Source organism: Lynx canadensis, chromosome X, assembly GCF_007474595.2.
Source record: "Lynx canadensis isolate LIC74 chromosome X, mLynCan4.pri.v2, whole genome shotgun sequence".
NCBI lineage: Eukaryota > Metazoa > Chordata > Mammalia > Carnivora > Felidae > Lynx > Lynx canadensis.
The window spans coordinates 58,724,022-59,012,379 of record NC_044321.2 but is presented as its reverse complement, the minus strand read 5'-3'; the positions used below and the strand labels follow the sequence as shown (position 1 = coordinate 59,012,379).

Sequence of the window (288,358 nt, the reverse complement as noted above, 5' to 3'; positions counted from 1 at the left end):
CATGCAGTATTTACTGTTTTGTGTCTGGATTTTTAAACTAAGCATGATTGTTTCAGATTCATCCATGTGGTGTTGTTTTTTTTCCATCCAAGTTGTTATATGTATTAATATTTGTGCTTTGTAAGAAAAGGTTTGTTAGGAGAGACAGGAAGATGGCGGCGTAGGAGGACGCTGGGCTCACCGCGCGTCCTGCTGATCACTTAGATTCCACCTACACCTGCCTAAATAACCCAGAAAACCGCCAGAGGATTAGCAGAACGGAGTCACCGGACCCAAGTGCAGACCAGAGGCCCACGGAAGAGGGTAGGAAGGGCGGCGAGGCGGTGCGCGCTCCACGGACTGGCGGGAGGGAGCCGGGGCGGAGGGGCGGCTCGCCGGCCAAGCAGAGCCCCCGAGTCCGGCTTGCAAAAGCAGAGGGGCCTGACGGACTGTGTTCCGACAGCAAGCGCGACTTAGCGTCTGGGAGGTCATAAGTTAACAGCTCTGCTCGGAAAGCTGGAAGGCTGGAGGACAAAGGGAGGGTGAGCTGCGGAGCCCCCAGACGACAGAGCTCAGTTTGGCGGGGAACAAAGGAGCTCGCCAGCGCCATCTCCCCCGCCCATCCCCCAGCCAAAATCCCAAAGGGAACCGGTTCCAGCCAGGGAAATTGCTCACTCCGCGCAAACACCCAACTCTGTGCTTCTGCGGAGCCAAACCTCCGGCAGCGGATCTGACTCCCTGCGGCTGCCACAGGGCCCCTCCTGAAGTGGATCACCTAAGGAGAAGCGAGCTAAGCCTGCCCCCCCGCCGCCGTGCACTTTGCCTTCCCACCCCAGCTAATACGCCAGACCCCAGCATCACAAGCCTGGCAGTGTGCAAGTAGCCCAGACGGGCCACGCCACCCCACAGTGAATCCCGCCCCTAGGAGAGGGGAAGAGAAGGCACACACCAGTCTGACTGTGGCCCCAGTAGTGGGCTGGGGGCAGACATCAGGGCTGACTGCGGCAGTGCCCAACAACTCCAGTTATACACCACAGCACAGGGGAAGTGCCCTGCAGGTCCTCACCACTCCAGGGACTATCCAAAATGACCAAACGGAAGAATTCCCCTCAGAAGAATCTCCAGGAAATAACAACAGCTATGAACTGATCAAAAAGGATTTAAATAATATAACAGAGTGAATTTGGAATAATAGTCATAAAATTAATCGCTGGGCTTGAAAACAGCATACAGGACAGCAGAGAATCTCTTGCTACAGAGATCAAGGGACTAAGGAACAGTCACGAGGAGCTGAAAAACGCTTTAAAGGAAATGCAAAACAAAATGCAAACCACCACGGCTCGGATGGAAGAGGCAGAGGAGAGAATAGGTGAACTAGAAGATAAAGTTATGGAAAAAGAGGAAGCTGAGAAAAAGAGAGATAAAAAAATCCAGGAGTATGAGGGGAAAATTAGAGAACTAAGTGATACACTAAAAAGAAATAATATACGCATAATTGGTATCCCAGAGGAGGAAGAGAGAGGGAAAGGTGCTGAAGGGGTACTTGAAGAAATTATAGCTGAGAACTTCCCTGAACTGGGGAAGGAAAAAGGCATTGAAATCCAAGAGGCACAGAGAACTCCCTTCAGACGTAACTTGAATCGATCTTCTGCACGACATATCATAGTGAAACTGGCAAAATACAAGGATAAAGAGAAAATTCTGAAAGCAGCAAGGGGTAAACGTGCCCTCACATATAAAGGGAGACCTATAAGACTCGTGACTGATCTCTCTTTTGAAACTTGGCAGGCCAGAAAGAATTGGCACGAGATTTTCAGGGTGCTAGACAGCAAAAATATGCAGCCGAGAATCCTTTATCCAGCAAGTCTGTCATTTAGAATAGAAGGAAAGATAAAGGTCTTCCCAAACAAACAAAAACTGAAGGAATTTGTCACCACTAAACCAGCCCTACAAGAGATCCTAAGGGGGACCCTGTGAGACAAAGTACCAGAGACATCACTACAAGCATAAAACATACAGACATCACAATGACTCTAAACCCGTATCTTTCTATAATAACACTGAATGTAAATGGATTAACTGCGCCAACCAAAAGACATAGGGTATCAGAATGGATAAAAAAACAAGACCCATCTATTTGCTGTCTACAAGAGACTCATTTTAGACCTGAGGACACCTTTAGATTCAGAGTGAGGGGATGGAGAACTATTTATCATGCTACTGGAAGCCAAAAGAAAGCTGGAGTAGCCATACTTATATCAGACAAACTAGACTTTAAATTAAAGGCTGTAACAAGAGATGAAGAAGGACATTATATAATAGTTACAGGGTCTATCCATCAGGAAGAGCTAACAATTATAAATGTCTATGCGCCGAATACCGGAGCCCCCAAATATATAAAACAATTACTCATAAACATAAGCAACCTTATTGATAAGAATGTGGTAATTGCTGGGAACTTTAACACCCCACTTACAGAAATGGATAGATCATCTAGACACATGGTCAATAAAGAAACAAGGGCCCTGAATGAGACATTGGATCAGATGGACTTAACAGATATATTTAGAACTCTGCATCCCAAAGCAACAGAATATACTTTCTTCTCGAGTGCACATGGAACATTCTCCAAGATAGATCATATACTGGGTCACAAAACAGCCCTTCATAAGTTTACAAGAATTGAAATTATACCATGCATACTTTCAGACCACAATGCTATGAAGCTTGAAATCAACCACAGGAAAAAGTCTGGAAAACCTCCAAAAGCATGGAGGTTAAAGAACACCCTACTAACGAATGAGTGGGTCAACCAGGCAATTAGAGAAGAAATCAAAAAATATATGGAAACAAACGAAAATGAAAATACAACAATCCAAACGCTTTGGGACGCAGTGAAGGCAGTCCTGAGAGGAAAATACATTGCAATCCAGGCCTATCTCAAGAAACAAGAAAAATCCCAAATACAAAATCTAACAGCACACCTAACGGAAATAGAAGCAGAACAGCAAAGGCAGCCTAAACCCAGCAGAAGAAGAGAAATAATAAAGATCAGAGCAGAAATAAACAATATAGAATCTAAAAAAACTGTAGAGCAGATCAACGAAAGCAAGAGTTGGTTTTTTGAAAAAATAAACAAAATTGACAAACCTCTAGCCAGGCTTCTCAAAAAGAAAAGGGAGATGACCCAAATAGATAAAATCATGAATGAAAATGGAATTATTACAACCAATCCCTCAGAGATACAAACAATTATCAGGGAATACTATGAAAAATTATATGCCAACAAATTGGACAACCTGGAAGAAATGGACAAATTCCTAAACACCCACACTCTTCCAAAACTCAATCAGGAGGAAATAGAAAGCTTGAACAGACCCATAACCAGCGAAGAAATGGAATCGGTTATCAAAAATCTCCCAACAAATAAGAGTCCAGGACCAGATGGCTTCCCAGGGGAGTTCTACCAGACATTTAAAGCAGAGATAATACCTATCCTTCTCAAGCTATTCCAAGAAATAGAAAGGGAAGGAAAACTTCCAGACTCATTCTATGAAGCCAGTATTACTTTGATTCCTAAACCAGACAGAGACCCAGTAAAAAAAGAGAACTACAGGCCAATATCCCTGATGAATATGGATGCAAAAATTCTCAATAAGATACTAGCAAATCGAATTCAACAGCATATAAAAAGAATGATTCACCATGATCAAGTGGGATTCATTCCTGGGATGCAGGGCTGGTTCAACATTCGCAAATCAAACAATGTGATACATCACATTAACAAAAAAAAAGAGAAGAACCATATGATCCTGTCAATCGATGCAGAAAAGGCCTTTGACAAAATCCAGCACCCTTTCTTAATAAAAACCCTTGAGAAAGTCGGGATAGAAGGAACATACTTAAAGATCATAAAAGCCATTTATGAAAAGCCCACAGCTAACATCATCCTCAACGGGGAAAAACTGAGAGCTTTTTCCCTGAGATCAGGAACACGACAGGGATGCCCACTCTCACCGCTGTTGTTTAACATAGTGCTGGAAGTTCTAGCATCAGCAATCAGACAACAAAAGGAAATCAAAGGCATCCAAATTGGCAAAGATGAAGTCAAGCTTTCGCTTTTTGCAGATGACATGATATTATACATGGAAAATCCGATAGACTCCACCAAAAGTCTGCTAGAACTGATACATGAATTCAGCAAAGTTGCAGGATACAAAATCAGTGTACAGAAATCAGTTGCATTCTTATACACTAACAATGAAGCAACAGAAAGACAAATAAAGAAACTGATCCCATTCACAATTGCACCAAGAAGCATAAAATACCTAGGAATAAATCTAACCAAAGATGTAAAGGAGCTGTATGCTGAAAACTATAGAAAGCTTATGAAGGTAATTGAAGAAGATTTAAAGAAATGGAAAGACATTCCCTGCTCATGGATTGGAAAAATAAATATTGTCAAAATGTCAATACTACCCAAAGCTATCTACACATTCAATGCAATCCCAATCAAAATTGCACCAGCATTCTTCTCGAAACTAGAACAAGCAATCCTAAAATTCATATGGAACCACAAAAGGCCCCGAATAGCCAAAGGAATTTTGAAGAAGAAGACCAAAGCAGGAGGCATCACAATCCCAGACTTTAGCCTCTACTACAAAGCTGTCATCATCAAGACAGCATGGTATTGGCACAAAAACAGACACACAGACCAATGGAATAGAATAGAAACCCCAGAACTAGACCCACAAACGTATGGCCAACTCATCTTTGACAAAGCAGGAAAGAACATCCAATGGAAAAAAGACAGCCTCTTTAACAAATGGTGCTGGGAGAACTGGACAGCAACATGCAGAAGGTTGAAACTAGACCACTTTCTCACACCATTTACAAAAATAAACTCAAAATGGATAAAGGACCTGAATGTGAGACAGGAAACCATCAGAACCTTAGAGGAGAAAGCAGGAAAAGACCTCTCTGACCTCAGCCGTAGCAATCTCTTACTCAACACATCCCCAAAGGCAAGGGAATTAAAAGCAAAAGTGAATTACTGGGACCTTATGAAGATAAAAAGCTTCTGCACAGCAAAGGAAACAACCAACAAAACTAAAAGGCAACCAACGGAATGGGAAAAGATATTTGCAAATGACATATCGGACAAAGGGCTAGTATCTAAAATCTATAAAGAGCTCACCAAACTCCACACCCGAAAAACAAATGACCCAGTGAAGAAATGGGCAGAAAACATGAATAGACACTTCTCTAAAGAAGACATCCAGATCGCCAATAGGCACATGAAAAGATGTTCAGCGTCGCTCCTTATCAGGGAAATACAAATCAAAATCACACTCAGGTATCACCTCACGCCAGTCAGAGTGGCCAAAATAAACAAATCAGGAGACTATAGATGCTGGAGAGGATGTGGAGAAACGGGAACCCTCTTGCACTGTTGGTGGGAATGCAAATTGGTGCAGCCGCTCTGGAAAGCAGTGTGGAGGTTCCTCAGAAAATTAAAAATAGACCTACCCTATGACCCAGCAATAGCACTGCTAGGAATTTATCCAAGGGATACAGGAGTACTGATGCATAGGGGCACTTGTACCCCAATGTTCATAGCAGCACTCTCAACAATAGCCAAATTATGGAAAGAGCCTAAATGTCCATCAACTGATGAATGGATAAAGAAATTGTGGTATATATACACAATGGAATACTATGTGGCAATGAGAAAAAATGAAATATGGCCTTTTGTAGCAACGTGGATGGAACTGGAGAGTGTAATGCTAAGTGAAATAAGCCATACAGAGAAAGACAGATACCATATGGTTTCACTCTTATGTGGATCCTGAGAAACTTAACAGGAACCCATGGGGGAGGGGAAGGGAAAAAAAAAAAAGAGGTTAGAGTGGGAGAGAGCCAAAGCATAAGAGACTGTTAAAAACTGAGAACAAACTGAGGGTTGATGGGGGGTGGGAGGGAGGGGAGGGTGGGTGATGGGTATTGAGGAGGGCACCTTTTGGGATGAGCACTGGGTGTTGTATGGAAACCAATTTGTCAATAAATTTCATATATATAAAAAAAATAAATAAATAAAAAGCTAAAAGAAAAAAAAGAAAAGGTTTGTTAGAGTATTATTTATATACGATGAAATAGATTAACTGTGATACATTCATTTGTTGGAATACTGTACAACAATAAAAAGGAACGAACTAGAAAGAGAGAGGATTTGCCAAGTTCCTCACTCCACCATTCTGAAATTCTACCTCCTTCCATTTCATTATTTTATATTGCTGTATATTTCATTTTTGTATGTGTATGGTGTGAGGTAGAGGTCATGGTTTGCTTTTTCCCCATACAGATATCCAGTTGTCCAGCACTATTTATTGAAAACACTATCAGCTCTCCATTAAATTTCCTTTGTATTTTTGTGAAAAATCAAATGAAAAAAAAAACATTTGCAAATCACATATTTAATAAAGAATATGTAGATAACTTTCTAAACTCAACAGTGAGAAAACAAAGAACCCTATATTCTAATGGACAAGAGACTTAAATAGATGCTTCACCAAAAAAGATATACAGTTGGTAAACACAAGTGTAATGCCCCCGATTTCGAATCAGAGAGACACCAAGGAGCTGATACCAATGCAAATGCACGAGGGTTTATTTGTAAGCTCGAGCTTGGGCCCAAGTATACCCAACACAGCGGAGCAGGGACTTGGACCCCTAGGTTAAGAGGCGTAGCAGTTTTATAGGGGCCAGTGGCCAATGAGACTGTAACACACACAGAAAGTTGCATAGTCATGTCAGTCCACACGCAGGTGGCCAATTGAATTACAATTTACCCTATAGTAACTGTTTGAACTAGCCTATCACTCTGGTCAGAATTGGCGCACAAGTTTGGCGGCCAAAAGGCGGGGTTTAAGAATTGGCGAGCAAGTTTGGCGGGCAAAAGGCGGGGTTTACATTCTTTGGCGGTTAGGGGTTCTGCATTCCTATATGAGCCGGTTTCCAGTAAGGGTGTGCTCAGCGGCTTGACTAGGGTGGGGGAGTGTCTTAAGCAATAAGTAGGTCATGTGGGGGTTATACATGAGATGGTGGGTGTAGCACAAAATGGAGTTAGTCTTGCTCTGCTTGTCCAGGGATAGGGGATTTTTGTTAAATTCCTTGGGTCCCACACCAGAAAAGATGTTCAACATTACAAGCCATTAGTAAAATCTAAATTAAGACCACAGAGGGGCACCTAGGTGGCTTAGATGGCTAAGTGTCCAACTCTTGATTTTGGCTCCAGTCATGATGTCACAGTTTGTGAGTTTGAGCCCCACATCGGGCTCTGGGCTGACAGTGCATGGAGCCTGCTTGGTATTCTGTCTCCCTCTCTCTCTCTGCCCCTCCCCGGCTTATTCTGTCTATCTCTGTCAAAATAAATAAAAGTAAACTTAAAAAAAGATTACATAAAATGTACAAATGACTATAAGGCACATGTAAACATTAATCAGTTATCAGAGAAATACAAATAAAATTCACTACATATCTACCAGGTGGCTAAAATAAAAAAAAAATTATAATGTTGAATGCTGGTAAGAATGCAGAGAATATTGATAAATGTTAAATGCTGGTGAGGATGCATCAACTTAAGATCTCTCCTATATTGGTGATGGGAATGTAAAATGGTACAGCCACTTTGGAAAATATTCTGAAAGTTTTGTAAAGTATTAAACAGAGATTACTTCCAGAATGGAAGCATGAAATTTTACATGATCCCTCTTCTCAGCAAAACAACCATAACTGGTGAAAATTACTTAAAAAAAACCAACCCTTTAAAGTCTGGAAATTTTTCTAAGGGTATAGCAAATGAAGAGAGATTTATTCGAGAAAACCTACTAAATCTTGGTAAAAGCAGTGAGAATCTAAGCTCAGTGACATAAGCTCCATTGTGGGCAAGTAAATCCAAGAATATGGGTTTTCTTCCCAAAAGGGGAAGGTAACTAGCATTTCTCATTTCCCCCAGATTCATATTGCAGCTCTATTGCAACCAAACATGGTTGAGAGGATGGGGCTTCTTTCCCCGCAACAAGACTTAACTAATAGTAGAAGCTCTAACCTAGGCATGGCAGGCCAAAAACACTTGTCCCCTATCACCCTCACCCCAGCTGACTTATAGGATATTTTCCAAAGCAAGAGAGGCAAGGCACGCTCTACTTATAAAGCAAGTGTGCCACTCTGATACAGGCCACTGTTCCCAACCTTAGCTCTGGGGCAGTGACACAGAGAATTTGTTCAAGGAAAGCCATAAGAATAGTGAACTCTGAAACTCTCCCAAAGGGAACTGCCTTTATTTGGAACACAGTGTGGTTAAGTTCAAGCCAAAGGGTGCTCTTGAAACACTGGAGATTTTTGTAGTAAGCAACTAAGAAGCTAGCAGCTTCATGAGAACATACTAAGCTAACTATAGGCCAATTTATTAGAGAGACTGAGGGAAAGAGACAGCTAAGAAAAGCCCTCTTGGAGTCAGAGCAAAACTCAAAAGCTGGCCTCAAAAACTACCTCTGCAAAGGGGTCCAAGTTTAATTGGATCAGACTGAAGAGCAATTTATGCCACAGGGCATTGTTGAAAAGAGTAGAGCAATTAGCTAGCAATTACGGTGCCTAACTGCTCTCAGTGCTACCAACAAAGACAGACAGCTTAACAGAGAAATCAGGGAAAGAGACAAAAGGAGCTCTTCAAAAACCACTGTCATTTCAGAGTGACTGCTTACATGCCTAAAACTGTGTCTTCTGAGGAATGACATTAGGTCTGCACATTACAGGGGAAATAGACTTTACTAAAATATAGTACATTTATACCACTAAACAAACAAAAAAAAGACAAAAAATACTAACAATAAACCCTGGGAGATGGAGGATCAGTAGAGTTGCTATATTATCTAAAATATCCAGCTTAAAATATAATTATATATTATAAATTTAAAAAAACAGGCAAGTTTAACTTATACACAAGAAAAGAAGCAGAAACCAAAACTGCCAGTGAGAGGGGCTTGGTGTTAGATTTGGGACACAAAGATTGCAGATTTACTATTATTTTATTTTATTGCTCTCTTTATGAGCTAAAATTTTTTTATTTTTTATTTTTTAATATGAAATTTATTGCCAAATTTGTTTCCATACAACACCCAGTGCTCATCCCAAAAGGTGCCCTCCTCAATACCCAACACCCACCCTCCCCTCCTTCCCACCCCCCCATCAACCCTCAGATTGTTCTCAGTTTTTAAGAGTCTCTTATGTTTTGGCTCCCTCCCTAACCTTTTTTTTTTCCTTCCCCTCCCCCATGGGTTTCTCTTAAGTTTCTCAGGATCCACATAAGAATGAAAACATATGGTATCTGTCTTTCTCTGTATGACTTATTTCACTTAGCATAACACTCTCCAGTTCCATCCACGTTGCTACAAAAGGCCATATTTCACTCTTTCTCATTGCCACATAGTATTCCATTGTGTATTTAAACCACAATTTCTTTATCCATTCATCAGTTGATGGACATTTGGGCTCTTTCTATTTAGGCTATTGTTGAAAGTGCTGCCATAAACATTGGGGTACAAGTGCCCCTATGCATCAGCACTCCTATATCCCTTGGGTAAATTCCTAGCAGTGCTATTGCTGGGTCATAGGGTAGGTCTATTTTTAATTTTTTGAGGAATCTCCACACTGTTTTCCAGAGTGGCAGCACCAGTTTGCATTCCCATCAACAGTGCAAGAGGGTCCTGTTTCTCCACATCCTCTCCAGCATCTATAGTCTCCTGATTTGTTCATTTTAGCTACTCTGACTGGTGTGAGGTGGTATTTGAGTGTGGTTGCAGATTTACTATTACAATAAATATGTTCCAAGAACTAGAGGAATTAGTATCCAAAATATATAAAGAACTTATAAAACTCGACACCCAAAAACTGAATAATCCAATTTAAAAATGGGCAGAGGACATGAATAAATATTTTTTTCCAAAGAAGACATCCAGATGGCCAACAGACACAGGAAAAGATGCGCAATATCACTCATTATCAGGCAAATACAAATCAAAACTATAATGAGATATCACCTCACACCTGTCAGAATGGCTAAAATGCACAACACAAGAAACAACAGGTGTTTGTGAGGATGCAGAGAAAGGGGAACCCTTCTGCACTGTTGGTAGGAATGTAAACTTGTGTGTAGCCACTGTGGAAAACAGTATGGAGAATAGTATGGAGGTTCTTCAAAAAGTTAAAAATAGAACTACCCTATGATCCAGTAATTGCACTAATAGGTATGTGCCCAAAGAATACAAAAATACTAATTTGAAGGAATACATGTGCCCTGATGTTTATGCAGCATTATCAACAATAGCCAAATTATGGAAAGATCCCAAATATCCATGGATTGCTAAGTAGATAAAGAAGATGTGTGTGTGTATATATGTACACATATATACACACACACACATATATATATACACATACATATATATACGTACATATATATATATGTATATGTGTGTATGTGTATATATATATATATATATATATATGTTACATACAGTGAAATATTACACAGCCATCAATAGAATGAAACCTTGCCATTTGCAATGACATGGCTGGAGTTAGAAGAGTGTTATGGTAAGTGAAATAAGTCAGTCAAAGAAAGACAAATATCATATGATTTCACTCATATGTGGAGTTTAAGAAACAAAACAAATGAGCAAAGAGACAAAAAAAGAGATAGATGCAAATCAAGAAACAGACTCTTAAATATAGAGAGCAAACAGAGGGTTACTGGAAGGGAGGTGTGTGGGAGGATGAGCAAAAATAGGTGATGGGGATTAAGGAGTGCACTTGTGATGAGCACCAGGTGCTGTATAGAAGTGTTGAATCACTAAATTGTACACCTAAAATTGATATTACCCTGTATGTGAACTAACTGGACTTTAAATAAAATTTTTTTTAAAAAGCTAGACAAAACCTTTCTTAATGAATTAAAGGAAAGGATGATGACAATGTCTCAACAAAAAGAAAAATCAATACAAAGAGAAATCATTTTTAAAAATCAAAATTCTGGATTTTAAAAGTACAATAATAAAAATGAAAAATTCACTAAAGAGGCTCTAGTAGATTTGAAAGAGTATATAGTTAACTGGCAGAAGAAAGAATTTGTGAACTTGAAGATAGATTAATAGAGATTATGCAATCTTAAGAATAAAGAGAGAAAAGAATACAGAAATGTAAATACAGCTTCAGGGACGTGTACAACGACATTAAGTGTGCCAACATATGAATGAGAGAGAAAAGCAGCATAAAAAATATTCAAAAATAATGGAGAGCAGAAGGATGATATATTCAAAATGCTGAAAGAAAAAAAATCCTGTCAATCAAAAATTGTATATCCAGCAAATCTATCTTGTAAGAATGAGGCAAAATGAAGACATTTCCAAATCAGCAGAAACAAAGAATAAGTAGTTAGCACATCTGCTGTACAAGAAATATTAAAGGAAGATCTTCAGGTTGGCAGCAAATGACCTCAGACAAAATTAACTGGTCTAAAATCTCCTGTGAATATATATACAGATATCCTCAACCAAAAACTAGCAATCTGAATCCAGCAATATATAGAAAGGGTTATATACCACAACCAAACAGGATTTAGCCCAAGAATGCAAGTTTGTTTTATTTATTTTTAAATAATTTACATTTATTTTTGAGAGACAGAGAGAGACAGAGCACAAGTGGGGGAGGGGTAGAGAGAGAATGAGATACAGAATTCGAAGCAGGCTCCAGGCTCTGAGCTGTCAGCACAGAACCTGATGCGGGGCTTGAACTCACAAACCATGAGACCTTGACCTGAGCTGAAGTTGGGTGCTTAACTGACTGAGCCACCCAGGTGCCCCAAGTTTGTTTTAAATACAAAAATTAGTCAGGGCACCTGGGTGTTTTGGTCAGTTGAGTATCTGACTCTTGATTTCAGCTCAGGTTATGATCCCAGGGTTGTTGAATTGAACCCCACATTGGGCTCTGTGATGAGCGTGGACCCTACTTGAGATTCATTCTCTCTCTCTCTCTCTCTCTCTCTCTCTCTCTCTCTCTCCCTCTGCCCCTCTCCACCACTCATGCTCTCTCTAAAAAAAATTGAAAATGAAATATAAAAATTAGTCAATGTAATACACCATATTAATATATTAATTTATTAATAGAAAAAGGACAAAAACTACATGATCCATTCAAGGGATGTTGAGGGGTGCCTGGGTGGCTCAGTCAGTTGGGCATCTGACTTCGGCTCAGATCATGGCAGCTCAGAGCCTGGAGCTCAGGTCTATGCTGACAGCTTAGAGCCTGGAGCCTGCTTTGGATTCTGTGCCTCCCTCTCTCTCTGCCCCTCCCCCGCTCGTTCTCTCTCTCTCTCTTTCTCTCTCTCTCTCTCTCTCAGAAATAAATTAACATTAAAAATTTTAAAAAGAGAGATGTTGAAAAGCATTTGATAAAATCTAATACCCTTTCATGATAAAAACACTCAACTCATTAGAAATGGAAGGGAGATTCCTCAGTATGATAGAGAATATCTACAAAAAAACCCATAAGTATCATCATATGTAATAGTGAAAAAATGAAAGCTGTCCTCCTAAGGTCAAGAACAAGACAAGGATGTCCCTCTCATCACCTCTATACAGCACTACAAAGTTCTATCCAGGGCTATTTGGCAAGAAAATGAAATAAAAGACACGTAGATTTAAAAGGAAGAAGTAAAACTAATCCTGTTTGCAAATGACACAATTTGTACATAGTAAATACTAAAGAATTTTCAAAAAACTACTAGAGCTAATAAATGTGTTTAGCAGCACTATAGGATTCAAGATTAATATACAAAAACCATTGTACTTGTCTACATATAAAACAAACAATCTGAAAATGAAATTAAGAAAATTCCTGTTACAATAGTATTAAAATGAATAAAATACTTAGGAAGAAATTTAACAAAAATGCAAGATTTATATAATGAAAACTACAAAATGTTGTGGAAAGAAATTAAAGAAGATCTAAATGTAGAAAGATGCCCAATGTTCCTGGATGAAACCACTTAAATATTAAGATGGCAATGCTTCCCAAGTTGAACTACATATTCAACACAATCCCCATCAAAATCCCAGACTGTTTCTTTGCAGAAATTTACAGCTTGATCCTAAAATGCATGTAGATAGTCCAGAGATTCAGAACACCCAAATTAATCTTGAAAAAAGAACAAAACAGAAAGATTCACACTTCCTAATTTCAAAACTTGCTACAAAGCTACAGTAGTGTAATCAAGATAGTGTGGTCCTAGCATACAGGTAAACATATAGATCAATGGCATAGAATTGAATATCCACATAAAAACCTTCAAACTTATGGTCAGTTGATTTTTGACAAGAGGAGCAGTAGAATTCAATGGGGGAAAATATGTCTTTTCAACAAATAAACTGGGACCATTAGATGTCCACATGCAAAGGAATAAAGTTACATCCTTTCCTCAGATCATACACAGAATAAACGCAAAATGTATGAAATACCTAGATTTAAGAACTAAAATCATAAAGCCCTTAGAAGAAAATATAGAAGTAAATTTTTATGGCCTTGAGTTTGACAAAAGTTTCTTAGATATGATGCCAAAAACACAGACAACAAAAGACAGAATAGATAAGTTGTACTTCAAAATGAAAAAGTTTTGTGTTTCAGGGATGCCTGGGTGGCTCAGTCAGTTGAGCAGCTGACTTTGGCTCAGGTCATGATCTCACGGTTCCCGAATTCAAGCCCCATATCAGTCTTTGCTGTCAGCACAGAGCCTGCTTCAGAACCTCTGCCCTCCTCCTCTACCCCACCCCTGCTTGGGCTGTCTTCTCCCTCTGAAAAATAAATAAACATTTTTAAAAAACTTGTGCTTCCAAGGACACTTTTTAGAACATGAAAAAACAACCCAGGTAATGGGATAAAATATTTGCAAATCATATATCTGATGAGGAGCTGTACCCAGAATGTATAAAGGAACTCATAAATCAACAATAAAATGATAAATAACTCAGTTAAAAAACAGGAAAATAATCTGAATAGATATTTCCCCAAAGAATATAAATACCTAATAAGCATGTTAAAAGATGTTCAACATCTTAGTTTTCAGGGAACTGCTAATGAAAACCACAAAGATACCACTTCCTACTGGAATGACTGTAATAAAAAAGATGAACAATTACATGTATTGGTGAGGTTGTATAGAAATGTGAAACCTCAGGGGTGCCTGGGTGGCTCAGTTGGTTAAGCATCTGACTTCAGCTCAGGTCATGATCTCACCGTCTGTGGGTTCGAGGCCCACGTCGGACTCTGTGCTGACAGCTCAGAGCCTGCTTCAGATTGTGTGTGTGTCTCTCTCTGCCCTTCCCCTGCTCACGCTCTATCTCTGTCTCTGTCTCTCTCTCTCTCAAAAATAAATAAACATTTAAGAAATTTTTAATAAAAAAAAGAAATGTGAAACTTCACAACATTGCTGGTGGGAATGTAAAATGATGTGGCCACTTGGAAAAACAAGTTGTTAGTTCCTCAAAAAGTAAAGCATAGAAGTACCATATGACCCATCAATTCCAAGAGAAACTAAAACATATGCCTACACAAAAATCTGTAGACAATGTATCTGGCAGCATTATTGACAATTGCGAAAAAAGTGAAATCAAATAAATTGTCTATCAATTGATGCATGGATATAAAATATGTAGTATCACTATACCATAGACTATTGTTCAGCCATAAAAATGAATAAAGTGCTGATATACACTACAAAATGGATGGGCCTCCAAAAAAGTATGCTAAGTGAGAGAATTCAGTCACAAAAGACCACATTTGATTCCACTTATATTAAATGAAAGAGCAAATCCATGAAGACAGAAAGCAGATTAATGATTGCCTTGGGCTGGTGAAAGAGAATGGTGAACAAGTAGGATGGAACACGCTAATTAGTATGGTGTTTCTTATTAGGGTGAAGGAAAATGTTCTAAAATTAGTGTTGATGGCTCTACAACTTTGTGAATATACTAAAAACTAGTGAATATTTTAAAAGGGATTATTTTAGGGTATGTGAATTGTATTTTAAGCTGTTATAAACACCCATACACAATGAGATATCAATTATGGTAGGCTAAATAATGTACCCTGCCCCCAAGATGCCTACTTTCTAAACCTTGAAACTTGAGAATATATTACCTTACCTTGTAAAAGGGGCTTTTCAAATGTGATCAACTTAAGGACCTTGAGTTCAGGAGATTATCCTGGATTATTTGTAAGGGTTCAACATAATCACCATGCTCTTTTAAAGAGAGATGCTTAAGTATTGGAGTTGAAAAAAAATATGTGACAACAGAAGCAAAAGATGTGCTTTGAAGATGGAGGAAGAAGAGGCTATGTATGACTCAAGGAATGTAAGTGGCCTCCAGAAGATGGAAAAAGCAAGGGAATGGAGTTCCCTTGCAGCCTCCAGAAGGAATACAATCTTGCTGACACCTTGATTTTAGTCCCATAAGACTCATTTCAACCTTCTGACTTCCAAAACTATAAGATAATAAATTTGTGTTGTTTCAATCTATTAAATTCATGGTAATTTGTACAGCAGCAATAAGAAACTAATATACCATCTCACATCCAATAGATAAGTAAATGGCCAAACAAAATTGTTAACCATACTAAATGTTGGTGAGAATGTGGAACAACTAGAAATTTCATATGTTTCTGATGGGGATGTAAACTGGTATAATCACTTTGGAAACAGTGGTAATTTCTTATAAAACATAAAACACATCTACCATATGATCCAGCCATTTCACTCCTAGGTGTTTTACCTAACAGAACTGAAAACATAATTCCATACAAAGAATATACATGAATATTCATAGCAGTGTTATTAACAACAGCTAAAAATTAAAGACAACCCAAATGTCCGTTAACAGATATGTGGGTAAACAAAATGTGCTATATCTATACAATGGAATACTATTTAGGAATAAAAAGGAACAAACTATTTATAAACACTACCACATGGATAAATCTCAGAATAATTCTGCTAAGTAAACAAGCCAGGAAAAAGTGGCACTTGGTGTTTGATTACATAAAACTCTCAAAGAAAGAGAAATGCCATATGATTTCACTCATATGTTGAATTTAAGAAACAAAACAAATGAACAAACAAGGAAAAAAAGACAAAAAAACACCCCAGACTCTTAAATGCAGAGAACAATCTGGTGGTTTCCAGAGGGGAGGTAGGTGGGTAGAGGGGCAAAATAAAGGGGATCAAGAGTATACTTATCTTGATGAGCACTGGATGATGTATGGAATTGTTAGATCATTATACTGTATACCTGAAACTAATAGACCACTGTATGTTAATTATACTTCAATATTAAAAAGTACTATAAAGAAACTCTTACAAATATAAAATAAGTAAAATTGTGACAGTGGTTACCTATAGACAGGGGATGGGAGTGAGGTTTCAGAAGTGGTGAGGATTGGGAGGGAGGAATTAAAATGTGCAAATGTGGAAATTTTGAGGGGATGGATATATTCATCATCTTGATTTTGGGACTTCACGGTGATATACATATGTCAAAACTTATAAAAATTTACATATGTGTACTAATCACTGGGTTCATCATTTCTCAACAAAGTACTTTTTCAAAAACTACATAAAGTAAAATGATAAATATAACATAGCTTTGTCTCTTAACCATTTCGGGTATTGCGAGAATAATCTGTTTTTTATCTTGTGCCCAAGCAGCAATTAGATATATCACAGTAACTGCTTCTGTGTGTGTTACCTCTTTCTCTTCCTCTTAATATTTAGTTCTGTCTTAAGTTCAGCCTTATGTTTCTCATGTTGGACTCCAGTTTCCCTAGGAAGAATTCTTTGTTTTTCTGAATTCAGTGTGGAAATGAGTGTTGTGAAAAGTTTCTCAGTAATACTCTATTGACTTAATAATTCATTACTTTAATGCCCCCCATTTTTATTTCTTTGTTTTAAACTTTTAATTGTGGTAAAATACACATAACATAAAATTTACCATATTAACCATTTTAGAACATAGAGGTCGGTGACATTAACTACATTTACATTGTCATGCAACCATCACCACCATCCACCTCCAGAACTTTTTCATCTTGCAAAACTGAAACACTATACCCATTTTTTAACCATTATTTGAAAGGTTATATTTTTAAATTGTAAATAAGACATTTTTTAAATATAATTTATTGTCAAATTGAACACTATACCCATTGAACAGCAACTCCATTTCTCTTCCCCACAGCTCATTCTACTCTAGATATCTCAAATAAGTGGAATCATACAGGATTTGTCTTTTTGTGACTTAGCACAATGTTTCACTTAGCACAACATTTTCAAAGCTCTTCTATGTTGTGATGTATGTCAGAATTTCCTTCCTTTTTAAGGTTGAATAACATTCCATTGTACATATATACCACGTTTTGTAGTGGCACTTTAAAAATTCCAATCATTGCAAATAATGGAGCTATGAATTTTTAGATGTTTTGGCCCTGGACCCCAACACAGTGTCAAAAAATAAAGTAGTTCTATCTCACTTAGAGATGGTTGAAATCGAGCCCCAGTTTAGAGATGACTAAAACATTAGTTAGACAAGGAGAAGGTGGGTTTCCAAATTGGTCTAGGAATCTTCCATTTTTTCCTAAAAATTAGTGGAAAATACTATTTGATGAGACTAACTTGCCACTTGAACAGAAAGTACACAGTTAATCAGGCTTCTTCTTGGCTAGGAATGATACCAACAGCTGACCAGAAAGTATGTTCTCCTTGGCAATGCACACAGCTCAAGAGGGATGCCCAAGGATGAAACACCTGCTAAGTCAGCTAGCTCAGCCAACTCAATCCTGGGGACAAATGGAGTGACTGATCATACAGCAAGATCATCCTCACAGCTATTTGGGTTCCAGTCATTGTGGAGTTATTTCTAGAGAGTGTATTGTAATCCCTGGGAAAGTGAATGGGTTAACTGCTGAAATGTCAGCGATGTTTTGGTCTCAAGGCAGTCGAACACGATAGACTATGAGATCCAGAGCCCCATGATCTCCCAGGAGCCAGTTAAGGAACAGATAGACCCACTGTAATTGCCTAGCAGTCCTTGAAACTACACATCCTCCTGCATGCTTTCATGTAAACACTAGATGTGTCTTTGGTCTGTCTGGAGGCTCTTTGTGTTTTCCTCCTATGCTTTAACAATCTTTGATGTTTATACTTGGCGAACATGAAATAAAGACTATGTGCAGTTTGCTGCTGCTACTGTTTCACTGGCAGAGGCAGCCCTGCATGTCCACTCAGTCTAAGTGTCTGAGAACTTTTTCTTCAGTGCGTGGCTACAAGTCATAGTACACCTGTAGCATGGATAATACCATTCCAAAGCTCATGTCCCTTGCCACTGGGATCTTTAACTCCAGGTCCACTTGGAAGTTGCAGCCAGGAAACCATGGTAGGAGCCATAATAGCAGACATTAGAGGATATAGGGAACATGGGTGCTAGAATTGAATGCAAGAGAAGCTTTAGTCTTTCTAGTTCATGCAGAGTCCTATCTCTTTTGCTTCTGCTTGGAAAAATTGTACTTTTAGGAGAAGCCTAGAATTCTGAATGTCATTAGTAGCTGGGTTGATAGAGCCTAGTCCTGTCATGATTCACCAAACAAATGCTTTTCCTTTTTCATTTCCCCATAATTGCCATTGTCCCCAGGACATGCCTTTAATGCATATACAGCAGCCTAATGAATGCTTCTAAAATTGTTTTGTATCATATGAATAAAAATAAAACTAAGTCCCTAAATAATGTTATATTAAAAAGTGGACAATAGATGGATTAGGGAACTAAAAGTGAAAGGTAACACTACAGCTTTAATAGAGGAAAATATTTTCAAAATACATTTGTGACCTGGAGATAGAGGATGGAATGGGGAAAGAACTCCTTAAACAAAATTCTAGATGTCAAACCATAAAGCAAATCTTTGATTAATTCAAATATTTTAATATTACAGACTTCTATTTGACATAAAACACCATGGGCAAAACTAATAGGAAGATGATAAAATTAGAGAAAATATTTTCAATGTCTGAAACCAACAAAGAATGCCTAAATATATGAGAACTCTGGCAAATAAACAACAAAAAAAATCAGCAACTCCAGTCAAAAAATAGGCAAATGCTATTTATAAGCAATGTGCATACAAGCAAACCCAAAAGATTAATAAGCATATGTAGAGATACTCAAACTGATCCATAATCAGAGAAATGTAAATTTAGAAAATCAATGAAATATCACTTTGTACTTATTAAACTAATAAAAATTAGGGAGCAGGGTCATGCCAAGTGCTGGTAGAATGTAGATTTATATATGCAGGTGAATGTAGATTTGTGGGGCACCTGGATGGCTCAGTTGGTTGAGCATTCAGCTTCAGCTTGGGTCATGATCTTGCAATTCGTGAGTTTGAGCCCCATGTCGTGCTCTGCGCTGACAGCTCAGAGCCTGCTTGGGGTTCTCTCTCTCTCTCTCTCTCTCTCTCTCTCTCTCTCCCTCTCTCTCTCTCTCTCTCTGCCCCTCCCTCACTCGTGCTCTCTCTCTCAAAAATAAAGAAACATTAAAAAAAGGAATGTAGATTTGTGCCATCATTCTGAAGTAACTAGAAGCAATTAATTGCTCATACCCCAGCAATTTTTTCTTGAACCAATATCCCTTCAGAATTCCTACATGGGTTCAGGCAGGGCTATTTATAGCAGCACGATTTGTGGTGGGGGGAGTTGGAGATGCTAGGAGAGTAATGCAGCAGGAACAAAAATCAATGGGGTAGATATGCACATAACAACATGGATGGAGCTTTTAAATACAGTGCTGGGGGGGGAATGAGATATATGACATAATTTCATTTACATAGAGGTAAAAATATGTATATAAGATTATAGATATTTTACAAGAATACCTGTAAGTTAAAAGATACACACAAATCATGTTAGCACAGTTACATATGGAGAATGGAGAAGTGAAATGGGAGTCCTATACAGGAATGAAAAACAATAAAACAAGAAGTGGGCATTACCCAGGCCAATGACATAAAAATGAAACACCAGAATATAAAATTATTCAGTTAGGGGGCAATAAAAGCAGCCAGTGTGCAGATTTCAAGAACTACAAAAGCCATATTTCTGACTCTTCAAAAACTTGTAGGATAAGGAACAAAAAGAGGTGAAGTGAGTGGCTCAGCCTAGAAGCTGAGCTTCTAAGGAAAAATATCTAGAACTGATGCTTAGTGGTCACTTTTAGACAACCTCTCTTTTTTCAAGGGTCCACTCTCTATAGTTCACCACACATTTTATGATGGACTGTATTTTGAAAGCTTACTTATACTCAATTTAACACTAGTAGACACTGAAAAATACCATCTCCTAGATTCATTTATCCATTTATCTACCAAATATGTATTTAAGGCCTAGTATGCAAGGGTGAGACTGAGTGTAGTCACTAGATTAGAGGCTGTTAGTATATTCTATAAGGTACAGATTTTGCCAGTGGTATAGAAGGTTCACAGTACAAGGATGTAAGTGGAGCCATAGTCTTTTATACAAGGGAAATTATTTTTTAGTAAATGTATTGCTTAGAAACCCTGTAATTCTCATTGACTCTTGTGTCAGTTCTGATGTGTTCTCTTTATCATGAGGATACCCGCTGTGTCTCCCACAAAAATGCATAGTATAGGTTTTTTAGCAGATATCACTTCCAATGTAAAATCTGATGTGGTTGAGGGGCCCCGAATGGGTTATGGTTTTACTTATTTACAAATAACACTTCCTGGTTAATTTGAAAAAAGAGTAAAACTGGATCACATGAGACCTCACTAGCACTTTCTTCTGTTAAAGCTCTGCTGAGAGTAGGGATCCTGCTGTCAGGACTTTGGTATGGGAAACTTACAGGGTTTGCTGATGAGCAGAGGAAATAGTAAGCCAAGGTCTGCTACATAATACTTTGGATTTTAGTAGTGACACCTTATAACTTGACAGTCCAATAAATATGTAAGAAGACAGTGGCATTAGTGTGTCCCCCAAATACATACACCAACAGGTTAACATAATGAGGCAGTATAAATTCACAATTGGTCAATCTGCCTAGATTTCCAAAATCCCACTTCTCCAATTCCTACCTCATTGTGTAAAAACATCCTATGGGAGATTTTAGAATTAGTAATTTTCTATCAGGGGCTTTGACAAAGCAGAAGCCCAGCCTAATTATCTAAGGTGTCTCTGAGGGTAAACCTGAGTCATGATTAGGCCCCAACCTTTGTCATCAGCTCAACTAAAGTTATAATTAAATATAAACCATTATCTGCCTTTAAAATGTCCCACACTTTCTATGCCTTCTTTGAACAGTCATAACTATTATTAAAAAAATCAAATCATCAAGGGCTCAAATTGGGTCTTTATCCTGTCCTCCCATTTCTGATATCAAATGTATAAATTCTTGAGCTCTGCTGTCTGATTCTGAAGAGCGTGTTAGAAGTTTTTAAAATAATTTAATGGCTTGAGAGATTTTGATACTCATTCCCTCTTGGGCACCTGCTGATAACCAGAAGTACAAGTTTTTTACTCATACAAGTTTTGATGTGGAGAATGGAGATTTGGAGATGAGAAATGAAATATGACTAAAGACCTGCAAACCTGTCCTTCTGGCCAGCTTCCCAATAGAAAAAGGCCCTTGCCACTTCAGCTGATTTAACACTGGCTTGTAAGAAGGAACCCAGACTGGGTACAGGTAGCCCATTTACCAGTTGCAGTGGTATGTGGCTTTTTAGTTAAAAATTTCCAGTAAATGTGGGGCACCTGGGTGGCCCAGTCGGTTAAGTGTCCAACTCTTGATTTCAGCTCAGGTCACAATCTCATGGTTTGTGAGTTTGAGCCCTGCATCAGGCTTCACACTGACAGCTCAGAGGCTGCTTGGGATTCTTTCTGCCCCTTCCCCATTCTCTCTTTCTCTTTCTCTCTCTCTCTTTCTCAAAATAAATAAATAAACGTAAAAAAATTTCCAGTAAAGTGCCCAGACAAGACAAGCTAATTAGTAGAACCACAAAAGATTTGGATGAGACTCAAGATTATCCAAACAGAGATAGTATAAGAAAATAATTGCTTGGACCGAAATTGACAAACTTGACTGGTATGATTCACAAATCTTTAATGGTCACTTTGTACTCTCAGCCTTGACAAGTGCTTTCCTTTCCCAATATATGGCAAAAGGCCTGTAGGCCTATAGCGCTTTTCAAAAAACTCTTTCACTTTTTTTCTCACTACTAGTGAGAAAGAGATTTGCATATTTAAATATGCATGCCCACATAGGTACATATGCACAAATTCAGTTAGTCAACATTTATTGAATGCAAAACACTATGTCCCAGGGAGTACCAGGAGAAATTTTTTTTAAACCTAATCTCTGCGCACATGATAGTTACAGTCTAATGGACAATTTGCAATGCATAAGAAGATGAGAAAACCTGATTACTCTAGAGATAAAAATCTCTTTTTCTTTCTTCAACATTTATTTTTCTTCTGAGTACAAAAGTAATGCGTGCATCTTTCAGACACTTTGGGAAATAATGACCTGTAAGGCCAGTACCCAGAAATATATATTAACATTTCAATATATATCCTTCCAGATTTATTTTCCCTATGTTTGTAAAATATATCTTTAAACTTTTCCAAAGAAGACATCCATATGGCTAACAGACACATGAAAAGATGCTCAACACCACTTTTCATCAGGGAAATACAAATCAAAACCATGATGAGATACCACCTCATTCTGGTCAGAATAGCCAAAATTAACAACACAAGAAACAACAGGTGTTGGTGAGGATGCAGAGAAAGGGTAACCCTCTTGCAATGTTGGTGGGAATGCAAACTGGTGCAGCCACTGTGGAAAATAGTATGGAGTTTCCTCAAAAAGTTAAAAATAGAACTACCCTATGATCCAGCAATTGCACTTCTAGGTATGTACCCAAAGCATACAAAAACACAGAGTTGAAGGGGTACATGCACCCTGATGTTTATAGCAGCATTATCAACAATAGCCAAACTATGGAGAGAGCCCAAATGTCCATTGACTGATGAATGGATAAAGAAGATGTGGTATATACATACAGTGGAATATTACTCAGCTGTCAAAAAGAATGAAATCTTGCCATTTGTAACGACATGGATGGAGCTAGAGAGTATTATGCTAAACAAAATAAGACAGTCAGAGAAAGACAAATACCATATGATTTCACTCATACATGAAATTTAAGAAACAAAGCAGATGAATATATGGGAAAGGGGAAAAGGGGAGAGGGAAACAAACTATGAAAGACTCTTAAAGATAGAGAACAAACTGAGGGTTGATGGAAGAAGGTGGTTGGGAGACGGGCTATACGGGTGCTGGGTATTAAGGAGGACACTTTTTGGAATGAGCATTGGGTGTTGTATGTAAGTGATGAGTCACTGAATTCTACTCCTGAAACCAATATTGCACTGTATTATAACTAACCGGAATTTAAAGAAAATTTTGAAAAAGAAAAAAGTTAACAGAGAACCATGAGGGAGGGGAAGGGGGAAAAAAAGTTACAGAGAGGGAGCGAGGCAAACCATAAGAGACTTAAATACTGAGAACAAACTAAGGGTTGATGGGTGTGGGGGAGAGGGGAAAGTGGGTGATGGGCATTGAAGAGGGCACCTGTTGGGATGAGCACTGGGTGTTGTATGGAAACCAATCCAACAATAAATTATATTTAATATAAAAAATAAAATAAAAAATAAAAGTACCAGCTAGAAAAAAAGAAAAAAGTTAACATATTTAAAAATATGTCTTTAACTTCTCTAAAGAAGACATCCGGATGGCCAACAGGCACATGAAAAGATGCTCAACGTCGCTCCTCATCAGGGAAATACAAATCAAAACCACACTCAGATATCATCTCACGCCAGTCAGAGTGGCCAAAATGAACAAATCAGGAGACTATAGATGCTGGAGAGGATGTGGAGAAACAGGACCCCTCTTGCACTGTTGGTGGGAATGAAAATTGGTGCAGCCACTCTGGAAAACAGTGTGGAGGTTCCTCAAAAAATTAAAAATAGACCTACCCTATGACCCAGCAGTAGCACTGCTAGGAATTTGCCCAAGGGATACAGGAGTACTGATGCATAGGGGCACTTGTACCCCAGTGTTTATAGCAGCACTCTCAACAATAGCCAAATTATGGAAAGAGCCTAAATGTCCATCAACTGATGAATGGATAAGGAAATTGTGGTTTATATACACAATGGAGTACTACGTGGCAATGAGAAAGAATGAAATATGGCCCTTTGTAGCAACGTGGACGGAACTGGAGAGTGTTATGCTAGGTGAAATAAGCCATACAGAGAAAGACAGATACCATATGTTTTCACTCTTATGTGGATCCTGAGAAACTTAACAGAAACCCATGGGGGAGGGGAAGGAAAAAAAAAAGAGGTTAGAGTGGGAGAGAGCCAAAGCATAAGAGAATCTTAAAAACTGAGAACAAACTGAGGGTTGATGGGGGGTGGGAGGGAGGGGAGGGTGGGTAATGAGTATTGAGGAGGGCACCTTTTGGGATGAGCACTGGGTGTTGTATGGAAACCAATTTGACAATATATTTCATATATTGAAAAAAAATTTAAAAAATAAATAAAAATATGTCTTTAAAACAAAATTAGAATCATACCATGCATATGTGATAAACTGATTTTTCTTACTTGACAATATGTCATAAACATTTCCCATGTCATTAAACTAAAATAAACCATTTAATGGTGCTATAATATCCCTTCATAAAGTGTGCCATAATTTATTAACAAATACTCTAGTTCACTACAAAGCTATACACTTAAAAATGTCTACCCATTTCTTCACTGGGTTATTTGTTTTTCGGGTGTGGAGTTTGGTGAGCTCTTTATAGATTTTAGATACTAGACCTTTGTCCGATATGTCATTTGCAAATATCTTTTCCCATTCCGTTGGTTGCCTTTTAGTTTTGTTGGTTGTTTCCTTTGCTGTGCAGAAGCTTTTGATCTTCATAAGGTCCCAGTAATTCACTTTTGCTTTTAATTCCCTTGCCTTTGGGGATGTGTCGAGTAAGAGATTGCTACGGCTGAGGTCAGAGAGGTCTTTTCCTGCTTTCTCCTCTAAGGTTCTGATGGTTTCCTGTCTCACATTTAGGTCCTTTATCCATTTTGAGTTTATTTTTGTAAATGGTGTGAGAAAGTGGTCTAGTTTCAACCTTCTGCATGTTGCTGTCCAGTTCTCCCAGCACCATTTGTTAAAGAGGCTGTCTTTTTTCCATTGGATGTTCTTTCCTGCTTTGTCAAAGATGAGTTGGCCATATGTTTGTGGGTCTAGTTCTGGGGTTTCTATTCTATTCCATTGGTCTGTGTGTCTGTTTTTGTGCCAATACCATGCTGTCTTGATGATGACAGCTTTGTAGTAGAGGCTGAAGTCTGGGATTGTGATGCCTCCTGCTTTGGTCTTCTTCTTCAAAATTCCTTTGGCTATTCGGGGCCTTTTGTGGTTCCATATGAATTTTAGGATTGCTTGTTCTAGTTTCGAGAAGAATGCTGGTGCAATTTTGATTGGGATTGCATTGAATGTGTAGATAGCTTTGGGTAGTATTGACATTTTGACAATATTTATTTTTCCAATCCATGAGCAGGGAATGTCTTTCCATTTCTTTAAATCTTCTTCAATTACCTTCATAAGCTTTCTATAGTTTTCAGCATACAGATCCTTTACATCTTTGGTTAGATTTATTCCTAGGTATTTTATGCTTCTTGGTGCAATTGTGAATGGGATCAGTTTCTTTATTTGTCTTTCTGTTGCTTCATTGTTAGTGTATAAGAATGCAGAAAACATGAATAGACACTTCTCTAAAGAAGACATCCAGATGGCCAACAGGCACATGAAAAGATGTTCAGCGTCGCTCCTTATCAGGGAAATACAAATCAAAACCACACTCAGGTATCACCTCACGCCAGTCAGAGTGGCCAAAATGAACAAATCAGGAGACTATAGATGCTGGAGAGGATGTGGAGAAACGGGAACCCTCTTGCACTGTTGGTGGGAATGCAAATTGGTGCAGCCGCTCTGGAAAGCAGTGTGGAGGTTCCTCAGAAAATTAAAAATAGACCTACCCTATGACCCAGCAATAGCACTGCTAGGAATCTACCCAAGGGATACAGGAGTACTGATGCATAGGGGCACTTGTACCCCAATGTTCATAGCAGCACTCTCAACAATAGCCAAATTATGGAAAGAGCCTAAATGTCCATCAACTGATGAATGGATAAAGAAATTGTGGTTTATATACACAATGGAATACTACGTGGCAATAAGAAAAAATGAAATATGGCCTTTTGTAGCAACGTGGATGGAACTGGAGAGTGTGATGGTAAGTGAAATAAGCCATACAGAGAAAGACAGATACCATATGGTTTCACTCTTATGTGGATCCTGAGAAACTTAACAGGAACCCATGGGGGAGGGGAAGGTAAAAAAAAAATAAAAAAAGGACGTTAGAGTGGGAGAGAGCCAAAGCATAAGAGACTGTTAAAAACTGAGAACAAACTGAGGGTTGATGGGGGGTGGGAGGGAGGGGCGGGTGGGTGATGGGTATTGAGGAGGGCACCTTTTGGGATGAGCACTGGGTGTTGTATGGAAACCAATTTGTCAATAAACTTCATATAAAAAAAATGTCTAAGATGATTTTAAACATTTTTAAAAACATCCTAATTATTGAAGAGAGGGCATTTTAACATTTTGCATTGTAAATAATTTAATAATGAACAATCTTTGGGTGTTATTTTTGTGCATGTGTATATATCTCTGATTCTTTAGGAAAAAATCCTAGAATTAGATATGCTAAGCTAAAAGGTATCAGCAAAAATAGAAATATCTTTATTGCTTTTCCTTATTTTAAAAATAATTCGTGCTTATACATTTTTTAAAGAAAATGTCAAAAGATACAAACAAGAAAATAAAAGCTACCTGGAAACCTACCATCTACTAGATAAACACCATTAATATTTTGGTGACTTATCCAGACTTTTTTTTCTTTGTATATATTATTATACATATTTGAAAAGGAGGATACTATATTTGGTAACCTGCATTTTCATATTATAACATAAGTACCTTTCCATACCAATAAATATGGAAAGACATAATTATATTTCATTCCTGAAATACATTTCACTGCACAAGTGTGCCATGTTATGTAACGAATACTGTATTTCTGAATATTTTGACTGTATCTAGCTTTACATTATTATTAACAACGTTCAATGAACAGTCTTATATATACAGCTTTGTGCACTTATGTGATTATTTCCTCAAGATAAATTCCTAAATGCAGAATTGCTAAGTAAAAAGCCATGCAGATTTTTAAGGCTTTTGGGATATAATGCCAAATCTTACTTCAAAAAGAGTGGACCAATATACACTTTTTTTTCATTTTTTATATATATAAAATGGTTTTATCCAGATGGATGTTATTTTTTGTAACTTTTTGTTCAGTTAATAAATTGTCTCAACATCATTGGTTAAAAAGTAATCTATCATACAGTTGATTTGAAATGCCATCTTTATCACAGATATTTACATGGAATATTTGTGTATGATTTGAGCTTTTTATTCCCCCAAATCAATCAATACTGGCACTACTTCTTTGAAATTCTCTTAAAATAATAATAATTATAGGGGCGCCTGGGTGGCACAGGTGGTTAAGCATCCCAACTTCAGGTCAGGTCATGATCTCAAGGCTCCTGAGTTCACCCCATGTTGGGTGCTGTGCTGACAGCTTGGAGCCTGGACCCTGCTTTGGATTCTGTGTCTCCCTTTCTCTCTGCCCCTCCCCTGCTCTCTCTCTCTCTCTCAAATAAATAGTAAACATTAAAAGAAAATTAAAAAATAAAAATATACCTCATTTGCTCCCAATTAAATTCTTCTTTAGGTAATCAAGTCTACAGAATTAACCTTGCCTGTAGTAACTGCCTAAGTGTGATTTGACAAGTGTCAACAAGCACTGTCACCTGAAAATATGTTCCCCAACAATCTGCTATGGCTCCCTCAAAAGACCTCTCCACATTCAAATTAGTTGGGGAGGTTTGTTTGTTTGTTTGTTTTAGTTTTTAAATTTCAATTCCAGTATATTTAATATATTCGTTTCAGGTGTACAATATAGTGATTCAACAATTCCATACATCACCCAGTGCTCATCACGACAAGTGCACTCCTTGAATACAGATATGTGGACCCCACCTCAGTCTTACCAAATCGGAGTTACCAGGGTGAGCTCTGGCACCTGTGATTTGGAGGTTTGGAGATCACTGGTTTCATGAAAAAAGGCAGCAATTACCTCAAGAACGCAAAAGTTGAAACCCATATTTATTATGTGGAAAGAATCTCTTCCAATACCTTTTCCTAAGCTGGGAATTGGCTTATTCAATTTGAGCTAATTATCACTTTGAAATAGGCCACCAAGGAGGTTTGAGTCCTAAGAGGAAAAACTATAGAACTGGCTTAATTGGGAAGAGAGGGAAGCAATATAATGAGATATTCTGGACAGTATTGGGTTTCGTGCCAAGAAGACCAATCCATAAATAAGGTTTCCTTTGTTTATGTTAGTCAACATATTAAATGTAATCAGCCTGATCACAAGTGACATTCAAACAAACATCCTGTATTTTATTATGTATTGATTTTTCTGGTTATCTTCCATCTATGGCAAATGATATGGTTTTCCATTTATAATACTGATAAAATATCCTTTTAAATAAAAATATTTACATTTTAAAAGGTGAGTCAATTTAGAGGAAAAAAATCACTAACAGTAAGGAATATAACAAAACTTTTGAATATAGTTAGAAATAACTAAAGTTGGCTAAGCACTGACAAATTGATGCTTGGAAGTCTAGTTGGGGGAGCAATGCTGAAGGGACAACCACAATAGCTTTGCTATTTGATAGCTCTGCTATCTGGCAGCTTTGCTCAGGATCAGAGATAACACCAATTACATTAGTGTCTTTTAGCTTCCTCACCTAATCTTGTTTTGGCTTTTACTGCATTTATTCAACTGGCATCATGAGTCAAACTGTAAAATTTCAACTTTACCCTAATGGAAAGTGACCAGTCCAGCTACACTGCTATCAAAGACTGATGCTCTATTTATGACTGAAGGCTTCTTGTTGAATCAAGTTCTGGACCAGAGAAGAGAGTAGGAAATCTAGTTTTGTGTCTTAGTATGATGATATCTGCATTACTCTATATCTTTTTGTAAAATATTTTCTTCAAAAATGGATGGTAATTAAAGACTCCGGCATTCAGGATCAGAGAAATGAAGATTCCTTACTCTGCTCTTAAAGAAACAGGCTTGCCTCTGTCAAGAAGAGTTTATAGGCATTCATAATCAGGCAGATTTAAGCAATAATCCTTCCTTTGAAAGTGAATGTGTGCCTTCCAGTATGGGAATAACTGAGAGACCACGATGGAGAAGATAGTACACTGAGTGAAAAGAAACACGGGGTATTTTCTCTTCTCTGCTCAGTACTCAAACCAGTGCAAGTCAGCTACCACTCAACACGAAGGGGCTCTAAGGGGGATAGGCACTTCACATGTGAGAAATGGATGCATCTGTTGCTCCAGTGCTCCATGGAGAAAATAAAAGCATCCAAAATAAAAATGCGCCCTTTCACTCTTTATTCTGAATTATGTGACCGCATCTTTAGTACCTGACATGTACTCTACAGTCTCACAGGCTTGGTTCGCATCCCTGGCTTCTCCACTTACTAGCTGTATTGCTTGATAGTTACTTCAAACTTTAATTTCCCCAGCTATAATATAGGTATAATAAAACATACATCACAGGTTTCTGGTGAACCTTAAATAAAAGGACTGCTTAGTGTTAGTATAGAGCCTGACACTTTTTAAGTACACAATAAATATTTTATTATTTATATGTGTAAGTAGTATGGCATATTTTTAAACACCATTTTATTTCTCCTTGAAATATAGAGTTATGGAAGATTGATAGCAATTTTCTCACAGCTGGATTACCTTGAGTGTTTAAGAAGCAGATGAGCACTGACCAGGTTTTCCTGAAGTCAGAGATTTCAACCTTTTTCTAGGTATTTCCAAGTGCTTTTGTCCTGTCAAAAAGAAAAAAAAAGAAATTAACCTAGCCAAAAAAATAAGTGACTTTAGCATATTTCTGCAATATATACATAGAGAAAGGTGGGTAAAACGGGAGGAGAGAGAACTTTTATTTGACACACACAAAAAAATACCCATTCAAGATCTTTAGTATTATAAGATATATAGAACTTTTTAAGAATAACATTTCTAGCAAAGCTGGGCAATACCTTTTAAACCACCTTTAATGAAAATACTTTTTAAGGGGTGCCTGGGTGGCTCAGTCAGTTAGGCAACAGACTCTTGATTTTGGCTCAGGTCATGATCTCACAGTGGTGAGATTGAGTCCCGTGTCAGGTCCCTGTGGAGCCTGCTTGGGATTCTTTCTCTTCCACTCTCTGCCCCTCTTCCACTTATTCTCTCTCTCTCTCTCTCTCTCTCTCTCTCTCCCTCTCCCTCTCTCTCTCTCTCTCAAAAACAGAAAAACAAACATTTTTTTAAAAAAGAAAATACTTTTTAAAATTTATTATTCACTTTAACCCTGGTTTAGGAGCTAGGAGATATGGGTTGTTAGAAGCAGCATGCACTTAGAGATGCAAACCTATCTCCATTATTTACAGTTGTATGATCTTATGCAAATTTCAGTTTTGCTTCTTTGAGCTTCATTTTCCTTAACTATTAAATGCTCATAACATCTTTCAAGGTTTTTTTGTGTGTATGAGAGAGTTAAATGAGGTAATATGCATAATGTTCTTGGCACATAGTAGGGACACAGTGAAGGATAACTATTATTGTTTTAAATAAGTCCATCTTCTAAGCACTTGTCTGCAGATAACCTGCATCTGAATCTTCTGGAAAGTCTATTTGAAATGAAGAAGATTCCTGAGTTGCACCCTAAAACGTCTGAGTCAGAATCCTAGGGTGAGGCCTGGGAATCTACATTTTAATTAGGTGCCCCTCCCATCTCTCCTTCTGGATTTGAGCTTTGAAGACTTTTCTAGGAAAAACAGTCTGCACTTGGGTTTTTTCTCAATGAATCTTGGGGGAGGGGAGGTCTTTTGGAAACTGGTACTTCTCAAAGTGCTAAGGATAGACCTTTCTACAAAGAGACTAGGAAAACAGACGTATCTGCTAGTGTTGAATGCATCGTTTCAGAGGGTTCAGTGGAAAATGTTGAGGGGGTGCAAAATGGTGGAGATGGATATGGAAGTGGATTTACAGCTGACCTCTATGGAGATGAAAGTTTGGGTGGGTGAGGGACCAGAGGGGCTTGAGGCTTTTATGGTGACTGAGGAGGATGGAGATAAGAAGCAGGGACAGAATCATCCTGTCTCCGCAGAGAAGTTGTTTGATGCTAAAGACAGTGCATAGTCAACCTAGTCTACTTTAAACAATTTATTCTTCACAGTTTAAATAATTAAACGACGATGCATTCATTAAAATAGATTACTAATTGGGAGACAAGATGGGTATTTCTTCTCTAATCCAAGCCTTCTGTCTTTTACCTGCTATATTGCACTTAATTTGTTAAAGAAAAATTGCATTCTGGTTGTTTTGGTATGATTTAGAAAACTGCTCTGGGGGCGCCTGGGTGGCTCAGTCGGTTAAGCGTCCGACTTCGGCTCAGGTCATGATCTCACAGTTCGTGGGTTCGAGCCCTGCGTCGGGCTCTGTGCTGACAACTCAGAGCCTGGGGCCTGCTTTGGATTCCGTGTCTTCCTCTCTCTCTGCCCCTCCCCCACTCGCTCTCTCTCTCTCTCTCTCTCTCTCTCTCGAAAAATAAGTAAACATTAAAAAAATTAAAAAAAAAAAGAAAACTGCTCTGTGCTTTCTATATCAGAGCATCTGAAACCTTCATGCTTGATACATACGGTGCTTGATATTGCTTCCTTAGGCAGGTTGTTTTTATATTCCCAGAAAGCATAAAATGTAGAAAGATCTTTTCACTGCTGCTGTATTAGATGGGGAAAAAAAGGCACTACAGTAAATTTACTGAGTTCCCCTACTAGTAACGTAATTAGCCAGGCATCAGTACATATTTTATTTCTACTGTGTTTGAATATTTGCAATAATACTTCCTATTTCTAGAGTATATTTTGGAGAACAACTCCAGTTCATTACAAAGCATTTGTAGGAGAAACAATATCCATCGCCTTTTTCAAAGAGAGAAAGTGAGAGAGCAACTAGGTTTTCAATAGCAATACTAGTATAAACATGGCATTGTGCTGGCTAGGAATGAAAACAATTGTAATCTTTCCTACTAGCCTAAGGTGAATATACAAGATGCCATTCTTAAGTCTTTTAGGTTAATAATAACTTCTACAGATGGCAAGGAATAAAAGGGCTTTACTCTTACACTTTCTGTGCTTCACTCCCTAATCTTTCATTTATTTTTAAGTCCTCTAACATTCTGTGAATACAAATTTGTGGGTGACTTTCTAGAAAGTGTTGCCTGGGCCCCTACAGTGAAACCAACACATCAGCTTTAGCTTCTACATATTTTTACAAATTGACTGTAGATGAAACTAGATCCTGCCTCTTTTCTTCTGGACTGTAAATTTTCTCAGGACAGTGACTATATCTTTTCTTTAATTTTTAATTTTATTTATTTATTTTTTAAATTTGCATACAAATTAGTTAGCATATAGTGCCACAATGGTTTCAGGAGTAGATTCCTTAGTGCCCCTTACCCATTTGGCCCATCCCCCATCCCACAACCCCTCCAGTAACCCTCAGTTTGTTCTCCATATTTACGAGTCTCTTCTGTTTTGTCCCCCTCCCTGTTTTTATATTATTTTTGGTTCCCTTCCCTTATGTTCATCTGCTTTGTCTCTTTAAGTCCTCATATAAGTGAAGTCATATAATATTTGTCTTTCTCTGACTGACTAATTTCACTTAGGATAATACCCTCCAGTTCCATCCACGTAGGTGCAAACGGCAAGATTTCATTCTTTTTGACTGCTGAGTGATACTCCATTGTATATATATACCACATCTTCTTTATCCATTCATCCACCAATGGACATTTGGACTCTTTCCATACTTTGCTATTGTTGATAGGGCTGCTATAAACATTGGGGTGCATGTGCCCTTCGAAACAGTACACCTGTATCCTTGGATAAATACCTAGTAGTACAATTGCTGGGTCGTAGTGTAGCTCTATTTTCAGTTTTTTGAGGAACCTCCATACTACTTTCCAGAGTGGCTGCACCAGCTTGCATTACCACCAACAGTGCAAAAGAGATCCTCTTTCTCCGCATCCTCGCCAACATCTGTTGTTGCATGACTTGTTAATGTTAGCCATTCTGACAGGTGTAAGGTGGTATCTCATTGTGGTTTTGATTTGTATTTCCCTGATGATGAGTGATGTTGAGCATTTTATCATGTGTCGGTTGGCCATCTGGATGTCTTCTTTGGAGAAGTGTCTATTCATGTCTTTTGCCCATTTCTTCACTGGATTATTTGTTTTTTGGGTGTGAGTTTGATATGTTCTTTATAGATTTTGGGTACTAACCCTTTATCTGATATGTCGTTTGCAAGTATCTTCTCCCATTCTGTCGGTTGCCTTTTAGTTTTGCTGATTGTTTCCTTTGCTGTACAGAAGCTTTTTATTTTGATGAGGTCCCAGTAATTCATTTTTGCTTTTGTTTCTCTTGCCTCTGGAGATGTGTTGAGGAAGAAGTTGCTGCGGCCAAGGTCAAAGAGGTTTTTGCTTGCTTTCTCCTCGAGGATTTTGATGGCTTCCTGTCTTACATTGAGGTGTTTTATCCATTTTGAGTTTATTTTTGTGTACGGTGTAAGAAAGTGGTCCAGGTTCATTCTTTGGCACGTCGCTGTCCAGTTTTCCTAGCACCACTTGCTGAAGAGACTGTCTTTATTCCATTGGATATTCTTTCCTGCTTTGTCGAAGCCATATGTTTGTGGGTCCATTTCTGGGTTCTCTATTCTGTCCCATTGATCTGAGTGTCTGTTCTTGTGCCAGTATCATACTGTCTTGATGATTACAGATTTGTAGTATAGCTTGAAGGCTGGGATTGTGATGCCTCCTACTTTGGTTTTCTTTTTCAAGATCGCTTTGGCAATTCGGGGTCTTTCCTGGTTCCATACAAATTTTAGGATTATTTGTTCTAGCTCTGTGAAGAATGCTGGTGTTACTTTGATAGGGATTGCATTGAATATGTAGATGGCTTTTGGTGGTATCAACATTTTAACAATATTTGTTCTTCCTATCCAGGAGCATGGAATCTTTTTCCATTTTTTTTGTGTCTTCTTCAATTTCTTTCATAAGCTTTCTATAGTTTATATCTTTTATATCTATAGCCCCAAGGCGTAGGACAGTGCTACAGCACACAATAAATATTGTTGAATGAATGACTTAACTGAATGAATGGATAAATTACTAATTACCTTTCACTTATCCCTTCCCATCCTGTTATTCTCTTCATCAGGGCAAATTGAAGAAAACATTTCGAATTCATTTATATCTTGAATATTATTGTGAACCCCTGGAATCACTAAGAAGCAGACATTGGTTTTCTGATTAAATTAATTTTGGCCAGTAGTTCTTATTCAAAAGATTTTTTTTACATTTTATTTACTTTTGAGGTAGAAAGAGAGACAGAGCACAAGTGGGGGAGAGGCAGAGAGAGAGGGAGACACAGAATCCGAAGTAGGCTCCAGGCTTCGAGCTGTCAGCACAGAGCCAGACGCAGGGTTCAAACCCATGAACTGTGAGACCATGACCTGAGCCAAAGTCAGTTGCTTAACTGAGTGAGCCACCCAGGCGCCCCTTATTCAAAAGATGTTTTAAAAAATCTCCTTAGACACTACAGGTAGTATCTAAACTAAATAGATATTTTGTGGGTGTCATTTGTTTTTTAAAACAAAACCTGTCAAGTTTCTTAAAGGAGATTGGAATCTTAACATAGTAAGTATACCCACTACAAAGAAAATTCAATCTTGAACATATGGCAGTCATAAAGCTCTTTAAAATTTTTTTAGATAATTTTTAAATGATCTCTTTTTAAAACTCTTCAACAACTTCCCCTTGCTCTTAAGAATCCAAAATCTCTAATATGAGCTACCAGCTAATTCTTTGATTCTTTCAAGAAATACTGATTGTCTATTACATATTTTAGGCTCAGAAAATACAGCAGTGTAGTAGTGGACAAAGCTTCAGTCCCCATGGAATTTAACACTGGGGGCAGGCTAGTAGGAAGATTGACAGGCTATAAACATAGACATACAAACAGTAAACAACATAAACAAATAGACAAGATAAATTCTGGCATGATGAATGGTAAGAAAAAAATCGCATAGAGCTATTTTCTAAAGAAAATGAGCTATTCTTTCAGTTCTCCATTTACTCATCCCAGGAAATTTGTACAGATCATTCCCTCTTCCAGGGCTCCTCCTTAATCTTTTTCCCTCCTTAATTGTCATTCTTACTTCAGCTCAGGTCTTGGCTAAAAGTGGCAACTTCTCTAAATTAAATGTTCCTTTGTACCTACATGTCTCCTTTGTAACGTTCATTACATTTATAAGTATTTGTTCAGTGTGTCTTGCCATAAGGTTAGGGTCTTCCTGTCTGTCCGTGGTCTACTGATCTATTCCCAGCGACCAGCATATAGTGGATGATCAATACATTTTGTTAAATAAATGAGCACAAGAAAGTTTGGGAAATTATTTTTTTGCCAGTTAAAGGACATCTTACAAGGAAGGGGTAAAAATCATTTGCACATCACCCATTATGTAAGAAGTGCATGGGAGAGAAATGCAATTAGACTGAGTGGGAACTGAATGAAAATTATTCAGTGGTTGTTTCCTTGGGTTCTTGGGTGGCTCTGAATGCCATCATAGGATAAACTGTTTTGAGAAGTCACTTCCAAGATTTTGGAAGTAAGCAGCTCCTTGCTTATAAAGCAGCATGGAAGAATACATGGAAGAGAGGAAGAGAAAAAGAAAAGGACAGAAGAAAGAAAGAGAGAAAGGGAATATTAAATGATACATATGGAAAAATAGGTGGATGGGAAGATACTCTTTTTTATTTTTTTTTTCAGATTCAGACTTGTCTTTCAAAATGAAAATGGCCCCTTCTCCTAATACCAAGTAATGCATGCACATTGCAAGATATTTAAGACAATGCAAAAAGAGGTAAAGAAGAAAGGTGACTAATAATCCCTTTACATTTTATTTGCATGTATACACATCTAGACTTTTTAATGCATATTTACACCTATTTTAATATAAAAATCAGGTTAATCATGCATGCTATTTTGTAAATTGCTTTTTTCATTAAAAATGTAACCTGAACATATTTCCAGATCTAGCTACTAATTTTTAATGGCTATGTAAGAGTACATTATGTACATGAACTGTAAAGTATTTCACTATTATTGGATTGTTGTTTCCCTGATTTTCCAGTATTTAAATATTATAAGCCTCACTATGATTAAAATCTTTGTACATTCATTACATACACCTTTGCAAATGTGTCCACTTGTTTTACTTATAATAAATTTCTGTATGTGGACTTGTTTGTCAAACAGTATCTTGAGGCTTTTGATATGTATTGTCAAGTTGCCTAAAACATGTTATATCAATTTGTACCAGTAGCATACAGGTGTGCCTATTTCATAGGATCTTCATCAACACTTAATATTATCAAATTTTTTATCTTTGACATTCTAAGAGGAAAAAAGAAACTACTGTTTTTGTTTTCATTTTTGGTTACTAGTGAGGTTGGACCTATTATCATATGCTTATCAGGCAAATATTTTCTCCTTGTTTGAATTGCTTATTTATTGTCCTTACCACATTTTTAAATTGGGGTGTTTATATTTAAAAAAAAATCAATTTATGATAGCTTTGTACAGACTAATGGTGTTTGTCATATGTTTATTATATATGTAGCATTTTTACCAATTTGTCATTTGTCTTTTAGTTTTATTAAAGACTAGTCTTACCCCTTAGCTGTCATATGTCATGTTGAAATTATTTTTTTGTTTGTCATTTCTCTTTTAACTTGACTAACCTTGTGTTTTGACATTCAGAAGCTTTTATTTATGAAGTCTTACTTAACAGTAATTCCTTAAAAATTTTTTGTCATGTCTAGAAAGTCCTTCCACATTCCCAAAGCTATAAACACATTTTTCACTTACATTTTCTCTTATGATTGTAAATTTCACCTTAAGTCATGTTTGCCTCAAGAATATGTCAAGGAGTGGCTAATGTTATCACCAGAAGCTCAATACTGGGCTTATTAGGAATCGTAAACCACTGAAGAATTCATTTCACACATTCTAGGTAAAATTTCTGGTACATGATTATGTCATATAAGAAAAAAATAAGTACAGCCACAGCACCTAAATTATGTACATATACCGTAAAAAATGACAATATCAAGCCCGCTGGGAAGGTGAGCAGGAAATATGAGAATATTATTGTAACTGCTTGGAGTGAAATACTTATATTCCAGGCTGATAAAATGGTCATCATGCTGAGGGGGGCATTCTCTCAAAAAATATTTGATGGCCTACTATGAGCTCACTCAGGTTATAACAATAAACACAGAAACAAGGTTTACTGCTCTTCAGGGGTGGGGTAAACAAATAAATAATATACTTTCAGATTAAGTACTTTAAATAAAATTAAGCAGGTAAGAGGATGGGGAAATTATTTTAGATAGCGTGGTTAGGGAAGTCTCTTCTGGGGAGATGACGACTGAGAAGAGTGTTGGTCGTTAAGAGCTAAGATACAAAGGGAAAATATTCTAGCCTATGTAAAGTTGTAGAAGTGGGGACTTTTGGTTTGTTAGAAGAGCCAGTGTAGCTGGAGTGTTACCTGGAAGCAGAGAAAACAGAAAAGTGGAAAAAGGAACACAGAAACACCCTAAAAACTTGGGTAACGTTGTTTTTCTAAATTAACTGCGAAAACGGGAGTAGGATGTCGTGAGGCTGGTTCCCTAACTTCCTTCAGGCATCAGCATCTAAGAAAGGCCTTAACTGTTCTTTTACAAATACCAAGGTTATCAGATTTTTCCCACCGTTTACAATCATCGCCTCTTTTCAAGTATTTCAGAAAATTACCATCTCAGAGAGGCCAACTGTGACCACTGTTGAAAACCACAATTGCCCCCACCGGGCACGGTCCCATTCCACCCCACCCCACCCCCTTTCCTCTGCTTTTTCTCACTAGCATTCATCACCAAATATATAGATATATAGTAATTATTGTCCCTCCTCCGAGTATAAAGAATCCTGAGAATGTAGAATATAAAGAACCATGAGAACTGGGATCTAGGTTTTAATTTCCGCTGTATCCCCAGCATCTACAACAATGCTTGATAGTTCGCACTCAATAGATGCTGAATAAAAGGTAAGATATTAAACTAGTCTGGACTAGTTGTATGAACTGACGTCAGGTTGGACTAATACCGCATTTCTCGCTCTCTGAAAATGGCTTCAAGAGGTCATAAGGTGACGTTCTTCAGTTTTCAGAACTGGAAAGGAAAGGTTCCCACAGTTCTCAGAACGCGAATTTCTCGCCACAATTCAAAATGGCGGAGGAGGGTGGGGCCTGTCACATGGTGGGCGTCACAGCAGCTCTCCTTTTCCAGACCACGGCCCGCCTTGCCGCGTCGTCTGTTGCCCCCTTCTTCCTCCCGCCGAGCCTTTTCGAGGAATCGCCTGGGATTGGCTAATAGACTAGGAGTGGGGCTGCGGGGCCGGAACGCGGCATCATCACTTCCTGTTGTGGGCAGTCGTTTCCTGTCGCTGCTTGGTAACAATGGGGAAGATAATGGCTGCCTGAGCAACGTCTCCGAGCAGGCGCTGGGCTAGAGGCGGGTCTCAACCAGCGACTCATCGGAGGCGGGCTTGAGAGCAGGGGCAGGGGAGGTGCACAGGAGCCTCGGCGGCGGCGGCCGAACCGACAGAGTCGGACCCGACACTAAAACCGAGTAAGTGAAGCCTTGGGAAACCTCTTGAGAAATGGATGGAGCGCGAGAGGAAGACAGCGGAGCTGCGGCCGCCGCGTTCTCTCAAAATGGCCTGAGTGTCGCGTCGTGGCGGACGCTCAGCGCCGCCTCCGGACCCCAAGGCGCTGATTGCTGCGGGGGGCTCCGTGGCGTAGTCGCCGCTGCCATTTTAGTTGGGCGTATAGTCACAGTCTCTTGAAGAAGGGGAAGGAGGTGGGTAGTACTTCCTCCCCGTGGCGGTGCAAGCTAAAGCCAAGGCCCTCTACAATCTTAAGAATTTGGGGGAGGCGATTTATGAGTGTTGGCCTCCGGCATGAGAATCTTTGATCGTCTTAGGGTTTTTTCTCTTTGGTTCTCTGGAGGCTTCCCTCGCTTCCTTACCCCTCTTTTACATGGCGGGCTTGGGCTTGGGAAAAGGGAAAAAAATCAGGCTGCTCTAAGTCAGTTGCAGGGAACTCTTGGGCCTTTAGATTTCTCAGGATTTGCAGAACCCCACTTCGAGCCCTTCTGCTGGGCACTATCAATTAGGCGCCCCCTGGGGCCACGATGACATCTTCCCTGAGGATCTGGGGCAACTGGTTTACTACCTTACTCGATAACCCTGGCATAGTCTTTGCCAGATACCACTGCAAGAATCCCCCGAAAAGGCAGGGAAAAGCTGTTGCGTGTTTGTTGTTTTCCCTGGGTAAGGGTGGGAATTGGGCCAAAACATTTTCAACTTAATTTCCTTCAATCCGGCAACAACCCAACCCCTCCCCCCTCAAAAAGAAAAGCCTAAGGGTCTCGGCTTCTGCGGGCGGTACCTGCCACGTACGCCATAGCTTTAGTAACTAGTATTAACCGGTTGGGCTTCTGCTTCCTGAATACTCAGTCCCTTTTTCCCTTATGCTGATTAATTTCAAGATGGAGGAGACAGCCACGTTCCTTCCCTAGACAGTCTCCCTGTACTTATTCCACAGGTTAGTCCGGGAATTTGAGGTCTAGCAATCTTGTTATTTAGGTCATTCTTTTCGTTTAGGGGCAAGAGGAAGCATTTATATGAGGTTGTCATCCACCATTTGCAAGGTCCAACAGTAATTTTTTGCTGCAAATAAGGAGCCCCCATTTCCTGAATCAGAATTAACCGCTGTCGCTTTGGATCATTGAAGGGAGGAAGAAATAAATGTACTACTAGTCGTTTCTAATACTAGAATCATTTACTTGATTCTTCGTGATTAAAGACAAAATTACCCCTAGCACCCCCATCAGGTACATTATGTCCGTCCTGGATGACTTGAGACCAGGCAGCCCAATTATAGCCCCCCCCCCCAAAATCAGCTTTCTAAATTATAAAAATAAAGTACCCAGGAAGACCAATCCAAATACTTTTTAAACTATGATTTCAAGAGACTGTTACACTGAACAATTTTCATTCTTTAGCCTAAATGTCCTGCTGATCTTTCATACTTTAGTTTCTGCCATAGGCTCCTGTAATGTGCCAAATAAGTACTTGAAAGTAACCAGCAGAATCTGAAAATATTACTGGTCTAAAGAAAGGCCTATTTTAAGCAAGCTTATATTAAAAGGTAGATTGTCTTTCACCCTTTAAAGGAAATCTTCTGTCTAACACAAGATTGCTGGTTTTCTCTGACCTTCTCAATCTCCCCAAATATCCTAATAGTAATACTAAATTAGGTTGGGTTATGGGGTAACTTAAAATATATAGGATGTGTTTTTTTTTAGGATGTGTCTATTTCAAAGAAAATGTCTATCTTATGAAAGAGGAAGAATAATGGATTCTTTTTTTTTCTAGAGCAGAGAGTGAAGAAAACTAAAATCCAGTTTATTGTATTACAATACTATGTCATAACAGTCAGGTAATTTATTTTTTGTTGCGTCTCCTGATGATTTATGTGTAGAATGCATGTTTAAAAATATTTATTCTGTTTTGCAGGCCCTGTAATTGGATGGGCTCATTTGATATATGTTTATTGGTGCTGGGCATTCTTCATGATGAAAATGGGTTTTTCATTGGGAATTCAAAGGGTAGTGTGTCTGAGTAGCTAGAACTCACTAGTGTTTTGTCTGTGAATTTTCTTCTTTTAAAATAATATCTGAAGTTTACCAATACCTATATAGAACAGAAAGAACAAAGTAGAAATTTGCTGTCTTAAATCATTGTTGGAATGGGATGGGTCTAAATAGTGTTTCAATGTTCATTGAATAACTAAATGAAACATCAGTTGAGTGTCTTACAGGAATATAATCTTACATTGGTTTGGGTGGTGGTCAACTTTTTTCCTTCAAGGTCCAAAAAATCCTAATTGATATATGATACTGTGATATTAACTCCTTTCATTACCATCATTGTTAGGGTAACCACATAATTTATTGCCCTAGCCAGGTTGTTTTTAGGAACAAAAGGGACATTATTAATAATTATGCCTGGACAACAGGTGCAAACCTGGATTGCCCTAGGCAAACTGGGATGGAATTAGCTTAAATTCATAACTAATTTGCATTGAATGTGTATGTTCTGTGTCCTGTGTTTTTACATGCATGACTTTGTAATCCTCATAGCAAAGCCTCATGAGGATATTAACTATTTTACAGAGGTAATCGAAACTGAAAAGAGGTTAAGCAATTTGTCCTCAATTAAATATCTAATAAATGGTAGAGCCCCCATTTTAACCCAGGTCTCTTTGAACCTGGAGTCACTAAACTTTTATACCTCTAGACTTAATTGCTCTCTAATTAGTTTGGAGATGGAAAGAAAATGAAAGCTTGTTATAAAAGAAATCTATAGGTTAGATCATTTCAAAAACTTTTGTTCCCACTTAAAGGGAATCTGCTTTATGAAGTAGGTGAGACTTTTAGCAATTATCCTCTCCCCTTTTTTTTTTATGTCCTGGTTCCTGTTTCAGCTATTACTGCTTGTGATATAATTTGATAACAATTTACAATCAGAAATGGTTTTAAGAAATAGCTTAATGAAATGATCTGGAAATGTTAGGCTGGTTGTATATGTTCTTTCAGGTTAGTGAAGATGTTGTGAGGCCTTAAATAATATAGAAGGTCAGATGGGACATCTGCATCTGTGGAATTATAATGTGTGTATTACTTTTTCCATAGACCTAGTAGATTGTGAAATAGAGCAAATCACTCACCAGCCTCTTGTCCCTTGATTTACCATAGGGTGGATAACAAATTAGAAAGTGAAAAGTCCTCTCTCAAATCCAGATTGATGAGGTGCTAGAATTTTGGGCCACTGCGTAGGACATGTTTTTCTTTGTAAGTTTACTTCCTTAACACCTCTGTATAACACAAAGATTTCCAAAACCTTATGGTCCATCGACTTCAGAAAGTATTCGTTTATATAATCCCTTGACATTTTGATAACCAGTGTAAGAAGGCAATAATGCTTGTGTCTGTTTTTTCCTTCATTATTTTCTCCCAACCTTGAAAATGGAAATTTCCTAGATAATCAGTTTATTTTTCCTGTCATCAATTGAGATGTTTTTTAAATATGAAAATATTGGGAATTTTGAACAATTCAGGAATATATGAACTTATGGTTTTATTTCTGAAATATATAGTTGATCTTTTTGTTGTAGATTTTCTGACCCAAGATTTTTGTTCATTAGTACCTACATATGTGTGAGACAAATATCTATAGACAGTTTGTGGTGTGTACATCAATTTGTGCACCTTTTGCAATGATTTCATGACTCCAGCTTGGGCTGCCATTATAACATTTGCATGGTGATGAACATGATACTTTGTTGGGAGGGGGGTATTTGTGTTGGGTGTTTTTAACTTTATAATGAAAAATGGTCTCTTTCCTCTCACTCTCCACTTAATTAAAAGCTGTAGGGAGAAGGAAGTTAACTCTTAATTATAATTTTAATTTTCTTACTGGCCAAATTTCCCATTAGTGTCAATTATATCCAAGGTGACTGACTATATTAATTTATCCAAGCTGGAACAGTTTTGAGAGTGAAAGAGGGCCATATTAATAATCACTGTGGGACAACAGGTGTAGATTGCTACTCTTCTGGATAAACTGGAGATATATGGTCACTATGGTCATCATTTCTATGTCAGAACACTGGTTCAGGAAGCACAGTTGTCAGCATGTTTCATTCAGTAACACAAAATTGTTTCCCTCAAATGATATATATAACCGTCATTTGTGTACATAATATTTTCTTTTTTGGTCAAGGGATTTTTAATTTTAAAAACTTTCTTCACTTTTTAAAAAGTTATATGTAAAACTTAAGTTTTTAAAGATAGTATCTTAAAGATAGTTCTTAAAGATAGTTATCGATTACACCAAAACTGTCAATAGTCAATGATTTTACATTACTTTTTTATGAACACATGAACATTTTGGTGTTTTGAGTCATTTTTTGACTTGTTGGGGATAATGAGGCAGAATTGAGTTTGTGTGGGTAAGACCAAATTCCAATTTAGTGATGTAGCTCAATAATAACATGGAATGAATAATCGAAGATTAAATTTACTGTCTAAAGTACTTGAGTGAATAGAAATGTCATCATGATGGTTTATTAACTAACTTGTTCCTGTGAACTGGCAGCATTTGGTTTGATCTCTGTCCTCTGATTTGTTGGCATTCTTATTAATACTCTTTCAATTTAACTGTTGTAGAGGGTTGTAATAGAACTGTTTGTGAGCTGCACGTCAGTAGACTTCCTGCCAAGAGATTTAGACCCATGAGGGACACTTCTGAATCCTTTTTTTTTCCTGCTGTCCTTTTCAAGTGGTAAAGATAAAAGAATATAAATGAGGCTAAAGTAACATTGCCATGCAGATAATATTTTGTAATCTTGTATTGCTATAATAGTATCAATAGTGGTAGAGTCCTTGGTAGCATCCTCTGATAGGCCAGTATTGGAAATAATCAACAAATTGTGTGGGTGATGACAGGTATCATGCATTAGGTAAAGGCAGTGAAACATCAATCCTGTCCTGTTTTTCAAAGAGGGGTGCTTTATATTTTTGTTGAAAAAAGTAAGATAGTCACAAAAAGGAGATAGAAGTGCCTGAGTGAAGTGGTAGGGAGAAAAGCACAGCGTAACTAGCTGATAGCCTAGTTACTCATGTTGTTTCTTAAGCCTTATTTTTCTGACTCACTACTGTAATGTGACCTGGGTTATATTTTATTCATAGTCACAGATTCATAGAACTGGCAGGTACCTTATGGATGGTTTTAATCCAGCTCTTAATATTGATGAAGATCCTGAGGCACAAGAGGTTAAGTGAATTGGCCAAATTAACATAGCTGGTTAATATTACAGCTGAGACTAGAACCCACTATCTCCTACTTTCTCCTTTTCACAGAACTGAATTCCACCCTTCCACTGATAGAATAAAAAAGCTGTTTGATTGTTAATCATCTTTTGTCTATTACAAATGCTATAAAATTTTAATTAAGCATTCTGTGTATGTAAATTCTCAATACTTTTGGTGACTACATATACAATAGTACTTTATATCCTGACCTCAAATTCAGTGGTTCTTTGTGATTTAACTTTAAAAAAAAAACTGCGTTAAATATTTTTCATTTTGGTGATGGTATTATTGAGCTATTTTCTTTATTGACAAGGATTGCATGTCATTACTTTTCATTTATTTCTGAGGTTCTTAATTAAGCTCTGTTGCAAACAGAATGATGCTTGTTCTTTTTCAGTATGACACATTTTTATGTTGATACTATGATTTTTTTTAATTGGCATGTTCTGCTTTAGAACACTATTGAGTCTGGAGCTTGTATGAACACAAAAGATGAAATGCTCAAGGTGCTCTGGTAGTTAGTTGATATTAGGTTACCTTGATTACTCCCTCCCACTGTACCTTTTTGTTTTTAAGAAGAGATTATATCTCACAGACTTAATAGATGTGTCTTCTTTTTAAATTGATATTCACACAAGCATTTGGATTTCAGGATTCAGTTTTGTAAAGTCTTTTGTTTAACAGTATTTTTGGTGCCTTAAGTCTCCTTCATTGGGTACTGTGATGCAGTATATCTATTGAATATAATATGTATGTATTTAGCACCAGGAGTGACCCATTAGTATGAACAATATGTTTTAAGTGACTTTTCACCCTGACATAAGAAAATTACATTCTTTAAAGATTGGAGAACATAGGAAAATTAAATGAAAAACTTTTAACAGTGGTCAGAAACATAGTGATCTGCATACTTGTATTAATATATAAGAAATGGAAATCACTAAGACAGTGCTTTAAAATACTCAAGGTGAATAAAATCTGCTTTAAATTCTCTAATTACAGAATAAACCTCAGGTTTAGTTTTCTTGCTGGCTTTTCTTTCCTGGAATTGAATTTACCTGACAGTCAAACATTCATTGACCAAACGAATAGTTTTTGAAATGACTGGGCAAAATTTATAATTTGGCTGCTCATTTCCAGGAATGGATTTGGATATATTGGCACACAGTACTCTGGAAGAAATAAGGTTAATAAAATATGCTATTTTTTGTTTTTAAAACAAAAGTACTAAAAGTTGACTTACTTAAAAATAAGTCCTACTTCCTTCATACTGCTTATAAAAGGTGTTTTGTTGCTTTGGAAGTTTTCATACCAAGAGTGAACATGGTATAAAAAGCTCATAGTGAGGTAAAAAAAAAAAAAAAAAAAAAACCTCATAGTGAGGTTGAATACTTTAGACATGCCTGTTGGGATTGAAGGAATGTGTTTTAAAGTATATAGTTTTGGGGCGCCTGGGTGGCGCAGTCGGTTAAGCGTCCGACTTCAGCCAGGTCATGATCTCGCGGTCCGTGAGTTCGAGCCCCGCGTCAGGCTCTGGGCTGATGGCTCGGAGCCTGGAGCCTGTTTCCGATTCTGTGTCTCCCTCTCTCTCTGCCCCTCCCCCGTTCATGCTCTGTCTCTCTCTGTCCCAAAAATAAAAAAAATTAAAAAAAAAAAAGTATATAGTTTTGCAAAATTATTGGGAGTCAGTTGTTCATGTAGTGAAAACTTGACTGGATTTGGAATTAGGAGACTTGTATTTAATTACTGACTCTTTCCACTTACCAGCTACATGGCATTTGGTAAATCACTTTCTCACTGTATACCTGTTATCTGTAAAATAGAGGTGATTATTCCTACTTCATAGGATTGTTGTGAGGATTAAGTGAAATATAAGTGAAAGGGTTGTGTCAATACATGGTAGTGGGTATTGCTTATAATAAGGGAGAGACCTAAGTGACTTAACAATTACATATTCTCTTAAATTATTTTATTGGTAAGCTTTTCAAAAAAAATATTTAAGTTTAAAAGTGGGTGATGCTAATCATATATTTACTCCAAAATTTCTGACTTATGCACATGAATATTGTAACTGAGAGTAAGATAACTAAATAGATTTAAGATGTTCTCTTTTATGTTGATAGAAGGAGCCCAAGAGTGTGGGAGGATTCTTCTTTCCTCTTACTAGTTAAACTGGAAGTGTACCACAGTGTTCATCATAGAGTAGAATCTAGAGACCCATTTTGGCAACATAATTCTTTATTAAAATTTGACACCAAAATGGAGAGAGATCTGTATTTGATCATTTGAATTGTGGTGTCTGGCATCTTTAGTGTGCTTTAACCTTTAAAATGTTCATTTTCACTTACGAGTGGTAATGTTACATCTACCAGGGTCTGAACCTGTGGTTTAGATTTACTATATTTTTTCACTTTATTCCGCTTGGATAATAAAGGGACTGCTTAAAATAAGACCAGGTTCATGGGTGTGTGTGTGTGTGTGTGTGTGTGTGTGTGTGTGTAAGATCATTTTACAAGGCATTTGAGAGCATTGCTTATATTCAGGATTTCCTTTTTTCTCCAGAATGTAATTATTTCTTGTCCAGGGGAACTCTGCAGGTGTAATGGTCATAACTCACCCATTAAATGTCCCTAAAGTGTAGAAGTGTCTTGTCAGTGCTGAAATCTCTTGAACCCCATGCCCAGCCTAGGGGAAATGCAGAGTAAGTCAGAAAGAAGGCAAAAGTAGGGAAAGAAGTCAGAGTTTTCTTTCCCTGTCCCCTAATCAACTACAAGAAATAAACTTCTCCTTCAGTGGACACCTATACCTTAGTAAAAACATTGTGTGTTCTGTTTAATGAAGCCTTGCTGGTTTGGTCGCAGTTTTGAAATAAAAATAAGTGTATTACAAGGGATGTCATGTGGGGAAATTATTTTCCTTGATTTTCTCTGGTGTATATTGGGAGGAGGGAAAAGGAGAGCAGGATATGATTATGGAAGTAAGAGTAATTTGGATGATCATGTGTTGCTTTGTGTGTCCCATTGTTAAAGTGTTAAATTTAAAGATAAAATTAAACCAAGATAAAGATTCTTGCATGGAATAAACTAACCTCTAAGCTCACCAGGAAAGAGCTGTTTATGATTCAACAGTCCCTAAAATCACAGTGTCAGTAGGGTTTTCAATAGAGGTGTAATGTTTTGTCTCTGGTTTCCATGTAGGAAATGATAGAAATTCTAAAAAGGTCAAGAATGAAATCTTGATGATTGGTGAACATAGGAAAGAATTCTCTATTCCATGTATATTGGTAGAATATTGACATTACTATTTTATTTTAGAAAAACATAAAGAGGATGTATAAATAGTGGGTGTGTAGAGCACGAACAATATATTGGGAACACTTTGAAATTCGTCGCATATGTGGGATTTCTCTACCTTACAAGCAAATTCTTTCAAATTGCACTGTCCAGTGTGGTAGCCACTAAGCACATGTGGCTACCTGACACTCGAAATGTCACTGGTGTAACTGTATTACTGAATTTTTAATTTTCTTTAATTTTAACTAAGTTAAATTAAAACTGAAGCAGCGTAAAATATTTTCTCATTAAACACAACTTCATTGTTTTGGTAGGACTGCATTTTACTTTAACCATTGAAAATCTAGTATCCAGCTTGAGATGTGCTGTGAATGCAAAATACCAGATTTCAAACACTTGGTATTAACAAAAAGAATGTGAAACATCTCACTAATTTTTTATAGTGATAACATGTTGAAATGGTATTTTGGTTATGTTGGGTAAGTAAGATTATGAAGAATATTTCAAAACTATAAAAGACCACGTAAGGCATGAAGTGCCACTCTAGTGGCACAAACGCTGTGTGCAGCAATGGATGAAAAAATTGCTAGCTGAGATAGTAATAGTTTCTCAGGAGGTAAGATTTCATTTCATTTCATCTTAAAGGGTGAGTGAAATGGGGAGAGACTAAGAAGCGGCTGAGGGAACAGTGTTAGTGGAAGTGTGAAGGTAGTAAAGTACAAGGTATGTTGCAGGGCAGGGATGCAGCAACTTAAGTGGATTTGTCTTATCAAAGTGTTATAACAAAATTGTGGCAGTGGAATATGTAGCTTAATAGGACCCTAAGCCCAGAATAGAAAACTAAGAGACTTCCCCATCCTTAATGACATGTTAATCCAAAGGGTCTTTTGAAGTCCGTCTGTTCAAACTCCTACCTAGTAAGCAATCTCCTCTTAATATCCACCAGAATTCTGCTTGAATATTTTGAGAGAATGGGTAGTTTGCTTGCTTCAAGAGGCTGGTTACATCTCCACTTTAGAATAGTTTCATTGTTAGACCATTGTATCAAAAGAAAGAAATATCTGCTCCCATAGTTCTTCAACTGTTAGCCCTAGTTTGATTCTGTGGTTCTCCCTTTCATGTTATAACTCTAAATATTTGAAAATGTAAATCATGCCCGTTTTTAGTTTTGTCTTCATGCAAGTCTTCTCTGGGTAATTCAGCCATTTTCTTTATGGTGTTCCCTGACTTGTCATTTTGGTCATTCTAGATCTGAACAACAGGTTGCCTTGGGTCTGTTACCACTTTCATTTGAACACTGTGGTCTATGAACGCAGTATGAGACTATCTTAGGTTTCTTAGCTAGGTCAAACAGGTTTTTTATTGAGCTTTTTGTTAACTGAAAACTTGAGGTCTTCATGTGAACTGCTCTTTTCACATGAGTAGGTTTCCTCCCTACTCTGTACTCTTCGTATAGGTTATTTTAATTTGATAATCCTTCATAAAGTGTTCAGGGTAGCACATATACCATCACTTTTGTTGATTTCAGCTCATCCTCACAAGCCACTGAAAATTCAAAATATTACTTATCATATATATACATCTTCATTACTAACTCCCAACTCTGAATTGGTTAGATTTGGTTGGCATGTCTTTGACATGGTTCTTATTTAAATACTGAAGACAGGATTCTTTGCAGGTTAACATTGCTCTGTAACCTTTGAGGGTGAATCTGTTAAGCTGTATTCTGTGAATCTGTTAAGCTGTATTGTCATCAGCTACTTCTGAGTAGCATCTTTGCTACTCAGACTGTGATTCTAGGATCAGCAGCAGCAGCACTTGGAGGCTTATTTAAAATGCAGGTTCTCCGGCCCCACCCCAAATCCACTGAATCAGAATCTGTATTTTAACAGGATTTCCAGGTGATCTGTTTGTATGTTGAAGTTTGAGAAGCGCTAATCTAGGCTACATTTCTCCATGATGATAAATAAGGATGTAAAACCTTCTCAGACTCTGTACAGAAATCAACCCAGACTAGTCAGCAGTGTAATTCTGACGTTCCATTAAAGAGGTTCTCAAACCTAACTGTTCAGTAGAATTACCTGTGGAATTTTTAAAATATTGCTATCTGGCCAACCCCAGAGAAAGCTTCCCAGGTGATTCTAATGTACAAGCCAAGGTTGAGAACCATCCCTATGGAAAGCAAATAAGGTTAATTTGACAGTGAACCCCACTGCTGGTAAACATATTTTTCTTCTCCGTGTTTGCAATATATCTGATAGTCTATTCCAGAATTTCCCTCTAGGTTTCTGGTCAGATTTTGCTGTGCTACAGTTTATAGACTTCACTTTTTATTTGAAGGTTAGATTATTTCTAAATCTAGTGTTTTTATCATCTCTCCTGTTCTCTGTGATTTCTCAGAGATCATCATTAGAAGTTTTGCAGTTCAGTCTCTTGATTCTCTGAGAAGTTTGTTTTTTCCACTGCTTCCAGTTGGAAGGTGGTTCTCCTTGTTGAATAAAATAGGAACAAAACAGAAGTTGAGTTCCTCTACCTTCCGTCCTCTGTTAATATACCAACTCCCCCACCACTCAGTATAAGACCCCTTTCTTGTTTCAGATTCCGTTTTTCAAAGCCATTTTAAAAATCTTCCATATTTTTGTAAGTTTCTGTTCCATATGGGCTTTAACCTCCCCGATGCTGTTCTTAAGACTTTGTGACATTCTTAGAACAGTCCTTGGTATGTGAGTTTTCTATTATCTTTGGTTCATATCCTTCAAATGTCAGAACTTACCAGACATTTTTGTCTTTGAAGATTTATGTTTTAAAAGCCTTTCAACCATACTGAGTTATACTTTTTTTTTATAAATTATTTTTAGAACTATTTACTGATCCTCCACAAGTGGACTTTGTCCTAACTTTCATGTTAACTTTCAGAATATTAGGTGCTTAAGTACATTAACAAATATCGCTGGTGGTTTTCTTTGGTTTGAAGAGTTATGGCTGAAGCGTCTTTTTCCTTTGTGCTTTCCTGTATTTTTTTAAGTTAGCTGCTTAACTATTACCAACACCAAATTGTGTTCCTTAGCTACATATGGAAAATTTTGACTTCCTTTTGTTTTTTGTTTGTTTGTTTGTTTTCCATTTCCTGGCCTATATGACTTTAAGCTGTTGATTTCCAGTCTTAAAGTTATAAAAACCAGACAGGTAGAGAAGCTTCTTCTTTTATTATTATTATCTGAAAGAGAGTTTGGTTTTATTTTTCTCTTTAGTACTGAATTGTGAGTATCCAGATATTTCATGTATTGTATTTGGGATTGAATCTTAGTACTGATATAGATTACCTCTTCCACAAGTCAGGTTTTCATATTTTTGTGGAATTAACTTTTATATTTTCAGTGTGAACTTAAGGTCAATCTGGTGTTAGAAGGAAAAAAGCTAGAGGATGACTTTTTTTTGTTTGGAGTCTTATTTTAGATTGCTTACTTACTACTGTTGTTTTTCATTAGAGTGGTTAGTTGAAAGTGGTAGAAAAGCCAGGTAGTAATGTGTTTTTTGGTTTTGCTGATCAAAAAGCAAAATTGAGCATATTTTGTAGTTATTTATATAGAAAGAGAGAAGCCCAAATTTCCACAAAGTTTTTCTTGGTAAAACTCAAAATATAATAATAATGGAGTAGTATTCTGTAATATGGGTCTGATAACGGGAAGAGTGGCATTCTTTTTTGGAGGGACATTTTGCTTAATCAGGGCTAAACATATTACTTATCAAAATTATTTGCAGATGTTCATCTCGTGTTACTGACTTTAAATGAGATTTTCCTTATTTAATTTTTGAAAATGTCTTTTCACACATACAGGTACAAGAAAACCTAGGAGATACTGCAGGTTCAATTCCAGACTCACATAACAAAGCAAATATCACAAATATAACAAAGCAAATAAACCAAGTCAAATGAATTTTTTGGTTTCCCAGTGCATATAAAGGTTATATTTACAGTGTAGTCAGTTAAGTTTGCAATAAATAGCATTATGTCTGAAAAATGATGTGCATACCTTAATTTCAAATGCTTTGTTGCTTAAAAATGCTATCCATCATCTGAGCGTTTCAGTGAGTCGTAATCTTTTTGCTGGCGGAGAGAGGGTCTTGCCTTCTTGATGTTGCTGCAGCTTCTACATCAGCATTTGCTGCTTCACCTTGCAGTTTTATATTAGGAAACCTCATGAACTACCTTTCAAACTTTTCTCATGCAGCTTCCTTACCTCTCTCAGCCTTCATAGAATGAAAAGTTTTAGGGCCTTATTCTTGATTAGGCTTTGGCTTGAGGGAATATTGGGGCTGGTTTGATCTTCTATCCAGACCACTGAAACTTTCCATACCAGCAATAAGGCTGTTACCCTTTCTTATCATTCGTGCATTCACTGGAATAGCACTTTTAGTTTCCTTCAAGAACTCTTCCTTTGCATCCACAATTTGGCTATTTGGCACAAGAGGGCTAGCTTTTGGTTTATTGTGGCTTTTGACGTGCCTTCCTCACTAAGCTTAATCATTTTGCTAGCTTTTGATTTAAAGTGAGAGATGTGTGATTCTTCCTTTCATTTGTATACATAGAGGTCATTGTAGGGTTTAATTAATTGGCCTAATTTCAGTATTGTGTCTCAGGGAATAGGGAAGCCCAGGAAAAGGGGGAGAGATGGGGAACAGGTGGTTGGAGCAGTTAGAACACACACATTTATCCGTTTAGTTTGCTATCTTACATGGGCATGGTGCATGGCACCCTAAAACAATTAGAACATCAAAGATTACAGATCACCACAGCAAATGTAATAATAATGAAAAGTTTGAAATATTGCAAGAATCACCAAAATGTGAGACAGAGACACAAACTGAGCTAATGCTGCTAGAAAAATTAGCACCAATAGACTTGCTCCACTCAGGATTGCCAGAAACCTTTCAATTTATTTAAAAAAAAAAACCAGTATCTGTGAAGTTCAATAAAACACAATATGCCTATGTTGCTATCTAATCAGTACACAAGCATAGAATTTTAATGAAGCATATTTATCCCTTACAGAAGGCATTTATAGAATTCATTTGATATTTACCTTTCAGCATATCATTACACGGCAGAATTATCACTTTCAGTTGAAGGTTAGGTGGAAGCTCCTCAGATGCAGTTAAAGGGATTTTGAAATAAGGAAATTTTCTTTGTACTTGCAATGAGGTCCAAAAAATGCTTCTGGAACTGTAATTTGTGCTCAGAAAATAAATCTGTTACAAATTTGTAGGGGAATGGAACTGTTGTTTCTTTGATAGCATGTGTAAAGCAGCTTAACATTGTGATTCCAGTGTTGTTGAAATGATCTTACTGCATTATAAGTTTTGCATATAAGTGCTGTTCTGCCTTGTAATTTTAGGTTGAATTCATTAAAACACATTAGGAAGTCTACAGCAATAGCTAATTTCTCAAGCCATTCATCATTTGGTAATAGTGATTGAAGGTGGTTCTTCTCATTCAGAAAAAAAATTCAGTCTTGGACTTGCGTACAATGAATTACGCTATAACTTTACCAAGGCTAAGCCATCAAATTAACAAGGAGTAGGGCAAGTTAGGAAATTGAGCTTCTATTTCTGACAAAAATTCAAGAGAACTGGTGATGTTTAAGTCCACAGTAATGAAGTTCACTGGTAATAATACTGGTTCAGTAATACGTTAGATTCACATAGTTTCTGCAAACTACCTGCTGATGAATAACATAATGAATAACCATAGACTTTAAATACCTTACATTTTCACAAGCTTTATAGACTTGTCCAACTTGTCTTTAGCTGCTGTACATATATATTTACCACCATTTCAGTTGTAACACTTCTTAGCAGATTTCACTTTAAGCTGTGCTCAATTAATGTTTTCTCAACTTTTTTGAAATAGTTGGGGCACCTCGGTGGCACAGTCAGTTAAGCCTCTGACTCTTGATCACAGCTCAGGTCATGATCTCATGGGTTAGTGAGTTTGAGCCCTGCATCGGGCTCTGCGTTGATGCTGTGGAGCCTACTTGGGATTCTGTCTCTCCTCCCTGCACCTCCCCCACTTGTGCACATGCTCTTTCTCTCTCAAAATAAAATAAACTTAAAAAAAAAAATACGATCACCTGTAGTTGCTCCATGCAGACTATTCATAGAGGCTACTTCTGTAGTTACTTCAAACTTCTTAAGTAATCAATACTTGACTCCTTGAATAAACAACTGAATAGTATCAATTACATTTGTCGACTCATCAAGAGCCAAGAAAACTCACTCAGAATCATTTGCTGTCTCATTTTTCAATCGATTATGACATATCCCAATATCCTTGAATTTTTGAGCAGCTACTCTCACAAAAAGCCAATCATCTTGGGGCGCCCGGGTGGCTCAGTCAGTTAAGCGTCCAACTTTGGCTCAGATCATGATCTCACAGTCGGTGAGTTTGAGCCCCACATCAGGCTCTGTGCTGACCACTCAGAGCCTGGAGCCTGCTTTGGATTCTGTGTCCCCTCTTTCTCTGCCCCTCCCCCACTCACGTGCATGCTCTCAAAAATAAATAAACATTAAAAAATAAAAAACAAAGCTAGTCATCTTAAACAGGTTTATTTTCTCTGACACATTTCTTTAGCTTCTGCAATGAAGCACAGTTTAATTAACTCCCCATTATAAACAGCTTTTCTTGATTTAGCCAACAAACCACTTGGAAACTTACTTTGGTTGAAGCTTCATTTTTTATTGTGAGAAAATATTTTGTGATGAGAGTGTTGTTTTTAAATTTTCCAATTTTTTGGACTGTAGCTCTTCTGTGAATTGGGAATATCGTGATGGTTGCTTAGTCTGATAGTATGAATGTGTATTTTATTTTAGCACAGTTAAAGAGTGCCATTGCATAATAAACTCAGTCTTTTCCATCTCACAACAAAATCCATATTCCACTATGCCTTTGAGGTTGACAAAGTGCACTTTTACTTCATTTGACATGATAAGTATGAACTGGTAATTTTTTAAAATGTCATAGTTCTGGTGATATGTATGACACTTGAAATTCTGTCAGGTTACATCACTACAGTTTATAAGGTACAGATCATCACCAATGCAAAGTGATGAGAGTGCCACATCCGGTTGCTCATCTCTACTCAGCTCTGCCATTACAGCACAAAAGCAGCCACAAACAATATGTAAATGAAAGTATATGACTGTATTCCAATGAAACTTGATGAACACTGAAATTTGAATTGCATATACTTTTTGTGTATCACAAAACATTATCTCCCTTTTGTAAAAACAGTCTTTAAAAGTGTAAAAAAAGTCATTCTTTGATCTCAAGGAAAAAAATAGGCGCCAGGGCTGGTTTTCATAGTTTGCTTATTCCTGACCTACTTTTTTCCTAGTATAACAGTCCTTTTTGGGAGTTTTTCTTTGATGAAATTTCATTCATATGATGTCTGAATATTCACATCTTGACCTGCATTCTGGATTTTCACATAATTTAAAGTGTTCTGCAGAACACATGGTAACTTTTGTTTTCAAGATTGATCTCCTTTCTCCTTGTAGATAATTTTCCACTTGTTCATCAAGATGGAAAGCTCAGATTCTAACGATAAAGGAAGTGGTGATCAGTCTGCAGCACAGCGCAGAAGTCAGATGGACCGATTGGATCGGGAAGAAGCTTTCTATCAATTTGTAAATAACCTGAGTGAAGAAGATTATAGACTTATGAGAGATAACAATTTGCTAGGCACCCCAGGTATGCGATGTGTGAAGATTTCTGGTCTTTAAAAAAAAAAATCTTATTATAAAAATCTGTTTCTGCAGCCATTATGAAGTATGATTTTTAAAAATTTTTTAATGTTTATTTTTGAGAGAGACAAAGTGCAAGTGGGAGAGAATTGAAAGCAGGCTTCATGCTCTGAGCTGTCAGCACAGAGCCTAATGTGGGGCTCGAACTCACGAGCTGTGACATCATGACCTGAGCCAAAGTCAGACCCTTAACCGACTGAGCCACCCAGGTGCCCCATGAAGTGTGATTTTAATACAAGGGATACAGAATGACATTTATTGCTGTACTTATTGCCTAATTCTGTTCACTTATATTTGGAATTATCCTCTATCACATCTTTTAATTATGAATTATATTATGAATTTATAGCAAGCTGAATTGAAAAGACTGGAACTGAACAATATTTTTGTTTTTAGTTAGCTTTATTTAACCTACAAGACATAAATCTGAGTGTGGAAGAGCTAATGGGAATGTTAGTTCCTAGGACAGACTTCCTTTTTTGTCATCTCTGATTCCCAGATTATATTCTAATCATAATTCTCCAAAGCTGGCCTTGGGTAAAATTGTTAATTCAGAACTTTGTGCTTGGTTATTCTCTTTTGCCCAATTAGGTCCCATTTGATCCTAATTAAAACTCATTATCTCTAGTCCTCCTCATATCTATTTAATTCTTTTTAAAATTTTTTTAAATGTTTTTATTTTTGAGAGAAAGAGTGCAAGCAGGGGAGGGGCAGAGAGAAAGGGAGACACAGAATTAGAAGCAGGCTCCAGGCTCCGAGCTGTCAGCACAGAGCCCATTGTGGGGCTCGTACTCAAGAACTACGAGATCGTGACCTGAGCCAAAGTCGGACGCTTAACTGACTGAGCCACCCAGGCGCCCCTCTATTTAATTCTACTAACTTTTGAGTTATTTAAATTTTAAAAGGTAAGCTGTTAGTTAGCATGCCTCTTATGAGAAGGAGTGTGTTTTGAGCCAACAGAACCAGACTTGAATCAGAATGCCTAAGTTGGTATTCTGGCCCTGCCATTTATTGATACATCAGTCTCTCACTTAGTCTCAGTTTCCTTGTTTTAAAATGCAGATAATAATGTCTGCTTCCCAGAGTTACAGTTTTAAAGAATGAGCTGTTATATGCCAAAGCATTTAGTAAACTGGAAAGAAACTTATATAAGTTTTAATGTCATGCTCCCATACCCAGGTTCCTACTCCTTGGTTTTCATCTCAGTTTTCGTAATTTCGCAAACATTTTTAAACTATTTTCAGGTGAAAGTACTGAGGAAGAGTTGCTGAGAAGACTACAACAAATTAAAGAGGGTCCACCACCACAAAACTCAGATGAAAATAGAGGTATATTTTGCTTTGGAGGGTGGGTAGAGGATGAAATAGATAAGGAACTTCAGTAAATGTCAGCCAGAGATTACCGAGAAATGGAACAAATTAATTTAGTGCTAAGTAATTGTTACTAAAAAGAGAACTGGCATTTTCTTGATATTTGGTGAGAATGTCAACGTGTTTTTTTTCTGCTTCACCTTTGGGTTGTTTGTATTAATTGAGACATAGTGAGAAATGGCTTTAAATAAGCCACATCTAAATAATGTGATATTTTTTTTTTATTTTTTTACTTCCATCGAAATTTTTTCCTTCCTACTGAATTATTTTTTCCTTATAAACATGTGAGTTTTCCACCAGCAGAAAGAAATGGCTATATTCTCTAACCTAGTAGCTATCAACAGGTTATAATTCCCACCCCCACCCCCCGCTGCCCCCCAGGGGACATTGGCAATATCTGGAGACGTTTTTTGGTTGTTGTCACAACAAGCTGGGGCTTTCTACTAGTAGCTAGTGGGTAGAGGCCAGGGATGCTTCTAAACATCTTTACATCCTAAAATTCACAACAACACAGCCCCCAGAACAAAGAATTATCTGGCTCAAAATGGAAATAGTGCCAGTGTTGAGAAATCCTGCTTTTATGTTTTAAATAGGATTGTGGGGAATTTGGCTATCTAACATAAGAGGCTATGATAACAGTTTGGTTCTTGAGCATGCCATTACATGTACTATGCCAGATTCAGACTATTCATTTGTTCTGATCTCCAGTTTCATGTTAATTTAAGCTCTTGGTAATATGAAGAAGTACTCAATACTTTTAAACTAGTAAACCCCATTTATATTTTTGCAACGACTACAGCAGTCTTGTGTTTTAAAAGACCTATTTATCAAAAGCATTTAAGTCAGGATCCTAGAAGAAATATTGTAAAGTAATGAAAATTTGAGAGAAATGTACTTTGCACTAAAGTAGTAGCCCTGTACCTTAACTGGGATTTGTCTTATTTGATTACATTAGTGTTTTGACAGTGGACTGAAAAAATGTCTTCTGTATATGAAGTATTGAAAATAGACTTCCTACAGATTCCCTTTAAAAAACATTCTCTAAATTTCTCTAGGATTAGCTTGTTCTTTTGAAACGAAATTAAAACATTCCTGTCTTTACTTTGCAAATCTATACAGTATAGCTTACAAATATCTGTAAATGTGACATCCATTGGGAATCTTTCTTTTTTCTCTAACGCAGAGTTTCAGAGCATTATTATATGATTGTCCTAATTTTAGTAGTTCCTTTTTCTCCCTCACCCCTCCCTTTTTTAAAAACAGGTGGAGACTCTTCAGATGATGTGTCTAATGGTGACTCTATAATAGACTGGCTTAACTCTGTCAGACAAACTGGAAATACAACAAGAAGTGGGCAAAGAGGAAACCAATCTTGGAGAGCAGTGAGCCGGACTAATCCAAACAGTGGTGATTTCAGATTCAGTTTAGAGATCAATGTTAACCGTAATAATGGGAGCCAAAATCCAGAGAATGAAAATGAGCCATCTGCAAGACGTTCTGGTGGAGAAAATACAGACAACAACAGCCAAAGGCAAGTGGAAAATCCACGATCTGAATCAACATCTACAAGGCCTTCCAGATCAGAACGAAATTCAACTGAAGCATTAACGGGAGAAGTTGCACCTACCAGAGGTCAGAGAAGGGCAAGAAGCAGGAGCCCAGACCATCGGAGAACCCGAGCAAGAGCTGAACGAAGTAGGTCGCCTCTGCATCCAATGAGTGAAATTCCACGAAGATCTCATCATAGTATCTCATCTCAGACTTTTGAGCATCCTTTGGTAAATGAGACTGAGGGAAGTTCTAGAACCCGGCACCATGTGACATTGAGACAACAAATAAGTGGACCTGACTTGCTAAGTAGAGGTCTTTTTGCAGCTTCAGGAACCAGAAATGCTTCACAAGGAGCAGGTTCTTCAGACACAACCAGCAGTGGTGAATCTACAGGATCAGGACAGAGACCTCCAACCATAGTCCTTGATCTTCAAGTAAGAAGAGTTCGTCCTGGAGAGTATCGGCAGAGAGATAGCATAGCTAGCAGAACTCGGTCAAGGTCTCAGACGCCAAACAACACTGTCACTTATGAAAGTGAACGAGGAGGTTTTAGGCGTACGTTTTCACGTTCCGAACGGGCAGGTGTGAGAACCTATGTCAGTACCATCAGAATTCCGATTCGTAGAATCTTAAATACTGGTTTAAGTGAGACTACATCTGTTGCAATTCAGACCATGTTAAGGCAGATAATGACAGGTTTTGGTGAGTTAAGCTACTTTATGTATAGTGATAGTGATTCAGAGCCTAGTGGCTCAGTCTCGAGTCGAAATGTGGAAAGGGCAGAGTCACGGAATGGAAGAGGGGGTTCTGGTGGTAGTAGCAGTTCTGGTTCCAGTTCCAGTTCTAGTTCCAGTTCTAGTTCCAGTTCTAGTTCCAGTCCTAGTTCCAGTTCCAGTGGTGAAAGTTCAGAGACTAGCTCAGAGGTGTTTGAAGGCAGTAATGAAGGAAGCTCATCATCAGGCTCATCAGGTGCCAGGCGAGAGGGTCGACACAGGGCCCCAGTAACATTTGATGAAAGTGGCTCTTTGCCCTTCCTTAGTCTGGCTCAGTTTTTCCTCTTAAATGAGGATGATGATGACCAACCTAGAGGACTCACCAAAGAACAGATTGACAACTTGGCAATGAGAAGTTTTGGTGAAAACGATGCATTAAAAACCTGTAGTGTTTGCATTACAGAATATACAGAAGGCAACAAACTTCGTAAACTACCTTGTTCCCATGAGTACCATGTCCACTGCATCGATCGCTGGTTATCTGAGAATTCTACTTGTCCTATTTGTCGCAGAGCAGTCTTAGCTTCTGGTAACAGAGAAAGTGTTGTGTAATTAAGGTCTGAACTCTCAGCTATGTAGCTGGTATAGTGATGGGCAAACAGGAATCACTTACTTTATGCCCACTTTTTGGGTGGTGCTTAAATGTAAAGTAGCAACCTGAATTGAGTCATTGCTTTCTGAATGCATCATTGTCCTTTTTCCAATTTCTGTTCCAGAATAAAAGGAAATAATTTAAAAAGCAATGTTTTAGGACATAAAAATCTGATTTCAGTACCAGTAATTGCTATTACTGGTGATTCATCATCTACATTTATCAGTTTTTCCTTTGTTATCTTAAAAGATCAGCCTTAGCAATGACTCTTTATTTGTTTCTCATTGATCTTTGATCTTTAACGTTTCCCATGCCATAGGAGAGAGGGACAAAGGAAATTCCCAGTTTAGACTAAGTTACAGTACATGTATAATAAGTGATTGCTTAAAGCTTTGCCATTCCCAGTTATTAGTTGGCACAAATTCAGCTACATGCTGAATGTCATTTGTTCACCTTTCAGATGAGGTGATATTGGACGTCAGTGTAAATAACACTAAGGTTAGGATCTTCTAAATGTATAACTGTCTCCTAAGCCCATCACTGTGGCACACTGTAGAGTGAGCTTATAGTTTAATTGAGATATTTATCTTGTGGAAATATTAAAAAAAGCCTATGCTTGTGTAAGTGAAAAAATCACATTCATTTGTTTAAAAATGTAAAGCTATTTTGTAGAGGCTCAGTACTTTTCCAATGCACTGTTGTATTAATGCATTAAAAATTGTAAAGTACCATGCTTAGAAATGAAAAAAACTGCTTTTTGTGAGCCAACATAGTAAAAAACACACCAAACAAAGTACAAAGCTGCTTTTGTAAGTGTGTAGATGTCAAGAGCAGAACATATCTATAGTATTTATAATGTATGTGAACAGCTACTGTGACATGCAGAGGAAAGGACGGAGTGCAGAATTGAACTGCGTTGAAGATAACCAATGGAAATTTTGTACTTTAACTTGGATTTAGGCAGGAAATGAAAGATAGGAGGTGTAAAGAAAACTGCTCTGAAGAATTTAAAATTTTTATGAAGACAGTAACCATACAGATGTGAACTGGTTTCACATGGTGAGATCCTTGACACAGTATTCTAATTGAGCTGATGAAATAGATTTAACAACTTTGGTAGAGTTTTGGTTTAAAGAAAACAAACCACTACCACCTAGCACAAGTTTACATTGATGTTTCTACAAGTCTGCTCCTCAAAAAAAGAAAAAGGTGGAGGAAAGAGACTATAAACCACTTTTAGCATAAGAATTAAAGTTGGTACAGAGGTGTGTACTCTGTAAGAAAGTCTCCAATTTGCATTATTTTCGAGATTTGTCATTTAAGGTACCAGGCCACACTTGTTAATATTTCATTACTATCTAACACACACTTAACATCTCATATTTAAAGACCAATTGAAGAATTAAGGGATATTTGTCCTTTGTTGAAAGTTGGGTTATTTGAAATTCAAATTTTTCATTGTACTGCTCATATTTGAAGATGAGGCTGCCAACTCAAATCAATGGCACATGTGTTTTTGTGTTGTTTCCTTAGTAATAAGATTAGGTTTATGAAAAACCCCAGTACTCTTGCCAAATTTCTCTTTTGAGGCCAGTTTTGGTTAGGATTAATCTGACTGTGGAGGACTTGTTTGTTTATCTGGGAAAAGATAGTGGACCCAAAGAGGAATTGAATGCATCCTTGGTCTTTAAAGTGACAACTATCCACGCATAGTCAGATACTCTACAAAATAAACAAGTCTGCTTCAGGAATTATCTGGCTACCTTATCTGTTATCAACCTGTCTGTAAAGGTTATTTCAAAGCTCATTCTTTTATATTTTCCTCCAGCTTTCAATCCTACCTAAGTATCAAGGTAATTAACTTGTAAATATGGTAGTTGTTTACTAAGGATATGTACTGCTCTTGCAAGGAAATAATGTCCAAACAAAGCTTCACTTATTTTTTTTAATATAAGCAGATTTCACTGTTTATGGCGCTTATGTAATACATTTTATCTTTTTAAAAAAATTGTCCATGTAAAAGTCAGGATTCCTTTATATTTGTGAGCCTCCTTGTCTCCTTTCCCAAGGGTGTAATCTACGGTTTTCAGATCTGCAGGGTAGTCCCAATTGGCTAAAAACAAACCCATTTTCCTCTTGGTTTGAAATGTCCCATTATAAGGGTGTTTATTTTAAATAGTTTAAAAACAACTACAGCACATTCTAAGCATAAAAGTTATTGACAACAGGTACCTCCCTAACCTCCCAAGATGTATTACTCATTTGTGACATATTAAGGTAAGAGGTAACTCATGCAGAATGCTGGTTATGAATGTAGATATTGAAGCTATTCATAAACACTGGAAATAGGATTTTAAGTTTTTAGCCTTCAGTAGAATGCACATATTGGACATGTGCATGTGGACACCTTTTTCAGTAGCACTCATTAATTTCCATTGGATTGTGTAGAATGGATACAAATATTTTAGTGAAATTTGCTACTTTTTTTTTTTTAACAAGGCCCATGACTATACTTAATTGGTGTTGTGGACCTTGGAAGACAAGGTCATTTGTAGGTGTCAGATGTACAATGGAGAACAAGAGTCTTTTTTCCCCACCAGCATCCAAAACACCTGTTCTCTTGAGGGAACATTTTCTTGCTAAAGACTACATTTCATTTTGTATCTTTGCACTTTTTCTTTATTACAAAAGGTTCTGTGTTGAAGACCTAGTTTGAACTTCATGCAGTAATAGGAACAAGAAAAAACAATGTTGGGAAATAACGTTCGGAGCATAGGGAAAAATACTAAAAACTGAGTTTTCTTGAGTATTTCAGATATTTTTAAAAATTCACTTACTGGTATGAAGTGTTTGAGGTGTTATGTTGTTTAACTCCAAGCAGCTGACAAGGTTGAGATTTATTATTACTAAAACCAAAATTGAGCAAGTTAGGTTTTGAAGTGTGCAGACTTTATCTATAGCAACACTAGAAGATGAGCCATATTGTTAATTTGGAATATTTGCTCTAAAAAGAACACATTAGTTACACCTCAGTGGTGTCAATGGTTAATGGAGGTGGAGATTGAGAGAAGTGTTCACATTAGTGTTGGAAGTATAGGAAATAATCAATTGTAAAGTTAACAAAAAAAGTTTAGTACCAGGATTGTGTGTGTGTGTGTGTGTGTGTGTGTGTGTGTGTGTGTGTAATGTACACACACATACAATCTCTATAAACATGATTGTTGAGTTTATCCAAACTTTAAGATTAGGAAACTGCTTAGCTATAAATGTTACCTCAAGTAATTTTTTTTCCTTTGGGAAAACATGTCCTTTCTGTGCCAAGTGTTCTCTCCTAGTGTCAGTGTCTCAAATTGTATTTATGAAGGGTTATCACTCAATATGCTTTTTTATTTAACCACCTGCTTCTCAAGTGTCTATGAGCTGAAATGGGTCAAGCATCAGTCGTGACCTTCAGTCATTTCCCAAAATACCCATGCGATAGGGAGGTTAATGTTGCAAAATGACTCCTACAAGGCCATTTTTACAGCTTGCTAGAATACAGTGGCACCTTGTGGTGGTTGTCGATACTTTCCTTTTAAAAACGGAGGGTATTCCCCTCCACCCCTTTTTATTCTCCTTTGTTCTTTTGTGAACAAAAAATATAATCTTCCTTGAGTTTTTAAGTTTTACTTTACTGGCTTCCCTATCAAATGTATGGTCAATATTAAGTACACAGAAGCCATGTTTGCAGGGCACTTTTTTCTTTTCTTATGAGACTGTTGATTGCTATTTTCTAAAGTATTCTGTACCTTAGTGATGCAAGAGGTGGATAAGGCACATATGAAAGTGTTAGGCGTTGTTTCCCCCCCTTATCTATAGTATAATTGTTCACTATGTTTAATATTCAATAACAGTGTTGTAATTCAATGAGTTAACTGGTAAATTGTACACTTTTGAAAAACACTTGAAGACGTAAATCAAAAATAACATGCTTCATTTGGAAAGTTAAAAGTGCAAGGTCCGAGGAATGAGTGTTTCACTTATTTTTAAATTGGATTTTTAATTAGCAACTAAGAAACAGCTATGAGTTAAGTACTTGCCCTTTAAAATTTTTAGCATCTTGAAATTGAGTTCTTAACTGGAACACTTCTAAAATACTGTAATATTCCCAATAGGTGAGTGATCTCACTTGCTTTAGTAACTCCATTTTGTACTTAAAATAACAGTGTAGGATAGAGCTGGTACTCAAGTGTTGAAACTCTCAAGGGATAACAACAGTTTTTATAAGTTTCATGATGATTTCCATGTCTATATAGGTGTTTTAATTCAAATTTGAAGCAAATGAACACACTCTCCAACACTCTCAAATACAATTACAGTGAGATATTTGGTTTTGATTAGGATTTGTTTACTACTAAAGAGAGACAAGCTGCTTTATAGTCACTTGGATTGAACGATACCTTAAATACATGCAATGAAAGTGAACCCCACCATACCACTGTGCCTGGTTAATTCAGGGTTCCTCTCAGTTCCTCATCTTGCAGATTTATTCCAATACCAATGTATGGTTGAACCAGCTGCCCAGCCTTAAACTCTATTTAGTGGCCCTCTGCTAACATTCTTTGAACTGATTGATTTGTGTTTGAACTGTCAGATGTTTGAATTTTACCTCTTGTTAGCTCCATTTGTCCCTGGTGCTGCTTTTAAAGATATAGGGCCATGTGATCAGGTATCAGGTTGAGTAGGTATGCAGTTGGCCTGGTTATGTATCTGTGCCTGTTTTATCTTCTCCCATGAAGAGCTGCTTTGGTATAGATGTTTACTTGGATTCATATATAAAGAACTAACTGGGCAGCAGTCTTAGAAAGCTTTCTGAAGCCAAAAGAACCTGAAGGGATTTGGAGGGGGAATAGTAACAAAAGCTGCCTTTATGTCTTTGAACATGAAGCACATAAATGTATGTTCTGTAAAGACTAAAGTGATTGTTATACCAGGGCTTCCTGACCTCTGGGAGAGATTTTCAAAAAAGCAGAAAGGAGCACAAAGTGAAGTGAATTTGGTTGGCTTGCTTTATCTGGTTTCTCATTTTCTTTCAATTTTAAATCTGAACGTAACACCCTTCTCCAATATCTATCCAGAAGACTCCTGGTTGGGAAGCCCTGTATTAAATTTTGAGAATGTACCCAGTTTCCTTTTTTTTTTTTTTTGTACAGTGCTTTACACCTGCTAAAAAATAACTTGTTTAATGCAAAACAAGACCTTGAAAGGTCAGTCATATTACAGCTGGTTTGATTATTAATAGTTATCTTTTAGGAAGAAGCTTTTTCCCTATGTAAGATGTCATACTGCAGATTTAAAATATAGACTATCAATAAAATGCATGAAGTGATCATTTGTGCTTGATCATCTCTTGGGTTTTTCTTTAAAAAGGGGAATCTGATAAATCTAATAAAGGTTTTGTTGCATCAAACCAATGTCACATAGACTTGATTTTTAGAATCAAGTGAAATTCCTTAGCACAACCTTGATTTTGATTTTCCTCACTTCCATGAGTTTGAGTAGGTACTGGTTTATGGGATATGACCTCCATTTTATGTTGTGTAGTTTAATGGCTTTATCCTTTATCTTCAAGTGGTAAAATAAAAGATTAAAGTGTATTCCGATGCAAGAATCCTGAAAAGATTTATGTAAATAAGACATCTTAAGTAGGTGCATTTTTGCTGTTAACTTGTATTCTCACCATTACCCTGCCTACTCTCTTGCTTGACCTCTATAAATGCAAAAACCCATCTAGGTGTGCACATGTGTTCATGTAGCTTTTGTTTTCCATCCCTATCTCCAACCTCTTAACACATGTTCCTTAAGCCACTAAGATGTCATGTCCTTGTTTCTTAAGTAGGTTGTCACATTCTGATACCTGGATGAGACTTCCCCTTGGTACTGATAATCATTTAGCTGATGGTGGTTTTTATTAGTTTCATTTCCTCTGGTGCCCACTGAGCCCTGTTATTGGCATGGGAACTCAGTTCCTCGGAATAACTTTGGTGTGGTCAGCTCTTTGCCTTATGACCTTCCCAGGGTTTTTAAGTGTTGTTCATGATTCTGCTCTTTGAAACTCAAGAACACCACTGAAAAGTTGACTGTAGACAACAAAATAAGCCAATGCACAAGCATCTTGAGGGAAATTTGGTGGAAGAGACCATTACGCAGAACAGAGGATCTGGTTCATCAGAGTGGAATATAAGCTATACTTTTAATGGTCTTTTTTAAAAAAATAGGAAATCTAGGGTCCAAGTTCTTTGAGGTCTTTGAATTCAGGCAAGATTTAAATTTAAGACATTCCAAATGGATTACTAATAGCTATATTAAAAATAGCTAAATTTTTCTGATTGCTGTTAGGCATTGTATCAGGCACTCTATAAATTATGTAATCCCCATAGTGACTCTGAGATGTATTGTTATCACCCTGTTTTATAGGTGATGCAGATGAGGGGCGCCTGGGTGGCGCAGTGGGTTAAGCGTCCGACTTCAGCCAGGTCACGATCTCGCGGTCCGTGAGTTCGAGCCCCGCGTCAGGCTCTGGGCTGATGGCCCAGAGCCTGGAGCCTGCTTCCGATTCTGTGTCTCCCTCTCTCTCTGCCCCTCCCCCGTTCATGCTCTGTCTCAAAAATAAATAAAACGTTAAAAAAAAAAAAAGATTTACAGGTGATGCAGATGAGAAACAGGCATTTTGTAATTTTCCCAAGGTCACATGGTAAGTGGCCAAGTATTTCCAGTCATCTCTGACTCCAGGCCTTATTTCCATTGTACTCTTAGCCCTGCTGCTATATGGCTCCTAATTATTATTATTATTATTATTATTATTATTATTATTTTTAGAGCGCACATGCTGGGGAGATGGGCAGAAAGAGAATCTTAAGCAGGTTCCATGCTCAGCACAGAGCTTGACTCAGGGGTCTATCCCATGATCCTGGGATCATGACCTGAGCCAAAATCAAAGAGTCGGACGTTCAACCAACTGAGCCACCCAGGAGCCCCTGATTTTCTAAGTATTTATCCCAAGCCCTAGACTAGATTGTTTATAAGGTGTTATGTCTTAGAATAAACATAGGTTTTGGCTAGTTTGCCAAGGAAAACTTTATGAGGAGGATTAAAGTTTATATATTGTAAATTCAGTAAATCACTTTGAGCATTACCAAGTAAACCTTAGTACTATGTATATCAAGGTGTCTCGAATTCTGGAGGGAGGATGGAATACATTTTAGGAATCTTACTGGTCATCTCAGCACCTTATTACATGTGCTCTTTGCCCCAGTTTTCACTTGATTTGAAATATGAAATGATTAGAAAAGATTGCAGCCTTTTAAAAGTATGTCAGCTAGCTTATTGGCATCCAAGCAAATGTCCTTTAAAGTTGCCTTGGGCAGCCATAGGCATTCTAAGAATGTTGTCATTGCTCAGAAGATACTTGAAGCTTGTTTGAAATTGCTTTCAGAAACAATTTTATGAACTGAGAGAAGCAGCCCTATTGAGTTTGTTCACATTATTTGCCACTCTGAGACAAGTCTTGGCTATTTCCAAGAATTATCTTTACCTCAGGGAATGGAGATTTGCCACCTTTAAGCATATTCAGAATAATCTATGTGGTCTAAAGGCAATCACAAACAAGGCATTTCAAAGAATAGGTGCAGTAAGTAGTATTTAGAAAAAGTAAGTGACTGCCAAGGTAAGTACTTTGAAATGATTATTGCTCCTCATCAAACGTCAAGTATAGGCGAAATATATAATCCCTACTCACAAGGAGCAGGCATTTCAGTGGGGAGATGTGTAAATAGTTAATAAAGTATTACAAAAACCTTAAAAGATAAACATACTATAAGTATCCGTCCCCATTCAAATGATAATTGAGAGGAGCAATGAAGAATAATGAAGTGAAAATGGGCTAATCTGAAGTTAGATTTTCCTCTGCTAATAGATAATGCGTACTCCCACTACGTTCTAAGCATTGTGCTGGTCCGAGATTTCTTGGTTTTGGCAAGATTGGGACCTAAAGCCTCTGAAATACTGTTGAGCTTATTAGCAGACAGTGTTGGTGACTGATACATCTGCTTTTTAAAATGTTTTTATTTTTGAGAGAACAAGTCGGGGAGAGGTAGAGGGAGACAGAATCCAAAGCAGGCTCCAGGCTCTGAGCTGTCAGCACAGAGCCCGACCGCAGGGCTCAAACTCATGGACTCTGAGATCATGCCCTGAGCTGAAGTCAAGTGCTTAACCAACTGAGCCACACAGGTGCTCCCTTTATACCTACTTTTAAAATAAATACACACTTGGTCCCCTGTCTGCACCAAATGTTCCAGAATAGCACTGTTCAGTAGGAGTATAGCACAAGTGATATAATTTTAAGTTTTCTAGCAGCTACAGCACAAAAGGTAAAAAGATATAGGTTAAATTAATAATTTTATTTAACCCAATAAGGTCAAAATATTTTAACATGTTGAAATAATATAAAAAATAATATTTAATTTTTTTCAAATTGAGTCTTCAAAATCTGGTATCTTATACTTGCAGTATGTCTCATTTGAATAAAGCACATTTCTAAATGCTCCATAGCAACAAGTGGCTAGCAGCTTCCATATTGGACAGTGCAGTTCTAGAATATGAGAGTGGTTAAAGTAGGTAGGATGCAACTGGTGATGAGTTTTAAAAGTTCACCTGTAGATACACACATCTTACGTGGTCCCCTACACCACCCTAAAACTAAATGGGCATAATTTTTTTGTGTGTCAAAGTTGTAGCTTAAGAGCATCTATCCAAGCTTACAAAACTACCATCATTCTCCCCTTTTGAGGTTAAAATGCTCCCTAACAAAGCTTGAAATCTAACCATTAAGAATTAGCAAATGACCTTAGCTGGTTGAGGGCCCAATGATTAAAAGTTAGGGAAGCCCATCACAACTTCAGCATTATGAAGCAAACAAACAAATACCGGTTGTCACATTTATTTATTGCAGGAATAAGCACCCAAAGCTTTATGTGGATTCCCTTAGTTCAGTTATGTTAAAATAATACAAATAATTTCCAAGCAGTTGCCCTGTCATCTGAAATCACTGCATTTGAATATTCTTGGCATTTGTTAGAAATGGCTAACCTGGATTTATGTTTCTACTTTGTGGTTAGGTAGTAAGTGATATATTATGTTTAAATTATTGAGTGTAAGGGGGAAAGCTGACCTGAGAATCGAGACTACCAAATTAGACTTCAGCCCAAGTAGAAGCAAGTATTTCCTAACGCTAAATCTTTCTGGTGCCATTACTGAAAGTTTCTTTTGTTCGGCAACACAGAGTGAAATATTAACTCCTATGAAAAAAAGAGCCTTTGGAATTGAGGTTTGGGGAAAAGCTGATTCATCCAGGTTAGCTTTACTTGTATTTTCTGTGTGAATATAAGAACATTTTCTGTGGCCTTTTTATTGAAGAATCTAAAAATCTATTTAGTAGTAGAGGATGGATATAGGTTTCTATCATGTGTGACTCAAACCTATCTCCAGCATGTGAATCTGACTGCTTGTTTGGAAGAGGTCACAGAAACATATCACCGGGATTTTTTCAATATTTTGGGTGTAGCTCCTCTAGATTAAAGGTGAAAATTCAGGAAGAGTCCTGTTTTGTCTTTGCCCTGCACTTTCCTGGATAAGGAAAAGAATGGAACAGTGTCTGGAGCTCTGTTAGCACAAAGATACAGGATTATTCCTAAGAAGGAGACCAACTCAGCAACTAAGCCCAAATTCTTCCCTATTGCTTTAGTGAGAAGGAAACTCCCCTGATAATGCTATCTTCTCCAGCATCTGAGTTAATCCCTTTTCTCCACATTTGGGGGACAAGTAGCATCTACATTTTTAAACAGGAAAATCATTCAGCCTAATCTGATAAATAAAAGTACATTCCAAGCTTCACTTTAGTATAGAACTTATCTAACAGCACTTGTACAAACATGGGCACTGACTGGGCTCTTTCCGTGTTACTTTTTTTTTTTTAAAAAACTTTTTTAATGTTTATTTTTCAGAGAGACAGCATGAGTGAGGGAGGGGCAGAGAGAAAGAGAGGGAGACACAGACTGACAATTTGGTGGATGACAAATATCTACACATAACTGTTCTGAAGAGGTACTGTGGGACCCACTAGAAAGCATATTGTGATTTATAGCATCCACCCTTCAATCACCAGCACTGTGTACACATGTTAATTCTACTGAAAGGTTAACGTGTATTGCCAACATGGCCCTGAAAAGGAAGAGGATGTGGAGAGATGATTATGGATTTGTGAACAGATCAATAGATGTGTTGTACCTGTTTATCAGCTACCAGGCTAGACCTTTTCACATTTGTCCTCTTGTTTGATATTCATAACAGCTGGTGGGAAATTGGATATTTTCACTTTGTAACTGCAATAGAATCAGAGTATAAGTGACATCTTCTGGGACCCATACTAGTATAATCATCCAAAAATAATTTTTTTTTTTGGAATTTACATCTCAAACACCATTCCAGGTTTAGGGGATACTGTGGTGAATAAGACAAAGGTCCTTGTGTTCATGGAGCTTACATTCTAGGAGGGAGAGGCAGATAATACCTTTGTAAATACAAATTAAAACTGTGCTTAAATGCTGTAGAGAAAATAAAATGATCTGATGTGATTGTGACTGAGATGAAATAGCGTGATTAGTAGAAGACCTTTCTGAGGAGGTGACACAAGCTGAGACCTGAATGAATAGGGAAGCAGAACTTTCCAGCCCCAGGAAATGAGCTCAGATCGTTATAGGTTAGGTTAGGTTAGGGCCCGATACCTAGGATTTTATTCTGAGATGAGAAGCCATTGGAGACTTAATCATGGAAGTGAAATGTTCGAACTTAAAGTGGCAGAATCAGAGCTACAAAACAGATCTGACTCTAGGGCTGCTGCATGTTCCATAACATCGCAGGAGGCTCTTGCTTCCCTGTCCCTTTCTTTCTACAAGTGGAAGCGCAGGGAAGCTGGATCCACAGAACCCAGTGAAAATGGCTCTGCAGTCCTCCAAGCTTTTGACTTCTTTTGTAGGTTTCCTAAGAAACTTGGTTTGTGAGATTCATATAAACAACAAGGTGGCTCTTTATGTATTTTACACTCTAATCCAATTTGAATGACTTTTCTGTCATCATTGAGAAATCCTCAGATAACAGGGACCCAGTGCAACAAATACAATGGAACTAACTTCTCGCTGATAACTGGGCCAGCATTGCTCTGTTTTTCTTTGCTAATACCTGTAGGGGGCAGGGTTGCCCATATAATGAACCAAAGGGACAGCTCTTTTTAATTTTTTTAAAGAGGTGATTACTAAAATCCTTTTCATTGGATGCCTCTAGGTGAGTTCTTGTCAGTGATTTTACTGATGGGTAGACTAAATTCGACAAACTCAGACGAATCTAGCAAATTCAACATACATTTGTGGATTAGCTAATATGCCCTATCATTTTATGATTGACAGTCACCCAGTTCAGTTGCCTGCATCTAAGCAGGTCTATATTTAAACCAGCCTGAGAGAGAATTGGTAGATGAAAAAATGGAAACTCCAGATTGAATACTTCCAGTTATTTAGGGGGTATGGGGCCCTAACCTAACCATGGAGTGTAGGGGTCCTAACCTTGGTGTTGAAGTTCCTAGGAAGTTCATCTTCTGGGTTTCAGGTATAAGAGCAAAGGGCCAAAGGAAAGACAGTTCCAGGTACAGCATAAGAATCAGGACAGCGACATGCATGTTGGCTCCTTTTCTGCTTATCATGGTGGCATATATTGCTTCCTTAGTCTAGTAGGTAGGTTCATGTTGCAGTCTTAACCTCATCCCTCTACGATGCCACCACTAACTGTTGGGATGAGTCTGGTGGTGATTTCATAACCACATTCCCTCTGGATCCCAAGCCCTGGGATTTCTAGGGCTTCAGGTGAGTGCACCTGGAGCCTGACTCATTTGCAGAGATCTCTCAGGCTAAGCAACAAATTTTGGGAAGAAGCCCTAGTTCAGTGGTTGTGGAAACTAAGTTACTATATTACTAAGTTATTATGACAAAGAGCTCTGCAAATAGCATATCTGATACGGATGCTATTCCTGTGTAAGACAGTTGGCTTCCCCCTCCCCGAAACTTCCATCTTTCTTCCTTCAGAAGAATCTATTCACCTGGAGATCCAATATTCACTTGGAGAGGCAATATAATCTTAACAATAATGAGCAACAATTATTCTATTGAGCAAATGGCCCATTGGAGAGGTTGTTTAGAGACCTAAAAATGCAGTGAGAAGAATATAGGTTTAAGAACCAATCAGACTCAGATTCATAATGCCTCTGACAAGCTGTGTAGTTTTAAATGACACTTCTCTGAGTCGTAGTTTTCCATTTTGCAAAGCAGGAATAATGATGGCTACTTTGTTGGGAAGAGTAGAGATCACATAGGTAAATTCCCTAGCACTTTCATGGGAGAGATAGTCTATTAAGATATTAGTAAAATAGGAAAGCAGTATTGCCCAATGTGGGAAAGGTGGCCAAACCAACCTCTAATGGCTGTGAAATCTGCACATCTGATTTTGAGACATTTAAAGAACACTGAGCATGTAGTCTGGGAAACAAGTTTCAATAAATATGAATACATCTGAACAATATTCTGTGGATGCCCAAGGAAGCCTAGTAGGTGTGTGTGAAGGAGACAGGCAGGATGACAGACACAGTTGTTGGAGAATAAGTTGGGACCTGTCCATTGAGACAGTTAAAAAAAATAAAAGCCCATGTAACAGGTTCCTGCTTTACCAGGTAAACTAGGATTATACTTAATTGCCTGTGAAACAACAAATCAGTGGCTGAAGATTTGTTGCTATGGCAACCTTATTGTTTTTCTTTTTGCTCAGCATATAGCCAACTGTTTAGAGGCTACAACAACTGTAGCTAGATAGGCAAATAATTAGATATGCCAGGTGCAAAAAAAAAAGCTAAACACACACACAAATCTGTTAAATAGGATAAATGCCAAAAAGAAGCATCTTACAGTGGTTCTTTTAAAACTTGCATGTGGTTCAACAAAGATTCCACACATGTGGAGTGATGCTAAAAAAAAAAATCTTTGATAGAATTGGAAAATATTGATAAGGAAAAGAAAGAAATGTGGAAAGTGTGGATCTTAGGCCAGGGAAAGCTTTTGTCAGAAAGCAGTGACTCCCAGAATCTTACCTAGAATTTTTCCTGTTTCCCTTTCTCTTACAATTTGGGGTCCTCTTCACTAGGAACAGCAGGCTTCAGATACCCCTTACCAACATTTTATACACTATATCCAGCAGTCTTCTGTTTGTAATCAGCATCCCCAGGTCTGAGTTGAACTGAGATTTTCCTTTGTTCTTCTAAAAGGAATGAACAGCCTGCAAAAAAACCACTGAGACAATTCATCTAGAGGAAATCTCTCCTTACATTACCCCATCCATCGCACAAAGCCCTGATACTTTCCTCAATATGCTCAGAACAGTTCAAGGCTTCAACCACCTGAGATAATTGCTCAGAGAAAAAAGCACTATAGGACCATTCATTCTTCTCTAGTTAATTAACACTTTTTGATTTTACCCACCCCCATGGTATTGCTCCTTTATGTAAGAATTATCTTCCTATTACAGAATAAATTTTCTCATGGTCTATTATCCATGCCCCAACAATTCATAAATCTGTATCTCTAGGCCTGACCTCTCCTTGGAACTTTAGATACTTTTTTTCCTCCAGTTGTTTGCTGGGCATCTCAACCTGAATATTTTACAGGTATTTTAGACTTGTGGAATGTCCTTCTCCTATTTCAGTAGGTGGAACCATGTAGTGATTGGCACTGGACTTGAACTGCTAGGTCTAGCTAATGAGTGAGCCATTTCTCAACTAAAAAGATCATGAAGCAGGCAAGAAGCTTCTAAGAAATCTTGAACATTATTGAGCCAGATCCTAAGGATTAGTGTAAAGAGGAGTGAAGATTGGAAAATCTACCTTAGCAATGTATATTTAAGTGTATGGCTGTCAAAAAAAAAAAAGTCTAAGCCTTCTAGAGGGGAAATGCCAGTATGCAGGAAGACTTCTGAGGGAAATCTGACCAGCAAGAAGAACTAGAAGAAATTTGGTACAAGAAAATATGATGGAAGTATGGACAAGTTGATGCTGGAAAGTACACTGGTGAAAATTAATTAGTTTTGAGAGGTTACGTTTCAGGAAAGTAATAAAAGTTGCAAAGTGTCGGTGCTGCACTGACAGTTGTGAAATATTGGGCCAGTTACCTGCCCTTTTGGCATCTGTTTCCTTATTTGTAAAACAGGGAATTTGGATAATTTTTCCCAGATAATTCAATTTCTAACTTTTTATTTTGAAATAATTATAAATCCACAGGAAATTAGAGGTACTGTATGCCCTTCACTCATTTTCCCCCATTGACTACATCGTAAGTAATATAGTACAATATCAAAACCAAGAAATTTATATTGGTACAATGCAAATGTGTAGTTCTATGTCCTTTTATCATATATAGATTCATATAGCCACCACAACTATCAAGATATAGAACTATTCCATCAATTCAAAGATCTCCCTCATGCTACCAGCTTACACTCACACTCACACCTACTTTCCCCTGCCCCCACCATCTCTAATCCCTGGCAGTCAATCTTTTTCATCTCTATAATTTAGTCATTTGGAGAATGTTACAGAAATAGAATCACATAGTATGTGACCTTTTAAAATTGGCTTTTTGTCATTCAGCATAATCCCATTGAGATCCATCTAGGTTGTCACATGTATCAGTAGTTTGTTCCTTTTTATTGCTGAGTAGTATTTCATTGTATGGATGTACCACAGTTTGACCACTAATCTATTGTAGGTTATGTTGTTTGCTTTCAGATTTGGACTATTACAAATATGCTGTGAACAACTGTGTAGAGATTTTGTGTGGACATAAATTTTCATTTTTCAGGGATAAATATCCAAGAGTGTAATTGTTGGATCTCATGGTAAAAATGTATGATTAGCTTTTAAAGAAATTGCCAACTTATTTTCTAGAGGGGATGTAACATTTTATATTCCCATATGAGAGATTTATTTTCTCCACATCCTTCCAGGTTTTGGCATTGTCACCATTTATTATTTTAGCTGTTATGGTAAATATATAATGTCATCTCATCATGATCTTAGTTTGCATTTCCCCAGTGCAAGTAATGTTGAACATCTTTTCATGTGATTATTTTCCATACATATATCCTTTTTGGTGAAATGTCTCTTCATATATTTTGCCTGTTTTCCAATTGGATTGTTTGGAGTTTTTTTTACGTTGAGTTTAATTTATACATTCTGGATACTAGTCCTTTGTTGTGTATGTGGTTTGTAAATATTTTCTTCCAGAGTATAGCTTCTCACTTCATCCTATTAACAGAGTCTTTTGCAGAGCAATTTTTTTTAGTTTAATGACATCTAATTTATTGATTGATTCTTCCCCCCTATGGATGGTGCTTTTGGTGTCATATCTAAAAAACCATTAGTCCTGAAGATTTTCTCCTGCTTTAAGTGTTACAGTTTTACATTTTACATTTAAATCTATGATACATTTTGAGGTTTTTTTCCTTTTTCCTTATGAATATCCAATTTCTCCAGCATTGTTTGTTAAAGAGATTATAATTTGTCCCTTAAATTATTTTTGTACCATTGTAAAAAAAAGTCAGTCATACTTGTATGAGACTATGTCAAGGGTCTCTATTCTGTTCCATTGTTCTATATATCTATCTCTCTACCAATATCACAGTCTTGATTACTATAGCTATATAATAAGTCTTGAAGTCAGATGGAGTGATTCCTCTCATTCATTCTTGTTAAAAATTGTTTCAGGTATTCTAATTCCTTTATCTTTCCATATAACTTTTAGAATAATCTTGTCCATATTTATAAAAAAAACCTTGTTAATATTTTGATAGGAATTGGGTTAAAACTGTATGAGTTAGGGGAAAATAGGCATCTTTACAATGTTGAATCTTCTAGCCCATGAACACAGCATGTCTTTCCACTTATTTGGATCTTCCTTGATTTCTTTCACCAGCACTTTGACATTTTTAGCATACAGATCTAGTACATGTTTTAAAAGTGTATAACTAAGTATTTCATTTTTTTTAATTTTATTTTTCACTTTTTAAAATTTACATCCAAATTAGTTAGCATATAGTTCCACAATGGTTTCAGGAGTAGATTCCTTAGTGCCCCTTACCCATTTGGCCCATCCCCCCTCCCACAACCCCTCCAGTAACCCTCAGTCTGCTCTCCATATTTATGAGTCTCTTATGTTTTGTCCTCCTCCCTGTTTTTATATTATTTTTGTTTCCCTTCCTTATGTTCATCTCTTTTGTCTCTTAAAGTCCTCATATGAGTGAAGTCATATATTTGTCTTTCTCTGACTAATTTCACTTAGCATAATACCCTTCAGTTCCATCCACATACTTGCAAATGGCAAGGTTTCATTCTTTTTGACTGCCGAGTAATACTCCATTGTATATATATACCACATCTTCTTTATCCATTCATCCATAGATGGACATTTGGGCTCTTTCCATACTTTGGCTATTGTTGATAGTGCTGCTATAAACATTGGGGTGCATGTGTCCCTTCGAAACAGCATACCTGTATCCCTTGGACAAATACCTAGTATGCAATTGCTGGGTCATAGGGTAGTTCTATTTGTAGTTTCCTGAGGAACCTCTTGACTGTTCTCCAGAGTAACTGCATCAGTTTGCATTCCCACCAGCAGTGTAAAAGGGTTCCCTTTCTCCACATCCTCACCAACATCTGTTGTTGCCTGAGTTGTTAATTTTAGTCACTCTGACAGGTGTGAGGTGGTATCTCATAGTGGTTTTGCTTTGTATTTCCCTAAAGATCAGTGATGTTGAGCATTTTTTCATGTGTCTGTTAGTCATCTGGATATTTTCTTTAGAGAAGCGTCTATTCATGTTGTTACCCATTTCTTCGGTGGAGTATTTGTTTTTTGGGTATTGAGCTTGGTAAGTTTATTTTTAGATTTTGGATACTAACCCTTTATCTGATATGTCATTTGCAAATGTCTTCTCCCATTCTGTTGGTTGCCTTTTAGTTTTGCTGCTTGTTTCCTTTTTATTTTGATGAAGTCCCAATAGTTCATTTTTGCTTTTGTGTCCCTTACCTCCAGAGATGTGTTGAGTAAGAAGTTGCTGCGGCCAAGATCAAAGAGGTTTTTGCCTGCTTTCTCCTCGAGGATTTTGATGGCTTCCTGTCTTACATTTAGGTGTTTCATCCATTTTGAGTTTATTTTGTGTATGGTGTAAGAAAGTGGTCCAGGTTCATTCTTCTGCATGTCGCTGTCCAGTTTTCCCAGCACCACTTGCTGAAGAGACTGTCTTTATTCCATTGGATATTCTTTCCTGCTTTGTCAAAGATTAGTTGGCCATATGTTTGTGGGTCCATTTCTGGGTTCTCTATTCTGTTCCATTGATCTGAGGGTCTGTTCTGGTGGCAGTACCATACTGTCTTGATGATTACAGCTTTGTAGTATAGCTTGAAGGCTGGGATTGTGATGCCTCCTGCTTTGGTTTTCTTGTTCAAGATTGCTTTGGCTATTTGGGGTCTTTTCCAGTTCCATATAAATTTTAGGATTATTTGTTCTAGCTCTGTGAAGAATGCGGTATTATTTTAATAGATATTGCATTGAATATGTAGATTGCTTTGGGTACTATTGACCTTTTAACAATATTTGTTCTTCCTATCCAGGGGCATGGAATCTTTCTCCATTTTTTTGTGTCTTCTTCAGTTTCTTTCATAAGCTTTCTATAGTTTTCAGCGTATAGATTTTTCACCTCTTTGGTTAGATTTATTCCTAGGTATTTTATGGTTTTTTGTGTCATTTTCTTTGTAATGATTATAAATGTTACTGTATTTTCAACCTCAGTTTCTTCATGTTTGTTAATACTATATAGAAATGTGTTTGATTTTTGTGTGTCAATCTTGTATAATTCAATGTTGCTAAACTCCCTTTTAGTTTTATAAAGTTTTTGTAGATTCCTTGGGATTTTCTATGTAGATAATTCTGGCATCTGCAAATACAGGGTTATTTCTTCCTTTCCAATCTGAATAAATTTTATTTATTTTCCTTAACTTATTGCAGTGGTAGAATTTCCATTAGTATTTTAAATAAGAGTGGTGAAAATGGGGATCTTTGCATGGTTCCTGATCTTAGCAAGAAAACAGAGTATTTCCCCATAAAGTATGACATTAGATGTAGATTCTAAAGACGTTATTTATCAGATGAAAGCAGTTGCCCTCTATTCCTAACTTGCTGAGAGTTTTTAATCAGAAGTAGTATTAGATTTTGTCAAATGCTCTTTCTGTACCAATTCATAGTATCATATGACTTTTCATATTTAACTTGCTGACATGGTACATTACATTAATGGATTTTCAAATATTGAAACAGCCTCACATACCTGGAATAAATCTCATTTTGGCACGGTGCATAATTCTTTTTATACATTATTGGATTTGGTTTGCTAATATTTTTAGAGGGACTTTGCATCTATATTCACATAAGATATTGCTCTATGATTTCCTTTTTCTTTTACTTTCTGTATTGTCTTTCGTTTTAATGCTGACCTCACAGAATCAGTTGGGAAGTGTTTCTTCATCTTAGGTTTTCTGGAAAAGATTGTGTAAAATTGCTGTTAATTCTTCTTTGTAAGGATATTTGGTAAAATTTTCCAATGAATCCATATAGGCTTTTCTTTGAGTGAAGCTTTTAAATTATAAATTCAATTTCTTTTAGTCCTAATTTAGGACTATTCATGTAATATGTTTCCTCTTGATTGAGTTCTTGTAGTTTGTGGGTTTTGATGAATTTATCCAATTTTTCTTTACTTATTAAGGTTATGTATGTAAAGTTGTTTGTAGTAGTCTCTTATCTTTTTATTTTTTTTCTTTTTTTCAATATATGAAGTTTGTCAAATTGGTTTCCATACAACACACAGTGCTCATCTCAAAAGGTGCCCTCCTCAATACCCATCACCCACCCTCCCCTCCCTCCCACCCCCCATCAACCCTCACTTTGTTCTCAGTTTTTAAGAGTCTCTTATGTTTGGCTCTCTTCCACCCTAACCTCTTTTTTTTCCCTCCCCTCCCCCATGGGTTTCTGTGAAGTTTCTGTTAAGTTTCTCAGGATGCACATAAGAGTGAAACCATATGGTATCTGTCTTTCTCTGTATGGCTTAATTCACTTGACATAACATTCTCCAGTTCCATCCACGTTGCTACAAAAGGCCATATTTCATTCTTTCTCATTGCCACGTAGTACTCCATTGTGTATATAAACCACAATTTCTTTATCCAGTCATCAGTTGGTGGACATTTAGGCTCTTTCCATAATTTGGCTATTGTTGAGAGTGCTGCTATAAACTTTGGGGTACAAGTGCCGCTATGCATCAGTACTCCTGTATCCCTTGGGTAAATTCCTAGCAGTGCTATTGCTGGGTCATAGGGTAAGTCTATTTTGAATTTTCTGAGGAACCTCCACACTGTTTTCCAGAGTGGCTGCACCAGTTTGCATTCCCACCAACAGTGCAAGAGGGTTCCCGTTTCTCCACATCCACGCCAGCATCTATAGTCTCCTGATTTGTTCATTTTGGCCACTCTGACTGGCGTGAGGTGATATCTGAGTGTGGTTTTGATTTGTATTTCCCTGATGAGGAGCGACGTTGAGCATCTTTTCATGTGCCTGTTGGCCATCCGGATGTCTTCTTTAGAGAAGTGTCTGTTCATGTTTTCTGCCCATTTCTTCACTGGGTTATTTGTTTTTCGGGTGTGGAGTTTGGTGAGTTCTTTATAGATTTTGGATACTAGCCCTTTGTCCGATATGTCATTTGCAAATATCTTTTCCCATTCCGTTGGTTGCCTTTTAGTTTTGGTGATTGTTTCCTTTGCTGTGCAGAAGCTTCTAATTTTCATAAGGTCCCAGTTGTTCATTTTTGCTTTTAATTCCCTTGCCTTTGGGGATGTGTCAAGTAAGACATTGCTACGGCTGAGGTCAGAGAGGTCTTTTCCTGCTTTCTCCTCTAGGGTTTTGATGGTTTCCTGTCTCACATTCAGGTCCTTTATCCATTTTGAGTTCATTTTTGTGAATGGTGTGAGAAAGTGGTCTAGTTTCAATTTGCTGCATGTTGCTGTCTAGTTCTCCCAGCACCATTTGTTAAAGAGACTGTCTTTTTTCCATTGGATGTTCTTTCCTGCTTTGTCAACGATTAGTTGGCCATACTTTTGTGGGTCTAGTTCTGGGGTTTCTATTCTATTCCATTGGTCTGTGTGTCTGTTTTTGTGCCAATACCATGCTGTCTTGATGATTACAGCTTTGTAGTAGAGGCTAAAGTCTGAGATTGTGATGCTTCCTGCTTTGGTCTTCTTCTTCAAAATTCCTTTGGCTATTCGGGGCCTTTTGTGGTTCCATATGAATTTTAGGATTGCTTGTTCTAGTTTCGAGAAGAATGCTGGTGCAATTTTGATTGGGATTGCATTGAACTTGTAGATACCTTTGGGTAGTATTGACATTTTGACAATATTTATGCTTCCAATCCATGAGCACGGAATGTTTTTTCCATTTCTTTATATCTTCTTCAATTACCTTCATAAGCTTTCTATAGTTTTCAGCATACAGATCTTTCACATCTTTGGTTAGATTTATACCTAGGTGTTTTATGCTTCTTGGTGCAATTGTGAATGGGATCAGTTTCTTTATTTGTCTTTCTGTTGCTTCATTGTTAGTGTATAAGAATGCTACTGATTTCTGTACATTGATTTTCTATCCTGCACTTTGCTAAATTCATGTATCAGTTCTAGCAGACTTCTGGTGGAGTCTATCGGATTTTCCATTTAAAATATCATGTCATCTGCAAAAAGTGAAAGCTTGGTTGGGGAAGATGGCGGCGTAGGAGGATGCTGGGCTCACCACGCGTCCTGCTGATCACTTAGATTCCACCTACAGCTGCCTAAATAACCCAGAAAACCACCAGAAGACTAGCAGAACGGAGTCTCCGGAGCCAAGCACAGACGAGAGTCACATGGAAGAGGTTAGGAAGGGCGGAGAGGCGGTGCGCGCTCCACGGACTGGCAGGAGGGAGCCGGGGCAGAGGGGCAGCCTGCCGGCCAAGCAGAGCCCCCGAGTCTGGATGGCAAAAGCGGAGGGGCCAGACAGAGTGTCTTCCGACAGCAGGCGTGACTTAGCATCTGGGAGGTCATAAGTTAACAGCTCTGCTCAGAAAGCCGGAAGGCTGGAGGACAAAGGGAGGGAGAGTTGCTGAGCCCCTGGACGACACAGCTGTTTGGTGGGGAACAAAGGCGCTAGACAGTGCCATCTCCCTCGCCCATCCCCCAGCCAAAATCCCAAAGGGAACCAGTTCCTGCCAGGGAACTTGCTCGCTCCGCGCAAACACCCAAGCTGTGCTTCTGCAGAGCCAAACCTCCAGCAGCGGGTCTGACTCCCTCCCGCTGCCACAGGGCCCCTCCTGATGTGGATCACCTAAGGAGAAGTGAGCTAAGCCTGCCCCTCCTGCCCCCATGCACCTTGCCTACCCACCCCAGCTAATACAGCAGATCCCCAGCACCACAAGCCTGGCAGTGTGCAAGTAGCCCAGACGGGCCACGCCACCCCACAGTGAATCCCGCCTGCCCCTAGGAGAGGGGAAGAGAAGGCACACACCAGTCTGAATGTGGCTCCAGCGGTGGGCTGGGGGCAGACATTGGGTCTGACTGCGGCTCAGCCCACCAACTCCAGTTATACACCACAGCACAGGGGAAGTGCCCTGCAGGTCTGCACCATTCCAGGGGCTATCCAAAATGACCAAAAGGAAGAATTCCCCTCAAAAGAATCTCCAGGAAATAACGACAGCTAATGAAGTGATCAAAAAGGATTTAAATAATATAAGAGAAAGTGAATTTAGAATAATAGTCATAAAATTAATCGCCGGGCTTGAAAACAGTATAGAGGACAGCAGAGAATCTCTTGCTACAGAGATCAAGGGACAAAGGAACAGTCAGGAGGAGCTGAAAAACGCTTTAAACGAAACGCAAAACAAAATGGAAACGACATTTATCCATGTTAAAAAAAAAGTGAAAGCTTAACTTCAACTTTGCCAATTTTGATGCCTTTGATTTCCTTTTGTTGTCTGATTGCTGATGCTAGAACTTCCAACATTATGTGATACAACAGCGGTGAGAGTGGGCATCCTTGTCGTGTTCCTGATTTCAGGGCAAAAGCTCTCAGTTTTTCCCCATTGAGGATGATGTTATCTGTGGGCTTTTCATAAATGGCTTTTATGATCTTTAAGTATGTTCCTTCTATCCCGACTTTCTCGAGGGTTTTTATTAAGAAACGTTGCTGAATTGTGTCAAAGGCCTTTTCTGCATTGATTGGCAGGATCATATGGTTCTTTTATATATATATATATATATATATGAAATTAATTGACAAATTGGTTTCCATACAACACCCAGTGCTCATCCCAAAAGGTGCCCTCCTCAATACCCATCACCCACCCTCCCCTCCCTCCCACCCCCCATCAACCCTCAGTTTGTTCTCAGTTTTTAACAGTCTCTTATGCTTTGGCTCTCTCCCACTCTAACCTCTTTTTTTTTTCCTTCCCCTCCCCCATGGGTTCCTGTTAAGTTTCTCAGGATCCACATAATAGTGAACACATATGGTATCTGTCTTTCTCTGTATGGCTTATTTCACTTAGCATCACACTCTCCAGTTCCATCCACGTTGCTACAAAAGGCCATATTTCATTTTTTCTCATTGCCACGTAGTATTCCATTGTGTATATAAACCACAATTTCTTTATCCATTCATCAGTTGATGGACATTTAGGCTCTTTCCATAATTTGGCTATTGTTGACAGTGCTGCTATGAACATTGGGGTACAAGTGCCCCTATGCATCAGTACTCCTGTATCCCTTGGGTAGATTCCTAGCAGTGCTATTGCTGGGTCATAGGGTAGGTCTATTTTTAATTTTCTGAGGAACCTCCACACTGCTTTCCAGAGCGGCTGCACCAATTTGCATTCCCACCAACAGTGCAAGAGGGTTCCCGTTTCTCCACATCCTCTCCAGCATCTATAGTCTCCTGATTTGTTCATTTTGGCCACTCTGACTGGCGTGAGGTGATACCTGAGTGTGGTTTTGATTTGTATTTCCCTGATAAGGAGCGACGCTGAACATCTTTTCATGTGCCTGTTGGCCATCTGGATGTCTTCTTTAGAGAAGTGTCTATTCATGTTTTCTGCCCATTTCTTCACTGGGTTATTTGTTTTTCGGGTGTGGAGTTTGGTGAGCTCTTTATAGATTTTAGATACTAGCCCTTTGTCCGATATGTCATTTGCAAATATCTTTTCCCATTCCGTTGGTTGCCTTTTAGTTTTGTTGGTTGTTTCCTTTGCTGTGCAGAAGCTTTTTATCTTCATAAGGTCCCAGTAATTCACTTTTGCTTTTAATTCCCTTGCCTTTGGGGATGTGTCGAGTAAGAGATTGCTACGGCTGAGGTCAGAGAGGTCTTTTCCTGCTTTCTCCTCTAAGGTTCTGATGGTTTCCTGTCTCACATTTAGGTCCTTTATCCATTTTGAGTTTATTTTTGTAAATGGTGTGAGAAAGTGGTCTAGTTTCAACCTTCTGCATGTTGCTGTCCAGTTCTCCCAGCACCATTTGTTAAAGAGGCTGTCTTTTTTCCATTGGATGTTCTTTCCTGCTTTGTCAAAGATGAGTTGGCCATATGTTTGTGGGTCTAGTTCTGGGGTTTCTATTCTATTCCATTGGTCTGTGTGTCTGTTTTTGTGCCAATACCATGCTGTCTTGATGATGACAGCTTTGTAGTAGAGGCCAAAGTCTGGGATTGTGATGCCTCCTGCTTTGGTCTTCTTCTTCAAAATTCCTTTGGCTATTCGGGGCCTTTTGTGGTTCCATATGAATTTTAGGATTGCTTGTTCTAGTTTCGAGAAGAATGCTGGTGCAATTTTGATTGGGATTGCATTGAATGTGTAGATAGCTTTGGGTAGTATTGACATTTTGACAATATTTATTTTTCCAATCCATGAGCAGGGAATGTCTTTCCATTTCTTTAAATCTTCTCCAATTGCCTTCATAAGCTTTCTATAGTTTTCAGCATACAGATCCTTTACATCTTTGGTTAGATTTATTCCTAGGTATTTTATGCTTCTTGGTGCAATTGTAAATGGGATCAGTTTCTTTATTTGTCTTTCTGTTGCTTCATTGTTAGTGTATAAGAATGCAACTGATTTCTGGACATTAATTTTGTATCCTGCAACTTTGCTGAATTCATGTATCAGTTCTAGCAGACTTTTGGTGGAGTCTATCGGATTTTCCATGTATAATATCATGTCATCTGCAAAAAGCGAAAGCTTGACTTCATCTTTGCCAATTTTGATGCCTTTGATTTCCTTTTGTTGTCTGATTGCTGATGCTAGAACTTCCAGCACTATGTTAAACAACAACGGTGAGAGTGGGCATCCCTGTCGTGTTCCTGATCTCAGGGAAAAAGCTCTCAGTTTTTCCCCGTTGAGGATGATGTTAGCTGTGGGCTTTTCATAAATGGCTTTTATGATCTTTAAGTATGTTCCTTCTATCCCGACTTTCTCGAGGGTTTTTATTAAGAAACGTTGCTGAATTGTGTCAAAGGCCTTTTCTGCATTGATTGGCAGGATCATATGGTTCTTTTATATATATATATATATATATGAAATTAATTGACAAATTGGTTTCCATACAACACCCAGTGCTCATCCCAAAAGGTGCCCTCCTCAATACCCATCACCCACCCTCCCCTCCCTCCCACCCCCCATCAACCCTCAGTTTGTTCTCAGTTTTTAACAGTCTCTTATGCTTTGGCTCTCTCCCACTCTAACCTCTTTTTTTTTTCCTTCCCCTCCCCCATGGGTTCCTGTTAAGTTTCTCAGGATCCACATAATAGTGAACACATATGGTATCTGTCTTTCTCTGTATGGCTTATTTCACTTAGCATCACACTCTCCAGTTCCATCCACGTTGCTACAAAAGGCCATATTTCATTTTTTCTCATTGCCACGTAGTATTCCATTGTGTATATAAACCACAATTTCTTTATCCATTCATCAGTTGATGGACATTTAGGCTCTTTCCATAATTTGGCTATTGTTGACAGTGCTGCTATGAACATTGGGGTACAAGTGCCCCTATGCATCAGTACTCCTGTATCCCTTGGATAAATTCCTAGCAGTGCTATTGCTGGGTCATAGGGTAGGTCTATTTTTAATTTTCTGAGGAACCTCCACACTGCTTTCCAGAGCGGCTGCACCAATTTGCATTCCCACCAACAGTGCAAGAGGGTTCCCGTTTCTCCACATCCTCGCCAGCATCTATAGTCTCCTGATTGGTTCATTTTGGCCACTCTGACTGGCGTGAGGTGATACCTGAGTGTGGTTTTGATTTGTATTTCCCTGATAAGGAGCGACGCTGAACATCTTTTCATGTGCCTGTTGGCCATCTGGATGTCTTCTTTAGAGAAGTGTCTATTCATGTTTTCTGCCCATTTCTTCACTGGGTTATTTGTTTTTCGGGTGTGGAGTTTGGTGAGCTCTTTATAGATTTTAGATACTAGCCCTTTGTCCGATATGTCATTTGCAAATATCTTTTCCCATTCCGTTGGTTGCCTTTTAGTTTTGTTGGTTGTTTCCTTTGCTGTGCAGAAGCTTTTTATCTTCATAAGGTCCCAGTAATTCACTTTTGCTTTTAATTCCCTTGCCTTTGGGGATGTGTCGAGTAAGAGATTGCTACGGCTGAGGTCAGAGAGGTCTTTTCCTGCTTTCTCCTCTAAGGTTCTGATGGTTTCCTGTCTCACATTTAGGTCCTTTATCCATTTTGAGTTTATTTTTGTAAATGGTGTGAGAAAGTGGTCTAGTTTCAACCTTCTGCATGTTGCTGTCCAGTTCTCCCAGCACCATTTGTTAAAGAGGCTGTCTTTTTTCCATTGGATGTTCTTTCCTGCTTTGTCAAAGATGAGTTGGCCATACGTTTGTGGGTCTAGTTCTGGGGTTTCTATTCTATTCCATTGGTCTGTGTGTCTGTTTTTGTGCCAATACCATGCTGTCTTGATGATGACAGCTTTGTAGTAGAGGCTAAAGTCTGGGATTGTGATGCCTCCTGCTTTGGTCTTCTTCTTCAAAATTCCTTTGGCTATTCGGGGCCTTTTGTGGTTCCATATGAATTTTAGGATTGCTTGTTCTAGTTTCGAGAAGAATGCTGGTGCAATTTTGATTGGGATTGCATTGAATGTGTAGATAGCTTTGGGTAGTATTGACATTTTGACAATATTTATTTTTCCAATCCATGAGCAGGGAATGTTTTTTCCATTTCTTTAAGTCTTCTTCAATTACCTTCATAAGCTTTCTATAGTTTTCAGCATACAGATCCTTTACATCTTTGTTAGAATTATTCCTAGGTATTTTATGCTTCTTGGTGCAATTGTGAATGGGATCAGTTTCTTTATTTTTCTTTCTGTTGCTTCATTGTTAGTGTATAGGAATGCAACTGATTTCTGTACATTGATTTTGTATCCTGCAACTTTGCTGAATTCATGTATCAGTTCTAGCAGACTTTTGGTGGAGTCTATCAGATTTTCCATGTATAATATCATGTCATCTGCAAAAAGCAAAAGCTTGACTTCATCTTTGCCAATTTTGATGCCTTTGATTTCCTTTTGTTGTCTGATTGCTGATGCCAGAACTTCCAGCACTATGTTAAACAACAGCGGTGAGAGTGGGCATCCCTGTCGTGTTCCTGATCTCAAGGAAAAAGCTCTCAGTTTTTCCCCGTTGAGGATGATGTTAGCTGTGGGCTTTTCATAAATGGCTTTTATGGATCATATGGTTCTTATCTTTTATTAATGTGACGTATCACGTTGATTGATTTGCGAATGTTGAACCAGCCCTGAATCCCAGGAATGAATCCCACTTGATCATGGTGAATCATTCTTTTTATATGCTGCTGAATTCGATTTGCTAGTATCTTATTGAGAATTTTTGCATCCATATTCATCAGGGATATTGGCCTGTAGTTCTCTTTTTTTACTGGGTCTCTGTCTGGTTTAGGAATCAAAGTAATACTGGCTTCATAGAATGAGTCTGGAAGTTTTCTTTCCCTTTCTATTTCTTGGAATAGCTTGAGAAGGATAGGTATTATCTCTGCTTTAAACGTCTGGTAGAACTCCCCTGGGAAGCCATCTGGTCCTGGACTCTTATTTGTTGGGAGATTTTTGATGACTGATTCAATTTCTTTGCTGGTTATGGGTCTGTTCAAGCTTTCTATTTCCTCCTGATTGAGTTTTGGAAGCGTGTGGGTGTTTAGGAATTTGTCCACTTCTTCCAGGTTGTCCAGTTTGTTGGCATATAGTTTTTCATAGTATTCCCTGATAACTGCTTGTATCTCTGAGGGATTGGTTGTAATAATTTCATTTTCATTCATGATTTTATCTATTTGGGTCATCTCCCTTTTCTTTTTGAGAAGCCTGGCTAGCGGTTTGTCAATTTTGTTTATTTTTTCAAAAAACCAACTCTTGGTTTCGTTGATCTGCTCTACAGTTTTTTTAGATTCTATATTGTTTATTTCTGCTCTGATCTTTATTATTTCTCTTCTTCTGCTGGATTTAGGCTGTCTTTGCTGTTCTGCTTCTATTTCCTTTACGTGCGCTGTTAGATTTTGTATTTGGATTTTTCTTGTTTCTTGAGATAGGCCTGGATTGTAATGTATTTTCCTCTTAGGACTGCCTTCGCTGCATCCCAAAGCGTTTGAATTGTTGTATTTTCATTTTCATTTGTTTCCATATATTTTTAAATTTCTTCTCTAATTGCCTGTTTGACCCATTCATTCTTTTGGAGGGTGTTCTTTAACCTCCATGGTTTTGGAGGTTTTCCAGACTTTTTCCTGTGGTTGATTTCAAGCTTCATAGCATTGTGGTGTGAAAGTATGCATGGTATGATCTCAATTCTTGTATACTTATGAAGGGCTGTTTTGTGACCCAGTATGTGATCTCTCTTGGAGAATGTTCCATGTGCACTCGAGAAGAAAGTATATTCTGTTGCTTTGGGATGCAGAGTTCTAAATATATCTGTCAATTCCATCTGATCCAATGTATCATTCAGGGCCCTTGTTTCTTTATTGACCGTGTGTCTAGATGATCTATCCATTTCTGTAAGTGGAGTGTTAAAGTCCCCTGCAATTGCCACATTCTTATCAATAAGGTTGCTTATGTTTGTGAGTAATTTTTTATATATTTGGGGGCTCCTGTATTCGGCACATAGACATTTATAATTGTTAGCTCTTCCTGATGGATAGACCCTGTGATTATTATATAATGCCCTTCTTCATCTCTTGTTACAGCCTTTAATTTAAAGTCTAGTTTGTCTGATATAAGTATGGCTACTCCAGCTTTCTTTGGACTTCCAGTGGCATGATAAACAGTTCTCCATCCCCTCACTCTGAATCTGAAGGTGTCCTCAGGTCTAAAATGAGTCTCTTGTAGACAGCAAATAGATGGGTCTTGTGTTTTTATCTATTCTGACACCCTATGTCTTTTGGTTGGCGCATTTAGTCCATTTGCATTCAGTGTTATTATAGAAAGATATGGGTTTAGAGTCATTGTGATGTCCGTAGGTTTCATGCTTGTAGCGGTGTCTCTGGTACTTTGTCTCAGGGGATCCCCCTTAGGATCTCTTGTAGGGCTGGTTTAGTGGTGACAAATTCCTTCAGTTTTTGTTTGTTTGGGAAGACCTTCATGTCTCCTTCTATTCTAAATGACAAACTTGCTGGATAAAGGGTTCTCGGCTGCATATTTTTTTTCTGTTGATCACATTGAAGATCTCCTGCCATTCCTTTCTGGCCTGCCATGTTTTAGTAGAGAGATCAGTCACGAGTCTTATAGGCCTCCCTTTATATGTTAGAGCACGTTTATCCCTTGCTGCTTTCAGAATTTTCTATTTATCCTTGTATTTTTCCAGTTTCACTCTGATATGTTGTGCAGAAGATCGATTCAAGTTAAGTCTGAAGGGAGTTCTCTGTGTCTCTTGGATTTCAATGTCTTTTTCCTTTCCCAGATCCGGGTTGTTCTCAGCTATGATTTCTTCAAGTACACCTTCAGCACCTTTCCCTCTCTCTTCCTCCTTTGGAATACCAATTATGCGTATATTATTTCTCTTTAGTGCATCACTTAGTTCTCTAATTTTCCCCTCATACTCCTGGATTTTTTTATCTCTCTTTTTCTTGGCTTCTTCTTTTTCCATAATTTTATCTTCTAGTTCACCTTTTCTCTCCTCTGCCTCTTCAATCTGAGCCATAGTTGTCTCCATTTTATTTTGCAACTCGTTGGTAGCATTTTTTAGCTCCTCCTGTCTCTTCCTTAGTCCTGGATCTCTGTAGCAAGAGATTCTCTGCTGTCCTTTATAGTGTTTTCAAGCCCAGCGATTAATTTTATTAATATTATGCTAAATTTACTTTTTGTTATGTTGTTAAATCATTTTTGATCAGTTTGTTAGCTGTCGTTATTTCCTGGAGATTCTTCTGAGGGGAATTCTTCCGTTTCATCATTTTGGATAGTCCCTGGAGTGGTGTGGGACTGCGGGGCACTTCTCCTGTGCTGTCTTCAATAACTTGTGTTGGTGGGTGGGGCTGCAGTCAGACCTGATATCTACCCCCAGCCCACCACTGGGGCCACAGTCAGACTGGTGTGTGCCTTCTCTTCCCCTCTCCTAGGGGCAGGATTCACTATGGTGTGGCGTGGCCTGTCTGGGCTACTTGCACACTGCCAGGCTTGTGGTGCTGGGGATCTGGCATATTAGCTGGACTCTGCTTGGCTGGCGGGCCACCCCTCCGCCCCGGCTCCCTCTCGCCAGTCCGTGGAGTGGCACCACCTCGCCGCCCTTCCTACCCTCTTCCGTGGGCCTCTCGTCTGTGCTTGGCTCCAGAGTCTCCATTCTGCTAGTCTTCTGGCAGTTTTCTGGGTTATTTAGGCAGGTGTAGGTGGAATCTAAGTGATCAGCAGGATGGGCAGTGAGCCCAGCGTCCTCCTACGCTGCCATCTTTCCAGGATCCTCTCTTATTATCTTTTTAATGGCTGCAGGATCTAGAACATTATCTCCTGTTTCATTCCAGCTATTGGTGGTTTGGGTCTTCTCTCCTTTTATTCTGTCTTACTAAAAGTTTATAAATATTACTGATTTTTTTCAAAGAACTAACTTTCAGGGGTGCCTGAGTGACTCAGTTGGTTAAGCATCTGACTTCAACTCAGGTCATGATCTCACGGTTCATGAGTTTGAGCCCCATGTCAGGCTCTGTGCTAATGGCTCAGCGTCTGGAGCCTGCTTGGGATTCTGTGTCTCCCTCCATCTCTGCCCCTCCCATGCTCATGCTCTATCTCTCTCTCTCAAAAATAAATAAACATTAAAAAAAACCAAAGAACTAAGTTTTTGTTTCATTGATTTTTTTCTATTGTTTTCTTCTCTTTCTTTCATTAATGCCTTTTATTATTTACTTCCTTCTGCTTGCTTTGAGTTTATTTTGTTTCTTTTTCCTAGTTCTTGAAGTAGGAACTTAGATTATTGATTTTAAATCATTCCTAATCTATAATGTAAGCTTTTAGTGTTATAAACTTCCTTCTCAATATTGCTTTAGCTCTGTCCCACATATTTTGGTATGTTGCATTTTGGTTTTCATTCAGTTGCCTTTATTTTTGTGTTTTGTTTGTTTGTTTGAGAGAAAGCTTGAGAGAGCATGATCAGGGAGAAGGGCAGAGGGGGGAGAGAGAGAATCTTAAGAGGCCCCATGCTCAGCACAGAGCCCAACATGGGGCTCAATCCCATGACTCTGGGATCATGACCTGAATGGAAATCAAGAGTTGGACACTCAATGAACTGAACCATAGATGCCCCCAACTGCCTGTATTTTTAAGTTTCCTTTGAGACTTTCTCTTTGATCTATGCATTGTTAAGAAGTGTGTTAATTGCCACTTATTTAGAGACTTTGCTGTTGTCTTTCTGGTTTTGATTTTTCATTTGATATCATTATACTGAGAAGACACATTATTAATGGTTTCAATTATTTTAAATTTGTTAAAGTTGGTTTTATAGCTCAGGATATGGCCCATCTTAGTGTATATCTCATGGGTGCTTGAAAAGAATGTTTATTATGCTGTTGTGAGGTAGAGTGCTCCTTAAATGTTGATTAGATCTTACTGGTTGATGGTTCTATGTCCTTATTTATTTTTTCTCTCTAGTTTTTCCATCAACTTTTGAGATATATTGTTGAAGTCTCTATATTGTGGAATTGTCTATTTCCCCTTTGTTTCCTGTTCTTGCTTCAGCTATTTTGAAGCACTGTTTAGGACTGTTATATCTTCCTGGTAGCCTAAACATTTTATCATTATGTTTTGTCCTTTTGTCTTTCTGGTAGTTTTCTTTGCTCTGAAGTCTAGTGTATCAAAACTTAATACAGCCACTCTCATTTCTTTTTATTAATGTATATATGGCATACTTTTCCCATTCTTTTACTTTCCACCTACCTATCATTATATATTTGAGGTGAATTTCCCATACACAACATATACTTGTGTCGTTAGTTAAACCACTCTGCTAATCTCTGTAATTAATGTATTTATGTCATTTACATTTAGTGTAATTATTGATATGTTAGGGCCTAGGTCTGACATTTTATTATTTTTTTTTTTTAATTTTTTTTAATATATGAAATTTATTGTCAAATTTGTTTCCATACAACACCCAGTGCTCATCCCAAAAGGTGCCCTCCTCAGTACCCATCACCCACCCTCCCCTCCCTCCCACCCCCCATTAACCCTCAGTTTGTTCTCAGTTTTTAACAGTCTCTTGACATTTTATTATTTGTTTTCTGTTTGTTGCCTCTATTCTTCATTTCTGGCTTTATTCCTGCCTTCCTATAGGTTTTCTTTTTAACTTTTTTTAGAATTCTATTTTATTTATCTATAGTGTTTTTGAAGGTATCTTTTTACATAGCTTCTTTAGTTGTTGATCTAAGTGTTACATTTTATGTACATAATGTACTGCAGTCTATTGGTGTTGATATTTTGCCAGCCTCAGTGAAATATAGAAACCTTACCTCTTTTATTGTCACTTCACTGTCCCCCACTTATAATATTGTCTTAAATGATTCCTCTACATACATTGAAAGCCACATCAGACACTGTTATAAAGTTTGCTTCAATTGTCAAACATACCTTACAAAACTAAAGAGGATAAGGAAAATATGTTGTTTTACTCATATTTCTACTCTTTCCATTGTACTTTTTTCTTTCCTGATGTTCTAAGATTCCTTCTTTTGTCATTTCTTTACTGTCTGTAGAACTTCCTTTAGCCATTATTTTAGGATAGGTCTGCTGGCAACAAATTCTCTTAGTTTTCCATTATTGGAGAATGTCTTGATTTCCTCTTCATTCCTTAAGGATATTTTCACTGGATATACAATTCTGAGATAACAGTTCTTTTTTTTTTCATTACTTGAAAAATTTGTGACTTCTTCCTTTTTCCCCTCCATGGTTTCTGATGAGAAATCCATTATCATTCTAATTGCTTTTTCCCTATAATTAAGGTGTTATTTCTCTCTTACTGCTTTCAAGATCTCTTTTGCCATTATTTCTTTGAATATGTTCTCAGCCACACCTTCTTTCTTTTCTCCTGGAACTCTGATGACATTATTAGTAATTTTTTTCTGTTGTAGTCCCACAGCTCCATGAGGTTCTGTTAATTTCTTTTAGTTTATTTCCTTTTTCTTGCTTGTTTTTTTAAGTAGGCTCCACGACCAATGTGGGGCTTGAACTCATGACCCCGAGATCAAGAGTTGCATGCCCTACCAACCGAGCCAGCCAGGCACCCTCTTTTCTCTCATTTAGACAAGATAATTTATATTGGCTTTTTTTCAAGTTCTCTATTTCCTCTTTCTTCTTCATTCTGCTGTTGAGCCTCTCCACTGAGTTTTTTATTTCAGTTATTGTATTTTTCAGTTCCAAAACTTCCACTTGGTCTTCTTTATATCTTCTATTTATTTGCTGAGACTTTCTAATTTTTGAATTATTTCAAGCATGTTCATAAATTGAAGCATTTTTATGATGACTGCTTCAAGTTCCTTGTCAGATGATGCTAACATCTGTACCATCTCGTTATTGTCATTATTATTTTGTTTTAAACTCAAATTGATATTTTCTTGGGTCTGGTATGATGTCCTTGTATCATGAATGATTTTTTTATAGAAACCTGGACATTTTAGTTGTATGTGGGTTTTTAGTCGAACTGTGGGTTTTTAAAAAATCTGTTTTAGCAGGCCCCTCTGACAGCATGCCAGTGGAAAAAAGGGCACACTACCTCATTACTCATTACTGTCAAGTTAAGATTCCTCACTGGTCCACCATTGACACCCCAGTGTTGAGGGGCTCCTCATTACTGCTTTGTGGGCGTGGCAGTTAAGGCACACCACTGGATTTCCTTTGATACCACAAGGGATGCAAGGGACAGGGATATTAGGTGCTTCTGCCTGACTGGGATGAAAGTTTGGGCTCCATACTTGGTCTTCTGTGACAGCACCATGGTGATGAAGGGGGGAGAGGTTAATTGCTATAACATGATGAAAGTGAAAATCTAGGCTCTCCACTTTGCTTTGCTGGCTGGGGTGGGGCTGGGACAACAGTTGTTTCCATGGTGTTTGACTAAAGTAAAGTGGTTATTGTTTAAAAGTTTTCTGTCTTTCTAGGCTGACAATTTCTGATTGGATAGAGAGGAAAATATTTTCTTTGGCTTTTTGTGTCAGTACCCATTGGCATTTTTGGGTTTTTGGCTTCTCCAACACCAAGCCTGGGATATACAAGGTAAAAACCTAGAGCACTCACCTCAAGGAAGTCACTCCTCAGGTTCTGAGGTCCCTAGCTGGTCTACCTTCTTATCTCCACCTTTCAGGGTTTTTTTAAATTTGTTTTTCATACAATATTTAGCATTTTTATCTGTTGTTCATGTGAATTTTGAATAAGTAAAAACCAGTCCCAGAGATTTCAATGACTTTGAGGTACTTCTGTAAATCCCCTAAAAAGTCACAGAATACAGTGTGAAAACTACTGGATCTGAACCTCTCCACTATTTCAACCCCGACCTTCTTTGGATCTTTGATTTCCTCCTCATATGACAGCCCTTAATTGTATTGACCAATGATTATGAAGACAGAAGTCAGCTGGCTAGAAAAAAGGGAATCAAGGTAAGTTTGTTTGTAGCCCCTGTGCTCTGTCAATATAATATTTAAAGTGCTCCTAGAGTTCACTAGTTATAACTATTTACAAAGCTACTGAACTAGAACTGGCTTTGCCTAGAACTTGACTTTCCCTGAAACCTGGCTGCCCCTGCTTTCCAGGCCCAGCATGGTTGACAGATGAGTCCTAACCTTGAAGGGACCCCACTTGGATGCTTGAAGCTGTTCATCCTAAAGGAAAGGCTTAATCTAGGTCTTACTGGGATCAGGGAATTTAGAGCCTACCAAACAATGTGGTACTGAATGGTGGGGACTGCTAGATGACCAACCTCCCCTGTAAATATAGGGAATCTCTCACCTGGGAGTAGAAGAAACGAGGAGGAAGGCAATGGCCACAACTGCTGAGAGTCACAGACAGGAAAAGTCTACCTCACTGAGGTGTATGGGCAAAAGTTGAGGCATGTTCTCCACTTTTCCTTTCCATAGCTCCTGGCTTAGGAGCTCCCCTACCTTTAACTGCATAATATTTGCTACTCTTTCCCATCTCCTCTCTGAAGCTTAGCAAAGCACTGGAAGTCTAAAAGAGAGAAATCCTTTGAGCTAGCTATGTTGACTACTTGGACACACAAATCCTTTCCCATAAAAGTAGGTCTGCTCAGGAACTGTTCTTTCTCCACCCAATAACCAAATTAGACAGAGGGGCCTTTGCGGGGTCTCTGGGCATTAAACAAGGACCTGAATATTAGCCCTCAGTGGTAATAATTTTATTGAATAAGAGGACTGAGGGAGTAAGGCACAGGAGAACTCACTTTGGAGTTTTACCTCCATTTTGAGGCACAGAGTAACCCAGAAGACAGTGTTGTGTATTCCCAGGGAAAGGCAGATTAGGGACTCCTAATTATTCTTCCATACTCCTCTCTTCATTCCTCTCCCTCCATAGGAGAGGCTGGGGTGGGTGGATGGATGGGAGGTGCACAAGGATTCTGGCTCAGCTTCTGCAGGCTTCATGCCTCCATTTTGGGACTGTGGTGCCATTACTGCCCAGTTTTCCTTGGGGGACAGAGGGGGCCTGGGGGCAGCAGGTACTGACTCCAGGAGCAGCAAGCAGACTTTCTGAGAAGTCAAGGGGAAATGAGAGATTCACTTATCTCCCTACTTTCTGTAAGGAAGGGTGGAAAGATCCTTGGAGAAGGGCTGGAAAACTGGCACTTAGTTCCTGTCAGGGCCTCCCTTTCCCCATCTGTAAAGCAGGTATAAGAGCAGCTGCCTCTCAGGGTTGCAGGGGGTGGATAAAATGTGATGAGGGATATTGGAGCACCTGTGAACTGTAAGTTGCCCACCCAAAGGTGAGGGCACCCTGTTATCACTGAAGGGAGTCTCTGTGTCCAGATATGCTGGGGGGAAGACCCTTGTGTTCATGGAGCCAAAGGAAGAAGGAAGTGTGTCTGTGCATGAGGGGTGGGGGTGGGGCGAATGAGGAGGCTAGTAGTTGAAAGATGTCTCACTGACAGAAGGAAACTCTGGCCTTTGCAAGGCTTTGAGGTAGATGGAACTGCAGGGCTGAGCCTCCCAGAAGACTCCATCCTAGGGGAGGAAGAGTGTATGTGGCTGAGTGGGAGAGGGGAGTGGGAGTGGTTACCCTTTCCCTCTCTTTCACTCCCACTTGGGCAAATGGCTGAAGGAAGCAGGTTGATGGAGAGTAGGGTGGAGGAGTGTCGGATGGGGAGCAAATTGAGGAGGGGGCTCTTAGAGTCAATCTGGTCCGTTCATGTTTGGGGGAGGTTTCTCAAGCCTAGGAAATCCCACTAGTATACCTGTGTGAACCTAGGGCAGCTGGTGGGGGCTCACCTTCACCCTGAGTGGTATCCAGGGACCATGTGGTGAGGGAGCAGACCTGAGCTGGGAGCTCTCACCCACGTGGTTGCCCACCCCTCCCCAGGAGTTCTGGGGACAGCTATTATGGGGGACTCTTGGGATTGAGGAGTTGGTCAATTCTTTGGAAGAAGCAGCCTCATTGTGCTGACTTGCGTGGAGGAGGCGCCCCACAGGCCCTGCCCAGGGTTGGAGGTTGGAGAGGCAGGCGGAGGGGGATGGCTGCTCTGGACCCAAGCGTTTCCTGGAGGCGATTCCCACCCCCAGTCCCCGCATCTCTGAGAGCCCCTTGCGCAGAACCGCTTAGATCCTTCACCAGCTGCAGGCTGACTCTAACCTTGGGGCCTTGGGGCCAGATCAGGTAAGGGGAAGAGAGAAGAGGGTCTCAGGTAGGACAGATTTGTCGCTGGTCCAGCCCGGATCGCCTCCAGGGCTCGGGACCAAGCGCTAGGTGGGGGCAGCGACACTGCAGTCCCCGGTGGTGGTGGTCTGGGCAGGGCAGTGGGGGCAGGGGGATGGAGGAGGAGCGCAGCCCGGGACACGCGGCGGTTGCGGTCTATTCATCTGGCTCTCTGAGCAGTTGGCAGGACCTGGCGCTGGGTTCTCTCGCCTTTCTTCCCGCCCCCTTCCCCTGGGCGGGCCTGATTCCCATCTGAGTATAGCAGGGTCAGATACATCTCTGTGGCGCGTCTCCCGGGTTCTTACCCTCCCCAGACGCGGAAGTGGATGGAGGGCCACAGGGTGGAGGAGGCAGGAACCTTGCCCTTTCCCGCCCAGTGTAGCCAGAGGACGGTGGCAGAACCAAGCGATGCCCGGGACCCGCGGGACCACAGCCCCATCTCCATCTCCAGGCACTCCCTGAGTGTAGGGTAGGCATGGAGACCTGGTGGGAAGGGATACCTGTTAGCACCCCCATTCCCGGATCCCAGGGCCCAGTCGTTTTGAAGGCAGTGTAGCGTGGGTGTGCAGTGGGAAAAGGAGGGTAGCAATTGCCTGTCTCTAGTCTCTCATCCCTGAAGCAGGTATGGCTGGGGGCGCTCTACAGGTACTGTCAGTCTATGAGTCCTACTGGCCAGGCAAGAGTGTTGCTGGGCTAAGCTCTGACACTTGTTAGATGTGAGCAGTGGTTAATTTTATCTGGCTGGGCTCTGGCTTAGCAGGAAACCAATGCTGAGGAGCGAATAGTTCTCCCAGGTGGCTTTGGCCAGGGGGAGGCCAGACAGTAAGGTGGAAATGCTGGGGCCTCCATCCTGGAAGGGCCATGGTGGTTCCTATTCCCATCCCAAAGCTCTGAGGTCTGTAAGCTGTGGGGCTGTTGGGATCCAGAAGAGAAAAATGTATCTCAGAAAAAAGATAGTATAAATTCCTTTTTGTGTTTTTCTCTTTGTTTTCTCCACCTCTGCTTCTTTCATTGTGAAATCCCTGAGTTCTAGCAGAATGCCTGACATATAGCAGGTCCCTAGAAAATATTTCTGAATGACTTGAAAATCAGTCATGGAACTCTGCTTCTGGTGACCACTAGGGAGAGTTGGAAGGCAGGAATTGAAGGGCCTTCTGAAGCAAAACCTCCTCAACCCTTACAGGAGTGGTATCTAATCCCTTTCCTTATGCCTCTGGAGTCTCCTGTACATTTCAGCTCATTAAAATTTCAAAACTCCCTTCAAGGGTTCTGGTTCAAACCAGCATCCACCCTATCTAGGTGCCAGCTGTCAGACATCAGGGATTTGCTGGGGGGCACCTGTAATCCCTGTCAGCTGGCCTGTTCTGTTGCTGTGAAGAAGTGGCAGGCAGCTGCTGGCTCCCTCTTCAGACCTGAAAAGGCCCTGGAGGAAAGCATGTGCTCATAAAATTTATGGGATTCCACAGCTTTGAAATCTAATGATCTGAGTGATCAAACACAGACTGGGGCCTTGGGGCTACTGGAGGAGGGGATAGAGGAGGCAGTATAACTTGGGTGGGAGAGCCTGGGGCCAGGCAGCAGGACAGAGTAATTAGTCTCAGTGGGAGGAGATGAGGAGTCTGGCAGCCTACGGATGTCTGCACTAAGTCAGGGGAGAAATGACAATTGCCAAGAGCTGAATGGTAAACCACCCTCTTTTAGAGGAAACCATCTCCCTCTCATTACCCCTCCCCTGTTCAGTGTATGGCCACAGAGAGATGGACTTTATTTGTACCTCTTGGGTTACTGGAGATGGAAGAGCAGTAAGTGGGGCCAGCTTTCCAAGGGCAAGGCTGCATGAAGGTTTTGAGTGCTTAGGAAGAGAGAACACCAAATGCATGTGTTGGTTGAGGGTGAGGGTAATCTTGAAAAGACGTGATATGCTAAAATCAAACTGTTCAGATTTCTTTTTTGCTTGGAGCTGGTCCTTTTGACATCCTTTGGGAAATGAGCTCACTACATAAGTTGTTAAATGAAGTACACAAATTATTTCCCCCTTCTTGAGTTCGTTTCCTCATCTGTAAAATAAGGGATTTGGACTGGACTGGAAGTCAATTACCTGAGTCCAAGTCTCAGTAGGCTCTGTCACTGATGAACTATGTGAACTTGCTCAGTCCCTTACTATCGCTAGGCCTCAGGTTTCCTCACTTAAATTCAATGCAGAACGTGGACAAGGGAGACTCAAGTTACTCCCATCTTTTGTCATTGTTGTAGGTCTCTCTTTTGCATCACCCTCAATTCCAGGGTCTGTTGCTGTTCTGGCTGTGTAACCCAGCTATACCAGTACCTTCAGGTTCTCCATTGATAACAAGGGAGAGGATTAAATTGGATTGTTGCTAAGGTCTATGTCCATTTTCAACATGGCATGTAAGTCCCAAGGCGGTGGCCTTGGTGGGGCCTCCACTGATCCTCAGCCACTAATTGTGTTCTCATTTTGTAAAGTGACTGCTTTTCTACTTTAGAGCTCCTAAAAATCTAATCCTGAATAGATTAGATTAGATTAGATTAGATTAGAATCCACCCAGCTCCAAACCCCCTATATAGCTCCTTTTCCAATTTCTGCTCTCATAGAGAGTATAGACCCTGGCAGAAATTTTATTTGAAACGAAATTTCAGTTCTGAAGCCAAACTTCTTGCTGTTAACTAGGTTAAGAGTATTTCACCCTTGTAGGCAACACACATACCAAATCTAGATTTTTAGATATGTTTATTTTGTTCCAAACCTTTTGAGGATTTAAATGTCCCAGATCTCAAGCTCCCAAATTTTGTTCGTTTTCCTAGATTTAACTGTGGTGCATTAGAGGCTGCATCCTTCCCGAAATATTAATACTGAGCTGCTTTCACCAACCAGCATTCTCTCCAAAAGCACACAAGCTCACACATGTACATGCACATATGTGGAAGAAATAAACTGATATCCCACTATGTCATGTGACAACTGATAGGGCAGATTTGCGACCTGTGAATGTCTTTCCTTCATCTGGAGAGAAGTAGTTGGCACCTGATTTTTAAGAGCTATCTTCACCTTGAGCAACAAAAGGTGCTCACCTCAAGGCCTTTACCTTGAGGCCCTACAGAACTGCCCTTTAGTGACTTGGTAGGGGAAGGACAGGAAGAATGAGAGCAGGGGTTTGTTGTTCCATTTTCAGTGGTCAGTTACAAGGCTTCTGGGGTCAAGCTCCCCCTGTTCCACTGCTTTTGGAGCCAACAGGATAGTAATTAGGCCCCTTCCTATCCACAGGTCTAAGAACCAGTGGGTTTTCCTTTGGGGGGGTTGATAAAAGCTGGACTAGGACCAACGGAGGGCATACAGGACTTTGGACTTGAATGAAGCCATCATAGGCCCACCATGCCACAGCTGCCTATTTGTAGCGGAAAATGTTATGGGTGGGGACCACTGTTTTCTTTGGAGCTCCTCACAGGCAACCTCATCCTTCTGTCCCTGGGATGGCCCTGTCTTAGGGTGGCAAGTCACTGTTAGCTCCTAGTAACAGCCAAGGATGCCTGACAAGAAGGTGATGAAAGATTAGAGTAACAGGAGCACAACAGACAAATGCCCAGAATAGGGAGAAAGAGACACAAAGAGACCAAGTAAGGAGAGAAACTGAGCTCCTAAGGGGGTGAGTTGTGCTAGCTTGGACACAGCCTGGCTGGGAATGCTCTTCAGCAAGAGTGTTGCCCAGAATCTGGGCATAGGGGAACATCTGGCACCTATTTCAGAGGGATTAAGATGGTCCAGACGCTACCTTTCCTGGCACCTTTAATGCCTGCTAAGCAGAATGGCTCAGAATGCCCAGCATGGGAGACACATTCAGTGATAAAGGCTAGGAGGCTTCCCTCTTCCAAAGAGAAATTGTTCAACACTACATGCAGCTGCTGCCTCTACCCTTGGGGCATCCAGGTTGGGAATGGGATTTTCCCTAAAACAGTCCCTTTCCTGCCCTGACCCAGATGGTAATATTAACCTATCATGAATAATGAGAGATGGAGGAGTTGGTCCTTTGCCAGGTCAATAACTATTGCCCCTCCCCCAATCATGCCCTCCCCCATCATCAGTCCTCCTCTGCATGCTGAAATGAAAGGAATTTCTTCACATTTTGACAGATGAATATAAGGATGGGGAGCTGGTAGTGCCTGCAAGTTACTGCACTGGCCTGGAAACTCTGTAAAAATCAGTGAGTGGAGCTTTATGGTGTTTAAGATCCCTTTCCCTATGTGATATTCTACTCTTCCAGTTTATAATTATAGAAGCTTGAGCTAAAAAGTAAGATGTGGCTCAGCCTGAGATGAGTGGAATTAATGACATGTTAGGGGTGGGCTGGGCCAAGGTGAGGCTGATTGGCACAAGCTCTAGATCCCTCCTGTCTTCAAGCACCCATGCATCTATGACAGTCATAAAAAGAAATAGAGGGGGAAGAGAAGGGAGAAGAAGCATTAAAGGAAACAAATGAAGGGAAGAAAGAAGCGGACTGTTAACCAACTGTATGATGGGGAAACTATTTGTACACTTGTAAAGTGATGTCACCCACAGCTCTTGGGAAGCCACAGCCCTCAGAGGCTCTGAGATTAAGCAAGGCTCATTGTCTGATTTTGCCTCTCTGCCCTTTCTCTTCCCCTTTACCAATGGTTTCCAAGGACAGATGACAAGGAAATCCTGAGCACACAGAGTCTTGGGTCTTCCCACCAGGCTCCGAGGGACACAGTAGCACCTTTGGAAGTTGCTTTTAGTGGGTGACTAGCAATCTGGGGCCAGGAGGTACCATCTCCAGGTGTTAGAAAGTATATGGAGATGTTCCAAAGGCCAGGGGGATCCCAAGCTTTTCTAGCTCCTGGGAGAAGGACCCTGGCAAATTTAAAGGCATTAACAGGGAGAATTTGGTTAATGAGTTTAACAGGAGCTTTGGCTCCAAGGGGATGGTCAGGTGTCTGAACTGCTGTGTGTGCATGTTTGAGAACAAGTGTGCTGATGGCAAAAATGTAAAAGCTGAGCAGGGTGGAGTGAAGGGAAAGGGTTGGGGAGAAGCACACAATGGCAAGGAAAACACATTAGATTGGTTCCTCAGGGATGGGGGAGCCAGGCAGCAGCTCCCCATTAGGGTCTGCATCAGAGGCCAACATTTTATCCTTGCTGGAATCCCTTTGCTCTTTCTTGAACATCCTTTGATGCATCAGAGGGACGAAGAAGAGGATTATAGCCCCAATGATTGGGGGCACACCAGCAAAGTAGAAGGCCACATGGTAGTCCCCAAAACAGTTGCGGAGGAGGCCTGAAATAAGAGAGACAAGTCAAGTTCAGCTTTGCCCTTTTGCCCAAAGGTGCTATCTGCCTCTTTTAGGGGCCATCACAATGCCTATCCAGTGGATCTTGGCCTGCACTATCTTTACCCAGGATCCCCTCAATTTAAACATTCGCAATGAAAAAAATAAAACCTCTGTTACAAATTCAGGTGGCTCCTCTCTGAGGTAATGGAGTTGCAGGCCCTTGAGGTTAATGCTTATTATGAAAGAGGCTAATGAAGCTTCTCTTGAAGTTCTCCATTTTTTACTTTCATGAAGCTACAGCTTGACTTCCAGTCACTCCTAGGTATGGAGTTAGGAGGGAAGCTAGTTCAAAAGAGTTCCACAGAAGATGGCCAAGTCTTGACTTGATTTATAGTGATATACCCTCCACCCCCAACTTAGGCTAGAGTGTTCTTATGGAACAATTCAGCTAAGTTTCTATTTTCTCTTTCTCTTAAGTGCCCTTTCTCTGAAGTTCCCATTCACCCTAAGGGAAGGCTGTTTGTATATCCTTCATCCAGTTATAGATATGGTTGGCCCCTCTGGGTTTCTATAGGTTGCTAATAACATGGATATGTTTGGCATGGTATGCAAGTATTCCCCTGCTTACCTTCAGAAGCTAACATGGGGCACCTCACAGGAAAGATGATCACAGAAACACTACTGAGGAAAAGAAAGTAGGCCCTTGGGCTGCTTAGATGGTAAGCAAAATGGAAAGAGATGTGGATTCTGGGATCCACCTCTGGGACTGGGGGCTGGGTAGAGGCTCCCCTCCTTCAGTGAGCCCCATGGCTGTTGCACAAGGGCGTGGGTGGAAGCTTTTGTCACTGTCACACAGCATGACATGCCCTTACAACACCTTGCACACAATTGGTGTTCAAGGGATATTTGTTGAGTTAGCCCAGTTGGATAGCCTAGGAAGGCTAACCCACAAATCAATATTTGCATTAAATCCTAAAGAAAAGAAATGGAGTTCTCTTTTCATTGTTTTTCCTTGTTTCCTATGTCCCCTGGGGTATCAACAATGCTCTTTTGGGAGAATGGAGAAGGAAACTGAGAATACTGAAAGACAGCAAGCGAACACTTTGCCTACTACCTGCTAGAAGTAAGCCTCACTGGCCCAGTCCTAGGATTTGGTTTTAATCAAAGTCTCTTCTACAGGCTTAGTTCAGAAGCCAATAGAGAAGGAGGGGGAGCATCTCTAAGTCTTAATGAAGCCAGGGTCCACTTTCTCTTCTCTTTCTGCCCAACTACCTTGCAAATAATTATTTGCTTATAAAGAGAAAGATAGAAGACACTGAACCAATAGAATGATCAAAAAGCCAAACCCATTTCTCTCTTTACCCTCCTGGAATTATCCAGGCTGTCTAAAATAAACCCCACTGAAACAGAGAGCCATGAACAGCCCATTCCCAAAAAATGAATCCATGCACATATACTGTAGTTAACCTCTTCCACCAATAGAGGTAAGAGGTTTCATACACTTTGACAAGGCTGCTTAAATAGAGAATAAGAGTAAAAAAAGGACTTACAGCAGAGGTACTCAGGATTGCTAGGGCCCAGGGAAGACAGGACTCCCACACTCATGCCCTCCCTGTAGTATCAGCCTCACCTGCAATGGGGGGCCCAGCAATCATCGGCAGGGCCATCATGCCAAGGAGGTAGCCAATTGCCTGTGAGGCCTGCATTGGGCCCACCAGCTCAAATGCGATGGGGGCCATGATGGTGATGAAGAAGCCATCACACAGGCCCAGGAAGAGGCAGACAACGATGAGGCCCCCAAAGCCCCGGCACAGGGGAATCATCATGGACATCAGGCCCAGGAGCAGGAAGGAGATGACCTGGAGGAGCAAGGACCTTAGGTCATGTTGTGCTTGTCAGTCAAGACCACATAGCAAATCATATCTCCTTTCTCAGGGTTTCATTTCTACCATCTATAAATTAGGACAGGGAGTGTCAGCAGAGAAAGCAGTTGGGCTAAATAATTACGTAGGCCCTAAGTCCTGCACTGAAAGATTCAAAGTTTTTAAGACAGTCCCTACTTAACTGTGATTCCATCAACATTTTTTAAAAAGGTAAGGGGCATGGCCCCACCCTTAAGAAGTTGTCTTTTCACTGGACTCTAAGCTAAAAGAAATTGCTGTTGTTCTGATCTTGTGTTTGGCTGCCCAGGTATTAGGGTCTGGGATCAGATCATGCTGGTGTTCTCAGATCCAATTAAGGTCTGAGAAGAGGAAGAGAAGGAAATGAGGATAACTTGAATGATGATTAGATGGGGGCATGAATGGAAGGCAGAGCTTTCTGAAATAAGAAAGGACGCAGCGCTCATTTATTGGGTGTCCACTTTTAGAAAACACCTTGGCATGAAGAAGACCATTGGGAGGTTCACCCAGGTTCCTTATGATTTAGGACATGAGACACACCACCCATCTCAGCATGGCTGTGGGGTCCTCTGGACTTGGTTGGGTACCATGCAAAGACAACAAAGGGGACTTTAAGGAGAACCAAGACACTAGGAGGGGGTCTTGGGAGCTGAAACAAGTTCAGGGGCACTGACTAGCCACTGGGCTTTCTTTGGGCTGAGCAAAATGACTCTAAAACAAAGAAGCTGCCTTTCCAGAGGCTGGTTTTTCCCACTCAAAAGAGAGAAGAGAAACTGGAAACACATTTGGTCTTTTGATTAAGGTCATCTGCAACCTGTGTCAGTGAGCCAGACTGAAGACCTGGGCTGCAGGCAGGGAAATAAACCCCTCCTCTCACCCACTGTAGCCAGCAGAGCCAGGTCATCGCAGGGTCAGGGGTAAGACCTGATCTGTTTACCAAAGCCTTAACAGGACCCAGGATTTTCTAATGCTTCACACAGGAGGGTAAACTTACCCAGGAAGTGTAAGTGACCACAGAGTAAGGGTAAATCACCAAACCACCACATGGATGGGATAGGAGGGTCAAGGCTGTTTCAAGCCCTGAAGATTTTGTATTGTACTGGCAGTGGGTTTGTTAGGTTGATTGGTTGGTTTTCAGAGAGGATAACAAATGTCCTGGACATGCCATGTGAGGAAATCTCTTTGCTAGAAAACTTTTTGAACTTTGCCTAGGCTGTTTTGGGATAGTTAGGTGGAATCTAGGAATAAGAACCCTGATATTCCAGCTCGTCCTCTAGGAGATTCATGCACAACTAGAAGATAAAACCAGATCCACCTATCAACCAAGCCATAATGGTATGGCAACTAAGAGTTAATAGCGTTATACAACACAGAGGATCCCATTAACTGATTTCTGTCATCTCCAGTTACTACCTATTGTATCTAGCTGCTGCTTAACATCCTCCATGAGGCCTTGAAAAGTTCAGAAATTAAAAATCTCTCTTTAAACTGAGAATCAGACCTCAAGAATTGGCCCAAAGTGAGGCTGTCCTGCAGGCTGTCACCATTTCTTTTCTAGCAGACTGTCAAGGGGAAGTCTGTATATCAGATACATGTGCCTGTCTTTTCCAATAGTAGGAACTACATGGTCTAGTGGGTATCTCTTCAGAACCTGAAGTTATGTACACTCCTTTCCTCTCCCAAGCCTATACTCCTGTATCTGACCCAGGGAGAATGGGAGGCAAATTCCTGTGATGGAGTATCTTGAGCAGCTCAAGAGGAGTTTATCCATTGTCTTGTGTTCTTAGCCTGAGACACTTGCCAGAAAGATGAGTTTGGACTCATCTTTCCCTTTCTAGGCCTCAGTTCCTCAATTTGTAAAATGAGGCAGTTGGACTATAATTGATAAAGATATATTTCAGCTATAACATTCTAAGATTATTTTATATTACTCTAAGTGGCAAAGTTGGGTCAAGTAAGACTGGAAAAGGGGAGAGAATGTTGGGTGGGTAGGGGAAGTGATCAGCAGAAGCACTGGGTCCTAAGCCTAGTTCTGCCTCTGACTAGTTAATGCCTCCACCTCCCTTGGAACTTTCTCTACACAATAGACAGCAAAAGCTGCTTGGGCCCTACTTCTCTCCTAGGGACTGTAATGAGAAATGAGCTATATGGCTAGACAGGGGCTGCTCTTTTCCTCAAGATAAAGTCCTGGCCCAGTGCCAGCACTGTTAGCATCTTGGAGCTGCTGATACTGACAGGGAAGACATACAGGGGTGGCATGTGGAAGAAGCTGAAAAAGACATACATTCTCCTATACAAAAAGCCACCCAGATAAGGCAATTCCTGATATTTGCCCTGGAATTCAAAATTTCATAACTGGTTTATCTCAATCACAGTCTTTTGAGTTGACTTTGGTCAAGTTACTTATCTCTAGAACATGGCTCTGCCACCCATCACTTAGTATAAAGTGAAATATGAGAAAAGTGCTACATATGAATTCAACTTTGCCATGACTGTCTGTATGTCTTTCTCTCAGTTTCTGTGTAATGAGAGGTTGGACTGGATAAACCACAAGGTCACCCCCAGCTCTGACAAAGAAGATTCACCAGCTTTTGCAAATCTAACACAGAGTTAAACACAACAGAAATCCTTAATCATATTCTTGTCTAAGACATCTTAGAATATTTAGGAAAACACTTGAAGCTGTCAGAAGACAGAGAAATCCCTACTATGAGAATAGTCAGGGCCCCTTGGAAGTGCTTTTAGGGCTTCTCCAGGAGAGTCAGAACTCAACCACCTTCTTAATGGATTATTTGTGACCACATGTTTTGAAGGGCTGATGTTGTCCCTTCACAGGGTTACACATTTGTGGAAAACATTGTGGTAAACCAAGCTGCAGGAGCAAAAAGCATGAGCAAGGGTCAGAGAGACATTAGTGCTGCCAGGTAAACAAAGACAGACAGCTTGAGCAGTAGTCCCAAGCAAGACGAGAGCTCAGTTCACACAGAAACTGTCCGCAATATGATGCACTGTGTTACTGTCCAAAGGATTAAAATCTTGCATGGCTATAACAGCTTTTTACTTCCCAAATCCTGGTTACACCTATATTTCTTTTGATCCTCCTCTGTAACGTAAGATAGGAAGGGCAAGAATTATTCTTATTGTACAAATGAGGAAAGTGAGGCCCAGAGAGGGGAAGTAAGGTTGTGTTTTCTGGCACTATTTTTGCGTCCATCAAGAGGATAATATTTGAGAGCCAATGCTTGGTGCAAGTAACTCTGGAAATGTAAGAAGTGATTGACTTGGTCCTGCTGGCTTAGAGGAGAGAAACACTGGGCCACAGAGTACTATAGATGCCCAAGACCTTCCAAGAGAGTATGGAGTAACAAGGATATCAGTCCTCAATGGGAGTCAGCATCTAACTCCTAGCCTCAGGTTTCCTATTTCAGATGGAAGAACCATTATTAATAAACGCTTTCTTGTAAGTGTTCTTATAGGTTCGATTTACACAGTGCTCTCACTGGATCCTTACTCCATCTTGATGAAGGAGGCAGAACAAAGATGACTGTCTTCATTTGAAAGCCAAGCAAACTGAGGCTTGGAGAATTTGACTTTCCCATGCTGAACAACAAGCTTGTGTCAGAGCTGGCACCCAGGGCATAGTAATGATACAACCTACCATTCTATCCCAAAGGCTGGGGGTAACCTAGCATCTGTGGCAGGCTTTTCCTCCCCACACCACTCTGATCAGGGCAAGGTGGTAACACTCACCTGCAAGTAGATCTTCTTAAGTCCAGGAATGGAGTCACTGACACGGCCCGACACAAGACGCCCAAGGCCTGAGGTAGCCCCAATACACACCAAGAGCACCCAGGTCTGCTTGATTTCCAAGAATTCCTCTTCCACATATTTCATCTGAAAAGCATAACACCAGGACCCCCAAGGACAGGGGGAAGAAAAGGAGCTGACTGGTTAACTGTTGGTATATCCAGAACCCTCTACTGCTTGCTTTCCTGGACCACAGCAAGAGCTCCCTTCCCTTCAACCCCCTCCTTTGTAGCCCTAGATCCAGAACAAGCTTTCTGGCTACTTCTAATTGCTTAAAAGGCTTCATATCCCTTGGCTTTTTGGATTCTGGGCTTCTGAGCAACAGCTAAGGGGAGTGGGTATCTCCAAGCCCTGGCTTGAAGGACAGAATACAGCCTTAACAACTAAGAAAACCCAAGGGCTCCCCCCAAATCTCCCCATTCCCTGACCCAGAATTGATACCCTGGGGCAACAGCAGGTCACCAGGGGAGAGAACTAACTTCCATGTAAAATTTCCAGACATGTGTTTTAAGAAACACAAGATCTATGGAAGATAATAGTTGGACTATAACCAACAGTTCTATGGTAGTATAATTTGGGTGGATAATGGTTAAATGAAGCCAAGTGGGTTTCTTTTACTGCTTGATTTTTTAGTACCTTTAAAAGATTGTGACAATACGAAGCTAGAGAGATTGATTATACATTGTTTCCTAAACAAATCATTTGACCACAAAGACCAGCATTCCACAGAACACACTCTTAGAAAACCCTGCCCTTGGGTCATCTCAGCCAGTCTTCTCAATCCCAATGATGCTTATCTTCTCTTGAAAATCTATCTAGATTTATCAAGGGGGAAAAATCTATCTAGATTTATCAAGGGGGAAACAGGCATGGACTTTCCCTTTATGAATTCTACCCATTTCCCATTGAGATCTTCCCTCAGTCTGTGTTCTTTCCCACTTTGGGTCTCTTCAAACACTGTTTGGTCTCTTTTACCGAAGGTCCCAGCTCTGCCCTTCTAGTGTCCTCCACCTCTATTCTCTGGACTTCAGGCAGGCCAAGGGCAGCTTCCTAGAGGTAAGGTGGGCCCACCCTAATATTCCTTACCAGGTGTACATAGGGAACGAAGTAGCCAAGGGCAGCAGCAGCAATCCCGAAGGCCCAGATGCGGTAGGTACGTTGGCGGAACACTCGCATGTTGAAGTACTTTCTAAGCTGAGCCAGGATGCGTTGGCACAGGGTGTGGACACCTCTCTTGTTTGGGGTGTCCTGAGAACTGGGTAGGAGTGGCCGGTAGGTGAGTGAAAGCAGGGTAAGAATAAACATGAAGGTACTCAGCACCTGGAAGGTTTGGGCGAGCTTGATCTTAGCCCCCAGTGTTTTGATGAGAAGAGGAAAGGATATGGAGAAGATGCTACTTCCAGCAGACACCACACCATTGGCCAAACCCAGGCGGCGTTGGAAGTAGTGGCCGAGGATGACGAGAGATGGCTGAAAGGCGAAGGAACAGCCACAACCAAAGAGAATCCCATAGGTGAAATAACGCAGGCTTAATGAGCTGTGGGAGAAACACCAAGAACTATTCTCAGCAGCCTGACCAGGAATCTGTCTGCCCTTTCCCTTCACCCTCCTGAGACCTGCATACCCCACCCTTAACCCACAGCCCCACTTACCACTTACCCTCAGAAAAGACAAGGAACAGGACTTAATAATAATGCAGATAGGGAGACAGAGGCTCAGAGAACTAATTCACCCAATGTAGCATAACAGGATCAGGAAACTTGGACTTGACTCTTGGTCTGTATGACTCTAGTTTGAATCATAGTACCCAATCAGAGAGAATCGTTGAAAAGAATGCCAGAATCAACCTATGCAATGGCTTGATAAGAGACTATAAGGAGTAAGACAGGGCCTTAAAACAGTTTCACCTACTGCTCACCTAGACACCATGGGTAGGCTGATAGCCAAAGCTTTATCCCAAGTAACAAAAGTCTGCAAGAAGCCAAGATCCTGGAAAGTCAAGATCCTCCATGGGACTCTACTACCTTTTTCCATGGTAGGGGCCCTTAATATTTCAGAAAATGGCTGAGAGACACCTTATCTCCAACCCTGCCCAAGGTCTGGATATCCCATGACCCTTTACTATAGGTCCTAGATGATCTCCCTGGGGATCCTGAAGTAAGGAGTCCCTTTAACTTCCAGAGCCTTGTTCCTGTTGCTGGACATGATATGGATTAGCCTCTCAGAGTAGCCTAGTTGCTTGATGGGAAGTGGAGCCTCAAAGAAGTTGTGGGCCTGGCCAAGTAAGATAGGTTCTGGCTTAAAACTCTTATGTTCTGCTGTGGCCTTAAGCCTCTGTAACAGAAGGCAAAGTTTCAAAAGAGTAAAGGCCATGGGAAGGTTACCTTGGCCAGCCATCTGCCCTTAGACAATATTCACACAACCTAATGAAGAATTTTGTTTTCTTTTTGAAGACTCCACATATTTTACAACAGATCTTATCTGACCACTTAATTAACTAATACTCTCCATGGTCAAGCGGTTGGTCCCCGTAGATGGACCCAGTCCTTATACTAAAGCACTAGGTCTATGCTGCAGAGATGATGTATTAACACTCAACAGTTGTAAGACAACTGCATCACCATTGATTTTCTTTGTTTTTAAGTTTTTATTTAAATTCCAGTTAGTATAATATTAGTTTTGGGTGTACAATATAGTGATTCAACACTTCCATATAACACCCAATGCTCATAACAACAAGTGCATTCCTTAATCATCACCTATTTAACTGATCCCCTGAACAACTTCTCCTCTAGTAACCATCAATTTGGTCTCTGTAGTTTAGAGTCTGTTTCTTGGTTTGCCTCTCTCCCTCTTTTTTTCCCACCTTTGCTCATGTTTTTTTTTGTTTCTTAAATTCCACATATGGGTGAAATCATATGGTATTTGTCTTTCTCTGACTGACTTATTTCACTTAGCATAGTATTCTCTAGTTCCAACTGTGTCATTACAAATGGCAAGGTTGCTTCTCATCTGCTTACATTCACTGGATATGAGCAAAAGCTTTGGTTTCAAAAGTGTTGCCTCCACTTGGAATACATAGCTAAACTAACTGCTCCTCTTCTGTCAGATTTTTTGGGATTGGCTTGGTCTGGGGACCTTGTGTAAGGGAGAGGAGTTAAGAAGGTCTAAAGTAGACCTTCAAGGAGAGGACAAGTGAGGGCAAAACATGGGATTTGGTTCAGAGTGCTATCTGATGGATCTGTTTCTAGATGGGCCTCAAGGAAGGAAGGAAGCCCCTGAATAGGCTTGACAAGGCATCTCCAGCCCTGACTGCACTCTGTCCCACCTCATGTCATCCAATGGAACTCAGAGCCTGAATTCAGACAACAGGAGGGATGACTTGGAGCTCTAGTCACAAGCAGAACCACTTTCCCAACAGACATGAAGCCATTCAGAAAGATTCTTGGCTCTAAAGATGTTCTTACAGAAAAGGCAAAGGGGGTGGGGAAGGGCTTAGGGGCTGGAAAACAGAATGCCTACTCCAATGTGCCTAAAGAAGAATGCCAGAAAAAAATACATCTAAGCTCTTTCCCCTCCTATAACCGAGCTCACGTGTATTGGAAGAGAAGTGGGATCTGTATGTTGCTAATTTGTTTATACTTTGCTCAGCTCAACCTTAAAAAACAGACCTCTGCTGTGTAGTGCCGAGACTGGAGCCACTTCTGAGGCCTAGCTCCTTCCCTCAAGGGGCCAGGCACCAGCTTACTGAAGGCAAATGAGGCCAACCACCAGAGGGATCCTGAAAGGGCTTGGAGCTGCTGCCATAGGAGGGCTGAGCACATTCCAAGCAGAACATGGTTTTCCCCTCCTCTGTCCCAATTGGATGGGATGAAGCCAAGAAATCATTGTAGGTCATATACAAGCTCTGCTGGAGGGTAGGCTGAGTAGCCAGAAATGCTCAAGTCATAAGGAAAGCTGGATCCCCCTCAGAGGGCCCAGTTGTGGCAGAACACAATTATTCTCCACTCTGAGTGGAACCTTAGGCCTAGAGAGCATAACCATAGTCCTTCTCTGGTGAGCCAAGCTCAGAAAACAAGTCTCTGACAAGTTACCCATGTCTCCAGGCCAGCATTTTCATATACCAGCCCAGGCAGATTGGAAGTAGGAGGTATAATAACTTCCAAAGCATCTTTGGCTGAAAGCCAACAGACTTCTTTAGGAATTCCATATTCCTCAGGCCATGGTGGAGGGTTTTTACTTCTCCCCTCGCCTGCAGACATGATCCTGCAGGATTGGCAGAAAGAAACCAGAACATTAACTTATAGCCTGCTTCTTGCCTGATACTACCAAGTTTTGCCAGTAGGACCAACTGCACTGGAGTTTGAGGTTAGCCTAGGCCTAGCTGGGTAGCTGGGTGCTAGATCTATACCCCAGTGGGAGATGCTGCTAAACATCCTTTCTTATGCCCAAGACATGATTTTTTTTTCTTTCCCAAATTATCCATACATTGGCAGCCAAAAATACCTGGAAAGGAGCCAGAAATGCTAAACAGCCTTGGGCTCAGCTGACTTCTTTTTCAATATAAGATTCCCTCAGGAATCCTGTAATGGTAGGTGTTTCACATGGATTCACTCCAGAAGCTCATTTCCAGGAAGGCAAGTGAGGTCATGTGTTGTGTGGCACATGGAAGGGGGAATAGAATGGCAGAGCTGGAAGAGACCTGAAAAGACCATCTGGTCTAACTCCCTCACGTTACAGATATAGAAACTGAGGCCCAGATAGGGGAATGGTACTAATATATTGTTCCATAGCCATTTAGTGGCCCAAAGTGGACTTAGGCCCAGTTTCATGAACTCTCAAGCTTAGGCTCCACCCACCACTTTGGAACTCTTGGGTCCTCTTTTGGGGATATTATATATCAATGTGTCCTGGAGAACCTACCTAGATGAATCCCATTGTACAATGATTCTCAGGAGCAGAGTCTTGAGAACTCTACATGGAAAGGACCACAGAGGATTGTTCAATGAGTATCCCTAGTTGAAGCCCAGAAAGAAGCCAACCTTCAGCCTTGGGCAAATGGCCAGCAACTCCTAGCCTTACCTGGTGAAGGAGCTGGTATGGAGGCCTATGAAAGCGACAGCAGCCCCTGCAGTTGCTGTGATTCGGCAGCCCAAACGATCAGTGAATATACTCACAATGGGAGAACAGAAGAAGATCATGCCCATTGAGAGGGCTCCTACCCAGGCTGCAGAGAAAAGAAGCACAAAGACAACTTAACTTAATGTGGTACCTGGTGGTGCAGCTGGTATCTCAGTTCTTCTCTGACCTTTCACAGGGGTCATTGCATTGGCCTCATTGCCATCTTTCTAGTCCCTAATGGTCAGAGAAGTTAGGTGATTTTCAAAGCACTTGTAGCAGGGCAATGTGGGAACCAGGAGTCTAGTTAATAAACATACCCAGAGTTTCAGAGCTGCGTCAGAGGGCCTTTAGAGATCATCAAGTCTATGGTGGGACCTTCTAGCTAGCCACCATATGGCTGCACTCCATTTCTCCACCACTTTGGTCAAACACTTTGGTATGACCATATGACTGAATTCTGACCAATACAGTATGGATAAAAGTGATACACACCACTTCCAGGCCTGGACCATAAAAAAACTCCCATGATATTTCTGCTTTCCTGTGAGCTACAACTGCAAAGTCATCTTGCAAGCCATGTATTAAGACTGGAAGAACTGCCATCAGTTCTGTCTGGGTCCCTAGATAATTACATGGAGCAAAATTCTCTCTAATCTGGAACCCCTTCCATGAATATTGCATAGGAAATAAACAGGGGTGTCTGGGTGGCTCAGTTGGTTAAGTGTCTGACTTAGGCTCAGGTCATGATCTAATGGTCCATGTGTTTGAGCCCTGCATCAGGCTCTGTGCTGATAGCTCAGAGCCTGGAGCCTGATTCAGATTCTGTGTTTCCCTCGCTCTCTGCCCCTCCCACACTCATGCTCTTTCTCTCTTTCTGTCTCAAAAATAAATAAACATTAAAAATTTTTTTAAATAAAAAATTTTAAAAAGAAACAAACTTCTTGTCACTGAATTTTTGAGGGCCATTTGTTACAGCAATGAAACCAACATAAACTAAAACAAAGAGATTCCTCCACTACCATTTTACTGATAAAGAAATAGGCCCATAAATGTGAAGGGACTTGACAAAAATCACACAGCAAGTTAGTGGCAGATCTGGGACTCAAACCCAACTCTCCTCATTCCTAGTCCAAAGTTCATTGTATTATGTCTTCTATGGGGATGAATGAAGCTTCCCATAATTGGAGGTGTGCAAGCAGATGTTAGATATAAAACAGGGATTTAAGAATTGGTATCATATTTGGACTAGCCAGCATTTTAGGCCCTTCTGGGCATTCTGAGCCAAATTTATAGCCTTGAGCATTGTTCCACTTGGCTTCAGGGCCAAGGAGTATAGGAATTAATTAAGCCTTGAGGAGCTAAAGTAAGGCTTGTGTTGGGCATTGGAACAGTCCTGTAAAGATGCTAAGACTAAGGAGCAGGGAAGTCCACAAAGGCCTCCTCAAATTGTATGAGGACATAGGGCAGATTTAGGAGCCACCCAGAGATTTCTAAGGACACTGTGCAAGAGGTCATGCAACCCTCATGCTGAAATCCTTCATCAGAGCCCATGTTTGGCAAATCCCTGAATGTAAGCTCAAATAAAAAGAGTTTATTATGTTTATAAATGCTCTCAAGTGTCCATAACAATCCTCAACAGGAAGGAAGAAATTTACCCTTTTACTAGATTCATCTAGTCCACTTCCCTTTGCTTAGCCCTCAGAAAGCTCAAGTTGTTTTTTTCTTTTAAAGCTGTTATCAAGTTTCTTCTTTGGCCTCTTTTCTAGTCTAAGTAATATTAGTTTCATTAACTTCTTCCCTTAGCTTCTATTTCTAACTCTGTAATTGCTTTCAGAGCTCTTGTCTGACCATTTTCCAAATCATCATCATCATCATCATCTAAAAGCATTCATTGAGGAGAGCCTGGGTGATTCAGTCAGTTGAGCACCCAACTCTTGACTTTGGCTCAGGTCATGATCCCAGGGTTGTGGAATTGAGCCCTGCATTGGGCTCTGCACTGGGTATGGAGCCTGCTTGATTCTCTCTTCCTCTTCCCCTCTCCCCAACTCTCTCTCTCTCTCTCTCTCTCTCTCTCTCTCAAAACAAAAAACAAAAAAACAACCATTCATTGAGTATCACCTGAGCATGGTGCCAGGCCAGCTTCTGGCTGTCTTCAGTTGTATAACCCCAAGTCAGTCAGAGAAGTGCAGTCTGAGTTTGGTCAGGGCTAGTTCACCATCTGTGTCTCTTATCTCAGTGCCTAATTGGTTGCTCAGATTTCCATTGGGAATCTTTGCTTTCCAGGGCACTAACGTGAGTCCTAGCTGCCTGGCTTCAAAAGTACCGGCCTGGGACAGCAGGAAACCTGAAGTCTCTCATCACAATTTTACCTCTTGCTGTGAAATTTCACTTCTTATCAGCTGTGGGACCTTGAGCAAGTCACACAGCACTTCTCTAATCCTCAGTTTTCTCATCTGCAAAATAAGGATTAAAATTCCCGATGTGCCTTCCTCCAAGTTTTCTTTTCTTTTTTTTAATGCTTACTTATTCTTCTTTTTCAATATATGAAATTTATTGTCAAATTGGTTTCCATAGAACACCCAGTGCTCATCCCAAAATATGCCCTCTTCAATACCCATCACCCACCCTCCCCTCCCTCCCACCCCCATCAACCCTCAGTTTGTTCTCAGTTTTTAAGAGTCTCTTATGCTTTGGCTCTCTCCCACTCTAACCTCTTTTTTTTCCTTTCCCTTCCCCCATGTGTTTCTGTTAAGTTTCTCAGGATCCACATAACAGTGAAAACATATGGTATCTGTCTTTCTCTGTATGGCTTATTTCACTTAGCATATCTACCCTATGACCCAGCAGTAACACTGCTAGGAATTTACCCAAGGGATACAGGAGTACTGATGCATAGGGGCACTTGTACCCCAATGTTTATAGCAGCACTCTCAACAATAGGCAAATTATGGAAAGAGCCTAAATGTCCATCAACTGATGAATGGATAAAGAAATTGTGGTTTATATACACAATGGAGTACTACGTGGCAATGAGAAAGAATGAAATATGGCCCTTTGTAGCAACGTGGATGGAACTGGAGAGTGTAATGCTAAATGCTTATTTATTCTTGAGAGAGAGAGACAGAGCACAAACAGGGGAGGGGCAGAGAGAGAGGGAGTCACAAAATCTGAAGCAGGCTCCAGGTTCCAAGCTGTCAGCACAGAGCCCAACGCAGGGCTTGAACCCACGAACTGTGAGATCATGACCTGAGCCGAAGTTGGGCACTTAACTGACTGAGCCACCCAGGCGTCCCCAAGTTTTCTTTTAAATAATAATCAGAGGTGGGGCACCTGGATGGCTCAGTCGGTTGAGCATCCAACTTCAACTCAGGTCATGATCTGACGGTTTGTGGGTTCAAGCCCCGCAACGGGCTCTGTGCTGACAGCTCAGAGCCTGGAGCCTGCTTTGGATTCTGTGTCTCCCTGTCTCGCTGCCCCTCCCTTGCTCATGCTCCGTCTCTCTTTCTCTCTCTCAAAAATAAATGAATATTAACAAAAATAAATAATAATCAGAGATAATCATATTTAAGAGAGCTTTATAAATACCAATAGTCACACCATATACAAAAATTAATACAAATGGATCATAGGCTTATATGTAAAACTTAAAACTAAAAAACTTACAGAACAAAGTATAGGAGAAAATCTTTCTGACCTTTAATTAGGCAAAGATTTCACAGATATTAACAAAAAGTATGATCCATAAAAGAAAAACATTGATACATCAGACTTTATCAAAATTTAAAACTTCTGATAAATACTGTTATCAAAGTGTAAAAAGCAAGCCACAGGCTGGGGAAAATATTTATAGCACATAGATATGATAAGAGACTGGTATCCAGAACACAGTGTTGACTCTCACAACTCAACAATAAAGCAAGCAATCCAGGTTAAAACATGAAGGGAAAGATTTGAACAGACATTTCACACATATAAACACACACACACACACACACACACACACACAATGAATGTCAATTAAGCACGTGAAAATATGCTCAATATCATTAATCATTCAAGAAATGCATATGAAAGCCACAGTGAGATACCGCTACATACCCACTAAAAAGGCTTTTAAGAAATTGCAATACCTAGTACTGGGGAGGATGTAGAGGAACTGGAAATCTCATGCACTGCTGGTGGTAATGCAGAATGGTATACCAACTTTGGAAAACAGTTTGGCAGATTCTTATAAAGTTAAACATGCAATTGCCACATGAGCTTGAAATACCACTCCTAGGTATTTACCCAAAATAAATGAAAACTTATGTCCACAGAGAAACCTATGCCTAGATGTTTATGGTAGCCTTTTTTATAACTGCCAAAACTTGGCAATAACTCAAAATGTACTTCAACTGGTAAATGGATAAATAAGTGGGTAATACATTAATACAGTGGAATACAACTTTGCAATAAACAAGAATGAACTACTGATACCAGTAACAACTTCAACAATTCTCAAAGACATTACAGTAAGTGAAAGAAGCTAGACACAAATGATTTTATTTACATAAAGTTCTGGAAAAGACAAAATTATGGGGACAGAAAAACAGATTGGTGGATACCAGGAGGAAGGATGGGTGTAGGGAGAGGATTCATTACAGGAGAGCAGGAGGGAACTTTCTGGAGTGATGAAATGTTATATATCTTAATGTGGTGATGATATTCTTTTGTCAAAATTCATAGAACTGAGCATATAAAAAGAGTGACTATTACCATATGTAAATTATAGCTCAATAAATCTGATGTTATTAAAAAAAAGGAGAGGGGGCAGAGAAGTAGAAAGTGCCAACAGGAGGTCTCATTTATGATGTATGTATTTTATTCTGGCAGGATTTTCCCAAAAAGCATAGTTCAAGTATATTGTCAAAGAGGAAAAAATTATGTATAGTCACCAAATCATCTTGCTGACATTTAACCAACTAGAACTCACCATTATTCACCATTGTTTGACCTTTCTGAATATTTACAGTACAACTAAAACTGATGATTGGGCTTGAAGGTAACTTTTGTACAAAGAAAATTTAAATTATATTTGATATAGAATTTTTTGGTTAATGACATGTATCCATAATTATGGTATCATACAGAATATTTTCACTACAAATCCTGTACTCCACCTATTCATCCTGCCTCACCCTTCCAACCTCTGGCAACCACTGACCTTTTTACTGTCTTCATAGTTTTGCATTTTCCAGAATGTTATATAGTTGGAGTCATATAGTGTGTAGCCTTTTCAGATTGGCTTCTTTCACTTAGTAATTTGCATTTAAGCTTCCTCCATGTCTTTTCATGGCTTAATTGCTCATTTCTTTTTAGCACTGAATAATATTCCATTGTCTGGATGTACCAAAGTTTATCAACTCACCTACAGAAGGACAACTTGCTTGCTTCCACATTTTGGCAATTATGAATAAATCTGCTATAAACATTTGTGTGCAAATTTTTGTGTAGACAAACATTTTTGACATATTTGGTTAAATACTAGGGAACACAATTGCTAGATCGTGTTCAATTTTTTTTAATGTTTATTTTTGAGAGAGAGACAGAGCATGAGTGGGTGAGGGGCAGAGAGTGAGGGAGATACAGAATCCAAAGCAGGCTCCAGGCTCTGTGTCACCACAGAGCCCGATGTGGGGATTGAACCCATGAACTGTGAGATCATGACCTATGCTGAAGTCAGATACTTAACCGACTGAACCACCCAGGTGCCCCTATCCAGTACTATTTTAAATAAGAGCGGTGGGAATGAAAAAAAAGAGTGGTGAGAATGGACATCCCTGTCTTCTTCCTGACCATAGAGGAAAAACTTTCACTTTTTCCCCATTGAGGATTATGTTAGCTGTGGGGTTTTCATATATGACCTTTGTTACGTTGAGATATGCTCCCTCTAAATCTACTTTGTTGAGTGTTTTTATCATGAGTGGATGTTGTACTTTATCAAATGCCATTTCTGCATCTATTAAAATCATCACATGGTACTTATCCTTTCTCTTATTAATGTGCTGTATCACGTTGATGTGTGAATATTGAACCACCTTTGAAACCCAGAAATAAATCCCACTTCGTCATGGTGAATGATTCCTTCAATGTTGTTGGATTTAGTTTGCTAGTATTTTATTGAGGATTTTTGCATCCATGTTCAGGGATATTGGCCTGTAGTTCTCTTTTTTATCTAAGTCTTTATCTGATTTTGGTATCAGGTAATGCTGGCCTCATGGAATAAATTTAGAAGTTTTACTTCCGGTTCTATTTTTTTGGAATAGTTTGAGAAGAACATGTATTAACTCTTCTTTAAATGTTTGGTAGAATTCACCTGTGAAACCATCTGGTCCTGGACTTTTTGTTGAGAGATTTTGATGACTGATTCAATTTCTTTTCAGGTTATTGGTTTCTTCAAGTTTTTTTATTTTTCTTCCTCTTTCAGCTTTGGTAGTTTATATGTTCCTAGGAATTTATCCATTTCTTTCAGGTTGTTTAATTTGTCGGCATACAGTTTTTCATAATATTCTCTTATAATTGTTTGGATTTCTGTGTTGTTGGTTGTTCTTTCTCCTCTCTCATTTGTGATCTTATTAATTTGGGTCCTTTCTCTTTTCTTTTTTGATAAGTCTTGCTAGGGGTTTATCAATTTTATCAATGTTTTCAAAGAACCAGTTCCTGATTTCTTTGACCTGTTCTATTGTTTTCTTAGTCTCTTTATCATTTATTTCTGCTCTCGTATTTATTTTTTCCTTCCTTCTGCTGCCTTTAGGCTTCATTTAATGTTATTTTTCTAGCTTCTTTAGGTGTAAGGTTAGATTGTTTATTTGAGACTTTTCTTGCTTCTTGTTGTAGGCCTGTATTGCTATACACTTCCCTCTTAGGACCACTTTTGCTACATCCCAAAGGTTTTGGACTATTTTGTTTTCCTTTTCATTTGTTTCCATGTATTTTTTTAATTTCTTCTTTGATTTCCTGGTTGATCCATTCATTTTTTAGTAGCATATTGTTTAACCACCATGTATTTATGGTCTTTCCAGATTTTTCTTGTAGTTCTAGAAGTCACCGTGTTGTGGTCAGAAAAGTTGCATGGTGCAACTTCAATCTTCTTATATTTTTTGAAACCTGTCTTGGGGCCTAATATGTGATCTATTCTGGATAATGTTCCATGTGCACTTGAAAAAAATGTGTGTTCTGCTGTTTTAGGATGAAAGGTTCTGAATGCATCTGTTAAATCCATCTGGTCCAGTGTGTCATTTCAAACCATTGTTTCCTTGTTTATTTTCTGTTTAGATGATCTGTCCTTTGAGGTATGTGGGGTATTAAAGCCCCCTATAATTTTTGTATTATTATCAATTAGTTCTTTTGTGTTTCTCATTAATTGTTTTATATATTTGAGTGCTCCATGTTGGGTGCATAAATATTTACAGTTGTTAGATCTTTTTGGATTGTCCACTTTATGATGACATAGTGCCCTTCTCTGTCTCTTGATACAGTCTTTGTTTTAATGCTACTTTTCTTTGTATTAAGTTTATTTATTTTGAGAAAGAGTGTGAGTAGGGAAGGGGCAGAGAGAGAAGGAGAGAGAGAATCTCAAGCAGGTTCCATGCTTTCAGTGTGGAGCCCTGACACATCTCGATCCCATGAACCATGAGATCATGACCTTAGTTGAAATCAAGAGTCGGGCATTTAACCAACAGAGCTACCCAGGTGCTCCTTACATTCTTTGTTTTAAAGTCTAGTTTATTAGATATAAGTATTGTTATTCTGGCTTTCTTTTAACCTCCTTTCATTTGATAAATTTTTCTCTACCCCCTCACTTTCATTCTGCAGGTGTCTTTAGCTCTGAAATGAGTCTCTTGTAGGCAGTGTAGAGATGGTCTTTTTTTTATCCATTCTGACACCCTATGTCTTTTGATTTAAGTGTTTAGTCCACTTACATCCACAGTAATTATTGATAGATACATATTTATTGCCATTTTATTACTTGTTTTCTTGTTGTTTTTTTTTTCCCTAAGCTTTTCTCTGATCCTTTCTTGCCTTTGTCACTTTTGGTCTTTCTTTTACCTTCAAAGAGTCCCCTTTAATATTTCTTGCATGACTGGTTTAGTGGTCACAAACTCTTTTAGTTTTTGTTTATGTGGGAGACTATCTCTCCTCTTCTGGATGATATCCTTGCTGGATAGAGTATTTTTGGCTGCAGATTTTTCCCATTCAGCATTTTGAATATATCATGCCACTCCCTTCTGCCTTGCCAAGAGTCTGTTGAGAAGTCCCTAGCTAGCCTTTTGGGTTCTCTGTTGTAAATTAAGGCCTTTTTTCCCGCTGCTTTTAGGATTTTTCTTTACCACGATATTTTGCCAATTTAATTACAATATGTCTTGGTGTTGGCCTGCTTTTTTTTTTTTTTTTTTTGATGGGAGTTCTCTGTGCCTCCTTGACCTGGACATCTGTTTCCTTCCCTAGATTAGGGGAGTTTTCAGCTATTATTTCTTCAAATAAATTGTCTGCCCCCTTTTCTCTTTTTCTTCTGAGATCCTATAATACAAATGTTATTATTTTTGATGGAGTCACTGAGTTGCCTAGGTCTATTCTCGTGTTGCATAATTCTTCTTTCTCTCTTTGGTTTAGATTCCTCACTTTCCATTGCTTTGTCGTCTAGGTCACTAATTCATTCTTCTGCTTCTTCCAGCCTACTGTTCATTGCATAAAGCCTGTTTCCAATCTCATTTATTGCACTCTTCATCTCAGATTCTTTTTAACTCTTTTATCTCTGTGGTAAGGGTCTCATTGATATCTTCTATTATTTTCTCAAGCCCAGTGAGTATCCTTGTGATTGTTGCTTTAAATTCTCCATCAGGAAGGTTACTTATATCTCTTTCGCTTAGATTTCTGTCTGTAGACTCATTTGTTCTTTCATTTGGGATAAATCCCTCTTTCTTTGCATTTTGTCAAAATCTCTGCCTTCTTCTCTATATTAGAAAAGGCAGTTATGTCTCCTATTTCTGAAATTAATGCCCTTATGAAGAAGAGGTCATTCGTTCCCAGGACCTGGCGCTTCAGGAAGTGTCTCTGGTGTACACTGCATACCCTCTGTTGTTGTGTTTTGACTGCTCTGTCCTCAGGCCAGTCATCTGCAGAGGTTCTCCTTGCCTGTTGTGGGCAGTATTTGGTCTCTGGCCTGAACGTGGCACGTTTTAACTAGATGCCCTATGGTCTGCTTGTGATATTAGACTGGCCACTTCCTCTACCAGAACTAAGGCCCTGCAAAACTCTCTGGTTAAGAGACATAGTGTGGGCAGGGGTTTGTGTTAGTCTTCTGGGGAAGGGGCCTGCTACACTGGGACTGAGGCACGTGTGACTGAGAAGGGCAATCCCACCAGAGCACACGGGTGGTGGGGCTTGGTGTATGCAAGTTTGGCAGCCAGTGTCAGCACGGTGCTGTTTCCCACAGGTGGCTCTGTGTTTAATCTGAGGGGCAGGAGAGGGAGTAACTTACTAGCTCCTTAAGTGTCTCCATGAATGCTGCCTCTCAGGGACTGTTCCGAGAAGAGTGAATAACCTCCCCACTGTGTACCCCAGGCACTCTTCAGATTGCTATTTCCACACTGCCTATCCCCAGTTGTTTGCCTGCCTTCTCTTCAGGAGCAGTGCATTGCCCTCCTTGCTCTATCTTAGCCGAGTCCATTGGCTCAGCTTAAAACTCCAGACTTTAAGTCCCACTGACTGCAGAGACTTACAAAATTCAGCCCTTTTTTCCATGACAATGGCTTTGGGGAAACATTCTCCTTATGCATTCCCTTGTCTGCTCCTCTCTTTCTCGCCTTTCTCTATGACCATGGCTCCCTCCCTCTCAGCATCTGTGATCCATTTCTCCTCTAAACCACATTTCCACACTTCCTACCTTCTTCAGTGTGGCCTCTTCTCTTCCTTAAGTTGTGGAGTTCTTTCTTTTGGTCTTCAGGTCAATTTCTGAGGAATTTAGGATAATTTGATAGTTATTTAGTTGTGTTCATGGGACAAGGTGAACCTAGGGCTGCCTATTCCACCACCATTAACCTGTGAGATCTGTGTGTGTTTTCTTTGATAGTTTCTGTTTATCTTTGGCCCATTTTTTAGTTTGGTTGTTCATTTTCTTATTGTTGAGTTTTAAGAGTAATTTTTATATTTTGAATAATAGTCTTTTATCAGGTATATATTTTGCAAATATTTTCTCCCAGTCTGTGGCTTACTTTCTCATTCCTTTGCCATTTTCTCTCATAGAACAGAAGGTTTTAATTTAATGAAGTTCACATTATGAATTATTCATGGATTGTACCTTTGGTGTCATTTCTAAGAAGTCATTGTCTTACCCAAGGTCTTTTAGGTTTTTTTCATAGGCTATTTTCTAGGAGTTTTATAGTGTTGTATTTTATATTTAGGTCTATGATCCATTCTGAGTTAATTTTTGAAGGTTGTAAAGTCTGTGTCTAGATTCATTTTTTGCATGTGGATGCCCAGTTGTTCCAGCACCATTTGTTGAAAAAGAAAACTGTCTTTGTTCTATTGTATTGCCCTTGCTTCTTTGTCTTAGTTGGCTATATTTATGTGGATCTATTTCTGTGCTCTCTATTCTCTTCCACCGATCTATTTGTATATTCTTTCATCAATCCTACAGTGTCTTGAATATTGTAGCTTTAAAGTAATCCTTGAAGTTGGATAGTGACATCCTCTAACTTTGTTCACTTCCTCTATTATTGCATTGGCTATTTGGAATATTTTGCCTCTCCATGTAAAGTTTAGGTTCATTTTGTTGATATCCACAAAATACCTAACTTGAATTTTTATTGGTATTGTGTTGAATCTATATATCAATTTGGGAAGAATTGAGTCTTCTTATGCATGAACATTTATTTAGTTCTTTTTTTATTTCATTATTCAGAGTTTTGTAGTTTTCATCATATACACTTTGTATGTATTTTGTTAGATTTAAACCTATTTCATTTTGGGGGTTCTAATATAAATGTATTCACTTTTTCAAGGTTTATTTATTTATTTTGAGAGAGAGAGAGAGTGAGAGTGAGCAGGGAAGGGGCAGAGAGAGGGAGAGACAGAATCCCAACCAGGGGTCATGCTGTCAGCACAGAGCCTGATGCAGGGCTTAAACTCATGAATCGTGAGATCATGACCTGAGCCGAGATCAAGAGTTGGATGCTTAACTGACTGAACCACCCAGATGCCCCTAAATGGTAATCATTTTTAAATCTCAAATTCTGCTTGTTCATTACTGATATATAGGAAAGCAATTGACTTTTGTATATTAACTTTGTATCCTGCAAACTTGCTATAATCACTTATTAGTTCCAGGAGTTTTTTGTTGGTTCTTTCAGATTTTCTACATAGATTATCATGCCATCTGTGAACAAAGACAGTTTTATGTCTTCTTTCTTTTTAAAAAACATGTGTTTTTTTTTATCAGAGAGAGAGTGCAAGTGGGGGAGGGGCAGAGAGAGAGGGAGACTCAGAATCTGAGGCAGGCTCCAGGCTCCAAGCTGGCAGCACAGAGCCCAATGTGAGGCTCAAACTCAGGAATGGAGAGATCATGACCTGAGCCAAAGTCGGATGCCCAACTGACTGAGCCACCCAGGCACCCTTATATCTTCTTTCTTAATCTATATTCCTGTTATTTCCTTTTCTTGCATTATTACATTAGCTAGAACTTCCAGTATGATATTGAATGAGAGTGGTAAGAGGTGATACCTTTGCCTTACCTGATCTTAGTAGGAAAGCTTCAAGCTTATCATCATTAAGTATGATGTTAGCTGTAGGTTTTTTAATACAGATTTTTAAAAGATCAGTTTGTTTTGATTTCTTTTAAACTTTTAAATTTTTAAATAATTATAAATTCACAGGAAATAGCCAAGATAATCCAGAGAACTCTTGTGGATACTTCACCCAATGCCCCCCAATGGTTACATCTTATGTAACTATACTAAAATATCAAAACCAGGAAATTTACATTGGTACATTATATGTGTATAGTTTTATGTCATTTTATTATACGTGTAGATTCATGTAACCACCACTTCAATCAAGATGCAGAACTGTTCCATCACCACAAACATCTCCTTTGTGCTACTCCTTCATAGTCACACTCAGTCCACTTTCCTACTATTCCTGGGCAACCACCAATTTGTTTCACATCTCTATAATATTATTTTAAGAAAGTTACATAAATAGACTCATAAAGTATATGACCTCTGAAAATTGCCTTTTTTTCACCCAGTATAATTCCCTGGAGATACATATTTGCAGTGAGTTTTTTGTAAACAGCATATAGTTCGGACATGTTTTTTGTTTTTTCTATCCACTCTACTAATCTCTGTCTTTTACTTGATGTGTTTAGAACATTCACAATGGACATAATCATTGATATGTACAGTCATTTAACTTTTGTTTTCTGTTCCCTCTGTTTTCCCTTCCTCTATTTCCCTTTTCCCCACCTGCCTGAAGTTTCTTTTAACAGTTTTTAGAATTCCATTTTGATTTATCTATAGTGCTTTTGAGTGTCTCCTTTTGTATATATTTTAGTGGTTGCTCTAGCTATTATATTACATGTATATAACTTATCAGTTTATTGATGTTGACATTTCACCAGTTTGAGTGGAATGTAATAACCTAACTTCCTTCATGTCCTTTCACTCGCCCTCATTTATAATAAAATTGTCTTAAATATTTGTTTTATATACATTGATAACCACATCAGGAATCAATATAATTTTAGGGTCAACTGTTAGACATAATTTAGATAACACCAAAGAAGGAAAGTCTATTGTATGTATCCATAATTTTACTTTTTGTTTTCTCGCCCTTCTTTCAAAGCTCCTTCTTTTATTGTTTCCTTTCTATTTAAAGAACTTGCTTTGGCCATTCATTTAGGCTCAGTTTGCTAGTGACAAATTCTCTTAGTTTTCATTCATCTAAGAATATCTTGATTTCCCCTTCACTCCTAAAATGATATTTTCATTAGATATGCAATTCCGGGTTTACAAATTTTTTCTTTCAGCACTTGAAACATGTGCCACTTCTTCCTTCTGCCCTTTATGGTTTCTGATAAGAAATCCACTGTCATTTGAATGTTTTTCCTCCTTGGTTAAGGTGTCATTTCTCTCTCACTGTTTTCAAGAGTATTTTGTGTGTTTAGATTTAAGAAGTTTGATTATGATATATCTTGGCATAAATTTCTTTGAGTTCATTCTCTTTGGGATTCACTCAACTTCTTGATACTGTAGGTTTGTCTTTTCCTAATTTGGAAAATTTTTAGTCACTACTTCTTTGAGTACTTTTTCAGCCCCATCTCCTTTCTCCTTTCCATCCAGGACTCTTCTGATGACAGGAATGTTGCATTTTTTGTTAGAGTCCCACAGTTCCTTGAGGCTCTGTTCATTTTTTTTTCAGTTTTTTTTTTCTCTCTGTTGTTCAGACTTGATAATTTTTATCATTCATTCTATCTTCAAGTTCACTGATTATTTCCTCTGTCCTCTCTATTCTTTCATGGAGCCTATCCAATGAGGCTCTTATTATCATTATTTCAGTTGTATTTTTTCATTCTAAAATGTCCATTTGTTTCTTCTTTATATTTTATATTTATTTGCTGAGACAGTATTTTTTTCATTTGTTTCAAGTATTGTAGTTGCTCATTGAAGCATTTTTAGGATGGTTGCTTTATATATCCTTGTCAAATAATTCCCACATCTGTGTCACCTTGGTGCTGGCGTTAGTTAACTATCTTTTCTCATTGAAGTTGAGATTTCCCCAGACTTTGCTGTGACAAGTGGTTTTCTATCCTAGACATTTTGGATATTATAAGACTCTGGATCTTATTTAAATCTTGTGTTTTAGCAAGCCTACTATGACACTGTGCCAGTAAGGCACCACTTCATTATTGCTAGATGGGGTAGAAAAGATGGGGGTGGAAGTCTAGGTTTCTTGTTTAGCCTCCATTGATACCCTGTGAAGGATGGATGCCTTGTTACTGCTGAGCAGGGGCTGGTGTTCAAGATCCCCACTGGACCTCCTCTGATATTTTCTTGGATAAGAGGGGTAGTGATTGCTCATTATTTCCCACATTGCTTTAACTGATGCTATAATGAACATTGTTAAAAGATAGGCCTTCACTGACACACCTTGGCATCTCTCCAGGAGTGGGAAGAGAGTCAAAGGTTAAAGTCTGGAAGGATGAAAGTCCAGGCTCCCTCTATTGATGCAATGGGGGAGGAGTAGGCCTTCTTGCCACTGAGATGGAATGAAATTCTTAGCTCTCCACTCGGTTTTCTTTGATACTACTTAAGCATGGTGGGGGTAGTTTGGGGCACCTTGTTACAATTGGGTGAGTGTAGAAGTCTAGGCTCCCCACTAGGACTTTGCTGACAAAAGTCAGATGAATTTTTTTCCCCATGGTGTTTGGCTGGAGCAGAGTGGTTATTTAAAAGTGTTCTAAAATAAATAAATAAATAAATAAATAAATAAAATAAAATAAAAGTGTTCTGTCTTGCTGTGCTACCCCCTTCCTGGTCGTTTAGCTAGAAAAATCAGGATTTTCTAGCAGCTTATCCATTGGTACTTCTGGGTTGTTGGCTTTTTCAGTTCCAGGTCTAAGATATATGTGGCAAAATAAAAACTGTTTCATTCACTGCTGTGTTGTTCCTTGGGTCCTGAGGTCCCTGGCCCATCAACTTCTCTCTACCTTTCAGCCTTTTATATTTGCTTTGTATACAGTGCCCAGTGTTTTTAGCCATACTTCATGGGAGGAATATGGAAAAGTACCTTGATATAGTTTTTAATGCTAAATGTATATTGTGAAAAATTAAGCCATCCATATATGATATTCATTTATTCAACAGTTATTTAACATCCTCTCTGGCCCAAACACATGGCTATAAGGACACTGAGATTGATAAATGAGTGACATATGGTTCTTGCCTTCAAGGATCTCACTGTAGAATAGGGAACATTTAAAAAAAATAAGGCATTACAAAATATAAATTCCATGGTTCAAGACTAGAGTAAAAATTTCTATTTATAGATTTTCAGGCAAGTCAGACATTCCAAGTGAAAGAAAAATTGCTATATTAAGGGAAAGAAAGGTAATCTAATAGCTAGATTAATAACTGAAAAAGAATAGTATGATATAAGAGATATGTATTTGAAGGATTGATAGAAGTAAAGGTTTTTCAGAAGAAACTTAGAAAAAGAAAAATAAGGGGTGACTATATTTAAAAAAGAACCCATAATCATTATAATAATGATGATGTTTTGATGCTATTGGTTATCCTTTATCTTCCTTGAACTCAGTTTCCTTTTTTGGCAAATATGAAGCATGGGCAAAGGTTTTCTAGAACTTTTGATAGTCCTTGGACTCAAAGCTAGGGAATTTTTATGTTCCCCATATTACTCTTGCTCGTGTATAAGACAAAGAGATTTCAATGAAGCAACTGACACCTGTGATGGTTGTGAAACATGAAAAATATAGGCATACCTTATTTCACTGTGCTTCACTTTATTGTGCTTCACAGACATTGAGGGATTTTTCTTACAAGTTGGAGGTTTGTGGCAACCCTTCAGTGAACAAGTCTATTGGCGCCATTTCTTCAAAAGGATTTGCTCACATTATGCCTGTGTGTCACATTTTGGTAATTCTTGCAATATTTCAAAATTTTTAATTATTATTGTATTTGTTATGATGATTTGTGATCAGTGACCTTTGATGTTAACTATTTATTGTAATTGTTTGGGGGCACCATGAACTGTGTCCATATAAGATGGCAAACTTAATGGATACATGTTGTGTGTGCTCTGATTGCTCCACCAACCATCTCTCTCCCCCTCCTCAGGCCTCTTTATTCTCTGAGACACAACAATATTGAAATTAGGCCAGTTAACCGTACAATGGCTTTTAAGTATTCAAGTGAAATGAAGAGTTGCATGTCTCTCACTTTAAATCAAAAGCTAGAATGTATTGTGTTTAGTGAGGAAGGCATGTTAAAAGCTGAGAGGCTGAAAGCTAGGCTTTTTCTACTAAACAGTCAGGTTGTGAATGTAAAGGAAAAGTTATTGAAGGAAATTAAAGGTGCTACTCCAGTGAACACACAAATGATAAGAAAGTGAAACAGCTTTATTGATGATATGGAGAAAGTTTTAGTGGTCTGGATAGAAGATCAAGCCAGCCCCAATATTCCCTTAAGCCAAAGCCTAATCCATACCAAGGACTTAACTCTAATTCTATGAAGGCTAAGAGAGGTGAGGAAGGTGAAGAAGAAAAGTTTGAAGCTAGCAGGGGTTAGTTCATGAAACTGAGGAAAATAAGGCACCTGCATAACATAAAACTGCAAGGTGGAGCACCAATGTTGATGTAGAAGCTGTAACAAGTTTTCCAGAGAATACATCTAAGATGGATTGACTGAAGGTGGCTACACTAAACAACAGATTCTCAGTGTAGAAGATGCAGCCTTCTGTTGGAAGAAATGCCATCTAGGACTTTCATAGCTAGAGAAAAGAATCAAATACCTGGCTTCAAAGCTTCAAAGGACAGGCTGACTCTCTTGTTAGGGGCTAATGTAGTTGATGACTTTAAGCTGAAGCCAATCCTCATTTACCATTTTGAAAATTCTAAGTCCTTTAGGATTGGGCTAAACCTACTCTGTGTTCTATAGGTGGAACAACAAAGCCTGGATGATGGCCTATTTGTTTACATCATGGCTTACTGTATTTTAAGACTGTTGAGACCTACTGCTCTGGAAAAAAATCCCTTTCAAAATATTACTACTCATCTACAATTCATCTGGTGATTCAAGAACTCTGGTGGAAATGTGCAATAAGATTAATGTTTTTAATTCCTGCTAACACAATATCCATTCTGTGGCCCATGGATAAATGAGTAATTTTGACTTCCAAGTCTTATTCTTTAAGAAATTAATTTCATAAGGCTATGGCTCCATTCTACATAGCTCCATGTCCAGGGATGGATCTGGACAAATAAATTGAAAACCTTCAGGAAATCATATACTATTATAGATGGGATTAAGAACATTTGTGATTCAGGGGAAGAAGTCAAAATACCAACATTAACAGGAGTTTGGAAGAAGTTGATTCCAAACCTCATGGATGACTTTGAGGGATTAAAGACTACAGTGGAGGAAGTAATTGCATATATGGTGGAAATAGGAAAATAGAATTAGAAGTGAAGCCTAATGATGCAACTGAATTTTTGTAATCTCATGATAAAACTTGAATGGATAAAGTGCTAGGGATGAGCAAAGAAAGTGGTTTCTTGAGATGAAATCTACTCCTGGTGAAAATGCTCTGAAGATTGTTGAAATGACAACAAAAGACTTAGAGTATTACAAAAACTTAGTTGATAAAGCAGCAGCAGGGTTTGAGAGGATTGACTCCAATTTTGTAAGAAGTTCTACTGTGGGTAGCTACAGAGAAATCATTTGTGAAAGGAAGAATCAATCAATGCATGCAAACTTCATTGCTGTCTTGTTTTAAGAAATTTCTGCAGCTACCCAAACATCAGCAACAACCACTCTGATCATTCAGTAGCCATCAAGAAAAGTTTGAATATAGCAGAGGTTGGCTAATAAGGTTTAAGGAAAGGCACCATCTCCATAACATAAAAGTGCAAGTTTGTGGAGCAAGTACTGATGTAGAACTTGCAGCAAATTATCCAGAAGAACTAGCTGATGCAGATGGCTACACTAAACAACCAATTTTCAATGTAGATAAAATAGCCTTCTATTGGAAGAAGATACCATCTAGGACTTTTATAATTGGAGAGAAGTTAAGACCTATCTTTGGAGCTTCAAAAGGACAGGCTGACTCTCTTGTTAGGGGGTAATGCAGCTGGTGACACTAAGTTGAAGTCAATGATCATTTACCATTCCAAAAATCCTAGGTCCCTTAAGAATTATGCCAAATCTACTCTGCCTGTGCTCTATAAATTGAACAATAAGGCCTAGATGACAGCACATCTGTTGACAACAGGGTTTATTGAATATCTGAAGCACTGTTGAGACCTACTGCTAAAAAAAATGGAGATTCTTCTTAATATATTGCTCATTTATAATGCACCTGGTTACCCAAGACTTCTGTACATTAGAAATGTACAGTGATATTAACGTTGTTTTCATGTCCCCTAACACAACATCCATTCTGCAGCCTGTGGATCAAGGAGTAATTTTGACTTTTAAGTCTTCTTATTTAAGAAATACATTTTGTAGACAGTTATTCCTCTGGTAGATCCCAGCAAAGTAAGTTGAAAACCTTCTGGAAAGGATTCTTCATTCTTGTTGTCATTAAGAATATTTGAGAGGCACCTGGGTGGCTCAGTTGGTTAAGCGTCCGACTTCAGCTTAGGTCATGATCTTGTGGTTTGCGAGTTCAAGCCCTGTGTCGGGCTCTGTGCTGACAACTCAGAGCCTGTAGCCTGCTTCAGATTCTGTCCCTGTCTCTCTACCCCTCCCCTGCTCATGCTCTCTCTCTCTCAAAAATAAGTAAATAGTAAAAAATATTTTTAAAGAATAATATTTGATTCATAGGAAGAGGTCAAAACACCAACATTAACAGGAGTTTTGAAGTTGATTTCAACCCTCATGAATGACTTTGAAGGGTTTGAGACTTCAATGAAGGAAGTAACTACAGATGTAGTAGAAATAGCAAGATAACTAGAATTAGAAGTGGACCCTGAAGATGAGACTGAATTGCTGCAATCATGATAAAGCTTTAATGAAGAGTTGCTTCTTTTGGATAGCCAAAGAAAGTGGTTTCTTAAGATAGAATCTACTCCTGGTGAAGATGCTGTGAAGATTGTTGAAATGACAACAAAGGATTTAGACTATTACATAAATTATATGATAAAGCAGCAGCAGGGTTTAAGGGGATTGACTCCAATTTTGAAAGATATTCTGTGGGTAAAACTCTCTCAAACAACATCTTATACTACAGAGAAATTGTTTGTGAAAGGTAGAGCCAATCGATGTGACAAACTTCATTGTTATCTTATTTTAAGAAATTGCCACAGCCACCCCAACCTTCAGCAAACATCATCTTGATCAGTCAGCAGCCATCAACATCTAGGCAAGACTCCCCACCAGTAAAAAGAATACAACTCACTAAAAGCTCAGGTGATGATTAGTATTTTTTTTAGCAATAAAGTATTTTTAAATTAAAGTATATAAATTTTTTTAGACATAATGCTATTTCATGGTTAACAGATTACAGTATAGTGTAAACATAACTTTTATATGTACTGGGAAATCACAAAAATCACTTGACTCATGTTATTGTGATAACATGAGCTGGCCTTTCCAGCTTCATCCTGAGCCTACTGGTCATCAAGATTCCTTATGCTTAAAGTCTTTTCAGTCAAGTGCCCAATTAGTGCCCTGGATCCTTACCACAGGCAAATGCCTTTGATGAACCAGGAGACTCCTCAGAAAAGAACTCAAATGCAAGACCAGATTCTTCATTCCTTGGCTGCCAAAAGCCAACCTTTCTGAGCTCTCCCTCTGAGTTGCAAAGGATGAAAGTGTAAGAGCCAAACTCTCAAAATAAATTACAGGCTTTTACAAATTCCTGTTGTTGTGGGGGAACTAACTAAAGCTCAAATGAGGGAATGATGGAACAAAGCCAAAGAATGGGCAAAGTTGGGGAAAAAGTTAGATCAGAGAGGTGAAGGGAGGCTGGCATGGAAACAGAGATGGCTCTATTCAGGAGTCCCCCCACTTCCTGACAAGGTGTACAATTTAATGAAAGAATAGCAAATAGGATTAGAAGGTAATGTTTTGAGTCTTAGCTATCCAACTGTTGTACCTAATGGTAAGTGGGAAAAAGAGGCACTATGAATTAGTTTAGTGTCTGTTTCCAAAAGTATTTCCCTGTTTCTGCCTCATCTCTATCCCTCTTCAGAGTCCCCAGGTTATAGTAAAGAGATGAAACCTACTTGGGACAAATGAGGGTGGTCATAATGGCATAACTAGGGCATGGGTACCATGTGGGATAGGTGGCAGGAAGCCCAGGATAGGCTGATAGTATGTTAGTACATTGGGTCAGGTGGTCATCAAATACTAGTCAGATGACTGAAAGCATTGTGGAACAGTTAAGAGGAGGAAAGTAAAGGCACTTTAGTGGTTAGCTAGAGAGCTCCAGAGGGGAGAAATGCAACACCCTGGTCTTCCTTAGGGACTGAGATGGAAGAGCCCTGACCCCCTTTCTTTCTGTGCCTGACCGGAGAGTGACGTCCAGCTGAGCTTAATTTATTAATCATTTATTTAGCTTTGTGCAGGGCCCAAAGTTAAGTGCTAGGTAGTTATTTTTCCACCTAACGAAAATCTCTTGTTCAGGAAAGCTAATTATAAACTTTTTTTTTCATTTTCTGACCAACACTTAAGTTGAGAAGCTCTTTCTTCCAGTTTTCAGCTTCTCTAAATTTTTTTTTTCAACGTTTATTTATTTTTGGGACAGAGAGAGACAGAGCATGAACGGGGGAGGGGCAGAGAGAGAGGGAGACACAGAATCGGAAACAGGCTCCAGGCTCCGAGCCATCAGCCCAGAGCCCGACGCGGGGCTCGAACTCACGGACCGCGAGATCGTGACCTGGCTAAAGTCGGACGCTTAACCGACTGCGCCACCCAGGCGCCCCGTTTTCAGCTTCTCTAAATCCATTTACATTGGTAGCTACTCAACATCCATTAATTGTGTCTAGAATTCTACAAATTTGTAGCAAGGCTTTATTTTAAAATTCCAAAAGTATTTTTATATTTATCCTGGCATTTATCCTGCCAGTATTTAATTCTTTTCTTCATTAGAATGTGGTGGTGTTTTTCTGGGTTGGCACAGCAATACTGGAAAACATTCTTTTCTAAGCATTCAGTATCTAAGCAAATCCCATTTTTAACTTTCCACCCTTTCCTAAACACATGCCAACTTTAATGGTCTATCTACTTTTGAGTATCAAAACTTATAAAGTAAATAATCACTGAAAACATAAGTTGTCTTATTACCCCCTTATTAAGTCATTTGGCCTTAATCTTTCTGCTGCTATTGTTTACTTACTTCCATTTTTGGAATCAGACAATCTAGAAATCCAGTTCCTAATATTATAGGTAGTCCGAATGAGGCCCAGAGAGACTGCACCTGAAAGTGCAGTCCCTCTAACTACTGCCCCAGTCTTTCATGGGTGACTGGGCTCTACCTAATGGCCTACGGCCCACTGATTTGGCAACCACTGATTTAGGACAATAGTCAGTTATCTACATTAGCAACTAAGGTATATTACAGGTGGTTCTTGAACCAAAACCATCGGTGCTTAGAGGAACAATGAATTGAAACAATTTCCTCAGCTTTCTCTGAGCAGTCTAGCGAGAACCTACAGACTCAGATTGTCATTCACCTGATAGAGGGTATGGGCAAGAGGGAGGAGGCAGAGACAGACAGATAAGAAATAAGGAGACAGAAAGAGAGACATTCCTTATGAGCTGCAGCAGTGTTCAGCTGTGTAAACATGTCCTAAGTCCTTGCACCTTCTCCAGCCCTTCCCTTTTGAAGTCTTTTCCTTTGATGCTTGTCTCCTGTACCTCCCACAATTATCTATCTAGGAAATTTGAAAGACTACAAAAAAGCTACTGGTGGGGTACCTGAGGCTCAGTCAAGCATCTGACTCTTGATTTCAGCTCAGGTCATGATCTCATGTTTGGTGAGATTGATCCCCATGTCAGGCTCTATACTGACACTGCAGAGAGCCTGCTTGGGATTCTCTCTCTCTCTCTCTCTCTCTTTCTCTCCTTCTCTCTTTCTCTCTCTCCCTCTTTCCCCCACTCATGTGCACACGTGCTCTCTCTCTCTCAAAATAAATAAATAAACATTTTTTAAAAAACAACAAAAAGCTACTAGAACTAATAAGTGAGTTAAACAAGCTCACAAGATACATTGCCAACATTCAAACCCCAATTGTATTTTTATATACTAGCAATGAATAATTAAAAGTAGAATTAAAATACCACTTATAATATCATCAGAAATTTAAAATACTTGAAGATAAATTTGATTAAAAATATGTGTAAGACCTCTACACTGAAAATTACAAAGTGTTGATGAGAGAAATTAAGGAAGACCTAAATAAATGGAAGGATATACCTTGTTCATGGGTCAGAAGGCTCATTATTGTTAAGCTATCAATTCTCCCCAAATTGTTCCATAGATACAATGCAATCCCAATCAAAATCCCAGAAAGGTATTTTTGTAAAATGTGGCAAGCTGATTCTCAAATTTATGTGTAAATGAAAAGGATATAAAATTGTGAAAGGGGCGAGTGGGTGGCTCAGTCAGTTAACCATCTGACTCTTGGTTTTGGCTCAGGTTATGATTTCATGGTTTGTCGGATGGGGCCCATGTCGGGCTCTGCACTGAGGGTGCGGAGCCTGCTGGGGATTCTCTCTCCCCCTCTCTTTGCCCCTCCTCTGCTCTCTTTCTCTAAAAATAAATAAATATTTAAAAAAAAGAATTATGAAAATAATTTTAACAATAAAGAGCAAAGTTGGAGGACATATAGTGACATGAATTCAAGACTTACTATAAAGTTATAGCAATCAAGACATTATGGTATTGGCATAAATATAAATGTATAGATCAATGGAAAAAAATAGTCTAGAAATGGGCTCTCACATCTATGACTAGTTGATTTTCAACAAAAGTATCACAAAAATTCAATAGAGAAAGAGTAATATTTTTCAACAAATAGTGCTGTGTTAACTGGATATCCACATGGAGAAGAGTGAAGTTGAAATGCTACCTCATGCCATATTCTAAAATTAACTCAAAATGGAGTATATACTTAAATGTAGAAACTAAAACTATAAAACTTCTAGAAAACAGGAGAAAATCACAGTGGCCTTGGGTGAGGCAAAGATTTCTTAAATAGAACACAAAGAACAAAAGAATAAAAAAAAGTACATAAAATTTACTTCATCAAGATTTAAAAATTTACTCCTTAATACACTTTTAAGAGAATTAAAACACAAGCTACAAACTGAGAGGAAGTATCTGCCAATTATATATTGGATAAAGGAGGACTCATATCCTGTGTGTGTGTGTGCATTCTCAAAACTGAAAAATAGGAAAATAAATCCAACTGAAACAGACAAAATACATGCACTTACACTTCATCAGAGAAGATATTTAGATGGTAAACAAATACATGAAAAGATGCTCAACATCATCAGTCATTAAGGAAATGCAAACAAAAGCCCAGTGTGATGCAACTACACACCTATTAAAACTTTTAAAATTAGGGGGATCCTGGGAAGATGGTGGCATAGGAGGACACTGGGCTCACCACGCGTCCTGCTGATCACTTAGATTCCACCTACACCTGCCTAAATAACCCAGAAAACCGCCAGAAGACTAGCAGAATGGAGTCTCTGGAGCCAAGCGCAGATGAGAGGCCTGCGGAAGAGGGTAGGAAGGGCGGAGAGGCAGTGCATGCTCCAAGGACTGGCGGGAGGGAGCTGGGGCAGAGGGGCAGCCAGCCGGCCAAGCAGAGCCCAAGAGTCTGGCTTGCAAAAGCGGAGGGGCCGAACCGAGTGTATTCCGACAGCAAGAGGGACTTGACATCTGGAAGGTTATAAGCTAACAGCTCTGCTCGGAAAGCGGAAAGGCTGGAGGACAAAGGGAGGGAGAGTTGCTGGCCCCGGGAAGACAGAGCTCAGCTTGGTGGGGAACAAAGGTGCTCGCCAGGGCCATCTCCCTTGCCCATCCCCCAGCCAAAATCCCAAAGGGAACCAGTTCCTACCAGGGAACTTGCTTGCACCTCTCAAACACCCAAGGCTGTGCTTCTGCGGATCCATCCCTCCAGTGGGTCTGACTCCCTCCTGGTGCTGCAGGGCCCCTCCCGAAGCGGATCTCCAAAGGAAAAGCAACCTGAGCCTGCCCCTCCCGCCCCTGTGCACCTTGCCAATCCACCCCAGCTAATATGCCAGATCCCCAGCACCACAAGCCTGGCAGTGTGCAAGCAGCCCAGACAGGCCAGACCACCTCACAGTGAATCCCACCCCTAGGAGAGGGGAAGAGAAGGTACACACCAGTCTGACTGTGGCCCAGGCGGTGGGCTGGGGGCAGACATCAGGTCTGAATGCGGCCCCTCCCACCAACACAAGTTATTCAAGACAGCACAGGAGAAGTGCCCCGCAGTCCCACACCACTCCAGGGACTACCCAAAATGATGAAACGGAAGAATTCCTGTCAGAAAAATGTCCAGGAAATAACAACAGTTAACGAACTGATCAAAAATGATTTAAACAATATAACAGAAAGTGAATTTAGCATAATACTCATACAATTAATCGCTGGGCTTGAAAACAGTATAAAGGACAGCAGAGAATCTCTTGCTACACAGATCAAGGGACTAAGGAACAGCCAGGAGGAGCTAAAAATGCTATCAACGAGTTGCAAAATAAAATGAAGACAACAACGGCTCGGGTTGAAGAGGCAGAGGAGAGAAAAGGTGAACTAGAAGATAAAATTATGGAAAAAGAAGAAGCTGAGAAAAGGAGAGATAAAAAAAATCCAGGAGTATGAGGGGAAAATGAGAGAACTAAGTGATGCACTAAAGAGAAATAATCTACGCAAAATTGGTATTCCAGAGGAGGAAGACAGAGGGAAAGGTGCTGAAGGTGTAGTTGAAGAAATCATAGCTGAGAACTTCCCTGAACTGGGGAAGGAAAAAGGCATTGAAATCCAAGAGGCACAGAGAACTCCCTTCAGACGTAACTTGAATCGATCTTCTGCACAACATATCATAGTGAAACTGGCAAAATACAAGGATAAAGAGAAAATTCTGAAAGCAGCTAGGGATAAACGTGCTCTAACATATAAAGGGAGACTGATAAGACTCGTGACGGATCTCTCTACTGAAACTTGGCAAGAAAGGAATGGCAGGAGATCTTCAATGTGATCAACAGAAAAAAACATGCAGCCTAGAATCCTCTATCCAGCAAATCTGTCATTTAGAATAGAAGGAGAGATAAAGGTCTTCCCAAACAAATAAAAACTGAAGGGATTCATCACCACTAAACCAGCCCTACAAGAGAACCTAAGGGGGATCCTGTGAGACAAAGTACCAGGGACATCGCTACAAGTATGAAACCTACGGACATCACAATGACTCTAAACCCATATCTTTCTATAATAACACTGAATGTAAATGGACTAAATGCGCCAACCAAAAGACATAGGGTATCAGAATGGATAAAAAACAAGGCCCATCTATTTGCTGTCTACAAGAGACTCATTTTAGACCTGAGGACACCTTCAGATTGAAAGTGAGGGGATGGGGAACTATTTATCATGCCACTGGAAGTCAAAAGAAACCTGGAGTAGCCATACTTATATCAGACAAACTAGACTTTAAATTAAAGGCTGGAACAAGAGATGAAGAAGGGCATTATATAATAATCACAGGGTCTATCCATCAGGAAGGGCTAAAAATTATAAATGTCTATGGGGCGAATACAGGAGCCCCAAATATAAAAATATATAAGTATATATATATATAAATATATAAATATACAAATATATATATATAAATATATAAATATATATATAAAACAATTACTCACAAACATAAGCAACCTTATTGATAAGAATGTGGTAATTGTAGGGGACTTTAACACTCTGCTTACAGAAATGGATAGATTATCTAGACACACGGTCAATAAAGAAACAAGGACCCTGAATGATACATTGGATCAGATAGACTTGACAGATATATTTAGAACTCTGCATCCCAAAGCAACAGAATATACTTTCTTCTCGAGTTCACATGGAACATTCTCCAGGATAGATCAAATACTGGGTCACAAAACAGCCCTTCATAAGTATACAAGAATTGAAATCATACCACGCATATTTTCAGACCACAATGTTATGAAGCTTGAAATCAACCACAGGAAAAAGTCTGGAAAACCTCCAAAAGCATGGAGGTTAAAGAACACACTCCTAAAGAATGAATGGGTCAAACAGGCAATTAGAGAAGAAATTAAAAAATATATGGAAACAAACAAAAATGAAAATACAACAATCCAAACACTTTGGGATGCAGCGAAGGCAGTCCTGAGAGGAAAATACATTACAATCCAGGCCTATCTCAAGAAACAAGAAAAATCACAAATACAAAATCTAACAGCACACCTAAAGGAAATAGAAGCAGAACAGCAAAGGCAGCCTAAACCCAGCAGAAGAAGAGAAATGATAAAGATCAGAGCAGAAATAAACAATATAGAATCAAAAAAAAAAAACTGTAGAGCAGATCAATGAAACCAAGGGTTGGTTTTTTGAAAAAATAAACAAAATTGATAAACCTCTAGCCAGGCTTCTCAAAAAGAAAAGGGAGATGACCCAAATAGATAAAATCATGAATGAAAATGAAATTATTACAACCAATCCCTCAGAGATACAAGCAGTTATCAGGGAATACTATGAAAAACTAAATGCCAACAAACTGGACAATCTGGAAGAAGTGGACAAATTCCTAAACACCCACACGCTTCCAAAACTCAATCAGGAGGAAATAGAAAGCTTTAACAGACCCATAACCAGCAAAGAAATTGAATCAGTCATCAAAAATCTCCCAACAAATAAGAGTCCAGGACCAGATGGCTTCCCAGGGGAGTTCTACCAGACGTTTAAAGCAGAGATAATACCTATCCTTCTCAAGCTATTCCAAGAAATAGAAAGGGAAGGAAAACTTCCAGACTCATTCTATGAAGCCAGTATTTCTTTGATTCCTAAAGCAGACATAGACCCAGTAAAAAAAGAGAACTACAGGCCAATATCCCTGATGAATATGGATGCAAAAATCTCAACAAGATACTAGCAAATGGAATTCAACAGCATTTAAAAAGAATGATTCACCATGATCAAGTGGGATTCATTCCTGGGATGCAGGGCTGGTTCAATATTCGCAAATCAACCAACGTGGTACGTCACATTAATAAAAGAAAAGATACAAACCATATGATCCTGTCAATCGATGCAGAAAAGGCTTTTGACAAAATTCAGCACCCTTTCTTAATAAAAACCCTTCAGAAAGTCGGGATAGAAGGAACATACTTAAACATCATAAAAGCCATTTATGAAAAGCCCACAGCTAACATCATCCTCAATGGGGAAAAACTGAGACTTTTTCCCTGAGATCAGGAACACGACAGGGACGTCCACTCTCACCGCTGTTGTTTAACATAGAGTTGCAAGTTCTAGCATCAGCAATCAGACAACAAAAGGTAATCAAAGCCATGAAAATTGGCAAAGAGGAAGTTAAGCTTTCACTTTTTACAGATGACATGATATTATACATGGAAAATCTGATAGACTCCACCAAAAGTCTGCTAGAACTGATACATGAATTCAGCAAAGTTGCAGTATACAAAATCAATGTACAGAAATCAGTTGCGTTCTTATACACTAATAATAAAGCAACAGAAAGACAAATAAAGAAACTGATCCCATTCACAATTGCACCAAGAAGCATAAAATACCTAGGAATAAATCTAACCAAAGATGTAAAAGATCTGTATGCTGAAAACTAGAGAAAGCCTATGAAGGAAATTGAAGAAGATATAAAGAAATGGAAAAACATTCCGTGCTCATGGGTTGGAAGAATAAATATTGTCAAAATGTCAATACTACCCAAAGCTATCTACACATTCAATGCAATCCCAATCAAAATGGCACCAGCATTCTTCTCGAAACTAGAACAAGCAATCCTAAAATTCATATGGAACCACAAAAGGCCCCGAATAGCCAAAGGAATTTTGAAGAAGAAGACCAAAGCAGGAGGCATCACAATCCCAGACTTTAGCCTCTACTACAAAGCTGTCATCATCAAGACAGCATGGTATTGGCACAATAACAGACACATAGACCAATGGAAGAGAATAGAAACCCCAGAACTAGACCCACAAAAGTATGGCCAACTTATCATTGACAAAGCCGGAAAGAACATCCAATGGAAAAAAGACAGTCTCTTTAACAAATGGTGCTGGGAGAATTGGACAGCAACATGCAGAAGATTGAAACCAGACCACTTTCTCACACCATTCACAAAAATGAACTCAATATGGATAAAGGACCTGAATGTGAGACAGGAAACCATGAATACCCTAGAGGAGAAAGCAGGAAAAGACCTCTCTGACCTCAGCCGCAGCAATTTCTTACTTGACACATCCCCAAAGGCAAGGGATTTAAAAGCAAAAATGAACTATTGGGACCTCATGTGGATAAAAAGCTTCTGCATAGCAAAGCAAATCAACAAAAGTAAAAGGCAACCAACGGAATGGGAAAAGATATTTGCAAATGACATATCGGACAAAGGGCTAGTATCTAAAATCTATAAAGAGCTCACCAAACTCCACACCCGAAAAACAAATAACCCAGTGAAGAAATGGGCAGAAAACATGAACAGACACTTCTCTAAAGAAGACATCCAGATGGCCAACAGGTACATGAAAAGATGTTCAGCGTCGCTCCTTATCAGGGAAATACAAATCAAAACCACACTCAGGTATCACCTCACGCCAGTCAGAGTGGCCAAAATGAACAAATCAGGAGACTATAGATGCTGGCGAGGATGTGGAGAAACGGGAACCCTCTTGCACTGTTGGTGGGAATGCAAATTGGTGCAGCCGCTCTGGAAAGCAGTGTGGAGGTTCCTCAGAAAATTAAAAATAGACCTACCCTATGACCCAGCAATAGCACTGCTAGGAATTTATCCAAGGGATACAGGAGTACTGATGCATAGGGGCACTTGTACCCCAATGTTCATAGCAGCACTCTCAACAATAGCCAAATTATGGAAAGAGCCTAAATGTCCATCAACTGATGAATGGATAAAGAAATTGTGGTTTATATACACAATGGAATACTATGTGGCAATGAGAAAGAATGAAATATGGCCCTTTGTAGCAACGTGGATGGAACTGGAGAGTGTAATGCTAAGTGAAATAAGCCATACAGAGAAAGACAGATACCATATGGTTTCACTCTTATGTGGATCCTGAGAAACTTAACAGGAACCCATGGGGGAGGGGAAGGAAAAAAAAAAAAGAGGTTAGAGTGGGAGAGAGCCAAAGCATAAGAGACTGTTAAAAACTGAGAACAAAGTGAGGGTTGATGGGGGGTGGGAGGGAGGGGAGGGTGGGTGATGGGTATTGAGGAGGGCACCTTTTGGGATGAGCACTGGGTGTTGTATGGAAACCAATTTGTCAATAAATTTCATAAAAAAAAAAAAAAGAAATGGCAAGACATTCCCTGCTCATGGATTGGAAGAATAAATATTGTCAAAATGTCAATACTACCCAAAGCTATCTACACATTCAATGCAATCCCAATCAAAATGGCACCAGCATTCTTCTCGAAACTAGAACAAGCAATCCTAAAATTCATATGGAACCACAAAAGGCCCCGAATAGCCAAAGGAATTTTGAAGAAGAAGACCAAAGCAGGAGGCATCACAATCCCAGACTTTAGCCTCTACTACAAAGCTGTCATCATCAAGACAGCATGGTATTGGCACAAAAACAGACACACAGACCAATGGAATAGAATAGAAACCCCAGAACTAGACCCACAAACGTATGGCCAACTCATCTTTGACAAAGCAGGAAAGAACATCCAATGGAAAAAAGACAGCCTCTTTAACAAATGGTGCTGGGAGAACTGGACAGCAACATGCAGAAGGTTGAAACTAGACCACTTTCTCACACCATTTACAAAAATAAACTCAAAATGGATAAAGGACCTAAATGTGAGACAGGAAACCATCAAAACCTTAGAGGAGAAAGCAGGAAAAGACCTCTCTGACCTCAGCCGTAGCAATCTCTTACTCGACACATCCCCAAAGGCAAGGCAATTAAAAGCAAAAGTGAATTACTGGGACCTTATGAAGATCAAAAGCTTCTGCACAGCAAAGGAAACAACCAACAAAACTAAAAGGCAACCAACGGAATGGGAAAAGATATTTGCAAATGACATATCGGACAAAGGGCTAGTATCTAAAATCTATAAAGAGCTCACCAAACTCCACACCCGAAAAAACAAATAACCCAGTGAAGAAATGGGCAGAAAACATGAATAGACACTTCTCTAAAGAAGACATCCAGATGGCCAACAGGCACATGAAAAGATGTTCAGCGTCGCTCCTTATCAGGGAAATACAAATCAAAACCACACTCAGGTATCACCTCACGCCAGTCAGAGTGGCCAAAATGAACAAATCAGGAGACTATAGATGCTGGCGAGGATGTGGAGAAACGGGAACCCTCTTGCACTGTTGGTGGGAATGCAAATTGGTGCAGCCGCTCTGGAAAGCAGTGTGGAGGTTCCTCAGAAAATTAAAAATAGACCTACCCTATGACCCAGCAATAGCACTGCTAGGAATTTATCCAAGGGATACAGGAGTACTGATGCATAGGGGCACTTGTACCCCAATGTTCATAGCAGCACTCTCAACAATAGCCAAATTATGGAAAGAGCCTAAATGTCCATCAACTGATGAATGGATAAAGAAATTGTGGTTTATATACACAATGGAATACTATGTGGCAATGAGAAAAAATGAAATATGGCCCTTTGTATCAACGTGGATGGAACTGGAGAGTGTAATGCTAAGTGAAATAAGCCATACAGAGAAAGACAGATACCATATGGTTTCACTCTTATGTGGATCCTGAGAAACTTAACAGGAACCCATGGGGGAGGGGAAAGAAAAAAAAAAAGAGGTTAGTTGGGAGAGAGCTAAAGCATAAGAGACTGTTAAAAACTGAGAACAAACTGAGGGTTGATGGGGGGTGGGAGGGAGGGGAGGGTGGGTGATGGGTATTGAGGAGGGCACCTTTTGGGATGAGCACTGGGTGTTGTATGGAAACCAATTTGTCAATAAATTTCATAAAAAAAAAAAAAACTGGAGGGTATTATCCTAAGTGAAATTAGTCAGTCAGAGAAAGACAAAAATCAGGTGACTTCACTCTTATGAGGACTTCAAGAGACAAAACAGATGAACATAAGGGAAGGGCAACAAAAATAATATAAAAACAGGGAGGGGGACAAAACAGAAGAGACTCATAAATATGGAGAACAAACTGAGGGTTGCTGGAGGGGTTGTGGGAGGGGGGATGGGCTAAGTGGGTAAGGGGAACTAAGGAATCTACTCTTGAAATCATTGTTGCACTATATGTTAATTTGGATGTAAATTTAAAAAAATGAAAAATAAAATAAAAAGGTAACAAATAAAAAAAAATAAAAAAAAATAAAAAAAAAAAAAGAAGATATCCGGATGGCCAACAGGCACATGAAAAGATGCTCAACGTCGCTTCTCATCAGGGAAATACAAATCAAAACCACACTCAGATATCACCTCACACCAGTCAGAGTGGCCAAAATGAACCAATCAGGAGACTATAGATGCTGGAGAGGATGTGGAGAAACGGGAACCCTCTTACACTGTTGGTGGGAATGCAAACTGGTGTAGCCGCTCTGGAAAACAGTGTGGAGGTTCCTCAAAAAATTAAAAATAGACCTACCCTATGACCCAGCAGTAGCACTGCTAGGAATTTACCCAAGGGATACAGGAGTACTGATGCATAGGGGCACTTGTACCCCAATGTTCATAGCAGCACTCTCAACAATAGCCAAATTATGGAAAGAGCCTAAATGTCCATCAACTGATGAATGGATAAAGAAATTGTGGTTTATATACACAATGGAATACTACGTAGCAATGAGAAAAAATGAAATATGGCCTTTTGTAGCAACGTGGATGGAACTGGAGAGTGTAATGCTAAGTGAAATAAGCCATACAGAGAAAGACAGATACCATATGGTTTCACTCTTATGTGGATCCTGAGAAACTCAACAGGAACCCATGGGGGAGGGGAAGGAAAAAAAAAAAAAAAAGACGTTAGAGTGGGAGAGAGCCAAAGCATAAGAGACTGTTAAAAACTGAGAACAAACTGAGGGTTGATGGGGGGTGGGAGGGAGGGGAGGGTGGGTGATGGGTATTGAGGAGGGCACCTTTTGGGATGAGCACTGGGTGTTGTATGGAAACCAATTTGTCAATAAATTTCATATATAAATAAATAAATAAATAAATAAATAAATAAACAAACAAACATTAAAAAAAATTTAAGAAGATGAACATTAAGGAAAAGAACATGAAGGGAAAATTAATTTTAAAGTTAGTTGTTTTGCTTTATAAAGTTGTCAAAAATAACTCAAAAATGTATATTTTTATATACTCCCCCAAATTGTATATTTTTTACATGTTATATAGGTAACAGATAAATACAACTTATAATTTAAATAAAATATTTTCACAATGGTTAAAAAAAAAAGAAAAAAGAAATTGTGGTTTATATACACGATGGAGTACTACGTGGCAATGAGAAAGAATGAAATACGGCCCTTTGTAGCAACATGAATGGAACTGTAGAGTGTTATGGTAAGTGAAATAAGCCATACAGAGAAAGACAGATACCATATCGTTTCACTCTTATGTGGATCCTGAGAAACTTAACAGAAACACATGGGGGAGAGGAAGGAAAAAAAATGAGGTTAGAGTGGAAGAGAGCTAAAACATAAGAGACTCTTAAAAACTGAGAAGAAACTGAGGGTTGATGGGGGGTGGGAGGGAGGGGATGGTGGGTGATGTGTATTGAGGAGGGTACCTTGGGATGAGCACTGGGTGTTGTATGGAAAACAATTTGATAATAAACTTCATATATTGAAAAAAAATAAAACGTTTAAAACTAAGCAAAACTGACCATGGAAACTATTGGCAAGGATTTGGAAAAACTGGAACTTTTAGCTCCGGGTGCACAGCAGCTCAGAATGTAAAATAGTGCAATTGCTTTGGAAAACAGTTTGGAAGTTCTTCAAATGGTTAAACATATGACCCAGCAACTCAAAAGAAATTAAAGCATCTGTTCACATCAAAATTTGTACATTAATGTTCATAGAAACTATATTTGTAATAGTAAAAAACTAGAAACAACCCAAGTGTCCATCAATATGGAAATAGTAAACACATCCATACCAATACATGGTATTTGGCAATAAAAAGAATTAACTCTTGATATATGCAATAATTTGGATGAATCTCAAACAATTTGGAAGCCTGACTAAAAAAAGACCCACTTTTTATTCCATTTATATAAAATTCTAGAAAATGCAAACTAACTTGTAGTGACAAAAAGAAAAGCAATGTTGCCTATGGATAGGGAGCGAACTTTTGAGTATGATAAATATGCTCATTTATCTTCAATATGGTGATGGCTTCATGATATATGCATATATCAAAACTTATAGCATATACTTTAAATATGAGCTGTTTATTGTATGTCAATTATACTTTAAGAAAGCTGTTTATAAAATAGTAGCATTTTTCTTATTTTTAAACAGAGCTATATATTTTCACAATTGAAAAATTAGAAAATGCAGAAAAGTATGGCAAAAAAATCTCCACAATTCCAATCACTTGGAGACAAGTATTTTTACCTTGGTATGTATTCATCTGGATTTATATATATAAATAAATAAATTTTGTATTTAATTTATATTTAAATATATAAATTTGTAAAAGTATTTATATGTGTATATATACATATATAGTTATAGTTAGTTATAGTTTTGTCAAAGACAATATATATAGCACATATCACTTATAATATGCTTTAAAAAATTTTTTCATGTTTCAGAGACCTTTCCATGTTAATAAAATTCAATACCACCTCCCCAATTTGATAAAATGGAATAAAGTGAGGAAGGAGGGAAGAGAAGGAGGGAGGGAGGGAAGAAGTAAGGAAGGAAGGAGCATGAGCAATTGATACATGCAAAAACATGGATGAATCTCAAAATAATTATAATGAGTAAAAGAAGCCAGAGCCTACCAGAAAATACATACTGTATGACTTCATCTCTGTAAAACTCTTGAAAAATACAAACTAATCTATAGTGACAGAAAGCATATTACTGGTTTCCTGGGTGTGGGGAGGGGCAAGGAGTAAGGTGGGAGGGAGGAATTATAAAGAGACAGAGGCAACTTTTGGGGGTGATATGTCCTTTACTTTGATTGCAGTGATGGTTTCATCAGTGTGTACATGTCAAACTCATCAAATAATACACTTGAAATGTGTGTGGTTTATTGTATGTTAATTATACCTTGATAAAGTTTTAAAGATTCATAGATAGGGGAAATGGAGTCTCAGAGAGGATACAAACTACTCAAGTCCATTGCTCAGCCAGGACTAAAACCTTCTTCCCTGGACTCCTAATATAGTATTCCTTCCACTGTAACATGATGCCTGACAGGCCTCCAATGATCTGTCCAACCACCAGGGAAGAGCAGAAGTCAGATGGCTAATTTTCTAAGATCTGCTTTCAGGAAGCATCAGGGCCTTTGCAGAACAAGAACAATAAAACAAATGCTGCAGTGATGAGCCCCTTCCTGTCCTGAGACTGAAACTGGCCACCTTCTTAGCTCAAAAAGGTTCTCAACTGCCCTCAAGTTTGAGGCAATCGAAGGAGACAGGTGGTCACTGTCTCCAGAAGTGCCTCTCCCCACACTTGCAGTCCAGCATTAGGAAGGAAACCTTGGGTGGTTGTTCTAGGACAAACAACAAGGTAATCAATTCAGGGAAGACTGGCTGCCAGGATCAAGGATTTCATTCTCAGAGCTTAGAGAAACATTAATGTTGATTTAACAGTTAGGGGCCTCTTGCTATGGCTTCATGAAATGTCCAAGCCAGAGTAAATCTCACTCTTGAGATTAGACTATGTCCCTGCCTCTAAATAGGAATCTTCTTACTACACTCCCTAGAACTCCTGCCTTCTTTGTCAGAATGGAGGGATAGAGGTAGGGAAAAGAGGGTAGAGTGAGGGACTGGGAAAACATGGGCAGACCTCACTTTTCTATCTAAAATGCTTTTTCCAGGGATAACTCTTTCTGTTAAGTGTTTTCTGTGCTAGATGGGGGAAATGAAAGAAAGAGCAGAGAAAGGAAATCAAAAGTCCCTGCAGGCCAGAGGATATTGCAGTGGTGGCAACCAAGAAATTTCCTTAAACTTCAGCATGGCCATTGTGGAATCAGGTTGGGACTTATACCACCACAAGAAGGTTCTGGGATGGATTAGTCTTTCTACAATGTATAGGTTAAAAGTGTAGGCTCTGCAGTCAGAAAGACATGGGTTTAAGAACAAGATCTTCTTACTTGCTGTTTGACCTAGAGCCACTTACATCAGATCTCTAAGCCTCAGTTTCCTCATGTGGAAAATGGGTATCATAAAAGCACCAACTAAATCTTTGTTTTGTGAAGATTAAATAAGGTAATATAAGAGACTTGGCATGTAGAAATTAAATATTGTCCTGGGGAATGCATACAGAAGAAGACAGTCACTCCTCTCAAGCTTCTACTGAAGGAAACCCTACACCCACAAACAGACACCCTTCTCTTTTAGTTAGTCCAGGTTTGTTGAATGACCATTATGCAACAGTATGTTTTTGTGTTCAGAGTGGTGAGTCCTCATGGCACTCCATAGGCTCCAACACACCTCAAAATCTGAAATGCATCAGGAAGGCTGGCCATTGGCAACTAGGAGCCAGACCTTTAGTAGGGCAAATTTGAAGTGCTGTCTGGGTGTGGCCTGGGTACTGGCTACTTATCTGATAGGTTCCTCTGCAGTAAGAGTGGCAGAGGGATGGAGGTCAAGGTTTCAAATCCCCTCTTCTAATTCAATCTGTCAGGAGGAGCAAATCATCATGAATGCAAAGATATGTCAGTGGGAAGGAAGGCCATAGCCACTCATGCCAGCACTAAGCAAGCCAGAGCCCATAGACTCAAGATAAACCTCTTGGCAGCAAGGGGGAAGGTCCCAATACCTTTATCTTTTAATTTCAATCCCATCTCACATTTTAAGAGTCATTTTATCTTCCAAAGCCTTTTCTAGCACTTATCTCATTTGATCTTCATAGCGACTGTGTAAGATAGATAGGCCAGCAAATGCCCTCCCCCAGGTCTTCCTTTTCTTCATAGTAGTAGTTGTAGTAATAGCTGACACTTACATAGCATTTACTATGTGACAGGCACTATGTTAAATTCTTTATGTATATTATCTATGTTATCTCATTTAATACTTATAACAATATAATAAATAGAATTAGTGTCCCATTTACATTCCTTCAAGTTAGTAAACAAACCAAGAGTGATTTGGTGATTAGATTAGGTCACACAGCTAGTAAGTGGTATAGCTGGGACTCCAACCCAGGTCTGTCTGACTTTAAAGCCCTTGTTCTTAGCTACTATGCTATACATACCCTATTTTGCAAAGGAAGAAAATAAAGCCAGAGAGCTTGAGTGGCTTGCCTTAAGATGCAAAGCAAGCTAGTACCAGAAGGAGGCCTAACTTTCAGCCTCTGGCCCTTAGTCTAGTGTTCCTTTCCTTATTTCTATCACTGCCATGACTTCCCACCCATTAGTACTATGCTCCAAGGGCGCTGTGGTCGCCATGCACTTGGAACACCAGAGATCAGATAAATATGCTATCTTCCAGCAAGGACAGAGTTTAATCTTTCATTATTTATGATACCTGTTCTATAGGTAAAGTAACCAAGGTGCAAAGAAGGCAAACAGCTTACCCCCAGGATCTGTGCTGTACAAGGAGCAGAGAAATTCCTTGAAGTTCTTAACTCTCATCTCAAGTCTGGGCTTGTTTCACTTGAATACCTATGCATGTACCCACAGGCAGCAAAGAAAGCTGTAGGTCAAAATAAAATCAGACAAAAGAAACCCAGTATACTCTCTGTCTTTTAAAAATTGGTTCTGTGAAGCCCTCAGGACAGGGCCAAAGGGAGCTAACACAGAAGTGGCGTGGCTGAAAGAAAGGTCTGGGGCCTGCAGGGATAGGACAAGAGGGGTTTGAAAAATCATATAATTTGGGTAGAGGTAGAAGGAAGGTAATGTCAAGGTCTTGAAGGCATAGTGTGTCTTTTTGTAGAGGCTATGTAGCATCCCAGAGTGAGTGAGGAGCAAGTTGTAAATGCATTTCTACCCTGGTTGGTCTTCGGCAATGAAACCAATATTGACCAATAACCTGCCAGCATTTTGGCCTGACATTAAGGACTGGGGTGGCTATGGAGCAATGCAAAGCCAAAGGTATAGCCAGTCCCAGCAGGAGGCTAACACATGTGTAAAGGGAGCCTGTCCAGTGATCCCAAATGCCAGCCTGGAGACTATCTAGGGTAATTCAAGGGGCCTGCCAAGTTTGGGAAGCTCTGGATTGGCTCAACTAGTATTGCCCATTGTCAAGATCCATTGTGGGATATAGAGAGATCAGGAGGAAGAGATCAGACGAACCATTAGGCTAGAGCTCTCAATCCGAAAACGTCTCCAATACAGACCTTATTAATCCAGTAATTATGGTTGCATTTTATTTGTGTGATGTGTATTAAAATGTTTAGTTGTTAAAGGTAAATATTTAAAAATTACCACAATTTCTGATCACATATTTTGACTTTTTTTTTTCATTTTAAAATATCCAGAAATCCTCACAAAATGGACGTGTCCTGAGCCTTTCTCCAACTTTGAATGTGGAGGGTTTTGAATGACAGGGTCAGGAAAAGGACCTGGATCTTTAGGTACTAGAGAGCCCACACATGGTTCCATTAGAATGTTAGATAATTGTGGTCATTGTGTTCATAAGGGTATGAATGTAAGATTAGAAACCACCATTGAGGAGGCTGGTATCAGGGAGAGTAAGAGAGAGTCTGGACTGGGGACTTGCCAATGGGAGCAGACTTAAGTTTGAACCACATAACACAAGAGTTTGGAATAACAACAATTAGTACTTGTCTAAGTCAACATCCTCATTTTATGCACTGAGGCCCAGAGAAATTAAAGTATATCACCTAGTCACTAATCTGTTACTGCAGAGCCTATAGAAACACATTTTATTTTTCTAGTACACAAACACTTGAGATATTAAAAAGAGACAAGACTCTTCCTGGAGAGGGGGGAAGAGAAAACTGAGAAGGACTAAAAAATTTCAAGCATGTACCTGCATTTCAGATAGTGCCTGGACACAGGATGTGAAGATGTTCCTTGGGCTCTCCCACCCTGGAGTATGGCCAAGATTTCAGGGAAACTTCACAGAGAATGGCTGAAGCCTTACCCTCAGGTTCAAGGCTGGGGTGTATGGAAGACTCCAGGGGCTCTTTCAGTGCAGTGGGCCAGGTGCCAGTCTGAGCTCTGGCTAAGGATCTCTGCCTGGTGGGTTTTGGTGGAGCAGCAGATACCAGTAAAAACCAGGCTGTTAAGCAACCACTGCAGCCTATTCCATTCTTCTCTGTGGGTGGCATTCCCCAAGGGCCAGGGTGGGAGCAGAGTGAACAAGCTAGCAAACACCAAGGTGAAGAAAAGCAGGAGCTGTTTGTTGAGACATATGCTTTTTGGAGGAGGTGGCCACCATGCCAAGACAAACTCCTTCGGAAATAAATATTGTACACAAAAGACTAATTATGGGTTTGGAGTTTAAGGTTTAGAAAGAGAGAACTGGCTCTGTCCAGGATGAACTTTTGTAGTCTTCAGTGCCAGGCTTCAGAAAGGGAACATGACAGGGCAGAGTGGGAAGTGGGTGTCTCCAGTACCCCTCAGCAGTCCCCTCTGGCTAGGAAGTGACATTTATCTATGGGGAAATAGTTTTACAAAGTTAGTTCTACTGTGAACTAAAACCAAAGGGAGCTGAAGCAGAGATGGGCCCACCAGAGAAAACAGTAGCAGCATTGGTTTCTTGCTCCTTGCCTTCCTTGTTCAAGGGGCTACAGCTGCACCCTCGCCAACAACCCTACTCAACTGACTCATGCTATTGTCATCAGCTGCCACTAAAAGTGTTCTTCACCACCAGGCCTGGGGATAGTATCGCTCTGCCCCCTCCTACTCTGAGCTGCTTGATCTATGCATTATCTGCCCAGCTCAGGTTAATACATCTCTAAAAGAGCATAAGTTGAAACCAAGCACTTGTTCTGTACATAGCCCCAGGCCTCTCTGGTGAGAGTTTGGTCTGGAGACACTAAACAATAATCTTGACAATTGAATGCACAGCCCTAGCTTCATCATTTGCCTTCTATATACCTTCAGACAAGTAACACAACCCCTTCAAATTAATTTTCTTGCTCTTTAAAATGAAGGAATAGTAGTCATATAATAAACTTATTGTAAGGATAATATAAAATAATGCATACAAATTAAAATGAATGGCATTTAGATAGGGGGAGAACATAATTTATCATCCAAATCATGCCAAAGTATACAGGGACTTTTGCTTCTAATAATTAGAATGCAACAATATTCATAAACTGGCACTTCCAGTTATTCAATTTATATTATTATTAAGAAACTTAATTATTATTAGTTAAGAAACTAAAATTATTATTAAGAAACAAATTATACTATTATTAAGAAACTTGAGTTTCAGTTCTTTTTTTTTTAATTAAAATCTTTATTTTTGAGAGAGAGAGAGACAGAGCATGAGAAAAGGAGGGACAGAGAGAGAGGGAGACACAGAATCTGAAGCAGGCTCCAGGCTCTGAGCTATCAACACAGAGCCTGACACAGGTCTTGAACTCACAGACCGCTAGATCATGACCTGAGTCGAGTCAGATTCAACTGACTGAGACACCCAGAGGCCCCAACCTGAGTTTTAGTTCTATAGTTGATTGCCATGGAGCTTTGAGCAAATGACTTCCATTCTCTGAAATTCAGTGAGTCTATCAGAGAAACAGAATACATAAGGCATAAGGGAGAGGCTCAGAATTACAATGAAGTTGGTAATTGTTTCTTAGAGATACATCAGGATTGTGCATTCTATTCCAGAATACAGCTCTGCAGTAAGCACTACTTTAAATTCCTAACAACTAAGTGAAATACAGGTTTACACCTTTTCTGATTCCTGGGACAAAGGCAGGTACTCTGTGTTCTCTAGGCTTTGAATCCCAGCTCTTAGCAAGAAGGTGCTACATATCATCACACCTGTGTTCCTTTCTGATTCAAAGACTGACACGGGTGGAACTCAGCATGGGAGAAAAAAAAGGAAGGTGACACCCTGGGCCCCAAAGGACTGGGGACGCACTGTTTTCCATGGGTACAGGCCCCACATCACAGCCAATGGCAAAAAGGGAGCGCTTACAAATGGATGGAGAGTCTTGGGTAGGAAAGGCCCAAGGGACAAGAGGGCCCTTCCATTTATGATCCAAGAAAACATGCAGCTCCTTAGTAGCTCAGCACTTACAAAGAGCCTGGAAGCAAATAGACTCAGAAACCAAACAATAGGAATGACGAGGCAGCTAAAACAAGACATTTCCTTATATTTTTCCCTGAAAGTGTCACTTAAACATCTCTACATGTCACTGGGATCAGTAAATATAGAATCCACAGGACACTTTCCATACCTGCCCCCTTGTTTCCTGTGTCACTTCCCACCACACACATAGGAGAAGAGCAGCAAGGATGGAGAAAAGGGGCAGCCTTGCTCAGTGCCCTTGCTCAGGTGCCCTTTATATTAATTGTCAAGATCAATGGAAGCTAAATCACAAACACAGGTTTGAAGAAGAAAACGACCCTCTGAATGAGTAGGGGGATTTGTTTTTCAGAACAATTTAACTTCTGACACTTTTTGAGTCCCCACAACCCACACTTCACATCACCATAACCAGCAAGAAAAAGGGGCCAAGTTCATATGCAATGTCTGCTCAGAAGAGCCACTGAACACTCAACAGTGATCTTGAGGATCCCAACCAATACTTCAAGAACCCTTGTCTATAGAAGGGGAGCCTCACCTCTCCTCCAAGCCCCAGAAATTTCCCAGTTCTTGCTGAGATAACAAAAAGTTCCTGAGGGTCATCCACATCCTTGACTATGCCTGCCTGACCTGAAGAAGGGAGACCAATTGCTTCCCACAGCTACCTTCCCAACCAACCAGAACTGACTCCTCCAGAAATGGGCACAGCCATGGCAGTGCCTGTAGCATAGGACTACACCTGAGCCCCTGAGATAGGCTCCACTGGGTTCCCACAGCTGCTGGCTTCCTTTAGCCTGGGAGTAATTCCCTGGGTTGGAATCTCCTCTTGAGCACTTGCTTGCCTAGCTAGGTTGCAAACTCTGAGAGGGCAGGGACCACATCCCACTTGTTCACAGTTCGGTTCCCAGTAACTTAGTCACTATTTGTTGAATAAATAGAGTACCTGGGAGACTCAGTGGCTCCTGGTGGGGTGGCCAAGTTAGAGCCCCAGCTCAGGCACTTGGTAGTCAGCAATGTTTGTGACCTCTTCTGTGAGGTGTGTGTGTGTTCCCCCAGGAGAACCTGGGAGCTCCCTGATGGTGGGTTTCGTAAACTGGTTTTAGTTTAGTTTTGTGACCTTGGACAAGTCCGTGTTTCCTTGTCTGGAAAATGGGGAAGTTGGGCTACATGGAGGGCAAGGAGCTGATCAGTGTCACAATTGTTCATCTCCGTGATGTCTGAACACTGCTGCCTCCTGATCACCTCTGGGATTGGGAGCAGGGACTGCAGGGCTTCAGCCCCACTCTCCCACGATTGTGACTTGAGTTGTGCATTCTAGTCCATGAAAATGCCTATTGCCCACCCAGGTACTTCTGGGACAATGAACATGCTTATCCAGACGTGGGTCTTGGCAGGAGAAAACAAGCTCAAAGGCAGTAGGAAACAGGCAGGAAGACCCTCCTGACTGTAAAGATAGTTAAGAACAGTAACAATTTACCAAGAAATGTTGTGGGTCTCCCTTTCCTGGAGGTCAGAGAAATGTGGAAGCTAGTGGGCCCCTAGAGATCATCTGGTCCAATCCCTTCATTGTATAGATAAGGAAACTGAGACCCACAGGGAGGAAATTGCCTGCCCAGGGTCACCGAGCAGCATAATGAAAGAGCAGAGACCCAGACCTGACATCAGGGCTCTCCAGCCAGAGCACATTTTATTGTTCCAAGCTGAGAGGGCTCCTTCAACCACAAGACAACCCAGCCGATTCTCTGGAGTGTCTTTGCTGCACAGATGAGGACTCCCTGATGCCTTCACAGGGTAAATGGTCTATAAAAGGGAGGGGTGAGGCCAAAGGCCCCTGTCCTCAGGATGTCTGGCTACTCCCTGGACACTTCCTTGCTTCTTCTGAGGACACGAGAGACTGCTTTCACTCTGCAGTGTCTGATGGTTGCTCCTTCCTGGGGTCCAGGAACTCTCCTCCCGAAGACTCAACTGTCTTTCCAGCACACCCACCCTCCAGAAGGCCCCTGACTCAGGCAGTCAGTGAGTAGGCCCTCCATTTGGGGAGCATCTTCCAAATGCCTCTGGGTGAGCCTCAGGTGGGGAGGGTCACCAACATCCAGAGCCAAGTTCCTTGCACTCAGGGAGTTCTGAGTGAGTGGGAGACTGACGCACATGCATCCAAAGGCAGATACTTGGGAGGAAAGAAATGGTCCAGGGCAGTCAGAAGAGGTGGGATTGCATGGGTCTTTCACAGATGTTGGGTAGGACCTGGACTAAGAGGTGGTCAGAAGAGGCCTTCCCTGACTCCTTCTTAAAGCCTTCTTTTACCTATTTGGAGGCAGGACAGGTTGGGGGGGTGGTGTGGGCAGAGTATGGTTGCCAGGACTCACACAGTGAGGAGTTTGGACTCCTGACATGAGTTACTGGCCTGGCCCAGAGCCTCATTAGCTGGGGGACCTTGAGCTGTTCATTTCACCACTTTGAATCTCAGTCTCCTCATCTTAAGATTTGGAACTAATAATGCCTCACACAGCTCACAGTAGAGCTCACAGGAAGTCTATGAAGAGCCCAGGGGTCAATGGTTTCCAGGGTAATTTCAATTCCTTGTTATGTCACTATATTATGGGCACCCACTGGGAACCCTAGAGTTGCTATAAAGATTAGTTTAAGCTGAAGACATATGCAATTAAACAGATAACAAGGGGGAAAAAAGCCTTCTTGGAGCTTCCCTTATCTGACTAAAAGCAGCAACTTCTGGGAAATGAGGTGGTTATAAATTCCTTCTCAGGCCATCTACTCCCGGAAGGTAGACCGTGAGTAACATTTACCTCAAATCTCTTCTCCAGGAGGGTTTTGTGGCCCTGAAAGAGACAGAAAGACCACTCACACCTGTAGAGACAAACATTATCACAAACTTTCCTATCAACTGTTGGTTCTCCTGAAAACCCATTTATCTTTCCAAAAAGGCATTTGTTTTCCAGGAAGTGCCTTTCTCTCCCAGCCCTCACCTATTAAGATGGTATATAAGCCCAAATGCCAGTCACTCCTTTGAGTTATCATCACTGAGTTCTGCCATGCATATGGAGGTTGCACATTTAAAGAAATGCTGGTTTTCCCCTCCAGCATTTTAGTCTGTGTTTTATCAGCTCAATTTACACATCTCAGTTACTGAGCTTAAGAGACTAGAGGAAAAGTTTTCCCTCCCTTACAATATTCAGGAAGTGGAATCCATAAATTAATGTGTAGACTTCATTTAGATCCTGACCCAAATAAACTGTTAAAAAAAAAAAAAGACCAACCCTTCATGATACTGATGAGACATTTAAAATTTGAACACCGAGGTTGAGGCAGGAAGATGGCGGCGTAGGAGGACGCTGGGCTCACCGCGCGTCCTGCTGATCACTTAGATTCCACCTACACCTGCCTAAATAACCCAGAAAACCGCCAGAGGATTAGCAGAACGGAGTCACCGGACCCAAGTGCAGACCAGAGGCCCACGGAAGAGGGTAGGAAGGGCGGCGAGGCGGTGCGCGCTCCACGGACTGGCGGGAGGGAGCCGGGGCGGAGGGGCGGCTCGCCAGCCAAGCAGAGCCCCCGAGTCCGGCTTGCAAAAGCGGAGGGGCTTGACGGACTGTGTTCCGACAGCAAGCGCGACTTAGCGTCTGGGAGGTCATAAGTTAACACCTCTGCTCGGAAAGCGGGAAGGCTGGAGGACAAAGGGAGGGTGAGCTGCGGAGCCCCCGGACGACAGAGCTCAGTTTGGTGGGGAACAAAGGCGCTCGCCAGTGCCATCTCCCCCGCCCATCCCCCAGCCAAAATCCCAAAGGGAACCGGTTCCGGCCAGGGAAATTGCTCGCTCCGCGCAAACACCCAACTCTGTGCTTCTGCGGAGCCAAACCTCCGGCAGCGGATCTGACTCCCTCCCACTGCCACAGGGCCCCTCCTGAAGTGGATCACCTAAGGAGAAGCAAGCTAAGCCTGCTGCCCTGCCGCCGTGCACCTTGCCTACCCACCCCAGCTAATACGCCAGATCCCCAGCATCACAAGCCTGGCAGTGTGCAAGTAGCCCAGACGGGCCACACCACCCCACAGGGAATCCTGCCCCTAGGAGAGGGGAAGAGAAGGCACACACCAGTCTGACTGTGGCCCCAGCGGTGGGCTGGGGGCAGACATCAGGACTGACTGCGGCCCCGCCCACCAACTCCAGTTATACACCACAACACAGGGGAAGTGCCCTGCAGGTCCTCACCACACCAGGGACTATCCAAAATGACCAAGCGGAAGAATTCCCCTCAGAAGAATCTCCAGGAAATAACAACAGCTAATGAGCTGATCAAAAAGGATTTAAATAATATAACAGAAAGTGAATTTAGAATAATAGTCATAAAATTAATCGCTGGGCTGGAAAACAGTATACAGGACAGCAGAGAATCTCTTGCTACAGAGATCAAGGGACTAAGGAACAGTCACGAGGAGCTGAAAAACGCTTTAAAGGAAATGCAAAACAAAATGCAAACCACCACGGCTCGGATGGAAGAGGCAGAGGAGAGAATAGGTGAACTAGAAGATAAAGTTATGGAAAAAGAGGAAGCTGAGAAAAAGAGAGATAAAAAAATCCAGGAGTATGAGGGGAAAATTAGAGAACTAAGTGATACACTAAAAAGAAATAATATACGCATAATTGGTATTCCAGAGGAGGAAGAGAGAGGGAAAGGTGCTGAAGGGGTACTTGAAGAAAGAATAGCTGAGAACTTCCCTGAACTGGGGAAGGAAAAAGGCATTGAAATCCAAGAGGCACAGAGAACTCCCTTCAGACGTAACTTGAATCGATCTTCTGCACGACATATCATAGTGAAACTGGCAAAATACAAGGATAAAGAGAAAATTCTGAAAGCAGCAAGGGGTAAACGTGCCCTCACATATAAAGGGAGACCTATAAGACTCGTGACTGATCTCTCTTTTGAAACTTGGCAGGCCAGAAAGAATTGGCACGAGATTTTCAGGGTGCTAGACAGCAAAAATATGCAGCCGAGAATCCTTTATCCAGCAAGTCTGTCATTTAGAATAGAAGGAGAGATAAAGGTCTTCCCAAACAAACAAAAACTGAAGGAATTTGTCACCACTAAACCAGCCCTACAAGAGATCCTAAGGGGGACCCTGTGAGACAAAGTACCAGAGACATCACTACAAGCATAAAACATACAGACATCACAATGACTCTAAACCCGTATCTTTCTATAATAACACTGAATGTAAACGGATTAAATGCGCCAACCAAAAGACATAGGGTATCAGAATGGATAAAAAAACAAGACCCATCTATTTGCTGTCTACAAGAGACTCATTTTAGACCTGAGGACACCTTTAGATTCAGAGTGAGGGGATGGAGAACTATTTATCATGCTACTGGAAGCCAAAAGAAAGCTGGAGTAGCCATACTTATATCAGACAAACTAGGCTTTAAATTAAAGGCTGTAACAAGAGATGAAGAAGGACATTATATAATAGTTACAGGGTCTATCCATCAGGAAGAGCTAACAATTATAAATGTCTATGCGCCGAATACCGGAGCCCCCAAGTATATAAAACAATTACTCATAAACAGAAGCAACCTTATTGATAAGAATGTGGTAATTGCAGGGGACTTTAACACCCCACTTACAGAAATGGATAGATCATCTAGACACACAGTCAATAAAGAAACAAGGGCCCTGAATGAGACATTGGATCAGATGGACTTGACAGATATATTTAGAACTCTGCATCCCAAAGCAACAGAATATACTTTCTTCTCGAGTGCACATGGAACATTCTCCAAGATAGATCATATACTGGGTCACAAAACAGCCCTTCATAAGTTTACAAGAATTGAAATTATACCATGCATACTTTCAGACCACAATGCTATGAAGCTTGAAATCAACCACAGGAAAAAGTCTGGAAAACTTCCAAAAGCGTGGAGGTTAAAGAACACCCTACTAACGAATGAGTGGGTCAACCAGGCAATTAGAGAAGAAATCAAAAAATATATGGAAACAAACGAAAATGAAAATACAACAATCCAAACGCTTTGGGATGCAGCGAAGGCAGTCCTGAGAGGAAAATACATTGCAATCCAGGCCTATCTCAAGAAACAAGAAAAATCCCAAATACAAAATCTAACAGCACACCTAAAGGAAATAGAAGCAGAACAGCAAAGGCAGCCTAAACCCAGCAGAAGAAGAGAAATAATAAAGATCAGAGCAGAAATAAACAATATAGAATCTAAAAAAACTGTAGAGCAGATCAACGAAACCAAGAGTTGGTTTTTTGAAAAAATAAACAAAATTGACAAACCTCTAGCCAGGCTTCTCAAAAAGAAAAGGGAGATGACCCAAATAGATAAAATCATGAATGAAAATGGAATTATTACAACCAATCCCTCAGAGATACAAACAATTATCAGGGAATACTATGAAAAATTATATGCCAACAAATTGGACAACCTGGAAGAAATGGACACATTCCTGAACACCCACACGCTTCCAAAACTCAATCAGGAGGAAATAGAAAGCTTGAACAGACCCATAACCAGCGAAGAAATTGAATCAGTTATCAAAAATCTCCCAACAAATAAGAGTCCAGGACCAGATGGCTTCCCAGGGGAGTTCTACCAGACATTTAAAGCAGAGATAATACCTATCCTTCTCAAGCTATTCCAAGAAATAGAAAGGGAAGGAAAACTTCCAGACTCATTCTATGAAGCCAGTATTACTTTGATTCCTAAACCAGACAGAGACCCAGTAAAAAAAGAGAACTACAGGCCAATATCCCTGATGAATATGGATGCAAAAATTCTCAATAAGATACTAGCAAATCGAATTCAACAGCATATAAAAAGAATTATTCACCATGATCAAGTGGGATTCATTCCTGGAATGCAGGGCTGGTTCAACATTCGCAAATCAATCAACGTGATACATCACATTAACAAAAAAAAAGAGAAGAACCATATGATCCTGTCAATCGATGCAGAAAAGGCCTTTGACAAAATCCAGCACCCTTTCTTAATAAAAACCCTTGAGAAAGTCGGGATAGAAGGAACATACTTAAAGATCATAAAAGCCATTTATGAAAAGCCCACAGCTAACATCATCCTCAACGGGGAAAAACTGAGAGCTTTTTCCCTGAGATCAGGAACACGACAGGGATGCCCACTCTCACCGCTGTTGTTTCACATAGTGCTGGAAGTTCTAGCATCAGCAATCAGACAACAAAAGGAAATCAAAGGCATCAAAATTGGCAAAGATGAAGTCAAGCTTTCGCTTTTTGCAGATGACATGATATTATACATGGAAAATCCGATAGACTCCACCAAAAGTCTGCTAGAACTGATACATGAATTCAGCAAAGTTGCAGGATACAAAATCAATGTCCAGAAATCAGTTGCATTCTTATACACTAACAATGAAGCAACAGAAAGACAAATAAAGAAAATGATCCCATTCACAATTGCACCAAGAAGCATAAAATACCTAGGAATAAATCTAACCAAAGATGTAAAGGATCTGTATGCTGAAAACTATAGAAAGCTTATGAAGGTAATTGAAGAAGACTTAAAGAAATGGAAAGACATTCCCTGCTCATGGATTGGAAAAATAAATATTGTCAAAATGTCAATACTACCCAAAGCTATCTACACATTCAATGCAATCCCAATCAAAATGGCACCAGCATTCTTCTCGAAACTAGAACAAGCAATCCTAAAATTCATATGGAACCACAAAAGGCCCCGAATAGCCAAAGGAATTTTGAAGAAGAAGACCAAAGCAGGAGGCATCACAATCCCAGACTTTAGCCTCTACTACAAAGCTGTCATCATCAAGACAGCATGGTATTGGCACAAAAACAGACACACAGACCAATGGAATAGAATAGAAACCCCAGAACTAGACCCACAAACGTATGGCCAACTCATCTTTGACAAAGCAGGAAAGAACATCCAATGGAAAAAAGACAGCCTCTTTACAAATGGTGCTGGGAGAACTGGACAGCAACATGCAGAAGGTTGAAACTAGACCACTTTCTCACACCATTTACAAAAATAAACTCAAAATGGATAAAGGACCTAAATGTGAGACAGGAAACCATCAAAACCTTAGAGGAGAAAGCAGGAAAAGATCTCTCTGACCTCAGCCGTAGCAATCTCTTACTCGACACATCCCCAAAGGCAAGGGAATTAAAAGCAAAAGTGAATTACTGGGACCTTATGAAGATCAAAAGCTTCTGCACAGCAAAGGAAACAACCAACAAAACTAAAAGGCAACCAACGGAATGGGAAAAGATATTTGCAAATGACATATCGGACAAAGGGCTAGTATCTAAAATCTATAAAGAGCTCACCAAACTCCACACCCGAAAAACAAATAACCCAGTGAAGAAATGGGCAGAAAACATGAATAGACACTTCTCTAAAGAAGACATCCAGATGGCCAACAGGCACATGAAAAGATGTTCAGCGTCGCTCCTTATCAGGGAAATACAAATCAAAACCACACTCAGGTATCACCTCACGCCAGTCAGAGTGGCCAAAATGAACAAATCAGGAGACTATAGATGCTGGAGAGGATGTGGAGAAACGGGAACCCTCTTGCACTGTTGGTGGGAATGCAAATTGGTGCAGCCGCTCTGGAAAGCAGTGTGGAGGTTCCTCAGAAAATTAAAAATAGACCTACCCTATGACCCAGCAATAGCACTGCTAGGAATTTATCCAAGGGATACAGGAGTACTGATGCATAGGGGCACTTGTACCCCAATGTTCATAGCAGCACTCTCAACAATAGCCAAATTATGGAAAGAGCCTAAATGTCCATCAACTGATGAATGGATAAAGAAATTGTGGTATATATACACAATGGAGTACTATGTGGCAATGAGAAAAAATGAAATATGGCCCTTTGTAGCAACGTGGATGGAACTGGAGAGTGTAATGCTAAGTGAAATAAGCCATACAGAGAAAGACAGATACCATATGGTTTCACTCTTATGTGGATCCTGAGAAACTTAACAGGAACCCATGGGGGAGGGGAAGGAAAAAAAAAAAAAGAGGTTAGAGTGGGAGAGAGCCAAAGCATAAGAGACTGTTAAAAACTGAGAACAAACTGAGGGTTGATGGGGGGTGGGAGGGAGGGGAGGGTGGGTGATGGGTATTGAGGAGGGCACCTTTTGGGATGAGCACTGGATGTTGTATGGAAACCAATTTGTCAATAAATTTCATAAAAAAAAAATAAATAAAATAAAATAAAATAAAATTTGAACACCAACTGGGTATTTGATGATATTATGGAATTACTGTTAATTACTTTAAAATAACATTGTAGTTCCATACAAATTTTAGGATTGCTTGTTCTAGCTTCGAGAAGAATGCTGGTGCAATTTTGATTTGGATTGCATTGAATGTGTAGATTGCCTTGGGTAGTATTGACATTTTAACAATATTTATTCTTCCAATCCAGGAGCATTGGATGCTTTTCCATTTCTTTATATCTTCTTCAATTTCCTTCATAAGCTTTCTATAGTTTTCAGCATACAGATCTTTTATATCCTTGGTTACGTTTATTCCTAGGTACTTTATGATTCTCGGTTGCAGTTGTGAATGGGATCAATTTCTTTATTTGTCTTTCTGTTGCTTCATTATTAGTGTATAAAAATGCAACTGATTTCTGTACACTAATTTTGTATCCTGCGGCTTTGCTGAATTCATGTATCAGTTCTAGCAGACTTTTGGTGGAGTCTATCGGGTTTTCCATGTATAGTATCATGCCATCTGCAAAAAGTGACAGCTTGACTTCATCTTGTCAGTTTTTGATGCCTTTGATTTCCTTTTGTTGTCTGATTGATGATGCTAACACTTCCAACACTATGTGAAACAAAAGCGGTGAGAGTGGACATCCCTGTCGTGTTCCTGATCTCAGGGGGAAAGCTCTCAGTTTTTCCCCATTGAGGATGATGTTAGCTGTGGGCTTTTCATAAACGGCTTTTATGATGTTTAAGTATGCTCCTTCTATCCTGGCTTTCTTGAGGGTTTTTATTAAGAAAGGATGCTGAAGCCAAAGTAATATTGAAGAAGAACACCAAAGCGGGAGGCATCACAATCCCTGACCTTAGCCTCTACTACAAAACTGCAATCATCAAGACAGCATGGTATTGGCACAAAAACAGACACATAGACCAATGGAATACAATAGAGAACCCAGAATTGACCCACAAATGTATGGCCAACTAATCTTTGACAAAGCAGGAAAGAGTATCCAATGAAAAAGGACAGTCTCTTTAACAAATGGTGCTGGCAGAACTGGACAGCAACATGCAGAAGAACGAAACTAAACCACTTTCTGACACCATTCACAAAAGTAAACTGAAAATGGATAAAGGACGTGAATATGAGACAGGAAACAATCAAAAGTCTAGAGGAGAAAGCAGGAAAAAAAAACTCTCTGACTTCAGCCGCAGCAATTTCTTACTTGACACATCCCCAAAGGCAAGGGAATTAAAAGCAAAAATGAATTATTGGGACCTCATGAAGATAAAAAGTTTCTGCAGTGCAAAGGAAACAATCAACAAAACTAAAAGACAACCCACAGAATGGGAAAAGATATTTGCAAATGACATATCAGACAAAGGGCTAGTATCCAAAATCTATAAAGAACTCACCAAACTCCATACTCGAAAAACAAATAATCCAGTGAAGAAATGGGCAGAAAACATGAATAGACACTTCTCTAAAGAAGACATCCAGATGGCCAATAGGCACATGACAAGATGCTCAATGCCACTGCTTATCAGGGAAATATAAATCAAAACCATACTGAGATATCACCTCACACCAGTCAGAGTAGCTAAAATGAACAAATCAGGAGACTATAGATGCTGGAGAGGATGTGGAGAAACGGGAACCCTCTTGCACTGTTGGCGGGAATGCAAACTGGTGCAGCCACTCTGGAAAGCAGTGTGGAGGTTCCTCAAAAAATTAAAAATGGACCTACCCTATGGCCCAGCAATAGCACTGCTAGGAATTTACCCAAGGGATACAGGAGTGCTGGTGCATAGGGGCACATGTACCCAATGTTTATAGCAGCACTTTCAACAATAGCCCAAGTATGGAAAGAGCCTAAATTTCCATCAACTGATGAATGGATAAAGAAGTTGTGGTTTATATATACGATGGAATACTACTTGGCAATGAGAAAAAATGAAATATGGCCCTTTGTAGCAACATGGATGGAACTGGAGAGTGTTATGCTAAGTGAAATAAGTCGTACAGAGCAAGAGAGATACCATATGTTTTCACTCTTATGTGGATCCTGAGAAAGTTGACAGAAGACCATGGGGGAGGGGAAGGGAAAAAAAGTTAGAGAGGGAGGTAGCCAAAACATAAGAGACTTTTAAAAACTGAAAACAAACTGAGGGTTGATGGGGGGTGGGTGATGGGTACTGAGGAGGGCACCTTTTGGGATGAGCACTGGGTGTTGTATGGAAACCAATTTGACAATAAATTTCATAAAAAAATAAAATAAGTAAAATAAAAAACTTTTTAGTTATGTTAAAAAGATAATTCTAATGTTCCAGAGCCAGAGCCACATACTGAATACTTGCAGATACAATGATGTGGTATCTGACCAGGTGTTAATAATTGCTGATGCTGGGCGGTGTGCACAGGAGGGCTTATTATGCCATCCTACTTAGTGTGTGGGCTTGAAATTTTCCATAACAAGAGGTTATAAATATGAATAGAGAAGGGTGGATCAAGGAGGTATTTATCCATATGTGGGTTATTTGTCTGATTTTGAAAGGCTTTTCATCATAGAGCATAGTGATTGAAAGTTTAAGAAAATGTGTAATTTGTGAGCACCAGCAGCATTGCTGGCAGAGGCTTATGACTGGAGACAGAGATTTTGCCCCTCATTTCATCCCCCTCATTAGGCAGCATCTGTGCTGCTCTTCCCAGCCTGTGGCAGTCCTTTGGTTGCCAGGCAATGGAAGCCAGAAGCCCTTTTCTTGGGAGGGAGAAAGGAGGAAAGGGAGGGAGAAGCAAGAAGCTGGCAGTGGGGGGAAGGGTAGAGAGAAGTTGCCCAGGGAAAGGCTTGTCCCTGCCTAGGGGCCTGACTCAGGGTGAGAGATGGGGATGGGGTCGCTTGTTAGATGTCAGTTTCCCACAGCACCCACTTTCCATGGTTTATTTCTAGGGGGCAGCCCTGTTGTCAGAGCTCGAGGCCCTACAGAAGAGGTGGAGGAGTGCACCCACGTGCACCTCCTGTGAAATCCAGTGAGATCTGAGATTAAGATACCAGCAGCCCCCATTCATAGAGTCAGAATTCTGATCCAGCCTCTCCTGGGGGACACTCCTGAACTCTTATTAAGTTAAAAAAAATCTAGGAAAGCAGCTCATCAAATGTGAAGTCTGCACCAATGATCACCCTGAGCTGGGGCCATGCCAAAACGCAGGAGGGCAGAAGGCTTCTTCTTTGTGGTGCAGAACCCCATGCTCACTGTCTTTTGGGGAGTGGAAGCAGAAGCCTCTGGAACTGCACAGTGGCCTGGCAGTGTCATGGATGCTGACTGTGTTGGGTTCAGACCCAGCTGTCACTGAAATGTTGTGTGGGTCTGAGCCCATCTGACTCTCAGTTTTTTGACCTGTAGAAGTGGGGATTTATCCCTTGCCTCCCTTCAGGCTCAGGTGGACTGGGATTATAATGCACAGTCCCCTACATCCAGGGCAGGAATTGCTCTCACCCAGAGTTAAAGGAGCCTGGCCCACCCACCAGTCAGACTGGAGGAGCCTATACAGCCAGTGATCTCTGTCACTGGTCACTGGAAGGTGAGGGCACTGCCTAGAGCCACCCTGCTGTGATCATGAGCTCCTTCTGCTGGTCTGGGAGGTAAGATTCAGAGAGGCTCCAGGCAGGAAGAATGGGTGGGGGTTGAAATCAAGGCAGCTTCCCCAGAGATCAGGCTTTCAAGACCTGGCATCTGAGAAAGGAAGGGTGTGTGTACTCGATGAGAAAAACATCAGGGAGGCCAGCAGTCAGGAGCTGAGCGAGAGCAGGGCCCAGACAACCCCCTCTTTCTGCAGCATCTTTGTGGCTTCTGGTTGCCAGGAGCAGGCCTTTCTGTTGCTAAGCAACTGGAGCCTGGTGGATTAAAACCAATTTTCTGAGCTCACTGGCAGGGGGAGGGAGAGAAAGTGCAATGCAGATGCCCTGGAGAAGCTCATTCCAGCCTCCAGGCTTTGATGGGGGATGTGGGTAGTGGGTGAAAGGAAGGTGAGATGCAACTCTTAGCTGATCCCTAGGGAGAAAGAGGGTGGGAGGAATAGGGAGAGGAGTCTGCACCAGGTACTCACTGTAAAAACTAAAAGGCAGACAGTGAGACTGGCAATTAAAATGCCGCTTAGAGCACTACTGAATGCTAATGCTGCTCCTTTTTTGAAACTTCAGGAAAGGGCTGCAGTCCCTGGGGTGCTTCTGAACCACCTGACTGGGCCAGACAGGACTGGGCAGGGTTTGTCCTTCAAAGATGGACCATTTTAGGGTCCATGGACCCTCAAGGGTCCTGGGGTCCAACCCCTTGCTGATTGCCAGAGGCTCCTCTGCATGTGGCCCTCTGCTCTCTGCTTAGATAATAACCTCAGGATGACAGGGAGCTTACTTCTTCCTGGGGAAGCCCTTTCTGTACTTTACCCTTAGAAAGTGCCTTGTCCCTTTGTAGCCCAAGTCAATCTCACTGTGGCTCTTTCCCTCAAGGGCTAAGGGAGCTAGTCCAATCTGCCTTGCTATAGGGACCTGTAGTGTCTCTCTTTTGTGAGCCCTGCACCCCCACCTCTTGCCACTTCTTGGGAGACAGCGTTGGTGGAAGCCTTACCATGACTGGTGCCCTCTGGTCCTCCCCCTCAGCCTGATCGTTAGCCTCCTTAAAGGGCAGGCCATTAGGGTGGACAAATTTACAGAGGTCCTGGATCCAATTTGTGCCCCAGAGTCCAGGCTTTTTGCAGTGCCCTGCTCAGGTGGAAACCTCCTGGCCTGGGGCAGTCTTAGATCAGAGGGAAATAAGTCATTGTGGGGAGTATTTATAAACCTAACAGAGAGATTTCCAGTTTTGGAATGGGGATACAACCAGCTCTGTAAACCTATTTTCTAATGCAGGAAACATAATTGGTGAAAAAGTATTACATTTATTAGAAGTTGTCCTAATGTCATAGAGATAATGAAGCAGTATTTTTTCAAGAATCTAATAAACCTTGGTAAGAACAGGAAGAGTCTATGGCATTTCACCATGACTTGTTCCCATCCCATCCCTGTCCACTTCCAGCTCAGTGTGATAGAAGCTCTATTCTGTGTGACAGGGAACTCAATCTTCTAATTTTGAGCTACAGTTGAATCCATGGTAAGTTAAGGTGCTAGAATCTCATCCCTACCCTCTAGTTCTGTGTTGTAAAAGCTTTGTTCCAGACTGGTGGGGCCAAGAGGACTGGAAAGACTTTTCTACCATCCAACTTCTCCTAGTGTGGTTGGCCAAGAATATTGTGTCACTGTTTACCTCTCTGCCTCAGCTCCCTCATAAGGTGCAGCTTCCATGCTAGGTTAAAACAAGATGACAAATGCAGTAGCTATTATTGTTTCTAGCACCCTATTCACAGAGTAGGGGTGCCACTCTGGAAAATGTTGGTTGCTATCCCCACCTCCAGGTTAAGTGCAGTGAAGCAGAAATTCTTCCCAGAGGAAAGGCAGAATAAACAATGGAGAACACTTTAGTTCTCCCTAAATGGACTAAATTATTTGGAAAAGAAAGTGGAAAAGTTCTTCTCTGAAGGTACTGTCAGAAACAATGAAGTTCTCTATGATTCTAGGAGCAACTCAAGAGTGGTAGACCAGCTAGAAATTTAACAGAAAAAACCCACGGAAAGAAATAAGAAGTACTATTCAAGGGTTTAAGCAAACCTCAAAGACTGATAACACCCTACCCAGGCAATGGAGTACAAAGTTAATTGGAACAGATTGTGGAATAATTTGTGCCCACAGGCATCATTAAAAACACAATAGTGGAATTAGGTAACAATTAATGGAGGCTAATAGCTGGGAGTGATACCACTGGAGACAGATTAGCCAGAAGCTAGATGGGGATCTCAGTGAAAGAACGCAAGGGTCAGATAAAACCACAGTTGGTGGTGATGCTGTGTATATGTCCAAGGCTGTAACTTCTGAGGAACAACATAAAGGTCATATACTTCAAGGAATATACTTCATCAAACAAGCTCAGAAAAGTCAGTAACAGTATCCAGAATTGCTACAATATATTATCTGAAATATGTCCAGCTTTCAACAAAAAATTATGAAACATGCAAAAAACAGGAAAGTATAATCCATAAACACGGGGGGAAAGCAGGCAATAGAAACTGTCTTGAGGAGGCCAGATGTTGGTATTAGAAGAAAAGCAGCTAGTACAAATATGTTCAAAGAACTAAAGGAAATCATGTTTAAAGAATTAAAACAATGCATAATGACAATGTCTCATCACATAGAGAATATCAATAAAGAAAAACCAATTTAAAAAAAACTAAATGGAAATTTTAGAATTGAAAAGTACAATAAGTGAATTAAAAAATGTAAAAATGAGCTCAATGTAATTTGGGGCAGCAGAAGAAAAAATCAACAAACTTAAAGGTATATCAATACATATTATTCAAATTGAAAAAAGATTGATAACATAGAATGAAGAAAAATGAACAAAGCCTCAGAGAAATATGGGACACCATGAAAAACACCAATAAAAATGCAATGGAGATTCCAGGAAGAGAAGAAAGGGAGGGACAGAAAAAAAATAATGAAAGTTCCTCAAATTTGAATAAAACATTATTCTACACATCTAAAGAGCCCTACAAAAACAAGTAGGAAAAAACAAGAAGAGACACCCCAGACACACCACAGTCAAAATGTAGAATGCCAAAAACAAATGGAAATCTTGAATGCAGCAAGAGAAAAAAAGACTCAGCATGGACAAGAAAACTTCAATATGATTAATGGCTAACCTTTACTAAAAAGAATAGAGGGTGGAAGGCAGGGGGTTGACATATTCAAAGTGGTTAAAGGAAAAAACTGTCAGCCAAAAATCTTTTCTATGAAATGTCCACGATCCATAGAGACAGAAAGTAGATTATTCTTCATCAGGGGCAGGGGGATGGGGAGCTAGGGGAGAGACTGCTACTAAATACAATATTTTTGGGGTAATAAAAATGTTATGGAATTAGATAATGGTAATGGTTGAAAAACATTAAAAATATACGGGAAAAATTGTATGTGAGTTTTATCTCAATAAAAAATTAAAAATAAAGATTCCAAGTCACGAACCTAACTTTCCAGCCAAAGAAATTAGAAATAGAAGATCAAACTAAACCCAAAGTAAGTAGAAGGGCAATAATTAAGACTAAAAGATATATAAATAAAATAGACAGTAAAAAACAATGGAGACAATGAAACCATAAGTTGGTCTTTTAAAAAGATTTACAAAACTGACAACCTTTAATTAGATTGACCAAAAGAAAGAAAGAAAGAAAGAAAGAAAGAAAGAAAGAAGGAAAGAAAGAAAGATTCAAATTAGTAAAATTAAGAATAAGTATGGGATATCTACAAATTTACAGAAATAAAAGGAGAGCAAGAGAATACTATGAACAACTAAATTTACATAAAATGGACGAATTTCTACAAAACCATGAACTACCAAAATTGATGCAAGAAGAAACAAAAAAAACTGAATACAGATAAAGCAAGAAATTTAATTAGTAATTAAAACACTCTTCCCTTCTCAAAAACAAAACAAAACAAATCCCTTTAGTGATGTGTTTAATCTTTTTTTAAATTTTTTTAATATATGAAATTTATTGTCAAATTGGTTTCCATACAACACCCAGTGCTCATCCCAAAAGATGCCCTCTTCAATACCCATCACCTACCCTACCCTCCCTCCCACTCCCTATCAACCCTCAGTTTGTTTTCAGTTTTTAAGAGTCTCTTATGCTTTGGCTCTCTCCCACTCTAACCTCTTTTTTTTTCCTTCCCCTCCCCCATGGGTTTCTGTTAAGTTTCTCAGGATCCACATAAGAGTGAAACCATATGGTATCTGTCTTGCTCTGTATGGCTTATTTCACTTACCATAACACTCTACAGTTCCATCCACGTTGCTACAAAGGGCCATATTTCATTCTTTCTCATTGCCACATAGTATTCTATTGTGTATATAAACCACAATTTCTTTATCCATTGATCAGTTGATGGACATTTAGGCTCTTTCCATAATTTGGCTATTGTTGAGAGTGCTGCTATAAACATTGGGGTACAAGTGCCCCTATGCATCAGTACTCCTGTATCCCTTGGGTAAATTCCTAGCAGTGCTACTGCTGGGTCATAGGGTAGGTCTATTTTTAATTTTCTGAGGAACCTCCACACTGTTTTCCAGAGCGGCTACACCAGTTTGCATTCCCACCAACAGTGTAAGAGGGTTCCCATTTCTCCACATCCTCTCCAGCATCTATAGTCTCCTGATTGGTTCATTTTGGCCACTCTGACTGGCGTGAGGAGATAGCTGAGTGTGGTTTTGATTTGTATTTCCCTGATGAGGAGTGATGTTCACCATCTTTTCATTTGCCCGTTGGCCATCCGGGTGTCTTCTTTAGAGAAGTGTCTATTCGTGTTTTCTGCCGATTACTTCACTAGATTATTTGGTTTTTGGGTGTGGAGTTTAGTGAGCTCTTTATAGATTTTGGATACTAGCCCTTTGTCCGCTATGTCATTTGCAAACATCTTTTCCCATTCCGTTGGTTGCCTTTTACTTTTGTTGATTTGCTTTGCTGTGCAGAAGCTTTTTATCCTCATGAGGTCCCAATAGTTCATTTTTGCTTTTAAATCCCTTGCCTTTGGGGATGTGTCAAGTAAGAAATTGCTGCGGCTGAGGTCAGAGAGGTCTTTTCCTGCTTTCTCCTCTAGGGTATTCATGGTTTCCTGTCTCACATTCAGGTCCTTTATCCATATTGAGTTCATTTTTGTGAATGGTGTGAGAAAGTGGTCTGGTTTCAATCTTCTGCATGTTGCTGTCCAATTCTCCCAGCACCATTTGTTAAAGAGACTGTCTTTTTTCCATTGGATGTTCTTTCCGGCTTTGTCAATGATAAGTTGGCCATACTTTTGTGGGTCTAGTTCTGGGGTTTCTATTCTCTTCCATTGGTCTATGTGTCTGTTATTGTGCCAACACCATGCTGTCTTGATGATGACAGCTTTGTAGTAGAGGCTAAAGTCTGGGATTGTGATGCCTCCTGCTTTGGTCTTCTTCTTCAAAATTCCTTTGGCTATTCGGGGCCTTTTGTGGTTCCATATGAATTTTAGGATTGCTTGTTCTAGTTTCGAGAAGAATGCTGGTGCCATTTTGATTGGGATTGCATTGAATGTGTAGATAGCTTTGGGTAGTATTGACATTTTGACAATATTTATTCTTCCAACCCATGAGCATGGAATGTTTTTCCATTTCTTTATATCTTCTTCAATTTCCTTCATAAGCTTTCTCTAGTTTTCAGCATACAGATCTTTTACATCTTTGGTTAGATTTATTCCTAGGTATTTTATGCTTCTTGGTGCAATTGTGAATGGGATCAGTTTCTTTTTTTGTCTTTCTGTTGCTTCATTATTAGTGTATAAGAATGCAACTGGTTTCTGTACATTGATTTTGTATCCTGCAACTTTGCTGAATTCATGTATCAGTTCTAGCAGACTTTTGGTGGAGTCTATCGGATTTTCCGTGTATAATATCATGCCATCTGGGAAAAGTGATAGCACTTCCAACACTATGTGAAACAACAGCGGTGAGAGTGGACATCCCTGCCTTGTTCATGATCTCAGGGGGAAAGCTCTCAGTTTTTCCCCATTGAGGATGATATTAGCTGTGGGCTTTTTTTTTTTAATTTCTTTTGAAGTTTATTTTTGAGAGAAAGAGCATGAGCGGGGAAGGGGCAGAGAGAGAGAGGGAGTCACAGAATTTGAAGAAGCTCCAGGCTCTGAGCTGTCAGCACAGAGCCCGACGCGGGGCTCGAACTCACAGACCGCGAGATCATGACCTGAGCTGAAGTCAGATGCTTAACGGACTGAGCCACCCAGGCGCCCCAAGCTGTGGGCTTTTATAAATGTCTTTTATGATGTTTAAGTATGTTCCTTTTATCCTGACGTTCTCGAGGGTTTTTATTAAGAAAGGATGCTGAATTTTGTCAAATGCTTTTTCTGCATCCATTGACAGGATCTTATGGTTCTTATGTTTTCTTTTATTAACGTGATGTATCACGTTGATTGATTTGCGAATGTTGAACCAGCCCTGCATCCCAGGAATGAATCCCACTTGATCCTAGTGAATAATTCTTTTTATAAGCTGTTGAATTTGATTTGGTAGTATATATTGAGAATTTTTGCATCCATATTCATCAGGGATACTGGCCTGTAGTTCTCTTTTTTTACTGGGTCTCTGGTTTAGGAATCCAAGTAATGCTGGCTTCATAGAATGAGTCTGGAAGTTTTCCTTCCCTTTCTGTTTTTTGGAATAGCTTGAGAAGGGTAGGTATTATCTCTGCTTTAAATGTCTCGTGGAATTCCCCAGGGAAGCCACCTGGCCCTGGACTCTTATTTGTTGGGAGATTTTTGATGACTGATTCAATTTCTTCACTGGTTGTGGGTCTGTTCAAGCTTTCTATTTCCTCCTGATTGAGTTTTGGAAGCGTGTGGGTGTTCAGGAATTTGTCCACTTCTTCCAGGTTGTCCAGTTTGTTGGCATATAGTTTTTCATAGTATTCCCTGATAACTGCTTGTATCTCTGAGGGATTGGTTGTAATAATTCCATTTTCATTCGTGATTTTATCTATTTGGGTCATCTCCCTTTTCTTTTTGAGAAGCCTGGCTAGAGGTTTATCAATTTTGTTTATTTTTTCAAAAAACCAACTCTTGGTTTCGTTGATCTGCTCTACAGTTTTTTTTTTGATTCTATATTGTTTATTTCTGCTCTGATCTTTATTATTTCTCTTCTTCTGCTGGGTTTAGGCTGTCTTTGCTGTTCTGCTTCTATTTCCTTTAGGTGTGCTGTTAGATTTTGTATTTGGGATTTTTCTTGTTTCTTGAGATAGGCCTGGATTGTAATGTATTTTCCTCTCAGGACTGCCTTCGCTGCATCCCAAAGCATTTGGATTGTTGTATTTTCATTTTTGTTTGTTTCCATATATTTTTTAATTTCTTCTCTAATTGCCTGTTTGACCCATTCATTCTTTAGGAGTGTGTTCTTTAACCTCCATGCTTTTGGAGGTTTTCCAGACTTTTTCCTGTGGTTGATTTCAAGCTTCATAGCATTGTGGTCTCAAAGTATGTGTGGTATGATTTCAATTCTTGTATACTTATGAAGGGCTGTTTTGTGACCCAGTATTTGATCTATCCTGGAGAATGTTCCATGTGAACTCGAGAAGAAAGTATATTCTGTTGCTTTGGGATGCAGAGTTCTAAATATATCTGTCAAGTCTATCTGATCCAATGTATCATTCAGGGTCCTTGTTTCTTTATTGACCGTGTGTCTAGATGATCTCTCCATTTCTGTAAGCGGAGTGTTAAAGTCCCCTACAATTACCACAATCTTATCAATAAGGTTGCTTATGTTTGTGAGTAATTATTTTATATATATATTTATATATTTATATATATATATAAATATATATTTGTATATTTATATATTTATATATATATACTTATATATTTTTATATTTGGGGCTCCTGTATTCGCCCCATAGACACTTATAATTTTTAGCCCTTCCTGATGGATAGACCCTGTGATTATTATATAATGCCCTTCTTCATCTCTTGTTCCAGCCTTTAATTTAAAGTCTAGTTTGTCTGACATAAGTATGGCTACTCCAGGTTTCTTTTGACTTCCAGTGGCATGATAAATAGTTCCCCATCCCCTCACTTTCAATCTGAAGGTGTCCTCAGGTCTAAAATGAGTCTCTTGTAGACAGCAAATAGATGGGCCTTGTTTTTTTATCCATTCTGATACCCTATGTCTTTTGGTTGCCGCATTTAGTCCATTTACATTCAGTGTTATTATAGAAAGATATGGGTTTAGAGTCATTGTGATGTCCGTAGGTTTCATACTTGTAGCGATGTCCCTGGTACTTTGTCTCACAGGATCCCCCTTAGGATCTCTTGTAGGGCTGGTTTAGTCGTGATGAATTCCTTCAGTTTTTGTTTGGGAAGACCTTTATCTCTCCTTCTATTCTAAATGACAGATTTGCTGGATAGAGGATTCTCAGCTGCATATTTTTTCTGTTCATCACATTGAAGATTTCCAGTCATTCCTTTCTTACCTGCCATTCCTTTCTTGCCAAGTTTCAGTAGAGAGATCCGTCATGAGTCTTATCGGTCTCCCTTTATATGTTAGAGCACGTTTATCCCTAGCTGCTTTCAGAATTTTCTCTTTATCCTTGTAGTTTGCCAGTTTCACTATGATATGTCATGCAGAAGATCGATTCAAGTTATGTCTGAAGGGAGTTCTCTGTGCCTCTTGGATTTCAATGCCGTTTTCCTTCCCCAGTTCAGGGAAGTTGTCAGCTATTATTTCTTCAAGTACACCTTCAGCACCTTTCCCTCTTCTTCCTCTGGAATACCAATTTTGCGTAGATTATTTCTCTTTAGTGCATCACTTAGTTCTCTCATTTTCCCCTCATACTCCTGGATTTTTTATCTCTCTTTTTCTCAGCTTCTTCTTTTTCCATAATTTTGTCTTCTAGTTCACCTATTCTCTCCTCTGCTGCTTCAATCCGAGCTGTGGTCATCTCCATTTTATTTTGCAGCTCATTAATAGCATTTTTTAGCTCCTCCTGGCTGTTCCTTAGTCCCTGGATCTCTGTAGCAATAGATTCTCTGCTGTCTTTTATACCGTTTTCAAGCCCAGCGATTAATTTTATGAGTATTATTCTAAATTCACTTTCTGTTATATTGTTTAAATCATTTTTGATCAGTTCGTTAGCTGTCGTTATTTCCTGGAGATTTTTTTGAGGAGAATTCTTTTGTTTCCTCATTTGGGATAGTCCCTGGAGTGGTGCAGAACTGCAGGGCACTTCCCCTGTGCTGTGGTGTATAACTGGAGTTGGTGGGCGGGGCCGCATTCAGACTGGTGTCTGCCCCCAGCCCACCGCCTGGGCCACAGTCAGACTGGTGTGTACCTTCTCTTCCCCTCTCCTAGGGGCGGGATTCACTGTGGGGTGGCGCGGCCCTTCTGGGTACTTGCACACTGCCAGGCTTGTGGTGCTGGGGATCTGGCGTATTAGCTGGGGTGGATCGGCAAGGTGCACAGGGGTGGGAGGTGCAGGCTCAGCTCACTTTTCCTTCAGAGATCCGCTTGGGGAGGGGCCCTGCGGCACCAGGAGGGAGTCAGACCCACTAGAGGGATGGATCCGCAGAAGCACAGCCTTGGGTGTTTGAGCGGTGCAAGCAAGTTCCCTGACAGGAACTGGTTCCCTTTGTGGTTTAGGCTGGGGTAATGGCAAGGGAGATGGTGCTGGCGAGTGCCTTTGTTCCCCGCCAACCTGAGCTCTGTCATCCGGGGCTCAACAACTCTCCCTCCGTTGTTCTTCAGCCCTCCCCCTCTCTGAGCAGATCTGTTAACTTATAACCTTCCAGATGTTAAGTCCCGCTTGCTGTAAGAACACACTCCATCCGGCCCCTCCGTGTTTGCAAGCCAGACTCAGGGGCTCTGCTTTGCTGGCAGGCTGCCCCTCTGCCCCGGCTCCCTCCTGCCAGGCCGTGTATCGCCCACTGCCTCTCCACCCTTCCTACCCTCTTCCGTGGACCTCTTGTCTATGCTTGGCTCCAGAGAATCCGTTCTGCTAGTGTTCTGGTGATTTTCTGGGTTCTTTAGGCAGGTGTGGGTGGAATCTAAGTGATCCGTAGGATGTGGTGAGCCCAGCATTCTCCTACACCGCCATATTCCCAGAAGTCTCTTTGCCTTTGAACATCTGGCTTGTCCCCTCTTGAATCTTTTTTTTTTAATTTTTAAGTTTATTTATTTATTTTGAGAGAGCATGAGCACAAGCGGGGGAGGGGCAGAAAGAAGGAGAGAGAAAATCCCAAGCAGGCTCTGCACCATCAGCGCAAAGCCCAATATGGGGCTTGAACTCATGAAACGTGAGATCATGACCTGAGCCTAGATCAAGAGTTGGTTACTTGACTTCGGCACACAGGCACCCCCCTGTTGAGTTAATTCTACTGAACATTTTTTTCCCTTATGATTTTTTAAATTTAAATTCAAGTTAGTTAACCTACAGTGTAGTCCTGGCCTCAGGAGTAGAACCCAGTGACTCATCTCCTACATATGATATCCAGTGCTCATCCCTAAAAGTGCCCTCCCCAGTGCCCATCATCCACCCAACCCATCTTCTCACCCATCTCCCCTTCAACAACTCCCTGTCTCTGTATTTAAGAGCATATCACTACACACAGAAAAAAAACATTTGACAAAATCCATCACCCATTTTGATAAAAACTCTGAGTGAGCTATGAATAGAGAGGAACATCCTCAACTTGATAAAGAGCATGTAAAAGAAACCCTATAGCTAACATCAATACTTAATAGTGAGAAATTAGAGGATTTCTTACTAAGATTAGGAACAAAGAAGGGAGATATTTTCTCATCACTCCTTTCCATCTCAAACTGGAAGTAGTAGCTAATGAAATAAGAGAAAACAAGAAAAGGTATACAGATCGGAAAGGAAGAAATAAAACTATCTTTGTTCTCAGATTACATGATTGTCAATGTAGATAATCTGAAAGAATCGACAAAAAAAAAAATCCTGTAACTATGTCAAAAGAAAGCCAGAGTACCAATACTTATATCAGGCAAACTAGACTTTAAAACAAGGACTGTAACAAGAGACAAAAATAGGGCACTATGTAATCATGAAGGAGAAATTCAAAAAGAAGATCTACCAATTGTAAATATTTATGCACCCAATATGGGACACCCAAATATATAAAACAATCAATGACAAACATAAAGGAACTAATTGATAATACAATAATGGTAGAGAACTTTGACATTCCACTTACATCAATAGACAGATCATCTAAATAGAAAATCAACAAGGAAAAAATGACTTTGAATGGCATACTGGACCAGATGGAGTAAACAGATATATTCAGAACATTCCATCCAGAACCAGAAGAATACACATTCTTTTCAAGTGCACATGGGACATTCTCAAGAAAAGATCACATATTAGGTCATAAAACAGGCCTCAACAAATACAAAAAGACTGAAGACATACTATGCAACTTTTCTGACCACAACACTAAGGAACTAGAAGAAAACCACAAGAAAATTTTGGAAAGACCACAAATACATGTAGTTTAAGCAACATGCTACTACACAATGAATGGATCAAACAGGAAATCAAAGAATAAATTAAAAAAATACATGGAAACAAATGAAAATGAAAACACAATGGTCCAAAACATTTGGGATATAGCAAAGTGGTCCTAAGAGAGAAGTGTAGAGAAATACAGGCCTACAACAAGAAACAAGAAAAGTCTCAAATAAACAATCTAACCTTGCACCTAAAGAAGCTAGAAAAATAACATTAAATGAAACCTAAAGGCAGCAGAAGGAAGGCAATAATAAATATGAGAGCAGAAATAAATGATAAAGAAACTAAGAAAACAATAGAACAAGTCAAAGAAACCAGGAGCTGGTTCTTCAAAAACATTAATAAAATCGATAAACTACTAACCAGACTTATCAAAAAGAAAAGAGAAAGTACCCAAAATAATGAAATCACAAATGAGAAGGGAGAGAACAAACAATACCACACAAACCCAAACAATTATAAGATAATATTATGAAAAACTATATGCCAACAAATTGGACAACATGGAAAAAGTGGATAAATTCCTAGAAACATATAAACTGCCAAAACTGAAAGAGGAAGAAATAGAAAACTTGAATGGACATGTAATTTACAAAGAAATTGAATTGGTAATCAAAAATCTCCCAACATACAAAAGTCCAGGTCAAGATAGCTTCTCAGGTGAATTCTACCAAACAGTTAAAGAAGACTTAATACCTATTTTTCTCAAACTATTCAAAAAATAGAACAGGAAGTAAAACTCCTAAATTTATTTTATGAGGCCAGCATTACCCTGATATCAGAACCAGATAAAGACATAATTAAAAAAAAGAACTACAGGCCAATATCCCTGATGAACATGGATGCAAAAGTTCTCAATAAAATACTAGCAAACTGAATCCAACAATACATTAAAAAACTCATTCACCACAATGAAGTGGGATTTATTCCTGGGTTGCAAATATTCACAAATCAATTAACGTGTTATACCACATTAATAAAAGAATAAGGACATGTGATCATTTCAATAGATGCAGAGAAGCATTTGACAAAGCACAATATCCATTCATGATAAAAATCCACAGGGCACCTGGGTGGCTCAATCAATTGAACATCCATCTGACTCTTGATTTTTTTCTCAGGTCATGATCTCATTTTCATGATATCAAGTCCCTCACTGGACTCTGCACTTGACAGTGCAGAGCCTGCTTGGGATTCTCTTTCTCTCTGCTGCTCTCCTGCTCTCTCTCAAAATAAATAAACCTTTTTTTTAGGCCACAACAAAGCAGATTTACAAGGAATATAACTCAAAATAGTAAAGGCCATATATGAAAAATCTATAGCTAACATAATCCTCAGTGGGGAAAAACTGGGAGCTTTTCCTCTACAGTCAGGAACAAGATAGGGATGTCCACTCCCACCACTCTTATTTAACATAGTACTGGAAGTCCTAGCCATAGCAATCAGACAAACAAAACACAAAAAAATTTTATCCAAATCAGCAAGAAGGAAGTAAAACTTTCATTACTTGCAGATGACATGACCCTGTATATAGAAAACCTGAAAGACTCCACCAAAAAACTACTAAAACTGATAAGTGAATTCAGTAAAGTCTCAGGACATAGAATCAATGTATAGAAATCTGTTGCATTTCTATACACCAATAATGAAGCAGCATAAAGATAAACCAAGGAATAAGTCCCATTTATAATTGCAGCAAAAACCTTAAGATACCTAGGAATAAACTGAGCCAAAGAGGTGAAATACCTGTACTCTGAAAACTGTAGAACACTGGTGAAAAAAATTGAAGATGACACAAAGAAATGGAAAGACATTCCATGCTCATGGGTTGGAAGAACAAATATTGTTAAAATATCTATACTACCCAAAGCAATCTACACATTTAATGCAATCCCTATCAAAATACCACCAGCATTTTTCACAGAGATAGAAAAAACAATCCTAAAATTTTTATGGAACCCCAAAAGACCCCAAATAGCCAAAGCAATCCTGAAAAGCAAAGCAAAGCAGAAAGCATCACGATTCCAGACTTCAAATTTTATTACAAGGATGTAGTGATCAACACAGTATGGTACTGACACAAATGTAGACATATAGATCAACGGAACAGAATAGAAAACCCAGAAATGAACCCACAACTATATGTTCAATCTTCGACAAGGCAGGAAAGAATATTCAACAGAAAAAAGACAGTATCTTCAGCAAATGGTGCTGGGAAAACTAGACAGCAACATGCAAAAAAATGAAATTGAACCACTTTCTTGCACCATACACAAAAATAAATTCAAAATTGATGAAATACCTAAATGTGAGACAGGAAACCATCAAAATCCTAGAAGAGAACACAGGCAATAACCTCTTTCACATTGGCCATAGAAACTCCTTACTAGATATGTCTCCTGAGGCAAGGGAAACAAAAGGAAAAATAAAACTATCGGGACTTCATCAAGGTAAAAACTTCTGCACAGTGAAGGAAATAATCAACAAAACTAAAAAGCAATCTACAGAATGGGAGAAGATATTTGCAAATGCCATATCTCATAAGGGGTTAGTAACCAAAATCTATAAAGAACTTAGCAAACTCAACACCCAAAAAATAAATAATCCAGTGAAGAAATGGGAAGAAGTCATGAATAGACACTTTCCCAAAGAAGACATCCAGATGGCTAACAGACACATGAAAAGATGCTCAATATCACTCATCATCAGGGAAATACATATCAAAACTTTAATGAGATACCACCTCACACCTGTTAGAATGACTAAAATTAACTCAGGAAACAGATGTTGGTGAGGATGTGTAGAAAGGGGAACCCTCTTACATAGTTGGTGGGAATACAAACTGGTGCAGCCACTTTGGAAAACAGTATGGAGGTTCCTCTAAAAGTTAAAAAAGAAAAAAAAATAGAACTACCATATGATCCAGAAATTACACTGCTAGATATTTACTCCAAAGATAAAAAAATACTGATTCGAAGGGATACATGTACCCTTATGTTTTAGCAGCATTACCAACAATAACCAAATTATGGAAAGAGCCCAAATGTCCATTGACTGGTGAATGGATATATATCATATATCAGCCATAAAAAAATGAAATCTTCCCATTAGCAACAATGTGGATGGAGATGGAGAGTATTATGCTAAGTGAAATAAGTCAGAGAAAAATACCATGATTTCTCATAAGTAGAATTAAATAAACAAAACAGTTAAACATGGGGGTGGGGAGAAAGAGAGGAGACCATAAAACAGACTCTTAAATGTAGAGAACAAACTGAGAGTTGCTAGAGGGAGGTGGGGATGGGAATTGGTTAAATGGGTGATGGGTATTAAGGGGGCACTTACTGTGATGAGCACCAGGTGTTTTATGTAAGTGATGAAGCACTAAATTCTATACCTGAAACTAATATTATACTGTATGTTACCTAACTGTAATTTAAATAAAAATGAAAAAAAGTGGCCTAAAAACAATTCCTGGAATTAATAACAAATTAGAGCAATGTTTCAGGGTACTAAGTTAATATACAAAATCAATCACTTTCCTATATACTGAAATTAACAAATGAAATTGAAATTAAAGCCCAATCTCATTCATTTTATCACCCCTCAAAATGCAATACCTAGGTATAAATCTAAAAAACATGTATAAGAGCTATATAAGGAAAACTATGAAACTGATGAAAGAAGTAAAATAATTATACAACTGGAGAGATATTCCATGTTCATGGATAGGAACACTCAATATTGTCAAGATGTCAATTCTTCCAACTTGATCAACACAGTTTCAATTAAAGTCCCAGCAAGTTATTTTGTGTTTATTGACAAAATGACTCTGAAGTTTATATGGAGAGGCAAAAGACCCCAAATAGCCAATATATTATGAAAGAGTATACCCCAATTGCCAAGAAAAGTTTGGAAGAACTCTGTGTCACAAATGGTGTTGTCAAGTCCTCTTATTTGAGGACTAGTTATTATCTTGAGAAAAAGCATATAATGGTTGTATCTGCTTGGCTATATAAAAGAACAACTTTTCTTTCTGTCTTTTCAGTCTCTTAGTCAATTGCCTGTGATGCAGGCATCATAGTCTTGTTTAATACTTATTCAATAATAAAATTACTTTTTTTTATCTTTTAAAAGCAATATCGATGGAAAAGAACAAAGTTGGAGGATTGACACTACCCAACTTCAAAGCTTACTTACTATTAAGCTACAGTAATCAAGACAGTATGGTATTGGTGAAAGAACATACAAATTGATCAGCAGAGCCCTGAAATAGGCCCACCTAAGTATAGTCAACTGATCTTTGACAAAGAAGCAGAGACAATACAATGGATCAAAGATAGTCTTATTAACAAATGATGCTAGAACAGCTGGACATCCGTATGCAAAAAAAGATGAATCTAGACACAGACCTTACATTCCTCACAAAAATTAACTTAAAATTAATCACAGACTTAAATGCAAAATGCAAAACTCTTAAACTCCTAGAAAATAACATAGAAGGAAATTTAGATGTCCTTAGGTATGGTAATGGATTTTTAGTTATGATCCATAAAAGAATTGATAAACTGTACTTCATTACAATTAAAAAAGTTCTAATCTGCAAAAGACATTCACAAGAATGAGAAAACAAGTCACAGACTGGGAGAAAATATTTGTAGAAGGCATATCAAAAATAAGAAAATAAATAACCCAATTTAAAAAATGGGCAAAAGATCTTTTTTTCGCACTTTTATTATTTATTTATTTTTTAAAATTTACGTCCAAGTTAGTTAGCATATAGTGCAACAATGATTCCAGGAGTAGATTCCTTAATTCCCCTTACCCATTTAGTACATTCCCCTCCCACCTTTCCAGAAATCCTCTGTTCTCTGTATTTAAGAGTTTTTGTCCCCCTCCCTGTTTTTATATTATTTTTGTTTCCCTTCCCTTATGTTCATCTGTTTTGTATCTTAAAGTCCTCATATGAGTGAAGTCATATGATATTTGTCTTTCTCTGACTAATTTTGCTTTGCATAATACCCTCTAGTTCCATCCATGTAGTTGCAAATGGCAAGATTTCATTCTTTTTGATTGCTGAATTAAAACTCCATTGTGTGTGTGTGTGTGTGTGTGTGTGTGTGTGTGTGTGTATACACCACATCTTTTTCCATTCATCCATCAATAGACATTTGAGCTCTTTCCATACTTTGGCTATTGTTAATAGTGCTGCTATAAACATTGGGGCACATGTGCCCCTTCAAATCAGCATTCCTGTATCCTTTGGACAAATACCTAGTAGTGTAATTGCTGGGTTGTAGGGTAGTTCTATTTTTAACTCTTTGAGGAACATCTACACTACTTTTCAGAATGGCTGTACCAGTTTGCATTCCCACCAGCAGTACAAAAGTGTTTCCCTTTCTCTGCATCCTCATCAACATCTGTTGTTGCCTGAGTTGTTAATATTAGTCATTCTGACAGGTGTGAGGTGGTATCTCATTGTGGTTTTCATTTGTATTTCCCTGATGATGAGTGATAGTGAGTATTTTTTCATGTGTCTGTTGGCCATCTGGATGTCTTCCTTGGGGAAGTGTCTATTCATGTCTTTAAAAATGGGCAAAAGATCTTAATGGACACCTCACCAAAGAAGATATACAGATGGCAAATAAGCATATGGAAAGATACTCCACATCGTGTGTCATTAGTGAATTGCAAATGAAAACAACAATGAAATACCTCTACACTTCTGTAAGAATGGCCCAAATCCAAAACACTGACAACACCAAATGCTGGTGAGGATGTGGAGCATTAGGAATTCTCATTCACTACTGGTGGGAATGCAAAATGGTATAGCCACTTTGGAAGACATTTTAGCAGTTTCCTACACAACTATATCATCTAACCATATGATCCCCCAATTAAGCTCCTTGTATTTAGCCACATGAGTCAAAAAACCTATGTCTGCACAAAAATCTGCACACAATTATTCTACATTTATTTATTTTTGAGAAACAGAGTGAGACAAAGCATGAGCAGGGGAGGGGCAGAGAGAGAAGGAGACAGAGAATCTGAAGCAGTCTCCAGGCTCTGAGCAAGCAGTCAGCACAGAGCCTGATGCGGGGCTCAAACCCACAAACTGTGAAATCATGACCTGAGCCAAAGTCAGAGGCTCAACCAACTGAGGCACCCAGGTGCCCCTGCACACAATTTTTAATAGCAGCTTTATTCATAATTGCCTAAACTTGGAACCAACCAAGATGTCCTGTAGCAGGTGAACTGACAAACTGTTGTACATTCAGATAATGGAATATCATTCAACACTAAAAAGGAATTGAGCTATCAAGACATGTTACTAAGTGAAATGCATATTACTAAGTGAAAGAAGCCAATCTGAAATAGCTATATACCATATAATTCCAACTATGTGACATTCTGCAAAAGGCAAAACTGTGGAGACAGTAAAATGATCAGGTTTTGCCAGGGTTCAGAGGGAGGGAGAGAGGAATAGGTAGAGAGCACAGAGGATTTTTAAGGCTGTGAAAATATTCTGTATAAGGGGGGATATTATAATGGTGGAGTTTGATATTTGTCAGAGCTCATAGAATGTACAACATGAAGAGTGAACCTAATGTAAAATATGGACTTTGACTGCTAATAATGTGTTAGTGTAGGTTCATTGATTGTTCCTTGAAATGTATCACTTTGGGATGTTCATAGCAGGGGAGGCTATGCATATGGTAGAGCAGGAAAAATATGAGAAATTTCTGTATCTTCCACTCAATTTTGCTATGAACCTAAAACTGCTCAAAAAATAGCTTTTTTTAAGTCAGACAAAATATTTGAATAAACATTTCTCCAAAGAAGATATGTGAAAGGACAATAAGTATTTGAAAAGATGCCCAACATCAATAAGCATATGAAAAGATGCCAAACATCATTAGGGAACTGCAAATCAAAATCAAAATGAGATGGCACTTCACACCCACTAGGATGGTTATAATAATAATAATAATAATAATAGTAATAGTAATAATAATAACAGTTAAAAAGGAAAATAAAAAATATAAATAAAATTTAGAGTGTAAAAAATAATTTAAAAAGAAAATAACAAATGTTGGTGAGGATGTGGAGAAATTGAAATCCTCGTGCATTGCTGGTGGGGATGTAAAATGGTTCAGTTTCTTCGGAAAATATTTTGGCAGTTCCTTAAAGTGTCAAACATAGAGTTACCATATAATCCAACAATTGTACTCCTAGGTATATACCCAAGACAAATGAAAACATATGTCTCCAAAAAACAAAAGCAAAACAAAACAAAACAAGATGGAATACAAATGTTCATAGCCAAAAAGTAGAAACAACCCAAATGTACATAAACTGATGAATGGATAAACAGAATGTGATATAACCATATGGTGGAATATTATTTTACCACAAAAAGTAATAAATGCTACAACATAGAAAAATCTGAAAAAACATTTTACCAGGGGCACCTGGGTGGCTCAGACTCTTTGATTTTGGCTCAAGTCATGATCTCACAGTTCATGGGATTGACCTGGTGTGAGGCTCCATGCTGACAGTGTGGAGCCTGCTTGGGATTCTCTCTCTCTACCTCTCTCTCTGCCCCTATCTATCATGTTTGCTCTATCTCTTAAAATAAATAAACTTAAAGAAAAAACATTTTGCCAGGTGAAATAAGCCAGTAAAAAAAGGACCACATCTTTTACATTTATATGAAATGTTTTAGAACATGTAAAGACATATGGACAAAGAGTAGATTAGCGTTGCCTAGGGCTGGAATGGGGAGTATGAGAAAATTGGGGGGTAATAGCTAAAAGGCATAAGTTTGTTTTTGGGAGATAACAATGTTCTAAAATTGATTGTGATGATGGTTGCACAATTCTGTAAATGTACTAAAAAACACTGAATTCTATACTTTAAGTGGGCTGAATATATGGCATCTGAATTTTGTCTCAAGTTGTTATTTTTAAAAGCTTAACAGAACAAAAGATAATCTTTGGGTAGATCCATGAAGAATAATCAAAGAATCACAAAATAAAGAAAGGCAGTTTAAGCTAATGAAAAAGCATGAACAAAATATTAATAATATGGTGTGAAATATGAATGATATGATGTGAATGAAGAAGGCAGGTGTGGGTGGTATAGATAGGTGTTAGGTGGAAGATGAGCCTGGGGAAGTAACCTGGGAACTTGAATGATATACTCAGGAGTTTGGATCTAATCTCACCAAGTTAATGGGGATTCATGAGTAGTTTTGTGCTGGGGACTGAAAAAATCAGATTTCCATTTTATGGAACATGCTCCGACAATAATCAACCTGTAGAATATATGAAAGGAGGCAAGAATACCAGCTAGGATTTTGCAAACTGTTGCCTGCAAAGGCTATCACTGGGGACTTTCTCAATTGTCTTGTCTGAGCTGCCTCCTTGAGGGCTTGCCCTGAGCCTTGTTCCCACAGGGTCTTGTCTATACTAGGATTTTATTTTTGAAAAGTTACATGTGCACAGTCTTCAAGCTCCAAAATAATTACTCAGAGGTAGCATTTTTGTTTCTGAGAGATACCTTGGTTCCTGTGCCGGAAGCTTACCAGGTAAACAACAAACCAACCCTAGAGGTGGCCATAAAGTCCAGGTTATAGGTCTTGACCTCCTTCCTGCATGCCACCCTCCACATAATTTAAGATATCCTCTTTGTTTTGGAAACTTCCCTTACACCCTTAGCCCTAGACTCCAGTTCCCAGCTCTACCACTAATCTGCTATGTGGCCTAAATCAAGTCCCTTACTCTTCCACGTCACCATTTCTCCATCTATATCATGAAGAGTTGTGAAAAGAATTTCTCTAAGGGTCCTTATCACTTTCCAGCTTAGCTCTCTTTAAATTGAATTAAGCCTAAGTGAGCAGAGAAGGGGCAAAGATAGAGGAGTGCAGGAAGACAAAGAAGAGGGATAGACCCTCAGAGGGCCTTAGACCTCTATCTCTGGCTGGGAGCTACCTGGGTATATAGTGATCTAGTTCAGCCTGAGAAAGGTGGGAACTGTCCCAATCTCCCCTTAGGAACATTCCACTTTCTTTTTTTTTTTTCCACTTTCAAATCCAAAATGTACTTCATATTTTCCTGTGCTCTCTGTGTCTTCAAATCTCAGGAGAACATATTGTTTTGGGCTCAGACAAGAACCACTAGGAAGCATACCCTTCATTAACAATCTGAACAGTCCACTGAAGATGCCAGTCAGACCAAAAGGGCCTTGGAGTTCAGGCATGGTAAAACTATAGTGAGGATCCTTGTCTTGGTCCTTTGTGCTTATCTTTAAGAGGTTTCTGGATTCCTATCTGTACTTCATAGAGGCCTTAAAATTGAGGAGAAATAACCCAGAAAAGTAGGTTTACCACCCCACAAAAGAGCTATGGTTTAGAAGGCTAGTATGGCAGTGTCACAGAAGCTGAGGGTCCAAGTTTGGAGGCAGTAAGTAGGGGTGGAGCAGGCAAAGGAAGCAGGGGTTGATTCCCTGGGGCATCCATAGGGCTGATGGGAGCATAGTGAGCATGTACTCCAGCAGCTTCTAAGAGTGGTAGAAGGTAGTAAAAACAGAGTAGAAAGAGAGAAGTCTTTGAATAAATCCCAAACCCTTAAAGAATTTTTCAATTGACCCAGGATAAGGTGACATGTGGCACATGCTCACTAAATTGTGAAGGTTTTTTTTGGCTATAACAGTCATTATCTTTATTGGTCAGAAGTTCTGGTTGGCAGTTATGATTTAGGCTAATAAGATGAGGAAATAAATTATTATTTAATCAATATATTTATTGGTAAACAAAATCTTGATAAATACATGGCTCAGGAGGGGAAATATTTTGAAGGGTAAAAAATTTGGGAACTGCTGACAGAATCCAAACATTTAATTTTACTCATGAAGAAACAGAGATCCAAGGAATAGTAGTAACTTGTCTGATGTCACATAGTGAGTTTGGTTCTGTCAGATCTTGAGCCTAGGTCTCCTAAGTACTAGCCAGAACCCTGTTTTCTCTACTCCACTTCTCTCCAGGATTGCCTGTTCCCCCAAAATAAAGTACTGAGGAAAGATTTGTTGAATTGAAAGAAATCCATCCGTTTTGCCAGGAAAGTGTCTGGCTTGATTTGTTATGTGGACTTAAAGTGATCTGGGTTGACAGAATTGGGCCAAAAAAAAAAAAAAAAAAACTAGAACCGGGGCTAAAAAGTCTAAAACCTCTCTAAGGCCACATCACTAATTACTGAGTATTATGACAAAGCCATGGGTTTCTGGACCATGTTAAACTTATGGCAACTGTAACTTAGATTGGGACATCACGGTCTCAACCCAAACCACAAGTGTCAAAACTCCAAGATGCCTTTAACCAGGTGAGAGTTTTATTGTACCCCTAAAGTCATTGAACTGGCAATCAGAGCAACTATGGATGGGATGGAGCTTGGTAAAGTAATTCAGGGAAGGGCAACTTTGTTTTCAATAGGCATAATAGATCAATTTCTCCGTGGCAAAAAGAGGCACAAAGCATGAGAGCCTTAGAATAAGCATGGGTCTGCAGATAAAACACATTCAGGTGAGAGGAATGACAAGTGGGGAGTCAGGGAAAGGGGTGAAGAATTCTGTCACCTGAGCAGCTTTTTCATAGCTTTTGAGGAGCCAGGTCTAGAGAAAGATCATAAAGATAATGAAAGTTAAAGTTCACACTAGCCCTAAACACCAGGGCTATGAACATTGATGAGAGAGCATGGAGTCAACATCCACCGCGCATCTGGACTCCTGGAACCCTGGGGCTCTGGATGGAGCCTGTACTGTTCTTCCTAGGTTTCCCTCAAGGGCATTGCCTGCTGAGTTTGCGGTTCTCTTGGTTCCTTTCTCATCTTTTCTTGGAGGTGGTATTGACCAGCCCTCTCCCACAAGATAAGGACATAATGTTCTTCTTGATCTGGGAAAGCAAAGCAGTCCACATTCCCTGGGGTCTGGGAGGGCCGGAGAGGGGAAGTTCTAATGTTTGTAAGCAGATCAGTCAGTCACCTGGGCAGCCCTGGGGCTCCTGGTCCAGATACCTTTCACTACCTTCCCTTCAGTCCCCTCCTCATCTTTATCTTGCCTCCTGATTGCTTTGTTCATTGCCCAGAATCTTGCAGCAAGCCAAGAACAATGCATCCCATCTCTGTGGAATTGTCACTAAAAGATAGGGGTTGGCTGAGGAAGAAAACTGCAGTGTGTTCTTTACTAGGTCTTTCTCCAGCCCTTTCCTGTCTGGCAGTGGGGACTGCCCTGGTGCTGAAACACTAACTCCAACCTACAGGATGGGCTGAGTTCCACCCCCAGCCTTCTTGGCAGCCCAGCATAGTGAAATACTGTTCAAGCTGACCTGAGTGGTCTCAAGGCCCAGGGGAAGAATCTGAAGGGTGGCAAGGGCAGCAAGAACCTGTGGAGTTGCAGCAGCTGATGAGTCAATGCTTTCTGAAGGGCTTTGCTCTTGTCTTTCTTTGCAGTAATTCATTCTCAAGGACATATGAAGGGACTCCAGACTCTAGGGCAAAGATTTTGTGCTTGGATTCCCCACTCCAGGCTGCCCACACTGTGGCGAAATCTCCTTAAGTCACACTATTTCTGGGCCTGAGAGTCACTGTTGGTTTCCAAATAGTTCCATGTGTGCATTTTAAATTTTATTAAGGAAATATAAACTAAAATAAAATAGGGATGAAATAAAAGTGTGGCCATTTCCTTGGGGAGGCCTGGAAGGAAGACATGAGATAGACCTCATATCCTGTCCTGTTAACAGATGCACATCATGTAATTCATCTCCAAACCCCTTTCCTGAACAACAGCTGCTTGCTGGCCATGTGCCAGCCAAGCCCTGAAGGCCAGTGTCGTCTGTGTTGCCATATTTTCTGGCTCAATGGCAGAGCAATAGGTCTGACACTATTTTAGGATCCTGTGCCCTGTTCCATTCATGGATATCCAGTCTCTCCTATATGAGTGAAGACCCTAAGCTTTGTCTAGGCCAGTGGGTTTAAAAAGGAATTAGTACTGTCTTTATTTGGTGTTATATTTATTGGTTTGTTTTACTAAATATAAAATATTTACAAGGGCTTTGCCTCTCATTTTCCCCAAGAAACCTTTTTATACAAGAGTCTTAAGTTTTCAACTGAAATTCTCCCTGTGTGGGTTTTCAGACACCCATTCCCTATGCTTGGGGAAGTGTTACTGTAGGGTCAACAATGTGTAATAATATCAAAAGGATGTAAAACATCAACAACAACAAAAATGCCAAAAATAACCTTGAGTACAAAAGAGAAACACAAATGCAACATTTGCCAAGTCAGTTTCTTAAAAAAATATTCTGAAAATGAAATTCATCAATTAAATTAAAAGGTACTTGTAAATGACTTATACATAACTGTTCATAACAGCTTTATTTATAAATCTAAAATTGAAAACAACCAAAATATCCATTAACAAGTGAAAGAATAAGCAAACTGTGTTATTATATCCATACAATGGAATACTACTTGGCAGTAAAAAGTAACAATATATTTACAAACACTTTATTTTTTTTTTATTTTATTTATTTATTTATTTTTTTTCAGCGTTTATTTATTTTTGGGACAGAGAGAGACAGAGCATGAACGGGGGAGGGGCAGAGAGAGAGGGAGACACAGAATCGGAAACAGGCTCCAGGCTCTGAGCCATCAGCCCAGAGCCTGACGCGGGGCTCGAACTCCCGGACCGCGAGATCGTGACCTGGCTGAAGTCGGACGCTCAACCGACTGCGCCACCCAGGCGCCCCAACACTTTATTTTTTTAATGTTTATTTATTTATTTTGAGAGAGAGAGAGAGCAGGGAAGGGGCAGAGGGAGAGAAAGAATCCCAAGCAGGTTCCATGCTGTCAGCACAGAGCCCGATGTAGGGCTTGATCCCATGAACATGAGATCATGATCTGAGCAGAAATCAAGAGTCAGACACTCAACAAACTCAGCCACCCAGGCACCCCTATTTTGAATCTTGAAATAATTATGATGAGTGGAAGAATCTCTAGACAAAAAGAACACATACTGCATGACTCTCTTATTTATTTTAAAATTTTTAATTATGGCCTTTTGTAGCAACGTGGATGGAACTGGAGAGTGTAATGCTAAGTGAAATAAGCCATACAGAGAAAGACAGATACCATATGGTTTCACTCTTATGTGGATCCTGAGAAACTTAACAGGAACCCATGGGGGAGGGGAAGGAAAAAAAAAAAAAGAGGTTAGAGTGGGAGAGAGCCAAAGCATAAGAGACTGTTAAAAACTGAGAACAAACTGAGGGTTGATGGGGGGTGGGAGGGAGGGGAGGGTGGGTGATGGGTATTGAGGAGGGCACCTTTTGGGATGAGCACTGGGTGTTGTATGGAAACCAATTTGTCAATAAATTTCATATATATATAAAAAAAAAAGAAAAAAGATAAAATTTTTAATTAAAGTATAGTTGACATATTAAATTAGTTTCAGGTATACAATATAGTAATTCAACAATTATATACATTACAGAATGTTCACCACAATAAGTATATTCCAATATTATCGACTATATTCCTTATGCTGTACTTTTTGTCCCCATAATTCATTTATTTTGTAACTGGAAGTTTATACTGCTTAATTCCCTTCACCATTTTACCTATCTTTCCATCCCCCTTCCTTTTGGCAACGACTGGTGTATAATTCAACTTATATAAAACTCTAAAAAATGCCAACTAATCTATAGTAACAGAGCATAGATTGGTGGTTGCTTGGAGATAGTGGTGGAAAGAGACGTACTGCACGAGGGCATGAAGAACCTTTTGAGAGTGATAGGTTCATTACCTAAATTATTGCAATGACTTCATGAATATGTACATGTGTCAGAATTTACCAAATTATACACTTTAAATATGTGTAGTTAATCGTACATCAATTACACCTTTATAAGCTGTAAAAAAATTAATTAGATTTAGAGCAAAAATTAATTATACCAAATGCTGTTGGGCTAACTCAATATCCAATTCTCTTCTCTATTTCTGTCACCATTACAGAAGCTACAAACACTAAATGCTTGCTTTTCCAGACTCAGAGCTAGAAGTTAGAAAGTTTAAAGTGTTTCTAAATTCATGGAACCACTTTTCCTTTCCAATTGCAATCTTACACTGGAACACATTATATACATCATATAAAAGCAGGGATGCACTGATATTATGTGGGTGCTTGCCATGATACTGGAACCTCCATTGATATTTTTCATTTATCTTCTCTTTCTGCTATAGTCCCTAAAGGGTACTAAATAATCTCTGGAGTTGTACAGATGTCCTCTTTCCCAGGTTAGCTACTTTCTTACTATCTGTCCTAAAAGATGATAGAGCACAATCCTTTCATTTGATAGGTGGGGAAATTGAGCCATGAAGAGGTGAAGAGAACTGCACATGGTCTCACAGAAGCAGAAGTTGGTGTTCCAAGTATTTGGGGAGTACTAAGACAGGTCCTTGTATTGTGCCTGTGGGTGGTGTTTCTGAATGGCTTTTATTTTGAGGGGATTTTCTCTTCAGTATCTTTCAAGTGTCTTGAACCCTTAATGAATTCCTGCTACACTATTCCCAAGCACAACAGCTTCCCTGTCCCTTGTTTAGTCCTATTTCTCTTTGGCCAGCATCTTCCAAGCCTGTGAACCTTCCCTCTGCCTCCTGAAGCAGTTCATTCTCAACAGATCAGCAGCAGCCTCACTCAGTGATGAAGCTGTGACATGCTGGGATAAGGACACCAAATTTGAATCAAAAGCTCTTGGTGAAACACTAGCAGTAAGGAAGCAACACAGGAAACCAGTACCTCAGTACAAGTACCACCACCGATGAAGAGAACTTCAAGCCCCCAAAGAGCCTGGGAACTAGAAAGCACAAACAATCTTGATTCCCATTCGTTCTCTGGATGCCAACAAGGGGCTCCACCCAAACTCAGAGGGGCAGCTCCAGACCCTCTTCAAAGATACTGGGTCAACAGAGGTGGGGTTTCTTCCACTAGGGGGAAAAGACAGGAAGAGGGAATTCAAGGGGAAGCAGTAGCTATAAAAGGAGCTGGCCTGGACTGGGCTGAAGGGCTCAGGAAGAGACACTCTACTGAGGGTAGGAGAGAAGAAAGGCCACTGTAGGGGACAAGGTAAGATTTAGAGAAATCAGGAGCTTGGAACATACCATCATAGCCTCTCCAGAAAAAGCCGGAGATGAGATTAAGGCTGAATCTCTCATAGAAGGAGTTAGAGGTGATTAAGTTTCAAATTTCTGGGGTGGTTTCTAGCAACATATACCTGAGAGCCAGATGCCTTTCAATCTTATAATTTCTTTAATTTGTTGATGATACCAGAGCCACACATCCTATGTTCCATACATCTGTACCTGACATTTATTGCAGACCCAACCCAGGCCAAGCAGCAAGGTAAAGAAGATTGTAACTCCAAAAACAGGCTTCTTACAAAAGTAGGTCACCATGTGTGTTACTTAGCACTGCATTCGAAGGAATTGCCAAGAAAAGCTGGAAACAAGCTGCAAGAAGGAGATGTCTTCTCCCACCTCTGTCACACACACACACACACACACACACACACACACACACACACTCCTTTTCCAACACATTGTTGTTCTTTAGAACCTGAACACCACAATTTGGATAAGAAAAGTCTGAGTAAACAGAAAAAAAAAGTAGAAGTCACAAAAAATAAGAACTGAGGCCCAGAAAGGGAAGATCATAGAGAGTGTAGGGACTTGTCCAAGGTAATACAATTTGTCAGTGGCAATGGAGATCAAGATGAAATGAATGCCTCTTAGGCAACACAATACCTATACTAAAGAAAATCTTTCTGCAAAATCTTGCCATTTGTGACAAAATGGATGGACCTTGAGGGTATTATGCAAGTGAAATAAGTCAGACAGAAAAAGATAAATACCATATGACCTAACTTATATGTGGAATCTCAAAAAAATGAACAAACCCCCCAAGCTCATGAATATAGAGAACAGACTGGTGGTTGCCTGAGGTGGAGGTGGGCAAAATGGGTGAATAGGATCACAAGGTACAAATTTCCAATTATAAAATAAATAAGCTATGGGGATGTACTATACAGCATGGTGACTATAGCTAATAATACTGTATTGAATATTTGAAAGGAGCTAGAAGAGTAGATCTTGAATTCTCACAATAAGAAAAAAAATTGTAACTATGTATTGTAATGGATGCTAACTGGACTTATTATGGTGATTATTTTGCAATGTATTAAATCATTACATGTGCACCTGAAACTAATATAATGTTATGTCAATTAAACCTCAATAAAAAAGAAAGATCCTCTTACATATGAAGACATATAAGACACAGAGAACACTGAAAACAAAGAGAGAAAATTATCTGAAATACTGGATTAAAGCAAGGTAATAAATTTCAATCACTCACAAAGTATCTCTAAACCCTAGGAATTTTTCTCCAATGTTTAGAAACATGTTGTTTAGAAACATATCTAAGGATAGCCCATGGCTTCTCATTACACAGGACCCTGGGTATGGATAGGTCCAGACTCCAGGACAATGTATTAGATTTCACATTGCTCAGAACTTGTGTTAGTCTGGGTCCTCCAAGTATTAGATAATAAAATGGGATTAAATATGCAAGGATTTATTAAGGAAAATGAAAGTAAATGGAGAAGGAGTCTGGGAAGATTAGGAGAGCTGTGAGACTATATCAGTTTGACTCTGAACAAAAGAGAGAGGGAGGGAAGGCTGGGTGAAAGTGTCCTAGTCTGCCTTGCACTCTAAGGAACGTTTGGTAAGGCCAACAGGGATTGATGAAGCCAAAAGCAGTTGTCAGGGGATTTCTTTGTCTCCCAGGAATGGGCCTACCTTAGTGTCTCTTGTAGTAGATGCCTCAGTGCAAATGCTGGGATGAATTTCAGAGCATAGCAGCCAAGGCTCAATTATGCTCAATTGGTCAGTTGTGCTCTTTGTAGTTGGAGGTCTGCAAGGCACATTCTCTTGGGTGCTACAGAACTGCACCTTTAGCTTCTACTATATCCCTTCTTTGCCCAGCTGCAGGTGCTTTCCCATACCCATACTCCCAGCTAGGGCCTTGAATCTCTAGAGAGGAAAAATAGGAAGTGACAGACCAGAGACCCTCTGCCTGAAGCACTAAAGTCACACCTACTTGAGGTGTGGCTCTTTCCTTCCATGACCCTGCCTTCTGTCATGAGCTAACATGTTCATACCATCCATGCTAGCTGTCAATCAAAAACCACCCTTCTAAGTGCCCTGAATATACAAACCTCTTATTGTTTCAGACACCCCCTATCTTTGCTTTCTCTAGCCTCCTAATCACCCAAGTCTAGAGAACACAGAGCAAAACAGAATGGCCAAGGAGATGGGGTGAGAGTTGGACAGTGTCACAAGCAATTGTTTTCTTCTAACAGTGGATGTGACTACTGGAATCAGGATAGGGAAAGGCTATGAAACTAACATTTTGTTGACCTCCCCACACCATTACGCCTAACCTGCATTATTCCACATACCTGCACTGATAGGTATTAGTGTACCTGCTAGATGGATGAAAAAACTGAAGATACATATAAGCCGCTTGCCTATGGTCACACAGCTCTAAGTAGCAGAACCCCTAAATTCACAATGAACCTGAATCCCAGTAAGAAGGGGACACAGACTTTACATTCAGTGAGTTTTTCCTCTTCTAGAACACTAGGAACTGACAGGGGCACATCCCTCTCTGCAAAATGCTTCTACTGGAGGCCATCACTAATCTGCATTTCTGTCTGCTGATTGCCATGCCTTCAACTCAGCTCCAGCCACTCAGAGGCCACTGTCTCAGTGTCTTCTTCCCAGAATACCTCTCAGCTTCTGACCTTGATAGGAGTCGGGGGAAACTCTGGATTAAGACCAGAGTCAGGCTCAATTATAGACAAAGGCCAGACCAGAGGTCTGTAACTGGCTTGAAGCAATCCAGGAAAGGCTCTGGTATGGCAGGTATTGGAGCCTAGCTGGGCTTTCTGAGTACCCCAGTCCACCCACCACCCACTGCAGTAAACAGAATATGCTATCCTCCCACAACAATGGCCCAAAGGGATTTCTTTATTGATCTCTAGCTTTGATTTTACATTTAAAAATCTCACAAAACAACAGTCCAGGAGATTTAACAAGCACATTCCTGGACACTGAGTCATAGGTGGGAGGAGGTAGAGGAGGGAGCAGAAATCTGACTAAGGGAGGGCATTAAAAGACCACAACATAGAAAAATGCCTATGTTGCCAAACAATTATTGATAATCCCTTCCAACCTGATTATTTGAAAATAGGTGTATGTGGTATGTGCAAGATGATGTTTTGTCGATTTAGTTTTACTAATGTTTAGCTTTACTACTGGACTATTTCAAAATCTTACTTTTCTGAAGAAAGAAAAACTGCTTCGTGGTGTGTGAAAAGATATACATCTCTATCTTCTCATCCCCAGGCAAGTCAAACTTACACATAACTACTAGTCCAGAGCCAGCAAGATAATAGGCAAAAAGCTGAACAGACATCAGGGGTCCCAGTGCTCAGTGTCTCTTATTTCTCTATTCTGTACTGACTGTCTCTAAAAGTCTAGTGTTTAAGAAGTAGGCTTATGTGTGAGAACTGTAAGCAGATGGGGTGGTAGCCAGGAGGATGGCTGTAGATAACACAAGCACCTTGGAGGGAGCCAGAGAAGATATATGCCTTATGTGTGAAGGTCTTCAAAAAAAAGTCAGAAATAGGCAGATTGTTAGTGGACTTCCCATTGGAGGCAGGCAGTCTCTTCAGAGGTTTTTGTGATAGGTAAAGAAAGAATAAGAAGGCTGGAAATAAAATACCTCTGGCCTAGGATGAGGGGGAAAGGTGATGACAAGAGGGTCAATGGAGCTCAAGGCAGCATGGGTGACTCTGAAACTCAGATTCCCAAACTTCTAGGCCCTCCACATACCAGGGTTTAGGGGTTTGCTGAAGGACACAATGGCCCAGAATCAAGGGAGCAGTGGTTGGGAAGCCTGCTTTGTTGGGCATCTGTCCTTTAGATCTCACATATATGAGGCTTGTTTTCTCTAGAACAGTGTTTTCTTGTTTTATTTTATCTTGACTTCACATTAGAATCACATAGGGAGCCTTTTAAAATACCGCCCCACCCCCCAGAGATGCTGATTCAATTGGTCTGAGGTAGATCCAGTACATCAGTATTTTTTAAGGTCCCCAGGGGATTTTGACGGTCTGCTGATACTGAGAATCACTGCTCTGGAGGAAACGCATAGTCTCAGTCAGATGCTCTCTTAGGTAACAGGAGTTGGTGGAGATAGAGAGATAGAAAGTAGTAAGAGGCAGATGCAATGGAAAGAACACACACTGGCCTATATGAGCCAGCCTGTTTTTGCCTGACTATACCAGTGTGACCCTGGTGAAGTACCCATCTCTCTCTGAGGCCCCCATTTCCCTCAATACAACAAAGGAGTTGGACTTTGTGGCTTCTAAGGATCCTTCTGACTTCAACATTCTAGAAATTTACCAGGCAGGAGAAGGGAGTGGGGTTGGCTGGGAGAGGTGCAGATATTTGCTGATGCTGCATGGTGTGCAAGGGGGTGCAAAAGAGCACTGCTAACCCAGCCCACTGAGAAGGGTTAGTCCCAGGAAACTGCCTATCCAGAGCCCATATTGAAAGGCATGGAAACTGTCCTTAGATCCTCTTCAATTGTGAGCCCACAAGGCAAGGACAGTGCCCAAGTTCAGACTCCCCCTGGTGGCATCATACACGTTTATTAATATTCTTATTTGTTGTATTAGTAGTGGTAATAGTAGTGATCTTAATTTGACATCCAGTTTTACCATTTCATAATGACAGCTCAAATGTGTCCACGGCAGCATCCTAAGGAGCTGAAACTACTTCAGCTGAACTCTCTCCTTCATTCCTATTATCTCCCCACTGGGGAGACAAAGGCCCAGGAAGCTGAGGTAGAAGTGTACATGGTAATTCATACTTCAAGTCACTGTTTTCCAAGTTAAAGTCTAGCCAATATTCTCAGCACATACAATGGACTCTAAGTATGGATGGCTTTTCAGTTGGGAAGGGTTTATAGCCCATAAAAATGCCCTGGGAAGCTTTAAAAAATACTGATGTACTGGCTCTCCCCCAGACCAATCAAAATCCTAACCTCTTTTTTTCTGTTTTTTTTTTTTTTGAGAAGCCTGGCTAGAGGTTTGTCAATTTTGTTTATTTTTTCAAAAAACCAACTCTTGGTTTCGTTGATCTGCTCTACAGTTTTTTTAGATTCTATATTGTTTATTTCTGCTCTGATCTTTATTATTTCTCTTCTTCTGCTGGGTTTAGGCTGCCTTTGCTGTTCTGCTTCTATTTCCTTTAGGTGTGCTGTTTGATTTTGTATTTGGGATTTTTCTTGTTTCTTGAGATAGGCCTGGATTGCAATGTATTTTCCTCTCAGGACTGCCTTCGCTGCGTCCCAAAGCGTTTGGATTGTTGTATTTTCATTTTCGTTTGTTTCCCTATATTTTTTGATTTCTTCTCTAATTGCCTGGTTGACCCACTCATTCGTTAGTACGGTGTTCTTTAACCTCCACGCTTTTGGAGGTTTTCCAGACTTTTTCCTGTGGTTGATTTCAAGCTTCATAGCATTGTGGTCTGAAAGTATGCATGGTATAATTTCAATTCTTGTAAACTTATGAAGGGCTGTTTTGTGACCCAGTATATGATCTATCTTGGAGAATGTTCCATGTGCACTCGAGAAGAAAGTATATTCTGTTGCTTTGGGATGCAGAGTTCTAAATATATCTGTCAAGTCCATCTGATCCAATGTCTCATTCAGGGCCCTTGTTTCTTTATTGACTGTGTGTCTAGATGATCTATCCATTTCTGTAAGTGGGGTGTTAAAGTCCCCTGCAATTACCACATTCTTATCAATAAGGTTGCTTCTGTTTATGAGTAATTGTTTTATATACTTGGGGGCACCGGTATTCGGCGCATAGACATTTATAATTGTTAGCTCTTCCTGATGGATAGACCCTGTAACTATTATATAATGTCCTTCTTCATCTCTTGTTACAGCCTTTAATTTAAAGTCTAGTTTGTCTGATATAAGTATGGCTACTCCAGCTTTCTTTTGGCTTCCAGTAGCATGATAAATAGTTCTCCATCCCCTCACTCTGAATCTAAAGGTGTCCTCAGGTCTAAAATGAGTCTCTTGTAGACAGCAAATAGATGGGCCTTGTTTTTTTATCCATTCTGATACCCTATGTCTTTTGGTTGGCGCATTTAATCCGTTTACATTCAGTGTTATTATAGAAAGATACGGGTTTAGAGTCATTGTGATGTCTGTATGTTTTATGCTTGTAGTGATGTCTCTGGTACTTTGTCTCACAGGGTCCCCCTTAGGATCTCTTGTAGGGCTGGTTTAGTGGTGACAAATTCCTTCAGTTTTTGTTTGTTTGGGAAGACCTTTATCTCTCCTTCTATTCTAAATGACAGACTTGCTGGATAAAGGATTCTCGGCTGCATATTTTTTCTGTCTAGCACCCTGAAAATCTCGTGCCAATTCTTTCTGGCCTGCCAAGTTTCAAAAGAGAGATCAGTCACGAGTCTTATAGGTCTCCCTTTATATGTGAGGGCACGTTTACCCCTTGCTGCTTTCAGAATTTTCTCTTTATCCTTGTATTTTGCCAGTTTCACTATGATATCTCGTGCAGAAGATCGATTCAAGTTACGTCTGAAGGGAGTTCTCTGTGCCTCTTGGATTTCAATGCCTTTTTCCTTCCCCAGTTCAGGGAAGTTCTCAGCTATTCTTTCTTCAAGTACCCCTTCAGCACCTTTCCCTCTCTCTTCCTCCTCTGGAATACCAATTATGCGTATATTATTTCTTTTTAGTGTATCACTTAGTTCTCTAATTTTCCCCTCATACTCCTGGATTTTTTTATCTCTCTTTTTCTCAGCTTCCTCTTTTTCCATAACTTTATCTTCTAGTTCACCTATTCTCTCCTCTGCCTCTTCCATCCGAGCCGTGGTGGTTTGCATTTTGTTTTGCATTTCCTTTAAAGCGTTTTTCAGCTCCTCGTGACTGTTCCTTAGTCCCTTGATCTCTGTAGCAAGAGATTCTCTGCTGTCCTGTATACTGTTTTCCAGCCCAGCGATTAATTTTATGACTATTATTCTAAATTCACTTTCTGTTATATTATTTAAATCCTTTTTGATCAGCTCATTAGCTGTTGTTATTTCCTGGAGATTCTTCTGAGGGGAATTCTTCCGCTTGGTCATTTTGGATAGTCCCTGGTGTGGTGAGGACCTGCAGGGCACTTCCCCTGTGCTGTGGTGTATAACTGGAGTTGGTGGGCGGGGCCGCAGTCAGTCCTGATGTCTGCCCCCAGCCCACCGCTGGGGCCACAGTCAGACTGGTGTGTGCCTTCTCTTCCCCTCTCCTAGGGGTGGGATTCCCTGTGGGGTGGTGTGGCCCGTCTGGGCTACTTGCACACTGCCAGGCTTGTGGTGCTGGGGATCTGGCGTATTAGCTGGGGTGGGTAGGCAAGGTGCACGGCGGCAGGGGGGGCAGGCTTAGCTCGCTTCTCCTTAGGTGATCCACTTCAGGAGGGGCCCTGTGGCAGCCGGAGGGAGTCAGATCCGCTGCCGGAGGTTTGGCTCCGCAGAAGCACAGAGTTGGGTGTTTGCGCGGAGCGAGCAATTTCCCTGGCCGGAAACGGTTCCCTTTGGGATTTTGGCTGGGGGATGGGCGGGGGAGATGGCGCTGGCGAGCGCCTTTGTTCCCCGCCAAACTGAGCTCTGTCGTCCGGGGGCTCCGCAGCTCACCCTCCCTTTGTCCTCCAGCCTTCCCGCTTTCCGAGCAGAGCTGTTAACTTATGACCTTCCAGACGCTAAGTCGCGCTTGCTGTCGGAACACAGTCCGTCAGGCCCCTCCGCTTTTGCAAGCCGGACTCGAGGGCTCTGCTTGGCTGGCGAGCCACCCCTCCGCCCCGGCTCCCTCCCGCCAGTCCGTGGAGCGCGCACCGCCTCGCCGCCCTTCCTACCCTCTTCCGTGGGCCTCTCCTCTGCACTTGGGTCTGGTGACTCCGTTCTGCTAATCCTCTGGCGGTTTTCTCCTAACCTCTTTTTTTCTGAACCACCTTTCCCAACCAGTGCCCTGATGCCCCTTGGCAGTTTCTTCATCCATTTCTTACCTCTCCCCCATAGCCCCAATCATGAGTTATAGAACACAATCAATTAAATAACAATTTCACCATGCAACAGCCACAAATTACATGTAAGTCAATTACTTAGACTGGAAGTTCCTTAGGAAAGATATTTTGATTCCTCTTTCTCCTTAGTCCCCTACAGCTTAAAACAGAACTGAGTAGACACTGCATACCTTTCACAAGAGGCCAGTTGGTTCATCTGATAAAGTTGCCAGGTCTGATCAATCAAGGGTTGTAAGAACTCAATGAAGTAGCCAAATATTAATGGATTTTTAAAGTAGGTATTTTGGAAAATAGGTCCAAAGCTTTGACTTGCCAGTGCAGACTCTCATCCTCCCTCTCCCACACAGTATAACCCTCCCTATACCACAGAACTACTCCTGCCTGATCCCCACATGACTATCATGCCCTGGTGTCTCCTCTTCAAGTCCATTCTCCTCCCACCCAAGTCCCCTATATCACAAGTATAAGTGTATAAGGAACAACACCCCACCTCATCTACTCCCACCCCACTTGGGCCCCCTCTGTTTGGAATAGCTCAACAGACTCTTATCAAGACTAATCCTATCCTACTCCTTCCTCATTGCTTACTTATCACCATCAGCAAGCCTTCCTTTCTCCTCCAGCCAGAAGAACTTTTAAATTTTCAGGGGTCTTTTACTTCCCTCTCTCATGGACCTTAGCATTTTCTACTCTACTTCATAGTTAATCTCCCATAACCCTAAGACAGCTTACTTGTTGTGTGACTTTCAACAAGTCACTTAACCTCTCAAACTTTAGTTACTCATCTGTAAAATGGAGATGACAATCCATGTTTTGACCTCTTCCCAGATCAAATGAGAAAATATGTGAAAGCATATGTATATAATCATAATATTTAATATTTAATAGGTACTTTATATGGACCAGACACCATTCTAACTAGTTCATATATATCAATTCACTTAACCAAGCAACCATATGTAATGCATACAATTATTAACCTGATTTTGAGGACACTGAGACACACAGAGACATTAAGTAATGTACACAAGGACACACAACTACTAAGCTGTAGAACTGGTTTGGAACTGAGGCAGTCTGGTATTGGAGTTCCCACTTCTATGACTCAGTCATACACCACCAATGCAGGCAATTATATATATATATATATATATGAATATAATATGCATATTCTTATATAATATTGTGTGGAGCAATATACAGGAAATGCAAAACAGATGTAAAAATTCAGAGAGAGATAAATGTGATTTAAAGCTGCTGAGTAAAGCATCTTGGAAGACGTAGTGACTTAAGCTGCGTCATGAAAGAAGGATTAGAACAAGAGAAGCATCATAATATGAGGGCTTAGTGTAGTCAAAAGCCCAGAGACAGAAGTATGTCTGGGGTGTAGGGAGGTAAACAATGAGGATTCTGGCTTGGATTGAGTGGGAACATCACGGTAGTTAGACAGAAAAAAATAGATTAGCAGTAAAAGGGAGGGTCTTTGGAAAAAATGACATGCTGAGCAAGAGCTGTGTGAGTTTAAATATAGCTCTCTCTGATCCAATTAAACAAAATTTATTTTATTTTATTTTTTTCATATATGAAATTTATTGACAAATTGGTTTCCATACAACACCCAGTGCTCATCCCAAAAGGTGCCCTCCTCAATACCCATCACCCACCCTCCCCTCCCTCCCACCCCCCATCAACCCTCAGTTTGTTCTCAGTTTTTAACAGTCTCTTATGCTTTGGCTCTCTCCCACTCTAACCTCTTTTTTTTTTTTTCCTTCCCCTCCCCCATGGGTTCCTGTTAATTTTCTCAGGATCCACATAAGAGTGAAACCATATGGTATCTGTCTTTCTCTGTATGGCTTATTTCACTTAGCATTACAGTCTCCAGTTCCATCCACGTTGCTACAAAAGGCCATATTTCATTCTTTCTCATTGCCACGTAGTATTCCATTGTGTATATATACCACAATTTCTTTATCCATTCATCAGTTGATGGACATTTAGGCTCTTTCCATAATTTGGCTATTGTTGACAGTGCTGCTATGAACATTGGGGTACAAGTGCCCCTATGCATCAGTACTCCTGTATCCCTTGGGTAAATTCCTAGCAGTGCTATTGCTGGGTCATAGGGTAGGTCTATTTTTAATTTTCTGAGGAACCTCCACACTGCTTTCCAGAGCGGCTGCACCAGTTTGCATTCCCACCAACAGTGCAAGAGGGTTCCTGTTTCTCCACATCCTCTCCAGCATCTATAGTCTCCTGATTTGTTCATTTTGGCCACTCTGACTGGCGTGAGGTGATACCTGAGTGTGGTTTTGATTTGTATTTCCCTGATAAGGAGCGACGCTGAACATCTTTTCATGTGCCTGTTGGTGTCCTCAGGTCTAAAATGAGTCTCTTGTAGACAGCAAATAGATGGGTCTTGTTTTTTTATCCATTCTGATACCCTATGTCTTTTGGTTGGCGCATTTAATCCGTTTACATTCAGTGTTATTATAGAAAGATACGGGTTTAGAGTCACTGTGATGTCTGTATGTTTTATGCTTGTAGTGATGTCTCTGGTACTTTGTCTCACAGGGTCCCCCTTAGGATCTCTTGTAGGGCTGGTTTAGTGGTGACAAATTCCTTCAGTTTTTGTTTGTTTGGGAAGACCTTTATCTCTCCTTCTATTCTAAATGACAGACTTGCTGGATAAAGGATTCTCGGCTGCATATTTTTGCTGTCTAGCACCCTGAAAATCTCGTGCCAATTCTTTCTGGCCTGCCAAGTTTCAAAAGAGAGATCAGTCACGAGTCTTATAGGTCTCCCTTTATATGTGAGGGCACGTTTACCCCTTGCTGCTTTCAGAATTTTCTCTTTATCCTTGTATTTTGCCAGTTTCACTATGATATGTCGTGCAGAAGATCCATTCAAGTTACGTCTGAAGGGAGTTCTCTGTGCCTCTTGGATTTCAATGCCTTTTTCCTTCCCCAGTTCAGGGAAGTTCTCAGCTATTCTTTCTTCAAGTACCCCTTCAGCACCTTTCCCTCTCTCTTCCTCCTCTGGAATACCAATTATGCGTATATTATTTCTTTTTAGTGTATCACTTAGTTCTCTAATTTTCCCCTCATACTCCTGGATTTTTTTATCTCTCTTTTTCTCAGCTTCCTCTTTTTCCATAACTTTATCTTCTAGTTCACCTATTCTCTCCTCTGCCTCTTCCATCCGAGCCGTGGTGGTTTGCATTTTGTTTTGCATTTCCTTTAAAGCGTTTTTCAGCTCCTCGTGACTGTTCCTTAGTCCCTTGATCTCTGTAGCAAGAGATTCTCTGCTGTCCTGTATACTGTTTTCCAGCCCAGCGATTAATTTTATGACTATTATTCTAAATTCACTTTCTGTTATATTATTTAAATCCTTTTTGATCAGCTCATTAGCTGTTGTTATTTCCTGGAGATTCTTCTGAGGGGAATTCTTCCGCTTGGTCATTTTGGATAGTCCCTGGTGTGGTGAGGACCTGCAGGGCACTTCCCCTGTGCTGTGGTGTATAACTGGAGTTGGTGGGCGGGGCCGCAGTCAGTCCTGATGTCTGCCCCCAGCCCACCGCTGGGGCCACAGTCAGACTGGTGTGTGCCTTCTCTTCCCCTCTCCTAGGGGCGGGATTCCCTGTGGGGTGGTGTGGCCCGTCTGGGCTACTTGCACACTGCCAGGCTTGTGGTGCTGGGGATCTGGCGTATTAGCTGGGGTGGGTAGGCAAGGTGCACGGCGGCAGGGGGGGCAGGCTTAGCTCGCTTCTCCTTAGGTGATCCACTTCAGGAGGGGCCCTGTGGCAGCCGGAGGGAGTCAGATCCGCTGCCGGAGGTTTGGCTCCCCAGAAGTACAGAGTTGGGTGTTTGCGCAGAGCGAGCAATTTCCCTGGCCGGAAACGGTTCCCTTTGGGATTTTGGCTGGGGGATGGGCGGGGGAGATGGCGCTGGCGAGCGCCTTTGTTCCCCACCAAACTGAGCTCTGTCGTCCGGGGGCTCCGCAGCTCACCCTCCCTTTGTCCTCCAGCCTTCCCGCTTTCCGAGCAGAGCTGTTAACTTATGACCTTCCAGACGCTAAGTCGCGCTTGCTGTCGGAACACAGTCCGTCAGGCCCCTCCGCTTTTGCAAGCCGGACTCGGGGGCTCTGCTTGGCTGGCGAGCCGCCCCTCCGCCCCAGCTCCCTCCCGCCAGTCCGTGGAGCGCGCACCACCTCGCCGCCCTTCCTACCCTCTTCCGTGGGCCTCTCGTCTGCACTTGGGTCCGGTGACTCCGTTCTGCTAATCCTCTGGCGGTTTTCTGGGTTATTTAGGCAGGTGTAGGTGGAATCTAAGTGATCAGCAGGACGCGCGGTGAGCCCAGCGTCCTCCTACGCTGCCATCTTCCTGTCTCTATTTTATTTTTAATTTTTATTTATTTTTTTTATTTTTATTTTTATTTTTTTTATATGTATGAAATTTATTGACAAATTGGTTTCCATACAACACCCAGTGCTCATCCCAAAAGGTGTCCTCCTCAATACCCATCACCCACCCTCCCCTCCCTCCCACCCCGGATCAACCCTCAGTTTGTTCTCAGTTTTTAACAGTCTCTTATGCTTTGGCTCTCTCCCACTCTAACGTCCTTTTTTTTTTTTTTTTCCCTTCCCCTCCCCCATGGGTTCCTGTTAACTTTCTCAGGATCCACATAAGAGTGAAACCATATGGTATCTGTCTTTCTCTGTATGGCTTATTTCACTTAGCATCACACTCTCCAGTTCCATCCACGTTGCTACAAAAGGCCATATTTCATTTTTTCTCATTGCCACGTAGTATTTCATTGTGTATATATACCACAATTTCTTTTTTTTTTTTTTTTTTTTTTTTTATTTTAATGTATCCTAGTTTCAGATACATTTTATTTTTTTTTTTATTTTTTTTTTTTTATATGAAGTTTATTGACAAATTGGTTTCCATACAACACCCAGTGCTCATCCCAAAAGGTGCCCTCCTCAATACCCATCACCCACCCGCCCCTCCCTCCCACCCCCCATCAACCCTCAGTTTGTTCTCAGTTTTTAACAGTCTCTTATGCTTTGGCTCTCTCCCACTCTAACGTCCTTTTTTTTTTTTTTTTTTTTTCCTTCCCCTCCCCCATGGGTTCCTGTTAAGTTTCTCAGGATCCACATAAGAGTGAAACCATATGGTATCTGTCTTTCTCTGTATGGCTTATTTCACTTAGCATCACACTCTCCAGTTCCATCCACGTTGCTACAAAAGGCCATATTTCATTTTTTCTCATTGCCACGTAGTATTCCATTGTGTATATAAACCACAATTTCTTTATCCATTCATCAGTTGATGGACATTTAGGCTCTTTCCATAATTTGGCTATTGTTGAGAGTGCTGCTATGAACATTGGGGTACAAGTGCCCCTATGCATCAGTACTCCTGTATCCCTTGGGTAGATTCCTAGCAGTGCTATTGCTGGGTCATAGGGTAGGTCTATTTTTAATTTTCTGAGGAACCTCCACACTGCTTTCCAGAGCGGCTGCACCAATTTGCATTCCCACCAACAGTGCAAGAGGGTTCCCGTTTCTCCACATCCTCTCCAGCATCTATAGTCTCCTGATTTGTTCATTTTGGCCACTCTGACTGGCGTGAGGTGATACCTGAGTGTGGTTTTGATTTGTATTTCCCTGATAAGGAGCGACGCTGAACATCTTTTCATGTGCCTGTTGGCCATCTGGATGTCTTCTTTAGAGAAGTGTCTATTCATGTTTTCTGCCCATTTCTTCACTGGGTTATTTGTTTTTCGGGTGTGGAGTTTGGTGAGCTCTTTATAGATTTTAGATACTAGCCCTTTGTCCGATATGTCATTTGCAAATATCTTTTCCCATTCCGTTGGTTGCCTTTTAGTTTTGTTGGTTGTTTCCTTTGCTGTGCAGAAGCTTTTTATCTTCATAAGGTCCCAGTAATTCACTTTTGCTTTTAATTCCCTTGCCTTTGGGGATGTGTCGAGTAAGAGATTGCTACGGCTGAGGTCAGAGAGGTCTTTTCCTGCTTTCTCCTCTAAGGTTCTGATGGTTTCCTGTCTCACATTTAGGTCCTTTATCCATTTTGAGTTTATTTTTGTAAATGGTGTGAGAAAGTGGTCTAGTTTCAACCTTCTGCATGTTGCTGTCCAGTTCTCCCAGCACCATTTGTTAAAGAGGCTGTCTTTTTTCCATTGGATGTTCTTTCCTGCTTTGTCAAAGATGAGTTGGCCATACGTTTGTGGGTCTTGTTCTGGGGTTTCTATTCTATTCCATTGGTCTGTGTGTCTGTTTTTGTGCCAATACCATGCTGTCTTGATGATGACAGCTTTGTAGTAGAGGCTAAAGTCTGGGATTGTGATGCCTCCTGCTTTGGTCTTCTTCAAAATTCCTTTGGCTATTCGGGGCCTTTTGTGGTTCCATATGAATTTTAGGATTGCTTGTTCTAGTTTCGAGAAGAATGCTGGTGCAATTTTGATTGGGATTGCATTGAATGTGCAGACAGCTTTGGGTAGTATTGACATTTTGACAATATTTGTTTTTCCAATCCATGAGCAGGGAATGTCTTTCCATTTCTTTAAATCTTCTTCAATTACCTTCATCAGCTTTCTATAGTTTTCAGCATACAGATCCTTTACATCTTTGGTTAGATTTATTCCTAGGTATTTTATGCTTCTTGGTGCAATTGTGAATGGGATCAGCTTCTTTATTTGTCTTTCTGTTGCTTCGTTGTTAGTGTATAAGAATGCAACTGATTTCTGTACATTGATTTTGTATCCTGCAACTTTGCTGAATTCATGTATCAGTTCTAGCAGACTTTTGGTGGAGTCTATCGGATTTTCCATGTATAATATCATGTCATCTGCAAAAAGCGAAAGCTTGACTTCATCTTTGCCAATTTTGATGCCTTTGATTTCCTTTTGTTGTCTGATTGCTGATGCTAGAACTTCCAGCACTATGTTAAACAACAGCGGTGAGAGTGGACATCCCTGTCGTGTTCCTGATCTCAGGGAAAAAGCTCTCAGTTTTTCCCCGTTGAGGATGATGTTAGCTGTGGGCTTTTCATAAATGGCTTTTATGATCTTTAAGTATGTTCCTTCTATCCCGACTTTCTCCAGGGTTTTTATTAAGAAAGGGTGCTGGATTTTGTCAAAGGCCTTTTCTGCATCGATTGACAGGATCATATGGTTCTTCTCTTTTTTTTTGTTAATGTGATGTATCACGTTGTTTGATTTGCGAATGTTGAACCAGCCCTGCATCCCAGGAATGAATCCCACTTGATCATGGTGAATAATTCTTTTTATATGCTGTTGAATTCGATTTGCTATTATCTTATTGAGAATTTTTGCATCCATATTCATCAGGGATATTGGCCTGTAGTTCTCTTTTTTTACTGGGTCTCTGTCTCGTTTAGGAATCAAAGTAATACTGGCTTGATAGAAGGAGTCTGGAAGTTTTCCTTCCCTTTCTATTTCTTGGAATAGCTTGAGAAAGATAGGTATTATCTCTGCTTTAAACGTCTGGTGGAACTCCCCTGGGAAGCCATCTGGTCCTGGACTCTTATTTGTTGGGAGATGTTTGATAACCGATTCAATTTCTTCGCTGGTTATGGGTCTGCTCAAGCTTTCTATTTCCTCCTGATTGAGTTTTGGAAGCGTGTGGGTGTTCAGGAATTTGTCCATTTCTTCCAGGTTGTCCAATTTGTTGGCATATAATTTTTCATAGTATTCCCTGATAATTGTTTGTATCTCTGAGGGATTGGTTGTAATAATTCCATTTTCATTCATGATTTTATCTATTTGGGTCATCTCCCTTTTCTTTTTGAGAAGCCTGGCTAGAGGTTTGTCAATTTTGTTTATTTTTTCAAAAAACCAACTCTTAGTTTTGTTGATCTGCTCTACAGTTTTTTTAGATTCTATATTGTTTATTTCTGCTCTGATCTTTATTATTTCTCTTCTTCTGCTGGGTTTAGGCTGCCTTTGCTGTTCTGCTTCTATTTCCTTTAGGTGTGCTGTTAGATTTTGTATTTGGGATTTTTCTTGTTTCTTGAGATAGGCCTGGATGGCAATGTATTTTCCTCTCAGGACTGCCTTTGCTGCGTCCCAAAGCGTTTGGATTGTTGTATTTTCATTTTCGTTTGTTTCCATATATTTTTTGATTTCTTCTCTAATTGCCTGGTTGACCCACTCATTCGTTAGCAGGGTGTTCTTTAACCTCCATGCTTTTGGAGGTTTTCCAGACTTTTTCCTGTGGTTGATTTCAAGCTTCATAGCATTGTGGTCTGAAAGTATGCATGGTATAATTTCAATTCTCGTAAACTTATGAAGGGCTGTTTTGTGACCCAGTATATGATCTATCTTGGAGAATGTTCCATGTGCACTTGAGAAGAAAGTATATTCTGTTGCTTTGGGATGCAGAGTTCTAAATATATCTGTCAAGTCCATCTGATCCAATGTCTCATTCAGGGCCCTTGTTTCTTTATTGACTGTGTGTCTAGATGATCTATCCATTTCTGTAAGTGGGGTGTTAAAGTCCCCTGCAATTACCACATTCTTATCAATAAGGTTGCTTCTGTTTATGAGTAATTGTTTTATATACTTGGGGGCTCCGGTATTCGGCGCATAGACATTTATAATTGTTAGCTCTTCCTGATGGATAGACCCTGTAACTATTATATAATGTCCTTCTTCATCTCTTGTTACAGCCTTTAATTTAAAGTCTAGTTTGTCTGATATAAGTATGGCAACTCCAGCTTTCTTTTGGCTTCCAGTAGCATGATAAATAGTTCTCCATCCCCTCACTCTGAATCTAAAGGTGTCCTCAGGTCTAAAATGAGTCTCTTGTAGACAGCAAATAGATGGGTCTTGTTTTTTTATCCATTCTGATACCCTATGTCTTTTGGTTGGCGCATTTAATCCGTTTACATTCAGTGTTATTATAGAAAGATACGGGTTTAGAGTCATTGTGATGTCTGTATGTTTTATGCTTGTAGTGATGTCTCTGGTACTTTGTCTCACAGGGTCCCCCTTAGGATCTCTTGTAGGGCTGGTTTAGTGGTGACAAATTCCTTCAGTTTTTGTTTGTTTGGGAAGACCTTTATCTCTCCTTCTATTCTAAATGACAGACTTGCTGGATAAAGGATTCTCGGCTGCATATTTTTGCTGTCTAGCACCCTGAAAATCTCGTGCCAATTCTTTCTGGCCTGCCAAGTTTCAAAAGAGAGATCAGTCACGAGTCTTATAGGTCTCCCTTTATATGTGAGGGCACGTTTACCCCTTGCTGCTTTCAGAATTTTCTCTTTATCCTTGTATTTTGCCAGTTTCACTATGATATGTCGTGCAGAAGATCGATTCAAGTTACGTCTGAAGGGAGTTCTCTGTGCCTCTTGGATTTCAATGCCTTTTTCCTTCCCCAGTTCAGGGAAGTTCTCAGCTATTCTTTCTTCAAGTACCCCTTCAGCACCTTTCCCTCTCTCTTCCTCCTCTGGGATACCAATTATGCGTATATTATTTCTTTTTAGTGTATCACTTAGTTCTCTAATTTTCCCCTCATACTCCTGGATTTTTTTATCTCTCTTTTTCTCGGCTTCCTCTTTTTCCATAACTTTATCTTCTAGTTCACCTATTCTCTCCTCTGCCTCTTCCATCCGAGCCGTGGTGGTTTGCATTTTGTTTTGCATTTCCTTTAAAGCGTTTTTCAGCTCCTCGTGACTGTTCCTTAGTCCCTTGATCTCTGTAGCAAGAGATTCTCTGCTGTCCTGTATGCTGTTTTCCAGCCCAGCGATTAATTTTATGAGTATTATTCTAAATTCACTTTCTGTTATATTATTTAAATCCTTTTTGATCAGCTCATTAGCTGTTGTTATTTCCTGGAGATTCTTCTGAGGGGAATTCTTCCGCTTGGTCATTTTGGATAGTCCCTGGAGTGGTGAGGGCCTGCAGGGCACTTCCCCTGTGCTGTGGTGTATAACTGGAGTTGGTGGGCGGGGCCGCAGTCCGACCTGATGTCTGCCCCCAGCCCACCGCTGGGGCCACAGTCAGACTGGTGTGTGCCTTCTCTTCCCCTCTCCTAGGGGCGGGATTCCCTGTGGGGTGGCGTGGCCCGTCTGGGCTACTTGCACACTGCCAGGCTTGTGGTGCTGGGGATCTGGCGTATTAGCTGGGGTGGGAAGGCAAGATGCATGGCGGCAGGGGGGGCAGGCTTAGCTCGCTTCTCCTTAGGTGATCCGCTTCAGGAGGGGCCCTGTGGCAGCCGGAGGGAGTCAGATCCGCTGCCGGAGGTTTGGCTCCGCAGAAGCACAGAGTTGGGTGTTTGCGCAGAGCGAGCAATTTCCCTGGCCGGAAACGGTTCCCTTTGGGATTTTGGCTGGGGGATGGGCGGGGGAGATGGCGCTGGCGAGCGCCTTTGTTCCCCACCAAACTGAGCTCTGTCGTCTGGGGGCTCCGCAGCTCACCCTCCCTTTGTCCTCCAGCCTTCCCGCTTTCCGAGCAGAGCTGTTAACTTATGACCTCCCAGACGCTAAGTCGCGCTTGCTGTTGGAACACAGTCCGTCAGGCCCCTCCGCTTTTGCAAGCCGGACTCGGGGGCTCTGCTTGGTGACGAGCCGCCCCTCCACTCCGGCTCCCTCCCGCCAGTCCTTGGAGCGCGCACCGCCTCGCCGCCCTTCCTACCCTCTTCCGTGGGCCTCTCGTCTGCACTTGGGTCTGGTGACTCCCTTCTGCTAATCCTCTGGCGGTTTTCTGGGTTATTTAGGCAGGTGTAGGTGGAATCTAAGTGATCAGCAGGACGCGAGGTGAGCCCAGCGTCCTCCTACGCCACCATCTTCCCAGAATCTATTTTATTTTTTAAAAGATTTTTGAAACTAATCTCTACACCCAACATGAGGCTCAAACTCACAACCCTGAGATCAAGAGTCACATGCTCTACCAGCTGAGCCAGCCAGACACCACTAAACCAAATTTAAATATGCATGAAGACGGTCAGGGATGGGATAAGTAAGTGGATTTAAAAATGTGAGTCAGGGTGAAAGGTAAACTGTAACAGAGATAAATGACAGTTATTGCACTTGAACTAAAAAGCAACTTGTACAGAGGTAGCTCAAGATGGAGGCATAGGAGGACCCGAATTCACTACCTCCCACAGCAACAACAAATATGCAGCTATATATGGAATAATTTCCTCTGAAAAGAACCTGAGAACTAGCTGAACACCTGCTCCACAACAAAGAATAGAAGAATCACACTAAGACATTGCAACTCCTTCAAAACAGGGAGAGATAGCTGTTTTACATAATACACAGAAACACAGAGAGCCAACCAAAGTGAGGACACAGAGGAACGTGTTCCAATTAAGAACAAGATAAAACTTCAGAAAAAAACCTTAATGAAATGAAATACATAATTTACCTGATAAGGAGTTCTAAGTAGCAGTCATAAAGATGCTCCCTGAACTCAGAAGAATGGATGAATACATCAAGAACTTCAATGAAGAGACAGAAAATGTTAGAAAGCACCAAACTGAACTCATGGAGTTTGAGAATATAATAACTGAGCTGAAAAATACACTAGAGGTAATCAACAGCAGACTAGATGATACAGAACAGATTGGTGACATGGAAGACAGAGTAGTAGAATTCGCCCAAACAGAACAGCAAAATAAAAAAGATTTTTTTTAAATGAGGATAGCTTAAGGGATCTGTGGGACAATATGAAGTATACTAACACTGTTTTTTCAGGGGTCCCAGAAGGAGAAGAGGGAGAGAGAAAGGGACAGAATGTTTATTTGAAGAAATAATGGTGGAAAAATTTCTTAACCTGGTGAAGGAAAGAGAAAACAAGGTCTGAGAAGCACAGGGATTCCCAAACAAGATGAACCCCAAGCTATCCACACCAAGACACATTATAATTGAAATGCCAAAAGTTTAAAAGATAAGAGAATCTTAACAGCAGCAAGAGAAAAACAGCTAGTTGTACACATGGAAAACACCAGAAGACCATAAACTAATTTTTTAGCAGAAACTTTGCAGGTCAGAAAGGAGTGACTTACTATATCCAAAATTCTGAAAGGAAACATTTCAAATCAAGAATAGCCTACCTCGCAAAGTTATCGATCAGAATTGAAGGAACAATAAAGATTTTCTCAGACAAGCAAAACCTGAGGGAATTTATCACCACTAAACTGGCTTTACAATAATTGTTAATGGGACTCCTTTAAGCTTAAAAGGTCATAAATAGAAATAAGAAAATACATGAAAAGAAAAATTTCTTTTTTTTAAATGTTTATTTTTGTGAGAAGGGAGGTGCAGAGAGGGGGTGGGGGGTACAGAGTATCCAAAGCAGGCTCTGCGCTAATAGCAGAGAGCCCAATGCGGGGCTTGAACTCATGTACCATGAGATCGTGACCTGAGCTAAGTCAGTGGCTCAACCTACTGAGCCACCCAGGTGCCCCAAGAAAAATTTCATCAATAAAACCAAATACAGAGGCACCTAGGTGGCTCAGTCGGTTAAGTGTCTGACTTTGGCTCAGATCATGATCTCGCGGTTCGTGGGTTTGAGCCCCGCATCAGGCTCTGTGCTGACAGCTCAGAGCCTGGAGCCTGCTTCAGATTCTGTGTCTTCCTCTCTCTCTGTCCCTCCCCTGCTCACACTCTGTGTCTCTCTCTCCCCCATCTCAAAAATAAATAAACATTTAAAAAATTTTTAAAAATAAAAGCAAATATATAGTAAAGGTAGTGATTCAACCACTTTTAAAGCTACTATGAATATTAATAGACAAAAGTAGTGAAATCAACTATAACTACAATAATTAGGTAAGAGATAAAATTAAAAGATGTAAAATATGACATCCAAAACATAAGATGCAGGCCCAGGGGATATAATGTTTTTAGAATATAGTCACACTTAAGTGACTATCAAGTTAAAATAGACTGCTATGTATAAAGGTTATTATATATGAACCTCATGATAACCATGAGCCAAAAACCTATACTAGATAAACAAAATACAATGAGAAAGGAATTTAAACATTTAACATTTAAACTAAAGAAAGTCATCAAACCACAAGAGAAGAAAGCATGAGAAGAAGAAAAGAACAGAGAACAATAAAAACAACCAGAAAACAATTAACAAAATGTAATAAGTGCAAACTTACCAATAATTACCTTAAATGTAAATGGACTAAATTTTACAATTAAAAAGTTTTAAAATATTTTTTAAAAAGACTCACCTATATCATGTCTACAAGAGACTCACTTCAGATCTAAAGACACACACAAATTGAAAGTGAATGAGTGGGAAAAGATATTCCATGCAAATTGAAACAAAAAGAAAGCTGAGGTAGCAATACTTGTATCAGAGAAAATAACATTTTCAAATAGAACACAAGACAAATAAAGACATTATATAATGGCAAAGGGGTCAATTCAACAATAAGATGTTTGTAAATATTTATGCACCCAACATAGAAACACCTAAATATATAAAGTAAATATCAATAGACATAAAAGAATTGACAAAAATACAATAATAGTAGAGACCTTTAATACCCTACTTATATCAGTGTATAGCTCATTCAGACAGAAAATAAATAAGAAAATACCAACCTTAAAGGACACATTAGACCAGATGGACTTAATAGATATTTGCAGAACATTCCATCATAAAACAGCAGACTACACATTCTTTTCAAGTGCACATGGAACATTCTCCAGGATAGATCTTATGTTAGACCATGAAACAAGTCTCAATAAATTTAAGAAAATGTACATTATATCAAGAATCTTCTCCATGTGGAGGAATGGGCAAAATGGGTGAAGGGGGGTGGGAATACAGGTTTCCAGTTATGGAAAGTATAAGTCACAGGGATAAAAGGTATAGCATAGAGAATATAGTCAATGGTATTGTAATAGCATTATATGGTGACAGCTGGTAGCTACACTTGTGGTAAGTATAGCATAACATATAGAGTTGTCAAATCACTATGTTGTACACTTGAAACTAATATAACATTGTGTGTCAGCTATACTTTAATAAAAAAGAATAGATTGCTAATATCTCTAAAGCCCTTTATGTAACTTTCTCCTAAGAAAATGAGGTTTTTTTGCAACCACAATGGTATGAAACTATAAATCAATTACAAGAAGAAAATTGGGGGAAAAAAACACTTGGAGGCTAAACAATAAGCTACTAAACAATAAGTGGGCCAAAAGGGAAACACAAAAAAATAACTTGAGACAAATGAAAATAAAAATACAACATCCCACATCTATGGGATGCAACAAAGGCAATCAAGGAAGGAAGTTCATGGCAATACAGGCCTACCTCAAGAAACAAGAGACAAGGTGTAGGGGGAAGATGGTGGAGTGGGAGGACCCTGAGCTCACCCTATCCCACGTTTACAACTAGATATCCTCCACATCCAAGTCAATAAACTAGACAGTGATCTGAAGACTGACAGAACAAACTCCACAACTAAATATAAAGAATAAGCTGCATCTGAAAGGTTAGGAAAGTCAGAAAGGTGGAGAGAGGCTACCCACAGGAGGGAGGAAGCTGCATGCAGAGAGGGCAGAGAAGTGGGCCCTCACACCAGGGAGCTCACACAGGGAAGACTAATTCCCATAATGTTTGGGTTTGAAAAATCAGAAAAGCTAAATTCCCTGTTTATAAAACCAGTGGGACTTGGAGCCTAGAGTTTTAAAAGTCAGCTAACTTAGCACTGGGCGAGCCAGGAAGGCCAATGAGAGCTAGGTCAATGCCCATAAAGAGACAGCAGCCTACAAAGCGAAACAACATAAAAACATCAGTTTACACAGCGCCAGGGTCAAATGGGAGACAGATCTGTTCATGCTGATTTTAGAGAATGTTGGGAGACTTTGTTGAAAATGTGGAACCTGGCAGGCACCATTTTCTTCCCCCAACCCAGAGCATAAACGTAGAGCCACCTGTGGGAGGTATGGCTGCACTGTCAGTAGTAGCCTGGCCAAGGGCTCAGGGGAAATTTTGTTAAAGCCGTATATGTGCCCCACCCAGCCACAGTGTACTCAGACATTCACACCCAGCCACCATTGCACACCACACCCAGATGCCAAGTGCACAGTTGCCATCACACATTGCAACCAGCCACTGCACTGTATGCCCCCCCAAGCAACTGTCAGAAGCTGGGTGCAGCCAAACCCAGCCATTATTGCACCACAAAGCCCTCAGACACCACAGCACTTTAGGAGATCCAGCATAGGACTAGTGGCCCAGTGCATTGTTTTCTTATACTGATGCCCTGCTCCCAAGTTCCCCAATAGGCAAGGCCCCTCAGAGCTGTCCTGTCTCGGCCCCAATAACACCACAGAGAGCAACCACAGTAGGCAGAGAGTCAGTGCAGACAACTGCACTGAAAGGAAAAGTGACACAGACACAACAACAGGGCATAAGCAACACACATAGGATACTCTCCTGAAGTGCCACATTGTGTTAGCACATGGGACACTGCACTGCAGGGCACTCCAGGACTTCCCCTTCATAAATTCACTACTTTCAAGAGCAGAAGACATAGCTGACTTTTCTAACACAAAGAAACAGACTCGCAGAGGCAGACAAAATGAGGAGATAGAGAAATTTATCCCAAATTAAAGAACAGGACAAGGTTATGGCCAGAGATCTAAGTAAAACAGATTTAAGTAACATTACTAATAGAAAATTTAAAGCAACGATCATAAGGATACTCACTGGATTTGAAAAAAAAGTGGAAGACATGAGCAAGACTGTTAAAACAAAGATAAGAAATAACAAAGCAGAGATAAAGGGCTTGATAAATGAAATCAGAAACATGGTTGATGGAATGAGTAGTAGGATGGAAGAATAAGAGGGATGAAACAGTGACCTAGAAGATGGAGTAATGGAAAGTAATTAAGCTGAACAAAAGAGAGAAAAAAGAATTACACAATATGAGAATAGACTTAGGGAACTCGGTGATTCCATCAAATGTATTAACATTTGTATAATAGGAGTCCCAGAAGAAGGGAGAGAGAAAAGAGGGCAGACAATTTATTTGAAGAAATAGCTGAAAACCCCCCTAACCTGGGGAAAGAAACAGAGAACCAGATTCAAGAGGCATAGAGAACTCCCATCAAAATCAACACAAGCATACTCACACCAAGAAATATTGTAATTAAATTTGTAAAATACAGTGAAAAAGAAAAAAGTCAAAAGCAGCAAGACAAAAGAAATCAGTAACTTACTGTTCCCTATGGGAATACCCATAAGGCTAGCAGGAGACTTTTCAACAGAAACTTGGCAAGCCAGAAGGGAATAATATGATATATTCAAAGTGCTAAATGAGAAAAATCTGCAGCCAAGAATACTGTCTCCAACAAGACTATCATTCATAATAAAAGAAGAGATAAAAAGGTTTCATAGATAAACATAAACAAAAGGAGTTTGTGACCATTAAACCAGCCCTTCAAGATATATTAAGGGGGACTCTTTGCATGGAAAGGAGAGACCAAAAGTGACAGTACAAAGGTAGGAAACACCAAAGCAGTGAAAATGAATATTTCAGTAAAAAAATCAGTCAAGGGTGGGGGGGCGCCTAGGTTGTTCAGTCAGTTAAGCTTCTGACTTCGGCTTAGGTCATGTTCTCACGTTTCGTGAGTTCGAGCCCCACATCGGACTCTATGCTGACAGATCGGAGCCTGGAGTCTGCTTCAGATTCTGTGTCTCCCTATCTCTCTGCCCCTCCCCTGCTTGCACTTTTAATCTCTCTCTTAAAAATAAACAAACATTTTAAATTTTTTTTTAAAAATCAGTCGAGGAACTCACAAAATAAAAGGATATAAAATATGACAACATATGCCTAAAATGTAGGAAGGAGAGGAGAAAAGAATGAGTTCAAACTTAAATGACCATCAATTTAATATAGACTGCTATATGCAGAAAAGGTTATATATAAACCTAATGGTAACCACATATCAAAAACCACTAACAAACATGCAAAGAATAAAGAGGAAGAAATCCAAATATATCACTAAAGAAAATAAACAAACCATAAAAGAGAGAAAGAAAAGAAAGGGTCACAGAAAACTTCAGAAATAACCACAAAACAGGTAACAAAATGGCAATAAATACATATCTAAGCATAGTTACTTTGAATGCAAATGAACTAAATGCTCCAATCAAAAAAAATAAGGTGACAGAATGGATAAAAAGAATAAACAAGACCCATGTATATACTGCCTACAAGAGAATCATTTTAGACTGAAAGACACTTGCAGATTGAAAGTGAGGGGAGAGAGAAACATCTATCATGCAAATGAATATTCAAAGAAAGCCAGAGTAGCAATATTTATATCAGACAAAATAGATTTGAAACAAAGACTGTAACAAGAGACTAAGACACTATATAATCATAAAGGGGACAATCCAAAAATAATATCTAACAATTGTAAATGTTTATGCATCCAACATAGGAGTGCTCAAATACATAAAACAGTTAACAATCATAAATGAATAATCAATAATAATACAACAATACTAGGGGTCTTTAACACGCTACTTACATCAATGGAAAGATCATCTAAACAAAAAGTCAACAAAAAAATGGCTTTAAATGACACACTAGAACAAATGGATTTAATAGCTATATCCAGGACATTCCATCTTAAAACAGAAGAATACACATTCTTTTCAAGTGGACATGGAAAATTCTCCAGAATAGACCACATATTAGCCCACAAAGCCAGCCTAAACAGATTCAAGAAGATCAAAGTCATACCATGCAACTTTTATTTTTTTTAATGTTTATTTATTTTTGAGAGAGAGAACAGGAGGTGGAGGGGCAGAGAGAGGGGGACAGAGGATCTGAAGTGGGCTCTGTGCTGACAGCAGTGAGACCAATGCGGGGCTCAAACTTATGAACTGTGAGATCATGGCCTGAACAGAAATCAGACACTCAACTGACTGAGCCACCCAGGAGCCCCATCATGCAACTTTTCTGATCACAATGCTATGAAAAAAAATGGAAAGACCATAAATATATGGAGGTTAAATAACATGCTACTAAACTATGAATGGCTCAACCAGAAAATAAAAGAAGAAATAAAAAGGTACATGGAAACAAATGAAAATGAAACAAATTGGTCCAAAACTGATGCAGCAAAATTGGTTCTAAAACAGAAGTTTATAGCAATACCTCAAGAAGCAAGAAAAATCTCAAATAAAAAACCTAACCTTACAACTAAAGGATCTAGAAAAATAACAACAAACAAAACCCAAAACTAGCAAAGAGAAAGAAATAATAAGGCTTAGAGCAGAAATAAATGATATAGGACCTAAAAAAAACACCCAATAGCATAGATCAATGAAACAAGGAGTTTGTTCTTTGAAAAAAATGAATAAAATTGATAAACGCCTAGTCAGATTTATCAAGAAAAAAGAGAAAGAACTCATAAATTAATTAATTCACAAATGAGAGAGGAGAAATAATAACCATCATCACAGAAATACAATTATAAAAGAATATTATGAAAAATATATGCTATCAAATTGGACAACATGGAAGAAATGGATAAACATATAAAATACCAAAACTGAAATAGGAACAAATAGAAAATTTGCACAGACCAATAACCTGCAAAGAAATTGAATCAGTAATCAAAACACTCCCAACAAAGTCCAGGACCAGACGGCTTCATGGGTAAATTCTACAAACATTTAAAGAAGAGGCAATACCTATTCTTCTCAAACTATTCTAAAAAAAATAGAAAATAAAGGAAAACTTCTAATTTCATTCATGAAGCCAGCATTACTCTAATAGCAAAACCAGATAAAGAATAAAGACATTATTACAAAAGAGAACTACAGGCCAAATCCCTGATGAACGGATGCAAAAATCCTCAATAAAACACTAGCAAACTGAATCCAACATCTGACCCAGCAACTTTTTTCTAGATATGTCTCCTGAGTCAAGGGAAAAAAAGCAAAAGTAAACTATTGGGACTTCATCAAAATAAAAAGCTTCTGCACAGTGAAGGAAACAATCAACAGAACTGAAAGACAACCTATGGAATGGGAGAAGATATTTGCAAATGACACATCTAATAAAGGGTTAGTATCTAAAATACATAAACAACTGAACTCAACACCCATAAAACAAATTATCCAATTAAAAATGGGCTAAATACATGAACAGACACTTCTCCTAAAAAAAAAATCGAGATGGCCAACAGACACATGAAAAGAGATTCATCATCACTTACCATCAGGGCAATGTAAATCAAAACTACAATGAGATATCAACTCACAGCTGTCAGAATGGCTAAAATCAACAACACAAGAAACAACAGGTGTTGGTGAGGAAGGTGTAGAAAAGGAACACTTGTGCACTGCTGTTGGGAATGCAAAATTGTGCAGCCAGTGGGGGAAACAGTATGGAGTTTCCCCAAAAAGTTAAAAATAGAACTACCCTATGATCCAGCAATGACACTACTGAATATTTACCCAAAGAATACAAGAACATTAATTCAAAGGGATACATGCACCCTTATGTTTGTAGTACCATTATTTACAATAGCCATAGTATGGAAGCAGCTCAAGTGTCCACTGATTGATGAATAAAGAAATAAAATGTGGTGTGTATATATATAGAATGGAATATTATTCATCTATAAAAATGAATGAAATCTTGCTATTTACAACAACACGGATGGAGCTAGAGAGTATTATGCTAAGCAAAATAAGTCAGTCAGAGAAAGACAAATACCATATGATTTCACTCATATATAGAATTTAAGAAACTAATGAGCAAAGGGGAAAAAAGGGAAAGAAAAGGACAAACCAGGAAATGGACTCTTAATTAAAGAGAGCAAACTGACCATTACTGGATGGGAAGGGAGGGTGGTTGGGTTAAATTAGTGATGAGCACTGAGGATTTCACTTCTTGTGATGAGCACTGGGTGATGTGTGGAATTATTGAACCACTATATTGTATCCTAAAGCTAATATAACACTGTATGTTAAGTAACTGGAATTAAAATAAAAACCTAGGGGCACCTGGGTGGCTCAGTTGGTTAAGCATTCGACTTCAGTTCAGGTCATGATCTTGCAGTTTGTGAGTTCGAGCCCCATGTCAGGCTCTGTGCTAATAGCTCAGATCCTGGAGCCTGCTTCAAATTCTGTGTCTCCCTCTCTCTCTCTGCCCCTCACCCACTTGCAATCTGTCTCTCTCTCTCAAAAATAAATAAACATTAAAATTTTTTTCAAAAACTAAAAAAGAAGGTATTTTAAAAGAAGAGAAAATAAACACTATGATAGTCATCAAAAAAAAGAAACAAAAAAAATCTCAAAGAATCCAATTTTGCACCTAAAGGAACTAGAAAAAGAAGAACAAATCCTAATGTTAAGAGAAGAAAGGAAATAATAAAGATAAGAGTGGAAAGAAAGAAAATAAAGACTAAAAAACAATTTTAAAAAACTAATAAAAAAGCTGGGTCCTTGAAAAGATAAATAAAATTGACAACCCTTTAGGTAGACTCATCAAGAAAAAGAAAGAGGGCCCAAATAAAATCAGAGATAAAACAGAAGTTCCAACAGGTACCACAAAAATACACAGGATTATAAGGATCACCATGAGCAATTATATACCAATGAATTGGACAACTTAGAAGAAATGAAAGAATTACAGAAGCACACAATCTTGCAACACTAAATCATGAAGAAATAGAAAATCTGTGTAGACCAATTACTAGTAATGATACTGAATCAGCAATCAAAACCTTCCAATGAAAGTCCAGGACCAAATAACTCCATTGGTGAATTTTACTCAACATTCAAATGTTTCATATCTATTCTTCTCAAACTATTCTGAACAATTCAAGAAGAGAAACCCTCACAAATTCATTTTAGGAAGTCAGCATTACCCTGATACCAAAAGCAAGCAAAGCTGCCACAAAAAAAGGAAAATTATAGATCAATATATCTGATGAACAAATGCAAAAATCCTTAAAACAATATTAGCAAACCAAATTCAACAATACATTAAAAGGATCATTCACTATGATCAAATGGGATTTTAAATGCAGAAAAAGAATTTGACAAAATTCAACAACCTTTTATGATGAAAGCTCTCAACAAAGTAGGTATAGAGGGAATGTACTTCAACCTAATAAAGGTCATATATGAAAAACTCTCAGCTAACATCATAGTCGTGAAAAGCTGAAAAGTTTTCCTCTAAGATCAGGAAGAAGATAAGGATGCCCACTCTCACCACTTTTATTCAACACTGTATTGGAAGTTTCAGCCACAGCAATATGCAAGAAAAAGAGATTTAAAAGGCATCTAAACTCAAAAGAAAGAAATAAAACTGTCACTATTTGCAGATGACATAGTACTACATGTGGAAAATGCTGCAGACTCTACCAAAAAGCTTTAGAACTAATAAATGAATTCAGTGAAGGTGAAGGGTATAAAATTAATATTCATAAATCTGCTGCATATCGGTACACTAATAACAAACTATCAAGAAGATAAATTAATAAAACAATCCCATTTGCAATTGCATCAAAAAGAATAAAATGCCAAGGAATAAATTTAACCAAGAAAGTGAAAGACCCATACTCTGAAAACTGTAAGACATTGATGAAGGAAATTGAACAAGATGCAAATAAATGGAAATATATACCATTCTCATGGATTGTAGAATTAATATTTTTAAAATGTCCATACTAACCAAAGCAATCTACAGATTCAATGCGATCCTTATCAAAACACCAATAGCGTTCTTCATAGGACTGGGACAATTAATCCTGAAATTTGTATAGAACACCGAAAGACCCCAAAAAGCCAAAACAATCTTGAGAAAGAACAAACCTGGAAGTATCACACTCTCAGATCTCACCATACTACAAAGCTATAGTAACCAAAATGGTATGTTACTAGCACATGGTAACACATAGATCAAAGGAACAGGATAGCCCAAAAATATACCCACCCCTAAATGGTCAAATAATCTATGACGAAGGAGGTAAGAATATACAATGGGAAAAGGATACTCTCTTCAATAAATGACGTTACAGCTAGATGCAAAAAAAAAAAAGAAGGAAAGAAAGAAAGAAAAGAAAGGAGAAAGAAAGAAAGAAAGAAAGAAAGAAAGAAAGAAAGAAAGAAAGAAAGAAAGAAAGAAACTGGACCAATATCTTACACCATACGTAAAAATTAACTCATAATGGATTGATGACTTGAATGTAAGACCTGAAACCATGAAATTCCTAGAAGAAAATTAGAAAGTAAGCTCCTTGACATCAATCTTAATGATATTTTGGGGATCTGATACCACTAGCAAGAAAAACAAAAATAAACAAATGAAACTACATCAATCTGAAAAGCTTCTGCACAGGGGTACCTGGGTGGCTCAGTCAGTTAAAACCCTCTGACTTCAGCGCAGATCATGATTTCACAGCTCCTGAGATTGAGCCCTCAATGGGTTTTGTGCTGACAACTTAGAACCTAGAGCCTGCTTTGGATTCTGTGTCTCCTTCTCTCTCTGCCCCTCCCCTGATCTCTCTCTCTCTCTCTCAAAAATAAATAAACACTAAAAATTTTTTAAATAAAAAAATAATTAAAAACTAAAAAGCTTTTGCACAGTGAAGGAAGCTATCCACAAAACGAAAAGGCAATGAGAAAATATTTGCAAATCATATATCTGATAAGGAGGCTTATAACCAAAATATGTAAAGAATGCACAGAAGTCAACAGTTATTTATTTATTTACTTATTTAAATATGAAATTTATTGTCAAATTGGTTTCCATACAACACCCAGTGCTCATTCCAACAGGTGCCCTCCTCAATGCCCATTACCCAATTTCCCCTCCTTCACACCCCCCATCAACCCTCAGTTTATTCTCAGTTTTTAAGAGTCTCTTATGGTTTGCTTCCCTCCCTCTCTAACTTGTTTTTTTCCCTTTTCCCTCCCCATGGTCTTCTGTTAAGTTTCTCAGGATACACATAAGAGTGAAAACATATGGTATCTGTATTTGTATGACTTATTTCACTTAGCATAACACTCTCCAGTTCCATCCATGTTGCTACAAAAGGCCATATTTCATTCTTACTCATTGCCAAGTAGTATTTTACTGTGTATATAAACCACAATTTCTTTATCCATTCATCAGTTGATGGACATTTGGGCTCTTTCCATACTTGGGCTATTGTTGAAAGTGCTGCTATAAACATTGGGGTACACATGTCCCTATGTATCAGCACTCCTGTACCCCTTGGGTAAATTCCTAGCAGAGCTATTGCTGGGTCATAGGGTAGATCTATTTTTAATTTTTTGAGGAACCTCCACACTGTTTTCCAGAGTGGCTGCACCAGTTTGCATTCCCACCAACAGTGCAAGAGGGTTCACGTTTCTGCACATCCTCTCCAGCATCTATAGTCTCCTGATTTGTTCATTTTGGCCACTCTGGCGTGAGGTGATATCTCAGTATGGTTTTGATTTGTATTTCCCTGATGAGCAGTGACGTTGAGCATCTTTTCATGAGCCTGTTGGCCATCTGGATGTCTTCTTTAGAGAAGTGTCTATTCATGTTTTCTGCCCACTTCTTCATTGGATTATTTGTTTTTCAGGTGTGGAGTTTGGTGAGTTCTTTATAGATTTTGGATACTAGCCCTTTGTCCGATATGTCAATTGCAAATATCTTTTCCCATTCTGTCAGTTGCATTTTACTTTTGTTGATTGTTTCCTTTGCAGTGCAGAAGCTTTTTATCTTCATGAGGTCCCAATAGTTCATTATTGCTTTTAATTCCCTTGCCTTTGGAGATGTGTCAAGTAAGAAATTGCTGCGGCTGAGGTCAGAGAGGTTTTTTTCCTGCTTTCTCCTCTAGGGTTTTGATGGTTTCCTGTCTCACATTCAGGTCCTGCATCCATTTTGAATTTATTTTTGTGAATGGTGTCAGAAAGTGGTCTGGTTTCAATCTTCTGCATGTTGCTGTCCAATTCTCCCAGCACCATTTGTTAAAGAGACTGTCTTTTTTTTTTTTCTTTTGCATTGGATATTCTTTCCTGTTTTGTCAAAGATTAGTTGGCCATACTTTTGTGGGTCTAGTTCTGGGGTTTCTATTCTATTCCATTGGTCTATGTGTCTGTTTTTGTGCCAATACCATGCTGTCTTGATGATTACAGCTTTGTAATAGAGACTAAAGTCTGGGATTGTGATACCTCCTGCTGTGGTCTTCCTCTTCAATATTACTTTGGCTATTCGGGATCTTTTGTGTTTCCATACAAATTTTGGGATTGCTTGTTCTAGCTTCGAGAAGAATGCTGGTGCAATTTTGATTGGGAATGCATTGAATGTGTAGATTGCTTTGGGTATTATTGACATTTTAACAATATTTTTTCTTCCACTCCATGAGCACGGAATGTTTTTCCATTTCTTTGTATCTTCTTCAATTTCCTTCATAAGCTTTCTATAGGTTTCAGTATACACATCTTTTACATCCTTGGTTAGGTTTAGTCCTAGGTATTTTATAATTCTTGGTGCAATTGTGAATGGGATCAGTTTCTTTATTTGTCTTTCTGTTGCTTCATTATTGGTATATAAGGATGCAACTGATTTCTGTACATTGATTTTGTATCCTGTGACTTTGCTGAATTCATGTATCAGTTCTAGCAGACTTTTGGTGGAGTCTATCGGGTTTTCCATGTATAGTATCATGTCATCTGCAAAAATTGAAAGCTTGACTTCATCTTTGCCAATTTTGATGTCTTTGATTTCCTTTTGTTGTCTGATTGCTGATACTAGCACTTCCAACACTATGTTAAACAACAGCGGTGAGAGTGGACATCCCTGTCGTGCTCCTGATCTCAGGGGGAAAGCTCTCAGTTTTTCCCCATTGAGGATATTAGCTGTGGGCTTTTCTTTTTTTTTTAATTTTTTTTTCAACGTTTATTTATTTTTGGGGCAGAGAGACACAGAGCATGAACGGGGGAGGAGCAGAGAGAGAGGGAGACACAGAATCGGAAACAGGCTCCAGGCTCTGAGCCATCAGCCCAGAGCCTGACGCAGGGCTCGAACTCCCGGACCGCGAGATCATGACCTGGCTGAAGTCGGACGCTTAACCGACTGCGCCACCCAGGCGCCTCATCTGTGGGCTTTTCATAAATGGCTTTGATGATGTTTAAGTATGTTCCTTCTATTCCGACTTTCTCAAGCGTCTTTATTAAGAAAGGATGCTGAATTTTGTCAAATGCTTTTTCTGCATCCATTGACAGGATCATATGGTTTTTATCTTTTCTTTTATTAATGTGACATATCACATTGTTTGATTTGCAAATATTGAACCAGCCCTGCAGTCCAGGAATGAATCCCACTTGATCAAGGTGTATAATTCTTTTTATATGCTGTTGAATTCCATTTGCTAGTGTCTTGGTGAGAATTTTTGCATCCATATTCGTCAGGGATGTTGGCCTGTAGTTCTCTTTTTTTGCTGGGTCTTTGTCTGGTTTGGGAATCCAAGTAATGCTGGCTTCATAGAATGAGTCTGGAAGTTTTCCTTCCCTTTCTATTTTTTGGAACAGCTTGAGAAGGGTAGGTATTATGTTTGCTTTAAATGTCTGGTAGAATTCCCCTGGGAAGCCATGTGGTCCAGGACTTATTTGTTGGGAGATTCTTTGATAACTGATTCAATTTCTTCACTAGTTATTGATCTATTCAAATTTTCTATTTCTTCCCATTTGAGTTTTGGAAGTTTGTGGGTGTTTAGGAATTTGTCCATTTCCTCCAGGTTGTCCAGCTTGTTGGCATATAATTTTTCATAGTATTCCCTGATTGTATTTCTGAGGGATTGGTTGTAATAATTCCAATTTCATTCGTAATTTTATCTATTTGGGTCATCTCCCTTTTCTTTTTGAGAAGCCTGGCTAGAGGTTTATCAATTTTGTTTATTTTTTCAAAAAACCAACTCTTGGTTTCATTGATCTTCTCTACTGTTATTTTAGATTCTATATTGTCTATTTCTTCTCTAATCTTTATTATTTCTCTTCTTCTGCTGGGTTTGGGGTGCCTTTGCTGTTCTGCTTCTAGATCCTTTAGGTATGCTGTTAGATTTTGTATTTGGGATTTTTCTTGTTTCTTGAGATAGGCCTGGATTGCAATGTCCTGTACTCTCAGGCCTGCCTTCGCTGCATCCCAAAGGGTTTGGATTGTTGTATTTTATTTTTATTTGATTCCATGTATTTTTAAATTTCTTCTCTAATTGCCTGGTTGACCCATTTGTTCTTTAGTAGGATGTTCTTTAACCTCCATGCTTTTGGAGGTTTTCCAGACTTTTCCTGTGGTTGATTTCAAGCTTCATAGCATTGTGGTGTGAAAGTGTGCATGGTATGATCTCAATTATTTTATACTTATTGAGAGCTGTTTTGTGACCCAGTATGTGATCTGGGAGAATGTTCCATTTGCACTCGAGAAGAAAGTATATTCTACTGCTTTGTGATGTAGAGTTCTAAATGTATCTGTCAAGTCCATCTGGTCCAATGTATTGTTCAGGGCCCTTGTTTCTTACTGATTCTCTGTCTAGATCTGTCCATTGTTGTAAGTGGGGTATTAAAGTCCCCTGCAATTGCCACATTCTTATAAATAAAGTTGCTTATGTTTGTGATTTATTGTTTTATATATTTGGGGGCTCCTGTATTCAGCACATACACATTTGTAATTGTTAGCTCTTCCTGATGGATAGAACCTGTAATTATTATATAATGTCCTTCTTCATCTCTTGTTCAAGCCTTTATTTTTTTGTTTCTTCCAATAATAAATTTTTTTTACAGATAAAAGGTAATTTTATTATTTTTATGTAAAATTTATTGTCAAATTGGTTTCCATACAACACCCAGTGCTCATCCCAAAAATTGCCTTCCTCAATATTGAACTCACCCTCCCCTCCCCCCCCACATTTAATTTAAATTCTAGTTTGTCTGATATAAGTATGGCTACTCAGGCTTTCTTTTGACTTCCAGTAGCATGATAGATAGTTCCCTATCCCCTCACTTTCAATATGAAGTTGTTCTCAGGTCTAAAATGAGTCTCTTGTAGACACCAAATTGATGGGTCTCGCTTTTTTATCCATTCTGATACCCTATGTCTTTTGATTGGAGCATTTAGTCCATTTACCTTCAGTGTTATTATTGAAAGATATGGCTTTAGAGTCATTGTGTTATATGTAGGTTTCATGCTTGTAGTGATGTCTCTGGTATTCTTTGGTCCTTGCAACATTTCACTCACAGAGTCCCCCTTAGGATCTCTTGTAGGGCTGGCTTAGTGGTGATGAATTCCTTCAGTTTTTGTTTGTTTGGGAAAACCTTTATCTCTCCTTCTATTCTGAATGACAGACTTGCTGGATAAAGGATTCTCAGCTGCATATATTTTTCTGTTCATCACATTGAAGATTTCCTGCCATTCCTTTCTGGACTGCCAAGTTTCAGTAGATAGGTCTGCTACTACTCTTATGTGTCTACCTTTGTATGTTAAGGACTGTTTATCCCTAGCCTCTTTCAGAATTCTCTCTTTATCCTTGTATTTTGCCAGTTTCCTTATGATATGTCATGCAGAAGATTGATTCAAGTTACATCTGCAGGGAGTTCTCTGTGCCTCTTGGATTTCAATGCCTGTTTCCTTCCCCAGCTCGGGGAAGTTCTCAGCTATGATTTGTTCAAGTACACCTTCCTCCCCTTTCTCTCTCTCTTCTTCTTCTGGAATTTCTACGATACGGATATTGTTCCATTTGATTGCATCACTTAGTTCTCTAATTCTCCCCTCATACTATTGGAATTTTTTTCTCTCTCTTTATCTCAGTTTCCTCTTTTTCCATAATTTTATCTTCCAGTTCGCCTATTCTCTCCTCTGCCTCTTCAATCCGTGCTATGGCCGCCTCCATTTTATTTTGCACCTCATTTATAGCATTTTTTAGTTCCTCATGACCATTTTTTAGTCCCTTGATCTCCAGCAATAGATTCTCTGCTGTCCTCTATGCTTTTTTCAAGCCCATCAATTAATTTTATGACTATTATTCTAAATTCGTGTTCTGTTATATTGCTTAAATTGGTTTTGATCAATTGGTGAGCTGTCACTACTTTCTGGAATTTCTGTTGCGGAGAATTCTTCCATTTTGTCATTTTTGGTAGTCCCTGCAGTAGCTCCAAACTGCAGGTCACTTCCCCTGTGGCCATCTGGAGAAACTTGTTGGTGGGCGGGGCCACAATCAGACCAGATGTCTGCCCCCAGCCTACCTATGGGGCCACAGTCAGACTGGTGTGTATCTTGTCTTCCCTTCTCCCAGAGGCAGGACTCACTGTGGAGTGGTATGGCTCCTATCTGGGCTGCTTGCACACTGCCAGGCTTGTGGTGCTGCTTTGATGGGATCTGGCCAAGGGCGTATTAGATGGGGTGGATCTGCAAGGTGCACAGGGGCAAGAGGGGCAGGCTTAGGTAGCTTTGCTGTCAGTGGTCCCCTGCAGGAGGGGCCCTGCAGCACCGGGAGGGAGGCAGGCCTATAGGAGGGATGGATCCACAGAAGCACGGTGTTGGGTGTTTGAGTGGGGCAAGCAAGTTCGGTGACCAGAACTGGTTCCCTTTGGAATTTTGGCTGGGGGATAGGAGAGAGAGATGGCCCTTGCCAACGCTTTTGTTCCCCCACTGAACTCTGTCCTTCCAGGGCTCAACAGCTCTCTCCCTGGTGTCCTCTCGCCATCCCCACTCTCCGAGAGCAGAGTTGTTGACTTTTAACATTCCAGATGTTAAGTCCCACTGGCTGTCAGAACTCAGAATCTGGTGTCTCCACTTTTGCAAGCCAGACTTTGGGGGCTCTTCCTTGCCTGGTGGGCTGCCCCTCCACTGCCCCGGCTCACTCCCACCAGTCCACGTAGCACAAACTGCCTCTCCGCCTTTCCTACCCTTCCTACCCTCTTCTGTGGGCCTCTTGTCTATGCTTGACTCTGGAGAGTCCTTTCTGCTAATCTTCTGGCAGTTTTCTGGGTTGTATAGGCAGATGTGGGTGGGATCCAAGCAATCAGCAGGACGAGGTGAGCCCAGTGTCTTCCTATGCTGCCATCTTCTCCACAAGTCAACAGTTTAAAACAATCCAATTTAAAAATCAGCCAAAGATCTGAATAAATATTCTCCAAAGAAGAAATACAGATGGCCAATAGGTACATGAAAAGATGCTCAACATCACTCATCATCAGGGAATTGCAAATGAAAACAACAATGAGATATCACTTCACATCTGTCAGTATAGATATTTTCAAAAAATAAAAAGAAATAACAAATGTTGGCAAAGATATGTAGAAAAGGGAACTCTCATACACCATTGGTGGGAATGTAAATTGGTGCAGTCACTATGGAAAACAGTGTGGAGGTTTGGTCCAGCTTTTCCACTTCTGGGTATTTACCCAAAGAAAATGAAAACACTAACTGAAAAAGGTATATGCACTCCCTAAGTTCATTACACCAGTATTTACAACAGACAAGATATGGAGGCAACCCAACTGTGCATCAATACATGAATGGATAAAGATACACACAATGGATACACACAATAGAATTATTACTTAGCCATAAAAATGAATGAAATATTGCCATTTGCAACAACATGAATGGATCTGAAGTATATTACGGTAAGTGAAACAAGTCAGACAGAAAAAGACAAATACCATGTGATTTCACTTATATGTGAAAACAAACAAACAAACAAAAAAACAAGGCAAAACCAGATTCATAGATACAGAGAACAGATGGACAGTCAGCAGAGAGGGAGATTTGGAAGTTGGGTAAAATGGCTGAAGGGAATCAAGAGATACAAACTTCCAGTAATAAAATAAATGAGGGATGAAAATGTAATGTACAACATGGGCAATATAGACAATAATATTGTGTTAATTTTGTATGTTGACAGATGATAACTAGACTCATGGTGATGCTTTCATAGTGCATATAAATGTCAAATCACTGTTTTGTACACCTAAAACTAATATAGCATTATATGTCAGTTATCCTTCAATAAAATAAAAAGCACCCTAAACAACTGTATAATAAAGGAGCTATGATTTAGTAGAGACATGTATGAATCTAGGGGTTTTACATAATTATAAGTTCAATAAGTTTCAAAGGTATAATGTGCTGCCTTATTGGAAATGTTGAGCTGAATTGTCCAAAATGTACTGATCAGAACAAAGGAAGAGACAGTTATGCTTTCCTTTGCCCTAGGCAGACTATACCTGGAGGGCTGTTGTGGTTGAGGAGCCCACAATTTTTAATTTTTTTAATTATGTATTTATTTTTGAGAGAGCAAGAGAGAGCATGAGTCGGGGGTATGGGGCAGAGAGAGAGAGGAGACAGAATCCAAAGCAGGCTCCAGGCTCTGAGCTGTCAGCACAGAGCCCAATGTGGGGCTCAAGCCCACAAACCATGAGACTGTGACCTGAGCCAAAGTCAGACACTTAACAGACTGAGCCACCCAGGTGCCCCACCCCACACTTTTTTTATGTGGAATTTTTAAATTTATTTTCAATTCCAGTATAGTTAACATACAGCATTATATTAGTTTCAGGTGTACAATATAGTGATTCAACAATTCCATACATCACCCAGTGCTCATCACAACAAGTGCACTCCTTAATCTCCATCACGTATTTAATCCATCACCCTCTCCCCTCCCCTCTGGTAACCATTAATTTGTTCTCTATAATTAAGAGTCTATTTCTTGGTACAAGGGGGGGGGCATAATTTCTCAAAAGGAAGGGCATAAAGAAAGCAATTTGTTGGAAGGAGGTGACTGGAGGACTTGTCTCAATGCTTACTTGCATAGCAAGCACATGAGTTTTGCTTAGATTATTGGTTTATTAGTCATGGCTTTGGGGCATGCTAAAGTTTCACCCAAGCTAGCCTTTGTTGCTATCACTGGTGGTAGATAAAAGATGGACATTCCTGGTATACCATAGCGTTCTGTTCCAGGACAAAGACCATCCAATTATCCCTAAGGGATTGATTGGGGCAGGGGGTGAGGAGAAGGGGGAAGGAGGGAGAATTGTTAGGAGAAGGGTTAAGCAGAGGAGAAATCCCCAGAGCAAAACTTCCAAATAGAAGAGTTCCTCACAACAGGATGAAACAAGGCCTTTCCAGACAGAGAAACCACAGGCTGCTGGTACTGAGTCAGTGCCAGCAGGTGACCTAGTTAGAGGGGTGTGTGGCTGAGGGAGTCAATGTGCTAAAAAGCCCCACAGATGTTGCAAGCAGGCAACAGAGAATGAAGAGGGTATCTTAAAAAGTAGAGTTAACTATATCTTCAGGCACCCATATCCAGTGGGAAAAGCAGTTTTCTGTTGCTCCTGGCTGCCTTCAAGAAGCTGAAATATCCAGAGTGCAGTGGAGCCAGGCTGCACTAAGATATTACCCAGTTGAGGCCCACTGAAGATAGCACAGTGGGGGGTGAACAAATGCAAGTTGCTTTTGAGGTCACATTTTGAAACTGGGGTAATAACACATATTTTCCAAGCGTTAACTCAAGATCTAAGATGAATAGGGCACCATGAGGTTAGGGAATAAGAATCATACATTAGGTGACCCCTCCCTGACCCTACAGCTTTGCTCTTGAATTATTACCATTCAATCAGAACTGAAAGGCTCTGAGTTCAACCTCTTCATTGTGCTGGCAGGGAAACTGAGGCTTAGAGGGGTGAAGGCCTACTTCACAGTCACACAGTGAGTGAACACAACAGTCATTAGGTTAAAACCAAGATCTAATGACAGTACTCCTTCTACCATACTCCCCTACCCAGCTTGGCTCTGAGCTCTTCTCAATGCACCAAAATGCAGACTACAGACCAGCCCTGCCTTGCCTCTCTCCAGCCATCTTTCCATTCTACTTCCTACCTTGGCCCTGAAAAACAGCAAGGCAAAGCTGTGGGCAGTCCTCCAGATTTATGCAGGGTGAAACACAGTGCTATGAGAATGATAAGCACAGCTTAAGATGTGGACATGAAGGAACAACTCCCAGAGGTTGTCTCAATGCTGGGTAAGTGACGTTTTAAGCATTTTTCAAAGCATGTTATTATCCTTGCACTTAAGGTTGCTGTTGGCAATAGTGTGATGGGAATAAAGCCAAAATTCCCCAAGATAAACAAATAGACACTCAGCCCCAGACTGAGCTTCAGGTAACCTGCTGCCACTAAACATTCTGGCTCCCTCAGCACAAGAATTGGGTTCCTGGGTCCTACACAGCTCTGGACAGATCTCTGGCGGCACAAAATATTGAAATTTTGAAGACAACCCTGCTTTTTAAAGGAAGGGAGTACTATACTCCAGCCCCAGCCCTCTATCTCCAGAAAAAATGGAAGTACAGGAGATAAGAATGTGCGTCCGCCCACCAAGTTGGCAGCCTGGATTCAAGGATTAAGCTCAAGGACATAAAGCCCTCAGAGATGGATCTGACATGACTCCACCATTAAGGTACTCACAGTCCTGGAGGCATGGAAAGATAAGTAATGGCAGAATGAGGGAAAGTAACGTGTTCTATGCAAAGACAGGATGGTGATAACAAAGGCAGAAAGGCTCTGTCCTTATTTTCTTATCTGTCCACATTGCTGCCACTGCCCCTCTGAGCCTCAGTTCCTCATCTAAAAAAAAAATCAAAGAATTCAACCAAGCAGGTCTCAAAACAGGCCCATTAATCAGAATTACCTGATGAGATTACTTAAAATACAAATTTTGAAGCTCCACCTCAGAAACTGATCTAGATGGCTTATCATGGGCCACAAAGAAGCTGTATTTTTTTAGCTTTTATTTAAACTCCAATTACTTAACATACAGTGTAATGTTAGCTTCAGGTGCACAATACAGTGATTCAACACTTCCATACAACACCCAATGCTCATCACAACAAGTGCACTGTTTAATCCATATCACCTGCTTAACCCATCCTCCCACCCACCTCCCCTCTGGTAACCATCAGTTCTCTGTAGCTAAGAGTCTGTTTCTTGGTTTTCCTCTCTCTCTCTCTCTCTCTCTCTCTCTCTCTCTTTTCTCCCTTTGCTCATTTGTCTTGTTTCTTAAATTCTATGTATGAGTGAAATCATATTGTATTTGTCTTTCTATGACTGATTTATTTTGCTTAGCACAATACTCTCTAGCTCTATCTATGTCGTTGCAAATGGCAAGATTTTGTCCTTTTTATGGCTGAGTAATATTCCTCTGTGTGTGTGTGTGTGTGTGTGTGTCACATAAAGAAGCTATATTTTTAACGCACTCCCTAGATGATTTTGGTGGTCAGCCTTGGTGAGGAACCACTGGACTAGATGACCACTGAGGACTTTCTAGCTCCAAACTTCTATGAATCTAAGTCAAGTTTGGATGAAGTGTTTTATCACAATTATCAATGTCACCATCCAGAAAGCCATTATCATGCAACTACCTTCACATGACTCAGATTTAGGCACTTCACACAGGGAGTTTGTGTACCTCTCTGAAAACTCACAAAGATTGAAATTGACCATATGTTCATACTCATAGGACATACCTATTGTCATTTGAACATTGGATCTTTTATTTGAATAAGTAAGTCAGTAAGTTAAAAACCTTATTTAGGAAGAGAAGGGCAAAAGCCTATTGAGGGGTGGCAAAGGGAGAGTTATTCAATTACATGTTGGGGCAGGACCAGGTGGGGAGGAATGCATTCTCTGTTGCAGTTAGGTAACTCTGTCATTCTGTCATCCTCATCTTCACCCAGGCCCTAAGCCAAAATCTGAACTTCTGACAGTAAGAAAACGACAGAGATCTTCATCATTCTGGCATTACTGGAGGCAAGAGTCTGAATCCAAGGGCTTAGGGAGAACTGTATCTGTAACAATGTCTTAAAATTCTCAAAGTTGACAAGTTCTTTATTCTAGATTGATTTGCTTCTGCTGCAAGTTTACTTCACCAATACTCTGGTCTTTGTATGAGAGGTAAGCAAGCTTAAGTTATCAATGCCTGGATAATTATGTGCCAGAATCCACTCAAACCTGGGATGCAATCTTGCTCCATCCAAAGGTTATCACTGAGCTGTTGACAGAGGAGGATCCTGTTTTCCCTGCCAGATTTTCTCATAAAGGGGGAAGTAATCAGAGAATTGACTTAGGTTGAGTCTGAAAACTGGGGTTAGGGATGCCAGGCTGCCCAGGGAAGAAAAAGGCAGATGTCCAGGATATTTACCCTGTCCAGCTGCACCTGGAATGCAGACAAGGCATGATTTGAGAATTCCAGATTCAGCCATAGGATGGGTGAGAGTGTGGCTCTACTCTGGAATTCGGAAACCTGATTGGTTCCAGGGTAAAGAGGGAGGGAATTTTCGTCCCCACAATGAAAAATCAGAGTCCAGGGTTGCCTGGGTGACTCAGTTGGTTAAGTGTCTGACTCTTGATTTCTGCTCAGGTCATGATCTCATGGTTGTGAGATCGAGCCCTGTGTCAGGCTCAGCATAGAGTGTGGAGCCTGTTTGGGATTCTCTCTCTTTCCCACTCTGCCCCTCCCCCGCTCATGTTCTCTCTCTCTCTCTCTCTCTCTCTCTCTCTCTCTCTCTCTCTCTCTTTCTCTCTCAATAAATAAATAAACTTAAAAAATCAGAGTCCATACACAGGGCAAAGAAATGGGAGAGTCATTTGTCAGGAGCAAAGTGAAGCTTGAAGATTCTTATGGATTTCTTAGGTCAGCAGTCAAAGGAAAAGCTTAAAACTCTAACCTTGTTGGTTAAAAAGAATGATCTAGAAAACAAATCCGAACACATCACAACTTTAAAGCAGCCTTGCATGGGGCACCTGGGTGGCTCAGTCGGCTGGGCATCCAACTTCGAAGCAGGTCGTGATTTCGTGGTTCATGAGTTTAAGCCCCACGTCAAGATCTGTGCTGATAGCTCAGAGTCTGGAGCCTGCTTCAGATTCTGTGTCTCCCTTTCTCTCTGCACCTCCCCCACTCATACTCTGTCTCTTTCTCAAATAAATAAACATTAAAAATAACAATTAAAAAATAAAACAGCCTTGCAAATAAGGCCTCAGAAATCAGCAGTGGATTCTGGCTTTGGCTAGGATGCCTAGAGTGAGAGGCATGAAACACTTGGGCTTTTTTGCCCACAATGCATTAACTTTTCCCCAAACATGCCCCTGTTCTCTTACCTTTGGCCTTCATTTCTTTTGGTACACATTTATTAAACACTTGTTATATATAGTGCATTGTGTTAGGACCTGGAACACTATGCCTCTCCTTATAAAACACTGTACTTAATTGTATATCTGTTCGTACTGACATAAGACATAAGACTTAGTTCTCTATCTCCCCTTGACTCTTCAATCATAGAAACTAGCAAAATTTGATATATGTAGTGAAATAAAAGGAGTCTTCTTTCAGGAATTCAAGCCAAATAGAGAAGGAGATGGAAAGGTTGTACACAGTCAGTATCTTTTTGATTCACTACCTAATTTTTATTAGGTGTGCTGCCTGGTTTTATTTAATTCCTGGAGACCTATGGTTATCTTAATAGCTAACACAGACTTCTCACCTTTCATATGTTTCAAGATTAGCTTCCTACCCACATCAACACAGACTCACACATACATGCACACACATGCACACACAACTTAGAACCTGCCACTTGTTATCTACGTGCCCTTCACTTCTCTGAGCTTCAGTTTTCTCATCTGCAAGAATGGGCTGATAATAATATCCTAAGTCAAGCCTCATCTTTCCATATAGATCTTTCCTACTCATTGTATTGACAAGATTGCCACTGCTTCTGTGGGTGAAATGACAAAGCTTTTATGTACACAAAAGCCCAGCTAAGTTTGTCCCTGGGAGAAGAAAGAGGACCCTGTGGGAACCTTGTGATTTTCCACCATAGACATAGAGATTCCAGAAACAGATGACTACCTAGGCTTCAGAACAAACACTGGAGGTGAACAGGACATTAGCCAAGCTGGGTAAATTTGAATTATTACTTGTATGGAAAGGCAGTCAGGGAACAGGGAGTATAAACAATAGCAACTTCTCCTGTATGAGCAGCACTTTAGAGCTCACTAAGTATTTCCAGATTATTCTGTCATTTGATCTTCAAAACAAGCAACGGAATTGTCCTAGATGTTTTTGCATATGTTTTTTTTTCATTTAAATTATGAGTCAAATCTTAAAAATAGTCTATTCTTTGCCTGTTTTACAAATGAGGGAACTGAAGTTCAGGGCAGTAAAGTACCTTGCTCAAAGTCACACAGGGTAATAGTGGTAAAATTTGCATGGGGCATCTGGGTGGCCCAGTCAGTTAAGCATTTGACTCTTGGTTTCAGCTCAGGTCATGATCTCACAGTTTGTGAGATCAAGCCCTGCATCGGGTTCTGCACTGATGGTGCAGAGCCTGCTTAGGATTCTCTCTCTCTCTCTCTCTCTCTCTCTCTCTCCCTCTCCCCCCTCCCTACGCATGCTCTGTAAGTAAATAAATAAATAATAAAATTAAAAAAATTGCAGATAGTAGTAGAATCCACATTTTTTCACTCCTTGTGGTGTGCTCCTTCACTCTGTACCAAATAACAAGGGTAGAGGAGTGAGGGACAGGATATAGTGCAAGAACAGCAAGGTTTGAGGAGGGAGGCATTACAGAAAAGGAATTCAGAAAGCATCAAGATTAGGGAAGGTGAAGGAGAATGAGGAGGTATCTGAACCATAGCCTCTCCCCCATAGTAATTTCCCAAGTGCTGCTCAGAGCTCTCCTAGTGAAACTCCCTTCCCTAGATGTTGGCTCCACAAGCAACTTGGCTCAACCCAGACACTAGGCACTAGGCAAATCTGGGTAGTCCTTTGATGGGGTAGACCAATACCACCAGGTACCAGACCCTGACTAATCCCTTAGTGAACCAGTCTTCTTCTGCTTAAGGTTCAGAAAGAGATGTAAAAATTCATCAGCAGCTTCTAAAGGGAAAAGGCCTGATGGAGTAGGTAGGGAAGGAAATATTCGTCTTAGCCCAAGGAGGGCTGTGGACAATGCAGAATCAAGGTTGACCTCTGTCTGCAACTCCTGGCTGTACCATGAACCCAGAGAAACACACATACAGACACAGGTACAAACACTCCAGGCTTGGAGGCAGCTTCCCTGGGCCCTTTCTGTAGGATTTTCTCATTTGCCAATTTAAGGAGATATTTCCTAGTGTTTTTTTGTGGGTTTTTTTTTTGTTTTTTTGTTTTTGTTTTTACAGAATGAAAAGAGTTACATGGCCCAGGCCTAGAGCTCAGAGCAGCTTCTAGAAGTTATTACAAAACCCACCTCACCTAGTACCTGGGGCCAGCCAGAAGTGGGGAGCTGAGTCAGAGTCCCAGTGAACTCAGACTGAGCTTATTGTGGAAGCACTTGCCTACTGCCCTGTACCACACATACAGAGAGCCTAGTAAGAAGAGAAGTATGATAGTTTCCACAGTCAAGTGACTCAAGGCTGCCGGAGTTCATGGGGAAGGGTTACCATAGAGTTGCTGATCTTTAGAGTGTCAAAGCTAGAAGGGGCTTTAGGAATCATCTGGACAGGGAATCTGATATCCATGGAGGAGCAAAGGAAAGACACTCTAGGAATCAACAGGCTATACTAGTTCTATACTAGCATTTGACCTTGGATAAGTTACCTAACATTTCTGTTCCTCAATGCATTTATCTGAAAAAAAAAAAAAAAAGGAGGGGGTATGAATATAGCCATAGGGCTATTTTGAGGATTAAGTGACATAATCCATGGAAACATTTTTTTTAATTTAAAAATTTTTTTAAATATAATTTAGTGTCAAGTTAGCTAACATATACAGTGTGCTCTTGCCTTCAAGGGTAGATTTCCATCATTCATTGCTCATATACAACACCCAGTGCTCATCCCAACAAATGCCCTCTTTAATGCCCATCACCCTTTTTCCCCTCCCCCCAGTGCCCCCATCAACCCTCAGTTTGTTCTCTGTATTTAAGAGTCTCTTCTGGTTTTTCTCTCTCTGTATTTTCCTCTTATTTTTCCTTCCCTTCCCCTATGTTCATCTCTTGTGGTTCTTAAATTCCAAATATGAGTGAAATCACATGATATTTACCTTTCTCTGACCAACTTATTTCACTTAGCATAATACTTTCTAGTTCCATTCATGTTGCAAATGGCAAGATTTCATTCATTTTGATAACTGAGTAGTATTCCATTGTGTATATATATACCACATCTTCTTTTCCATTCATCAGTTGATGGACATTTGGGTTCTTTCCATAATTTGGCTATTGTTGATAGCACTGCTATAAACATTGGGGCACAAGTGCTCCTATGAATCAGCACTCCTGTATCCTTTGGATAAATTCCTAACAGTGCTATTGCTGAGTCTTAGGGTAATTCTATTTTTAATTTTTTGAGGAACCTCCACACTGTTTTCCAGAGTGGCTGCTTTCCCACCAACAGTGCAAGAGGGTTCCCATTTCTCCACAACCTCGCCAACATCTGTTGTTTCCTGAGTGTTAATTTTAGCCACTCTGACTGGTGTGAGATGGTATCTCAATGTGGTTTTGATTTGTATCATGGAAAAAAAATCTTAGCATAGTGTCTGGCATGCAGTGGGCTGTCAATAATTTCTTTGACATGTAAATGGCTTTAATACCATTAATCAAGCAGAGTTGTGGTTAAATTCTGATTCCCCCTTTTCTAGCTGTTTTACTTTGAAAGGCCATTTTACTTCTTGGTGTATATTAATGAGATTAATCTTACTTTACAGGGCTGTTGTGAGGGTTCAATGAGGTAATTAATACATGTAAAAGTGAGCATGGTGCTCACACAGTAAAATTCTCAATAAGTATTGGCTGAATTTGAATGGGCATATAACCAGGAGATGAAAGCTGTACTATTTTCTCAGAGTTGTGCTATAGCACCCCATACTCTTTTGCCTCATCCTTTATGTGACTGGTCAGGCAAATGGATACAGCCTAAACAGAGCCTCAAGTAAGCTGAATTTGTTCAGATGAATACTAAACCACGGTATGGGATTTTGACTTCATTTGTGCTGGGTTAACACATGGCTTGCACTTGCTCATTTGCACAGCTAAGCACTTGCTCATTTGCACAGCTAACTCCTCAGCCACCGATATAACAGGCCAAGGTTCATGAGGTAGTTCCCCATTCTTCTCCTGGAGGCATAAATTCCCATTCCAACAGCCAACCCTAACACTCCTGGGGTCTCTCTAGCCATTTCCCTTGCCCAAAGCCCAAAGTGATGAGGGCAGAAGCAGAAAGGTCAAGGACTGGTGTCTTTCTGCTTTTATTGCTGTCTTATTCCTGTCTTTTATTGCTAAGCCTGGAAATACTTTCAGGTTACATCTGGCCTGCATCATATAAAAGCCTTTTAGTGGATCTTTACTATCCAGGATTGTCTACAAGGCAAACCTCATTTGTAGGTTGTGTATGTGTATGTGTGTAGTGGTGGTGGTCAGAAGGGGGTTAAATTATGTTCAAAGCACAGAAATTTTCCACTATCTGGCAGGGTGCTTCAGAGGGGCAGGCCTAGGAGAACTGGCCAGCTGTCAAATCTTCCCCCTTGAGCTCAAATCTAGGCTTTACAGAAACCTCAAGCTTACTCTTAAGCATCTTCTTCCCACACTTGTCAAGCACTGGTTTTCATAAACTATTTTTTTTAATTGTTGGATCATATTGTAGTTATATATATATATATATATATATATATATATATATAAACAATTTATTGTCAAATTGGTTTCCATACAACACCCAGTGCTCATTCCAAGAGGTTCCCTCCTCAATGCCCATCACCCACTTTCCCCTCTCCCCCAACCCCCATCAACCCTCAGTTTGTTCTCGGTATTTAAGAGTCTCATGGTTTGCCTCCTTCCCTCTCTGTAACTTTTCCCCCCTCCCCTCTCCCCTGGTCTTCTGTTAAGTTTCTCTGGATCCACATATGAGTGAAAACATATGGTATCTGTCTTTATCAGAAACTTTAAAGAAATAGCTGGGTTTTTTACTCCAATGCATGGATTGACAGTCAACTCCCAATCAGGATTATTGTGACAATTGCTAGTTTACCCTCAACACAAACATATACATGCAATGCACAAAACTGCATATACACAAGCACACATACACACATAGCTCCTCCTCTTATGAAGCTTACCAGGAAATAAAAACACTTGGAAGGAAGTTCCATTATATATTTATGGACAACAAGAGAAAGATTTAATCTCCCTGCCTTGATCCCTACTACTCAATCCCACACACACATTTTTTTTCTTTTTTTTAATGTTTATTCATTTTTAAAAGACAGAGAGACAGAGTGCGAGCAGGGGTGGGGCAGAGAGAGAGGAAGACACAGAATCCAAAGCAGGCTCCAGGCTCTGAGCTGTTAGCACAGAGCCTGACAGGGGGTCTTGAACTCATGAACTGTGAAATCATGACCTGAGCCAAAGTTGGTCACTTAACTGACTGAGCCACCCAGGTGCCTCCTCACATACACATTTTTAGGTCATCTTTTGAGGAGCCCTTACAGTTTGTCTTTTCCTGGCAAGCTGGAGAAGTATGGCCTAAATCTAGAATGAAAATACATCTTGGTTTGCCTGGGACAAACCTAATTTATGCCTGTTGTCCCAGCATAATAGTAGTAGTGTCTCTTTTCATTCTCAAAAGTATCCCAGTTTGGATAATAAATTATCTGATAGCCCTACCTAAACCTTTTTTTCACCCTGGGTCCTGGCTGAGCCACCAGGGATGGGGCCCATCACTTCAGGCCTGGGCCTAGTGTCTTCCTGGTAAGATAGCTTGTTCTTTAACCATGCTTAACTTTACAATTCTATCACTGGAGATTCTTTTTAGTGTTCTAACCTTGCATTTAAGCAAAACAGTTTACTAGCCCGTGTCCCAGTGATTAAGGGGAGGCTGGGGTACTTTGCCATTCTAGTTGGCCTCATGGTAGACATTAACCTTCCTGCTTTTGTTCTTACCCCATTTAATTCCCCTGATATGTGCTTTCTGCTTATAATCCTGGACACCCTAACTTTATTTTTCTCCTTTTCCTTCTGTTTGTGCTTCCCAAAACATTAGGCTCTGATGACTTCAGACTCTCTCTGGAGCAAATTACACCCCATGCCACCACCACCCACCCTACATTAGATTCAGAGATCCTTGGAATAAAAAGAAATGGCAAAAGGAAAGTGAGAGAGGAGAGGTAGAGGAAAAGAAAGGGAGGGAGGGAGGGAAAAAGAGAGATAAATTCAACCTAATTTAGACTCCATGACTAATTTTCATTAGGTCTTATACACAATTTCTTTTAGCCTAAGGGAATGGGAGCTAGTGACTATTTTTGTGGCTGGATTAACTGTGTTTTGAAAAAATCTGAAAACTCTGTCAGCTCTTTGCAAACATGGCTATAAATATATTGTGCAGAACCGATTCATAATGCTATTCACAGAGCAACTGGACAAGGATCCATGCTCTCCAGACATGTGGATAACACATACTGCAGCTTGAATTTTGGCAGCAGCTGTGTTAATCTGCAAATAAGGGGAAGCAGGGAAGAGGCCCCAACAAGAGCAAAAGGGACATTATTAGTATGAAGTGGGGAGATTTATGTACATGGCCTTTCTTAGATCCTGAGAAAACTGAATAGTCTGGGGAGAAGCTGGGGGGTATGGTATGCTCACCTGTGAAGCTATGGAGCTGTACATATATGTACACATGCACATAAATACATATACATCTGCCTGTGTGTGGGTATGTGTGTGATACAAAGAAAAAGGGTCTATCCATGTAGATAAATGTGTATGTGTATGCCTATGAATGTGTGTCCTTTTTATTGTCTACATCATGAGTTCAAGCTTTAGGTCAGATTATGTGTATAATTTTGTACACATAAGTGGTTACTTATACATATGTGTATCATTGGTGATGCCTCAATCCAGCTATACATGCATGAGAACATGTTCAAATCTACAGATAAACTTATATACCTGGTAGACATGATGATAATTTATATATAAGGCTCAAACCAGTTTTCAAATATTGTCACATATTAGTCAGTCAGAGAAATACAAATATTATGTGACTTCACTCACATGAGTACTTTAAGAGACAAAACAGATGAACATAAGGGAAGGGAAACAAAAATAATATAAAAACAAGGAGGGGGAAAACATAAGAGACTCTTAAATATGGAGAACAAACAGAGGGTTACTGAAGGGGTTGTGGGAGGGGGGATGGGCTAAATGGGTAAGGGACATTAAGGAATCTACTCCTGAAATCATTGTTACACTATATGCTAACTAACTTGGATATAAATTTTAAAAAAATAAAATAAATGTTGTCACATCCATCCTTTCATTTGAGCCTTATTACAAGACTGTGAGAGATTATTACTCCTTCCCCGCATTTTACAGATAAAGAAAGTGAGGCTCAGAAAGGCCAAGTGATTTGGCCAAGGTTTCAGATTAGGTAAATAGCAAATCCAAGATTCTAATTCTGGTCTATCTTATGTTAGATCCCATGTCTGAGCCTACCACACAGCCCAGAAAGAAATGAGGCAAGGGAGATTTGAACTCCAGGGTCTACTTTATGATCTCCCATTCCAAAGCCAGATTTTCTATTAGTGCTAAAACAAATTCCATGAAAAATAAAGAGGGCCTCAGGGCAAGTGTTATTCTCTGTTGAGCCATGGTCTGGAGAGTAGTATGCAGGTTGCTGGTCCTGGCTAGAGATATTAGCCAAGTTCACTCATGGGACACAGATGAGCCATGGTCTTGTTGAGCAGATGTTCACTGGTGATACTCTGGAGCCCATTAGGAGTACTTTCTGGAGTTAGGAGCTGGGAAAATAGGTTTGTTCCCTCTCTATTCTCTGCTCTAGCTATCTGTCTTCCTCTTCCTAAAAACCACAGGCTCCCAACATCTGATATGATTCATTCTACCTGAGCCTTTCATGTCTGAGACATCCTATGAGGAGGGCAGGTAGCACCAGTCTGGCTAGGCCTGAATGTGAATGGTGCCATCCCAGGGCAAAGCAAAAAATAAATCCATCTGGGGTTCTGCTAGCCTCCCTTACTCTGGCCACTAGGTCCCTCTAGCTTGTTGGACTATAGATCTAAGGAAAACTTGCTTTTGACTAGTAGGCAAAATCTAGGTCATGGCAAAAAAACACTGTGACTCTTGGAACACACAGTGTTCTGTTGTTTACCATTTCTCTGCTTAGAACCTGGTCAAGGCAATGGAGATAATGATAATGTCTCCAAGGTTTCAGGATCACTGATTTGAAGACCTTGGAGAAGTCAGGGTTCAGGGGAAGAGGGATGGTCTCCTAGTCATCTCAAGGCAGGAGGTCTTCATCATTCTTCTGCTGTACTATGATTATGCTCAGTCATTCCAACTGGGCACGAGAATTTTAACTTGACAACATTTAGAGATTCTTGCAGGGGCCCCCACTGGGACTTCCAGGCATTTATCCTCCTCTCCTGCTAGCTCCAAAAGATAAGCCCTCCTTCCAAGTAACAGGATGGGAGGTCCCAACTGGCAAGAGGTCACAGGGCTTGGGAGGATCTTGGCAAGCTCTTAGAAGGTGGGACACAGAGCACCCTGTTTTAGATGGAGTTATCCAGGTTTCAAAACTGTTGCATGTGGATGTGTAGACCACGCACAGGCATTGGTTTCCTAAGAACTCAGGGAGGAGCTTATAGATGTGACAAGTGCAGGATTACCCAACATGTGGACAAAGTTATGAGTTTAGGGCACCAGTGAAGCAGGGCCACCCCCAAATGAGAAAAGTATAGATTTAATGAATTGTTTCAGAAGTTGGCATTTGGAAAAATAGTTTTTAAGGCCTTTAAAGATCTTAATCTGGTCTTGAGGATGGCCCACAGCAGAGTAGCCCAGATGGTACCTTGATAAGGTAAGTTTACCCCCCAGAATTCCTGACTGAGTAATGCTAAGCTCCCTTGGGCTCACCTGGGGTTACACTAGCCTACTAGTGAGATAATAAGAATATCAAATGGTTATACAGCACTTACCACGTGCCAGATGCTCTTCCAAGCTATATATAACTCATTACCAACCCTATACAGTAAGTAATCTTACTATCCGCCTCTTACAAATGAGGAGATAGCAGCACAGAGAGGTTAAGTGGCCTAAGGACCTGGCTAAGTGGTGAAGCCAGGATTTACTCAAGCAGTTTGGCTCCGCTTTAGTGCTCACTCAAGAAGGCTCCATGAAAGGAGAATTCTCAGTTGTATTTCACCCTTAAGACACAACCACCTTTTTAAAGATAAAGCCAAGATCTTAGGAAAGGGGTCTTAAAGTGGAGAATATTCAGGAAATATTTCTAGGCATCTTGACTCAGCATATCATAATCAGTCCCACCAAATTTCTGCTTTGCATTAAGGTACTTGTTCACTTGTGCATGCATGCTCTCTTTGCCCCTCTTGGATGGAATTCTCCGAGGAGACAGGATGGACAACTCAGGATAGCTATCCTTTCCAAAATTCATCGTTTCTTAAATCTGTGAGGAATTGTTTTCCATTTTCATCAGAGAAGTTGTTTTCTTACTACCTTACCATTCCCCATCACCTTGCCAGGAAGCACCCCAAGGCCTCTTTGGTTTATATAAATCACTAGTTATAAGCACTAAGTCTCTGAGAGGTCCAGCCTTCTCATTGCATTAGTGAAGAACTTGGGGCCAAGAAAAAAGAAAGGGACTTATCAGGGTCACAAAGACAGTAAACAGAGCTAAAAGCAGAACCCAGGTCTCCTGATTCCCAATCCAGTACCTTTCTTGATCCCAACCAGCAAGTTAGTGAGGCCCAGATCCTTCCTTCCATGACATTAATTTCCATCTCCCTTAACTTTTTGCTTCCCAATTGTTTGTTTGTTTTTCATCATACCACACTTCTTCTTATCCACACACTTAAACTTCAGGCTGCTATCAAATTTAGGGAAAGCTCTATTCTAGCTTTCAGGGAGCTCCTAGTATCCATTCCCATTGACTATGGAACTGGAATACCTGGGTGTTAGCCTCACCTCTGCTAAATATTAAGTGTATGACCTTAGGCCACTCACTTACTCTCAGTGTGTTTTCCATTTTCTGCAACTATAAAATGGGAATATAAGTCTCTACACAACCCTTCCCTGTTGTGAAATTTTCCCCAAATATGAACCACACTGACTTTCCATTTTCCAGAACCCCTCAACATAGCACTTGTGATCAGAGATGGTGGCACATGATGAGATTCAACTAAGTATTTTATTTCATAACTGTCTCTGTTGCAAGGATAGACATCAACTAAGATATAAATTACAATATGCCACATACAGAAGGGATTGTCACCACTCAGTAGTCTTCCCTTTTCCTAGGGTTCACAGCATAAGGGTAAGGAGCTGAGAGCTGTTGCCATCTCTTCTCTCCTGCCCTTTATTCCTCCCCTCAGACCTCAGAAAAAGTGCCTGGGCTGCTGACATGGAACAGCGGGTGGTGTAGGTTGGGCAGGCTATGCTACAAGCCAGTTGCAGGCGCCTCATTCCGTGGCCCAATGCCCAGACATCCTCCCACCCCATGCTCTTCTCCAAATGTCCTCAGTATCTTCCTCTCCTCCTACCCCTCTACTCCACCCTGTCTTCTGGGTCAGGGCCTAATGGGGAAAAGTGACTCACTGGACTCTCAGAGGGCAAAGACCCAGACTCTGAGCAACAACCAAAGTGTCTAATTCTCAACACTCATCCTGCAACTACCCAATTCATAGGTACCTCTTCACTTAGCTAAATCCCATTTTGAGTTACAACTCTTCCAGCAAACCTTCCTTGATTCCTCTTGAATCCTCATACTCATCTCTCCTTTTCCACATCACCACACAAAAATTGCACTCAATTTTATATATACACATGTTTTTACTACTTAACAACAATCTGCAATTGTTTGGTATGTTATGTCTTTGCAAAGAAATTATAAACTTCTTGAGGGACACTTTTCCTTCTCTGGTTTATCCAATGTCTAGCCTTGCACATAATAAACACTTATTGACTTGAATTGAACCAACGTTAATTGAATTGGAGGTAAAGGGTATGGGGAGGGCTTGTGAGCATGAAAAAAAATAACACTTATTGAACAAAATATGTGCTGACTATATGCTACATATTTTGTATGCCTCATCTCATTTAATCTCCATACCAATAATGAAAGATGTTATTATTATCCTTATTTTATGCATGAGAAAACTCAGATTTCAACAAGTTAAAACCTTTGTCACAGCCAGCCATGTGGTAACTAATTGAATATAGTGCTGTTTGATTCAAAAGCCCATATTCAAAGATTAGTAACAGCTTTAATGCCTATTAGCAAAGTGTTGATTAAGTAAATTATGATATACCCATATAATGGAATACGGTGCAGTTATAAAAAAAGAGTGTGAGCTTATGTATTTAATGCATAATAATATCCAAGATATATTTTAAAGTATAAAATGCAAGGTGGAAGATAATATGAAATATGGGCTACCATTTGTGCTTTAGAAATAGAATGTGTAGGCACACACACAACACACACACACACACACCACACAATTGCTTGTACATAAACAGAATATCTCTGGAAGGACACACTAGACAACACTGGTGGCCTCTAGGGAGGGGAACAAGGTAACTGGGAGACAGGGGTTGGAGAGAGACTTTACAGTGCTGTACCTCTTGGATTTTGTTTCATATTAAATAAATAAATCACATTTGTTAAAACACAATACAATCTACACAAAGTAATGCCTGGGGATTAACTTTGGAAAAATTCAGGGAGAGAAGAAGGGGCAGTACGACAGTGAATTGGATTGAGGACCCCCTAAGGTGACAAAAACCCCATCCTTTGCACCTATTTCCCAAACCCTCTTACAAACCAATCTCCACTATAATCATCTGACTATAATGTTGATTGAGGTCACATCTTTCCAGAACTCCGTTCTCTACTTATAAAATAGGCACCAGATGGGGTAGGATGAGGTGGTCTGTAAAACGCCTTCTAGCTCAGACATTTAAATAACCAAAAATCGGGGTGCCTGGGTAGCTCAGTCAGTTAGATGTCTGACTTCAGCTTAGGTCATGATCTCACAGTTTGTAAGTTGGAGCCCCGCATCCGGCTCTGTGCTGACAGCTCAGAGCCTGGAGCCTGCTTTGGATTCTGTGTCTCCCTCTCTCTCTCTGCCCCCTCGACCACTCGCACTCTGTCTCTCTCCCTCTCCCTCTCAAAAATAAATAAACATTAAAAAAATAACCACAAATCAAGATGATGAATCCTACTGTATTGAAATCTTAGTCTCAAAGAAAGACTTGGAGATTTTGTTTTGTTGTTTGTAACAAAAAATAGAAACATTTCCATTCTGATTTGCCTACTAAATGGTCTTAATGGAAGCTCCTTAAGGGTCACTAAAATGCTTGTTCAAAACTGCTATTGCAGTCTCCAAGCCTCTGGCCTTCTGCGTCCTCTGTTCTCCAGGGCTATCCTGTTTAGAACACAAGGAAATTGGCCCACTCCAAAACTGAATACAAAAGAGCAAGGCCCCTTCTATGCTTAATATCCCCTGGCCCAGACCTTCTGACCCTAAATATCCCTTTCCTTCTTCCTTACTACCTGCAGGAGAACAGAGGCTCTGTAAGAGACCCTCGGGAGGAAGTGACGCCTTAACTTCACCCACCACTCAACCCACCCACCCCCCAATCCCTAGCAACTCCTCCTAAAAAACTCAGTCTTTGACTTGTAGGGAGGTTTGTGAGCTCCTGCCAAGAGCTGTAAATATTTTAACATGTCTTGTTTCCTTGAATGTATATGACCTGGGATCTGGCCCCTCCTTTCTCAGGGCTCTTAGAGAACTGAGGAACAAAGAAAACACAGCCAGTCTTAGCTACAGGACACCCAGATCAAGTTGCAGAATAATACAGAGGGGATATGAGAAAGAGATTGAATGGGGAGGTGGAAGGTGGGGAAGAGGGTTGATTCTCCTTACAGAAACATTTAAAGAAAGGTATAGCAACTCAATTTCTAAGGGCTAGAACAGGTCACTGGATAATAAGAATAAAAATAGCACCAATTCCTTCACAGTTTACAAAGATCTTTCATATACATAATTCCATTGGATCCTTCATAGACCTATAAAATACTGTTGGTTCCATTGTGCAGATGAGAACACTGAAGATGTGGAAGTTTATATGACTTGTTCAAGTCTAACCAATTAAGAAGAGACCATTTCTCTAGCCCTTTTTGTACCCAGGGATCATGACTCTGGGTAGAGTGAGATGGGTAGTTAGAGGAGTATGCCATATATCAGAAGACTGTCAAACTTTTGTCTATTAAACCTTTTCTTGGTCATCTTTTTTATCCATTAGTCAAAAGGATGCCCTGAGGCTACAGGAATGGAAAGCTTGGCAGCAGTCCCCTTGGTAGCTGCCTATTCCCATCCTTACTATGTACTAGGTGATATTTAAAAGCAGGAATTCTGGACTCAGATTCTCTGTGTTCAAATCCTGGCTCTGCCATTTCTTGACATATGAGCTTAAGCAAGTTAGTTAACTTCTGTGCCTGTGTCTTTTTATCTACAAAATGGAGAAAGTAATGGTACCTATTTCCTAGTGTTGTTGAGAATTAAAATGAGCTGGTACATGTAAAGAACTTAATATAATGTCTGGCACAAATTTACTTGCTAAATATTAAATAAATGTTAATAATAATAATAGTAAGTAGCAGGGTGGGCTTATAGAGAGTCATCTCCATGCTTTTACCCAGTAACCTTGGGATTAGTGGCAATCCCACATGAAGAGTATGAATGGTAAATAGACAAAAAACTCTTTTCTTTGTGAGAAGCTCAGTGACCTGAACAAATAACTGAACCTGTGATCTCAGCCTCATAGGTGTATGTTCTAAGAAACTGTGCTAATTGGCCCAGACAGACATCACATGCCAAGATATACACACATACACATATGTCTGGACATATGAGTTCATGCACATACCCTTTCAGCCTGGATAAGAGGCTGATCTCTGTGGGTGGGTAGATCCACAAGGTAAATTGAGCAAAAAGATTGTGTAGGGACTGCTTGTTTAGCGACATTTTCCTTCCTCTTTTCCCTTCAGCTACATAGAAGCAGGGAAGCAACTAACCTGGAAGCTTTACTTCCTCTCTTTCTACCATCACTGAAGGCACTTTTAACTCTAGTTAGGACCTAGTGTCTGTCTCCTCCCTTCTCTGACTCCTCTACAACCAATTCTGTAGTATTTTTTAGCAAGAAGAGAGATGATGAGACTCAAAATGGAATGAAGACTTCTGTTCTTCAAGAACCACCGAAGCTGCTGAAAACCAATCTGAAATCTCTGAAGGTTCAGTTGCCCCAGAACAAGGAAAGTAAGGATTTGAAGACAAAGGGGTACAACTGACCAGGACATTTGTTGAATATAATTGGGTAAGACTTGCTACAATACTATCTCCTTGTTTGGGGTCCTGGGGCTATGAAAAGGAGTGTGGAAATGACAAAAGAGAGTTCATGGTAGCTATCTTATTACAAAAATCCAGAGCTAATGGCTTCCACACTCTTGACTGCTACATAGAAAGTCACCTTTCCCCCAGAAAGTGAAGAGTAAGAGAGGGAAGAAAAGGGAAAAAGGAAGAGATGTCTCTGTGGGGTATGTAGAAATGGGCCAAGATCCATGCTGGAGTTGGGCCTCTATCACATCTTGAACTCCAGTTATTCCATTAATTGAGCAAGAGAAAGAAAGAGAATAGAGATAACAATACTGGGAGGAAAGGGGATGGCATATCTAACAAAGGTGGTACAAATGCACCATGAAAATAGGAGGATCCTAAAAAATATGGTTGGGACAGCCAATTTCATCCATTCTTCTCCTGTCAACCCCAGAAACTGGAGCAAAGTAGAAGATAGAGATAGGCAAGACTACCAGGGTGAAGACACATGTAGTTCCTCAAGCCACCCACACAGGCCACATTCCCTACCACAAATAGGTGCCAAATGATTTCATATTACTAACCACAGCACCCTCCTTCAAGGTAGGTAATTAAATGTTCTTGGGCTTTGTCCTCTATCACCCCTAAAATGAGAGAGGGCTGGAGTGTTCTAAACCCGCTTCTCAGTAACCTTTGAGTATGGAGAGTGATGCAGGATAAGGGGAGGGATGGAAACAGAAAGGAACTTATAATAAATGTTTCCAAGTTCCAGTGCTGGGAAGTTACAAAGGGGTCCAGGACAAGAGATACAGCCCAGGCTAGCCATATTCTCTCCATCACTCTCACCTAACAAGTTGTTCAGTCTGGGCCCTTTGTGCTAATCTCCCATAACCCCTACAGAAGCCTCTGTTATGTTAAACCTGATTCCATAAACAGATGGGAAAATAATTTTTTTCATCATCCATGGCTTCAGGTGAAGCATATGGTGTGTGTGTGTGTGTGTGTGTGTGTGTATTACAAATAAAGCCTTTTCTCTAAGGTTTACTCATTGACTCCCAAGTGAGACAGTTCCAAGGCAAGAAAGTCCACTCCATCTTTTACACAATCTGAAAAGAGTAAATGATTCTTTCTTTTAAAAAGACAAAACAAAAATATGCTGGTGGTAAAAGCAGCACACCGTCTTGGGAAACTGATCTGTTCAAAAAGTTGAGATGGCATCCTTTACATATTTCTGCAAATGTTGACAGTCCAGCTGCTTGTTTACTCTTTGTGGCACTGGAGGAAATGTTTCCAGTGACAAGTAAGTATAAATTTAGGGGAAAATGAGAGAGAGCTCTCTGCATGCTACTTCAGTAGCCACACTCTCAGCTAAGCCCTGAATGAAAGTGAAGTTGACCAGGGATACCCAATAGGGCCTCCTCTAGGATTGAAACAGCAGTCCTCCCATACCCAACCACAGTGGGACCCAGGCAGTAGCCCTAAGCCAGCTATAAAGATTCTCTGTCTGAAGCCCCCTGAAGGAAACCACTATGTCACATTTAAAATCTTGGTTTACTCTTCTACCCTGAAGTAACAGCAAATCAAGGTCGTACTAACCATTATTTCTGAGAAATAAGAGTGAGCTGTGGGAAATTAAGTTTCTGGAGAAGGGTCCAAGCTGAAGCATAAATAAATGCTTATAGTTTAATGTTTTTTAGGAACAGGCTCAAATACTGGAAACAGCAGCATACAGACCTACTACTACTAGCCTACTAGCCTGCAGCAAGCCAAGTTGAGGGAATTCTCTTGGGGCTCCAGTTCCATGCTAAGCAGGGAATTCTGGGAGAAGCAGTTGTACATCCAGAGTTGCCTTTACACACGGATAAAAAGTAGTGGATCTTTTCAACCACAATGGTGTATATATAAGCAGTCCTATAATCTTTTAATTCATATGACATGGGAAAATAATATCTACATGGTTTTTCATTGTTTTCCCAATTGCCTCTTAACCTGTCTGCATCTTCATTCAGGCAGATAGATTAACAAATTTCCATTTTGTCTGAATGAGTCAAAATGTATGTCAAGTGAATAGTAAAGAATAAAATATAACCTAATTCTAGAAGGATAGAACAGCAGAGCTATAAAGTTCATCTACTCAAACCTTCTCATCTTACAGATAGGTAAATTGAAGTACAGAGAGGTAAAGTACCTGCTCAAAGTCACAGAGCAAGTCAGGGGCACAAGTTGTCTCTTAGTCACTGTCTAGCTGGTATTACTGAGATCACCAGCCCTTTAGTGTCCAGATTTATATTTAGAATGAGCATTTGAGGCCACTGGACAGTGAGCCAGGGATCCAGCCTCAACCAGCTACTCCAGCTAAAACAAGCATCCCCCTGGTTGTCTTCCAAATATCCCAACCTCTTCTCCTCATCCCTTCCAGTATGAGTCAAGGTCCTAGGTTTGGACCCAGTTTATTGGAAAGAAGACAGAAGAGTCACTTGAAGGATGCCTGGCCAATGACCCTGTGGCCCAAAGCTCCTTTGCAGGCTCTAAGCCAACCTGGTCAAGATTATCTGGACAGTATGCAAAACCTTCAGCCAAAGACAAGATCCTGGCAGACTTGCTCAAAAAATACCTGGTTCCTAAATTAAGCAATTTACTGGTCAGCCCAATGAGACATTGAACGAAGCAATGAGAGATAGCTTAACTTACCTTTGACCCCACCCATCCTTGGGACTCTCTGCCCAAATGCATAGTGTACCCATTTTCCCCATGCCTAGAAAATTCTGTCTCCATTAGATTGATCCATGAGTCTGAACAATCTTGAGCCCAGTAGTAAATTCTCCTGACCCTTGTCCCTTTCCATGGATGGTGAGAGCCCTAGCCCCAATCCTCCAACCTAGGAGCCTACAAGGGACATGCTTATGAACTGCCCAATAAAAGATACCTCCCATCATATTTTATGGCTCAGTGGTAGACTGGCAGTAAAGGTGGAAAGCGCAGACTAATGGGTTTACTCTGAAGCACATTTAAAAAGACCTAAGCTTTGAGCCAATGTTAACAACTCTGGCTTGGTCTACCTTGTCCCCTGGATCCCCAATCCTAAGCCTGCCTCAGCTCTAACCCACTTGGGTTCCAATAATGACTTGGGGCTTGCAACCAATGTTACCTTGTTCCTCTTTACCCTCTTCCCTCCAAAAGTCTCTCCTCTAAACCCAGGAAGCCATGCTATACTTTCCACCAAATTGCCTGGCTTCCCTGTCTTGTCTGCTGCTTGGTCTGGGCAGAAGGACTCCCAAATTTCCCACCAGCTCTGCAAAAAGTATGGACTCATTTCTCTCCTGATCTTTTCCTTTTCCCCTAAATCAGACCTTGGTCACTTGCCTCCATCACAGGAACCTATTGCCTGCCATTCTTCCCAGGCATAAGACCCAGGGTAAGTTGGTTTCCCTTTAAAAACAGGTGAAGGCATAAGATAAACTGCTAGTGTCACCACAGAACTGTACACATCACAGAGTCCACAAAAGTGTACATTGCATGCTCTAGAATGGCCTGAATTCCACTTTCCTTCTACTCTCCATGGTTTTTTGTCCCATGCCCAGAGACCTCTCTGATGTGTAGTTAGCTCCCATAGATCAAAACTACCTTCCTCTGGGGCTCCCTCATAACAGTCACAATTATCTGCAGAACCTCAGACTCATAAAGCCAATCAGCAGCAGATTTAGGACTGTGAAGATATTAGGCCTAGCCAAAGAGAATCTGGGCTGTGTGGTGCCTCCATAAATTCATAGATTTTTAGAGATGAAAGGCATGTCAGACATTAATGGAAATGGAGAGTGCACCAACCTCCTTGACTATAGGAGTATATGTTCCAAGTTCCCCAGAATGGCTATTAGGCAAATACTGGCTGGTAAACATTTTAGCAAGCTTCTACTGGCTTCTTCTATCCCTTGAGACACTAGTGCTGTGACATAGGTTGCTGGGAAATGTTGAGTAAACTGCAGAAAGCGTGTGGAGGCAGAGACACATTTGTAATCTCAGGATCTGAATGGTTGTTTGGGAAAGCTTAGGGGCCAAAGAAAGTTAGTGCTAAGGATGAGATTTTCTAGGAGCTCAAGAATGTGGTGGGGTGTTCTTGACCTCTTCAAAATAAAAACTGAGGTGTTCCCAAGAGTATTCAGTATCAAAAACAACTTTCATGAATTCAAGATGCACCACAGCAAAGACCTAAGCCAAAGTATTCTGAGACCCTGGGGACATACCAAATTCCTTTCTGTCCCTTCTTGACCTGTACTCACCATAATTTAAACCAGTAAACCTACCCCTTCAATGGACCTAGTCTGTGTCAGAGTACACACCAGCCACAGCTCTGCACAACCCAGTGCACCCCCCCCCCTTCCCAGCTGCACTGTGAGGTCTTGACCGGAAAGTCCCAGCCAGCCCTCCCCCTGAGTCCCCTATGATCACCTACTTTGAAGTTTGTTCCCCAGCAGTAAACCTCTTCCTGGTAAAGTAGTGATTTTCCCAAGTTTTATTACACACTCCAAAGGGCCCAGCTCCAAGCCTGCTCACAGGACATGAATGCCAGGGTCTAGCTTCAGCCCATCCCCCACTACCTCCCATGAAGTTTCACCCAGACTTTGCCACTGACTCTGAAAGCCAACAGCCTGCCTTTAACCACAGGGCAATGCTCAGCAGGTGCCCTCCTAGGTAACCTAGACAACAGCAAAAGGCCCTACCCTGGCTGCCTTCCCAGGAGCCCCTGAACTGAATCAAAGCAAGGAAAAGGTATTCCCAGGGGTAAATGTGGCAGTGACCTTCTTTCCAGTTGTTCCACACAGTCCAGGGACCCCCTACTTTCAGGCATCAATGTGGCCTGGTAGTCTCCACCCTGGACAGCCATTGATACACAGTCTAACTTTCAAGTGGGGCCCACGCTGTGCGGTGCCAATAGGTCACAAGAGGTACCAATAGCTCCAAACCTCTTCTTCAAAGGCAGCCCAATGAAGCTGCAAACAAACAAACAAAACAAAACAATGACAAAACAAACAACAACAACAACAACAAAAGATGGGTCCTTGGTTCAGAGTGGTAGGAGAAGCTGTCCAAACGCCCAGGGAATCCACCAGTGAATGCCCTAGAATTCAAGGTTTCTATGTTCAATAAATAATCCCGAGGCCCCCCCAGAGGGCAGCAGAAGTACATGTTATGGTGGCGAGAAGAGGGAACCCTTCAGCCCCAGGGCAACACTATGAAAAACCACCTATTCTGAGTGGCAAACTTTGGGCAAGTCTAGTGGAGCTGTCCCTAGGAGACACAAGAAGGAGCGAGCCTTTAGGGAGAGGGCATCCCAAATCCTTCACTCCTTCCCTAGACTCCTCATCAGAACTGCTGAGAGGGCAACGTCATTGGCTTTCTGAGAAAACAGGATGGCTCCTCTGACTTCACCAGCCCACAGGCAGATTCAATGCGAGGAGAATGCAAACTTGCAGTCTTGCGGCCGCTGGGCCTAGAAAGCTAAGGCTATGCTCCCTGGCCCTGCTTGTGTTAGGGAAGAAGACCATGTCAGCCCCAAGCGAAAGCCGGAGAGGTGAAAGCCAGCATTTCCGCTAAGGCCGAAACAGGCATCCCTCGGAGAGTGGAGAGACTCAGAGTGCCAGGGAGAGCAAGGCTCAGGTTGGGGGAGGCGTGGAGTGAGTCTCAGGGCCCAGCCTGCCAGTCCCCTTACAATTCTCTGGCAGGAGAAGTTGGAGACTGCCTCTCTGCTTTGGGGTTCAGCTCAGAGGGCATGGAGATATGCTGGATTCCTCAGAGTGACAGAGGATGGCCTGACCTGGCTGGGCCATAACCACCACTGGCAAAGAGACGTGCCGCACACCCCACCCGTACTCCCCCCCTCCCTTTCTGTCCCCAGCAGACACACACGCCTGGTTGTGTTTGACTCCGCTCAGTCACCAGTATTCCTAAAGTGTTTTTGACAGAAAACACCTCGGCTCCCGGTAGGGGAACAGGGGCTGCTGCGAAGATCTGCAGTACCGTATTTCTCTCAAAGCCCTCCCTGCCTCCCAACTCTCTCCTGTCTCCGTGACTTCCCCCTCCAAAAAAATCTGCAAATATTTTCTCTCACTACACATGGTCAGCATATTAAAAGAAAAAAAAAGTGCGTCTGGATTTGTCCCAGGGCAAAAAAGTTCATTCCTTGCATGTGATCAATGAATATCCCAGGTCCCACCCAAGGGACGTCTTGTGCCTAGTCTCCAACAGCTTAGGGTGCCCAGAGCCCCGCAACTTGCGCCTTAGCAGTGCCCTGGGCAAGGGACAAGGGGGAGGAGTAGAAGAGGAAAGCTGAAGGGGCGCCTACGACTGTGAGGTCAGGGGTCAGCAGCAGTGGGAGCAGAGGACACCCTTGTCCAAATGCCAGGAGGGGTGCGCGGGGCCACTCACCTGCTTGGAACTCTACTTGGCGATTTTTCTCTCTTTCCTCCTGCAGCAGCATGGAGTAGAGGATCCCAAAAGAGTTCTGGATGCCAAAGATGGATCCGTTGCACCAGGTGGCAGCGAAGACCACCATCCAGCCGAAGCCACCTTCGGGGGGCTGGAAGCCTCGAGCGGTGCCGCGGGTCTCCACGGCGGGCGTGGACTTGGGTTCATGCACTGGCTCGGGCTCAAATTCCAACTCCGGCAGGGGAGCAGGGTCCGGTAGGGGTTGTGGCTCCGGCTGTGGCTCCGGCTGTGGCTCCGGCTGCGGTTCTGGTGGGGGCACTGGCACCGGCTCAGGCTCTGGCTCTGGCTCGGCGCTTCCCACCCACTCCTGCTGTTTTTGGTCTGCCTCCCGCCAGGGCCCCTTGGCTTCCTTGCTCGCCAGGCTTTGCAGCGCCATCTCGGCAGGGGGACTGTGGCTGCTCAGGCGAGAGGAGCCGCTGTGTGGCTGGTACTTGTTTCTGCCGCCGCCGCTGCTGCTGCTGCTCCTCGGAGCACTGCTGCTGCCGCTGCCTCCTCCTCCCGGCTCCGCGCCCCAGCTGGCCAGCCTGTCCCGCGACAGACGGTCCCTCGAGTCCTCTCCTCCTCCTCCCACGTCCAACCCCCCTTCTGCTCTCCCCATGTCATCTCTCTCCTCCCCCTCCTCTTTCCCCCCCCCACCTCTTCCTCCCTCAACAGGCAGCCGCTAGAACCTTGCTCTTCTCCCTAGCCCTTCCTGCTCACCATACTCGCCCGCGTACTTTAGCCCTGCTCCCTACCTCAACTTCCTTTCAAAACTACTGAATCCTGTCTTCTTTGTCCATATGCCCAATAGAGGGAGAGTTAAAATGGTTTTTCCACAAATTGTCCTGTTTCCCGTGCCTTCTCCACACAGGCTCCAAACAGACATTGATCAACCCAAAATTTCCAGGGAAGCCCCACTGTCTTTTGCTCTCACTCCCTTCTTCCTCACACGCATCCTGGAACTGGAGTGGTCCTGAGGACCCCAGGATGAGAGCTGGACTTTGAGAGACTCCACCCTGTCCTCGGGAGTCCCTTTGTCCCCCACTTGAGCTTGAGAAAAGCGACCTAGAGGGGGAAAGCCCAGGCTTCGGACAGATGGTGGGCACAATCTTCTAGAGCCCGGGGTCTCAGCCTCCCACGGTCCTGCACAACCCCTCCCACCCCACCAGTCTCTCCCTGTTTGCCCCCGCCCTTCCCGGCAAATCCCCGGCGGGACGCGAAGGGGAGGAGACAGCCCGGCAGCGAAACCCGCCCCTCTGGGCAGTCAATCAGGGTTTTGTTTGCGCCAACCTGGAGCCCAGAGGAGCCATAGAGGGCCGGGTCTGGTTCGGGGGCTGGGCCAGGAAGGGAGGGAGGTGCAGTGGCACCGGAGGGGGCCGGGCCCGGGCAGGGCGGGAGCCTAAGCTCAGCTCAGGCTCCTCCTGGCTCTCCGTCCCTCAGTGGGGAACGAAGAGTCGGGGCCGGGTCAAGACGCCAGTTTGGACAAGCGCAGATCTTCCGGCCCTCAGGACTCTGCGGAGCCACGGGCCAAGGGTGTCTTTCCAGCACCCACAGCCCCTGTCCGCCTACCTGAGGCTTAGAGACGTGGGAATCCCACTGAATGTCCCAGACTAAGGCCCCAGCCCTGCGAGGGTAAGGGGGATTTTGGTACCCAGAGAGCGCATGGATCCCAGGAGGCAGGATGGGTGATTTGCCCTGTGGGCCGCCTGGCCCCCTGCCAAAGTGCGCTGCTGTGTCCAGCCTCAGTCCTGGGGACCCGTCCCGCGATCCCGGGAAGTTCTGCGTCAGCTGAGGGCCCACACGTCTTATGCACTGATCATCAGGTCGTGGTGTGGTTACTAAGCTACTCCGGTCTCCACTAGCAGGCCGGCGAGTGCCAAGCGGTTTCTACTCAGCATCTCATTAACCTTCTTGCTGGGTGAAAAGACTATATGCTGGGTGAAAATTCAGCTCATGGCTCTGGCAGATGCAGACGAACGTAGAGTTATTAAGCACGTAAAAGCAGACCGAACTGGGCGGAAGAATAGAGGGGTTTCAAGGAGCTTGCCTGTCATGAAAGTAATCTGTCCAAATTCACGAATCGCGAGAGCCATACTGGTGAGCAGAGCAGGCATTGCTTGAGCGAATAGAGCGCCTTCACTGCCACCTTTTTAGTCAAGAACAAAACCTGAGGCTCAAGGAGGTCAAGGCATTTTTTTAGCCTAAGGTCATGAAATAAATCAAGTACAAGCTGGAATTCAAGGCAGGTCTCCATACATCAAAGCCTCACTTCCTAAGCTTCCCCACAGGAGTCTAGAGCTTGCCTTTTTGGGAGAGGGGCAGAGGCGGGAAGGCAGGATTTGACTGAGCAATCTCAGTAGGTTTCTGGAAGAGGTTGTGGCCTAGATGGACCTTGAATATTGAGAAGGATTTTAACAGTCTGGGGCTAGGGGTCGGGTGTCCCTGCCTAAAAGAGAGAAAGCATAAAGGCATAGAAGGCTTCTACTCATAGAAAGAGGTAAGTGAAAGTTAATCAGGGTTAAAAAGTTAATATGTATGTTACCTTTTCCAGGAAACATTTGCATTTTAATAAAAATTCACAGTGCTTTAGCCATGAGTGACAAATCATGCACATAAGGGGCACTAGTGCTTAAGATATGGTTGTTTTGTTTTTTGTTTTTGTTTTTTTTTTTTTTTTTTTTTGTCAGGGGTCTCACCATAAACAAGACCAAGTATTGCCCAAAGGGACACTAGCCTTGGTGTCCATTTCCAGGAACCTGAATAAAACCCAGAAAAAAGTTATTTTCAACCTCACATCTAGGAATAGATCTGGATTCTTGCAGCTCATCTCATACCCTACTGTCTAAATTCAATTTCCTCATTGCTTAAATGGGTTTTTAGATCCCTGGAATGGGGGGTGAGGGTGGGTAATAACACTCATTGAGAATCTCCTGTGAACCTAGCACTATGCTAGCCCTCTACATACACGGTCTCATATAATCCTAACAACCTTATAAGATTGGGATGGAGTCTCCTGTGTTATAACTGAGGACACAGAGGCTCTAAGAGGTTAAGTCAGTTGTTTAAGTCTACAAAGCCAGTAAGAGGTAGCACAGGGATCTTTGCTCATTTGTGTGAGCTCCAAGGTATGTGTTCCTCTTAGAAGACAGGATCATGTAACCATCATCCCATCCTTCTAACAACATATGTAATACCTACCATTTTCTCCCCTCTTTAGAAGGTATTTTATAATGGCTAGAGTACTGGCACAAAAAGACCTGGATTCCAATCTTGATTCTACCTTTGCATACCTGTGTGGTTCTCAGCAAGTTGTTTTCCCTTTTCTTTATTGCAGAATGGAGCTAATACCTACTTCACAGTTATTAAATGGCATGCTGAGAAGTGTAGACTATTTTGGATATACAAGGGAGCCACTGAAGATTTTTGAGCAGAAAACATCAAATCTACATCTTATTTTTTAAATGCTTATTATTTATTTTGAGAGACAGAGGGAGAGAGAGAGAGCACACAAGTGGGGGAGGGGTGGAGAGAGAAATAAAGAGAATTTTAAGCAGGCTCCATGTCCAGCACAGAGCCAGACATGGGGCTCGATCCCATGACCCTGAGATGGTGACCTGAGCCAAAATCGAGAGTCGGGTGCTTAACCAACTGAGCCACCCAGCCACCCCTCAAATCTACATTTTATAAAGAAAATTGTGGTAACTGTGTATAAAGATACTGTGGCTTGAAAAGATAAAAGGTAAGGAAGCCAACAAGGTTAAAAAAATTTTGATAGTATGAAATAGGGCACTGACTGAGGATGAACACTAAGAGATGACACTATGAACCACTATTATAATAGAGTTGACAGATTTGGGTACTGAGGGGAAAGAAGAAGCAAAAATGATGCTGACAATTTTTGCTTGAGTGAAGGAAAGAGTGGTAACAGTGGCTTTTTTTAAACTATTATTTATTTTAAATCCAAGTTAGTTAATATATAGTGTAATAATGATTTCAGGAGTAGCATCTAGTGATTCATCACTTACATATAACACCCAGTGCTCATCCCAACAAGTGCCCTCCTTAGTATACATCACCTCTTTAACCCACTCCCCCACCCACCCACACCTCCAGTAACCCTGAGTTTGTTCTCTCTATTTAAGAGTCTATTATGGTTTGCCTCCCTCTCTGTTTTTTATCATATTTTGCTTCCCTTCCACTATGTTAATTATGTGCATTTATTGTATTTCTTAAATTCCAGATATGAGTGAAATCATGATATTTGTCTTTCTCTGGCTGACTTATTTTGCTTGCATAATATATTCTGGTTCCATCCACATTGTTGCAAATGGCAAGATTTCACTCTTTTTGATTGCCAAGTAATATTCATATATATATATATATGCATATATATGCATATATATATATATATATATATATATATATATATATAAATGCCACATCTTCTTTATCCATTTATCAGTCAATGGAAATTTGGGCTCTTTCCATACGTTGGCTATTGTTGTTAGTGCTGCTATAAACATTGGGGTGCATGTGCCCCTTTGAGTCAGATTTTTGCATCCTTTGGATCAATACCTATTAGTGCAATTGCCGGGTCACAGGGTAGCTCTATTTTTAATTTTTTGAGGAACCTACATACTGTTTTCCAGAGTGGTTGCACCAGTTTGCATTCCCACCAACAGTGCAAAAAGATTCCCCTTTCTCTGCATCCTCACCAACATCTGTTGTTTCCTGAGTTGTTAATTTTAATCATTCTGACAGGTGTGAGGTGATATCTCATTGTGGTTTGATTTGTATTTCCCTGATGATGAGTGATGTTGAGCATATTTTCATGTCTGTTAGCCATCTGGATGTCTTCTTTGGAAAAGTGTCTATTCACATTTTCTGTCCATTTCTTCACGGATTATTTATTTTTGGGGCATTGAGTTTTCAAAGTTCTTTATAGATTTTGGATAGTAACTCTTTATGAGATATGTCATTTGCAAATATCTTCTCCCATTCCATCTGTTGCCTTTTAGTTTTGTTGATTGTTTCCTTCATTGTTCAGAGATTTTTTTTATATTTATGAGACTCCAATAGTTCATTTTTGCTTTTGTTTCCCTTGCCTCCGGAGACATGTCAAGTAAGAAGTTGATACAACCGAGGTCAAAGAGGTTGTTGCCTGTTTTCTCCTCTAGGGTTTTGATGGCTTCCTGTCCTACATTTAGGTCTTTTATCCATTTTGAGTTTCTTTTTGTGTAAGGTGTAAGAAAGTGGTCTAGTTTCATTCTTATGCATGTTGCTGTCCAGTTTTCCCAGCACCGCTTGCTGAAGAGACTCTCTTTTCTCCATTGGATATTCTTTCCTGCTTTGTCAAATATTAGTTGGCCATACATTTGTGTGTCCACTTCTGGGTTCTCTATTCTGTTCCACTAATCTATGTGTCTCTTTTTGTGCCAGTAGCATACTGCTTTGATGATTATAGCTTTGTAATATAGCTTTAAGTCCAGAATTGTGATGCCTCCAGCTTTGCTTTTCTTTTTCAACATTGCTTTGTCTATTCAGGGTCTTTTCTGGTTTCATACATATTTTAGAATTGTTTGTTCTAGCTCTGTGAAGAATGCTGGTGTTATTTTGATAGGGATTGCATTGAATATGTTGATGGCTTAGGGTAGTATTGACATTTTAACAATATTTGTTCTTCCAATCCATGAGTATGGAATGTTTTTCAATTTTGTTGTGTCTTTTTCTATTTCTTTCATAAGATTTCTATAGCTTTCAGTGTATAGATATTTTACCTCTTTCATTAGGTTTATTCCTACATATTTTATTGGTTTTGGTGCAATCGTAAATGGGATCTATTCCTTGATTTCTCTTTCCACTGCTTCATTATTGGTGTATATAAAGGCAAAAATTTTCTGTACATTGATTTTATATCCTGAAACTTTGCTGAATTCATGTATCAATTCTAGCAGTTTTTTGATTGAGTCTTTTGGGTTTTCCATGTCATCTGTGTAGAGTAAACATTTGACTTCTTCCTTGCCAATTTGGAAGACTTTTATTTCTTTATGTTGTCTGATTGCTGAAGGTAGGACTTACAACACTATGTTGAATAGCAGTGGTGAGAGTGAACATCCCTGTGTGTTCCTGACCTTAGGGGACAGCTCTTAGGTTTTCCCCACTGAGGATATTAGCTGCGGGTCTTTCACGTATGGTCTTTATGATCTTGAGTTATGTCCCTTCTATCTCTACTTTGTTAAGGGGTATTATCAAGAAAGGATGCTGTAGACTGGCCAACATGGCAGAGAAGTAGGGAGATCCATACTTCCCGCATCTCTCAAACTAAGAAGTATAGAAGCCAAAGGATTTTGAACACCAAAGGCTGGGAGGAAAAGAGACTGATTCTACTAGGAAGAAAATGGGAAAGCTGGAAAAAAGATAGGGCTACTCCAAGGAAGACATCAATGCACACCTGGTGGAGGGTGCAAAATATCACTATGAATAAGGTAATAAAATAACCAAAGTCACAACAACACAGAGCAAGTAACAATCTCCGAAAAAACACTTCCTCAAGGGCCAGGTCCCAGACAGTGTATGACCCTCCTTTAATATAGCAGTGCTCGCAGGTGCAGAGCATGCAACAAGCTTTTAAAACACATAAGGGACAGAAAACTAGCCAAAATGATGAAACGTAAGAATTCTCCTCAAAAGAAATTCCAGAAAGTAGTGACAGCTAATGAATTGATCAAAACCAATTTAAGCAATATAACTGAACAAGAATTTAGAATAATAGTCATAAAATTAATTGCTGGGCTTGAAAAAAAGCATGGAGGACAGCAGAGAATCTACTGCTACAGAGATAAAGGAATTAAAAAATAGTCATGATTAATTAAAAAATGTTATAAATAAGGTGCAAAATAAAATGGAAGCAGCCACAGTGCGGATTGAAGAGGCAGAGGGGAGAATAGGTGAATTAGAAGATAAAATTATGGAAAAAAGGAAGCTGAGATAAAGAGAGATAAAACAAATTCAGGAATATGAGGGGAGAATTAGAGAACTAAGTGATGCAATCAAATGGAACAATATCCGTATCGTAGAAATTCCAGAAGAAGAAGAGAGAGAGAAAGGGGAGGAAGGTGTACTTGAACAAATCATAGCTGAGAACTTCCCCGAGCTGGGGAAGGAAACAGGCATTGAAATCCAAGAGGCACAGAGAACTCCCTGCAGATGTAACTTGAATCAATCTTCTGCATGACATATCATAAGGAAACTGGCAAAATACAAGGATAAAGAGAGAATTCTGAAAGAGGCTAGGGATAAACAGTCCTTAACATACAAAGGTAGACACATAAGAGTAGTAGCAGACCTATCTACTGAAACTTGGCAGTCCAGAAAGGAATGGCAGGAAATCTTCAATGTGATGAAGAGAAAAATATATGCAGCTGAGAATCCTTTATCCAGCAAGTCTGTCATTCAGAATAGAAGGAGACGGTCAATAAAGAAACAAGGGCCCTGAATGAGACATTGGATCAGATGGACTTGACAGATATATTTAGAACTCTGCATCCCAAAGCAACAGAATATACTTTCTTCTAGAGTGCACATGGAACATTCTCCAAGATAGATCATATACTGGGTCACAAAACAGCCCTTCATAAGTTTACAAGAATTGAAATTATACCATGCATACTTTCAGACCACAATGCTGTGAAGCTTGAAATCAACCACAGGAAAAAGTCTGGAAAGCCTCCAAAAGCATGGAGGTTAAAGAACAGAATAGAAGGAGAGATAAAGGTTTTCCCAAACAAACAAAAACTGAAGGAATTCATCACCACTAAGCCAGCCCTACAAGAGATCCTAAGGGGGACTCTGTGAGTGAAATGTTGCAAGGACCAAGGAATACCAGAGACATCACTACAAGCATGAAACCTACATATAACACAATGACTCTAAAGCCATATCTTTCAATAATAACACCGAATGTAAATGAACTAAATGCTCCAATCAAAAGACATAGGGTATCAGAATGGATAAACAAGCAAGACCCATCAATTTGGTGTCTACAAGAGACTCATTTTAGACCTGAGGACACCTTCAGATTGAAAGTGAGGGGATGGGGAACTAACTATCATGCTACTGGAAGTCAAAAGAAAGCTGGAGTAGCCATACTTATATCAGACAAACTAGACTTTAAATTAAAGGCTGGAACAAGAGATGAAGAAGGGCATTATATAATAATTACAGGGTCTATCCATCAGGAAGAGCTAACAATAATAAATGTCTATGCATCAAATTTGAAAGCAGCAAAATATATAAAACAGTTAATCACAAACATAAGCAATCTTATTGATAAGAATGTGGTAATTACAGGAGACTTTAATACTCCACTTACAACAGTGGATAGATCATCTAGACAGAGAATCAATAAAGAAACAAGGGCCCAGAGGATTCTGGGAAGATGGCGGCGTAGGAGGACGCTGGGCTCACCGCGCGTCCTGCTGATCACTTAGATTCCACCTACACCTGCCTAAATAACCCAGAAAACCGCCAGAGGATTAGCAGAACAGAGTCACCGGACCCAAGTGCAGACGAGAGGCCCACAGAAGAGGGTAGGAAGGGCGGCGAGGCGGTGCGCGCTCCACGGACTGGCGGGAGGGAGCCGGGGCGGAGGGGCGGCTCGCCGGCCAAGCAGAGCCCCCGAGTCCGGCTTGCAAAAGCGGAGGGGCCTGACGGACTGTGTTCCGACAGCAAGCGCGACTTAGCAAGCGCGACTTAGCGTCTGGGAGGTCATAAGTTAACAGCTCTGCTCGGAAAGCGGGAAGGCTGGAGGACAAAGGGAGGGTGAGCTGCGGAGCCCCCGGACGACAGAGCTCAGTTTGGCGGGGAACAAAGGCGCTAGCCAGCGCCATCTCCCCCGCCCATCCCCCAGCCAAAATCCCAAAGGGAACCGGCTCCGGCCAGGGAAATTGCTCGCTCCGCGCGAACACCCAACTCTGTGCTTCTGCGGAGCCAAACCTCCGGCAGCGATTTGACTCCCTCCGGCTGCCACAGGGCCCCTCCTGAAGTGGATCACCTAAGGAGAAGCGAGCTAAGCCTGCCCCCCCTCCCGCCGTGCACCTTGCCTTCCCACCCCAGCTAATACGCCAGATCCCCAGCATCACAAGCCTGGCAGTGTGCAAGTAGCCCAGACGGGCCACGCCACCCCACAGTGAATCCCGCCCCTAGGAGAGGGGAAGAGAAGGCACACACCAGTCTGACTGTGGCCCCAGCGGTGGGCTGGGGGCAGACATCAGGTCGGACTGCGGCCCCGCCCACCAACTCCAGTTATACACCACAGCACAGGGGAAGTGCCCTGCAGGCCCTCACCACACCAGGGACTATCCAAATGACCAAGCGGAAGAATTCCCCTCAGAAGAATCTCCAGGAAATAACAACAGCTAATGAGCTGATCAAAAAGGATTTAAATAATATAACAGAAAGTGAATTTAGAATAATAGTCATAAAATTAATCGCTGGGCTGGAAAACAGCATACAGGACAGCAGAGAATCTCTTGCTACAGACATCAGGGGACTAAGGGACAGTCACGAGGAGCTGAAAAACGCTTTAAAGGAAATGGAAAACAAAATGCAAACCACCACGGCTCGGATGGAAGAGGCAGAGGAGAGAATAGGTGAACTAGAAGATAAAGTTATGGAAAAAGAGGAAGCTGAGAAAAAGAGAGATAAAAAAATCCAGGAGTATGAGGGGAAAATTAGAGAACTAAGTGATACACTAAAAAGAAATAATATACGCATAATTGGTATCCCAGAGGAGGAAGAGAGAGGGAAAGGTGCTGAAGGGGTACTTGAAGAAATAATAGCTGAGAACTTCCCTGAACTGGGGAAGGAAAAAGGCATTGAAATCCAAGAGGCACAGAGAACTCCCTTCAGACGTAACTTGAATCGATCTTCTGCACGACATATCATAGTGAAACTGGCAAAATACAAGGATAAAGAGAAAATTCTGAAAGCAGCAAGGGGTAAACGTGCCCTCACATATAAAGGGAGACCTATAAGACTCGTGACTGATCTCTCTTTTGAAACTTGGCAGGCCAGAAAGAATTGGCACGAGATTTTCAGGGTGCTAGATAGCAAAAATATGCAGCCGAGAATCCTTTATCCAGCAAGTCTGTCATTTAGAATAGAAGGAGAGATAAAGGTCTTCCCAAACAAACAAAAACTGAAGGAATTTGTCACCACTAAACCAGCCCTACAAGAGATCCTAAGGGGGACCCTGTGAGACAAAGTACCAGAGACATCACTACAAGCATAAAACATACAGACATCACAATGACTCTAAACCCGTATCTTTCTATAATAACACTGAATGTAAACGGATTAAATGCGCCAACCAAAAGACATAGGGTATCAGAATGGATAAAAAAACAAGACCCATCTATTTGCTGTCTACAAGAGACTCATTTTAGACCTGAGGACACCTTTAGATTCAGAGTGAGGGGATGGAGAACTATTTATCATGCTACTGGAAGCCAGAAGAAAGCTGGAGTAGCCATACTTATATCAGACAAACTAGACTTTAAATTAAAGGCTGTAACAAGAGATGAAGAAGGACATTATATAATAGTTACAGGGTCTATCCATCAGGAAGAGCTAACAATTATAAATGTCTATGCGCCGAATACCGGAGCCCCCAAATATATAAAACAATTACTCATAAACAGAAGCAACCTTATTGATAAGAATGTGGTAATTGCAGGAGACTTTAACACCCCACTTACAGAAATGGATAGATCATCTAGACACACAGTCAATAAAGAAACAAGGGCCCTGAATGAGACACTGGATCAGATGGACTTGACAGATATATTTAGAACTCTGCATCCCAAAGCAACAGAATATACTTTCTTCTCGAGTGCACATGGAACATTCTCCAAGATAGATCATATACTGGGTCACAAAACAGCCCTTCATAAGTTTACAAGAATTGAAATTATACCATGCATACTTTCAGACCACAATGCTATGAAGCTTGAAATCAACCACAGGAAAAAGTCTGGAAAACCTCCAAAAGCATGGAGGTTAAAGAACACCCTACTAACGAATGAGTGGGTCAACCAGGCAATTAGAGAAGAAATCAAAAAATATATGGAAACAAACGAAAATGAAAATACAACAATCCAAACGCTTTGGGACGCAGCGAAGGCAGTCCTGAGAGGAAAATACATTGCAATCCAGGCCTATCTCCAGAAACAAGAAAAATCCCAAATACAAAATCTAACAGCACACCTAAAGGAAATAGAAGCAGAACAGCAAAGGCAGCCTAAACCCAGCAGAAGAAGAGAAATAATAAAGATCAGAGCAGAAATAAACAATATAGAATCTAAAAAAACTGTAGAGCAGATCAACGAAACCAAGAGTTGGTTTTTTGAAAAAATAAACAAAATTGACAAACCTCTAGCCAGGCTTCTCAAAAAGAAAAGGGAGATGACCCAAATAGATAAAATCATGAATGAAAATGGAATTATTACAACCAATCCCTCAGAGATACAAACAATTATCAGGGAATACTATGAAAAATTATATGCCAACAAATTGGACAACCTGGAAGAAATGGACAAATTCCTAAACACCCACACTCTTCCAAAACTCAATCAGGAGGAAATAGAAAGCTTGAACAGACCCATAACCAGCGAAGAAATTGAATCGGTTATCAAAAATCTCCCAACAAATAAGAGTCCAGGACCAGATGGCTTCCCAGGGGAGTTCTACCAGACGTTTAAAGCAGAGATAATACCTATCCTTCTCAAGCTATTCCAAGAAATAGAAAGGGAAGGAAAACTTCCAGACTCATTCTATGAAGCCAGTATTACTTTGATTCCTAAACCAGACAGAGACCCAGTAAAAAAAGAGAACTACAGGCCAATATCCCTGATGAATATGGATGCAAAAATTCTCAATAAGATACTAGCAAATCGAATTCAACAGCATATAAAAAGAATTATTCACCATGATCAAGTGGGATTCATTCCTGGGATGCAGGGCTGGTTCAACATTCGCAAATCAATCAACGTGATACATCACATTAACAAAAAAAAAGAGAAGAACCATATGATCCTGTCAATCGATGCAGAAAAGGCCTTTGACAAAATCCAGCACCCTTTCTTAATAAAAACCCTTGAGAAAGTCGGGATAGAAGGAACATACTTAAAGATCATAAAAGCCATTTATGAAAAGCCCACAGCTAACATCATCCTCAACGGGGAAAAACTGAGAGCTTTTTCCCTGAGATCAGGAACACGACAGGGATGCCCACTCTCACCGTTGTTGTTTAACATAGTGCTGGAAGTTCTAGCATCAGCAATCAGACAACAAAGGAAATCAAAGGCATCAAAATTGGCAAAGATGAAGTCAAGCTTTCGCTTTTTGCAGATGACATGATATTATACATGGAAAATCCGATAGACTCCACCAAAAGTCTGCTAGAACTGATACATGAATTCAGCAAAGTTGCAGGATACAAAATCAATGTCCAGAAATCAGTTGCATTCTTATACACTAACAATGAAGCAACAGAAAGACAAATAAAGAAACTGATCCCATTTACAATTGCACCAAGAAGCATAAAATACCTAGGAATAAATCTAACCAAAGATGTAAAGGATCTGTATGCTGAAAACTATAGAAAGCTTATGAAGGTAATTGAAGAAGATTTAAAGAAATGGAAAGACATTCCCTGCTCATGGATTGGAAAAATAAATATTGTCAAAATGTCAATACTACCCAAAGCTATCTACACATTCAATGCAATCCCAATCAAAATTGCACCAGCATTCTTCTCGAAACTAGAACAAGCAATCCTAAAATTCATATGGAACCACAAAAGGCCCCGAATAGCCAAAGGAATTTTGAAGAAGAAGACCAAAGCAGGAGGCATCACAATCCCAGACTTTAGCCTCTACTACAAAGCTGTCATCATCAAGACAGCATGGTATTGGCACAAAAACAGACACACAGACCAATGGAATAGAATAGAAACCCCAGAACTAGACCCACAAACGTATGGCCAACTCATCTTTGACAAAGCAGGAAAGAACATCCAATGGAAAAAAGACAGCCTCTTTAACAAATGGTGCTGGGAGAACTGGACAGCAACATGCAGAAGGTTGAAACTAGACCACTTTCTCACACCATTTACAAAAATAAACTCAAAATGGATAAAGGACCTAAATGTGAGACAGGAAACCATCAGAACCTTAGAGGAGAAAGCAGGAAAAGACCTCTCTGACCTCAGCCGTAGCAATCTCTTACTCGACACATCCCCAAAGGCAAGGGAATTAAAAGCAAAAGTGAATTACTGGGACCTTATGAAGATAAAAAGCTTCTGCACAGCAAAGGAAACAACCAACAAAACTAAAAGGCAACCAACGGAATGGGAAAAGATATTTGCAAATGACATATCGGACAAAGGGCTAGTATCTAAAATCTATAAAGAGCTCACCAAACTCCACACCCGAAAAACAAATAACCCAGTGAAGAAATGGGCAGAAAACATGAATAGACACTTCTCTAAAGAAGACATCCAGATGGCCAACAGGCACATGAAAAGATGTTCAGCGTCGCTCCTTATCAGGGAAATACAAATCAAAACCACACTCAGGTATCACCTCACGCCAGTCAGAGTGGCCAAAATGAACAAATCAGGAGACTATAGATGCTGGAGAGGATGTGGAGACACGGGAACCCTCTTGCACTGTTGGTGGGAATGCAAATTGGTGCAGCCGCTCTGGAAAGCAGTGTGGAGGTTCCTCAGAAAATTAAAAATAGACCTACCCTATGACCCAGCAATAGCACTGCTAGGAATCTACCCAAGGGATACAGGAGTACTGATGCATAGGGGCACTTGTACCCCAATGTTCATAGCAGCACTCTCAACAATAGCCAAATTATGGAAAGAGCCTAAATGTCCATCAACTGATGAATGGATAAAGAAATTGTGGTTTATATACACAATGGAATACTACGTGGCAATGAGAAAAATGAAATATGGCCTTTTGTAGCAACGTGGATGGAACTGGAGAGTGTGATGCTAAGTGAAATAAGCCATACAGAGAAAGACAGATACCATATGGTTTCACTCTTATGTGGATCCTGAGAAACTTAACAGGAACCCATGGGGGAGGGGAAGGAAAAAAAAAAAAAAAAAAAGGACGTTAGAGTGGGAGAGAGTCAAAGCATAAGAGACTGTTAAAAACTGAGAACAAACTGAGGGTTGATGGAGGGTGGGAGGGAGGGGCGGGTGGGTGATGGGTATTGAGGAGGGCACCTTTTGGGATGAGCACTGGGTGTTGTATGGAAACCAATTTGTCAATAAACTTCATATAAAAAAAAAAAAAAAAAAAAAAAAAAAAAAAAAAAAAGATCAAAAAAAAAAAAAAAAAAAAAAAGAAAGAAGGGCCAAAAATGATACATTGGATCAGATGGACTTGACTGATATATTTAGAATTCTGCATCCCAAAGCAACAGAATATATTTTCTTCTCGAGTGCACATGAAACATTCTCCAAGATAGATCACATACTGGGTCACAAAACAGCCTTTAATAAGTATAAAAGAATTGATATCATACCATGCACACTTTCAGATCACAATGCTATGAAACTTGAAATCAACCACAGGAAAAAGTCTGGAAAACCTCCACAAGCATGGAGGTTAAAGAATATCCTACTAAAGAACAAATGGGTCAACCAGGCAATTAGAGAAGAAATTTAAAAATACATGGAAGCAAATGAAAATGAAAATACAACCATCCAAACACGTTGGGATACAGCGAAGGCAGTCCTGAGAGGAAAATACATTGCAATCCAGGCCTATCTCAAGAAACAAGAAAAACCCCAAAGACAAAATCTAACAGAACACTAAAGGAAATAGAAGCAGAACAGCAAAGACACCTGAAACCCATCAGAAGAAGAGAAATAATAAAGATCAAAGCAGTAATAAACAATATATAATCTAAAAAAGACTGTAGAGCAGATCAATGAAACCAAGAGTTGGTGTTTTGAAAAAATAAACAAAATTGATAAACCTCTCGCCAGGCTTCTCAAAAAGAAAAGGTAGATGATGCAAATAGATTAAATCATAAATGAAAATGGAATAATTACAACCAATCCCTCAGAAATACAAGAAATTATCATGGAATACTATGAAAAATTATGTGCCAAAAAACTGGACAACCTGAAAAAAATGGACAAATTCCTAAACACCCACACACTTCCAAAACTCAAATGGGAAGAAATAGAAAATTGGAACATATCCATAACTAGTGAAGAAATTGAATCAGTTATCAAAAAATCTCCCAACCAATAAGAGTCCTGGACCACATGGCTTCCCTGGGGAATTCTACCAGACAATTAAAGCACACATAATACCTATCCTTCTCAAGCTGTTCCAACAAATAGAAAGGGAAGGAAAACTTCCAGACTCATTCTATGAAGCCAGCATTACTTGGACTCCCAAACCAGACAGAGACCCAGAAAAAAGAAAAAAAAAAAAGAACTACAGGCCAATATCCCTGACTAATATGGATGCAAAAATTATTAACAAGACACTAGCAAATCAAATTCAATAGCATATAAAAAGAATTATACACCTTGATCAAGTGGGATTCATTCCTAGGCTGCAGGGCTGGTTCAACATTCACAAATCAATCAATGTGATACATCACATTAATAAAAGAAAAGATAAGAACCATATGATCCTGTCAATCGATGCAGAACAAGCATTTGACAAAATTCAGCATCCTTTCTGAATAAAAACCCTCGAGAAAGTCGGGATAGAAGGAACATACTTAAACTCATAAAATCCATTTATGAAAAGCCCACAGCTAATATCCTCAATGGGGAAAAACTGAGAGCTTTCCCCCTGAGATCAGGAACACGACAGGGATGTCCACTCTCACCGCTGTTGTTTCACGCAGGGTTGGAAGTTCTAGCATCAGCAATCAGACAACAAAAGGAAATCAAAGACATCAAAATTGGCAAAGATGACGTTAAGCTTTCGCTTTTGCAGATGACATGATACTATACATGGAAAACCCGATAGACTCCACCAAAAGTCTGCTAGAACTGATACATGAATTCAGCAAAGTCGCAGGATACAGAATTAATGTACAGAAATCAGTTGCATTTTTATACACCAATAATGAAGCAACAGAAAGACAAATGAAGAAACTGATCCCATTTTCAATTGTGCCAAAAACCATAAAATACCTAGGAATAAACCTAACCAAGGATGTAAAAGATGTGTATGCTGAAAACTATAGAAAGCTTATGAAGGAAATTGAAGAAGATACAAAGAAATGGAAAAAACATTCCGTGCTCCTGGATTGGAAGAATAAATATTGTTAAAATGTCAATACTACCCAAAGCTATCTACACATTCAATGCATTCCCAATCAAAATTGCACCAGCATTATTCTCAAAGCTAGAACAAACAATCCCAAAATTTGTATGAAACCATAAAAGATCCTGAATAGCCAATGTAGAAGAGGAAAAACCAAACGGAAGGCATCATAATCCCAGACTTTAGCCTCTACTGCAAAGCTGCAATCATCAAGAGAGTATGGTAATGGCACAAAAACAGACACATAGACCAATGGAATAGAATAGAGAACCCAGAATTGACCCACAAAAGTATGGCCAACTAATCTTTGACAAAGCAGGAAAGAGTATCCTATGGAAAAAAGACAGTCTCTTTAAAAAATGGTGCTGGGAGAACTGGACAGCAACATGCAGAAGGTTGAAACTAGACCACTTTCTCACACCATTCACAAAAATAAACTCAAAATGGATAAAGGACCTGTATGTGAGACAGGAAACCATCAAAACCCTAGAGGAGAAAGCAGGAAAATACTTCTCTGACCTCAGCTGCAGCAATTTCTTGCTCGACACATCTTCAAAGGCAAGAGAATTAAAAGCATAAATGAACTATTGGGATCTCCTTAAGAGAAAAAGCTTCTGCACTGAAAAGGAAACAATCAAAACTAAATGGCATCGAATGGAATGGGAAAAGATTTTTGCAAATGACATATCGGATAAAGGGCTAGTATCTAAAATCTATAAAGAACTCACCAAATCCACACCCCAAAAAACAAATAATCCAGTGAAGAAATGGGCAGAAGACATGAATAGACACTTTTCTAAAGAAGTCATCCAGATGGCCAACAGGCACATGAAAAGATGCTCAAGTCACTCCTCATCACGGAAATACAAATCAAAACCATTCTGAGATACCACCTCATGCCGGTCACAGTGGCTAAAATGAACAAATCAGGAAACTATAGATGATGGAAAGGATGTGGAGAAATGGGAACTCTCTTGCACTTTGGTGGGAATGCAAACTGGTGCAGCCGCTCTGGGAAACAGTGTGGAGGTTCCTCAAAAAAATTAGTAATAGAGCTACCCTATGACTCAGCAATAGCACTGCTAGGAATCTACCCAAGGGATCCAGGAGTGCTGATGCATAGGGACACTTGTACCCCAATGTTTATAGCAGCACTTTCAACAATAGCCAAATGATGGAAAGAGCCTAAATGTCCATCAACTGAGAAATGGATAAATATATTATTTATATATACAATGGAATACTACATGGCAATGAGAAGGAATGAAATCTGGCCATTTGCAGCAACGTGGATGGAACTGGAGAGTACTATGCTTAGTGAAAATTGTCAGTCAGAGAAAGATACCGTATGTTTTCACTCATATGTGGATCCTGAGAAACTTAATAGAAGACCAGCGGGGAGAGGAAGGGGGGAAAAAGTTACAGAGAGGGAAGGAGGCACACCATAACAGACTCTTAAACACTGAGAACAAACTGAGGGTTGATGGGGTTTGGGGGAGAGTGGAAAGTGGGTGATGGGCATTGAGGAGGGCACCTGTTGGGATGAGCACTGGGGGTTGTATGGAAACCAATTTGACAATAAATTATGTATATGAAAGGACGCTGTATTTTGTCTAATGTATTGTGAGGATCATATGGTTCTTATCCTTTCTTTCATTAATGTGATGTATCACATTGATTGATTTGTGGATGTTTAACCAGCCCTGCATCCTAGGAATAAATCCCACCTGATCATGGTGAATAATTCTTTTAATTTATTTTTGGATCTGGTTTCTAGTAAAGAGTGGTAACAGTGTTAACGGAGCTTGGGAATTAGGAGTCACAGGTCTGAGATGCCTGTGACTTCTGGTCACTTCTCTTTCTAAATAATCCTGTCAATTACAGCTCTAAAATACAATTTCAATCATGCTATTTCTCTGCTCTAAAAACTTTCTGTTTTTAATTTTTTTTAAGGTGAGATCATGACCTGAGCTGAAGTCAGATGCTTACCCGAGTGAGCCACCCAGGCGCCCCTCTAAAAACTTTCAATGATTCTCCATTTGAATCAAGTTTAAATTCCTCAGCCAGGCATAAAAGGTCCTTTATGGTTTGTGACCAGCAAATATTTACTTAGCAAATATTTACTAAGAGACTCTATCTGCCAGGATCTGTACTAAATACCAAGGACATACACAAAAAACCTGGTGCCTCTTTCTGAAGATCTCATATTCAACCTGTCTAGCACCATTCTCTGTCACTTTGTTCCCCCCTCTTTTCTTCCATTCAGGAGCCAAACACACTGGATTACCCACCATTCTGTGACTTCTGGACACCTGTCTGCTGATCTCTCAAACCTCACCACCCATTCCTCTCACCGTTCTCCAGTTGAAATTCTATGTCTTTTCTTAATCTCCAGACTCAGTTCATCAAAGCAGATAGGAGGATTAGTCTTGAATTAATGAGGCATGTCTATTGCTTTTCTTATGCCATTCAGTCATTCATTTCACAAATAGTTATTGAGCAACAATTGTGTGCCAGTTACTATGTCAGGCGCTGGAAACATACAATGGTCTTTGCCCTTGTGGAGCTTACATTCTAGTGGAAATATTAATAAAATTCTCTGGTTTATACAAGTGAAAGAATGTGCTTTCTTTCTTTCCCTAACAGAGATAAGCCAATATGGAATGATTCCAATTGCTTATGCCCTTGATTACTCATACTAGTGGGTGAAGCAGAACAGTAGTTCTCTGACTTAGTCACACATCAGAATCACCTAGAGACTTTTATAACAGTAATGACTCTTCAGTCCTACTCCACATTTGCTCAATCAGAATATCTGGTGGTGGTAGCCAAGAATTCATGGTTTTAACAAGTCTCCCAGTAATATAGATGCACTGGCAGGTTTTGAAACCACTAGACCAAAACAATAGCAACCCAAAATTTACATCTCAAAGACTAGGATAGTTTCTGTAAAATGTCTCAGAAAGCTTTTGGGACCAACATAAAGATGTCAGTTTTCAATGTTGCCATGTGAGGACATGTATCATCAGTAGCATATCATTAATGAAATAATATTTTAATAATGAAATAATGAAAATTTAGAAGGGCCATAGTCTTTTACTAAGAAGACTATCTCAGGAAATGTCAGTAGGCAACAATTTTTCTCATGTGTCTACTGATGAAAATGTCAGACTATCATGGATCTGCAGATTAGTGCTTGGGATTCACTACACTATATGACCTTTGAAAGCCCTTTGATCCCTGACATTCTCTATTTTAGGCCAAAGGTATTTCCTTGTTTTGGGCCTCTTCTATTCTCAAATAGAATTTTTCTGGCTAGAGCAGAATTCAGTAGGTCATTCTCATTATCCCCCTCCTCTGTGCTTAACTCATCCTAACTACTTGGGAATGGATGATGTCTTGAGAGCTTTCTCGAGAAAGTGAGTACATATTTTTTCCTCCTTTACTCACTTTCCTTTATTCATCTCCTCATACCTTCATTCATATGAGGGTAACTTAAGAGTTGTGATGACACAGCACCACCTTGAATCCAAGAGCCAAGTGAGATTGATTGTGAAAAGGAGACAAGGTGCTCTAGTAGTGGCCAAAGACGTCCAAAAACAGAGACGACTTAGGTTTTATTCCCCATAATCAGGTTATACCACTAATAGGAACTCATATTACTGGGAAATGAATTTGAATATTGACACATTCTGATGGGCAAAGCGGAGGCTTGGAAAGGAAAAGATATTGGATGTATCCTGATTTCAGCTTGAGCCAATGGCTATTCATAATAATAGGTACATTAAAAGCAAATCAGTTGGCCATATGCATGAATCCTGCTTCCTGAATGCCAAGGAAACAATTCTGCTCAATGGTTGGTGTATTATTAGAACAAGCTTAGAGGGGAAAAGACGACAGTAGCAGCAGAGCATTACAGGAAAGAATGAGATAGGAAATACTTAACCTTTTGAGGGCCAGCACGGAATAGCAAAGCTTGAAGTGAGAGAAAAGATTAAATGGATTAGTTTCTTGATTATATCCAAGGGAGAAATGGAATGGGGTTTTTAATCCTTTTATTAATTTATTCATTTTTATTCATTCAAGAGATATTTATTGAGAGGCTACTAGATGCTAAACATTGTGCTAAACCCTAGTTTAAACGTTTCCTGTCCTGTGGCACCTGATTGGTCAGTCTGTTAAGCGTCTGACTTTGGCTCAGGTCATGATCTAGCAGTTGGTGAGTTGAAGCTCTGTGCTAACAGCTCAGAGCCTGGAACCTGCTTCAAATTCTGTGTCTCCCTCTCTCTCTCTCTCTCTCTTTACCCCTCCCCCATTCATGTTCTGTCTCTCTCTCTCTCTCTCTCTCTCTCTCTCTCTGTCAACAATAAATAAACATTAAATAAAAATTTTTAAGGGGCGCCTATGTGGCTCAGTCGGTTAAGCTTCTGACTTCAGCTCAGGTCATGATCTCACGATTCGTGGGTTTGAGCCACACATCGGGCTCTGTGCTGACAGCTTGGAGCCTGGAATCTGCTTTGGATTCTGTGTCTCCCTCTCTCGCTGCCCCTCTTCCGCTTGTGCTCTGTCTCTCTCTCAAAAATACATAAACATTAAATAATTTAAAAAAAAATTTTTTAAGTTTCCTATCCTGAGAACTGGAACCCTTGTATGGCTGGAACAGAGGTGTCTCAGGTGTATGGTTGCAATGCAGTGTAAAGAGTAGGCCTTCACTCATTTTCCCCTCTCCCCCACACCCCATCAACAACCCTCAGTTTGTCCTCTGTATTTAAGAGTCTTTTATGGTTTGCCTCCCTCCCTCTCTCTCTGTTTGTAACTATTTTTCCCCCTCCCTTCCCCCATGGTCTTCTGTTAAGTTTCTCAAGTTCCACATATGAGTGGAAACATATGATATCTGTCTTTCTCTGACTGACTTATTTCACTTAGCATAATACCCTTCAGTTCCATTCGCATTGCTGCAAATGGCAGGATTCCATTCTTTCTCATTGTCAAGTAGTGTTCCATTGTATATATAAACCACATCTTCTGGCATTGAGGAGGGCACTTGTTGGGATGAGCACTGGGTGTTGTATGTAAGCAATGAATTACGGGAATCTACTCCCAAAACCAAGAGCACACTGTATCCACTGTATGTTAGCCTACTTAACAATAAATTATATTTAAAAAAAAAAAGAGTGGACCTTGCTTGTGTTGCATCTCAGTGTCCTTTCATAGATTGTAACTCCCTGAACACAGGGTCAACATTATTTATTTTTGTATCCTTAGCATTTAACATGATGCCTGATACAAAAAAGGTGCAATCAACCAATCAATCAATTTAGTTACTTCAATTAACAAAATCCATACACAATAAGGATGAGGCTCATCTTTCAGGCTTGTCATGAGGATTAGCAATAAAATTCAGGAAGCACCTAGCATAGTACCTGGCATGTAGTAGGCACTCAATAAATGTTAACATGTAGTTTGTGGTCAATTAATGTTAACAGCAAGATGGTTTGAGGATTGCCTTCACTGAAAAAAAAAGAAGAAAACAATTTACTATGTTATTTGGCATTGGTTCAGTTCCAAAATGTAGAAAAAACATAGACTGTCAGGGCTGGAAGGGACCTTCCACAAAGTCCAAACTCCTCATTTTACAGATGAGAAAACTGAAGCCTATAGAAGGAAAAAGACTTAAGGTGCCATCTAAATTATCTAAGATTTTTCTTCCAATTACCTCAAATCCTGGTGGAAGGCAATATGATATATAAGTATACATATAAGGTAGGGGCATCATTTTACAATTGACAGAGAATAACATTACATCATTTGTCCAAGGACTTATGATTCACACTGTGGCTGTCTGGCTCCAGAGTCTGTTATTTTAACCACTACAATTTTCTATCACAGAACTTATAAAATTATATTAAAACTACCCATTTAACATGTCTTCCCACTAGAGTCTAAGCTCTTTGAGGGAGTGACACTGTTTTATTTCTGCTGTGTATAGATATTCATTCATTTAACAAATATTTATTGAGCAACTATTATACACTAGGACTTGCTAGCCCTAAAGAACAGGCTGTATCTTTAAAGCTGGGTTATCTAGCTCTGCGGTACTGTTGATATTCATTTCCCTTTTGCTATAATATCCTTCCCTTTACTATTGTCTTTTTGAACATTTCAGCTTAGTCTCCTCTGTCCTATGGAGCAAACAGTTCTGTGCCCATGCTTGGGTTAGGTTGTTAAAGGAGAATAATTAGTGAGAAACTTCAGGAGGAAAGTGCAATATCAGAGGCATGATAAGAACTAGGAGTTTCCCACCACATGGAGAAGGTTCTTTCAGTAAAGACTTTGGGGAATTACATTTGGTAGGTATTTTGTTTTGTTCAATTTAGGAAGTGCTCTGGTCTTACAATATCTTTTGCTTGCCTCCTCCCATTTGGACCTCTAAGAATTCACAATCTAGCTAGAGAGGTAAGTCATATAGATATATATATCTCTCATATATATATATATATATATATATATATATATATATATATCTTAGGTCCTTAACCGCAGGACATTTCTCCATGCCATACTACTTCCTATTATGTCATTCAACTGCTTAAAAATCTCAGATCATTCCCTACTGTCTAAAGAATAAAGTCCAAACTCCTGAGCTGCCACATTGGGCCCCTCATTTTTCAGACCTTGTTCAACTCTCCATTAGTTCCTGAGCCACTTCTCACAATGAGATTTAAACCCAAGCAGAATAGAGCTCTTTCCTACCTCACTGACCCCAAATGCCTTTGTCTCCCTTTTTGCAACCTTTCTTCTCCAAATTGAAATAATTTTACCATTAACACTTACATACCCACCCCTGGATTCTACAATTAACAGTTTTACTATATTTGCTTTAACACATGTTTGTCCATCTAACTCTCCATTGATCCATCAATCCATCTTTTTAATGCACTTCAAAGTAAATTGAACACATCAATACATATTTTCCCCAAATACAGAAAATATTTGTATATATATGCAGAAGCATGTGTATTACTAGAGTTCAATTTTTTACAGTTTTTTTCTTTTGAGATAAAATTTACATACAGTGTAATATGTAAATCTTAATGGAATATTTGCTGTATTTTGACAAACGCATATACCTCTATAACCCAAACCTTTATCAAGATATAGAGCATTACCATCACCCCAGAAACTTCCCTCATGTTCCTTCCCAGTCAAACCCCCACCTCATTTTTAAGAGAACCACCATGGATTAGTTGTGTCTTTTCTAAAGATTCATATAAATGGAATCATACAGTATGTAGCCTTTTGAGCATGGTGTCTTTTACAACATAGTGCTTTTGAGATTTAGTCATGTTGTGCTGGGTAGTATTCTATTGTATTTGTATTGTATTCACCAGTTGATAGACATTTGGGTTGTTCCTAGTTTGGAGCTACTATGAATAAAGCTTTTATGAACATTTGTATACAAGTCTTTTCATGAACATATTTTCATTTCTTTTAGGCAGATACCTAGAAGTGCAACTGTTAGATCATGGGGTAAGGTGTATATTTAACTACTACATAAAAAACTGCCAGAACTCTTTCAAAGGAAGTTGTTCCATTTCATACTCCAGTCAACAGTATATAACAGTTCTATTTATTCAATATCCTCACCAATACTTGGTATTTTCATTTTAAAAAATTATTTTAACCATTCTTGTGACTGTACAAGTGGTTTTAATTTACAATTACCTGATGACTAATGATGGCGAGTATTTTTTTCATGTCCCTATTAGCCAATCATACATCTTATTTTGTGTAGTGTTTGTTCAAAGATTTTGTACATTTTTTTGAAATTTTTTAATGTTTATTTTTTTAGAGAGAGAGAGAGAGAGAGAGAGAGCAGGGAAGGGGCAGAGAGAGAGGGAGACACAGAATCCAAAGCAGGCTCCAGGCTCTGAGCTGTTGGCACAGAACCTGACAAGGGGCTGTAACCCACAAACCATGAGATCATGACCTGAGCTGAAGTCGGACGCTTAACTGACTGAGCCATCCAGGCGCTCCTATTTTCTACAGTTTTTAATTGGGCTATTTATTTTTTGTTATTGAGTTGTAAGAGTTTTATTTTTTTTACACATCTTGGATACCAGTCCTTTGTCAGATATATGTTTTACAAAATTTTCTCCCACTTTATGGTTTGCCTATTGATTTTCTTGACAATGTCTTTCGATGGGCAGACATTTTAATTTTGATGAAGTCTAATTTAGTCTTTCTTTTCTTGTTTGAGTACTGTTTTCTGTGACCTGTTTTAAAAATATTTGCCCACCCCCTAATTAGAGTCTCGTGTTTTCCTCTAAAAGCTTTATGATTTCAGGTTTTATGTTTAGACACATCCATCTTACATTAATATTTGTATATGGTATAAGGTAAGGGTTAAGGTTATTTTTTTCATATGGATATCTGATTATTCTTGTACCATTTGTTGAAAAGATTTCCATTTCCTCCACTGGATTACTTTGGTAAGGAACCAAAGTAATTTGGTTTTCATTGTTAGCTCTTTTATTTAGAAAAGTGGATATGTAAAACTCACTGAATTTTCACAAATGGAACACTCTCATTTAACCAGAACCCTTATCATAGCAACCATATCATTACCAGCATCCTAGAAGCCTACTTACAGTTACAACCTCTCCTTCTGCTTGCAATGGTAACAAGTATCCTGATGTCTAAAAGCATAGATTAATTTTGCCTATTTTGACATTTTATATAAATGGAATTATACATCATGTACTCTTTTGTGTCTGGCTTCTTTCAATATTATGGTTATGAGAGTAATCATGTGTATAGCAATAGTTTATTCATTTTCATTGCTGCATATTATTTTGTTGAATGAATATGCTACATGGACATGGACATTTGGGTTGTTTCCAGTGTTTGACTATAATGAATGGTGCTGCTATGAACATGTCTTGTGTTGCACATAAGTATATATTTCTGTTAGACATATACTTAGGAAATGGAAACACTAGGTCAGAAGACATGCATTGCTTCACATTTTAGTAGATCTTGTAAAACAGTGATTATTTCAATATATACCCTCACTAGTAGTTGCTCCACATCTTTGACAATGCTTGGTATTATTTATGTTTTTCATTTTACTTATTCTGGTACAAATGGTGTTGTGATTTTAATTTCATTTCCCTAATTAAAAGTACTTTTCATATGTTTACCAAATATTTGTTTATTCTCTCAGAACTGTCATATTTTTACCTGTGACAGTTCTGGTGGGTGATTTACTTCCCTTTTTGCTTACTAAAAATCTATTCTACCTTCAAGGTCCAGCTCTAATGTCACCTCTTTGATGAAGCTACCTCCATATCCTAGGCCATATAAATGCTTCCCTCAGTATTCCCATAGCACATTTAACTCAAGTATAATATTTCACTTTTACTGGGCATCTATTTTCACCCATTACTGGGTTAAACTGTTAGAGCAACCCCAGCTTTGTGTCATGTGGCCTACTTCTTCTCTCCCTCACTAGGCTGGGGGCTCTCCAGGGACAGAAACTCCACCTTGTTTCATTCTATACACTCTCTTCCTTTCATTATCCACACACTTACAGCATGACAAGCACATAGTAGGCACTTAATAAACATTTTTAAAATTAAATGCCTGTTGTTGAATACATGAGATACATTACTTTGGATCTACCCAGGGCCTCAGCAAATGATTTATATTGCTGAATTACTGCTGAAACAGATTTTGTATGGGAAGAATCAAATCAAGTTACTGAAGGCTCTTCCATAGCCCTAAGGCTCAGAACTAGACCTTGGATTCAGTTTCCTAGGCTGGAGGGATAGGAGCTCTTCTTCTTAGATTCTTGCTATGATCCTGGAATATCAGTTTATTTATTTTTTTTAGTTTTTATTTAAATTCTAGTCAGCTATAATACAGTATATTAGTTTCAGGTGTACAATATAATGATTCAACACTTTCATACAACACCCAGTGCTCATCACTGCAAGTGCACTCCTTAATCTCCATCATCTGTTTAACCCATCCCACACCCACCTCCTGTCTGGTAACAGTTTGTTCTCTGTAGTTAAGAGTCCATTTCTTGCTTTGCTTCTATCTCTTTTTTTTACCCTATGCTCATTTGTTTTGTCTCTTAAATTCCACATATGAGTGAAATCATATGGTATTTGTTTTTCTCTGACTTATTTAGTTCAGTATAATACTCTCTAGATCCATCTACATCATTACAAATGGCAAGATTTCATTCTTCTTTATTGATGAGTAATATATTCCATTGTATATATATATATATATATATATATATATATATATACCACATCTTCTTTATCCATTTATCAGTCAGTGGACAGCATGGGCTGTTTCCATAATTTGGCTATTGCAGATAATGCTACTATAACCATTGGGGTGCACGTAACCCTTTGAATTAGTATTTTTGCATTACTTGGGTAAATACCCAGTAGTGCAACTGCTGCATCATAGGGTAGTTCTATTTTTAACTTTCTGAGGAATCTCCGTACTGTTTTCCAGAGTGGCTGCACCAGTTTGCATTCCCAACAATAGTGAAGAGAGCTCTTTTCCCCACATCCTTGCCAACACCTGTTGTTTCTTGTGTGGTTGATTTTAGCCATCCTGACAGGTGCAAAGTGATATCTCATTGTAGTTTTGATTTGCATTTCCCTGATGGTAAGCAATGATGAACATATTTTCATATGTCTGTTGGCCATCTGTATGTCTTCTTTGTAAAAATGTCTATTCATGTTTTCTGCCCATTTTTAATTGGATTATTTGTTTTCTGGGTGTTGAGTTTTATAAGTTATTTATATATTTTGGATACTAATAGAATGTCAGTTTAACGGAGGGATGAATTTATATCTCCAGTATCTAGAAGAGTGTCTAACACATAGCTGATGTTTAATAATTGGTTGTTGTGGATAATAAGGAGGTCAACAAAGTGGCCTGAGCCTCCCCTCTTTAGCCTATACTTCCCTGATGTTTAAATGCTGTACAATGGCTGCTTCCTTCAAGTTATGTTCTTTCAAAATACCAGTCCCCAAAGAGAGGTGACTCACTCAACCTTTCACATGTGCATTATGATTGGCTCATCACAAAGCAACTTCATGTCCAGTATTCCCTTTGATCCATGCAGCAATTTTCTGAGGTGGCCAGGTCAGGGATTATCATGCTCATTTTGCAAAGGGAAAATTGAGGGCCAGAGAAGTGAAATTATTTTACTCCAAGTTACTCAACTGGTAAATGAAAAAGCGAAGGTTTGAACCCAGGTTTTCTCATATCCATCCAGAAATTTTTCCACTGAAAATGAATTTATCCGATTGGTAAGTGTGGGGGTACTTGAGAGCCCTGGGAATGTGAATGGAGTGAGAAAGAACCAGAGAGAAAACTACAAACAGGGAGAAGAATACTGAAAGGAGAGGTAGGGAAAGAGCTAAAAATGAGTCTGGTGATATCTTCCCCTCTCCCTACTCATTGCCTCAGGAGCCCCAGTTTTAGCAGGAAGACCAAGCCTATTACCTACAACAGTGGAGCTCCCTCAAAGTGAACACTCCTCTGTCTGGGAGGTATCCAATCCATGGAATACTTGTGAAGGAAACAATATTTCAAGTCTTCTTCCTATTAGGAGATTTCGTTTTAGGGGCTTGGAAATTTTGAGGTGTAGAGATGGTAGTAAAAGTAGCCTCAGAGCCCTGCCAGCCAATTAACAACAAAATCCCTATGTTCAGATTTCTGGGGAGGCATTATGTGTATGAAGGAGGTGGGAGTGAGCCCCAACTTCTCATTCAACTAGGGAAAGCCAAATAGAGCTACCTGAATCAGATGATAATAATCAGTTAGAAACCCATTTCCAACACTTCCTTTTTTAAGTGCCTTATGAACAAGTCTGGGCAGGGGAGGAGGTTGGTAAGAGACATAGCCCAGAGCTCAGTATTCTTGGAGTTGTGTTTCTGGCCACATTCAATATGTTCATTCCTATTTGGATGGTGGGTTCTGTGTTTGCACATGAGATGAAGGAGCAGGGGAAAAGAGGAGAAACTGGTGACAAATGCCAGTAGTAAAAAAAGAAAAAAAATCAAAGAATTCCATGGCCATGGCATTTGTCTGGCAATAGGTTGCCAGCCCTAGAATTTGAAGGGTATTTAACACCTCTCAGTCCCCATGGTTGAGAGGACAGAAAAGCCATTCCAGCCCTCTAATCAGCTGTTTACTGAGCTGTTTCACCCACTGGAATGTTAGCTCCTTTCTTGTGTCCTCAGGCACATGATAAGAGCTCTATAATTTCACATTGTGCATATGAGCAAATGAGACCAGACTTTGGAAGATGGGCCCTCAAAAGTACTTGGCTCAGTGGGACAAGAGAAATCATTGTACCCCACATTTGCCTTGGCCCTACTGAGCTGCAGTTTCTGTACCAAGCCTGATTCAGTACTCCAATAGTTTTTTTCTTCTTCCACCCTTCTTTCTTTCTTTTCTTCCTTCCTATAGGAGAGTCTGGATGGTGGAGATGCTTCCTAATGCCCTTGGAATCTGGTACAGTGAAAGTAACAAAGGACTGGGAATCAGTAGACTTCGATTTAAGTCCTATCTCTGTCACTGAGTGACTTCGGGTGAGTTCCTTACCCATTCTGGGTTTTTTACTGTCCTTACCTGACAATAGAATGAAGCAAAATGAGTACTTTCCCAACTGTGCTTTTTAGTGCCATAGAGTGTCATTTTCTAGAGTGTAATACAGGGACATGAGACAATTTTAGGTGTTACCAGAAACAAATCTTAAATTTCAACAGCTGTGTATGTATTTTAATATGAATTAAAAAAAATATGGCTAAAGCATTAAAAGCTATAATATTACATAGAATAAGACTGAATTTATTTAAGAAAAAAAGTGAGTCAATTTAAAGAAACATATTAAATAAATATTATTGCACTGGCTGGAAGATATGGCAAAAATAATATAGGTGCTCTGGATAGAACTGAAAGCTGCATAACACTGCCCTAGAATTCTGAGTCATCTCTTCATGCCAGAGTTGAACCCAAGGCCTCCTACTAGCAACCATCATCACCACCCTTTAACCAAAAGACTTGCACCTTTAATTTGAAGGAAAAAAAAACAAGAAAACAAAAATAAAACCTAAGCCCTGGCCCAGGTAATCCCCAAGGGTCCCCCAGTGATGACATTCAAAGACTGTAAATCACAATAGCCAGACTTGAGTGTTGTCCTGGCCCAAGGGGTAATTTGATGACTATGTCTAAGTCAGGTGATTTAAAAAGCTGCCCACTTTTCTGCAGTGTACTTAAGGCTCCAAGGAGAAGTTATGGGAGCAAAAAAATTGGAAGCTTCCATTCAAAATTAGCCTTGGGCAGGAAGGGATGGGAGGTGATGGTTAATAGTCTCTAAAGTCCAGCTGCCCCCTACTGGCCATAGGCATCAATGTATGGTCAGTTCCTTTTGACCTGGATAAGCATCCATTCAGAGCATCCAGGCCCAGAGCACAGTGGTTCTCAACAGCCTCCCAGACTGTGGATTTGAGGGGAATGTGTTGTAATGGGGATGAACCTGAGAAGTATTTACAGCTCTGGCCTTTACACCTGATCAGGCTATATAATTCCTCCAGCCCAAGAACAGAATGATAGAAAAGGGCTCAATAAATTCTGGGCCTAACCCAAAATTCAGATGAGTTTGCTTGACTCCTAAATTCCACTCAAGAAGTGACTATTAGTGGTTGAGCAGGCTCATCTTCCCATCCTTACATGTAGTCTCAGAATCAGGTTCCCAATAACAAAACCATCTGCTACTTCAGCAGCATCAGGAGGGGTCTGGGAAGGATTCAACACCTCATTCCATAATTCTCATCAGTCCTTACACATCTATGATATTGACACCTGGTGTTTTCTCAAATTTATTCATGTGCTTTGCAAACACAACTTGAAGAAAAGTTCCCTAGTCCCCTCCTCCAACCAGTACCCTCTACCATCCTTAAAATGTGCCTATTTGGAAATTCTGGAGCCACTTCAGCCCTTGGGGGTCACATAGCAGTCATAACTGTTTATATTGGCAAGCATAGTGTTTTAAAAATTAGGGTATATGAGTCACTGAAAATGATGGAGTAGGGAAATCCAGGTACACAACCTTCCCCAAAAGGAACTAATGATCTAGAAAAAAACTATCAGAATCAGATTCGGAAAAACTCTGGAATCAGGTCAAAAACTTACAACAAAAGTGCACTTACAACAACACCAAGATTTGGCAAAGGAAGAAGGTGTTGCTTTGTAGTAAGAGATTTCTGTGGTGTTTTAAATTATTCACTTACCATCCTCCACACCTCAGATTAGCAGCAGATACAAGGACAGTAGCTGGCTCAACTGGTATAGGTTGCTAGTGCCAGAGGGAGCAATATGGACCATACTCTTAAAGAATTGTGTTATGGGTCTCAACCTGCCTAGAGGCTGCCTCAAGAACTGGCATAAAGGTTTCTCTTTGTTATTTTTTTTTTAATTTTTTTTTCAACGTTTATTTATTTTTGGGACAGAGAGAGACAAAGCATGAACAGGAGAGGGGCAGAGAGAGAGGAAGACACAGAATTGGAAACAGGCTCCAGGCTCCGAGCCATCAGCCCAGAGCCTGACGCGGGGCTCGAACCCACGGACCGCGAGATTGTGACCTGGCTGAAGTCGGACGCTTAACCGACTGCGCCACCCAGGCGCCCCTCTCTTTGTTATTTTTGAATCAGAGTTCGCTCAGGTGGCTTCCAGGCAAGATATTGTCACAAGCGTTTAAAGACATAGGTATTGGCTGTAGCAGCTTGGGGCAAAGGACAACACTTGATAAAAGCAGTAGACAGATTTAGAAGCCTGGAAAGGAATAGGCTGGACAGGAAATATATGTGGGAATAAGTTATTTAAAATGTTATTCTGTATACTGGGTAATCAAGAAACCCGTGTGTATAATAACCAGGGCAAGACACATGCTTGAAAAGGCTTGAGGAGACCCTTAGCTTTCACCTCTGGCTGTTTTTTAGGCTTGACACATGTAGGAAGTGAAAGCTAAGGCAGGGTTATAAATGACCTAGCTAAACATTGAAAAGGTGTGCAAACACAGAACCAATAGACAGAGATTAGAAGAGCATTTTTTTTTTTTTGCATTTCTTTCTTTTCCCTTTCCATTTTTTTTTCTTTTTCATTTGTTGGCCCCAAGCATTTAAAGTAACTCTGTCAAAACAATAGTTAACAGACTTCAGTGGCCATACACAACAAAGAATACAGACTTCATA

The 288,358-nt window shown here is 40.1% G+C and overlaps 2 protein-coding genes across 3 annotated transcripts; one reads left to right on the top strand and one right to left on the bottom strand.

The window, feature by feature from the left end:
* The first annotated feature begins 39,001 nt into the window (after positions 1-39,001).
* Positions 39,002-65,267, top strand: RLIM (ring finger protein, LIM domain interacting). Of its 2 annotated transcripts, XM_030304997.1 has the most exons (5): positions 39,021-39,204; positions 41,015-41,078; positions 55,365-55,557; positions 56,855-56,938; positions 58,244-65,267. In XM_030304997.1, exons 3-5 carry the CDS (start codon positions 55,389-55,391, stop codon positions 59,854-59,856), a joined length of 1,866 nt encoding a protein of 621 aa, XP_030160857.1. In that variant the 5' UTR covers positions 39,021-39,204; positions 41,015-41,078; positions 55,365-55,388; the 3' UTR covers positions 59,857-65,267. The 2 variants fall into 2 exon arrangements, with proteins under 2 accessions (XP_030160856.1, XP_030160857.1); XM_030304996.2 differs by lacking the exon at positions 41,015-41,078 and having other exon boundaries at positions 39,002-39,204.
* Positions 65,268-99,254: 33,987 nt separating this feature from the next.
* SLC16A2 (solute carrier family 16 member 2) lies at positions 99,255-257,271 on the bottom strand. Its single transcript, XM_030305928.2, has 6 exons — positions 256,654-257,271; positions 112,617-112,761; positions 108,621-109,071; positions 107,478-107,621; positions 103,457-103,685; positions 99,255-101,831 (listed from the first exon to the last, which is right to left on the bottom strand). The coding sequence occupies exons 1-6, from the start codon at positions 257,087-257,089 to the stop codon at positions 101,611-101,613; spliced, it is 1,626 nt and encodes a 541-aa protein (XP_030161788.1). The 5' UTR covers positions 257,090-257,271; the 3' UTR covers positions 99,255-101,610.
* Between the last annotated feature and the right edge of the window lie 31,087 nt (positions 257,272-288,358).

Bases quoted from the DNA above. Each gene is read 5' to 3' on its own strand.
- RLIM (XM_030304996.2), top strand. From the start codon at position 55,389: ATGGAAAGCTCAGATTCTAACGATAAAGGAAGTGGTGATCAGTCTGCA. The intron at 55,558-56,854 runs GTATGCGATGTG...AACTATTTTCAG, and splicing joins CAATTTGCTAGGCACCCCAG to GTGAAAGTACTGAGGAAGAG. The intron at 56,939-58,243 runs GTATATTTTGCT...TTTTAAAAACAG, and splicing joins AAACTCAGATGAAAATAGAG to GTGGAGACTCTTCAGATGAT.
- SLC16A2 (XM_030305928.2), bottom strand. From the start codon at position 257,089: ATGGCGCTGCAAAGCCTGGCGAGCAAGGAAGCCAAGGGGCCCTGGCGG. The intron at 109,072-112,616 runs GTAAGGCTAGGA...TTTCTCCCACAG, and splicing joins CATACCAGCTCCTTCACCAG to CTCATTAAGCCTGCGTTATT. The intron at 103,686-107,477 runs GTGAGTGTTACC...TTGCTCCTCCAG, and splicing joins TTAAGAAGATCTACTTGCAG to GTCATCTCCTTCCTGCTCCT.